At 43.3% G+C, this 242344-nt stretch overlaps 2 protein-coding genes, 1 long non-coding RNA gene and 1 pseudogene across 10 annotated transcripts; 3 read left to right on the forward strand and 1 right to left on the reverse strand.

Annotated features, from left to right (window-relative positions):
* Positions 1–558: 558 nt before the first annotated feature.
* Positions 559–83170, reverse strand: GVQW3 (GVQW motif containing 3). 6 transcript variants are annotated; one of them, XR_013156732.1, is made up of 4 exons: positions 83064–83170; positions 72962–73089; positions 2332–2499; positions 559–773 (listed from the first exon to the last, which is right to left on the reverse strand). XR_013156732.1 is itself a non-coding variant. In XM_077113535.1 (2 exons), the coding sequence occupies exon 2, from the start codon at positions 81983–81985 to the stop codon at positions 81356–81358; it is 630 nt and encodes a 209-aa protein (XP_076969650.1). In that variant the 5' UTR covers positions 81986–82347; positions 82464–82568; the 3' UTR covers positions 74334–81355. The 6 variants fall into 6 exon arrangements, 2 of the variants coding, with proteins under 2 accessions (XP_076969650.1, XP_076969651.1); XR_013156729.1 differs by lacking the exon at positions 83064–83170 and adding an exon at positions 82464–82576; XR_013156731.1 differs by lacking the exon at positions 83064–83170 and adding an exon at positions 82460–82541.
* LOC143643454 (TATA box-binding protein-like 1 pseudogene) lies at positions 18343–18762 on the forward strand (annotated as a pseudogene).
* On the forward strand, positions 82891–115734 carry THAP12 (THAP domain containing 12). Its single transcript, XM_077113534.1, has 5 exons — positions 82891–83098; positions 94708–94828; positions 98245–98352; positions 109866–109902; positions 112809–115734. Exons 1-5 carry the CDS (start codon positions 83010–83012, stop codon positions 114740–114742), a joined length of 2289 nt encoding a protein of 762 aa, XP_076969649.1. The 5' UTR covers positions 82891–83009; the 3' UTR covers positions 114743–115734.
* Positions 115735–215338: 99604 nt separating this feature from the next.
* LOC143643455 (uncharacterized) lies at positions 215339–218459 on the forward strand. 3 transcript variants are annotated; one of them, XR_013156287.1, is made up of 4 exons: positions 215339–215456; positions 215972–216141; positions 217081–217291; positions 217553–218459. It is a non-coding gene; the product is annotated as an uncharacterized LOC143643455 (long non-coding RNA). The 3 variants fall into 3 exon arrangements; XR_013156286.1 differs by having other exon boundaries at positions 217081–218459; XR_013156288.1 differs by having other exon boundaries at positions 217118–218459.
* The last annotated feature ends 23885 nt before the right edge of the window (positions 218460–242344 follow it).

Raw genomic sequence — 242344 nt, forward strand, 5'->3', positions numbered from 1 at the left:
ACCATGCTGTAACAAACTGTCTTTCTCTTGTCTGTTGAGTCTTGTTGTCTACTTTCAGCACCTATGGAGTTATGGCAAGCGAACTTGTTTGCTTCTCTTTGGAATCTTGTTACTCCTTGCTATCTTCTTTGAGATTAGGGTTTTTCTCAAATTTAGCATCCCATTTTCCACTGGCAATGAGCTTGTCACTGAATTCAAGCCCAATCAGATCATATAACTTATCCCATATTTATTCCCATCTTTCAGAGCCAATTTCTCTTGACCTTTTGATATGAAGTACCATATTAGTCAGTGTCCCATCAGGAAAATAAATCATTCCAGATTTGGGTTATCCGATATGGTACCCATTAAGCATATGTGGCTATTTACATTTAAATAGTTAAAATTAAAAGAAATAAAAAATTCAGTTCCTCAGGCACATTAGCCACATTTCAAGTGCTCAATAGCCACACTTGACTAGTAGATACCATATTGGTCAGCACAGCTGGGATATTTCTGTCATTGCAGAACACTCTATTAGACAGCTCTGCTCTAGATTATTTCAAGCAGAAAGGGATTTGATGCAGGAAATTGTTTCCAAAGATGTTGGGCATATGGGAGCACAAGGAAGAAAGGAAGGGGTTGGAAGAGAACAAGGGAGAACAGGAAGGCACTCCCATCCTTGGATGAAGGGGCTCCACAATCAGTACTGACCTGTTAGGGGTGCTGCTGCTGAGCAGGAACCCAGGAGCCTCCATTGGGAGCTATTGCTGCTGCTGCTGCTGCAGGTGCCACTGAAAAGCAGGACAAAACTATGGCTTCTCCCTTTTACACAACTTTCAGTCTCCTGCCAAATACCTTCCATCTTGGAAGGGAATCTAAAAATGTAATTTGCAACTTTCCATACTTCTTCCACTTCTGAGGAAAGCAAAGAGGTGGGAATGTATTTCACACAAAACAAACAAGTGACCACAGAGTAGGAATTTTATCAATAATAACATTATATTAGGACAGGTATGAGGGCCCCTATCCTGTAGTTTCCCTCCATTACCTTATCTCTACCAACTATTCCCTTCCCTTTCATCTTCCAGCCATATAAAATTCCTTTCAATTCTGCTCTAACACCTTATGATCTCACTTCTACCTACATCTTGCAAATACTGTTCTGTCTGCCAGATATCAGATCAGATGTCACCTCCTCTGAGACATCTTCCTTATCCTTGCCAATCTGCCTTAAACAGCCCCTCCCACCTTCCTCCCCAGCCATTTCTCCTCATGTCATCCTGTTTCTTTTATTGACCTGTTTTTAATTGAAATTTTCTTCTTTGTTAATTACCTGTCTCCCCTGACTAGACGTAAGCTCCGGGAAGGCAGGAGCCATGTTTATGTTGCTCAATGCGGATTGTTGGCATTTAGAGTAGAGCCTGGCATGTAAGAGGTATGCAATACATATGTTACTGAATGAATAGTTCCCATTCATACTTCAGGTCTGAAATCATTCCTGTCTCTCTAGCGGGGTGAGGCATTTTTGCTGTTCCCATAGAGCATTCTTTTATTGTAATACTTATAGCACTGTAAATTCCTGTATCTGATTCCTTGTTAGACTATAAACTCAGTGGAAGCAAGGACCATGTCTATCCCCAAGTTTGGGAAAAAAGCCAAAAGTGATAAACTAGCTGATGGGTTTGATCATCATACTGTTCTATCAAAAAGTTTAGAAATGATTTAGTGATGGGCATATAGAAACTAAGCAAAAGAAAAAAAATGAGGCAATTACTAACTTTAGGAAAAAAATAAATTTTAACAAGAATGGAAATGTAAGCACAGGGCCCTGCACGGCTTGGCTGTGCATAATATTTATATAGTCATAATCAGGGCTGACCTGAGCATATTAGATGTATTAGACTGTATTAGTTGTTAAAGTGTTGAAATATTTCTATACTGGTTAGAAAATGGTAGATACTTCCAGCTCCCTGAGAACCCCCCACTTCCCCTGCTCCAGCTACCCCCATGATCACCCTAGAATTCTCTGGACTTCCCCAGGATTCAGCAACTAAAGAGACAATACCTGGCACAGGCAGGGGCCCCAGAACCCTGCCCCAGAGGCCAGCATTTGTTCGAATTAGTCATTGCCCTTGTCAATAAGCAGTGTCTAGCCCCTCCTGGGCACTGCCATTTGCTGCCCCCAAGAGCTTGCCTCAGCTCTGCTTGTTACACCTACCCCTGCATGGGAACCATCCAGGGTTGGCTCTGATCGCTACCAACCTACAGCAGACAGCCAGCATGCTCACCTCCTGTACATCAGCCCACGTCCCAGGGTGTTCCCCCTTTCCCCAGAAGGCTTAGACTTACCAGGGGAGACAGCAATCCTGGAGGTGATGGTGGTATCTTAGAGGGCAATTTTTTTCCTTCTCCTGAGTGATTCGCGAAGCTGGTCTCTCCCTCACTTAGCTGGCCATTGAAGAATCACTGTGTCCAAGGCACTGAGTTCTGCCACTGGATGTTTGTTTTGTTTTGACACTGGATTTTTAAAGGATAAAGGCATTTTAAAACAGGAACAGGGCCAAGGTTTGGCTGCAGCAGGAGAGGTTGTGATTAATATAAAGAAGAACTTTCTAAGCTTGAAGGCACTTAGAGACCAGAATCATGTGGCACGATTTTATAGTTTTAGCCCTTATATTTAGGTCTTTGGTCCATTGTGAGTTGATTTTTTTATATAGCGTGAGATAGGGGCATAATGTCATTCTTCTGTATGTGGATATCCAGTTCTCCCAACACCATTTGTTGAAGAGAATATTCTTTACCCACTGCATGTACTTAGAACTCTTGTTAAAAATCTATTTACCACAGATTTATGACTTTTTCTGAAATTTCAATTCTGTTCCACTGATCTATTTGTCTGTTTTTTGTGCCAGTACCACACTATTTTTTATTACTGTCAGTTTGTAATACAATTTGAAATAATAAGTATGAATCCTCCAACTTTATTCTTCTTTTAAAAGATGTTTTGGCTATCTGGGGCCCCTTGCAGTTCAATATAAATTTGAGGATAGGTTTTTCCCTTTGCAAAAAAGACTGCTGGAATTTTAATAAGGAGGGCATTAAGTTTGTATGTTGCTTTGGGTATTATTGACATATTAGCTAACTTTTCCAGTCCATGATATGAAAGATGTTGCCATTTAATTTAGGTCTTTAATTTCTTTCAGCATGTTTGTAGTTTTTGGTATACAAGTTTTTTTCATCCTTAGTTAAATTTATTCTTTTAAGTAATGTTTTAAATGGAATTGTTTTCTTTATTTCCTCTTTGGATTGTTCGTTGCTAATGTTTAAAAACAAAGTTTTTTTAGTGTGTGTGTGCTGTGATCTTGTACCTGGCAACTTTGCTGAGTTCATTTTATTTTGTCTAATAGTTTTCTTGTGGGTTGTAACATATGTAACATTATGTTGTCTGAAAATAGAGATAATTTTACTTTTTCCTTTCCAGTTTGGATACCTTTTTTTTTTTCTTGCCTAGTTTCTCAGGCAAGAACTTCTAGTACATTATTGAATAGCAATAGTGAAAGCAGGCATCCATGTCTTATCCTGATCTTAAGCAGAAAGCTTATTATGAGTATGATAGCTGTGGGTTTTTCATAAATGGCCTTTAACATGTTGAAAAAGTCCTTTCTGTTCTTATTTTTTCTGAAAGTTTTTATCATGTTAAGGTGTTAGATTTTGTCAAATGCTTTTTCAGCAGCCATTGAGATAGTCATGTTTTTCCCCCTCCATTCTATTTATGTAGTGTATTACATGAATTGATTTTCATATGTTGATCCACCCGTGTATTCTTGGGATGGATCCCACTTGGTCATTATGCATAATCTTTATAATATGCCATCGGATTCAGTTTGCTAGCATTTTGTTAAGGATTTCTGCATCTATGTTCATAAGGGAATTGATCTGTTATTTTCTTTTCTTGTGATGGCCTTGCCAGGCTTTGGTAACAGAGTAATGCTGGCCTCACGAAATGAATTAGGAAGTGTTCCCTCCTCTTGAACTCTTTGGAAGAGCTTGAGAAGGACTGGTGTTAATTCTTGGTCCTGAACTTTAAGAGGGTAAATGTTTTTAGATATTAACCCTGGTCATTATACGTGAATACTGCATAATGATCTAACCAAAATTTGCAATATAATTATATTGGAGAATGGGGAAGAGAGGTGGCATTGGTGAAATCTTTCATTGTTCAAAGTCGGTATGTCATGTCTAAACTTGAAAATCAAGAAGCAGCAATACAGGCATTTTATTTAGAAAATGGAAATAAAAATCAAAAAGGGGAGGGAGGAGAGTCACAGAGGTTGGGGCATGTAGCTGGGGTTAGGGGAGGACTGCTCTTGTTGAGCACTGGGCTGCCAAGGCTGTCTCCAGGTGCCACATATAGAGCACGACTAACCCTGTTTGGGAAATCAGATCCAGGTCACAGAGGAAGGGACGTTTGAACTGGGTCTTGAAGAAAGTATAGAGGGTCCCCACTTCCTCAAAGGTTTGAGTTTGAAGGTGACAGGATATCTTAAGGGAAGAATATTCTTGGCTAGGGAGGTCGAAAATAGTAAGTACAAAGGCACAGAAGCATGAGTGTCAGTTTTGCAGAAAACAGTCCCATGTTATTAGAGTGAGGGAGGTGTGATATGGGCAGGAAATGGTGGGAAATAAGACAGAAATGATGGTTTTTAGCCAGAGCCGAAGGACCTATTGTGTGGTTCAAGTGGCCTGCTCCCTCATGCAGATGGCAGCATAACAGGTGCACAGCTTCTGAAAAACAATTTAGAAATATATTTCAAAAGCCATTTAAATGTTTCTAACCTTGTCTCAGTGATTCTATTCCTGGATATTCTTCCTCAGGAAATAATTGTTTAAAAGGATGAGGTGAGCAGTATATACCAATGTATTTATTCTATTGTTATTGGAAATAGTGAAAAATTGGAAAGGAATTTCTATCCTAAGAGAATATACTTAAGTCAAACATAGGGCATTCACCAAATGAATAAGAGATGTGCAGACAAACTAGTATGCCTGTAAGAATTCAGGGGCTTGCCCAGGAGTCTGTGGAGCCCAGGGAAGGGGAGAAGGTGAAGTATGTGGGCAAGAGAGGAAGGGTGAAAGCAGAGTGGACCCTACTTCCAGCCCCAATGAGGGGAAGGGAGTGGGGGTTAAATTTATTGAGTATTTCCCTTTTGTTTTATTACTTAGTTCCCACACCAATCCCATAAGGGTAGTGCTAGAACCCCCCCCTTTACAGATGAGGACCTGAGGCTCAAACTGATGGAATGGTCTGACCAGGCCTTCTAGTTTCAAAGTACAGAAGCCTGATTCCAAGGCGAGTCTGTGAGATGGCAGAGCAGTCAGTACTTTTTCTCTGCATCATGGCGCCTCTCACTGATGACAGTCTTGTTTATGGGATGTTCCTGGTCTTGAAGGACAGAGCCAAGTCTGTATGGAACACCAGGGGCCGGCAGAAAAAATAGAAAATGGAAAAAAAAAAAAAAGAGCTCTATGATGCAGTTAAGCAATAAAAATGGACAATGTAGTTGTATCAGTTCAGTGATAAAAGTGGCATAAAAAAAAAGCTGTGCTCACAGACAACAACAAGAAAGGGTTAAAGGAGAAATGAAAACAGATAAGGTGTGAGTGAGTGGGTGCTCTCTCCTCTTTCTCTTATTTTTGGAGTTTGCATTTTTATCACTGTATTATTTCCATAATAAAAAAATTCACAATGAAAGATGGAAAGACTAGAAACATATGAGTCCCCAGGGTGGCCATGGCCATGCCTGAGTCCAGCTGCAGCTCCTGGCCTTCCAAAGTCATTCTGACAGCAGTGCACATGAAGAAGCTGCTGCTTCTGGACAAAGGAGGAAAGGAGAAAATATAGCATGTGGCCCATGGCAAGGGCCTCTGATTTTTTGCCCTCATGCTCCAGATGTTGCTGTCTCCACTAACAAGACGATGCTCTCACCTGGGCAGGAGGGGCTGTGACCAGCACTTCCCAGCCCAGGCCTCTTTGCATCTGCTATTTGATACTGTTCCCTGTTCACTTGGTGTTGGCTCTTCTGGCTGGGGCTTGGGTTCGGCCTTGCTGGAGGAAGGGCCAATGTGGGATTCTCTCTGATTGAAGTATAGAAGCCAAGATGACCTCAGCCAGTGAGGAGGACAGTGAAACAGTGACATCTGTGTCTAGGTTTCAGAGGTGGGCTGCAGTGATTTTTCTTTTGTCTGTGTTTTACCTCACTTGATTTTATTCTATCCTCTGGACCACCATTACCTTCCTGATTCCACACCTATGCTCATGCTCTCCCCTCAGTCTGCTGAGCCTTTTCTCATGCTTCCTGATGTGGCTAAATCCTGCCTGTCCATTACACCACTTTCCAGTCCCCCTTTGGGGAATGAATTATTCCCTCCTCTGGCTCCCACAGCAGTTGGTTTGTATCTTTCCTGTGGCAAGTGTATTTTTCTGCAGTACTTTATAGTTATTTATATCTTTCTCTGTTTCTCCCACTAAATTGTGACCTGTCAAGGTGGCCAAGGAACACATCTTATCCACCTCTGATTCCCCACACAGTGTGGCCAACATCTAGCATATGGGAGGTGCTCAATCCATATATGGAATGACATTAAATTACAATAGCTGAACTCTTCCTTTTTATTTGTCACTGGACTCTCTGGGAAAGCTATTGAGATTGTAGGCAGATGACCAATTGGTTTTATGTCTGTTTCTTTCCTGTGCATTTTGAAAGGGGCAGGAAGAGGAAGAGAGTTAAAGCTATCTGTGGATCCATATTCCAGGGACTTCAGCCAGGGCTCCTTAGAGGGAGTAATAATATGAATAATAACTAACATGTGCAGAGAGTCTTACACGTTCATACCCATCAGCTCTGTTGAATCTCACAAGGCTTCTAGGAAGTAAGCTGGATGGGCAGTGTCTGGCTTGTTCCATTATTACAGCCAAGGAAACTAAAGCTCAGAAAACTGAATTTGTTCAAGATCACATCAACTCAAAGTAGAACTGGGATTCAAACTCAATTCCACGGGCTCCAAATCCTATGTTCTTGGGATTGTGGTGGTGGCAAGCCCACAGGCTCCCCTTACACAATGTAGATGCTTAATAAAGAAATGCAGTGTGAAGGAAGGAAACCCATGGTGTAACTTGTGATAAGGTGTGTTTGCATTAGACCCCATGTTTATCTAATGCACTCCTAGGGGGTCAGTTCAAGGACAGAGACCTCGCCTTCTACTTTATTTCTTTCCCTAAAGCTCAGGTATTTCACAGCTCATTACTTCTGCTGGATCTTGGTTTCCATGACCATAAAATGAGGAGGCTGAGCTATAAGTTTAAACTGAGTCACATTCAAGCTAACGCCCAGCACAGAGCCTGGTCCACGGTTTCCATCACCTCTCCCGTGGACAGCTCCCAGCTCCAACACTAGAGGCCTCCAAGACTCTAGCTGACATGATGGAGTATGAACCCCTGCACGTCGTAGTCCCCTCCCAGGCTGGCTGTGGAAGCCAAGCCCCCTCCAGACAGCAGGGCTGCTCACCGGATCAGGTTGGAAGCCTCATTAGTCATGTCAAATGACATAGTTAACACTTGGGGCCGGCACAGCCAGTTCATCAAAAGCTCCTATGTGCCTGGCTCGTCACTGCAGCTGAGGAACTACTGTATGTGAAGCGGGCAGCACATCAGAGGAGCAGCACCAAAGTGCTTCCAAATTGGTTTTGATTAATTACATAGACATGTCTTTAATTGGTGCCAGGGTAGCGGCCAGAGAACTTATGGGAAAGCAGGATGTTATGCTTTCATTCCCTGAAGTCCCATAAAGCAATGAAAGATGAGGAACAGAACCACTGCTCATTGAAAATTTATGGACCGTGCAGACCTAGAAAACACAAATAACTATCTGAATAGAAACCTAACCTCATTTTCCTGACTCATTGGAAGCCATGCATGTTCCCCTCTGTGCCGCTGCCTGCCTGCTGAGATGTACAGCTGAGCAAAAGGTGTGATTTCTAGGAAATGAGTGTCTTAGTGTGGAGCAGCACACCCAGCTTTCCCTGGACCCTCCCAGAGAAGATGTGCTCGGAGGTATCTGGGAAGGCTCCTCCTTCCAACCTACCACCATCCTATGAACTGATATCAGGGGCTGATTCCCTTTGGGTGAAGCATTCATTCACTCATTCATTCTTTCTTTTCTACCCCTTGGAGATGTAGATGCCTGTATTAGTGTGCACTTAAATACAAAGCCCTATTCTGGTGTCATAGGGAATAAATTGAATCAAGTACAGGCCTTCCCTTCCCTCAAGGAAATGATTATCTTTTCTCTCAGAAGACAGTTATAATTTCCCTCATGAGAAAAGAGAGGTCCAAGGATGAAATAATGCATGATGGTGGCATCACATAGAAAATCAAGAACTGGAATTTGGCTTTGAGAGAACTTGGGTACAAATCTCAGCTCTGGTTTTTATTTTCTGAACCACCTCAAATAGTCATTTTGATTTTCTGAGCTTTAACTACAGAATGGGATAATAGAATTTACTGCATTTGGTGGTAGTAAGGCTTATTAGAGTCAGCAGTGTTGAAAGTACCCAGCACAGGGCTTGGCACTGATTGATAAATCGTTGCCAATTCTGAATAAATACCATCAGGAAAGTTCTGAGAGGGTGGTATGTGAAAGTTCACATATTCATGGAACACACATTGACTCATTGCAGATGCTAGGCCAGGCCTTGTGCTAGGCATTAGGGATTCAGAAGGGGATGTCAGTCCTGCCCTTGACAAAACTGAGGTCCTCTAGGGGCTGCAATGATACAGTATGATAAGAATGACACAGTGTTACAAATGTGCTGATTGAAGTCTACTCAGAGTCACTGGGAAGGGAAAGAAAAAGCAGTCATGTCTACCTGGGGAAATCAGGAAAGATATACCCGACAAGGAGATGCCTGAGCTAAGTCTTAAAGGATGAGATTTTCATTTGCAGATAAAGCAAGAAAAAGTATTCCATGTATACTGCCACAGTTTCCTTCTTTCTGTTCCTAGAACAAGCAAAGCTTATCCTTAGGATCTTGGAATCAGCTGCTCTCATGCATGGAAAGTTCTTCCCCTAGATCCTCCCCTAGATGACTTCCTCTTGGCATTTCTATCCTGCTCTTCTCTTATTCTTTTGTTTATTATATTGTTTCCCCCACTATGAGAGATTCATGAGAACCTGAGATCTTGGCCACCTTGTTCTCCACTCTAATATAACACCTAGAACATACCTTGGAATACCTCGGTGTTCCATATATGTTTGTTGCATGAATAAATAAATAAACAACGCGAGGCACAGGAGGGCCTGCTGCAGTCAATGACCTATCAGCCAGTGCTGGCTCATGGGGGACTTGAAATTTTGTTTTAATAAAATTGAATGGTAAGAAATGCCTGAAACATAGGCCAGAGGAATTGGGGTAGGAGGTAATAGACAGGGTGGCCTCTCAGCTGTGCCCTAAATGCAGACAAGGATGACACTGTGGTGGGAACATTGGGGAGGAGATCAGAAAGTCTAAATCAAATAACTTTTTTAAAAAACATTTTAAAATATATATACATATATACAAAGAAGAGAAAGAAAAAGCAATAATTTTCAAAGCACATCTCAACAAGCAGTTACAGAACAGATTTCAGAGTTTTTTATGGGTTGTAGTTCCAAATTTTCAGAATTTTCCCGCTAGTTGCTCCAAAACACTGGAGGCCAGAAGGAACATCAATATAGTGATTCAGCAGTCATACTCGTTTATTAAATCCTATTTTGTCTGTTATACCTCCTTCTTCTCCTCTGATTCTTCTCCCAATCTATAGAGACCTTCAGGTACTGCACAATCTGACTTTTTCATGTTGAGAAGGGGTGGTGACACTAAAGGATGGGGGATGTAGTTAATTTATAATTTTGGAGAGGCTAGTCCCTCTGGGTTTCAGGATTAACTGGCGTTGGAACCTTCTGGAAATTATAAATTCCAGGAAAGCAAACTTAGTGCATGAAACTTTTATAGAGGCTCAGATAGCGTGCTAGGTATTCTTAAGAGTCAAGAGGAGTGACTGGTGTTTAGCAAATCAGGGCAATTAGCACTGTCTAACCAAAGCTCGCATAAACATAGAATAGCCTGTTGACTCTTTAATCTCTCTTAGCCACCGATGGCTTATTTTATTACACTTCTTTTCCCACTTTTGATCATGAAGGCATTGTTGAGTCCATGGTGCCAGGACCAGACTCATCCCTGGTAGTCATGTCCCACTTTGTCAGAGATCCTTACCCCTGAATGTCATGTCCCACATAGTAGGGAGGATAATGATTTTCCTTGGAGAGGTGGGCTTAGAGTGGGGCCACATGTAAGCAACCAAAGAGAATTCTTAGGGCTTGTAATAGGTAGTCTTAGCTCCTTCATTACAGAAATACGTTCCATAAGGGCAAGCTTCAAAATCCAGGGCTTGGGCGGTGAGATGATGCTCAGTGGCATCATCTCACCTGCCATGCCAGAGTCCCCGGTTCAATTCCCAGTGCCTGCCCATGCAAAAATCAAAAAAGGAAACCCAGGCATTGGCCTATTTTCTTGGGAGTCCCAAATGGCTGAGAGAGTACCCAGGGTGTCCCAGATGGGAAAGTTTAATAATTCCATTTTTTCTTTCCCTTCAGACCCTCAAGGGACTCAACCGACCCTTTTCAGTCATCAGCCCACCATAATCTGAGGTGTATCCTGGAATTACATTAAGCTATATGGAATTACAAATCCTCGTTACTGTTCTAGACTTCAGGAGTTTGAGTTGTTTAAATGAGCTTTCCAGACAGGTTGATTTATATTGTACATTACAGAAAATTTAGGTTCTAACATAATAAACCTCTATCCCTTTGGTCTCATATAGTAGGTGAAGGTCTAGAGGACATGCACTGTCATCTGAATACAGATTACCCTGCATTCTGATTTACCTTAGTCCCAACTAGATTGGCTTCATTTTTATCACTAAGTGAGGCCTGATCTCTTTTAGTTACTGTAACTGTTAATGCATATAGCTCTGCTAACTTTCAGGGCTGTAGCACTCCATTTCTGGGTCTTAGGTGTCACAGAGTTACTCAAAGTTCCGTGGAAATACCAGTTGATACACATATACTTCAAATCTAGAAGTACTCTTACTACTTCAGTAAGTGTGGCTGTTATAAGGGCTTACAGTCTAGGCTCCAATTTTCTTTTAAATATTTTCTGAAAGAGACCATAGCATATTTGTTCTTTTGTTTCTGGCTTATTTTGCACCATACCTTGTTTCCAAGGTTTATTCAGATCATTAAATGCCTCTCAATGTCCTTCCTTTTTGTAGCCACACCATATTCCATCATATAAATATATAATAGTTTGCCACTCTGCTTCTCAGTCATTGTACCTTTCAGCTCCTTGCATCTATTGGGCATCATGGATAAAGTCCAAAATAAACAAACCATGTCTTACAGTAGCATCACTTGCTCGTTCAATCAGCAGCACTCTCAATTTTAGACAATTTTCACTGGTCTATAGCGACAGAACTGACAAACAGAGCAGCACCAAATTAAATCAGATAACTTTTAAATCCCCTCCAACCTTGAGCTTCTAAGAATTTCTTGGGAACAAATCATCTCTGCCACCCTTTCTGGTCCTCTAATTCACAACCCTCTTTTCCACTCCACCCTGTCTGAAGGCTGTAGGGACATGTGACACACTATTTCCTGCCAACATAAATCACAGACTGATGTGTGATGCTCATTCTCAAATTTTATCATCCCCCTGATGGAGAAGGCCCAGTAACTCTGGGTGAAGGCCCCAAGCAAAGCTGACCTTTCCTCAGGACGGCAAATAAGGGGACATTTTTTACCCACTAGTACCTTTCTGGCCCTGCTCCTAGATAATTTTATGTTCTCTGGTCCTGGATCTGCTCCTTAGTTGGATGCACCTCAGTTCACTCACTGGAGCACTGATGCGTGACTGCTGAACTGCCGCTGCTTCCTGTCCCAGGGATCCTGGGTCTTAGAGAGCATGGGAAAGAGACAAGAAAAAGAGCTTTATATGGTGTAAGGCTTGACAGTAATAATAAAGGCCAAAGACTAACTTACATAGTGCTTAACAATTTACAAAGCCTTCGAGAACTCCTATTCATCCTTCAAGACCCTACACAAATGATATCTCTTTTCACTAGCCTTCAACTCTCCCAGGAAGAGCTAATCTTTCTCTCTATACTTTGTAAAGCCTCCATTATAAGCTTTATTACCTTGTAATAAATTTATTTGTGTATGTGTCTCATTTCCTCCATTAAACCATCAGCTCCTTGGGGATCAGATCTCTCTTCTCCCAGTATAACACATTTCTTCTTTTCTTTTTTTTTTTTTTTTTTACATGGGCAGGCACCGGGAATCAAACCCGGGTCCTTGGGTATGGCAGGCAAGCACTCTTACCTGCCCACATTTCTTCAAATTATTTTATTGTACTTATTTTTTCTAAATCTAAAAGTAATATTTATATATAATTGCAAAAATTATTTATATAAAAGCATAATGGTGGTACAGTGGTAGAATGTTCGCCTTTCATGTGGGAGATCCGGGTTCAATTCCCAGACCATGCACATGCACACACATGCACACACACACACACACATGCACACACACACACAAAAAAAAACATAATGAGGAAATTTATAAATCATCGCTAATTTCATCACCCAGGTAATACCACTGCTAATATTTTGGGTATATCTTGAATCTTTTTTTAGCATATAGAAAAAAAATGGAACTATATGATGCATGTAGTTTCATAGTCTGATTTTATCACCTATTCAATTGTGAACATCTTCAAACATCATTGACAATTCTTCAAAAACATAATTTTAAATGGCTGCATTATTTAACTTAATGAGTATCTCATATTTACCAAAATATTTCCCTGTCATGGGACATTTGGGTTATTTCCTTCTTGTTACTATTTTATAAATTATGCTACAATGAATAGCTGTCTCCATAAATCTTTATCTGCATCTCTAATTCCCAAAGAGTCTCAGAAATGGCCAACTGGTTTAAACCTTTTAAAGGTGCTTGATGCTCATTGTCCAATTGTTGTGAGAAGGTTAGACCAATTTACAAGTCCACCAGGGTATGAACTTGCTCATCTCATTATACACTTATCATCATTAGGCTTTATCCTAGTCGTATCTTTACCAATTCCAGCGCTCGTTCCATAATACCCCCCAATGTAGCAATCATACAACCAAACAGAATCATTTCCTTCTGAGACATTGACCTGGGAGAGTAAATTTATTTGACTAAGGTTGCCCCTGCTTTAAACATTTCCCTAATTTTTATTTGAGCACTCTCCACAAAGCAGACAACAGATTATTTTGCATCTAAATTGTAATACATTTCTGTCTTTGGGGTGATTTTTGATTTTTTGGCAACAGTCAAAAGTCATTTGGAACACATGGTGAATGAGATGAGGACTCCAACTGGGTTCGGGGTAAGAAATATGGTGTAATTTTACAGCAATGAAATTGAGGGGTTGTGTGTGTGTGTGTGTGTGTGTGTGTGTGTGTGTGTGTGTGTGAACCGCAAAAGGGGAATTCCTCAGGAGCTCTGGTAATAGTGGCATCATAAGAGCAAGTGCTGAGCCTCCCCTATTTTGACCATGCCAAAGCGGCTAGGCTCAGGTGGAGTCTAGCATGCATAATTATGGAACCTCTTCACCTGACTTCCACATTATTCCCTGCATTGCCTCAGGGACAGGTGTCGTATTTCAGAGCAGGCTCCCACCTGGGTCTGTGGATCTCCACATGGCTAAGATCTTAGAGAGGCAATCTAGGAGGAGGGCAGGGCAGGACACGATAATGGAAAGAACCCCAGACTAGTCAGAAAGATCTGGATCTGCGCCTGGTGCTGCCTTTTATCACCTTGTGAGGACTCATTTGTAAAGGAGGAGCCTGCTTAACAGGGTTGCTAGGAGAAATGGAGAATATGCAATAGCCACACACAAACACACATGGACATACGGACATATGACGTCACTAACATAATTAACATTTACTGAGTGCCTACTCTGCGCCAAGCCCTGCTGACTGGCCACCCAGATGCCATTTCTCCCTTGCTACCTCCTACCGCAGAAGCTGGAAAGGTCTGATCAGTTCTGGCCACTAAGATGTAAATAGAGAACTGCTGGTAGTTATTGGGAGAGCTTTTGCTCTCCTGATGAAACAAGACTGCTGATTCTGACCTGTCCTCCCCTTCCCACCCCTTCTGCCTTCCTGGTGGTGATGGTTGCGGGTAGCAGCCAACTTGACACCAAGATGAAGAGGCCAAAGGAGCAGCTTTGGAGTTCTTGTTTTATCAGAAAATAAGGGCCTATTTTTCAATCCACTGTTAGTTATCATTACTTGTATAACCGAGAAATTAGGATTTAAGGGATGATTATGGATGCCAAACCATTATACAGAAATTCCTTTTTGCTTTCTGGTATATTGGATAGACAAAGGGAAACATCTGAAATCTTTGAACCATAATCCATCTGCCTTGATCTCAGATAATGATTGTATAGTCTTTTTCTTGTGCCCTTGTGATTGTAAAAACATTGTGACTGACCCTCACCTGTACCCATTTTATCCCGTTTTTTGACTTTGGAGCCTTGAGATCACAAAGACTGCCCCTAATGTTTATTAATGAAGGGTCTTGGGACCACCCAAAATTAACCCACCCCAAGTCCAAAGTTATCTTGATAACTGAAGCTGGATCTAACCAAAATGGGCCTGCCTGACATGGGCAATAGCTTAGACTTTAATTTGTAAATCACCTATACCTCATTATAATTCTAAAAATCACACCCATCGTCATATGAAGCCCACCATTTTCTTACATACCTTCTGTGACTAAGCATATAATCAATCTGCCATGCTCAGTAATTAGATACAATTCTAATTGTATCTTCTGGGAACATTGTGCTCATTATTCTAAAACCTACCCGTCTTTTAATATTGAAAAACTATCAGAATTACTGCAGTTCAGGGAGACAGATTTGGGGGTTCCATAGACCATCTGATTTCCTGATTCATGCCTAGACATATACTCTTCCTCTCTTTGAAACCCCAGCATCTTAGGAATTGGTCATCTGAGTGCACAGAGCAAAAGAATTCACCACCTTTGTCCGATAATACTTGCAGCTAAAAATATTCTAATACACATGCATTAAGTATGCCATACATAATAGATGTTCAATAAAGGATAGCTATTTACACTTATATTCACATACAACTTTTCCATCCAGAGAACTAATATTAATGATGGTCATCCCTTTGATGACATCGAAGTACTTGACAATTTTCAAAAGATTTTCACATCCATTTTATTTGATGCTCCCAACTGTGCAAGGAAGGCAACTTTTTATCCTAAAGTTCTCCCCTTCAATGCAAAAGGATGTTTAAGAAGCATTTTGGAATGCTTATATGTTGCATATAAGCTTGTCTTCACCTTTCCTCCCTCCTTTCCTGTTCTAGTTTGCTAGCTGCCGGAATAGAACACACCAGAGACGGATTGGCTTTTGATAAAAGGGGATTGAGTTACTTAATGTATAGTTCTTCAGAGGAAAGGCAGCTAACTTTCAACTGAGGGTCTTTCTTATGTGGAAAGGCACAGGATAGTCTTTGTTGGCCTTCTCTCCAGGCCTCTGGGTTCCAACAACTTTCCCCGGGGTGATTTCTTGCTGCATCGCCAAAGGCCTGGGCTGAGCTGCAAGGGCTGAGATGAGGTATGCTGAGCTGCTTGGGCTGTGCTACATTGAACTCTCTCATTTAAGCACCAGCCAATTAAGTCAAACGTCATTCCCTGCAGCAAGCATGCCTCCTAGCTGATTGCAGATGTAAATCAGCAACAGATGAGGTTCACATGCCATTGGCTCATGTCCGCAGCAACAGAACTAGGTGCCTTCACCTGGCCAAGTTGACAGCTGAATCTAACTACCACATTTCCTTTCTTTCTTCCTACCTTCTTTCCTTCCACACCAGTCCTGGGCCAGTTTTTCTCACCCGTGCCCTGCTCTGCTCTGCTCTGTAACAGATGGAGGTTGATGCGTCGTGACTGTGAATCTGGGCTCCAAGATATCTTTTAGCTGAGTTTGACCAATGGGAAGAACTAGCAGGAAACTGGAGGTGAGGGATGGGAAGGAAAGGCCAGAGCATTTCTTTTCCTCCCTATCTGCCTCAGGTGACATCTCTGGCTACATGGCCTCCACAGCAACCACTCCCCTTGACAGGCCTGCTATGGTTCAAATTTCTGGTGAGTAACCGGGCCCTTGGGCTGATGATCTGCCTTGGCCCCTTTGGTTTATGGGTGGCACTGGTCTGCCCTCACTAACCTCTGGAATGCCATTCTGTTTCGTATCCCATCACCTGTGTAACCGCATTAAAGTCCCTCTATTGTAAATACTTGAAGTGCCTTGTTTTTACCACGGTTAGACCTGAACTGATAGCCATCCATCCACCACGCTTTTGCGGGGCACCTATTCATTATTTGCAAGGGCAAGAGACACTCCCAGTCTAAAGAGAGAAGAGAAAAGCTGTGGAAATATCCTTAAATCCCAACAGAACTCATAGAACTCCTCTTTCTTCCAGAGGCAGGCCAAAAACAACATGCAGAACTTTCATATCCCTCTACTGCCCACCTCACAAGCAAGCTTAAGGCTACTTCTGGGTGGTGGAAGAAATGTCCATTAGCTTTCCCATCTTCCTGGGCAAATCTTCCACCAGGATCTCAGGCTCAAGAGGACTTGGCTTTCCCTGCTTGATTTCTATTACCTGCCTTCCTCTCCACAGCATTACCTAGGAAGCAGGAGTTATCTTTTTCAGAGAATTTGTTTCAGCAAAATGCCAGGGATGAACTTCTATAAAGGCCAAAAATATAATGAAAGCAGAGGTACTGAGCTCCCTGTATGATGCCTGGATGTCTTGCATGGGCTTTTAAAGACAAGCAGACTAAACACAAGCCCATTTCCCCTCTTAGAATTGAATGGTTTTAGCAAATTAGACCACCTTTCTGAGCCTCAGTTTCCTTACCTATAAAACAGAGATAAGAAACACGTACTTCGTAGAACTATTGTTTCTGATCTGGAAAATTTCAGAGACATGGCTCAGCACACTGATGTTGATGGCCTCCCATCCCATCCCATTTCCTTCTATAGACACATGGAAATAATGAAATATAAAAGAAATGTTATATTTGTATTGACAAATTTGAAAACTATAAAGAGAAATCCCTAATTGTCAAAAATGAAAAAGGAATTCAAGTGCCTTGTTTTTGCCTGGTTAGACCTGAACTGATAGGCAAAAAGGTAGACCTTCTTTGCACGCCACGGGGATTTTAGACTTTGATACTGGTCCTAAGACCTGTGGGCTGGAGTCCCACTGGACACCAAGGAGAAGGAGATGGGGCTTCAGTCCCAGCCAGGTGAGGAAGATGCACAAAATCCTGGGTCTAGAAACACTGTCCCTTCCATGAAAAAAAGGGACTGGAAAAACTTTACCCTGGGTCAGAAGTCACAGGGAAGTCTGATGTCTGCAGAGCTTGGGGTGGAGAAACCAATGGCACTCATGAGAAATGGAAACCCCAATCCCTTTCACATGCTGATGTAGGCTTTGGGCTTACTCTACCTGTATGTGCAGGCACCCCACTGAGAGAAATTGACATAAAATCTGGTCCAGGCCATTAAAATTCTTAGGTTAAGCCTGAAGCAAATTCAAAATAGCCCTATAGGGATGCTTTAACAATTCAGGGCTTTTGGAATCCTTTAGAAAAATAATCACTGATGAGGATGCTTGCAAAAAATGACAGACCGCATGAAATGACCAAAATAGGGAGTCAGCAAATTAGAGAAAAGGGAGTAAATAAAAGAACTATCTGAAAGAGGCTATGAAATAGAGATTAAAATAGAGAGAGAAGAGGAGTAGAAGCCATAATAAAGGAACAGAATAATATGGGGGGAGAGGGGGGCGGGTTGGGGCGATTTGAAAAAGAATCATATAGAATTTCCAGAAATGAAAACATAGTTGTTGAAACGGTATGAGTTCAGTTTAAGGGATGAGTTTGCCGCTGGGATCCAGAACAACATCGCCCGAAAGATAGAGCTGAGCCGTGGAGCTCCTAGCAACCCACCCCGGCGGCAGCTGGGTGGACAGTGCGGAGCGCCCCCTCCTTGGCGACATCCTTGTTCTCCAGCCGATCCTTCGTGTCCATCGTGATCACGCCTAAGATTTTTTTTATTTAACTGCCCCAATGAATGCAGACAGCGATGCTGCATTGAACATTCTGGTTACAAATGCAGTCTGCGAGAACAAGATGCCATTTGAACTTAGGGAAGATTGCTTTGAACTTAGGGAAGGGAGCAAAGGTCATTTATAAGCGTGAGGTTGGGAAAGTAATAATGAAGCTCAGAAAACCTAGAATTACAGCTACAATGTGGTCCTCAAGAAAAATTATTTGCACTGGAACAAGTGAAGCAGCTAAATTTGGTGCCAGATGTTTAGCCCACAGTCTGCCGAGACTAGGTTTTCGAGTAATATTTGCAGATTTTAAAGATGTTAATGTTTTGGCAGTGTGTAGTATGCCATCTGAAATCTGTTTGTGGGAATTCACAAAGAACTATAGACCTCATGCCACTTACGAACCTGAGCTTCACCCAGCAGTGGGCTATAGAATAAAATCTCTAGGAGCTACATTACAAACTTTGTCACAATAACAGGGCCCAATGTAAAGGCTGTTGCTACTAATGTGGAACAGGCTTATCCATTCTTGTTTGAAAACAGGAAAGAAATTTTATAATTGATCATTCATTGGTTAGAATTCCTATCTGAGCACCTTTTAAATCCTGCTGCACACCGGACTCAAAAGAAAAGGAAACTGGACAAACAGTGGTGGAAGAAGTAGACTCTCTTACTCAGTAATGTTTGCAGTAAAAGCCACAGGCCCTCAGGTTTAATTTCAAACCTTGCAGTGATATAAAAAGGAAGTTTACAAGACATGGCATTGCTGCTTTTACAAAGGGCATCCTGTTTATTTCCGCAGTAATTCTCATGTCCTCTAAGTAGAGCTGTCACGATATGTACTATCTTAAATTGTTTCGTTGTTGTCATTGTCAATTTTTTTTTCCAGTTTGAGCTAACACATTTTATTTGTAGATAGTCTTTTACATTTTTGTATACTGAATATGGGACTGGACCTGGAGGTAAAGGATAGCCAAATAGAAGTTGTCTTAGCCTTGCTTACCAAAGAAGATGAAAAGAACATCCAAGAAAAACAATGGGTGAGTGAGGGAAACAGAGGTTGGGAGGGTGGGGGTGGGGTTGCAGGTCCCCCTATTAAAATTAAAATGAAAAAGGAAGGGGAGGTGGTTTGTCAAAAACAGTATCCCATCCCATTGAAGGGGAGACAAGGACTTCAGGCCATCATTGAAGGTCTCCTTCAAGATGGGCTCTTAGAAACCTGAATGTCTCCTTTCAATACTTCCATTCTACCTGTCCAGAAAGCAGATGGCAGTTGGAGGATGGTACAAGACCTAAGGGCCATCAGCTAAGTTGTGCAAGTCAGACATCCTGTGGTCCCTAACCGTTATACTCTCCTTAGTAGGATACCCTACCATCATAAATGGTTCACTGTAGTAGATCTGAAGGATGCCTTTTGGTCCTGCCCTCTTGATCCAGAGAGTAGATACTTGTTCACCTTTGAATGGAAAAATTCCTTCACTGGAAGGAGGCAGCAATATAAGTGGACATTCTACCCCAGGGCTTCAAGAGTCCCCCAATCCCTTTGGGCAGGAATTGGAAAGAGTGTTAGAAACACTTTTGATCCCATCTGGAATTACCCTTTTACAGTATGTAGATGATCTATTAATATCAGGTAGAAAAAGACAGGCAGTTGCCCAGGCTACAAAGGACCTGTTGAACTTCCTAGGGGACCAAGGGCTAAGGGTACCAAACAGTAAATTACAGTTTATGGAAAAGGAAGTCAGATACTTAGGTCACTTTATAAGTGAAGGAAGAAGAATTCAGGCCACAATTGGATTGCCTCTCCCCTGAACAAAGAGAGAACTAAGGAAGTTCTTAGGATTAGTGGTGTATTATATGTTGTGAATAGATTCTTATGCCTCTTAAACTAAAGGACTATACCAAAAACTGCTAGAGGAAGAGCCTGATGAATTAGAATGGAAGGGGGGAAGTAGGAGCCTTAGAAAGGCTCAAACTGGCACTAGTACAAGCTCCTATTCTAGCCCTTCCCTTCCTCGAGAAGACTTTCTATCTATTTGTTGCAGTGGAACAGACTTGGGGGTACTAAGGAACAGCCTTAGGGGTACTAACCCAAACCTGGGGCAAGCAAAGGAGACCTTCCTTTCTAAAATTTTGGACCCTGTCTCCAGAAGATGGCCCTGGTATGTACAGGCTGTTGTGGCATCTGCTTTCCTAGTAGAAGAAAGTAGGAAACTGACCTTGGGAGGGGCATTAGTGGTCAGCACCCCTCATCAGATCTGGACCATTTTATCCAAAAGGGCAGAGAGATGACTGACTGGTTCCCAAATCCTGAAGTATGAGACAATGTTAATGGAAAAGAATGACTTGGTCTTAACCACAGACAATAGCTTAAACCTGGCCTCTTTTCTTTGGAAAAGGTCTACCAAGCAGAAGCTCTTGAACATGACTGTTGGGACTTAATTGACTATCAAATCTGAGTTCAGCTTGACCGAGGGGATTTCCCCTTACATTCAGTGGAAAAATTGTTCATAGATGGATCCTAGAGGGAAAGAGGCACAATGGTTATGTAGTTGTGGACAGGCTAACTTGTGAAGTAAGAGAAGCTAGTCGATTGCCCAATGATTGGTCAGCTCAAACCTGTGAATTTTATGCATTAAACCAAGCCCTCAAATTATTAGAAGGAAAAGATAGTACAGTCTACACTGACTCTAAGTATGCCTTTGGGGTGGCCCACACCTTTGGAAAAATTTGGGAAGAAAGGGGATTAATTAACAGCAAGGGAAAGGAAGTGGTCCATGGGGAACTGAAAAAACAATACTAATCTACTCTTATGATGGGAAATATTGGTGGTGTACATAAATGGACACCAGGAAGGCCATCCCTTTGAGGCAAAGGGCAACAGGTTGGCAGAGGAAAAGCCTAAGGAAGCTTCCCTTTGTCCCCCATCAGGTTAATGCTCTTAATACCCTCTATTCTCAGAGAATTTGAGGTCCCTGTATTCTCTCAGAAGGAAGTAAAGGCACTAGAACAATTGGGAACAAACCTAGATAGCCAGCGGAACTAGGATGGCAGACAGATGTTGAATAAGCAAGTAATGATGGAAATATTAGCAGTCTTATATCAGGAAAGTCACTGGGGAGTACAGGCCATGTGTGATCTGGATCTTAAACACTTTGGGGTGTGGGCCTCTACACCATAGCTAAACAAATATGTGAACGATGCATAATTTGCCAAAAGGTCAATTAAAATGTTCTAAGGAAACAGATGCAAGGGGAAAGGGAACCAGGCTTCAGCCCATTTCAGAGGTTTCAAGTTGATTATACTGAAAACCTCCAGTAGGACAACTAAAATATATTCTGGTTTGTGCCAGATTGAAAGGATTTATGTACCCTAGAAAAGCCATGTTTTAATCCTAATCAATCTTGTGGGAGCAACTGTTTCTTCTAATCCCTATTCAGTACTATAGGTTGGAAACTTGATTAGGTTTTCTCCGCACAGATGTGACTCACCCAATTGTGAGTATTAATTTTGGAGTAGAGGGGATGTGACTCCACTCATTCCAGTTGGGTCTTGATTACTTTTCTGGAATCCTTTAAAAGAGGAGTGTGTTGGAGAAAGCTTGAGAATGATGAGAACAGCAAAGACATGAGAACTACAGAGTCCATCAGCCAACGAACTTTGGAGATGAAGGAGAATGCCCCTGGGGGAGCTTCATGAAGCAAGAGGCCTGAAGAGGAAGTGAGAAGACATCCCCATGTTTGCCATGTACCTTTCCAGTTGAGTGAGAAACCCTGAACTTCATCAGCCTTTCTTGAGTGAAGGTAACTTCTTGTTGATGCCTTAATTTGGATATTTTTATAGACTTGCTTTAATTGAGATATTTTCTCAGCCTTAGAACTGTAAATTAGCAACTTATTAAATTCCGCTTTTTAAAAGCCATTCCAGAGAACAACTACTAAATAACCAGAAATAGTACAGAACAGCTCCCGGAGCGACATCAGTAACTGGACACACACCGTACCCTAGTCTGGACCAGCTGGACCGGCTGCAAGCCTCCCCCAAACCGTGAGTTGCCTAAGCCGCGGCGCCTGGCACACCTCCCCCACAAAAAAGGAAAGAGACTCTAAACCTGCTCAAGGCGGAGGTCACTCATTGGGCTCACGGAAAAAGAGGAAAGGGGAGGAAATGGAGGTTTTAGTGTCTGTGTTTCTACGGAGACTTGGCAGTCTCTGGATTCAGCGGTGGGACTTCTCAGGCTGCAACTGCCCCAGGCATAGGCAGAAACGGGCTGCTTTCAGGGCTGTCTCACACCTACGCCTTCCCCAGGGGAGGGGGAAGCCCAGCTCAGGTGTAATCTCTCCCTCAAGGAATTCAGATCACAGGGCTTGGCAATTTGAAGCCATTAAAACCAGCCTACAACCTCTCCTCCATCTCCACCACACCCCCAGCAGGGAGAGTCTTCCAAAGTTAAAAGTGCTGCAACATCTTTTCTTGGTGTGACCCGCAGGCAGACGCACCACATACTGGGCAGGATAAGTAAAACAGAGCCCAGAGACTTCACAGGAAATTCTTTTAACCTGCTGGGCCTCACCCTCAGGGAAAACTGATGCAGGTGACTCCTTCCCCCTGATAGGAGGCCAGTTTAGCCCGGGAAAACCTGGCTGGAGTCTATAATACCTACATAGACCCTCCTAAGTAAGGGTGGGGAGGGAAAAGGCACCATACAAGCAGGGCAAGAAACAAGAAAACAAGAACTGAAAAATTATCCTCTGTTAAACAAAACCTAAGCTGGAGGTCCAGAAAAAGCTGAACTGAAGGTCAAGGAACAGATAGACAACAAATTCATCCAACAAGAAAACCCTAGGTAAGAGAAGTGAAAGCAATCTCCAGAATAAACTAATTAAGGTAATTAAATGTCTAGACACCAGCAAAAAAATAACAAATCACACCAGTAAAATTGAAGATATGGCCCACTCAAAGGAACAAACCAATAGTTCAAATGAGATACAAGAACTAAAACAAATAATTCAGAATATACGAACAGACATGGAAAACCTCATCAAAAACCAAATCAATGAATTGAGGGAGGATATGAAGAAGGCAAGGAACGAACAAAAAGAAGAAATGAAAAGTCTAAAAAAACAAATCACGGAACTTATGGGGATGAAAAGTACAGTAGACGAGTTGAAAAAAACAATGGAAACCTACAATGGTAGATTTTAAGAGAGAGAGGTTAGGATTAGTGAACTGGAGGATGGAACATCAGAAATCCAACAAGATACAGAAACTGTAGGGAAAAAAAATGGAAAAATATGAGCAGGGACTCAGGGAACTAAAAGATAATATGAAGCGCACAAATATACACGCTGTGGGTATCCCGGAAGGAGAAGAGAAGGGGAAAGGAGGAAAAAAACTAATGGAAGAAATTATCACTGAAAATTTTCCAACTCTTATGAAAGACCTAAAATTACAGATCCAAAAGGGCAGCGTACCCCAAAGAGAATAGATCCAAATAGACATTCTCCAAGACAATTACTAGTCAGAATGTCAGAGATCAAAAAGAAAGAAAGTATCTTGAAAGCAGTAAGAGAAAAGCAATCCATCACATACAAGGGAAACCCAATAAGACTATGTGTAGATTTTTCAACAGAAAACATGGAGGCGAGAAGACAGTGGGATGATATATTTAAATTAATAAAAGAGAAAGACTGCCAACCAAGACTTCTATATCCAGCAAAACTGTCCTTCAAAAATGAGGGAGAAATTAAAACATTTTGAGACAAAAAGTCACTGGGAGAATTTGTGACCAAGAGACCAGCTCTGCAAGAAATACTAAAGGGAGCACTAGAGACAGATATGAAAAGACAGAAGAGAGAAGTGTGGAGAAGAGTGTAGAAAGAAGGAAAATTAGATATGACATATAAAATACAAAAGGCAAAATGGTAGAGGAAAGTACTACCCAAACAGTAATAACACTAAATGTTAATGGATTGAAATCCCCAATCAAAAGACACAGACTGGCAGAATGGATTAAAAAACAGGATCCTTCTATATGCTGTCTACAGTAAACACATATTAGACCCAAAGATAAACATAGGTTGAAAGCATAAGGTTGGGAAAAGATATTTCATGCAAATAACAATCAGAAAAGAGCAGGAGTAGCTATACTAATATCCAACAAATTAGACATCAAATGTAAAACAGTTAAAAGAGACAAAGAAGGATAGTATCTACTAATAAAAGGAACAATTCAATGGGAAGACATAACAATCATAAATATTTATGTACCGAACCAGAATGCCCCAAAATACATGAGGCAAACACTGCAAACACTGAAAAGGGAAATAGACACATCTACCATAATAGTTGGAGACTTCAATTCCCTACTGTCATCAATGGACAGAACATCTAGACAGAGGATCAATAAAGAAACAGAGAATTTGAATATTATAATAAATGACCTAGACTTAACAGACATTTATAGGACATTACACCCCACAACAGCAGGATACACCTTGTTCTCAAGTGCTTATGGATCATTCTCAAGGATAGACCATATTCTGGGTCACAAAGAGTGTCTCAACAAATTTAAAAAGATTGAAATCATATGAAACACTTTCTCAGATCATAAGGGAATGAAGTTGGAAATCAATAAAGGCAAAGCGCCAGAAAATTCACAAGTATGTGGAGGCTCAACAACACACTCTTAAACAACCAGTGGGTCAAGGAAAAAATTACAAGAGAAATCAGTAAATATCTCGAGGCAAATGAAAATTAAAATACAACATATCAAAACATATGGGATGCAGCAAAGGCAGGGCTAAGAGGGAAATTTGTTGCCCTAAATGCCTATATTAAAAGAGAAGAAAAGGCAAAAATACAGGAATTAACTGTCCACTTGGAAGAACTGGAGAAAGAGCAACAAACTAACCCCAAAGCAAGCAAAAGGAAAGAAATAACAAAGATTAGAACAGAAATAAATGAAATTGAGAACATGAAAACAATTGAGAAAATCAATAAAACCAGAAGTTGGGTCTATGAGAAAATCAATAAGATTGGTGGACCCTTAGCGAGGTTGACAAAAAGAAGAAGAGAGAGGATGCAAATAAATAAGATCAGAAATGGAAGAGGAGAAATACCACTGACCCCACAGAAATAAAGGAGGTAATAACAGGATACTGTGAACAACTTTATGCTAATAAATACAAAATGCAGATGAAATGGACAACTTCCTGGAAAGGCATGAACAACCAACTTTGACTCAAGAAGAAACAGACAACCTCAACAAAGCAATCACAAGTAAAGAAATTGATCAGTCACTAAAAAGCTTCCTGAAAAGAAAAGTCCAGGACCAGATGGCTTCACATGTGAATTCTGCCAAACTTTCCAGAAAGAATTAGTACCAGTCCTGCTCAAAATCTTCAAAAAAATTGAAGAGGAGGGAAAGCTACATAACTCATTCTTTGAAGCCAACATCACCCTCATACCAAAGCCAGACAAAGATATTACAAAAAAATTAAACTACAGACCAATCTCTCTGATGAATATAGATGCAAAAATCCTCAACAAAATTCTAGCAAATCAAATCCAGCAACACATTAAAAGAATTATACATCATGACCAAGTAGGATTCATCCCAGGTACGCAAGGATGGTCCAACATAAGAAAATCAATTAATGTAATACACCATATCAACAAATCAAATGTGAAAAAAACCTCATGATCATCTCGATTGATGCAGAGAAGCCATTTGACAAAATTCAACATCCTTTCCTGTTGAAAACACTTCAAAGGATAGGAATACAAGGGAACTTCCTTAAATTGATAAAGGGAATATATGAAAAACCCACAACTAATATCATCCTCAATGGGGAAAAACTGAAAACTTTCCCCCTAAGATCAGGAACAAGACAAGGATGTCCATTATCACCACTGTTATTCAACATTGTGTTGGAAGTTCTAGCCAGAGCAATTAGACAAGAAAAAGAAATACAATGCATCAAAATTGGAAAGGAAGAAGTAAAACTCTCACTGTTTGCAGATGATATGATACTATATGTCAAAAACCCTGAAAAATCCACAGCAAAACTACAAGAGCTAATAAACGAGTACAGTAAAGTGGCAGGTTACAAGATCAACATTCAAAAATCTGTAGTGTTTCTATACACTAGTAATGAACAAACTGAGGGGGAATCAAGAAACGAATTCCATTTACAATTCCAACTGAAAGAATAAAATACTTAGGAATAAATTTAACTAAAGAGACAAAAGACCTATACAAAGAAAACTACAAAAAACTGTTAAAAGAAATCACAGAAGACCTAAATAGATGGAAGGGCATATCATGTTCATGGATTGGAAGACTAAATATAGTTAAGATGTCAATTCTACCTAAACTGATTTACAGATTCAACGCAATACCAATCAAAATCCCAACAACTTACTTTTCAGAAATAGAAAAACCAATTAGCAAATTTATCTGGAAGGGCAGGGTGCCCCAAATTGCTAAAAGTATCTTGAGGAAAAAAAACAAAGCTGGAGGTCTCACGCTGCCTGACTTTAAGGCATATTATGAAGCCACAGTGGTCAAAACAGCATGGTATTGGCATAAAGATAGATATATTGACCAATGGAATCGAATAGAGTGTTCAGATATAGACCCTCTCATCTATAGACATTTGATCTTTGATAAGGCAGTCAAGCCAACTCACCTGGGACAGAACAGTCTCTTCAATAAATGGTGCCTAGAGAACTGGATATCCATATGCAAAAGAATGAAAGAGAACCTGTATCTCAAACCCTATAAAAAAGTTAATTCAAAATGGATCAAAGATCTAAACATCAGGTCTAAGACCATAAAACAGTTAGAGGAAAATGTAGGGAGATATCTTATCAATCTTATAATTGGAGGTGGTTTTATAGATCTTACACCTAAAGCAAGAGCACTGAAGAAATAAATAAATAAATGGGAACTCCTCAAAATTAAACACCTTTGTGCAACAAAGAACTTCATCAAGAAAGTAGAAAGACAGCCTACACAATGGGAGACAATATTTGGAAGTGAAATATCAGATAAAGGTCTAGTATCCAGAATTTACAAAGAGATTGTTCAATTCAACAACAAAAAGACAGCCAATCCAATTACAAAATGGGAAAAAGACTTGAACAGACACTTCTCAGAAGAGGAAATACAAATGGCCGAAAGGCACATGAAGAGATGCTCAATGTCCCTGGCCATTAGAGAAATGCAAATGAAAACCACAATGAGATATCATCTCACACTCACCAGAATGGCCATTATCAACAAAACAGAAAATGACAAGTGCTAGAGAGGATGTGGAGAAAGAAGCACACTTATTCACTGTTGGTGGGAATGTCAAATGGTGCAACCACTGTGGAAGGCAGTTTGGCGGTTCCTCAAAAGCTGAATATAGAATTGCCATATGACCCAGCAATACCATTGGTAGGTATCTACTCAGAGGACACAAGGGCAAACACACAAATGGACATTTGCACAGCATTGTTTATAGCAGCATTATTTACAATTGCAAGGAGATGGAAACAGCCAAAATGTCCATCAACAGACAAGTGGCTAAACAAACTGTGGTATACACAGATGATGGAATATTATGCAGCTTTAAGACAGAATAACTTATGAAGTATGGAACAACATGGATGGACCTTGAGAACATTATGCTGAATGAGACTAGCCAAAAACTAAAGGACAAATACTGTATGGTCCCACTGATGTGAACCGACATTCGAGAATAAACTTGGAATATGTCATTGGTAACAGAGACCAGCAGGAGTTGGAAACAGGGTAAGACAATGGGTAATTGGAGCTGAAGGGATACAGACTGTGCAACAAGACTGGATTCAAAAACTCAGAAATGGACAGCACAATACTACCTAACTGTAATATAACTATGTTAAAACACTGAATGAAGCTGCATGTGAGAATGATAGAGGGAGGAGGGCTGGGGACATATTCAAATCAGAAAGAAAGATAGATGTTAAAAGCCATTCCATTTCTGGTATACTGCATTCTGGAAGTTAGCAAACTAGAGCATGGTTCTTGTAGATCATCTAAGAGAATGAGTGGAGGTGTATCCTCTAGCCTCAACTACAGTATCGGAAACTTCCAAGATTATCCTTGAACAACTGTTCCCCGTAATGTGTTGGTAGAAAATATCGATTCCAACAATGGTAGCCACTTTACCTCCCATGTGCTGTAGGATGTCATATAAAGCTTAAATAATGCATGGGATTTTCACGTACACTGGCATCCGCCATCCTCAGGGAGTATGGAAAGAATGAATCAGACCTTAGAGAAGCATCTTTCTAAACTGATCTTAGAAACCAAGTTACCTTGGACTAAGTGCCTACCCATAGCTCTGCTAAGAATCAGAACTGCCCCTAGAAAAGAGTTAAGGATCTCCCCCAATGAAACATTCTTTGGTTTGTCTTTTCCTGGGAAAACTAAAGGTCTCCCTTTCTCAGATTCAAAGGACCTCTTCCTTAAGGATTATTTACTGGCCTTGTCTTCTACTCTGTCATCCTTCAGGTACATGGTTTGCTGGTCCAGACTCCACCTCTTGAATTTGCTGTCCATCACCACCAACCCAGCCATTGGGTCCTCATTAAATCATGGAAAGGGTTCAAACTCCAACTGGCCTGGGAAGTACTTTATCAAGTTCTGTTGTTCAACTGAAACAGCAGTCCAGATGGCAGAAAAAGACTGAACTCACTACACCTGAGTAAAAGGACCAGTACCTGAACTAGATGATAAGTATCCAACAACACAGTCTGATTCTTGGGAAATAACCCCAACATTGGACTCTTTAAAGATTACTTTAAAGAGACAGTAGTTGGGAGGGAATGGGGCATGGGGGTGGCGCTGGGTTCTGTATTTTAATCTAACATAGTAAATGTGACCCTGGTCAGAGAATCATACCCAAGGAAGACAGGTGAGGGATCTGAAGTCCAATCTAAAAATGATAATAATTATATTGGCTATGATGTTCCAAATTGGGGATGCAACAAGTCCTGTCAAATTGTGATGAATGTAACCAAAGGTTTAGAGTCCCAAACTGTACAGTTTGATGCTGGCTAAGTAATAGACGGCGGACGCTTAGTGAATCAGAGGCAGTTGAGTGGAGAGAACAAATATCTATGCCCAGAACCAGTCAGAACTCCTGGTCCCACCTGTCCTACCTTGGACCATGTCTGGTGGACTACCCAATATTGGGGGCCAGCCGTTGGGGTTCACAAAGAAGGCCAGACCTCCAAGGTAAAATAACCTTCACAAAGGAACTCCTCTACCAGACTGCCAGGCTCTTCAGTGCAACCCCACACTGATAACAATCAAAAGAACAGACAAAAGCAATATCACTACTCAAGGTGGGAAATCCAGTTGGGGCTCAAACAGTTACACCTCCCCTAATCAGTGTTTGGAATGGGGCCAGATATTACTGGGAGAGACCCTCTGGGAGGGATCAGGATACAAGTCTTCTCCCCAACACCAGCAATGCCCTCTCCAGCTAGCCTTGCAGTATCGCCAGAGGAGACCCAGCTGGAGGCCAGCCCCCTATCCACAATGATCCCAAGTTGTCAGGATAGTCAAGGCAGAAGATTTGAAACAAACCATAGAGACAGAGACAGGGTATGGAGATACAAATGCCTGGGTAGAATGGATTAAATATGCAGTACAGAGTCTAAACGAAAGTAACAGTTATGCTTGCACAATGGGCCAGCCCACTGCTCTTATCATGCCCTTTCCAATAAGTATGGAGAAACATGAAGAAGAGTTCAAACGTATGATACTCCTTTTTCAGAATACTACTCCTGGTGAAAATTGTAGTACATTGTCTTCTCTTTTCCCTCCAGTTGGGATTGGAAAAGTCAAGGCCATACTAAGCGTCCCATCTCAGTCCTGGAAACCACTCTGCCTGTCTCTCTAGACAGGGAGAAGGGCTCCAGGATCTTGGGACCTCATGTACCCAAGCATGGAATGTGATTGAGGATAGTACTAACAATTTCTCCAGTTTAACCACACCCCAAACAGACCTTTGGTGGTATTGTGGAAAGGGCATCCTGCGATCAGTACTACCTGAGAAGTGGAAAGTGACCTGTGCTCTGGTTCAATTGGTCATCCATTCACACAGGCATTTGAGAGGAAGAAGCTCAAATCCAGGGGAAAAGAAAGAAAAGAAACTTACTTGGTTCCTTCAATGATCAAATCTATTTAGATAGTATAGGGCTACCCTGGGGAATCCTGGATGAGTTTAATGTTAGAAATCAAGTAACTGCAGGATTTGAGTCATTCTTATTCTGGTGGGTCACCATTAATAAAAATATGGACTGGATTAGTTACATATATTATAATCAACAAATTTATTCACTATAGCAGAGATGCAGTGAAGTGTATCACAGGTCGAATGACATGGGAAAACAGGATAGCTAGCTGAAAAAGGAGGCATTTGTGTTATGATCAGAGCTAGGTGTTGTACATTCATCTCCAATGATACAGCCCCAGATGGAACTATCACCAAAGCTTTACAAGGCTCAATGGCCTTATCCAAAGAATTGGCAGAGAATTCAGGCATTGATAACCCTCTCACGGAATGGTTAGAAAGTTGGTTTGGAAAATGGAAAGAGGCAGCACTGTCCATTTTAACTTCTTTAATCATAATAGCTGGGATGCTGACAGTGATTGGGTGTTGCATCACCCATGTGCCCAGGAGTTAACTCAGAGACTTACTGAGACTGCCCTAATCGTGCAAGTGCCTATTCAGTACAGACAAAACAATTTGTACCTCCTTAAAGAGAAGCTCCCTGTGATGAAGAGTGTGAAAAAGCTCTTAGCCAGTTTGAAAAAGAACTAGAATGTGAAAACTAAAAAGGCTCAAAAGAAAGAGGAGGAATTTGTAAGAATACAATTAAGTTTAGTTTTCATACAAAATGGTATGGAATGGGGAAAACAAAATTTACTAAACAAAGGCTGCAAAACCAGCCCAGACCAGTCTCACAGGGCGGTGGGGGGAGGGGGCCTCTGACATAAGCTTGATGATCTGTGCCATTTCCTTAATGGGGAAAAAATACGAGTTAGACTTCTTGGCCAGGCTTTAACCTCTGGAGTACCCCAGCCAATGGGGAAACGGGAGAGGGATTTGTGTGTTAGGTTTAGGGAATAAATGTTGTTGCCTCCTGTTATTTGGCGCCCAAGCCACCACCTTTTCTTACGCGCCCGTTCTTTGATCATTAACAAATTCTTTTCTTCTCCACAATCGGGTGAGCGTTTATTCTCTTTCAGGTATGGCTTTCTTTCCGACATTGTAAGAAGTTGATAACTTTGTGCTGTTTTAACAAGAAGTGCCCACAGCCTGCCTCTGTGCCACAGTGTAATTATACTTGAACTTGAACTTGAAAGTCATTTTACAAGTTATGCCTTTCCCCTTGCTGGGTCTTTTAAAATGGCACTAAAGAGTGGCTATTAAATACAGTACAGAAAATGGGATTGCTATTCTTAAAGTGATAATAAATATGGACTTTGAAAAAAGAATAAGTTAAACTACATATTATATCTAACTGAATAGGGAACTAGAAAAAAACATTTGAGGAAATGGAGTAAATATATATACCCATATATAAAAAAAGATAGAGATAGTACACATGAACAAAAGTTTAAGCGATATAGAGGATGAAATGAGAATATCCAGCATATGTCAAATAGCAGTTCCAGAAAGACTTGACAGGAAGAATGGCAGTCACATTCTTTCTAGTCACACCCTGATGAAACTGCACAACCTAAAGAAAAAAATAAAACTATAACAGTACTAAAGGTGACCTTCTCATCAACAACAATGCAAACCAGAAGACAGTAGGGTAATTTCTTAAAAGTGTGGAAAGAAAATACAGTTTTTATACAAAGTTAAATTCATAACTGATAGCCAAATTTCCAGATATTCTCAAAGAAGCAGAGATAATGAGTGTACCTTACACAAACATTTGCTGAAAGGACATTAAAGGATATATTTCAGTAAGAACAAAATTGAATCTGGAAGGAAGGAGTGGGCTCCAAAGAGTGGGATTCAAGTGGTAGGTTGGAGTCATCTTGAATAGCCCTAGAAAGCCCATTATTACAATTTCAGGAATTTTTAGAACCAGTTGTTAAAACAGCCATTATCAAGAATGAAATGAAGTTAAATGAATTACTTTTAAAGCAAAGATAAAAATCTTCAAAACATACCACTTTAATTATTTTACTACATTTTTCTATTATCTATGCTCTTGAAGTTATTTATGTTAGTTTATCTTTATGGCAGAAATACTATATATTGGTGTGTTACTGTGCATCACTTCCTAAATCCATGTACAGTTATGTTACATTTGTAGCTTGAAATTGGACATGGTAAGAGTATTTACACCACAGAATCAACAAATGTCATAAATCACAGCTCCCTCACCTTCACCACATGGGAACTTGCTGTTAAATTTTTTCCAGCTCACCAAAGAATATGAGAAGTAATAGTTTTCACTCCTAGATATATACTCAAGAGAATAGAAAACATGTCCACACAAAAACTTTTTATGAAATTTAATTTCTATAAATTTAGATGAAATGTCCAGAATAGGCAAATCTATAGAGACACAAAGTAGATTAGTAGTTTCCAGAGACTGGGGTGGGGTGGGGGGAAGAGGTGGGGTGGGGGAGGTGGAGAAGGAATGGCTAGTGGCTGCTAATAGGAATAGGGTTTCTTTTTGATGAAAATGTTATAAAGTTAGATAGTGGTAATGGCTGCACAACTTTGTGAATATACTAAAAACTGTTGACTTGTACACTTAGAAGGAATAAACTTTATATGAATTATATCTCAATTAAAAGATGGAAGTAAGAAAAAGAAAGGAAAAGAGAAACATAGAAACTGGTATACAGATTTGTAAATCTAAACATTGGCTGCCAAAATAGCTAATGGGGTGGGGAGGGGGAGGGGTGAGTGGTTAAAAGTAATTCGGAACTAAAATATTAGTTGATAGATGATAGATGGGGGTAGATATTAGAATTAAAGAATTTTAGGGCTCTTGAAAATCTTCACAACAAGCTAGAGATAGTGAATAACGACACTAAGTGAAGTATGCATATGAATAATGTAAGAAGCACCCAAGGAAAGAACAGATTTAGAATGTATAACTTCCAAACCACTAGAGAGAATAAAAACAGAGTAAATAAAATAACCAATTCAAAACAAAGAAGGATAAGAGAATAAAAGCAGCAAAGGAGACAAACAGCTAATTCCTCCTCACAAAATGAGGAGGAATATAAATCCAAAATTACCAGTAATAACAAGAAAGGCAAACAAGCTCACAAAAGACAAAGATTCTCAGATTGGATTATTAAAAATTCAGTGGCATGCTGACTACAAGAATACATTCAAAGACAAAGACAAAAATATTAAATGATGAGGAAAGTACAGAAGACAACTACTAAGTAAAATAATGCTATACCAGATTTTTAAAAAATATTTTTATTGAGAAATCTTCACACACATACAGTCCAACCACATACACAATCAGTGGCTCACAACATCATCACATAGTTGTGTATTCTTCACCATGATCATTTTCAGAACATTTGCATCACTCCAGAAAAAGAAATAAAAAGAAGAACAAAGAACTCATACATCCCATACCCCATACCCTCCCTCTCATTGACCCACAGTATTTCAGTCTATTCAGTTTTTACTCTTTATCTCCCCCTATTATTTATTTATTTTTAATCCTTATTTGTTTCTTTATTTATTTACTCGTCTGTCCGTACCCTGGATAAAAACAACATCAGACAAAAGGTTTTCACAATCACACAGACAAATTATATAAGCTATATAGTTTACAGTCTTCTACAAGAATCAAGGCTACTGGAACATAGTTCAACTGCTTCAGGTATTTCCCTCTAGCCACTCCAATTTACCATAAACTAAAAAGGGGTATCTATATAATGCGTAAGAATAACCTCCAGGATAACCTCTTGACTCTGAAACCTCTCAGCCACTGAGATTTTATTTTGTCTCATTTCTCTCTTCCACCTTTTAGTCAAGAAGGATTTCTGATTCCCATGATGCTGGGTTCTGGCACTACTCTGGGAGTCAGGTCCCATGTTGCCAGGGAGATTTACACCCCTGGGAGTCATGTCCCATGTAGTGGGGAGGGCAGTAAGTTCACCTGCCGAGTTGGCTTAGAGAGAGGGGCCATATCTGAGCAACAAAAGAGGTTCTGTGGGAGGTGACTTTTAGGCATAATTATCAGTAGTCTGAGCTGCTTCTTTGCAAGAATAAACTACATAGGGGCGAGCCCCAAGACTGTGGGCTTGGCTTATTGAATTGTTTGCACAGCTTGGAGAGTATCAGGAATTCCCCAGAGAGGGGAGTTGAATATTTCCTTCATTCTCCCCAGTCCTTCAAGGGGACTTTGCAAATACTTTTTAATTCTCTGCCTAAATTACTCCAGGATATATTAGGGCATCACACTAATCTGGACAAACCAACAAGATCTCATGCCCTATTCAAGATTCCATGTAATTATGATGTTCAGTAAACTGACCATACAAGTTAAATTAGATAATGTGCTACCCAAAATAGAAATTTTGCACCAAATAAATATCTCTCCCTTTGGTCTCACACAGAGGTTGAAGTTTGAAAATATGGGCCATATCATCCTTTACCCAATATTCTGATTTACCTTAGACCTGTCCAGATCAGCTTCATTCATATCTCTAGATGAAGTCTGATCACTTTCTCAGCTTTTTAAATAGTGCTGAATGGGGCAAAGCTGACTTTCATAGCTTCAGAGCTCTAACTCTGAATTTCAGGTGTTACAAAAATACCCAAAGTTTCAGGGAATGACCAGGTTATATATAAATAGCTCAGTATCTCAGAATTTGGAAATATCAGTTACAGTTCCTAAATATATGTGACTGCTGTGAGAGTTTACAGCCTAGGAACCTTTACAATAGACCCCAACCTGATAATCCATACTCTGAACTTCAATTCTCTGAGTTTGTATATTATGCTTAATCCCTATGAGTGAGGCATGACAATGTTTGTCTTTTTGTTTCTGACAATTTATTTAACATACTATCCTTAAGGTTCATTCACGTAGTTGCATGCCTCACAACTTCATTCATCTTGCAGCAGCTCAGTAGTCCATAGTATGTAAATATCACAGGTCCCCCTCCATTTCTCAGTTGTTGTACCCTTAGGCCCCCTGTGAAACATGAACACTGCCACCATAAACACCAGCATGCAAATATCCATTCCTGTCCCCACTCTCAGTTCCTCCAGGTCTATACCTAGCAAATGGGTTGCAAGATCATATGACAACCCCACCCTTAGCCTCCTGTGGAACAGGCACACTGCCCTCCAGTGGGGCTGCACCTCTCATCTTTCATACCAGCAGTGAATAGGAACATCTTTCTCCACATTCTCTCTAGCACTTGTTTCTCTCTGTTCATTTTTAAACAATTTTATTAGCATATCATACAATCCAACCTAAGTAAGTAGACAAGCCTTTGCCACCATAATCTATATGAAGACATTTCCTTTTCTTCCTCATAGAATCCATACTCCTCCCCCATTACCCCACTTGTTGACATTTAGTTTTGGCACAATGCCTTGTGGTTTAGTTTGCTAGCTGCCAGAATGCAATATACCAGAAACAGAATGGCTTTTAAAAAGGGGGATTTAACAAGTTGCAAGTTAACAGTTTTAGGCCGTGGAAATATCCCAATTAAAGCCAATCTATAGAAATGCCCAATCTAAAACATCCAGGGAAAGATACCTTGATTCAAGAAGGCCGATGAAGTTCAGGGTTTCTCTCAAGTGGAAAGGCACATGGCGAACACGGTTAGGGTTCCTCTATTGGCTGGAAGGGCACATGGCATCATGTGCTAACTTCCTCTCCAGCTCCCTGGGAGGCATTTTCCTTCTTCATCTTCGAAAGTCGCTGGCTGGTGGACTCTCTGCTTCGTGTTTCTGTGGATTTCTCGTGACTCTGTCACTTTTTTCTGCTCTCTCCAAATCTCCCCCTTTCTCCAAAATGTTTCCTCTTTTATAGGCTTCCAGTAAAGTAATCAAGACCCACCTGGAATGGGTGGAGACATGTTTCCACCTAATCCAGTTTAACAACCACTCTTGATTGAGTTGCATCTCCAGGGAGATAATCTAATTAAACTTTCAAACATACAGTACTGAATAGGAATTAGATGAAATGGTTGCCTTTACAAAATGGGATTAGGATTAAAACATGGCTTTTCTAGGGTACATACATCCTTTCAAACCAGCACACCTTGTTACATTCAGTGGAAGCATATTACAATGTTACTGTTGACTATAGACTCTCACTTGCATTGATTGTATCTTTTCCTGTATACCATCCATTTTCAACCTCTTGTAATGTTGATATTCCTTTGCTCTCCCTCATACAAAAATGTTTTTGTATTTGTACATTTAATTACCATCATTGTCCATTCTAGGCATTCCTAAATTATACCTTCTCAGTCTTTATCCTCTATCTTTCCTTCTGGTTTCCTACATACTCCCAGCCCTTTTCCCTCAATCATACTCACATTCAGCTTCATTCAGTGTACTTATATTATTGTGCTACCATCAGGTAGTATTGTGCTATCCATTTCTGAAATTTTACAATCAGTCCTGTTGCACAATCTGTATTCCTTCAGCACCAAAGGCTGAATTTAACCTTCTTTCTATCTCCTGATAAACTGTGTTCTTAACTTTAACTCTAAAAGTTCACTCATTAATGTTAGTACATATTAGTAAGACTATACAGTATTTGTCCCTTTGTTTCTGGGTAATTTCACTCATCTTAATGTCCTCAAGGTTCATCCATGTTATTACTTGCTTCAAATGACTTTATTCTGTCTTTAAAGCTGTGTAGTATTCAATCATATGTACATACCACAGCTTATTTATCCACTCATCTGCTGATGGACCTTTGGGCTGTTCCTTCTCTTAGCAATTGTAAGTAATGCTGCTATGAACATCAGTGTGCAAATATACATTTGTATCCTTACCATCAGTTCTTCTGAATATATACCTACTATGGGATTGCTGGATCATAGGCTGTCCTATACTTAGCTTTCTGAGAAACCACCAAACTGCCTTCCAGAGTGATTGTAATATTTTACATTTCTAGAAGCAGTGGATAATTATGCCTCTTTCTCCAAGTTCTCCTCTCCCGAACTTCTGATTTTCTGTTTTATATATATATATATATATATATAATGGCCATTCTAGTGGGGGTGAGATGATATCTCATTGTAGTTTTGATTTGTATTTCCCTAATACCCAGTGAAGTTGAGCATCTTTTCATACGCCTTTTAGCCATTTATATTTTGTCTTCTGAAAAGTGTCTGTTCATGTCTTTTGCCCATTTTTAAATTGGGTTGTCTTGCTGTTGTTGAGTTGAAGAATCTCTTTATATATTCTGGGTACTAAACCCTTATCTGATATATGGTTTCCAAATATTGTCTCCCATTGCACAGCTTGCCTTTTTACTTTCCTGAAAAAATTCTTTGATGCACGAAAGCGCTTAATTTTTTTTTTTTTTTTTTTACATGGGCAGGCACCGGGAATCAAACCTGGGTCCTTGGGCATGGCAGGCAAGCATTCTTGCCTGCTGAGCCACTGTGGCCCACCCAAAAGTGCTTAATTTTGAGGATATCCCATTTATTATTTCTCTTTTCAATGCTCATGTTTTGGTTCTAAGGTCTAGGAAACCACCCTCTATTACAAGATTCATTATACCAAGTGAAATTAGCTAGAAACAAAAGGACAAATACTGTATGGTCTCACTGATAATGAACTAACATTAGTGAGTGAACTTGGAGAATTTATTCTTATGCATTATATAGTTTTCCCCTTTTTAGTTTATGGTGTATTAAAGTGGCTAGAGGGAAGTAACTGAAACTGTAGAGCTGTGTTCCAGTAGCCATGTTTCTTGAAGATGACTGTATAATGATAAAGCTTTTGCAATGTGACTGTGTGATGGTAAAAACCTTGTGTCTGATGCTCCTTTTACCTATGGTATGGACAGAAGAGTAAAAAATATGAATAAGAAATAAAGAAATAATAGGGGGAACAAAGGCTTAAATAAATTGAGTAGAGTGAAAAAAGAAAGAAAGCAACCAACCAACCATCCATGAGATGGATGAGAAAGTTTGTGGATTTTTCTTTCTGGGATTAGTCTAAAACAGGTTTGAAGACTCTGGTAGAGCACTGAAAGATTCTGTAGATATTCTAAAGTGAAAAGACATGAAAATATACACATGAAAATATCATAAAATGCACCATTAAAAAAAGATTCCTAAGATATTTGCCTACAGTTTCTTCTAAAAGTTCTATAGTCTTAACTCTAATGTTTAGGTCTTTGATCCATTTTGAGTTAATTTTTGTATAAAGTGTGAGATGCCCATTATTTCTTTTTCTTGTCTAATTGCTCAGGCTAGAACTTCCATCAAAATGTTGAATAACAATTGGGCATCCTTGTCTTTTGCCTGATCTAAGAGAGAAAGCTTTCAGTCTTTCTCCATTGAGGATGATGTTAGCTGTGGGTTTTCATTTATTTCCCTTATCATGTTCAGGAAGTTCCCTCCTATTCCTATCCTTTGAAGTGTGTTCATCAAGAAAGGATGCTGAATTTTGTCAGATGCTTTTTCTGCATCAATTGAGATGATAATATGGTTTTCCCACGTTGACTTATTGATATGATGAATACATTAATTGATTTTCTCATGTTGAACCAACCTTGAATTCTAGAATAAATCTCACTTGGTAGCAGTATATAATTCTTTTAATGTGCTGCTGGATTTGATTTGGAAGTGTTTTGTTGAGATTTTTGTATCTATATTCATTAACGAGATTGGTCAATAATTTTCTTTCCCTGTAGTATCTTTGTCTGGTCTTGATATAAGGGTGATGTTGGCTTCAGAGAATGAGTTATGTAGCTTCCCTTCCTCTTCAATTTATTTTAAGAGTTTGAGAGGATTGGTACTAATTATTTCTTGAATGCTTGGTAGAATTCACATGTGAAGCCATCTGGTCCTGGGCTTTTCTTTTTGGGGAGTTTCTTGATGACTAATTCAATCTCTTTATTTGTGATTGGTTTATCAACGTCATCTATTTCTTCTCAAGTCAATATTGGTTGTTCATGCCTTTTTCTATGAAGTTATCGATTTCATCTACGTTGTCTAGTTTATTAGCATACAGTTGTTCATAGTATCATCTCATTACCTCCTTTATCTGTGGAGTCAGTAGTTATGTTCCCCCTTCCATTTCTGATTTTATTCATTTGTATCCCCCCCCCCCACCTCTGTTTCGTTTGCTAGCCTAGCTAAGGGTCCATCAATTTTATTGATTTTCTCAAAGAACAAACTTCTGGTTTTGTTGATATTCTCGATTGTTTTCATATTCTCAATGTCATTGATTTCTGATCTGATATTTGTAATTTCTTTCCTTTTGTTTGTTTTGGGGTTAGTTTGTTGTTCTTTCTCTAGCTCTATCAAGTAAACAGTTAATTCTTTGATTTTTGGTCTTTCTTCTTTTTTAATATAGGCATTTAAGGCAATATATTTTCCTCTCATAAATTTTGATGTGTTGTGTTTTCATTTTCATTTGTTTTGAGATGTTTACTGATTTCTCTTGTAATTTCTTCCTTTACCCACCAGTTGTTTAAGAGTTGTGTTGTTCAGTCTCCAGATATTTGTGAAATTTCTGATCTTCTATTGTTATTAATTTCCAACTTCATTCCATCATGATCCAAGAAAATGTTTTGAATAATTTCAAACTTTTTAAATTTATTGAGACTTGCTTTGTGACCCAGGATATGGTCTCTCCTTGAGAATGATCCATGAGCAGTTGAGAAAAATGTGTATGCTGCTGTTTTGGGGCATAATGTTCATTAAATGTCTGTTAAGTCGAATTCATTTATTGTATTATTCAAAATCTCTGTTCCTTTATTGATCCTCTGTCTAGATGTTCAAAGAGTAGGGAATTGAAGTCTCCAACTATTATGGTAGAAGTGTCTACTTCTCCCTTCCACGTTGTCAGTGTTTGACTCATATTTTGGAGCACTTTGGCTTACTGCATAAATATTTATGATTGTTATGTCTTCTTATTGAATTGTTCCTTTTATTAAGACATAGTGTCCTTCTTTGTATCTTTTAATTGTTTACATTTGAAGTCTAATTTGTCAGACATTAGTATAACGACATGTGATGGTTAGGTTCTGGTGTGAAATTGGCCAAGTGATGATACCCAGTTGTCTGGTCAGTCAAGTGCTGGGTGCCTCACGTTTGCTGTAAGGATATTTTATGGCTGGTTGATAAACTGGAAGGCTGGCATATTAAATCATTAGTCAGTTGATTGCATCTGTGGCTGATTACATCTGTGATCAACCAAGGACAGTTTTGATGGGTATAGAATTCTTGGTTGGCAGTTTTTCTCCTCTAGGATTGTAAATATATCATCTCACTTCCTTCTCACCTCCATGGTTTCTGCTGAGAAATCCCACACAGTCTTATCAAGATTCTGTTGTGTGTGATGGATTGCTTTTCACTTGCTGCTTTCAAAATTCTTTCTTTGGAGATTCCAGGCCCAGATGGCACCTTAGCAATGTGTGCGATTTAGTTCGTCCTTGAACACCTACTAAATAATGAGAAACAGTACAGAACAGCTCCTGGGGCCACGTCAGTGACCAGACACACAGCTACTCCAATCTGGACCAACTGGACTGGCTGTGAGCACCCCCCCCCCCAGAACCATGAGTTCCCCAAGCCACGGAGGCTGGGGCCCTTTTCCCACAGGCTGCTTTCCAGAGAGGAAAGGAAAGAGACTTTACCAGCAGCAGGGTCTCAGCCCAACCAAATGCCAATTGTGGAATTAATTAACAAGTTCCGACAACTAAAAATGGCCCCCCAGATCAGGTGAACCTGGTCAAAGTGGAGGTCACTCATTTTTGCCCCAGTGTCAAGGGGCAGGGCTGACGGAAAAATTAAAAAAAAAAAGGAAACGGAGGTTTTTGTGGTTGTATTTCTACAAAGGCTTGACTGCCTTTGGATACCGAGGCAGGACTTCTCAGGCTGCAACTGCCCCAGGAATAGGCAGAAACAAGATCATTTGAGGGCTTGTCTGAAGCCTGTGCCTTACCCAGGGGAGGGGTGAAGCCCAACTCAGGTGGAATCTATCCCTTAAGGAATTCAGACACCAGGGCTTAGTAATTTCAAGCCATGAAAACCAGCCTACAACCTCTCCTCTGTCTCTCATCAGCAGGGAGAGAATGCCAAACTTAATGGTACCGCATTATCTTATGCTGGTGGGACCTGCAGGCAGACAAGTGACACCTACTGGGCAGGATAAGAAAAACAGACTCCAGAGACTTCACAGGAAAGTCTTTCAACCTGCTGGATCTCACCCTCAGGGAAAACTGACACAGGTGACTCCTTTCCCCTGATAGGAGGTCAGTTTGGCCTGGGAAAATCTGGCTGGGGTCTATAATACCTAAGTAAACCCTCCAAAAAGTGGGGGGGGGGGGGAAGTTACCATACAGGCAGGGCAATAAACAAGAAAACAAGAACTGAAAAATTCTCCTCTGTTAAACAAAACCTAAGCTAGAGGTACAGAAAAAGCTGAACTGAATGTCAAAGAACAGATAGACAACAAATTCATCCAGGAAGAAAACACTAGGTAAAAGAAGAGAAAGCAATCTCCAGAATAAACTAATTAAGGTAATTAAATCCCTAGATGCCAGCAAAAAATAAATCACACTAGGGAAACTGAAGATATGGCCCAGTCAAAGGAACAAACCACCAATTCAAATGAGATACAGGAGTTGAAACAATTAATTCAGAATATACAAACAGACATGAGAAACCTCATCAAAAACCAAATCAATGAATTGAGGGAGGATGTAAAGAAGGCAAGGAAGGAACAAAAAGAAGAAATCAAAACTCTGAAAAAACAAATCACAAAACTTATGGGAATGAAAGGCACAGTAGAAGTGATGAAAAAAACAATGGAAACCTACAATGGTAGATTTGGAGAGGCAGAAGTTAGGATTAGTGAACTGGAGGATGGAACATTGAAAGCCAACAAGAAAAAGAAAATATAGGGGAAAAAATGGAAAACTATGAGCAGGGACTCAGGGAATTGAATGACAAAATGAAGCACATGAATATATGTGTTGTGGTGTCCCAGAAGGAGAGAGAAGGGAAAAGGAGGAAAAAACCTAATGGAGGAAATTACCACTGAAATTTTCCCAACTCTTATGAAACACGTAAAATCACAGATCCAAAAATGCACCACACCCCAAAGGGAATAGATCCAAATAGACGTACTCCAAGACACTTACTAATCAGAATGTCAGAGGTCAAAGAGAAAGAGAGAATCTTGAAAGCAGTAAGAGAAAAGCAATCCATCACATACAAGGGAAACCCAATAAGACTGTGCGTAGATTTCTCAGCAGAAACCATGGAGGCGAGAAGGCAGTGGATGATATATTTAAATTATTAAAAGAGAAAGACTGCCAACCAAGAATTCTATATCCAGCAAAATTGTCCTTCAAAAATGAGGGAGAAATTAAAACATTTTCAGACAAAAAAACATCACTGAGAGAATTTGTGAACAAGAGACCAGCTCTGCAAGAAATACTACAGGGAGCACTAGAGACAGATACAAAAAGACAGAAGAAAGAGGTGTGGAGAAGAGTGTAGAAAGGAAGGCTACGAGTGAAGGGAAAAAGAAGGAAAGTTAGATATGACATATAAAATCCAAAGGCAAAATGGTAGAAGAAAGTACTACCCATACAGTAAAAACAATAAATGTTAATGGATTAAACTCCCCAATCAAAAGACATAGACTGGCAGCATGGATTAAAAAGCAGGACCCATCTATATGCTGTCTACAGGAAACACATCTTAGATCCAAGTATAAATATAGGTTGAAAGCAAAAGGTTGGGAAAAGATATTTCATGCAAATAACAACCAGAAAAGAGCAGGAGTAGCTATACTAATATCCAACAAATTAGACTTCAAATGGAAAACAGTTATAAGAGACAAAGAAGGATAGTATGCACTAATAAAAGGAACAAACCAGCACGAAGACATAACAATCATAAATATTTATGCACCAAACCAGAATGCTCCAAAATATATGAGGCAAACACTGAAAAGACAAATGGACACATATACCATAATAGTTGGAGACTTCAATTCCCCACTCTCCTCAATGGACAGAACATCTAGACAGAGGATCAATAAAGAAACAGAGAATTTGAATATTACAATAAATGAGCTAGACTCAATAGACATTTATAGAACATTACACCCCACAGAAGCAGGATACACCTTGTTCTCAAGTGCTCATGGATCATTCTCAAGAATAGACCATATTCTGGGTCACAAAGCAAGTCTCAATAAATTTTAAAAGATTGAAATCATATGAAACACTTTCTCAGATCCTAAAGGAATGAAGTTGGAAATCAATAATAGGCAGAGTGCCAGAAAATTCACAAATATGTGGAGGCTCAACAACATACTCTTAACAACCAGTGGGTCAAGGAAGAAATTACAGGAGAAATCAGTAAATATCTCGAGGCAAATGAAAATGAAAACACATCATATCAAAACTTATGGGACGCAGCAAAGGCAGTGCTAAGAGGAAAATTTATTGCCCTAAATGCCTATATCAAAAAAGAAGAAAGGGCAAAAAATGAGGAATTAACTTCCCACTTGGAACAACTAGAGAAAGAACAGCAAATTAACCCGAAAGCAAGCAAAAGGAAAGAAAGAATGAAAATTAGAGCAGAAATAAATGAAATTGAGAACATGAAAACAATTGAGAAAACAACAAAACCCGAAATTGGTCCTATGAGAAAATCAATAAGATTGGTGGACCCTTAGCGAGGTTGACAAAAAGAAGAAGAGAGAGGATGCAAATAAATAAGATCAGAAATGGAAGAGGAGACATAACCACTGACCCAACAGGAATAAAGGAGGTAATAACAGGATACTGTGAACAACTTTATGCTAATAAATACAACAGTGTAGATGAAATGGACAACTTAATAGAAAGCCAGAAACAATGAACATCGACTCGAGAAGAAATAGACAACCTCAACAAAGCAATCACAAGTAAAGAAATTGATCAGTCATTAAAAAGCTTCCCGAAAAGAAAAGTCCAGGCCTAGATGGCGTCACATGTGAATTCTACCAAACTTTCCAGAAAGAATTAGTACCAGTCCTGCTCAAAATCTTCAAAAAAATTGAAGACGAGGGAAAGTTACCTAACTCATTCTATGAAGCCAACATTACCCTCATACCAAAGCCAGACAAAGATATTACAAAAAAATGAAAATTACAGACCAATCTCTCTAATGAATATAGATGCAAAAATCCTCAACAAAATTCTAGCAAATCAAATCCAGCAACACATTAAAAGAATTATACATCATGACCAAGTAGGATTCATCCCAGGTACGCAAGGATGGTCCAACATAAGAAAATCAATTAATGTAATACACCATATCAACAAATCAAATGTGGAAAAACCACATGATCATCTCGATTGATGCAGAGAAGCCATTTGACAAAATTCAACATCCTTTCCTGTTGAAAACACTTCAAAGGATAGGAATACAAGGGAACTTCCTTAAAATGATAAAGAGAATATATGAAAAACCCACAGCTAATATCATCCTCAATGGGGAAAAACTGAAAACTTTCCCCCTAAGATCAGGAATAAGACAAGGATGCCCACTATCACCACTGTTATTCAACATTGTGTTGGAAGTTCTAGCCAGAGCAATTAGACAAGAAAAAGAAATACAGTGCATCAAAATTGGAAAGGAAGAAGTAAAACTCTCACTGTTTGCAGATGATATGATACTATATGTTGAAAACCCTGAAAAATCTACAGCAAAACTACAAGAGCTAATAAATGAGTACAGGAAAGTGGCAGGTTACAAGATCAACACTCAAAAATCTGTAGTGTTTCTATACACTAGTAATGCACAATCTGCAGTGGAAATCAAGAAACGAATTCCATTTACAACTGCAACTAAAAGAATAAAATACTTAGGAATAAATTTAACTAAAGAGACCAAAGACCTATACAAAGAAAACTACAAAAAACTGTTAAAAGAAATCACAGAAGACCTAAATAGATGGAAGGGCATGCCGTGCTCAGGGATCAGAAAAGTGAATATAGTCAAGATGTCAATTCTACCTAAACTAATTCATAGATTCAATGCAATACCAATCAAAATCCCAAAAACTTACTTTTCAGAAATAGAAAAACCAATAAGCCAATTTATCTGGAAGGGCAGGTGCCCCAAATTGCTAAAAGTATCTTGAGGAAAAAAAACGAAGCTGGAGGTCTCACGCTGCCTGACTTTAAGGCATATTATGAAGCCACAGTGGTCAAAACAGCATGGTATTGGCATAAAGATAGATATATTGACCAATGGAATTGAATAGAGTGTTCAGATAAAGACCCTCTCATCTATAGACATTTGATATTTGATAAGGCAGTCAAGTCAACTCACCTGGGACAGAACAGTCTCTTCAATAAATGATGCCTAGAGAACTGGATATCTATATGCAAAAGAATGAAAGAGGACCCATATCTCACACCCTATACAAAAGTTAACTCAGAATGGGTCAAAGATCTAAACATCAGGTCTAAGACTATAAAACAGTTAGAGGAAAATGTAGGGAGATATCTTATGAAACTTACAATTGGAAGCGGTTTTATAGACCTTACACCCAAAGCAAGAGCACTGAAGAAATAAATAAATAAATGGGAACTCCTCAAAATTAAACACTTTTGCACATCAAAGAACTTCATCAAGAAAGTAAAAAGACAGCCTACACAATGGGAGACAATATTTGGAAATGACATATCAGATAAAGGTCTAGTATCCAGAATTTATAAGGAGATTGTTCAACTCAACAACAAAAAGACAGCCAATCCAATTACAAAATGGGAAAAAGACTTGAACAGACACTTCTCAGAAGAGGAAATACAAATGGCCAAAAGGCACGTGAAGAGATGCTCAACGTCCCTGGCCATTAAAGAAATGCAAATCAAAACCACAATGAGATATCATCTCACACCCACCAGAATGGCCATTATCAGCAAAACAGAAAATGACAAGTGCTGGAGAGGATGTGGAGAAAGAGGCACACTTATTCACTGTTGGTGGGAATGTCAAATGGTGCAATTGCTGTGGAAGGCAGTTTGGCGGTTCCTCAAAAAGCTGAATATAGAATTGCCATATAACCCAGCAATACCATTGCTAGGTATCTACTCAGAGGACATAAGGGCAAAGACACAAACAGACATTTGCACACCAATGTTTATAGCAGCAATATTTACAATTGCAAAGAGATGGAAACAGCCAAAATGTCCATCAACAGACAAGTGGCTAAACAAACTGTGGTATATACAATGGAATATTATGCAGCTTTAAGACAGAATAAAGTTATGAAGTATGTAACAACATGGATTGAGAACATTATGCTGAATGAGACTAGCCAAAAACAAAAGGACAAATATTGTATGGTCTCGCTGATATGAACTGACATTAGTGAATAAATTTGGAATAATTTGTTGGTAACAGAGACAACGAGGAGATAGAAATAGGGTAAGATATTGGGTAATTGGAGCTGGAGGGATACAGACTGTGCAAGAGGACTGAATACAAAAACTCAGAAATGGACAGCACAATACTACCTAACTGTAATACAATTATGTTAAAACAGTGAATGAAGGTGCATGTGAGAATGATAGAGGGAGGAAGGCTGGGGGCATATATGAAATTAGAAAGACAGATGTTAAAGATTGAGATGGTATAATCTAGGAATGCCTAAAGTGTATAATAATAGTGACTAAATGTACAAATTTAAAAAATGCTTTTGCATGAGGAAGAAAAAAGGAATGTCATTAGTGCAGGGTTCTGAAAATAGGTGATAATTAATATTTTAAAATGTCACCTTATGTGTGAGACTAAAGCAAAAAATGTTTATGTGGTACAAAATTTATATTTTGACTAGTGCATTTCCTAATATAACTTATGTAGATAGTTTGATTGAACACCATAAGTACTTGGAAACTCAGGTAGGACATGAGATTTTGTTGGTTTGTCCAGAGTGATGCCCCGATGAATCCCAGAGTGATTTGATCAGTGACTGGAAAAGTATTTGCAAGCCCCCTTCGGGGAATGGTGAGAGTGGGGAGAAATTCAACTTCCCCAAGTTGAATTCTTGATATTCTCACAAGCAGTATGGACAACCAAAGCTATAGGCTGAGCCCCAGTCTTGGGGCTTGTTCATATGAAACTTAACCCCACAAAGGATGGGTCAAGTCTACTTAAAATTTAGGCCTAAGAGTCACCCCCAAGAGAGCCTCTTTTGTTGCTCAGATGTGGCCTCTCTCTTTAGTCAACACAACAAGCAATCTCACCACTCTCCCCCTGTCTATGTGGGACATGACTCCCAGGGGTGTGGACTTTCCTGGCAATGTGGGACAGAAATCCTAGAATGAGCTGAGACTCAGCATCAAGGGATTGAGAAAAACCCTAGAATGAGCTGAGACTTAGCATCAAAGGATTGAGAAAACCTTCTCAACCAAAAGAGGGAAGAGTGAAATGAGACAAAGTAGCAATGGCTGAGAGATTCCAAACAGAGTTGAGAGGTTATCCTGGAGGTTATTCTTACGCATTAAGTAGATATCACTTTGTTATTTAAGATGTAACAGCGAGGCTGGAGGCACTGCCTGAAAATGTAGAGCTGTGTTCCAGTAGTCATGTTTCTTGAGGATGATTGAATAATGATATAGCTTTCACAATGTGACCGTGAAAACCTTGTGTCTGATGCTCCTTTTATCTACCTTGTCAACAAATGAGTAGAACATATGGAATAAAAATAAATAATAGGGGGAACAAACGCTAAAATAAATTTAGTTTGAAATTCTAGTGATCAATGAAAGCAAGGGGTAAGGGGTATGGTAGGTATAATCTTTTTTTTTCTTTTCTGTTTTCATTTTATTTCTTTTTCTATTGTCTTTTTATTTCTTTTTCTGAATTGATGCAAATATTCTAAGAAATGATGAATATGCAACTAATTGATGATATTGTGAATTACTGATTATATATGTTGGAGTTTTATTTGGTTTGTTAATTTTTTTTAATTAATGAATAAATTAAAAAAAAATCTAGTGCTGCTTAGATGGCAGGCCATGGTGGCTTAGCAAGCAGAGTTCTTGCCTGCCATGCTGGATACCAGAGTTTGATTCCCGGTGCCTGCCTATGCCCAAAAAAAAAAGAAAAGAAAAGGAAAGTAAAGAAGAAAGAAAGAAAGAAAGAAGAAAGGAAGGAAGGAAGGAAGGAAGGAAGGAAGGAAGGAAGGAAGGAAGGAAGGAAGGAAGGAAGGAAGAAAAAGAAAAATCTGCTGAGAGAGGCGGGGCAAGACGGCAGTATAGTAAGGTGTAGAATTTAGTTTGTCCTCCAATGCACCTAGTAAATAGCCAGGAATGGTACAGAACAACTGTTAGGGAACCATCAGTGACTGGACACACAGCATACACCAGTCTGGACCGGATGGAACAGCTGAGATCCCACACAGAATTGTAAGTCACCCAAGCTGTGGAGGCTGGTGCCCCTGCCCCCACAGACAAGCAGGTTGTTCCCCAAGAGGAAAGGAAACAGATTTTACTAGTAGAAAGGGTTTAGCTCAACCAAGCTCCAATTGTGGAACAAATTTACATATTTTTACTACTAAAACCCAGCCCACAGCACAGATAAATCTGGAATAGCTCTAAAGGAACTAGGAGTTTTTGCCCTGGCAGAGAAGGAGTGGGGCTGAAGGGGGGGAAAAAAAGAACCAGAGGCTTTTTGAGTTGGACAGCACAAAATACTGGAAAAGGGCTGTACCTCAAGAAAAGGGGACACCTAAAGCCTGGAGATAAACAGAGCCATGCACCAACTCAAGCTCTTGGCAAATCTGAGGCGTGAAGCCCAGTTGTAAACAGACTTTTTCCTTTTTTTACTTCTTATTAGCTCATTGTATAGAACTGCAAGCACTCTCGGCCTCCAGCATTTCCCAGGCAAGGGCAGAGTTAAGGCTTGTCTGAGAGACAGAGTAGCTAGTCAGCTGAAAGGGGTTAATTCCCTAAAGGGAGTATCTTCCACCAAGAAGAGGTGGAGGGGTCCCAGCTCAAGTGGATGCCCTCCTTCAGGGAATTCAGGCCTCAGGCATTGGAAAACAAAAGCAATCAAAGCCCGCTTACCAACTCACCTCTGTCTCAACCATGCTGCTGGCAGGAAGAGGGCTGAAATTAAAGGCACTGCATCACTTTAAGTTGGTGGGAAGCTTTGGGGAGAAAATTTCAACAGCTTGGCAGGAGAGGAAAAACACAGAGTATAGAGGCATCATAGGAAAGCCTGACAACATGCTGGGAAGATTGATGTGGTTAATCTTTTCTCCTGTGATGTGGACCTGTCTGGTCTGGGAAAATCTGACTGGGGTCTATAATATCTGAGGAGACACTCCTTCTCCTCCTTAAAAGAAAGCCTCCATACAGGCAGCACAAGAAACAAAAAAAAAATCTGATCAGTTAAACAGAACCTATGCTAGAGGTCTAGAATAAGTTGAACTTAATGTCAAAGAACAGATAGAGAACAAAACCATACAGCAATAAAACCCTAGGTAAAAGAATGAAAACCCCTTCCAGAATAAACTAATTAAGGAAATAAAATGTCTAGACACCAGCAAAAAATAATATCATATTAGGAAAATCAAAGATATGATCTAGTCAAAGGAACAAATCCACACTCAACTTAATTCAAGATGTTCAAACAGACATGGAAAATCTCATCAAAAATCAAACCAACTACTTGAGGGGGGATATAAAGAAGAAATTGGGCAAACATGAAGAACTTGAAAGTTTGAAAAAATAAACTGCAGAATTTATGGAAATGAAAGATACAATAAAAGAGATGAAAAAAAAAGGAAACCAAGAACAATAGATTTGAAGAGGCAGAAGAAAGGATTAGTGAAATAGAGGACAGGAATCTGAAATCCAAAATACAAAAGACACTGTAGCAAAAAGAATGGAAAAATATGAGCAGTCTCAGGAAATTGAATGACAACATGAAGAGCATGAATATACGTGTTGTGAGTGTTCCAGAAGAGAAGAGAAAAGAAGGAGAAGGACCAATGAAGGAAATAATCTCTGAAAAATTTCCATCTCTTATGAAAGACATAAAATTACAGATCTAAGAAGTGCAGCATACTCCAAACAGAATAGATCCAAATAGACATACTTGAAGACACTTAATAATCAGATTGTCAAATGCTGAAGACAAAGAAAGAATTTTGTTAAATTTATTCCTAAATATTTTATTCTTTTGGTTGCAATTGTAAATGGAATTTGTTTCTTCATTTCCCCCTCAGATTGTGCATTACTAGTGTATAGAAACACTACAAATTTTTGAGTGTTGATCTTGTAATGTGCCACTATGCTGTACTTGTTTATTAGATCTAGTAGTTTTGCTGTGGATTTTTCAGGGTTTTTGACATATAGTATCATATCATCTGCAAACAGTGAGAGTTTTACTTCTTCCTTTCCAATTTTGATGCACTGTATTTCTTTTTCTTGTCTAATTGCTCTGGCTAGAACTTCCAACACAATGTTGAATAACAGTGGTGATAGTGGACATCCTTGTCTTATTCCTGATCTTAGGGGGAAAGTTTTCAGTTTTTCCCCATTGAGGATGATATTAGCTATGGGTTTTTCATATATTCCCTTTATCATTTTAAGGAAGTTCCCTTGTATTCCTATCCTCTGAAGTGTTTTCAACAGGAAAGGATGTTGAATTTTGTCAAATGGCTTCTCTGCATCAATCGAGATGATCATGTGGTTTTTCCACATTTGATTTGTTGCTTTGAAAATTTCTACTCCCCATTCTCTTACCATTGCGGACTCAGTTGGCAAGCCTTGTGGATTCTCAGCATACAGTGGGTTGGCCCCATGCCAACACCCTTTCATGCTATAGCCAGCTCTTTGGTACAGGCTTTAGTTGTTTCGAATTGATCTCCTTGTTGTAATTGTCTCCTAATTGATCTACTTCTATTTATGGGGAATTGCTAAAATGACATGTGGTTAGGTAATTTCATGTTGATGCTCTAAACTTTATCTCTGTATTAAGGTAGACCACACATACTGTAGTAATTCAGCTATGTGGAATTGCTTTTCTTAAACTGAACTCTAGCTGCTGGGAGGTTAGGTAAGGACAAAATCCTGAGAAACTCACATGGCCAGTAGCATATTCTGAGCTTGTGAAAATATTCTGAAAACTTTGCTTCTCCTGAACAAGCTTCTATATTTTTTATGGGTGCTAAATCATCACACTGTAATTTACACTTTGCTATGGTCACCAGGAAACTCACAGCCAAATTTGCTGGCTGGCTTTTAACAATTAGAAAGAATAATAGTTAACGCTTATTGAATGCTTACTCTAGACCAGGCTCTGTTCCAAATGCTTTACATGTATTAATATATTAAATCCTCATGTCATTCCAATGAGATAGGATTATTATTATGCCTATTTTATGATAAGGAAATTGAGGCACCAAAGGATACATAACTGGTATTCAGCTAAGATGGAGAGCAAGGATTTGAAACCAGGCAGTCCAAGTTTATACTCTTAACCACTATGTGTATTACCTCTTTTGGTCTTATGATATGTTTATCTATGTACACAATCCTAGCCCCTTGCTCTATTAATTTCCTATGTTTAGAGGGACTGGATTTACCTTCCCACCTGAAGCAGCTAAAAGTCTAGATAAAATGTATGAAACTGTTTTTTTTTTAAGACACTGGTCATTGAACAACCAAGGACAGTGATTCATGATTGACAGGAAAGAAATGAGGTAAACCCTATGATTTCCCCAGCTTACCTCCTGGAAAGGGTTTCTAAGCCATGGTGTTGAGAAAATGGGGCTGAGAGTATAGGGAGGTCAAGGTGGCCTCACAGGCCAGAATACTAAAGAAAAGAGGGCTACACTCAAAGAAAGTTCTGGCTATCTGTAGTGTGTTCCCCTCTTCAGTATAAGCATGAAGAAGCTACCTAAGGCCAGTGATAGAACCATCCCCAAATATTAGAAGGAATAATTCTTGGACATCACACAGGTCTAGTTTCAGTTCCCAGCATTCAGAGTGGCAAGACTTATTTCATAAGGCATCAGGTGGATTTTGCCACAACACTAGGGCAAATTAACCCTAGACTAAATGTTGCCCTGGTCACACCTAACAAAGGTGAAAAATATTAGTCAAAAATATCAAACTGTTTCCAAGTAACTAAACTGCTTCCCGGAACAAAGCAGAGGTATATTTACAGTAAAATGAAAATATCCAGCACCCAACTGGTAAATTCATAATGTCAGGCATCCAATAAAAATTAACAGGTATGCAGAGAAGCAGGAAAACAGGACTTGCAATGATGAGAAAAATCAAGTAATTGAAACTGATCCTTAGACACAGAATTGAGAAATAACACATTAAAGCAGTTATAAGTGTATTCCAGGTAATCAAGAAGCTAGAGAAAAAGATTGAGCTGAAGTGGTCATGGAAGATAAACAAAATACCCATTTCCAGTATCAACAAACGTACCCAATGTGCAGATCTTGGTTTCTAAATACCACTCTTCAGAAAAAAAGGACCATAGCTCCTATGCTGGTTTGAAAGGATTTATGTACCCCAGAAAAGCTCTGGCTTAATCCTAATCCAATCTTGTTGGAGCAACTGTTTCTTTCTGTATTCTGAATTACCTTAATCCTAGCCCGATCGACTTCATTCTTATCTGTAAATACCAGGTTAAACATATAAAACAGCCCCTCAGAATCCAGAAATAACAATTACCACTCTGGACTCAATGTGATTACTATTAACAGCTTAAAGTCTAGGACTTGTTTTCTTATAAGTATTTCCTAATTGAGATCATACAATATTTGCTCTTTTCTTTCTGGCTTATTTTGTCTCACCAAATGTCCCACATGTTCATTCACATCATTGCATGCCTCACAACTTTGTTCCTTTTTGTAGCAGCACAATGTTCATTCATATGTATACATCATCATTCACCAATCTACTTCTCAGACAGTGCATCTTTCAGCCACCTTCATCTGTTGGGCCTCATGTATAACATCCAAAGTCAACAGTCCATCAATTTTAGATGATTTCATTGTTCCCAAGAGAAAGATAGTCAATAAACACATCCTCACCAAACAGAAAATCCAAACCTCCCCTAACTCTTGTCTCCCTCCATTATGTATTCCTGGTATTGCTTCAGTACTATTGATGTTTTCCTGTTAAACATAGCCCATAGCATGCAATAGCATTTTCCCCCTGGACCCAGAAATTATACCCTCTTTGTACAAGATTCATACCTTTGCAGTAGTTCATAATATGAGCTACTTATTCATATTCGTAGTGTTAATTGGTGAGATACATGAGTCTATATAACCATTTCAATCATGTTCACCTTCAATATGGTAATGCTACTTATAGACCCACTAGTGAACCATCTTCACTTCTATATATTCACTTACAATTAAACGCAACCTCATTAGCTAACTGTTCACTCATCTCAAGTTTCTGTTTATCTCTAGGACCCATGTATTCTGTATTATAAGCCTCTGATTTTACATTTACCATGGTTATAAAAGTGGAATCATACAGTATCTATCCTTTTGAGTCTGGCTTCTTTCACTCAGCATTATGCCCCCAAGGCTCATCCATCTTGTCATGTGCTTCAGGCCATCACTTTTTCTTACTGCTGCATAATATTCATTGTATGCATATGCAACATTTTGTTAATCCACTCATCTGTTGATGCACATTTGGATCGTTTCCATCTTTTGGTAATTGTGACTAGTGCTGTATGAACATCGATGTGCAAATGCCTGTTTGCATCACTACTTCCAGCTCTTCCGGGTATATACTGAGTAGTGGTATTGCTGGGTCATAGGGCAAGTCAAAATTTAGTTTTCTGAGGAACTGCCAGACTGTCTTCCACAGTGGCTGCACCATTATACATTCTCACCAGCAGTGCATCAGTGTCCCAATTTCTCCACATCATCTCCAACATTTGCAGCGTTGTTTGTTTAATAGCAGCCATTCTTATAGGTGTGAGGTGGTACCTCATTGTAGTATTGATCTGCATTTCCCTCACAGCTAATGATAATGAGCATCTCTTATGTGCTTTTTTAGCCATCTGTATTTGCTCTTCAGAAAAATGTCTGTTCATATCTTTAGCTGACTTTAAAGTTGGGTTGCTTGTTCTTTTGCTGTTGAGTTGTATGATTTCTTTATGTATACAGGATATCAAACCACTATTGGATGTGTGATTTCCAAATATTTCCTCCCATGAGTTGGATGCCACTTCATCTTTTTGACAAAGTCTTTTGAGGCACAAAAGCATTTGATTTTGAGGAGTTCCCATTTATCTATTTTTTTCCTTTTGTTGCTTGTGCTTTGGGTGCAAAGTTTGGGAAGCTACTTCCTATTACTAGGTCTTATGATGTTTCCCTATATTTTATTCTAGGAGCTTTATCATATTGGTTCTTATATTTAGGTGTTTGAGCCACTTTGAGTTAATTTTTGTGTATGGTGTAATGTAAGGGGCCTCTTTTTTTCTTTTTGCTATTGATATAGGGTACTCCCATGCCCATTTATTGAAAAGACTATTTTATCACTGTTCAATGGATTTGGGGGCCTTGTTGAAGACAGTTCACCATAGATTTGGAGGTCTGTGTCTGCGCTCTTGATTTGATTCCTTCTATCTTTGTGCCAGTTCCATGCTGTGTTGACCACTGCGGCTTTATACTAAGTTTTTTTTTCTTCACATTTTAACAATGTTTTATTGAGATATTTTCATGCACATATATTCCACCCCAAGTATACAATCAATGGCTCACAATATCATCACATAGTTGTGTACTCATAACCATATCATTTTTTAAATTAATTTAAAATTTAAAAAATGACAACAAAGAAACACAAACATTCTTAACATCTGATCATTCCGTTCTACATATATAATCAGTAATTCATAATATCATCACATAGTTGCATATTCATCATCATGATCATTTCTTAGAACATTTGCATCAATTCAGAAAAAGAAAAAGACAACAGAAAAAATTCATACATATAATACCCCTTTCCTCTCCCTTTCTTTTCTTAAATTTATTTATTTTTTATTTATGATACATAACCACATACAAATTCTTATCATATGATCATTCCGTTCTTGTTATATAATCAATAACTTACACTATCATCACATGGTTGTATATTCATCATCATGATCATTTCCTAGAACAACTGCATCAATTCAAAAAAGCAATAAAAAGAAGACAAAAAAATTCATGCATACCATATCCCTTACCCCTCCCCTTCACCGATCACCAGCATTTCAATGTACTAAATTTATTTTAACATTTGTTCCCTCTATTATTTATTTATTTTTAATCCATATGTTTTACTTGTTCATGGATTAGGTAGACAAAAGGAGCATCAGACACCAGGCTCTCACAACCACACAGTAACACTGCGACAGCCTACAATTATCTTCAAGAAACATGGCCACCAGAGCACAGCTCCACATTTTCAGGCAGTTTCCTCCAGTCTCTCCATTACAACCTGACTAACAAAGTGATATCTACTTAATGCATAAGAATAACCTCCAGGATAACCTCTCGACTCTGTTTGGAATCTCTCAGCCACTGACACTTTATTTTGTCTCATTTCTCTCTTCCCCCTTTTGGTTGAGAAGATTTTCTCAATCCTTTGATGCTGAGTTCCAGCTCATTCTAGAATTTCTTTTCCACATTGCCAGGTAGGTCCACACCCCTGGGAGTCATGTCCCACATAGAGAGGGGGAGGGCAGTGAGTTTGCTTGCTATATCAGCCAAGAGAGAGAGGCCACATCTGAGCAACAGAAGAGGTTCTCTTGGGGGTGACCCTTAGGCCTAACTTTAAGTAGGCTTAGTCTACCCTTTGTGGGATTAAGTTTCGTATGAAGAAACCCCAAGATTGGCGGCTCAGCCTATTGCTTTTGCTGTCCCCACTGCCTGTGAGAATATCAAGAATTCTGCACTTGGGGGAGTTGATTTTCCCCACTTTCTCACCATTCCCCCTAGGGGACTGTGCAAATACTTCCCTATTCACTGTTCAAATCACTCTGGGATTTATCTGGGCATCATTCTGGACAAACCTACAAAATCTCATGCCCTATGCAAGGTTCCAAGTACTATGATGTTTGATTAAGCTGTCCACATAAGTTATATTAGGAAATGCACTAGTCAAAATATAAATTTTGTACCAAATAAACATTTTTTGATTCTCTCACACATATGCTAAAGTTTTAAAATATTAATTGCCATCTATATTCAACACCCTGCATTACTGACATTCCTTTGTTCTACCTCATGCACAAACATTTTAAAATTTGCACATTTAGTTACTATCATTATACACTCTAGGTATTTCTTGATTATACCATCTCAGTCTTTATTGTCTATCATTCCTTCTGATTTCATTTGTGCCCCCAGGCCTCTTCCCTCTATCATTCTCTCACATTCAGCTTCATTCAGTGTTTTAATATAATTGTATTACAGTTAGGTAGTTTTGTGCTATCCATTTCTGAATTTTTACAATCAGTCCTGTTGCACAATCTGTATCCCTTCAGCTCCAATTACCCAGTATCTACCATATTTCTATCTCCTGATGGTCTGTTACCAACTGAAATTCTCCAGGTTCATTTGCTAATGTCAGTTCATATCAGAGAGACCATACAGTATTTGTCCTTTGGTTTCTGGCTAATCTCACTCAACACAATGTCCTTAAGGTCCATCCATGTTGTTACATGCTTCATGATTTTATTCTGTCTTACAACTGCATAATATTCCATCATATGTATATACCATAGCTTGCTTAGCCACTCATGTGTTGATGGACATTTTGGCTCTTGGCAATTATAAATAATGCTGCTATAAACATTAGTGTGCAAATGTCCGTTTGTGTTCTTGCCCTCATGCCCTCTGAGTAGATACCTAGCAATGGTATTGCCGGATCACATGGCAGTTCTATACTTAGCTTCCTGAGGAATTGCCACACTGCCTTCCATAGCAGTTGTACTATTTGACATTCCCATCAAAAGTGCATAAGTGTGCCTCTTTCTCCACATCCTTTCCAACACTTCTTATTTTCTGTTTTATTGATACTGGCCATTCTTGTGGGTGTGAGATGATCTCTCATTGTGGTTTTGATTTGCATTCCCCTAATAGCCAGGGAAGTTGAGCATCTTTTCATGTGCCTTTTGGCCATTTGTATTTCCTCTTCTGAGAAGTGTCTGTTCATGTCTTTGCCCATTTTGTAATTGAGTTGCTTTCTTTTTGTTGTTGATTGAACAATCTATATATTCTGGATACTAGACCTTCATCTGATATATCATTTCCAAATATTGTCTCCCATTGTATAGGCTGTCTTTTCACTTTCTTGATGAAGATCTTTGATGCACAAAAGTGTTTAATTTTGAGGAGTTCCCATTTATTTTATTTCTTCAATGCTCATGCTTTGGGTGTAAGGTCTAGGAAACTGCCTCCTATTATAAGATTGATAAGATATTTCCCTGCATTTTATTCTAAAAGTTTTATGGTCTTAGATCTAATGTTTAGGTCTTTGATCCAATTTGAGTTAAATTTTGTATAGGGTGTGAGATATGGTTCCTCTTTCATTCTTTTGTATGTGGATATCCAGTTCTCTAGGCACCATTTATTGAAGAGACTGTTCTGTCCCAGGTGAGTTGACTTGACTGCCTTATCAAAGATCAATTGTCCATAGATGAGAGGGTCTATATCTGAACACTCCACTGGTCAATATATCTATCTTTATGGCAGTACCATGCTGTTTTGACCACTGTAGCTTCATAATATGCCTTAGAGGCAGGTAATGTGAGGCCTCCAACTTCATTTTTCTTTCTCAGGATATTTTTTAGCTATTCAGGGCACTCTGATCCTTCGTATAAATTTGGTTATTGGTTTTTCTATTCCTGAAAAGTAAGTTTTTGGGATTTTAATTGGTATTGCATTGAATCTGTAAATCAATTTAGGTAGGATTAACATCTTAATTATATTTAGTCTTCCAATTCATGAACACGGTATGACCTTCCATCTATTTAGGTCTTCTGTGATTTCTTTTGACAATATCTTGTAGTTTTCTTTGTATAGGTCTTTTGTCTCTTTAGTTAAGTTTATTCCTAAATATTTTATTCTTTTGGTTGCAATTGTAAATGGATTTTTTTCTTGAGTCCCCCTCAGATTGTTCATTATTAGTGTATAGAAACAATACAGATTTTTGAGTGTTGATCTTGTAACCTGCCACTTTGTTGGACTCATTTATTAGCTCTAGTAGTTTTGGGGTGGATTTTGCAGGGCTTTCGACATATAGTATCAAATCATCTGCAAACAGTGAGAGTTTTACTTCTTCCTTTCCAATTTTGATGACTTGTATTTCTTTTTCTTGTCTAATTGTTCTGGCTAGAACTTCCAACACAATGTTGAATAACAATGGTGATAGAGGACATTCTTGTCTTGTTCCTGATCTTAGGGGGAAAGTTTCAGTTTTTCCCCATTGAGGATGATGTTAGCTATGTGTTTTTCATATATTCCCTTTATCATGTTGAGGAAGTACCTTTCTATTCCTATCCTTTGAAGTGTTTTCAACAGGAAAGGATGTTGAATTTTGTCAAATGCCTTTTTGGCATCAATTGAGATGATCATGTGGTTTTTCTGCTTTGATTGTTGACATGGTGTATTACATTAATTGATTTTCTTATGTTGGACCATCCTTGTGTACCTGGGATGAATCCTACGTGGTCATGGTGTATAATTTTTTTAATGTGCTGCTGGATTCGATTTGCTAGAATTTTGTTGAGGATTTTTGCATCTATATTCATTAGAGAGATTGGTCTGTAGTTTACTTCTCTTGTAATATCTGTGTCTGTCTTCGGTATGAAGGTGATGTTGGCTTTGTAGAATGAGTTAGGTAGCTTTCCCTCCTCTTCAATTTTTTTTGAAGAGTTTGAGCAGGATTGGTACTAATTCTTTCTTAAGTGTTTGGTAGAATTCACAGGTGAAGCCATCTGGTCCTGGACTTTTCTTTTTGGGGAGCTTCTAAATGACTGATTCAATTTCTTTACTTGTGATTGCTTTGTTGAGGTTGTCTATTTCTTCTCTAGTCAATGTTCATTGTTCATGCCTTTCTAGGAAGTTGTACATTTCATCTGCATTGTTGTATTTATTAGCATAAAGTTTTTCATACTGTCCTCTCATTACTTCCTTTATTTCTGTGGGGTCAGTGATCATGTCTCCTCTTCCATTTCTGATCTTATTTATTTGCATCCTCTCTCTTCTTCTTTTTGTCAACCTCACTAAGGGTCCACCAATCTTATTGATTTTCTCATAGAACCAGCTTCTGGTTTTCTTGATTTTTCTCAATTGTTTTCATGTTCTCAATTTCATTTATTTCTGCTCTAATCTTTGTTAGTTCTTTCCTTTTGCTTGTTTTGGGGTTAATTTGCTGTTCTTTCTCTAGTTCTTCCAAGTGGACAGTTAATTCCCAAATTTTTGCCCTTTCTTCTTTTTTGATATAGGCATTTAGGGCAATAAATTTCCCTCTTAGTAATGCCTTTGCTGCATTCCATAAGTTTTGATATGATGTGTTTTCATTTTCATTTGCCTCGAGATATTTACTGATTTCTCTTGTAATTTCTTCCTTGACCCACTGGTTGTTTAAGAGTGTGTTGTTGAGCCTCCACAATTTTCTGGCACTCTGCCTATTATTGATTTCCAGTTCATTCCTTTATGATCTGACAAAGTGTTTAGTATGATTTCCACCTTTTTAAATTTATTGAAACTTGCTTTGTGACCCGGCATATGGTCTATCCTTGAGAATGATCCATGAGCACTTGAGAACAAGGTGTATCTTGCTGTTGTGGGGTGTAATGTTCTATAAATATCTGTTAAGTCTAGCTTATTTACTGTTGTGTTAGTTAGATTCAGTTGTCAACTTGGCCAGGTAAGCATACCTAGTCTTGTTGCTGCGGACATAAGCCAATGGTATGTGAACCTCATCTGTTGCCAATTACATCTGCATTCAGCAGGAGGCGTGTCTGCTGCAATGAGTGATGTTTGACTTAATTGGCTGGTGCTTAAATGAGAGATTGCAACGCAGCACTGCTAAGCAGCTCGGCATCCCTCATCTCAGCACTTGCAGCTCAGCCCAGGCCTTTGGAGATACAGAAAGAAGTCACCCCGGGGAAAGTTGTTGGAACCCAGGGGCCTGGAGAGAAGACCAGCAGAGACCATCCTGTGCTTTCCACGTAAGAAAGAACCTCAGTGGAAAGTTAGCTGCCTTTCCTCTGAAGAACCAACAAAATAAATCCCCTTTTATTAAAAGCCAATCCGTCTCTGGTGTGTTGCATTCCGGCAGCTAGCAAACTAGAACAACTGTATTATTTAAATTCTCTGTTTCTTTATTGATCCTCTCTCTAGATGTTCTGTCCATTGATGAGAGTGAGGAACTGAAGTCTCCAACTATTATGGCAGTGTTTGCCTCATGTATTTTGGAGCATTCCGGCTTGGTGCATAAATATTTATGATCGTTATGTTGTGCTGGTTTAAAAGGATGCATGTACCCTAGAAAAACCATGTTTTAATGTAAATCCCATTTAATAAAGGCAGAATAATCCATATTCAATATTGCATGTTTGAAACTATAATCAGATCATCTTCCTGGAGATGTGATTTAATCAAGACTGGTTGTTAAGCTGGATTAGGTGACGACATGTCTCCACCCATGTGGGTGGTTCTTCATAGGTTTCTGCAGTCCCATAAAAGAGGAAACATTTTGGAGAATGAGAGACTCAGAGAGAGCAAAACAGAACGACATAGCCACAAAAAGCAGAGTTCACCAGTCAGTGACCTTTGGAGATGCAGAAGGAAAACACCTTCCAGGCAACTTCATGAAACCGGAAGCCAGGAGAAGAAGCTAGCAGATGATGCCATGCTCACCATGTGCCCTTCTAGCTGAGAGAAGAACCCTGACTATGTTCACTGTGTGCCTTTCCAGATGAGAGTGAAACTCTGACTGTGTTCGCCATGTACCTTCTCATTTGAGAGAAACCCTGAACTTCATTGGCCTTCTTGAACCAAGGTATCTTTCCCTCGATGCGTTAGATTGGACATTTCTATAGACTTGTTTTAATTGGGACATTTTCTTGACCTTGAAACTGTACTAAAAGCCATTCCATTTCTGGTATATTGCATTCTGGCAGCTTGCAAACTAGAACATATATCTTCTTGTTGAATTGTTCATAGTATCCTTCTTTGTCTCTTTTAACTGTTTTACATTTGAAATCTAATTTGTTGGATATTAGTATAGCCACTCCTGCTCTTTTCTGATTGTTATCTGCATGAAATGTCTTTTCCCAACCTTTCACTTTCAACCTATGTTTGTACTTGGGTCTAAGATGCATTTCCTGTAGACAGCATGTAGATGGGTCCTGGTTTTTAATCCATTCTGCCAGTCTATGTCTATTGATGGGGAATTTAATCCATTAACATTTAGTGTTATTACTATACGGGCAGTACTTTCTTCTACTATTTTGCCTTTTGGATTTTATATGTCATATCTAATTTTTCTTCTTTTTACCTTTACTGATAGTTTTCATTTCTATACTCTTCTCCACACCACTCTCTCCTGTCTTTTCTTATCTGTCTCTAGTGCTCCCTTTAGTATTTCTTGCAGAGCTGGTCTCTTGGTCACAAATTCTCTCAGTAAATTTGTGTCTGCAAATGTTTTAATTTCCCCCTCATTTTTGAAGTACAGTTTTGCTGGATATAGAGTTCTTGGTTGGCAGTTTTTCTCTTTTAGTCTCTTAAATATATCATCCCATTGTCTTCTCGCCTGCATGGTTTCTACTGAGATATCTATGCATAGTCTTATTGGGCTTCTCTTGTATGTGATGGAGTGCTTTTCTCTTGGTGCTTTCAAGATTCTCTCTTTCTCTTTGACCTCTGACATTCTGATTAGTAAGTGTCTTGGAGTACGTCTATTTGGAACTATTCTCTTTGAGGCATGCTGAACTTCTTAGATCTGTAATTTTAAGTCTTTCATAAGGGTTGGGAAAATTTCAGTGATAATTTCCTCCATTAGTTTTTCTCCTCCTTTTCCCTTCTCTTCTCCTTCTGGGACACCCACAACACATATATTCATGCACTTCATGTTGTCATTCAATTTCCTGAGTCCCTGCTTCTATTTTTCCATTCTTTTCCCTATATTTTCTTTTGCTTGTTGGATTTCAGATGTCCCGTCCTCCAGTTTACTAATCCTATCTTCTGCTTCTTGAAATCTGACATTGTAGGTTACCATTGTTTTTTTCATCTCTTCTACTGTGCCTTTCATTCCCATAAGCTCTGTGATTTGTTTTTTCAGACTTTCGATTTCTTCTTTTTGTTCATTCCTTGCCTTCTTTATATCCTCCCTCAATTCATTGATTTGATTTTTAATGAGGTTTTCCATGTCTGTTCTAACATTCTGAATTGTTTCAACTCCTATATCTCATTTGAATTGTTGGTTTGTTCCTTTGACTGGGTGATATCGTCAATTTTCCTAGTATGATTTGGTTTTTTGCTGGTGTCTAGACATTTAATTACCTTAATTAGTTTATTCTGGAGATTGCTTTCACTTCTTTTACCTAGGATTTTCTTGCTGGATGACTTTGTTGTCTATCTGTTCTTTGACATTCAGTTCAGCTTATTCTAGTCCTCTAACTTAGGTTTTATTTAATAGATCAGAATTTTTCAGTTCTTGTTTTTTTGTTTCTTGCCCTGCCTATATGGTGCTTTCCCCCACCCATTACGAGGGTCTACTTAGGTATTATAGACCCCAGTCAGATTTTCATAGACCAAACTGGTCACCTCTCAGGAGGAAAGAGTCATCTGCTTCAATTTTCCCTGAGGGTGAGGCCCAGTAAATTAAAAAGCTTTCCTATGTAGTCTCTGGACTCTGCGTTTTTCCTATCCTGCCAAGTATTTGGTGCTTTTCTCCCTGCGGGTCCCACCAGCATAAGGTGATGTGATACCTTTAACTTCAGCAGACTCTCCCTGCTGTGGGCATGGTGGAGACAGAGGAGCAGTTGTAGGCTGGCTTTACAGCTTCCCTTTTCCAGACCCTGAGGTCTGAATTCCTTCAGGGAGTGATTCCACTTGAGCTGGGCCCCACCCCTCTCCCAGGGAAGGCAGAGGCTCCAGAGAAGCTCTCAAACAAGCCTGTTTCTGCCTATGCCTGGGGGAGTGGAGACCAAGAACCCTTGCAGCTGTATCCAAAGAGTAATCAATCCATGGAAACACAGGCACAAAAGAGAAAAAGAAAAATCCTTTTCAAAACAGGGCTCCGTTCCTCAGGTTTGCCAATCAAAAGCTTAAGTTGGCACATTGCTCTGTGTATCTCCAGGTCCTATGTGCCCCCTCCTTTCCTGCAAGGCCCAGACGTTTTCATATCAAAAAAAAAAAACCTTTTTTTTCCTTTTTCCGTCAGCACTGCTCCTCTGTGCTGGCAAAAACCAGTGACCTCTGCTTTTACTTGAGGTTCAGCTGAGCTGGGGGCCTATTTTTAGTAGTCAGAATTTGTTAATTAATTCTACAATTGCCGTTTGGTTGTGCTCAGCCCCTGCTGCTAGTAAAGTCTCTTTCCTTTCCCCTCTGGGAAGCAGCCTGTGGGGGAAGCAGCCAGCCGCTGCTGCTTGGGGAACTCATGGTTCTGGGTGGGGTCACAACCTGTCTAGCTTGTCCAGACTGGGATATGCTGTGTTTCCGGTCAATGATGTGGCCCTAGCAGTTGTTCCTGGCTATTTATTAGCTGTTCTGGAGGGCGAACTAATCCCACACCTTGCTAAGCTGCCATCTTGAATCTCTCTAAACTAAGTTTTAAAATCAGGAAGTGTTAATCCTCCCATTTCATTCTTTTTTTTTTTTTTTTTTTTTAGGATGCCTTTAGTTATTCAGGGTTTCTTTCCCTTCCACATAAATTTGGTAATAGCTTTTTCAAGTTTTCAAAATAGGTTGTTGAAATTTGATTGGTACCGCATTGAATCTGCAGATCAATTTGGGTAGAACTGACACCTTAACTATATTTAACCTTCCTACCCATAAGCAGGGAATGTCTTTCCACCTATTTAAATCCACTTTATTTCAGCAATATTATGTACTTTTCTGTGTACAATCTTTTACATCCCTAGTTAAGTTCATTCCTAGATACTTATTCTTTTAGATGCTTTTAGAATTGAATCTTTTTTCCTTAATTGACTCCTCAGTTAGGTCATTGCTTGTGTATAGAAACATTACTGATTTTTGCCATTTCAATCTTATATCCTGCCACCTTGCTGAATTTGTTTATTCACTCAAGTAACTTTGTTGTAGATGTCTCAGGATTTTCCAAGTATAATATCTGTCATCTGCAAATAGTGAAAGTTTTACTTCTTCCTTTCCAATTTGGATGCCTTTTATCTCTTTTTCTTGCTTGATTGCTCTATCTAAAACTTTCTAGTACAATGTTGAATAAATGTGGAGACAGAGGGCATCCTTGTCTTATTTCTGATCTTAGAGGGAAAGCTTTCAGTCTTTGTCCATTGAATATGATGCTAGATAAGGGTTTTTCATATATGCCCTTTGATTCCTATCTTTTGAAGTGTTTCTATCAGAAAAGGATGAAATGATCATGAGATTTTCCCTTTTGTTTTGTTACTGTATTCATTAATTGATTTTCTTGTGATGAACCATCCTTGCATTCCTCATATAAGCTCCACTTTGTCATAGTGTATAATTCTTTTTATGTGTTATTGGATTCAATTTGATAGTATTTTGTTTAGAATTTTGCATCTATGTTAGGAAGATTGGCCTGTACCTTTCCTTTCTTGTAGTATCTTTACTCAGTTTTGGTATTAAAGTGATGTTAGCTTCATAAAATTAATTAGGTAGTGTTCTTTTTTCCTTAATTTTTTGGGGGGAAAGATTGAGCAGGATTGGTGTTTGTTCTTTTTGGAATGTTTGATAAAATTTCCCTGTGAAGCCATCTGGCCCTGGGCTTTTCTTTGTAGGGAGATTTTTGATGGTTGTGTGAATCTTTTTACTTGCGATTGGTTTGTTGAGATCTTCTATTTCTTCCTGAGTCAGTGTAGTATGTTTCCAGGAATTTGTCCATTTCATCTAAGTTGTCTAGTTTGTTGGCATATAGTTGTTCATAGAATCCAAAAACCTGTAAACCAATCTAATTATGGCAAAAACTTCAGAAAAACCCAAGTTAAGGGACATTTTACAAAATATCTGACCAGTGCTCCTTGAAAGGTAAATTCCACAAAGTCACCAAAGATGAAGTGAAGAAGAAAAGGCAAAGTTTTTTTTCCTTTTAAACTTTGTTTATTGTATAGTATAACACATTTACAAAGCAAAGAAATAAAAAAGCAATAGTTTTCAAAGAACTCCTCAAAAAGTGGCCACAGGATAGATCCCAGAGTTTTTCATGGGCTACCACACGATCCTCCAGTATTTTTCCTTCTGGCTGCTCCAGAATATAGGAGGCTAGAGGGCTTAAATACTTTTTTATCATCACAATCGACTTTTTTTCCTTCTTTAATTGTGAACAATAACATATATACAAAAAAGCTATAAATTTCAAAGCACAGCACCACAATTAGTTGTAGAACATATTTCAGACTTTGACATGAGCTATAGCTTCGCAATTTTAAGTTTTTACTTCTAGCTGCTCTAAAATACTGGAGACTAAAAGAGATATCAATTTAATGATTCAGCATTCATATTCATTTAAGTCCTATCTTCTGTGTATAATTCCACCATCACCTTTGATCTTTCCATACCTCTAATTTGGGTTGTTTGGGCTATGGCAATTCTAAATTTTTTGATATTGGAGGGGTCTGTCACTAATATGGGTTAGAGAAATGGAACTATCTGATGTTCTGGAGAGACTGGGCTAGATTTCAGGACTTATCTGGACCAGTGACCCATCTGGAGGTTGTAGGTTTCTGTAAAGTTACCCTAGTGCCTGGAACCCTTGTGGAATCTTATAAATTGCCCTATGTGTTCTTTAGGATAGGCTGGAATGGTCCTGGTTGGGGATTGGCAGGTTATGATAGGTAGCAAAATCAACCTGAAGTTGCATAAGAGCAACCTCCAGAGTAGCCTCTCGACTCTATTTGAACTCCCTCTGCCACTGATATTTTATTAGGTACACTTATTTTCCCCCATTTGGTCAGGATGTAATTGTTGATCCCATGGTGCCAGGTCTGGATTCATCCCTGGGAGTCCTCTCCCACATCGCCAGGGAGACTTCCAACCCTGGATGTCATATCCCACATAGGGGGGAGGGCAATGATTTCAACTGTAGAGTTGGGCTTAGAGAGACTGAGGCCATGTCTGAGCAATAACAGAGGTCCTCCAGAAGTAACTCTTAGGCATGCCTATAGGTAGTCTAAGCTTCTCTGCTACTACATTAGCTTCACAAGAGTAAGCCTCATGATCGAGGGCATGGCCTATTGATTGGGGTGACCCCAAAGTTTAACACAATATCGGGGATTCCCTGATGGTAAGGTTTAATATTTCCATAGTCTTTCTCCCTTTCCTCAGGGGACTTTGTCAATAAATTTTTATTATCTACTTAGTATACTCTAGGATGTATCCAGGCATTACAGTAATCTATACAGGATTAAAGGACCTCTTTCTCATTCTTTGCTCTCTGTGTTTCTGTTGTTCAAATGAGCTATACAGATAAATTGAACTAAATTATGTACTACAGAAAATTTCAGTTCCAGATTAAATACCTTTCTTCCATTGGTGTCAACGAGTGTGTGTCATTCTAAAATATAGACACTGTCTTCCTTACCCTTATGTTCTGAATTACTTTGACCCCAACCTGTTCGCTTAATTCTTTTTTTTTTTTTACATGGGCAGGCACCGGGAATCAAACCCGGGTCCTTGGGCATGGCAGGCAAGCACTCTTACCTGCTGAGCCACCGTGGCCCGCCCTTGGCTTAAATCTTATCTCTAAATATCAGATTATATATATAAAACAACCTCTCAAAATTCAGAAATAATAATCACCACTCTGGACATAATGTATCTGCTCTAAAAGCTTACAATCTAGACCCGTTTTCTTATAAGCATTTTCTAAAGGTGACCATATCATTGTTGTTTTTTTTTGTTCTGTCTTATTTTGTCTCACCAAATGTCCCACATGTTCATGCACATCATTACATGCCTCACGACATTGTTCCTTTTTGTAGCAGCACAGCCTTCGCTCATAAGTATACACCATCGTTCACCAATCTACTTCTCTGTCAGTGCAACCTTAAGCCACTTGCATTCATTGGGCATCATTTAGAGGGCCCAAAGTCCACAGTACATCAACATTCTCAATTTTAGATGATTTCATTGTTCCCAAGAGACAGAAAGCCACTAAACACACCCTCATCAAATAGGAAATCTAAACCTCCTCTTAACTCTTGTCCCTCACCCCATTATTTACCTCTGCTGTTGCTGTGGTAATGCTGATGGTTTCCTTTTGAACATGGCTCATAGCATGCAATAGCAGTTTTCCCCCTGTACCCTGAACTTAAACACTCTGTATACAAGAATCATATCTTTGAAGTTATTCTTACGAGAATTCATTCATATGTCGAGTGTGGGTCAGTGGGACACATAGGTCTATACAACCCCTTTCAATCTTGTTCATCTTCAATGTGGAAATATTACTTCTAGACCCCCTAGAGAATTACCTTTGCTCCTATCTATCCCCTTACATTGGAGTTCAACCTCATTAGTTAACAGTTCATCCATCTCGAGCTTCTATGTATCTCTAAGTCCCCTATATTCTGTATTATAAGCCTCTGATTATACCTTTATATTGGTCATAAAAGTGGAATCATAAAATAGCTGTCCTTTTGTGTGTGGCTAATTTCTCTCAGCAGTATGACCTCAAGGCTTATCCATCTTGTCATGTGCTTCAGGACATCACTTTGTCTTACTGCTGCATAATATTCCATCATATGTATATACTACATTTTGTTGATCCACTGTCTGTTGATGGGCATTTGTTAATGTTCTTGTTTTTTGGTGGTTATTGAGATCCAGCTTCATCCCATTGTGACCAGGGAAAGTGCTTTGAATAATTTTAGTATCTTTAATTTTACAAAGAGTTGTTTTGTGTCCCAGCATATGATCTATCCTCGAGAATGCTCCATGAGCACTAAAAAGAATGTATATCCTTGTGTTTTGGGGTGCAATGACCTATATATATCTGTTAGGTCTAATTCATTTATCAAGTTATTTAACTTCTCTGTTTCCTTGTTCAACTTCTGTCTCATTGTTCTATCTATAGAGGAGAATACTGAAGTCTCCTACTATTATTGTTAAAACATCTATCACTCCCTTCAGTTTTGCTGATGTCTGTCTTATGTACTTGGGAGCTCCTTGATTGGGAGCATAAACATTTATGATTGTTATATCTTCTTGGTGAATTAACCCTTCACTTAGTATATACTGTTCTTTTTATCTCTTATGATGTCTTTTTATTTAGTCCATTTTGTCTGATATTAGTATAGCCAATCCTGCTTTCTTTTGGTTACAACTTGTGTGGAAAATCTTTTTTCCATCCTTTTACTTTCAATCTATTTGTATCCTAGTGTCTAAGATGAGTCTCTTGTAAGCAGCATACAGCTTGATTATGTTTCTTAATCCATTCTGCCAATCTGTATCTTTTAATTGGTACGTCTAGTCCATTAACATTCAAAGTTATTACTGAAAAGGTATTTCTTGATTCTTTTATCTTATTTATCAGATCTACATATTTTTTCCCTCTTTCGCTTTGATTATTTAAGTTTCTCTTAGTGGTACTTTTCAATTTTGTGCCTTCCTCCAGACCTCCCTCTCTTATTTTTTTTTTTTCCCCAGCCAGCAGAATTGCTTTTAGTATTTCTTATAGGGCTGGTTTCTTGTTGACAAATTCTTTCAGGATTTCTTTGACTGTGAAAACTTTAATATCTCCCTCAGTTTTGAAGGACAATTTGTCTGGATACAGAATTCTTGGCTGGAAATCTTTCTCTTTCAGGATTTTGAATATATCATACCACTGCCTTCTCACCTCCAGGGTGCTAGTTGAGTAGTCTCAACTCGGTCTTATTTGATTTCCTTTGTATGTAGTACATTGTTTTTCTCTTGCTGCTCTCAGGATTTTCTGCTTATCTTCAACATTTGACAGACTGATTAGTTTGTGCCTTGGAGAAGGCTTATTTGGATTTATTCTGTTTGGAGTTCTTTGGGCTTCTTTGACTCGTATATTTATGTCTCGTATAAGGGTTGGGAAGTTTTCTACCATTATATCCTCAACTTCTCTTCCTAGTTCTTTACTCCTCTCTTCTCATTCTGGGACCCCAATGATTCATATATTTGAGCGCTTCATTTTGCCTATCATTTCCCTGAATTCCCATTCAATTTTTTCCATCTTTTTTGCCATTTGCTGTTTTGAGTCTTTGAAGTCAATTATCCTGTTCTGTCACTTATTCTTTCTTCTGTCTCTTCAAATCTGGTGTTATGTGCCTCTAGTATCTTTTTTATTTGGTCAACAGAGTTTTCAATCTCTGTGATTTCTGCTATTTTTCTATTTATTCTTTCAAATATTCTCTTCTACTGTCTTCTTGATCTCCTTTATGTCATTTGCTATCCCACATATTTTATTAAATAGAGTTGTATGAACATCTTTGATTAGTTGTTTCAATGTCTGTGTCTCCTCTGATGTTTTAATTTGGTCATTAGGCAGGGCTATATCTGTCTGCATTGTGATATACTTAATGATCTTCTGCTGTCTTTGTAGCATGTAAATATCTTAATTGATTTACTTTGGGAATTGATTTGTTTCAGTAGTCTAAGGCCTTGTGCTTGCAGGAGCAGGGCACGAGGTGGAGCACTTAGGATGGTGATTTGTGTCAGCCCGCAGTCGGCTCCAAAGCTCTGTGCCAGGCTCCAGTCCTCTGCCTCTCAGTTCCTCGGGCCTCTGCAACTAGGGCTGTCGCAATGTGGTGCAGAAGGCTCTCCCAGGTCAGCCGCACTCCTGAACTGCCGCCTCGGTCACCCTCCTGTCCCTTCTGTAACTTTCCATGGAGCAGGGCTAATCTTGAGCCACAGTAGTCCTATTATTATAGGTTCTTTGATTTAAGAATGTGTTGTACACAGGGGGTGGCTGGGGTGGAACAGCAGTCATGTAAGGCTGAGGTTTGAGTACTGAGTAGTCATCTGCTAGGTAGATGGCAGCAGGGAGGGATTCCAGACAGAGGGTATGGCAGGAGCAATTTCTGCTGGCGTCAAAAAGCCTCAGGCTTTCAGCAACCAAATAGCACAAGTTACAGTGCAGAGGATGGACTTCAGGACAGTAAACAAGAAGTGGGTGACTCCCCATCTGGCTGTACTAGGTGACACTAAGAAATGTTAAGAAAATAACAGACATGCCTGGATAGAGGGTCAAAGAAAGTCTGCCTCCAAGGTTGGGCCACCTGGTGGGTGATGGATACTGCCAGGCCCCAAGGTGGACCAGCAGGACCTTCTTTCTTCCAAGGATATCAAACCATAAAAAAATTTACAGTATCCTCCCCCTCCTATCTTAGGATTTTCTACTATTTTTAATGATTTTTACTTGCATTTAAAACTTACTTCCCCTTTCCTTGGCTTCCTCTGTTTTCCTGTTTAAAATACATGTTACTATGGAAATGTCATGGCACAGTATAGTACTTTTTACAAGTGAAGTTTAAAAAAATTCTCAGAACATGTAGGAACACAAGACCAAGACTTAGGAATATAAGCTCTAATTATGTGATGGTATTCATGATTTCAGACACTGTGTCATAAATATAAATATACCCAGAATTCTGAGGCAGCAGAGAGGAGATAGTTGAGAGGTTTATTAGGATTTATGTGTCCATATTGTAGAAAACTGTATTTGAAAAATATTAAAAACACAAAACATAAAACATAACATGGAAAGGGCATCTGGAAAAAACGAATGACGGAATACCAATATTTTCTTATGAACACACAAGGACCAGGGAACCGGGACACCAAGAGAAATTTGGACCTCTGCCCCAACTTCGATATCATAAATATGTTCCTTAAAAAGTGCATGTGCATCAACTGTTGATAATCATATTTGTTAAATGCAAAGTGTGATCACTATTTTAAAGACAGCTTAAGGATGAACATTTAAGTAAAGTAAATTCCTACAATGGGGTAATGGAAAAAACTCACTGGACTGAGTGAGATCCAAGGTCCCTCATTATTCTCTTGGCTCTGTCACCCACTAGATGTGCGATTCAAGAGAAGTTACTCAACCCCCCTGAGCCAATTCCATTATCTAACCTGGGTTGCAATTCTGAATTTTCTCTTATTAGGTTTTTTTTTTATTTAAAAAAAACACTTTTTTTATTTTGAAATAACTTCAAACTTACAGGATAGTTGCAAAAATCATACAAACCTCATATGGAGAACTCCAACATACTCACATCTCTCCAGAGTCCCAGATCCACCAATTTTAACATTTTACCACCTTTGCCCTATCATTCTGTCTATCAATCTTAAGTCTACTTACCTACCTATTTTATGAACATTTGAGAGGAGGTTCACACATCATACTCCTTGAACACATAATACCTTCATGTACATTTCCTACAAACAACTTATTTCCCTAGTTAACAGCTTCCTCGTAGTTCCGGGCACTGAGTAATATGTCCTACAGCCAGCTATTCTGTGCCCCATGCATCATGACTTGATCGCTCTCCCATTGCATTCTGTAGGAGAGCTCATTGAGACATCTTTTACACCAGGGAGAATTCTGGAACAACTAATCCCTCAGGCCACCACCAGACAGGCTGGGCCAGACATACATGTCCTATTATATGCACAAGGGTTACTGTGTTCCCTTTGGAACCAGGACCAAGTATCTGCACTCGGCGTGTAGGAAGGCTCCACGTCCAGCTGGTGTGGGGATGGGAAGGGCCAGTCAAGCTCCTATTGCTTTCTTAAAGTAGCTTTTTCTTGATTCAGCATTCACTCTGTTATTGCAAGCTTTTAACCATTTTTCTGGAACTTTTATAAAGATATTTCTTCAGTTCCTGCTAGTTGTTCAAAGCTTCTGTGGGGGGGGGGGGGGGACAAAGCCCTGAAGTATCTCACCCCACCACCTTGATCAAGGTGGGACTCATTTATTAGGTTCTTTTTTTACTGTGGGAAGGCACCGGGAAACAAACCCAGGTCTCCGGCACAGCAGGCAAGAACTCTGTCATGGAGCCACTGTGGCCCACCCACTTATTAGGTTCTTAAAGCAAGTTATGTGGGTCCTGACCCACAGCCAAGATCCAGTTTCTTCAGAGGTAACACTGTACCTGGGTAACAGAACTCAGGGCCTTTTTATGAACAGGAGGTAGGGATGGTACGTCCAGCAGCTTACCTGTTACTATTGTTCCTTTTCTTTTGCTACTTCATAAGCCACTCTCACATAACTCCAATCACCCTTAGTGTAAGGATTCCAACTTTTTGCCCCAAATTCTTCACTAAAGGTTGTTCCTTAGAGCTGTCCTGTGGGAAAGATTGACAGTCTCAGGCAGCAGCCCATTTTTGGTGCGTCTCTGCACCAGTGACCCTTTCCTTATCCCAGAAGGATGGCCACTGCCTAAATGCAAGGGCTATACCGTTTGTGACTAGTAGAGGTCCAGGGACAAATAAAGAATTCAGTAAAAAACTGCTGCCTGGACAGTTTTGAAGGGGAAAGATGTGGGTCTGGTCAAAGACCTAAACCTGAAGGGTGAACTTTAGGCTCCTTCTTTAAACATCTAGAAACTTTCCAAATTTTCTACAAGGGACAAAAATAGAAATAAACCACAAGATTTAAACCTTCCATTTCCTGGCTTTCTGTCAATAGCCTGGTCTCCCATAAATAATGAAAAAGCCAAGCTCCTTCTAATACTACAAACATTCCAAATTCTCCAACGCTTGGCACAGGAGATAGGGCACACATCTTTTCTTTAAAAGAAACAGCAATTAAAATCTCCTACACTGTTTCACTTAAATAGCAATAACATCATGCATTTATCTTTGTGGAGCTAACACTGACCAACTAGCCTCAGGCAAGGGCCCCTGCCAACCAGTTTCAGAAAAGGCCATTTACCAATGATGTTTAGCACCACCCAGGTTAAACTGCCACTAAGAAAGTAGAAAACACAACTGTATGAATTATTTTGTCTTCTTAAACAAAACAGGTTTAGGCGCATTCATTAATGGGCAAAATAAAGACGGCAATGGGTTAGGCTTTTTTGCAGACTACTATTTTGTAGTCATTTAAGAAGTGTTAGGAAGACTGAAGAAGCAAAAGAAATTATTATCTATTGTTTACTCAACACCAGATACTGTTATTACATTTTTACTCATTTATCTTAGTTCTTGTCCGTCTCCCACACTTAAATGTAAGTTCATGAGGAGGAAGATGTCTCGTTCAATGCTATATCTTTTGTGTCTAGATTAGTGTCAGATACATAATGAGCACTCAATAAATATTTATTGAATGAACTAAATGAACAAGCCCATTATATAGGTGCTGTTATTCTCCTTTTATAGATGAACAAACTAAAGTGCTCAGGGAGCAAAATGAACTACAAAAGTCACACAGTAGTTAAGGAGCCAGAATTAAATTCCAAGGTTTTTTTTTCTCTCCCTCTTTCTATAGATTAAGGGGCTTAGACTTAGATCATGAATAAAACTCCAGCCTGACAAATCTATTCTATTTGCCCATAAAACATGTATTTAATGTGTGTACTCAGTTGAAATTTCACTGAAGAGACATATTTGGCATTTTAATGATAAACATGTTACTAATGCAACAAGCAAGTAAACAGTTCCCAAAATAACATACAGGCAACTTATTTTACAGACAGGCATTATCTACATCATTTCTCACTTAAAAGCCCCATATGATTACTCATCAGATATAAATTAAAAGCACAATAATTCTGGACCCCAACAAAATAACATTCACAAATTTTAGAGTTTTTGAAAGTTACATTTATGTGTGAGGTATTTTCAATGTAAAGTGTGTAACTGTTTTGCTTGAGTCTTCCAGTATGAAAGGAGATAGGCTTGGTACATTGAAAGCTATTTCTATACTAAAGAAATTATATGGAAGGCTCAAGGATTCTTCAGAGAATCAGCAATAAAAATCCATCTTGGGAATTCATTTCATATGAGAGAAAGCGAGGGTGAAGTCTAAAGAGGATTTATGCTAATGGGAGGAGTATTTCATATCCTTTTCCATTTTTCAGATTGAACTTGATTCATAATTGTTCTTTTATCTGCCTAGGACTATATGACAGATGTGCCACTTGTGGTGTCTTCTCATATCACTTTGGTTTTTCATAGGGACTCCGTTCCCATCTTCTTCTCATCTGTGGCAGACCATTTCCTTTCTGTCCCACTCACATTACCAACACAATAGCAAATAGCGTCCATGCTGACACAGCCAGTTGAGGACCAAAGTAGCAGGTCTGGCCACACTCTCTATCCTGCCAACTTTTGGTGTTTTGATTTCATTTTGATAACAAAAGCAGTAATACTTTGAAAAGTGCTTTTTAAAAGTGGAAAGACAGGAAAAATGTAAAAACACCTACAATTCAACCACCCAGAGTTAGCACATCCTTCCTAGTCATTTAAAAACATTTGAATATATATATACAATTCTGTATATCACTCTTTTCACTTAATATTATAAGCATTTTGCCATGTCATTAAATGCTCTTCATAAACATGAATTACAATGACTGCATAAGAGTCTAATATAAAGTCACACTAATTTATTTAACCATTTTTCTACTTTTGGACTTCAGGTTTAAGCATAAATTCTGCCCACATTTTAGATTATTTCTTTAGGACAGATTCCCAGAAATGGAATTAGAGGATCAGAGGATACAAACATTTTTAAAAATCCTGACAGCTACTGCTAAGCGGCTTTTCAGAAAGCTGTTGCCAATTTATATTTATAACATTGCCCCTGTTTTTATCAACTAACAAAAGATAAGAAAAATTTAAGTGGAATACACAGTCCTCAAATTATTAATGTGGTTAGAGACGCATCATGGCTGTAGAACAAAGGCATGTGAGAAAAGTCATCCTATTTTCAGGTATGCAGTTAACAATGAGTATGAGCACACGGAACATAAATCTTGCAAGAGTGAAGAATAACAGAATTAGATTTCAGACTGTCAAATCCAAGGACTGTGCCTGTTTTGTCCACTGCTGTCTCCCAGCACACAGGACAGAGTCTAGAACCCATAGTCACTCAAAAATTTGTTGAATGTATTAACATAGACTCTTCTGTCAGATGCTGCCTTTCAGCAGCTGTTGGGTTGAGTCACTCCTGGATTCAAGGGAAACATAAGTGGCTGGATTAGAACCCTTGCAAAGTTCTGTCCAATCCTGAGATTCTATTTCAAATTTGAAAAATCAGTTTTAATGAAGGTGACACAATAAAGCTCTCTTTAGGAGAAAAAATAAATAAATACATCTGAAAGGATATGCCTTGGCACCAGCTGCAAGGTGTGAATATATACATGTATTTTGTTTCCTTTATAAGCATGCCAAAAAAAGACTTCAGTGAGTTTTGTCACTTTCAAAGTAGTCACTTTAATAGGTGATAACAAACTTATTCAAATGTTGTCCATGGTCAAATCATTTTAGAACTACCTTCAGTTTATTTATCATCCGTCACAACTAGGGCTGGGGGAAATATCACTGCATATGATGGGCTTTTTCCTCAAGGCCCAGTAATCCCATTAGATACCAGACAACTATTCATACAACAGTTTAAAAATATTACAGGATGGAGTGTGTTCAGTGCTGAAATGAGGCCTACGCTCATACATGGTAGATGCCAGTTCAAGTTCATTGAATTGAACCTGGGAAAATGATATACGGGAGTTATGAAGAGAAGGTGATGGTTGGACTGGGAAGGTATTGCTAAAATTGTTTTTAAGATATTACAAGGGAATAATATACAGGGTAATTTGTGCAGCATCATTTTTAGTCAAAATGAACACAAACATCATTTTGTGAGGCAGAATATGGTCAAGGTAAAATAGTCAATCATTCAGCTATAGTCTACTCCCCTGGCATCATAATTCCCTCCAAGATTCCACAGTTTCTAAACAGTAAGTTGTCACACTGCAGATCAATTTTGCATTAATGATGTTATCAATGGAAAAGGATCAATCTCCTGTCATTTTATATACACAATTTATATACACTAGACTAGGGATGGGCTCATGGCACAATTCTAGCCCACCACCTGTTTTCCCATGGCCTACAACTAAGAATGGTTTTTCACATTTGCAAATGGTTGAAAAAAAAATCCCAAGAATATTTCATAATGTGAAAGTAAATGAAATTCAAATTTCAGTATTCATAATGAACAGTCATGTTCATTTTTCTGTATTATCTATGTCTACTTTTGCACTAAAATGGCACAGTTGAGTAGCTGCAATAGAGACCATGAGGCCCACAAAGTCTAAAATATTTACTTTACAGATAAAGTTTGCTGACTTTTGCACTAGACTCAAGTGGATCCTTGGAGCTACTAAATTTCCCACTACAGATTTTTTGCTTCTGGAATTAATACCAGAAGGGCAATGCAACTTGTGTTACCTGCAAGGATCTGGTAAGTCAGAAACTAGAGAACAGAAATACATGAGGGTTGCCTTGGGTAAGATAGAAAAGGCTGGTAAAATCTGGGATTCTGATCAAACTGAAGAAGCAGTTGGAGAGCGCAAGGTACAAAAACAGTTTCAGCGTCAAAGGATGGCTCTTCTTAATTGAGCTCATGGGACTGTGGTGAAGGCCAATCCCATGAGAGCCTGGCAGGAAAACTTGTTGGCAGTGGTGTCTACAAATAGCAGGCTGGCTGAGCGGTGTATTCCAGTAGTAAACCATCCCCAACCTCCCACTTCACTAGGTGTCTTCAAGTCACTGAGCACTCAGACTTCCACTGCCTATGCATGGGAAAATCTGGACTCGGGATCTGACAGGATGGCTCTGGAGAACAGGCCCCAGGTATATATTCTTTTCAAACAAAACATTTCAAAGAGGATTCAAATTTGGAGGACTGCAGAACCACCCACATTTTTTTCTAGGTCAAAGGTTTGGTTAACTTTTTATTCCTTCTGGTTTTTATTATTGCAAGTGGGGAAGGTAAAGCAAGGTAGAGTGGGATGATGGGCGGTGGGAGAATTAGATAAAATCAGTGACGGGATGATCTGCTCTGGAAGGTCTATTCCTCCTGAATTTTCAGTGGTGGCATATAACATTCCATGTGCATTCTGAACCAGAATGAGATCAGGGTCAGGGAGGAAGAGGGATTAGCCTGAAGGCCAAAGAGATTCATTGACTGACTGAGCTTGCGAATTTGGCCCAGGTTTGCAGATGGCCAATCTTCTGAGTTTCACAGAGAGCCATGCTTGATTTTCTATGGTTAGGCAGAGGTTCTTTGGCCAGGGAAGGTAACAGTTGCTGAGAGAATGGGATTTTGATGTTATACCTGAGAAAGTTTCATGACTCTTGAATATCAGAGGTAACCAAATTACCCCCTTTTGCCTTTGGGGGGTGGTGCAGGGTGGGGGAACAGATGGATGGGTAAGGGCCAGGGACGGAAGGGGACTCCCCTCTGTATACCCCTTATAAAAAACAAACAACAACAAAAAAACAAGAACACATTCCCCCATGTTGCCCCAACCTGCTTTTTGAGAAAGGAAGACAACTTGGTGCTAAAACAGACAATTTCCTTACAGAAGACTATATAGGGTTCAGGTGGGAAGCTGGAAGAAGGATCTAAACATCAGAGGAGAAAAGAGTTGAGGATTGAGTGGAAAATCAACCCAAAGGGCAATTCAAGGATCACCAAAGGGGGCCAAAGCAGCCGTTGGAGGTGTGGTCCAAACTCAAAAGCACCAGGGAAAGGAGCAAAAGGAATTGTTTTTTTGGTTGAGAATAAGTTGATTGTGTCCTTGAAAAGCTCAGGGCAAAAGGCTGGGGCATGATATATGGGTGGAACCAGGAGACCATAGGACCTGGACCTCAAAGGACTGTGCAAGGTACAGGCCAGGGCAAAATTCACATCAGTAATAAAATGGGTTTTGTGGGTGGGCACATAAGGGGTACTACATATAAAAACTCTCTTGTTTGGGGCTACTCCTAGATCATCCTCTACCTTTGGGTTTAATGACCTGAGCATCCATGTGTGAATGGTTTGCTCGGGTAAGTTTTAGGGAGGTAATTTTAATTCTCAAAAATCTTAGGCATCAGGTGGGCCACAGTGGCTCAGCAGGTAAGAATGCTTGCCTGCCATGCCCGAGGACCCAGGTTCGATTCCCGGTGCCTACTCATGTAAAAAAAAAAAAAAAAAATCTTAGGCATCCCAGAATTTCTTATAATTTCACTGTATATAAGTCTTGAAAATGAGCAATGGGCTCAGGAAGTAGTTCAACCTAACTACTACTCACAGCATGATCTAAAGTATTAAGCCCTCTTCATTATAACCACATGGGACAATAAGAATTCACACTCCTGATACTTGCTTCCAATTGTTCCATATCCAAACCCTGTCTGGCCCAACATGCTGCCCTATACTCTAACATGGGTGTTGAGCCAGCATCTTTGGCAGGGTCATTCCAGCTCTGTTCAGAAGACTAGAATAACATCCAGAAATATGTTCTCTCAGGACCCCTGTTAGTTTGGAGAGATCATGCCTACAGGTACTGTTGTAGGATACTGGCCTGAGCCCAGGAGTATAAAATTGTAACTGTTACCTCTGGGCCTGAGCAAGGATTAATATGAATTCAGAAACAAAGGTGCAATAGGGGGGATTTTGTTACTGAAATGCAGTGTCTGTGGTGGCAAGTGATTGCAGGGTCTCTTTCTACCTGTCATCTTTCTACCTGATGTAGAAAGACCTGTTGATCCTCGAATAGAATGTCTAGAAATTGCTAAGTAGTTTGAGGCCTACGAGCAGTTGCTTGGTCCAAATGTTTTCTCGCAAGAAAAAGGCCTAGCTTTCAGGTTGTCCTCAAAATTGAAGAGTCTTAATCTTCCTTATGGATCTAGTACAAGAACTACCTCGTCCATGAAGACCAGCCAGCCCTTAGTGATCTTTTTTTTTAGCAGATGACAGTATTTTATTTCGGACAATCAAAGTTTTGCTGCAGCAAGGAAGTAAAACCAAAGGCTGCTTTGTGCTTCCAGGGATGGCAAATTATTTTTATAGATATATAAAGGAAGTTAGCTTGACTATTACTTGAATGAGTGTTTAGCCATTTTATAGGGGCAGATTTAGGGCTTTATTTTGTATTGGGCCAAATATAATGATGCATCCCCTTAACGGGTATTTCAAAATTCAAAAGAGACCGAAAGAAAACTCAAGAGGGAGCTCAGAGAGAAAGTAGGATCCCCCCTCCCCAGTTTTTTCTTGGCTCTGAGGTGTCCCCAGGGCTTTCTCTATATAATTGTACCTAATCTTACAGACATCACTACTGTGAACACGTACATGCAGTCTCCCAGTGCACAGGAGAAGGAGTGTATTTGGGGTAAAACTTAGTGTGGAACTGCTGGGCCAATCAATCAGTTTTCGGTCCTCCTTAAAAGGAGGCGCTGAAAGGCACCTGCTCATTTGGGAGAAAACTTTTCAAATACAACAAAGAAGTTGACTATGAGATGAGACAAGGAGTGTGTGGGGGTCTGGCCCGCCCATAAAGGGGTCTGACTGACCATATGACCGGGGCTGGGGCTGGGGCTAGACTGTGACACTGTCCCCTCTCTCTGTGCTCACCCACCTCCCAGTGCCCCTACCAAACCCCTACCAGCTCCACAGCCTCAATTTCTTTGCCTATAATACCAAAGCCTTAATGATCTTGTTTCATAACTTTAAATCATCAGTGCCCAGCATATCCTAAAAATTGCAAGATACTAAAAAAACAAACAAACACACACCTGATAATATCAGCACTAGTCACTAAAACCAGACTGCTGTGTGGGAATCAGCAGGTAGACTGCAGACTGTTATAATTCAGAGTCTAGGGTATAGATATCCTCTCTGTACATTACAGTCTGGGCATGGGTTCCTTTATTTACATTTTCTAGGACAGCTCCTCTTCTTCTGGCAGAGGGGATAGCAAAATGAGTGGCGGCCCAAAGCACAGAAATAAAATGAAAAACCTAGCTCTTCTGGGAGGGGCAGGTCTGTGAGTGTATCAGTATAGGAGGCCAATTCCCTCAGTTCTGGGGGGTTCCCACTGAGTCATTTGAGTCGGACTAGACCTTAGGCCCAGCATGGCTGGATATGTCAGCATACCACTGCCTTCTGTACCATATTTCAAGAACTGACTGAACCTGGTGGAACTGTAAGCCTTCTTTTAGAGTCCTCCCAGAAGAGCTTGCCTCCCTGGGCACAGAGATATAGACTCCAAAAGGTTCTGTTCCCACCTCTCATTGGAATGATCACCTGAGGCAGAATGCTGGGAACAAAGGAATAAGCCAGCCACAGCAGGCTAAAGTCTGGGCAGTGAAGAGATTCAAAGTTATTAAGCAAAATAAATCAAGAACATGTAAGTACCAGAACTCAACAGCCAAGAGTTCCTCCGAGTTTTGGAGAACAGCAAGGAAGACAGTGCAATAGTCCAGCAAAGAGTAACTAGGAGGGTCATGACACATAGGGGGCCTACAGTAGAAAAGACTGAAAACAGATAAGCAACAAATGAAGATGCTGAATAGTGAGGCACTTTCCTAGCTCAGGTTCAGCAACCTTGCATTCCTTTCACCATGGTGTGAACCAATCCTGAGCTACTGTGGCAGGAAGACTTGCTGAAGATGAAGCCTGCAGAAGCTGGCTGGCAGGGTAGTGGATTCTGGGATGGGACACAGGCAGAAGCATTTTCCCACCAGCTTCGCTCTGGAGATGACTCCATGTTTGTGAACTTATCTTTTTCCTTACACGCGAGCTATTTTTCCTAGTTTCCTTTGAAAGATCAGACCCAAAGTTAAACTTTCGAGCTTTAGGCTCATCCTTCAAAATGCCAGATACAACATTTGGAGAAACTTTCCTCATGTTCAAGTTTTCTTTCAGAATGAGTCTAACAGTTTCTTTATCTAAATTTAACTCTTCAGCCATCATCCTCACAGTTAATTGCCTATTTGAACAAACCAAGTCCTTGACCTTCTGGATATTTTCATCTGTCCGGTGGGTGACTGGACGACCACTTCGGGCATCATCTCGAACATCTTCCCTCCCTTTTTTAAACCTTTTGTGCCAATCAAAAACTCTGGCCCTTGACATAACTTCATTCCCATAAGCTTCTTTTAAAAGGTGGTGGGTCTCACTTGCAGACTTGTTCAATTTCACACAAAATTTGATACTAATCCTTTGTTCTAAATAGCGGTCACTCATTTTGGCACTTAAGACAGGAATGCTAATAGGCCACGATCGTGAAGTGAAAACAGACTGGCCAATCGCTATAGGGCCACAGGTTATTCTTGCTTCTCTGGAAGGCTCACTAGGAAAATTTATTCTAATCACTTTATGATGACACAGTAATTGCTTTTTTGAGTTTTTGACCCTCAGTTTCCAACTGAGAGTGGGGAGGCCAGTTCTGAGAAGATAACGGGGCCAAAGGGTAGCTACGAAGCCAAAGAAAATTAAATCCACAACCCACGTCTGTGTTCAACCGGTGAAGACAGTCCTCCTGGGAGCTTGCAAGCCAGCCACCAAGGTCATCTCGTTTCGCGGCCCTTTTGAGTCTATGGTGATTTCTGCAATAGAAGCCTAAGTGGTAACAACTTAAGAAGGCAAGGAGAGATGCAACGGTGAAGTAACTAACGTTCAAGCTCACCCCAGAACTGCAGAAACGCGCGCACAACATACCTACCAGATCTGCTAGAGGCTCGCAGGCCCTAAAGTCCCGGGAGACACACCCGCATGCGCAATTCTCTCCCAGCGCGGGATAGACTCTGCGCAGGCGCACTGCGGCAGTCCAGCGCCAGGCCCCGCCTCCGCCTCACCACACCCCAGGCAGGCGCGCTTCTTTGCGTGTGCCCGCTTGCGAAGAAGTAGGCGGAAAGGAGGGGGCGGGGGAAGAAGGCTAAGGGAAGAGAGGGCACCCCCGGGCGCCACGGTGCATTGTGGGAAGGAGGCGGCAGCGTCCCGGGCGGGCGGGAGGTGCACCAGCGGCGGCGGCGGCGGTAAATCCTCCTGGCCGCTCACAGCACTGTGGAGCCGCGTCCCCAGCCCGGCCTCGGACCGCGGCGCCCCTCCTGCCCCTCGCGGCTTCTCGCCCGCCCGCCCCTCCCCCCGGCGCGCGGGCCCTGCAGAGTCGGCCGGCCGGCCTGGCTCCCCTCCCCGGCCCCGACGGGCTGGCGGGCTGCCCTGAGGAGGCGGGGAGGGGAGGACTGGGCCGGCCGGCGGGCGGGCTACCATGCCGAACTTCTGCGCTGCCCCCAACTGCACGCGGAAGAGCACACAGTCCGACCTGGCCTTCTTCAGGTTCCCGCGGGACCCGACCAGGTAAGCAGCGGGCTTGGAACTGGCAGCCGGGGCCCTTCTCCGCGGTGCGCGCTACCAACTGCCTGCCTGGGGTGGGCTGCGGGGGACAAGGCTCGGGGGCGCAGCGCCGTCCACCCAGGCGTGGATCGAAGTGCAGAACGCACCGCTAGCAATGCGCAGCCGAGCGCCGGGCGCCTAGGAGCACGTGCGCCGGCGGCGGCTCGGCGCTGAGGGCATCACCCAAAATAAGGGGCAACTAGGGTAGCTCGCGGAGGCGAGATAACATGGGTTCTCGCCCTGGGTAATTTGCTGTGTGATTTCGGGCAAATAGCTTTTCTCTCTGAGCTTTAGTTTTCTCAGCTGTCAAAAGAGGGTCTTGGTCTCTGTGGTTGTGGTCACCGGGTCCCTTCCCTCTCTTTGCCTTTACCTTCCGGATAGTGTTTCTGTTTGGAGTCCTGCCACTTACCTTGAGCTCAAATCAAGTCAGAATTACTCCTTCCTCCTGGCTCGTCAGCACGGCTCAAGTTTTGGTTGTGATCGTTATTCATTATCTCACAAGGTTATTGTGGGGATTAGAGGGTGCCCGCGTGAGGACCTGGGAATTGGTATTGAACTCTCTTTCTTGAGGTAACCTACACGTCTTGACATATTTAGGGAGCGTAGCGCAGGGACTGTATTTGAAGGGCTGAGGATGCACCATAGGCCTTTTATGGTGATCATTTAAACTAGGTGCCGAATACTTATATTAGGTACTGGGAATTTTGAGCTGATTGAGATACTGCCATTGCCTGTAGGACGCTCACACTCCATTAGGGGACAGATGTATAAACGGGGTCGTAATATAGCATGCTATTTATTTATTAGTCCAAACATGTATTGAAGGACTATATTAGCAATACTGTGTGCTGGACATTGTTCAGAGCACTGAAAAATACAGATGAACAAATCAGACAGAATATCTGCCCTCATGGAGAGTGCACTCTAGTGGGGAGAGGAGGGCGAATGGACAAGTGAAATGTATAATGTGATAAATACAGTGGAGAAAAATAAAACAAAGGTGGGGTAGGAATGTAGGAGAGTAAGGAGTAGCAGGGGAGGGACAGTTGCTCTTTAAATAGTGTGATCATTGAAGGCCTCACTAAGAAGGTGAATTTGATTAAAGACTGAAAGTGGGTGAAGAGACCAGCCATGGAGATATCTGGGGGAGAGCATTCCAAACTGGGGAAACAGTAAATGCAGAATTCTAAGACAGGGTATACTTGGTGGAGTTACAGTCAGCATTACCAACTATTAGAGCTGGGTTAGGGAGGAAGTGGGAAAAGATGAGACCGCAAAAGTTATGTCTGTATGTTGTGTAGCACATTGTATGTTTTGGAAAGCACAGTGACATTTACTGTGAGTGAAATGGAAAGTCATTGAAGGGTTCTGAGAAGAAAGACTTAACATGATCACTGGCTGCTTGTAGATTATAGGAAAGAAAAGGTAGAAGCGGGAAGACCAATTAAAAGGCTACTGCAATAATCCAATTTAGAGATGGTAAATTGTTGCATTTGAGATTTGTTTTTGAAGGTGAGGCCAACAGGATTTGTTAATAGTTTGACTGTAGGTTGTGAGAGAAAGAATCTAGGATGATTCCCAGATTTTGAAACTGAGCATTTACTGAAATAAGTATTACTGGGAGGAACAGGTTTGGTGGAGGTATTTTAAAAGTTTGTTTGGGGACCTGTTAAGTTTGAGAGGCCTAATAGATATTCAAGAATAAAAAAAAAAAAAAAAAAAAAGAATAAATGTTTTGAGAATACAGCAGGATATACAACTCTGAATTCAGAGGTTGTTGTAAATATGGGTGGTCTCAGTTTTTAAGAAGGTGTTTAAAGCCATAGTACCCAGTAAAGTTACATAAGGAAAGAGCAGAGAGAAGCAGAGAGTAGGTTTGAGGATTGGACCCAGGGACATTCCCAGTGTTGAAAAGTCAGAGCCTTGAGGAGGAACTAGCTATGAACAGTGAGTAATAGCTGCTGGGTTCTCTGGGAGCAGAGCAGGAAGAACATCTCAGTCTGACCCATCTTCACCCCGTTAATTATCTTCCTTTTCCCCAAATTTTTGCCTGCTGGCATCATTAAGAGTATATTTCATTTGCATAATAAGAGGGCACCACTGGTCAGTACAGACATAAATCATTTGTGTTCGTATGTAGAGAGAATGCGCTTTTCATTACACTGTATAGGAAATTATGGCCTCTAGGGACTTTTTTGGGTCACTCTCATCTTTGAGAATCTGACATAATTGTGCAGGCACAATTTTGTTTTCCACTATCAAGGCATTCATAGATCCTTTAGAGGCACTGTGCATACCAGTTGAGTGGGCATCTGCCTGTATTAAGACACCTTCAGTAATTGTTCACTGTTTTCTTTGTAAGGGAATACCTGAGGATTCTAGACAGCTTAAAACTTCTTCCTTGAATTGAATGGCAAACTGCCTTTCTATAATTTATGTTTAGAAGTCCTAGTTTTGTCCCCAGGGCCACGCTGAGCGAGTCTTTGCCCTTTTTCATGTTAAAATCCTTTGAATATTTCTGGATTAAGTTATGAACTTTTCTTAGCTCTTTATCCAAACCAGATCTCCTTCAAGTTCTGTTGATTTTGGACAGTTTCTTTTTCACTGTGCAGAGTTAATTGTAACAAAGGAGTTTCCCGAGGTATTTATTGAATTAATAACTATTTTTAGAGTCATTAGTTAATACTTATTTCTTTTTTCCCTGATAAATAGATTGAAGGAAAGGTTTATTATAGAAGAATACCAACTTGTATTTTCTTAAAAATTAACATTGTTAATTAGTGAAGATAAATATATTTAGTGTTGTTAAATAGTTCATTTCCCTTTCATCATTTTATAAATTCCATGGACATTTTTAAAGACATAGGTATTTAAAAATAATTAAAAATTCAACAATGTAATTAGTTTAGAAAAGTGCCATTAATTTGCTTTTTTTTTTTTTTAAGCAAAATAATTCAGTTTGGGGCAGTGGGCAAAGAGGTCATAGATTACATAAAATTAAAGTAACAAAACAAAACAAAAGAAGCTATAAATCTTGATTGCTCAAGGCTTGGCAGGAACTTGGGGCAGCTTCCAGTGGTGTCCATACCCTCATTCCTAAGCCCGGTGAAGAGACAAGTGGAGCTAATGTATTGTTCTAATTACAGTGGATTGGGTGATTGAATCCCTTTTCCTCCTTCTCAGGCAATCTGTTGCAATCAGCCAATGAGGACGTGAAGTCTTCCAAGATTGTTTTAGTAGTTTAATTGAAGTTAATTGAGAGTTGGTGTATTTTACCTTGTAAACTGTAAGACAGTGGTAGTTTTCCAGAGACTCATGAGTCTACAAAGCCAAAATCATTTTCATAATAACTAAGACATTTTTGCCTTTTTCACTCTCATTCATTCTGTCAGGGGTGTACAGTAGAGTTTTTCAGGGGCTGCATAATATATGATTTTTTTTTCATACTATATGATGTGAGCGTGTGTATTGTATTTTCTAGAATTTTCTAAGTGTGGTTATTCAGATCTGAAAGTTTGGTAGACATTTTCTTGAAAATGAATGAAGTAAGCCTGCACCTTCAGGGGGAAAAAACCAACATTTGAGCATGTAAGTGAAATTTGCAGTATTTGAGGAAACTTATATGCGTCACCATGGGCTTGACAGCTTTCTAATATGTATGGACTTTTCTAATGTGATCAGTGGTGATATGGATGAATGTAGGTTTTTTTTTTTAATATTGTGTAATGAAATGTGCCAACATTTGGAAGGTCTACATAACTCACTGAATCAATATTTTCCAGACTAATACATGATTTTATGAAGACAGGCATGGATAAAACATTATTCAAAGTTCAAGATAGACCAATGGTTTTCTTTTAACACAATAGTATGAAAAGGCTCATTGATCTTTTTCAGATTTCATGTTTCAGCTAATCATTAAGAAAGCACCACTTGTGGAGTTTGGGTGTAATATCAGAGGAACATCCATAATTAAGTGGAAAATGGAAGAATATTTTTATAGCCTTTTAACTGCGTATCACTGTGAGGCCAGCTTTTCTTCATATACCCCTCAACAACAACATGTGGCAATAGATTAAATGCAGAAGTAGATGTGAGAATCTACCTGTCTTTCTTAAGCGCAGACATTAAAAAGATTTGCAAAAATGGAAAAATGTCATTTTTTGTTTGTTTTGGAAAAGTTATTTTTCATTAAAATGTTATTTATTTTAACATGCAGTAGGATTGTTGCTTTTAATGAGTTAATAAATATTTTTAAAATTCCTCAGTTTTAATTCCTACCATAATAAGTAGTGGTAGCTAAACCCACATAAGCAAAAGCTCTTTGGAGGTCCTCAATAAGTTAAGAGTGTATAGGGGTTCTGTGACTATACAGTTCAAGAATCAGTGCTGTAAAATATGATCTTAAGTATCTTTATATCATCTCATTTTAATCCTCCAAACAATGCTGAATTATAATAATCATACTTATATAGCATGTACTATATGTAAGGAATTAAGTATTTTATTTATATTGCTTCATTTAACTTTCATAATAAATTTTGAGGTGGTCTTTGCTTTATAGATGACCACAGCAGGCATGGAAAGATCCACGGTCCAACCAGGGAATCAAAAATCCCAAGACTGGGATATAATATGTAATATTACCGAAACTTATTTAATCATGGAGCCTTTTTTATTTTAGTGAAACAGTTCCCTTACTGGTGTCCCTTAGACTACGTTTTTAGAATGCTACAGTGGGAAGATGCCATTGTAGAAAAATAGGAAAGGAGTGGTCACTGAATGGTTGAATGGCAAAGGGTAATTAAGATGAGGACAGAAAAGTGACCATTGGACTTGGTAGGAAGTACGTTATTAGTAATCTTCTAGAGCGGTTTCAGTGATGGAGTAGAGCAGAAACCTTCTTGGAATTGATTAAGGAGAGAATGTGAGGCCAATCACATAGGCACCCTCTGGCTAGCACAGTTAGGGGAAATTTTATATCAGGTAGGGAACTTTTTACCAGCCAAGTTTCTAGACCCCCAGCAAGAACCAGCTTTGCAAGCAGGCTTTTTAAAGGATGACAGTCTCGGGACTGTTGTATTAACTGTTTTGTGTGCAATCACCATAGATGAGTTTTGCTTATTCTTGACCTTGAAATAAAAGAATCATAACAATGCACTCCTGGCTTCTTTTGCTTAACATTATGGTTGTGAGATCATAGGTAGTTCATTCATTCCCATTGCCAAATAGTATTATACTGAATTAATATACCACAATTTATCCTTTTATTGTTGATGGACAGAGTTGTTTCACCTTATCACCTACTCTTGATATTGCCCCTTTGCCTTTTAGTCATTCTTGTGGGTCTGTGGTACTATTTTGTTGTGGTTTTAGTTAGTATTTTTCTGACGAATAATGGAAGTATTTTTTTAACTTTTTTTTATTAATTAAAAAAAATTAACAAACAAAACATTTAGGTATCATTCCATTCTACATATACAATCAGTAATTCTTAATATCATCACATAGTTGCATATTCATCATTTCTTAGTACATTTGCATCGATTTAGAAAAAGAAATAAAAAGACAACAGAAAAAGAAATAAAATGATAATAGAGAAAAAAAAAAACTATATGTACCATACCCCTTACCACTCACTTTCATTTACCACTATTTCAAACTGAATTTATTTTAACATTTGTTCCCCCTATTATTTATTTTTATTCCATATGCTCTACTCTTCTGTTGATATAGTAGCTAAAAGGAGCATCAGACATAAGGTTTTCACATTCACAGAGTCTCATTGTGAAAGCTATATCATTGTTCAATCATCATCAAGAAACATAGCTACTAGAACACAGCACTACATTTTCAGGCAATTCCCTCCAGCCTCTCCACTACATCTTGAACACCAAGGTGATATCTACTTAATGCGTAAGAATAACCTCCAGGATAACCTCTCAACTCTGTTTGGAATCTCTCAGCCATTGACACTTTGTCTCATTTTACTCTTCCCCCCTTTTGGTCGAGAATGTTCTCTCAATCCCTTGATGTTAATTCTCAGCTCATTCTAGGATCTCTGTCCCACATTGCCAGGAAGGTCCACACCCCTGGGAGTCATGTCCCACGCAGAGAGGGGGAGGGTGGTGAGACTGCTCATCATATTGGCTGGAGAGAGAGGCCACATCTGAGCAACGAAAGAGGCTCTCTTGGGGATGACTCTTAGGCCTAAATTTTAAGTAGACTTGACCTATCCTTTGTGGGGTTAAGTTTCATGTGAACAAACCCCAAGACTGGGGGCTCAGCCTATAGCTTTGGTTGTCCAATGGAAGTATTTTTTGTTTGTTAATTATTTTTTCATTTATCTGTTGGCCACTTGGGTAACTTTTTATGTAAAGTGCCTGTTCAAGTTTATATTGTGTTTTCTGATTATTTGTAGGAGTTCTTTAAATATATCTTGAAAATGAGTCCATTGTTGGATATGTGTATTGCAAATAACTTCTTCCATTTTGTGGGCTGCCATTTTACTCTCTTTAATGGCATCTTTTAATGAAGAAAAGTTGTTAACTTTAAAGTAGTCTATTTTGTTCATCTCTTCCTCTACAGTTTGTGTTTTCCACTGCTCCCTTGAAGAAATGTCTACTCCAAGATCATGAAGATGGTCTACCTGTATTATCTTTTATTTTTTTAAATTGTGAAAAAATAACATATATACAAAGAAGCAATAAATTTTAAGGCACATCACAACAATTAGTTCTAGAACAGATTTCAGAATTTGGTATGGGTTACAGTTCCATAATTTTAGATGTTTCCTTCTAGTTGCTCTAAGACACTGGAGACTAAAAGAAATATCAATATATTGATTCAGCGGTCTTACTCATTTGTTAAATCCTATGCTCTCAGTTATAATTCCACCTTTTCCTTTGATCTTTCTCCCAGTCTTTAGGGGTATTTGGTCTATGCCCATTCTGACTTTTTCATGTTGGAAAGACATGTCAATAATATGTGATAAGAGGATGGAACTAGTTGACGTTCTTGAGGGGTTGGCCTCTCCAGGTTTCAGGACTTATCTGTCCTAAGAACCCATCTGGAGGTTGTAGGTTGCTGGAAAGTAATCCTAGTACATGGAACCTTTGTAGAATCTCAGATAAAGCCCTAGGTTTTCTTTAAGGTTGGCAGGACTGATTTTGGTTGGGGTTTGGCAAATCCTGATAAATAGTAATATTTAGCTGCAGCTTACATAAGAGTAGCCTCCAGAGTAGCCTCTCAGCTCTATTTGAACTCTTTTAGCCATTGATACCTTATTTATTACAATTTTTCCCCCCTTTTGGTTAGGAAGGCGTTGTTGATCCACGATGCCAGGGCCAGGGGTCATGTCCCATGTTGCCAGAGAGACTTTCACCCCTGGATGTCATGTCCCAGGTAGGGGGAAAGGTAAAAATTTTCCTTGCAGAGTTGGGTTTAGAGAGAGAGGCCACATCTGAGCAACAAAAGAGGTCATCTGGAAGTAGCTCATAGGCATACCTATAGGTAGGCTTAGCTTCTTCGCTACAGAAATAAGCTTCACAAGAACAGTCCTCAAGATCAGGGACTTAGCCTATTGACTTGGGAGTTCCTAATATTTGAGACAGTATCAGGGGGTTCCGTGCAGTAAAGTTTAATAGTTCCACATTTTTTCTCTCATCCCTCAAGGGACTTTGCCAATACTTTTTTTTTTTTTTGTATAATATAGCATATATACAAAGCAAAGAAAGGAAAAAACCACTCTTCAACCGGTAGCTATAGAACAGATCCCAGAGTTTGTCATGGGCTACCATTCTGTCATCTCAGATTTTTTTCCTTCTAGCTACTCCAGAAACTGGAGGCTAGAAGGAATATATATGCTTCATCATCACAAATAAACTATTTTTCTTTTTTGTGAAAATAACATATATACAAAAAGCAATAGATTTTAGAGCACATTGCAACAATTAGTTGTAGAACAAATTTCAGAGTTTCGTATGGGTTATGATTCCACAATTTTAGGTTTTTACTTCTGGCTGCTCTGAGATACTGGAGACTAAAAGAAATATCAATATAATGATTTAGCAGCCAATACTTTTTAATTTTCTGCTCAACATACTCGGGACGTATCAGGACCTTCCATTAAGCTAAACAGAATTACAAGTCCTCATTCCCATTCTGGACTCCATGTATTTATTGTTTAAATGATCTGTTCACACAGGTTGAGTTAGATTATGTACTACAGAAAATTTAGGTTTTGGGCAAAATAAACCTTTCTTCCTTTGGTCTCGTAAAGTAGGTAAAGTTCTAAAATGCAGACAGTGACCTCCTTATCTCTTAGTCTAGACCTGATCGGCTTCATTATTATCTCTAGTTGAAACCTTTCAATTTCTTTAACAGTTGTTATTTGTGGCAATGCTGAATTTCAGACCTGTAGAACTCCTACTCTGAGTCATACAGGTAACCCAAGTTCCAGGGAAATACCATGTTATACATATATAGCATGGCCTCTCAAAATCTAAAAATAACAATTACTCCTCCAGACTAAATGTGGTCTGCTATAAGAGCCTATAATCTCGGCCCCAGTTTTCTTATAAGTATTTTCTAAATGAGACCATACAGTATTTGCTCTTTTGTTTCTGGTTTATTTTGTATCATAATGTCCCACAGGTTCATTCACAACGTTGCATCCCTCATGATTGCATTCCTTTCTGTAGCAGCACGATATTCCATCATCTGTATACACCACAGCTTGCCATTCTACTTCTTAGTATATCCTTCAACCACCTCCATCCGTTGAGCATCGTGTATAATGTCCAAAGTCAACAGTCCATGTCTTACATTATCCTCACTTAGTGGTATAATCATCAACACTCTCTATATTAGACAATTTTCATTGCTCTCAAGAGAAATATAACCCATAAACACACCCTCACCAGGTAGAAAATCCAAACCTCCCTTTAACTCTTGTCCTTCCCCTCCCCCCTAATTATTTACTCCTGATATTGCTGTGGTACTATTGATGTCTTCCTGTTAAACATAGCCCATAGCATGCAGTAGCAGTTTTCCCCCATACTGCTCTATTATTCACTCTGTACAAGATTCATACCTTTGAAATAGTTCATGAAAGAACTTATCTATATTTGTAATGTTAATCAGTGGAATACAAGGCTCTATACAACCCTTTTCAATCATGTTCAATATGGCAGCATTACCTGTAGAACCACTAATGAGCTGCCTTCACTTCTATCCATTCCCTTACATTTAAGTTCAGCCTCATTAGCTAACCGTTTACCCATCTCTAGCTAACCGTTTACCCATCTCTAGCTTCCGTGTAATCTCTAGGTCCCTTGTATTCTGTATTCTAAACCTTTGAGTTTGCCTTTACCAAGGTCATAATAGCGAAATAATGCAGTATCTATCTTTTCGTGTCTGGCTTATTTCACTCAGCATTATGTCCTCAAGGTCTGTCCATGTTGTCATATGCTTCAGGACATCATTTTGTCTAATTGCTGCATAATATTCCATCATATGTATATACCACATTTTGTTTTTCCACTTGTCTGTTGATGGGCACTTGGATTGTTTCCATCTACTGGCTGCATTATCTTTTAGAAGCTTTTCTGTTTTACTCTTTTTATTTAGCACTACAGTTCACTTGGAGTTCATTTTTTGTGTATGGTGTGATGGTAGGGGTCAAGATTCATTTTTTTCATATGTATATCCAGCTGACCCATAACTATTGAAAAAAAATCCATCTTCACTGTTGTTATTCAATGCTACTTTGTCTTAAATATCCATAGTTCTCTATTTTGTTCAATTATTCTGTCCTGCCAAGATTACACTGTCTTAATGAGTAATATAATAAGTCTTAATACCTGGTAGTATAATTCTTCCAAGTTTCCTCCCTGTCGCCCCCCCCCCCCCCAGTTGGCTTGGCTATTCTTGGTCCTTTGAATTTCCATTAAAAAAGTTTCAGAATCGTCTTGTCATCTCCTTGACCCCCTACCCCCACCTAGCACACTCACACGCGCGCGCACACACACACGTACATGAATTTGTTGGGATTGCAATTGTATTGAATTAGTAAATCAGTTTGGGGAGAATTGATATATTTAGAATTCAGTGTCTTGATCTATGAACTTGTATATTTCCCCATTTGTTTGTCTCTATTTTTATTTTTTAAATAGAGGCCATCACACTTTTCATTAGATTTATTCCTACTTCCGTATTTCATATGGAATACAAAGGTATAGTTTAAGAGTTGGGCTCTCTGTTCTTGGTTGTTTGAGTCTGAGTTGTTAATGATATCAGAAAGCTGCTTTAGTTTAGTTCACAGATAATATAGATAGTAATGATCTGTGTGGAATGTCTCCAGAATTAAAGACCAACTTAACTGCAGCAGTATGGCAAGTTATTTTATAATGAGGCAGTTTTTATAAGTACTTAGGCATTAAAACATATGTAAAATATGATTATAGTGTGTGTATTTTATGCGTTATTACTGTGGTGCAGTAATACTTGGTTGAATGAAATGCTATATGGTTTGGATGTGGTTTTAGTTTAAGTTTGGAAATCATAACATTTCATCATGGTTTTACATATTTAGAGTAGAGGGAATCAGGTGTTAGGGTATGTATGTATGGAGGGTGGACAGTAATATTAATACATAGAAAAAGTACTATGAGGTAATTATAAAATGAATATATTTTCAAGTTTGTAACACTGTTTATCCATGGCAGAAATTTTATTCTTAGAGACTTGAGGAGTGAAGGAAAGATCTGGTTGTGACCTTTAGTAAAGTACTTAACATCTGCAAAAGGGCTATTATAATAGTATACCCACCTATGGAAAGGGCTTGGAAGAGTGCCTGGCTCATAGTAAGTGTTAAGTAAGCATTATCTATTATTATTATTATTATTTGTTTTCCTGCACATATTTAAGTACCAAGAGGGCATGGAATTTATCTTGTTCGCTATCTTTAATACTTACTATGTGTTAGATTAATAAACAGTCACTGCATTCATGGAACTTGTAATCTGATCTGTGCATATTATTGTAGATAATAAATCATGTTCATAATAAGGCCAATGAATACAGCCTTCATCCTTCCATAAGAAACTCATAGTTATTTATAGAACAGGTAATAGATACTTGCTAGTTTTCTACAATGACAGTGTTGTTTTATTTGTTTGTTTAGGCAAACAAAATACTGATAGGGATTTTAGGCCATTGATCCTATGGTTATGTAGCGTTTTTGCTTGTACTGCTGATAATTGAGGATTCTGTGATGCTTGGATGTCCTGGGATTTGGAAGACCTAGGTTTACGTCCTCATTTTGCCACTGGGTTAGTACATGACCCTGAGCAAGCTGCTCCTTAACCTTGTCTATAATTAAAGGATTGCATTAGATGATTTCTCAGGTCTCTCCCAAATCTCAGTTTGTGATTAATAAATTTTTCCAAATTATGTTTTGTTTTTGGGGTAGAGGGATTCTGTTGCTCAAATATATATTTGCCTTAAAACTGAATATTGAAATATCAGTGTTGATTTCATATTCCATGATTCTGTTTTGGCTTTATTTATAGATGCCAGAAGTGGGTGGAGAATTGTAGGAGAGCAGACTTGGAAGATAAAACACCCGATCAGCTAAATAAACATTATCGGTTATGTGCCAAACACTTTGAGACCTCTATGATCTGTAGAACTGTAAGTAATAGCAGGAATTGGTTTTTGTTGTTGTTCTCTCTCTCTCTCTCTCTCTCTCTCTCTCTCTCTTTTTCTCTCTCTCTCTTTTTTTCTCTCTCTCATTCACTCACTGTCTGGTTGGAAATGAAAATACTTACATATTGATGTTGGAAGCATCCCAATAATCCACCACATTTTTTTTTAAAGATGAAGACAGATTTGAGCTGAATAGTATCTGTTTTGTTCTTAAAACCTGATTTTGTTTTTTACCTCCTGTTCCTGTTCCCTTTTCTACTTACCAGAGGTAACCATTTTTAAACTTGTGTAACTCTAGAAAATTTGAAATTATTGTTAAAGTATATGTTTACTTAAGATAAATTTGGTGTTTTTATTTGGAGTAGTTTTTCTAGAGCTTTTTTGTGAGTGAAATTTTCATCTAGAAATGGAGATCTTGTTCTCATGTTTTGTATATAGTTAGAACCAATTCTTAATTTTTATAGGCTAGATACCAGAGCAGGAAATAAACCATGCAAGTAATATGAAAAAGCATTTCCACCAATAATTTGCAATTTCACAACAAGACCTGGGTCTCTCAGCCTAACTACTGTTAACTGTGTGAGTTTGGTCAAGTCACTTCCCCTCTTTGGGCCCAAGTTCCTAATGAGATTAGATCATATAATTTCTGAGATCTAATATTTTTAACCCTCTTTAATTCTGTTATTGCTGTGATTCATAAAAGGCACAGATAGGGCAGATTCCATTGAAAAGAAACAGACTTGAAACATTTTAATGACTACTTAGGAACCCAGTTTTGTAAGCAAATTATATATTCTTGTTTACGTATAACTAATGTATCATCTCAGATATTGGTATAGACATAAACTAATTTGTAGATGGTACACTATATATGTTATGCAGCAATTTATTTTGATATTTTTTTCAGATACATTTTGCAGAGGCATCAGAAAACTAAAGAATGATTGGGTTATTTTATTTCTCAAAATTAATTGAAGCAGATACTTGTGAAGTCATTGGGAGGTGAGCCAATTCCGGTTCAACAGTTTAATCACGAATATTTGAGGGATATTTTTACCTTGCTTTGTTAAGAGGGTAATGATCAACCAAAATAAAATTTTCAAATGATTAAAAGGCAAGCTACTTTTATGTTCTTGACATTAAGTAAAAATATCCCAAATTATTATTTTAAATGCACAAGCCACATGCATTTTTAACATTAGTAATAAATATGGTCTCTTAATTAGGTAATTCCAGCCAGATTAATAAGAGAAATTTAAAAACTGTTCACACTTGTATTCTTGTTTAATCACGTAGAATAGAAAGATGACCTATTTTTACTTTTAAATTCTGAAATAATTCTTCAATATTTTGAATAAATTAATCTAAATGCAAGCAAATATTCTTTCCATACATGTAGAAGAAGCTACTGCTATTGAAAAGTTGGATTATTTGAATTCTATATCCAGTGTTTAAGTGGTTTGGCTTCATTAGTTTGGCATTTAAGATCCCAGTAAACATTTATGACTAGTTGAACCACAACCAAGTGTTTTATTATCTTCGATGCTAGAATAAGAGCATTGCTGTATACTCAGTACCTAATTCAGCAATTAAAGATTAACTCTTGATACTGAGTAAAAACTATCGTACATATGAATTGAAGATAGCCTTTTTTTGAGATGTGTACTTATAAAGATTTATAAAAAGTCACATGCTTTTCATTCATATATTCTGTTTTTTGTCTTAATATCCTTGAGCTCTGTTTGCAAGTACAAGTTAATTTGCTTTGAATTTTTAAGATTCAGTTCAATGTTTTATCTCTCCATTCCTTATTTAATAGTTGGTAAGATATCAAGAGTTGACTGTGTGTGTGGTGTGTGCTTGCTTATTTTTGAGGTGTTTGCACAGTGGGAAAGATTGGAAGCTTTGGATATTAATTTTTGCCCCCTTCAATGAATGTGTTCCTGATCAAACCCTGTTTCAAACTCCCCAGTAGATTTAAGATTATTGGCCTAGCACTAGAATCTGAGTATAATTAAGAAACCAGATTTTCTTCTTTGTTTTTTCTAAGAGACAGGAAACTGTGAACTAAAAAATACTGAATCTAAATAGAAAATCTTCCCAAAATGAATGTTTAATAACTCCTTGTATAAAATCCCAAATAATGTATTTTATTTATAAATAAATATTTTCCTTCTTGTCTTCCCAGCCTCCTTTCTCCAGGTGAAAAAAAATAAGAGATATTGTTTAGTACATTCTTTGAATACACTTTAATAGTTGAATTTGAAGCAATCACTGCTTCTAGGAAAGTCTTAAATGAAGTGTGCATGGTCTTTATCAATGAAGAAATTAAAGACGTTTCTTTGGACTAACTGGGGAATATAGGAATAGTTATCCAACTATTTTTTCTCCCTTTTCTTACTTGACTTCCTCTGGGCTGGCTGTGGAAAACAAACAACCAAGTATGCATCTTAGACAGGTTGGATTAGGTTAACAGAGGTTAGTGTAGAGAATGATCATTCTTTAGTAATAAGATCATTAGAACTAGAAGAGAATTTTGAAATACCTGGTTTAGTATTTGCAGAAGTGTAGTTATGTATATCACTTGTAGTATGGGAGATATTTCAGGTGACCCATAAATCAATTTTTATTTTAGAAGTTTTGTGATAATGTGTTAAAATTTAACTTGGTCATCGAATCATTGTTTTTTTGGCTTTTATTGCTTAAAACAGTGTTACTGAATAAGGGACTGGGTTGTAGCAAAATATGGAAGGTGGTATAATGCTTGAAATGACGAACATTATGATCATTAGTATTTGGATAATTTCATTTTGAAATTCAGTACCTGAATTTTATTCAGAAGATGAATCTGGGGCTCAAAAAGGGAAAATAATTTGACCAGGTCTCATAGTGAATCACTAGTAGAGTTTAGACTAGTTCCTAGGTCTTCTGGGTCCCAGTCCAATATTCTTTTCTTGGTGCCTTGATGCTTCCCAATAAATTAGTAAAAGTACCATAAATAGCAGACAAAGGAGGAAAGTATTGCTATAGAACATGCAAGAGGGTAGATCAATTGGTGAACTTTTGTGCCTGTTACAGGTTTGGTGGGCTTGTGGAAGGACAGAATTAATAAAGTAGCTGGGAGGCTGAATTAGAAATATATGCAGAATACAAATACATTATATTTTTTATGTCTCCAGTCAGTTTAGTTCCTTAATTTATAGTAGATTGCTAGAATGGCAAATGCAGAAAGAGTTAGAAATAATTGGTGGACCTGAATTGACAATATCAAATTCTGTAAGTCTCTGTGTTTTAGAGCTGGGGTTGAAGGATTGCTGGGGAAATCATTAATATGGAATTTGATTAATGCATAATACATTCTTAAGGAATTTCTGAATCACTAACATGCTTTTCTTTTTCAGAGTCCTTATAGGACAGTTCTTCGAGATAATGCTATACCAACAATATTTGATCTTACCAGTCATTTGAACAATCCACATAGTAGACACAGAAAACGAATAAAAGAATTGGTATGTCTATTTGTTCCAGCCCCTTCCTCCAGTAATACTATGAAATCAAATATAGATGCATTTATATTAAAATTGAGCCATTATTCTCTTGAAATATAAAATTGCAAAGGTAGCATTCTGAGAGTGTTGTTGTTATTAAAATAGCCTGGATATAAAATTGCTAGTTTGTTTTAGTATTTAAATTGGAAAATCTCCCTTAGATTAGCCAGTTGATATTCATTGACTGGGGCCAAAGTTGCTGTTGGTACAAAGAGCTTCTTCCCTTCCTAGGGAAAAAAATGCTCCCTTTTCTTCTGTAGTTAGGAAAATGTAGCTAAGGTATGCTTCCAGAAATCAGCACAAAAGGATAAAGAAAGAAAAAGTATAAAAATTGAGAGACATGGGAATAGTTTTAGAGAGAAGTATTCTATCACTACTGAGTACTGACAGGGTTTAGAAAAAGGTTTTCAACCTCTCAATATAGCCTCTTTATACATGTATTTATATTTCTTTGATATCCTTCAGGTCTGATGACTGAAACTGAAATGACAAACATTATGATCATTAGTATTTGGATAATTTCATTTTGAAATTCAGTACCTAAATTTTATTCAGAAGATGAATCTGGGACTCAAAAAGGAAAAATAATTTGACCAGGTCTCATAGTGAATCACTAGTAGAGTTTAGACTAGTTCCTAGGTCTTCTGGGTCCCAGTCCAATATTCTTTTCTTGATGCCTTGATGCTTCCCAATAAATTAGTAAAAGTACCATAAATAGCAGACAAAGGAGGAAAGTATTGCTATAGAGCATACAAGAGGGTAGATCATTTGGTGGACTTTTGTGCCTGTTACAGGTTTGGTGGGCTTGTGGAAGGACAGAATTAATAAAGTAGCTGGGAGGCTGAATTAGAAATATATATATGCAGAATACAAATACATTACATTCTTGATGCCTCCAGTCAGTTTAGTTTCTTATTTATAATAGATTGTTGGAATGGCAATTGAAGTCTGATGACTGAAACTTAACTGTTTTTTTGTTGAACCTAGATATATAAAATTAAATTACTCAGACTCCTCAGTTCATAGCTTTTTGTCATCATTGCCACCATCAAGACCTTTTTTTGTTTTTTCCCCCTCTTTCCTCTACTATTACTATTTCTATTCCTCTCCTCCCTGTTGGTATCCATTTTAGTGTATTTCATTTCAGTCAGCTTACCATGTGCTTTTTTTAGGAGAACATTTATCTAATTTTCCTCATTTTCTTCCATTTTTACCTTTCATAGTTAGGTCTTTGATACATTTGGAATTTTGTGTATGGTATCCAGTAGGGACCTGACATTATTTTTCTACTTATAGAGAATCGGTTTTTCCAACGTGGTCTGTCTAGTAATCCATTCTTTCCTCCACTGATATAAGAGTCTATCTCTGTCATATGCCAAGCTGACGTATAGACGTCATTTGTTAACTTTTATTTGTTAGCAGCTGTACCACCCTGTTTTCATTATTATGGCTTTATCATATATCTTATTTTCAAATAGGGTGACTTCTTAACTCTTTTTCAAAATTGTCTTGGCTATTTGTGGACCTTTTTAGTCCTCCATATGAATTTGAGAATTGTTTTCTCAAATTCTCTGGAAATGCTGTTTAGATCTTCATTGTAATTGCTTTGAATTGACTTCTTTATAATATTAATTTGTCCTATCTGTAAATAGGAGGAAACAGTAAAATAGCTAATAAGTACCCGTAGTCATTGACAAAACTAAATACTGGTTCTCTGAAAACACTGCTAGGTAATTTTAGGAGCATAGAAAGTAAAAAAATTGAAAAATTTTCAGGGTTTTTATTTCTGTTCTTTAATATAGAGAACATGTACATTTTCCTTAGATTATTTCCTGGTAATTTTGGTTTTTGTTGGTATAGATTACATTTGTCTTTTGTTGATATAGGTTATATATTCTGATTGTGATTTTGAAGAACTTATAAAAAATTAATCCTATTAGTTTCTTGAGGTTTCTGTGTGGCTAATGGTGTCATCTACATGTGAGGACAAATTCTCTTCTTCCAGTCCAAATAATTTCAGTGTTTTTGTTGTCTGTCTTATTTTTAGTCAGGATCCTTACTATTTGTTGAACAGCCCCAGTAATGTTACAGCTGGCACATTTGCCTTGTTCCATTAAGTATGATGTTTGCTATTGGTATTGTTAGTTAACTTTTATCAAAATAAGGGAATTTCCCTTCTAGTTGGTATTCAGAGATATTTTCAATTTGGCAGATGCTTTTATTGTATCCATTCAGTAGAAAAGTTCAAAATTTCTTTTTTCACTCTTTAATGAGGTAAATTACATTAATAGATTTTCTGATGTTGAACTACTTTTGCATCTCTGCAGTGAACACTAGCTGATAGCAAAAATATCTGTCTACTTACTTTCATGCAATATTGTACTCAGTTGATAATAATTCAGATTTTGCATTTATAATTATAAATAAATTTGCCCTATAATATTTTTTTCATGTTCTCTTCTTATTGAGTTAGGATATCAAGGTTCTACTAGCCTCATAAAATGAGTTGGATAGATTCTTTATTTTTTCTGAATTTTTCAAGAAAACTTATATAAGGTAGACAGTATTTGTATCTCTTGTATTTTAGGTTTACAGAAGTTTATGAACTTCACCTGGGATTTTCAAATGTTAGTGACTCTTCTGTTCCTAAAATTACTTTGAGTCTTTTCACAGAACCAATATTTAGTTTTGTCAATGATGGCTATATTTGTGAGCTATTTATTGTTTTTTTCCCTTGACTTAAGGGATTTACATTTTTGGCTCCTTTCCTAGCTTCTTGAATGTTTAACTCATTTTTATGTGTATTCACACCTATAAATGTCTCTCTAAATCTCATTTCAGCTGTATCCCCCAAGTTTAGATGTGTAGTGCTTTCAGTGTTCAGCTCTAAGTATTTTGTAATTTCCCTTATTTATTTAATGTGTGGTTATTTTTGTTTCTCATTTCCAGAAATGGGTTTATTTATTTCTTTTTTTACTTGTACAGACTCACCATTCCCCCTCCCTTTGCACATCTCCATCCCCAGGAACTTCTCATCTTATCATCTCTCTTAAGTGATAGACAATTTTTACCCTTATGTGTCTTATTTATGTCACTGAGTATAATGTTTTCAGGGTTCTTCCATGTAGCAGCATGTCTTGTAACTTCATTTTTTCTTTTGGGCAAATGTGTGCATGTACTGTATTTTATTTATACGATCATTTATTGATGGGCACTTGGGTTGTTTCCAGCTTTTAGCTATTGAGAATAATCATTCTATAAACATTAGTGTACAAGTATCTGTGTGTGGCCCTATTTTCACTCTCGCTGGGTACGTACTTAAAAGTGGGATTGCCCTGTAGATGCTAAGTCTATATTTAGCTTTTTAAGGACTCGCCATATGGCTTTCCACAGTGATTGCACCATTTTACATCACCACCAACAGTGAATTGGTGAAGTTTTCTGCATCCTCTCCAACACTTGCTATTTTCTGTTTGTTTTAATTTTAGCCATCTTTGTAGGTGATTGGTATCATATAGTAGTTTTAATTTGCATTTTCCAGATGGCTGATGATGTTGAACATCTTTTCATGTGTTTATTGTCCATTTGTATATCTTCTTTGAAGAAAAATCTATATAAGTCCTTTGCCCTTTTTTTTAAAACTTTTTTTTTTTGTTGTATGATATAACATATATACAAAGCAAAGAAAAAAGCAATAGTTTTCAGAGCACTCTTCAACAAGATCCCAGGCTTTGTTATGGGCCACGATACCATCCTCTCAAGATTTTTCCTTCTAGCTGCTCCAGAATATAGGAGTCTAGAAGGAATAAGTATTTTTTTATCATCACAGTTGACCTTTTTTGTGTGAAAAATAACATATATACAAAAAAGCAATAAATTTCAAAGCACATCATGACAATTAGTTGTAGAGCAATTTTAGAATTTGTTATGGGTTACAGTTCCACAATTTTAGATTTTTACTTCTAGCTGCTCTAAGTCTAAAAGAAATATTAATATAATGATTCAGCACTCATCCTCTTTTGGTAAACCCAACCTTCTCTGTATAACTCCACCATCACTTTTGATCTTTCTCCTTCTCTTTTGAGGCATTTGGACTATGTCCATTCTAACTTTTTCATGTTGGAAAGGGCTTTCAACAATATGGGATAGGGAGATGGAACTAGCTGATGTTCTGGAGAGGTTGGGCCCTCTCGGTTTCAGGACTTAACTGGTCCAGGGACCCATCTGGAGGCTGTAGGTTTCTGGAAAGTTACTCTAATGCATGGAACCTTTGTAGAATCTTATATATTGCCCTCAGTGTTCTTTGGGGTGTTTTGCCCATTTTTTAATTGGGTTGTTTGTCTTTTTGTTGTTGAATTGTAGGAGTTTTTTGTCTGTTTTTTTTAATATTTTTATTGACAAATCTTCACATACATATGGTCCATACATGGTGTATAATCAGTGGCTCACAATATCATCACATATTTGTGTATTCATCATCAGGATCATTTTTTAGAACATTTGCATCACTCCAGAAAAAGAAAAAAGATAAAAACTCATACATAATCCATGAACACGGTATGCCCTTCCATCTATTTAGGTCTTCTGTGATTTCTTTTAACAGTTTTTTGTAGTTTTCTTTGTATAGGTCTTTTGTCTCTTTAGTTAAATTTATTCCTAAGTATTTTATTCTTTTAGTTGCAATTGTAAATGGAATTCGTTTCTTGATTTCTCCCTCAGCTTGTTCATTGCTAGTGTATAGAAATGCTCCAGATTTTTGAATGTTGATCTTGTAACCTGCTACTTTGCTGTACTCATTTATTAGCTCTAGTAGTTTGGTTGTGGTTTTTCTGGGTTTTCGACGTATAGTATCATATCGTCTGCAAACAGTGACAGTTTTACTTCTTCCTTTCCAATTTTGATGCCTTGTATTTCTTTTTCTTGCCTAATTGCTCTGGCTAGAACTTCCAACACAATGTTGAATAATAGTGGTGATAGTGGACATCCTTGTCTTGTTCCTGATCTTAGGGGGAAAGTTTTCAATTTTTCCCCATTGAGGATGATATTAGCTGTGGGTTTTTCATATATTCCCTCTATCATTTTAAGGAAGTTCCCTTGTATTCCTATCCTTTGAAGTGTTTTCAACAGGAAAGGATGTTGAATCTTGTCAAATGCCTTCTCTGCATCAATTGAGATGATCATGTGATTTTTCTGCTTTGGTTTGTTGATATGGTGTATTACATTAATTGATTTTCTTATGTTGAACCATCCTTGCATACCTGGGATGAATCCTACTTGGTCATGATGTCTAATTCTTTTAATGTGTTGTTGGATTCGATTTGCTAGAATTTTGTTGAGGATTTTTGCATCTATATTCATTAGAGAGATTGGCCTGTAGTTTTCTTTTTTTGTAAAATCTTTGCCTGGTTTTGGTATGAGGGTGATGTTGGCTTCATAGAATGAGTTAGGTAGCTTTCCCTCCACTTCGATTTTTTTGAAGAGTTTGAGCAGAGTTGGTACTAATTCTTTCTGGAATGTTTGGTAGAATTCACATGTGAAGCCATCTGGTCCTGGACTTTTCTTTTTAGGAAGCTTTTGAATGACTGATTCAATTTCTTTACTTGTGATTGGTTTGTTGAGGTCATCTATTTCTTCTTGAATCAAAGTTAATTGTTCATGCCTTTCTAGGAAATTGTCCATTTCATCTACATTGTTGTATTTATTAGCATAAAGTTGTTCATAGTATCCTGTTATTACCTCCTTTATTTCTTTGAGGTCAGTGATTATATCTCCTCTTCCATTTCTGATCTTACTTATTTGCGTCCTCTCTCTTCTTCTTTTTGTCAGTCTTGCTAAGGGTCCACCAATCTTATTGATTTTCTCATAGAACCAACTTCAGGTCTTAATGATTTTCTCTATTGTTTTCATGTTTTCAATTTCATTTATTTCTGCTCTAATCTTTTTCTTTCCTTTTGCTTGCTTTGGGGTTAGTTTGCTGTTCTTTCTCCAGTTCTTCCAAGTGGGCAGTTAATTCCTGAATTTTGCCCTTTCTTCTTTTCTGATATAGGCATTTAGGGCAATAAATTTCCCTCTTAGCACTGCCTTTGCTGTGTCCCATAAGTTTTGATATGTTGTGTTTTCATTTTCATTCACCTCGAGATATTTACTAATTTCTCTTGTAATTTCTTCCTTGACCCACTCGTTGTTTAAGAGTGTGTTGTTGAGCCTCCACATATTTGTGAATTTTCTGGCACTCTGCCTATTATTGATTTCCAACTTCATTCCTTTATGATCTGAGAAAGTGTTGTGTATGATTTCAATCTTTTTAAATTTGTTGAGACTTGCTTTATGACCCAACATATGTTCTATCTTTGAGAATGATCCATGAGCACTTGACAAAAAGGTGTATCCTGCTGTTGTGGGGTGTAATGTCCTATAAATGTCTGTTAAGTCTAGCTCATTTATTGTAATATTCAAATTCTCTGTTTCTTTATTGATCCTCTGTCTAGATGTTCTGTCCATTGATGAGAGTGGTGAATTGAAGTCTCCAACTATTATGGTAGATGTGTCTATTTCCCTTTTCAGTATTTGCAGTGTATGCCTCACGTATTTTGGGGCATTCTGGTTCGGTGCATAAATATTTATGATTGTTACGTCTTCTTGTTGAATTGTTCCTTTTATTAGTAGATACTATCCTTCTTTGTCTCTTTTAACTGTTTTCCATTTGAAGTCTAATTTGTTGGATATTAGTATAGCTACTCCTGCTCTTTTCTGGTTGTTATTTGCATGAAATATCTTTTCTCAACTTTTCACTATCAACCTATGTTTATCTTTGGGTCTAAGATGTGTTTCCTCTAGACAGCATATAAAAGAATCCTGTTTTTTAATCCATTCTGCCAGTCTGTCTTTTGATTGGAGAGTTCAGTCCATTAACATTTAGTGTTATTACTGTTTGGATAATATTTTCCTCTACCATTTTGCCTTTTGTATTTTATGTATCATATCTAATTTTCCTTCTTTCTACACTCTTCTCCACACCTCTCTCTTCTGTCTTTTCATATCTGTCTCTAGTGCTCCCTTTAGTATTTCTTGCAGAGCTGGTCTCTTGGTCACAAATTCTCTCAGTGACTTTTTGTCTGAAAATGTTTTAATTTCTCTCTCATTTTTGAAGGACAGTTTTGCTGGATATAGAATTCGTCATTGGCAGTTTTTCTCTTTCATTAATTTAAATATATCATCCCACTGTCTTCTCGCCTCCATGGTTTCTGCTGAGAAATCTACACATAGTCTTACTGGGTTTCCCTTGTATGTGATGGATTGTTTTTCTCTTGCTGCTTTTAAGATCCTCTCTTTCTCTTTGACCTCTGACATTCTAACTAGTAAGTGTCTTGGAGAACGTCTATTTGGATCTATTCTCTTTGGGGTGCTTTGCACTTCTTGGATCTGTAATTTTAGGTCTTTCCTAAGAGTTGAGGAAATTTTCTTTGATAATTTCTTCCATTAGTTTTTCTCCTCCTTTTCCCTTCTCTTCTCCTTCCGGGACACCCACAACACGTATATTTGTGCACTTCATATTATCATTCAGTTCCCTGAGCCCCTGCTCATATTTTTCCATTCTTTTCCCTATAGTTTTTGTTTCTTTTTGGATTTCAGATGTTCCATCCTCCAGTTCACTGATTCTAACCTCTGTCTCTTGAAATCTACCATTGTAGGTTTCCATTGTTTTTTTCATCTCTTCTACTGTCTCTTTCATTCCCATAAGTTCTGTGATTTGTTTTTTCAGACTTTCCATTTCTTCTTTTTGTTCGTTCCTTGCCTTCTTCATGTCCTCCCTCAATTCATTGATATGGTTTTTGAAGAGGTTTTCCATTTCTGTTCGTATATTCAGAATTAGTTGTCTCAGCTCCTGTATCTCATTTGAACTTTTGTTTTGTTTCTTTGACTGGGCCATATCTTCAATTTTCCTGGTGTGATTTGTTATTTTTTGCTGGTGTCTGGACATTTAATTACCTTAATTAGTTTATTCTGGAGATAGCTTTCACTTATCTTACCTAGGATTTTCTTGCTAGATGAGTTTGTTGTCTGTTCTTTGACCTTCAGTTCAGCTTTTTCTGGGCCTCTAGCTTAAGTTTTGTTTAACAGAGGGTAATTTTTCAGTTCTTGTTTTCTTGTTTCTTGCCCTGCTTGTAAGGTGCCTTTTCCCTCCCCACCCTTAGGAGGGTCTACATAGGTATTACAGACTCCAGTCGGGTTTTCCCGGACTAAACTGGTCTCCTTTCGGGGGGAAGGAGTCACCTGTGTCAATTTTCCCTGAGGGTGAGACCCAGCAGGTTGAAAGACTTTCCTGTGAAGTCTCTGGGCTCTGTTTTTCTTAACCTGCCCAATATGTGGTGCTTGTCTGACTCCGGGTCCCACCAGCAAAAGATGTTGTGGCTCCTTTAACTTGGGAGGCTCTCCCTGCTGGGGGCATGGTGGAGACAGAGGAAAGGTTGTAGGCTGGCTTTAATGGCTTCAAATTGCCAAGCCCTGAGTTCTGAATTCCTTGAGAGAGGAATTCCACCAGAGTTGGGCTTCACCCCTCCCCTGGGGAAGGCTCAGGTGGAGACATCCCTGAAAGCGGCCTATTTCTGCGTATTCCTGGGGCAGTTGCAGCCTGTGTAATCCCGCCGCTGCATCCAGAGGCAGCCAAGCCTCCGTAGAAACAGCCATAAAAGCCTCTGTTTCGTCCCCTTTCCTCTTTTTCGGTTAGCCCAATAGGCAACCTCCGCCTTGACCAATTTCGCCTGAGCTGGGGGCCTATTTTTAGTAGTCAGAATTTGTTTATTAATGCCACAATTGGTGTTTGGTTGGACTCAGTCCCTGCTACTGTTAGAGTCTCTTTCCTTTCCCTCCGGGAAGCCGCCTGTGGGGGAGGGGCGCCAGGCGCCGTGACTTGCGAACTCACTGTTCCGGAGACTCGCAGCTGGTCCAGCTGGTCCAGACTGGGGTACGCTGCGTGTCCAGTCACTATCGTGCCTCCGGGAGCTGTTCTGTACTGTTTTTGGTTATTTAGTAGTTGTTCTGGAGGACGAACTAAAACGCGTACATTACTAAACTGCCATCTTGGCCCCTCCTCCTTTTTTTTCACTTTTATTTGTATTTTTGGAGTAATGAAAATGTTCAAAACTCTATTGTAATGATGAGTACACTGCTATGTGATGATACTGTGAACAACTGATTGTACACTTTGGATAATTATATCTCATTTAAAAAAATCATTGCAAAATAATTTATTTCTAAGTAATTTGTTTTTTTTGATGCCGTTGTGGTGGAAATGTTTTCTTCATTTCCTTTTCGTATTGTTCATTGGTAATGTTATAGGATCATAATTGTTTGTATGTTGATCTTGCACTCTGCCACTTTACTGAATTCTTTTAGTCTAATAATTTTTTGTGGATTCCTTTGGGCTTTCTGTATGTAAGATCATGTTGTCTCTAATAGATAGTTTTACTTATTTCTTTCCTGTTTGGATGCTTTTACTTCTTTTTCTTGCCTGTTTGCTTTGGCAAGAACTTCTGGTACAATATTGAACTACACTGGTGAAAGCAGGTACCCTTGTCTCGTTCCTAATCTTAGGGAAAAAAGCTTTACGTCTTTCATCGTTCAATATGATGATGTGGATTTTCATAAATGGCCTTTATCATACTGAGAAAGTTTCCTTCTACTCCTATTTTCTGAGCTTTTTTATTGAATGCCTTTTCTGCATCTATTGAGATAAGCAGGTGGATTTTTTCTTTCATTCTATTTATGTAGTATATTACATTGATTTTCATGTGTGAGTCACCCTTATATTTCTGTAATGAGTCCTATTTGGTTTGCTATTATTTTATTGAGGTTTTTTCATCTATATTCATAAGGGAAATTGGTCTGTAATTTCTTTTCTTATGCTGTGTTTACCAAGCTTTGGTATCAGAGTAATGCTGGCCCCATAGAATGAAATAAGTAGCATTCCTTCCTCTTGAATTCTTTGGAGGAGTTTGAAAAGGATTGGTGTTAATTCTTTAAATTTTTGGTGGAATTCACCAGTGAAACCATCAGATCCTTTATTAATTTGTTTTAACCATTTTATATTCTTATTTCATATGTTATTAAGTGATGCATAAAAGATAGTGTGTGTGATGTTGATTCTTTCTGGTTCTTTTGCATCCATTGTTGCTTTTGAAGTCTGATGCCAGACTGGTCCTTGATCCTTTTTAGTGATGATCTCCTTTTTTTCCCTCAAAGCTTTTAGAATTTTTTCTTTATATTTGACGTTTTTAATTTTACTGAACTATATCTGCTTTTGAGTTGTTTCCTTATGTAACCTGTTCAACATTTTGTGAGACCTTTCATTTTGAAATTTGTAACTCAGAGTTGCTTTGAGTATTCTTCCCCTCCATTTTAAAAAAAATTTTTTTATTAATTTTTAAATTTAAAAAAATTTGACAAGAAAGAAACACATTCTTAACATACGATCATTCCGTTCTACATATATAATCAGTAATTCACAATATCATCACATAGTTGCATATTCATCATCATGATCATTTCTTAGAACATTTGCATCAATTCAGAAAAAGAAATAAAAAGACAACAGAAAGAGAAATAAAACAATAACAGAAAAAAAAAGATCATACATACCATACCCCTTACCCCTCGCTTTCATTTATCACTAGCATTTCAAACTAAATTTATTTTAACATTTGTTCCCCCATTATTTATTTTTATTCCATATGTTCTACTCGTCTGTTGATATGGTAGATAAAAGCATCAGACACAAGGTTTTCACAATCACAGAGTCACCTTGTGAAAGCTATATCATTGTTAAATCATCATCAAGAAACATGGCTACTGGAACACAGCTGTACAGTTCTATGCAATCTTGACAGCTGTTACTAACATTGCTGCTTTCCTGTCACTAAATAGAATGGGGTAGGCCATGATCTAAGCATTGTAGAGCAAGAAAAAATGACACAACTGAAAGGTTCTTCCTTGGTGTACCCCTGTATGTAGCACTTGGTTCTCTCCCATTCTAAGCTACCATTTCTCTTCCATACTGATACCTATCACCTTCTGCTTCCCAGAAATGTCTCATAGCTTTTGTGTTAGGTTCTAGAATCCAGTATCCTCCCTCTTGTGCTGCATCTTCAGGGTATAATTTACTCCATAGTGTAGTTTCATACCTTTTATTAGCCAGTAAAATACTTGTTACCTTAAGTTGTGATGATTTCAGTATAAAGTAAATGATATATTCTTTCCCCTCTAGTATTTTATTATAAACTTAGTCATTAGCAAATTATTATTGTTCTGGTTTTCCTGTTGTCAGCCTGTTTGAAGAATGTATTCTATATAGAGTATTCATGCTCTTGAAAGAATTACATTTGCCTCAGAATTGCTTTTGACTTTGAATATAAGAACATACTAGAGGTCAGTTTTCTTAAAGATGGTTTGTCTTTTCTTTCTTTTTTGTCATTTAGAGTGAAGATGAAATCAGGACACTGAAACAGAAAAAAAGTAAGTGATAGTGCTAATGACTCTACTTCTGAATGCCTTTTTAAAAGGCCTTGACCTGGTAAGGACAAATATGTTTTATGTCTAAAATCCACTTTGAGAATGTATGTAAGTGTGTGGTAGGCTTTGTCATGTGAGGTTAAGTTCAGTTTATCCTTACTGAGTGGCACTGTGCCATACATCTCAAACAGGTGACTCCTCCCTCTCCCTCTAGCTGCTCTCAGTGTGGTAGGAGTGGCAGGCACACAGACAGAGTGTCCCAGTTCAGGGAAGGAAGGGCACCAGTAGGGGCAGGAACAGACTTTCTGTCCACTTAATCTGTGGTACAGAAGTCCTTGATAAATTTGAGGAAAAAATGTTGTGAGGGCACTTAGCCTTGTGGGGGGTCATGGTCCCAAGCCTTCCTACAGGTGCTGGTATCTGAGGTGTGTAGTCAAAGGGTGAGGGCTTGTGTTTATTTTTGTCAGTGATTACTATTACTCCTTCTCCTCCTTTACCTTCTACAACTACTGCTAGTACTTTTATTATAACATGATTATTTATTGAACACTTAACTGTGTGCCAAGTCATTATTTATTTTAAGTGTTTATAAGTCACTTAATTCTCACAATAACCCTGAGGTAAGTACTATTATTTTCTCCATTTATAGATGAGAAAACATGGATGCAAGCAAAGAAAGGAGAGAAAGTTATTCTAGGCAGAAGCTGAGTGGCATGAAACAAACAGGTTCCCAGGTTTGGGAAACTGCAACCATTTTGGTGTTATTGGAGCTTCTTATAATTTATGAGATTAGAAAATGAACCTCTAATGGAAGGGACATATGGGCCAGACAGAACTGGCAGGGATATGAGCATTTGGCAATAGGGAACCACTCAGAGGTTTGTAAGTAGATGACGTCATAGGTCTGATTTTCATGTTACACATATAGTGTTGAATTAGAAAAGGTAACACTGGAGGCAGGGGGAGCAATTAGACGTGGGCAGATTGAACAAGAGTTGAGATTCCTTGAATTAAGGTAGTTGTAGTGAGGATGAAGTTAAATGAACTGGAGACACTTGTATACCTATTAGTCTTATGTATGGAAAGATGCCCAAGAAGAGAAAGGCTTAATGTCATTGTATATACTTTAACTGCTCCAAAATGAGCATAGTTTAGAAAAAAATGAAAACAAGTAATTATTATTGGAGAAACAATGGAGGAAAAAGGAGGGAGGGAGGAAGAAAGAGACAGACATCTGAATAACCTCCTGTTTTCTGGCTTTAGAAAATCCCCATGCTTACTATAGATAGCTTACCCCAGACTCAAGCTGAGTCCTCCCTTTAGGACTTCCCTCATAAATGTAGAAAAAATGGGATAAAAACTATTTGTGACTGAATGCTAACCAGGCCAGGCACGTACAAAGAGTACTTTGTATGAGAGTGCATTTAATCTTTCAGAGTCTCTGTGGACCTTGACAAATTAGGTACAAACTTCTTAAGGTAGACTTTAGGACCTTCTACAAGATGGCCAAAACTTTTCTTCCATTATTTCCTACCACAATTCTTTTCAAATTACTTTTTTTTTTCTTTTTAAAGCAACTGGACCCTTTCTTCAAAGAAAACTTTATTCCAAAGCGCTATAATAGGGTTTCTCAACCTCAACACTATGGGCATTTTACACTAGATAGTTCTTTGTTGTAGGAAAGGCACTGTGCATTAGAGGGTGTTTAGCAATAACCTGCCCTCTACCCATTAGATCCCAGTAGCACACCATCCACCAAAAATGTCTCTGGATGTTGCCAAAGGTCCCTAGGGGGACAAAATCATCCCCCCGTTGAGAACTGCTCCATAGTATCTGATGAATAACAGTGCCATCTAAGTTGAGGGTTGAGTAAGAGAAGGATGCTCCCTGGCCTTGCAGAAATCTGGATAAGCTCTGAAGAGACGCGTAGTTTATACAGACTAGGCAGACCAGATTTTGCTTTGTACCTAGGCATCTTGCTTCTCTCTTTTTCCTTGGTCCTTTTGCTAGAGTTCTTTTTGCCAACTGAAATGCTCTCATTGTCCATTACTCCTTATCCTTCTCATTACCAATTGCAACTTTTTTATTCTGATTTTTCTCCGATGATACTGCACTACTCTTGGTGACATTTTCCTAGACCTTAGGTTCTAAGTTGTATGATTTCGCAAATTTAGATTCTAGTCCCTGCGCTACCACTGACCTCTATAATTGTGGGCAGGACACTTCACCTTGCAAAGCCTTAGTTTTCCCATCCAAAGAAGAAAAGTTAGACTAAGATTGCTAATATTCCAGCCTTAAAAATTACATGAATCTACTTTATATTCATTTATATAGCAATGTCCTCTCTCCCCATAAAAATGTAGCTTAATGATTTGATAGAAACAGCATGAACCTTGGAGCTATACAAGCTTGAATTTGAATTTGGTTTCCAACCCTCTAACTATATCTGTTACGTTGGGCAAGTTATTTACTGTCCTCATTTGTCAAATGGTACCACCTGCCTAAAGAATAGTAATGTGATGCATATAAAATGTTTAGCTGGATGCTTCAGTGAATATTAATCCCTTTCCTTTTTTTTTTTTTTTTTTTTTTTGAGGACATGGACCATCTGTTATTATTCTGTAAAATATATGAAGTACCTTGTGGTTAAGTCTTGTGAGAAGTTGTTCCTTCTTAACAGCATTTACATGTAGTGTTAAAATAGGTATCTATGCTGTTTGTCTCCGCAGTAGAGTGTGAGTGTCTTATTTTAATCTCTCTATCCTAGTCTTTGGCCCAGTAGGTGCCCAGGTAGTGCTGAATGAATGAGTTTGTGGATTTTAAAGGTTTGATCAATGAAAAGTTCAAATTTTTTTGTATTGTGTGGTTCCTCATTAGCCTGTTTATAAAATTAATCCTTTGTTTTCTAGTTGATGAAACTTCTGAGCAGGAACAAAAACATAAAGAAACAAACAACAGCAGTGCTCAGAACCCAAGTGCAGAAGAAGGGGGCGAAGAACAGGATGAAGATATTTTACCTTTAACTCTTGAAGAGAAGGAAAACAAAGAATACCTAAAATCTTTATTTGAAATTTTGATTCTTATGGGAAAACAAAACATACCTCTGGATGGACATGAGGCTGATGAACTTCCTGAAGGTCTCTTTACTCCTGATAACTTTCAAGCACTGCTGGAGTGCCGAATAAATTCCGGTGAAGAGGTTCTCAGAAAGCGCTTTGAGACAACAGCAGTTAACACATTGTTCTGTTCAAAAACACAGCAGAAACAGATGCTAGAGATATGTGAGAGCTGCATTCGGGAAGAAACTCTCAGGGAAGTGAGAGACTCACACTTCTTTTCAATTATCACTGATGATGTGGTAGACATAGCAGGGGAAGAGCACCTGCCTGTGTTGGTGAGGTTTGTGGATGAATCTCATAATCTGAGAGAGGAATTTGTGGGCTTCCTCCCTTATGAAGCAGATGCAGAAATTTTGGCTGTGAAATTTCACACTACAATAACTGAGAAATGGGGACTAAACATGGAATACTGTCGTGGACAGGCATACATTGTGTCCAGTGGATTTTCTTCCAAAATGAAAGTTGTTGCTTCCAGGCTTCTAGAGAAATACCCTCAAGCTGTCTACACACTCTGCTCTTCCTGTGCCTTAAATATGTGGTTAGCAAAATCGGTGCCTGTTATGGGAGTATCTGTTGCATTGGGAACAATTGAGGAAGTTTCTTCTTTTTTCCATCGGTCACCGCAACTACTTTTAGAACTTGATAATGTAATTTCCGTCCTTTTTCAGAGCAATGAAGAAAGGGGTAATGAACTGAAGGAAATTTGCCATTCTCAGTGGACAGGCAGGCATGATGCTTTTGAAATTTTAGTGGAACTCCTGCAAGCGCTTGTTTTATGTTTAGATGGTATAAATAGTGACACAAATATTAGGTGGAATAACTGTATAGCTGGCCGAGCATTTGTACTCTGTAGTGCCGTAACAGATTTTGATTTCATTGTTACCATTGTTGTTCTTAAGAATGTCCTATCTTTTACAAGAGCCTTTGGGAAAAATCTCCAGGGGCAAACCTCTGATGTCTTCTTTGCAGCTAGCAGCTTGACTGCAGTGCTGCATTCACTAAATGAAGTGATGGAAAATATTGAAGTTTATCATGAATTTTGGTTTGAGGAAGCCACAAATTTGGCAACCAAACTTGATATTCACATGAAACTCCCTGGTAAATTCCGCAGAGCTCAGCAAGCTAACTTGGAATCTCAGTTAACCTCGGAGAGTTACTATAAGGAAACCCTAAGTGTTCCAACAGTGGAGCACATTATTCAGGAACTTAAAGATATATTTTCAGAACAGCACCTCAGAGCTCTTAAATGTTTATCTCTGGTACCCTCTGTCATGGGACAGCTCAAATTCAATACGTCAGAGGAACACCATGCTGACATGTACAGAAGTGACTTACCCAATCCTGACACACTCTCAGCCGAGCTTCATTGTTGGAGAATCAAGTGGAAACACAGAGGAAAAGATATAGAGCTTCCATCTACCATTTATGAAGCCCTCCATCTACCTGACATCAAGTTTTTTCCTAATGTTTATGCTTTGTTGAAGGTCTTATGTATTCTTCCTGTGATGAAGGTTGAGAATGAACGCTATGAAAATGGACGAAAGCGTCTCAAAGCATACCTGAGAAACACTTTGACAGACCAAAGGTCAAGTAACTTGGCTTTGCTTAACATAAATTTTGATATAAAACATGATTTGGATTTGATGGTGGACACATACATCAAACTCTATACAATTAAGTCAGAGCTTCCTACAAGTAATTCAGAAACCACTGAAAATACTTAAAAGACTTCATTTTCATCTTACGTTTGGACATCTTACATCTTACATGTGAGGTGTATGTAAGCTGCTTAATCACTGACTATCTTTGCCTATAGGTCTCCCATTGAATACATTAGTCATTAATAATCTACCTATTTAAAGGGCCCCTGTTTGAACTCTCATGCTTTGAAGACCCATCTGTTCTTTCAGAAGATAGCATTGAAAGTGCCACATATCATTTTTGTGTGATCTTTGTTAGTGGCACTCTGGAATTACTTTAAGTCATTTTAGATATAACATTAATCATCACTGTGGATCCAGTTTCAGTCCACTTATCAGTACTTTGAAGAAATAAATTTTGAGGAGATGTGGAAGGAAGGAATGCATTTTGTAAAATGTTAAAATGAGGCTCACAGCTGACTAGTAGGACTTTTAAGTATGTTATTAAGAATCTGAATTGGACAGTTAAGGGAATTACCAGAGAGTGAGAGAAACTAAGCTTGTCAAACAAAGATTACAGTATAGATTTTGTCTTTATCAAATGAACCTAAAGGAACAAGTTACAGTTAAAAGTTTGAATGCCTTTTTCCACATCTGGCTGTTGCTGTTTACATTCCTTTGTTGAGCCTACACCTTCATAAACTTTTTAGCAGGTATGTGTTGAACACTTCTGTTTCATGGTCAAGACAGAATCAGAAGCCATGAATACTGATAGCTGATTTGTCTCTTTTCTTCTGTTTCCATGACTATATCTACTGCCTCACCTTGATTTATAAGCAAAACCTGGGAAACCTACAAAAATAAGTGTTTTGTGGGTTATCTAGGAATAATACAGAAAATATTGCTGTTATTTTTGGTGAAGAAAATCAATTTTGTACAGTTTATTTCAATCTAAATAAAATGTGAATTTTGTTTAAAGTTTGGGTACTTTGTTTTTGGTGGAGACAGATTTTTGTGGTATATATTCTTTTAAAAAATATTTGATTATTAATGTCACAATTATTCAAGGTGAGCTTTTATTTTTTTGTATGTGGGTATAGAAAAAGACATTTTATTTAAGGAGTTATTTTAATGTACCGTTTATTTAACTGATTTTTTTTACAATATAGTATATGGCCCCTAGAATTTTCAGGGTTTGTGTTATTGTTGCTGGCTAAAATGTAAATGAATGAATATAATTGCAGAGATATCATTGAATTATTTTATGTTGGGGTACAGTTAGTATCATTTAAGCTTTAGAAAGCAGAATGGGGTGCATTTGCTGTTGTGCTGAATCTTGGTGGTAGGTACTCATGCAGGTTATAAGAGTAACAGAGTTTCTCTTTTAGCTAGTGCTGTAAGAGATACCTCTGTTCTTAGCAGAAATAACTGAAAAGGTTCATGAGGGCAGGATGACGGTAAAGGGGAGACAGCTGGCTTTTCAATACCTGCATCTAGTTCTTAGGACACTTAAGAGCAGTGTAACCTTGGCAAATTTACTTCAGCTGTTTATGTTTCCTCAACTCTTGAAATCTACCTTATGGATGCATCATGAGGGTTAGATTATTTATTTATTGCTGCTTAACAGCCCGAAATTTAGTGACTTAGATTTCTCACAGTTTTGTGGGTTGGGCGAGTGAGTCTTGTGGTAGTTCCGTCTGGGCTTTGTTGTGTGGTTGCATTCAGTTGGAAGGCTCGCTGGAGATTGAGTGGGGCAGATGGATCTCTCTTTGTGTGGTCTTTCATCCTGGGTTTATGCAAAACCCAGGATGAAATGCATAGTAGGCTTATGCATAGTATCCTTAGACTATTATGAAAATAAAGGCAGTGTCTTCAAAGCGTGGGCTAAAGGACTCTCAGAGTGTCACTTCCACTACATTTCTTTGGTCAAAGTAGTCACGAGGCCAGCCCAGATTCAAGGGATGAGGAGGTAACACTCCTCTTCTTGATGGGAAGAGTTGCAAAATACGGCCTTCTCTTCATCCACTACAATAATATATTTGAAATCATTCATACAGCAAGCATTAGTTAATAAACTCTTACGGTGGCCATTATTTTTATAATGTATGTATATATTCCAATTTGAGAATAGTGAAAATTGAGCATTTTCACAAAATTTGGTCTTTGAAGGTAGGTTGAGTTAATGGTAGTATTGCCACAGATGAAACATTGTCTTTTGCAAAATTAGACAGAAAGTAGTAGGTGTATTGACTGTTTGTTTATTCCACAAGTAATAGTTGAATAGTTGAATCCTTACTCTATGTCAGGCTTCTAGGCTAAGTGCTGATGAAACCTGGTGTACTTTCTCAGTCACAGAGCTTATAGCCTAGAGCTAGACTAGAGCTAGCCCACAGCTCCACAGTTGTACTTATACTATATATACACATATCCACTTCATAGACTTTAGTACTGAAACAGATTTATCAAAATTAAAGGAAAGGAAGACAACGTCATGTAGATTATTTATGAAAACTTGTGCAATTTATATTTTTTAAAATAAATTCTGTACCATAGGCTGGGTTTGCCCCTGGGCAACAGGAGAGGGCATGGAAAAGACCAGGACTGTGGTCCTGGGGTGTGAGTGATTGAGAGGGGTTGAGTGATTGAGTGACTGAGGAGGATCTTCAGCATTCCATAGGGAGATCCTGGTAGAGAGAGGTGGATCAATTCAATGAAAGCAGGGTGAGTCTATTCGGCTACAGCCCCATTGGGGGTGGGTGATGGCGTGCAGGGAATGCAGATCCAAGGAGCAGACTGTCCCTCTGCTCCACATAGCTGGGGAGAACTCCCTATGCAGTGCAACAGCCTGTAGCACCTATGGGAAGCCCAGGGGCAGGCTTAGCCGCTTGCCATGAGGGGCCAGATCTACTGGGCACAGGGATCAGTCACCCCACTGGGTGCCACAAGTGGCTGTCCCATCAGAAACTGTGGGTAACGAATCTGCTGTCCACTGGGTATTGTGGCCAGCTGCCCCACCAGGCATTGTGACCAGCTGCCATGCTGGGCCATTCCACTGCCACAGGCCAGGAACAGCCCCCCCTCCCCCTATCACCCATGCCATCTTGCCCAGCCAGCTGCAATTGAGGAAAGACGGGCCTGAGGGGAGGAAGTGGCCCAAGAGCACCATCTGCTAGGAAGAAGCAAAAGTGCAATATGGCAAACTCCCTGTCTGCCTAGGTATTTTTTTATTATTTTATTTTACTTAAATATCTTATTTTTTCTTTTTATTTATTTATTGCATTTTCTGATTTTTTAAAACTTTTTTTATTAAAAATTAAACAAAACATTTAGATATCATTCCATTCTACATATACAATCAGTAATTCTTAATATCATCACATAGTTGCATATTCATCATTTCTTAGTACATTTGCATTGATTTAGAAAAAGAAATAAAAAGACAACAGAAAAAGAAATAATATGACAATAGAGAAAAAAGACTATACATACCATACCCCTTACCCCTCGCTTTCATCTACCACTAGCATTTCAAACTGAATTTATTTTAACATTTGTTTCCCCTATTATTTATTTTTATTCCATATATGTTCTACTACTTTTTATTTATTTTTATGTATATATTTTTTCCTTTTTCTTCTGTGGACACCAGTCTGCATTCATACCAGTATATCTTGGGGTGTCTCCTTCTGGCATTGGGGCCTACTATTGCTGAGGTGGTTTTTTGTGTCGGGAAGGGGAATGGTACATGATCTGGGCGTTGAGCCTGGGTTACCTGCATCATGGATGGGTGTTCTACCTCTGAGCTACCTGTGTCCCCTGCCTAGTTTTTAATAGACCCTAAAGCAGAATTGCGTCCCCTACATGAGATCTGGGCCTTGGTTTGGTGGGGAATTAACTGGCAAACCAAGTACAAAGAGGAACCTCCAGTGCAAACCCAAGTAAATACAAAACTGTATACAAGTGAAGGAAACCAACTTGCAAAATAATCTTATTAAAATAATCAAATTCCACAAACAACAGAAATCTACAAAGCAGTGAAGATCCAGGAGGAGATGACCCAGCCAAATGACCAAATCAAAATACTGGGAAGGGACAATGAATATGGAATGACTACTCAAGAATATAAAGAAAGGATATCAAGAAGATACTAGAAGAACCTAAAGAAAAATTTGACAGAGTAAATAGAAAAACAACAGAGGTGAAAGCTATTATAGACCAACCGAGATATTTACTAGATATATACATAGATTCGAAGAAGCAGAAGGAAGAATAAGTGAACTAGAAGGCAGAATAATTGAACTGGAATGCACATTTTAGTGGCCTTAGAACCCTTTATTTTTTAAAGAATTGGAAAATTCATAAAGTTCCATTGGTTTATGTGTTATTAAAACCAGATCCAGTACCCATTTACAGGCAGTACAATATTTCTTGGTAGTATATTTTTGCTTGTTTAATTGTGCTTCAGTTTTGGCCATCTTCGAGTTGGTATTTGCCCCCTTAATTAAAAGTAGTCTCAGCAGTTTTTTCTGTAGACCCATGCATAGCTTGAAAAATTCTCTTTATTGCTGCTGAATTTGAAGCTGTGCTGGTAATGCCTCTGTAAATCCAGACTAAGAGAAGGGTCTAAATTGAATGCAAGAAATTGTTGCTTCCACGGACCAGAGCTCGACATTTTGAAGAAAACACATTTTGACATTTTAATAAAAATCCTGAGGATAACTAGATTGGTATATGTAATTGGTTGGTTTTTTTCACCTACTCATTTAGTTTAGAGGCTTTGGGAATTCTCATGTAGTTTTTCAGTGAAGTTCTTTTTGTGCCTATGTTTGTGTACTGTTTTTAAAACTCCAGAATAAATTCATGTAATTGGTAGCATTAAAAAAGAAAAAAAAGAAACAAATGGCAAGAAAGATGGAAAAAATGGAATTGGATATAGGGATTAAATGATACATAACAAAAGAAGCACATATATAACAATCACTGGTGTCCAAGAAGGAGAAGAGAAGAGTAAAGGGCTGGGGAGGTTAGTTAAAGAGGCAATCAGAGAAAACTTCGTAACCCTTATGCAAATCAAAGAGGCCCAATGAACCGTAAATAGAATAAATCCAAATGAGCTTACTTCAAGACACATATTAATCATTAAATGTTAAAGGATAGCAGAAAGTCCTGAAGAGAAGCAGAAAGTCCTAAAAGTGGCACAAGAAAAGTGGTCTACTACATACAAGGGCACATAAAACTGAGGATGACTCAACAGGTACCATGGAGGCAAGAAGGCAGTGGTATGATATATTTAAGATCCTGAACAAGAAAGCCTTCCAGCCAAGAATTCTTTATCCAACAAGCTGTCCTTCAAAACTGAGAGATTAAAATTTTCAAAGACAAACGAAGACCAAGAGAACTAGTCAACAAGAGACCTGCCCTCCCAGAAATACTAAAGGGAGTCCTGTCAGTTGAAGAAAAAAGATAGGAGAGGGAGGTCTGGAGGAGGGCACAGAAGTGAAGAATCCTAGTAAAGGTAATTTAAGGATAAAGAGAGAGGGAAAAGAATGTAGAGATCTGACAGAAACTAAAGGATAAGGTGGTAAATTCAAGAACTGCTTTTACAGTAATAGCTTTGCGCATTAACGGACTAAACTCAGCAATTAAAAGATACACATTGGCAGAATAGATTTCAAATTGTAATCCATCTATATGCTGTTTACAAGAGATGCTTCTTAGAGCAAAGGACACAAGTAGATTGAAAGTGAAAGGATGGAAAAAGATCTTTTATACAAGGTGTAAGCAAAAGAAAGCAGGAGTGGCTATATTAGGTAAAATAGACTTTAAATGTAAAGACATTATAAGAGACAAAGAAGGACACTACATAGTAATAAAAGGGACAATTCGCCAAGAAGAAGTAACAATCATAAATGTTTACGTTCCCAGTCACGGACCACCAAAGTACATGAGGTAAATATGGGGGATATACCAATCTCCATTATAGATAGAACACCCAGACAGGATCAACATGGAAATAGAGAACTTAAACAGTACAATTAATGAATTAGAAAAATAGAGGTGTATAGATCATTATACCCCAGAACACCAGAATATACATTCTTTAGTGTTCATGGAATGTTCCCCAGTATAGTTCATATGCTGGGACATAAAACAGGTCTTTATGAATTTAATAAGATTGAAATTATCGAAAGCACTTTCTCTGACCACAACAAAATGAAGCTGGAAATTAATAACCACCAAAGAACCAGAACTTTCACAAATATATGGCAATTAAACAACATACGTTTAAATAATCAGTGGGCCAAAGAAGAGAATGCTAGAGAAATCAGTAATTATCTGCAGAGGAATGAAAATGAGAATACAGAGAGAAGTGGCCAAGATGGCATCTTAGTGAGGTGTGACATTTACTTTGTCCTCCAAAGCATCTAGTAAAGAGCCAGAAACGTTACAGAACAACTGCTGGGGCCACAGCAGTGAATGGACACACAGCATACACCAGTCTGGACAAAGGACCAGCTGCAATCCCACCCAAAACAATGAATCCACCAAGCTGTGGAGGCTGGCGCCCCTCCCCCACAGGCTGGTTCCCAGAGGGAAAAGGAAAGTGACTTTACTAACAGCAACCAAGGGTTGCTGTTGCAACCAAGCTCTAATTGTGGAATTAATTAACAAATTCTGACTACTAAAAATAGGCCCCCAGCTCAGCTAAACCTTTAATAAAAGCTAAATTTATTAGTTTTTACCCCGGTGTAGAGGGTGCAGGGCTGACGGGGGCGTGGCAGGTGGGGGGGGGGGGGAAGAGAGGTTTTTTTGGATCGGACAGTACAAAATATTTGAAAACTTCTGGACCCTAAAAAAGAAGAGGGGCTCACAGGATCTGGAGATATGTAGAGCAACATACTAACAAGCCCAAGGAACAGGGGTCCTGCTCTGAAAATGATTTTTGTTTGTTTGGTTCTACCTCTTAAAGCTGCTCTCAGGCTCTAACTGCCCCAGGCAAGGGTGGGATTAAGCTTGTCTGAGAGACAAAGAGGATGGTCAGGTGAAAGAAAGTAATTCCCTGGAGGAGTGGGGCCCAGCTCAGGTGAAATCCCTCCCTCAAGGAATTCAGACCCCAGGGACTGGAAAACTGAAGTGTTTAAAGCCAGCTTACAACCTCTCCTCTGTCTCAACCACAGCCCCAGCAGGGAGAGTCTGCTGAAGTTAAAGGCACCGCATCACTTTATGCTGGTGGGACCCACAAGCGGACAAACACGACATACTGGATAGGATAGTGTTCTAGTTTGCTAGCTGCTGGAATGCAATATACCAGAAACGGAACGGCTTTTAACAAGGGGAATTTAATGAGTTGCTAGTTTACAGTTCTAAGGTCAAGAATTAAAACAAGTCTATAGAAAAGTCCAATTAAAGGCATCCAGGGAAAGATACCTTGGTTCAAGAAGGCCAGTGAAGTTCAGGGTTTCTCTTTCAGTGAGAAGGCACATGATGAACATAGTCAGGGCTTCCCTCTTGGTTGGAAGGGTACATGGCGAATATGGCATCATCTGCTAGCTTTCTCTCCTGCCTTCTGGTTTCATGAAGCTCCCTGGGAGGCATTTTCCTTCTTCATCTCCAAAGGTCACTGGCTGGTGGACTCTCTGCTATGTGGTGCTGCAGCATCCTCTGCTCTGTCTCTGAATCCCCCATTCTCCAAAATATTTCCTCTTTTATAGGACTCCAATAAACCAGTCATGACCCACTCAAATGGGTGGAGACATGTCATCCTCTAATCCAGTTTAACAACCATTCTTGACTAAATCACATCAGCCAGGGAGATAATCTCATTACAGTTTCAAATATACAGTATTGAGTAGGGATTATTCTACCTTTATGAAATGGGATTTATATTAAAACATGGCTTTTCTTAGGGGGCATACTTCCTTTCAAACCAGCACAGATAGGAAAAACACAGATTCTAGAGCCTTCATAGGAAAGTCTGTCAATCTCCTGGGTCTCACCCTCAGGGAATACTGATGCAGGTGACTCTTTTGCCTTCAGAGACCAGTCATATCTGGAAAATCAGACTGGGGTCTATAATACCTAAGTAGACCCTCCTAAGGAAAAAAAATTGGCATCATATAGGCAGGGTAAGAAACAAGAAAACAAGAACTGAAAAATTTTGATCAGTTAAAACCTGAGCTAGAGATCTAGAATAAGCTGAACAAGAATGTCAAAGAACAGAGAACAAAGCCATCCAGCAAGAAAATCCTAGTTTAAAAGAGTGAAAACAATCTCCAGAATAAAATAATTAAGGAAATTAAATGCCTAGGCGCCAGCAAAAAATAACAAATCACACTAGGAAAATTGAAGATATGGCCCAGTCAAAGGAACAAACCAACAATTCAAATGAGATACAGGAGTTGAAACAACTAATTCAGGATGTTTGAACATACATGGAAAATCTCATCAATAATCAAATCAACAAACTGAGGAAGGATATAGAAAAAGCAAGGGACGAACAAAAAGAAGAGATCAAAAGTTTGAAAAAGCAAATGACAGAACTTATGGGAATGAAAGACACAGTAGAAGAGATGAAAAAAACAATGGAAACCTACAATGGTAGATTTCGAGAGACAGAACGTTGGATTTCTGAACTGGAGGACGGAACATCTGAAATCCGACAAGAAACAGAAACTATAGGAAAAAAAAAGGAAAACTATGAGCAGGAACTCAGGGAATCGAAAGACAATATGAAGCGCACAAATATACGTGTTGTGGGTGTCCCAGAAGGAGAAGAGAAGGGGAAAGGAGGAGAAAAACTAATGGAGGAAATTATCACTGAAAATTTCCCAACTCTTATGAAAGACATAAAATTACAGATCCAAGAAGTGCAGCGTACCCCAAAGAGAATAGATCCAAATAGACATATTCCAAGACATTTAATAATCAGAATGTCAGAGGTCAAAGAGAAAGAGAGGATCTTGAAAGCAGCAAGAGAAAAGCAAGCCATCACATACAAGGGAAGCCCAATAAGACTATGCACAGATCTCTCAGTAGAAACATGGAGGCGAGAAGACAGTGGGATAATATATTTAAATTATTAAAAGAGAAAAACTGCCAACCAAGAATTCTATACCCAACAAAATTATCCTTCAAAAATGAGGGAGAAATTAAAACATTTTCGGGCAAAAAATCACAGAGAATTTGTGACCAAGAGACCAGCTCTGCAAGAAATACTAAAGGGAACACTAGAGACAGATGCGAAGACGGAAGAGAGAGGTGTGGAGAAGAGTGTAGAAAGGAAGACTGAGTAAAGGTAAAAAGAGCGAAAATTAGATATGACATATAAAATCCAGAAGGCAAAATAGTAGAAGAAAGTACTACCCATGCAGCAATAACACTGAATGTTAATGGATTAAACCCTCCAATCAAAAGACATCATCTGGCAGAATGGATTAAAAAACAGGACCCATCTATATGCTGTCTCTACTCAAAGGACACGAGGCCAAGGACACAAATGGACATTTACACATCAATGTTTATAGCAGCATTATTAACAATTACCAAGAGATGGAAACAGCCAAAATGTCCATCAACAGACAGTTGGCTAAACAAACTGTGACATTTACATAAGATGGAATATTATGCAGCTGTAAGACAGAATAAAGTTATGAAGTATGTAACAACATGAATGGACCTTAAGGACATTATGCTGAGTGTGATTAGCCAGAATCAAAAGGACAAATACTGTATGGTCTCACTGATATGAACTGACATTAGTGAATATATATGGAATATTTCCTTGGTAAAAAAAAAAAAAAGAGAGAACCCTAACTAATACAATGACCAAGTGGGGTTCATACCAGGAATGCAAGGACAGTTTAACACAAGAAACTCAATTAATGTAATACAACACATTAACAAATCAAAAGGGAAAAATCACATGATCATCTTGATTGATGCTGAAAAAGCATTTAACAAAACTCAGCATCCTTTTCTGATAGAAACATCCCAAAAGATAGGAATCAAATGTAAATACTTCAATATGATAAAGGGAATATATGAAAAACCAATAGCCAGCATCATACTCGATGGAGAGAGACTGAAAGCAAGTTTTCCTCCCTAAGATCAGGAACAAGGCAAGTATGCCACTGTCACCACTATTATTCAACATTGTGCTAGAAGTTCTAGGTAGAGCAATCAGGCAGGACAAAGAAATAAAAGGCATCCAGATCGGAAAGTAAGGAGTAAAACTCTCATTATTTGCAGATGATATGATACTATACATAGAAGATCATGAGAAATCTACGGCAAAGTTACTTGAGGCAATAAACAAATTCAGCAAGGTGGTGGTATATAAAATTTGTGTAAAAAAACAAAAACAAGAATGAGCAAAAATTGAGATCTTAACTGCTCGCCTGGAGAAATTAGAGCAGCAAACTAACAACAAAGCATATAGACAGAAAAATAAGAAAGATTACAGCACAAATAAATGAATTGGAGAACAACAATAACAACAAAAAACCAACAGAATCAACAAAACCAAAACTGAGTTCTTTAAGAATATCAATAAAATTGGTGGACCCCTAGCCAGACTGACAAAAAATAGAGAGGGCGCAAATAAAATCAGCAATGAGAGGGGAGTCATTACTGTGTGTGCTGGTTTGAAAGGATTATGTACCCTAGGAAAGCCACATTGTAGGTAGGAAACTTGATTAGATTGTCTCCACGGAGCTGTGACTCAACTGATTGTGGATATTAACCTTTGATTATATGAAGATGTGACCCTGCCCATTCCAGGTGGGTCTTGATTACTTTACTGGAATCTTTTAAAAGAGGGAACCATTTTGGAAGGGCTTTCAGAGTCCAGAGAACCAAAAGAACCACAAGAGCCCACACAGCCAGAGACCTTTGGAGATGAAGAAGGAATATGCTCCCAGGGGAGCTTCATGAAACAAGATGCTGGAGAGAAAGCTAGCAGTCTTTGCCATGTCTACCATGTGCCTTTCCAGTTGAGAGAGAAACCCTGAATGTCATTGGCCTTTCTTGAGTGAAGGTAACCTCTTGTTGATGCCTTAATTAGGACATTTCTATAGCCTTGCTTTAATTGGGACATTTCCATGGCCTTAGAACTATAAACTTGCAACTTAATAAATTCCCCTTTTAAGAGGCTGTTCCATTTCTGGTATATCACATTCTGGCAGTTAGCAAACTAGAACATTGTGGATCCTAGAGAAGTTTTAAAAATCAGAAAAATACTATGAACAACTATATGCCAACAACTAGACAACTTAGATGAAATGGGCAAATTCCTAAAAACACTCAAACTGCCTCTGTTGTCTAGAGAAGAAATAGAAGAACCTAACAAACCAGTTACAAATAAAGAGATTCAACCAGCCATCATAAAACTTCTACAAAGAAAAGCTCAGGACCAGATGGCTTCACAGGAGAATTTTCTCAAACATTCCAAAAAAAAAAAAAAAAAAAAAAAAAAAAAAAACTAATATCAGTCCTGCTCAGACTCTTCCAATAAATTGAGGAATTTGGTACTCTAGTACCAAGACAGGGTAAAGGCACTACAAGAAAGCAAAACTACAGATCAATCTCTCTGTTGAAGATAGATGCAGAAATTCTCGAGAAAATGCTAGCAAATCGAATCCATTGACACCTTGAAAAAAATTATACATCACAGCCAAGTGGGGTTTATACAAGAATACAAGGGTGGTCCAACACAAGAAAATCAGTCAACCTAATATAGAACATTATCAATTGAAAGGGAAAAATCACATGATCATATCAGTTGATACTAGAAAAGCATTCAACAACATTCAGCATCCGTTTCTAATAAATAGACTTCAAAAGATAGGAATTGAAGGAAACTTCCTCAATATCATAAAAGGCATATATGAAAAACCCATAGCCAGTATCATACGTACTGTGCTAGTTTGAAATGATGTATGTACCGTAGAAAAGCCATGTTTTAATCCTAATCCCATTTTGTAAAGGCAGCTGTTTCTTCTAATCTCTATTCAGTATTGTATGTTTTAAACTGTAATTAGATCATCTCCCTGAAAATGTAATTTAATTGAGTGGTTGTTAAGCTGGATTAGGTAGAGGCATGTCTCCACCCATTTGGGTGGGTCTTGATTAGTTCCTGAAGTCCTATAAAAGAAACATTTTGGAGAATAAGAGATTCAGAGAGAGCAGAGCAAAGCGACATAGCCACAAGAAGCAGAGTCTATCAGCCAATGATCTTGGGAGATAAAGAAGGAAAATGCCTCCGCAGTAGCTTCATGAAACAGGAAACCAGGAGAAGAAGCTAACAGATGACACTGTGTTCACCATGTGTGCTGGTTTGAAAGGATGTGTGGGCCCTAGAAAAATCATGTTTTAATCAAAATCCCATTTTGTAATGGCAGAATAATTCCTATTCAATACTGTATGTTTGAAACTGTAATCAAATCATCTCCCTGGAGATGTGATGTAATCGTGAGTGGTTGTTAAGATGGATTAGGTGATGACATGTCTCCACCCATTGAGGTGGGTCTTGATTAATTTCTTAAGTCCTATAAAAGAGCAAACATTTTGGAGAATGAGAGATTCGGAGAGAACAGAGCAGAAAGGCATAGCCACGAGAAGCAGAGACCACCAGTCAGCAACCTTTGCAGATGAAAAAGGAAAATGCCTCCTGGGGAGCTTCATGAAACAGGAAGCAGGAGAAGAAGCTAGCACATGAAAGAGGAACCCTTACTGTGTTCACCATGTGCCTTTCCAGATGAGAGAGAAACTCAGTGACTATGTTCACCATGTGCCCTTCCAACTGAAAGAAAAACCGTGATCTTCATCGGCCTTCTTGAACCAAGGTATCTTTCCCTGGATGCTTTAGATTGGACATTTCTATAGACTTGTTTTAATTGGGACATTTTCTTGGCCTTAGAACTGTAAACTGGTGACATTAAAACTCACCCCTTTTGAGGGGATCCAAGATGGCGTCTTAGTAAGGTACATGCGTCTTAGTTCCTCCGACTCCAAATCAACTAATAGGTGAACAGAAACAGTACAAAACAGCTCCCGGGGCTACAGCAGGGAATGGACACACAGCGTAACCAAGTCTGGGCTGGCTAGTCTGACTGCGAAACTCGGCTGCGGTGAGTGAGATCCCCGAGCGGCGGGCGATTTCCCGAGCAGCCGCAGCTGCGGCGGTCCGAGCTAATCCCTCCCTCCTTCCCGGGCTGGCTGAGAGACTCGGAGAGACAAGCTTCCCAGCCAAGGCAGCCGGCGCCACACTTTTGTGGGCGGCTTCGAGTCCGCGACTACAAGTCTCGGATCAGAGGGCTATCCAAAGTCTGGGCTGGCAAGTCTGATTGCGAGACTTGGCTGCGGCGAGACCCCCGAGCGTCCGGAGCTGCGGCGGTCGGAGCTAATCCCTCCCTCCTTCCCGGGCTGGCTGAGAGACTCGGAGAGACAAGCTTCCCAGCCAAGGCGGCCGGCGCCACACTTTTGCGGGCGGCTTCGAGTCTCGGCTTTGAGTCCGTGACTACAAGTCTCGGATCAGAGGGCTATCCAAAGTCTGGGCTGGCAAGTCTGATTGCGAGACTTGGCTGCGGCGAGACCCCCGAGCGGCCGCAGCTGCGACGGTCCGAGCTAATCCCTCCCTGCTTCCTGGGCCGGCTGAGAGTATCGGAGAAGTAAATTCCCCAAGCCGAGGCAGGCGGCGCCTTTCTTTTGCGGGCGGCTTCGAGTCTCGGCTTTGAGTCCGCGGCTACGAGTCCCAGATCAGAGGGCTATCCAAAGTCTAGGCTGGCTAGACTGACTGCGAGACTCGGCTGCAGTGAGACCCCCGAGTGGCGTGCGATTTCCCGATCAGCGGCAGCTGTGGTGGTCCGAGCTACTCCCTCCCCCCTTTCCGGGCCGGCTGAGAGTATTGGAGAAGCAAGTTTCCCAAGCCGAGGCAGGTGGCACCCCTCTTATGCGGGTGGCTTCGAGTCTCTGCTTCGAGTCCGCGGATACGAGTCTCAGATAGGAGGGCTATCCAAGCCGCGGAAGGCCCCCCCCACGGGAGGCTTCCTGGTCCAGTGGGGAATCCCCCAGGCCCGCTGCGGCCCGCAACCAGCCACAGGGTCCCCTCAAGCCGTGGCAGCTGACACCCCCACCACACGCGGCCCCTGAACCAATGGAGAGATTTGGATCCGAAATCCCCAGGCCACGGAGATCGGTGACTGGGGGAGACCCATTCCAAACACTTGAGACAAACGTGTGCCACGTGCGCCACGTACTGGGCAAGATAAGAAAAACAGATCCCAGAGATTTCACAGAAAAATCTTACAACCTTGCTGGGTCCAACACCCAGAGAAATCTCAATAAATGCCCAGATGCCAGCAGCAGAAGATAACTGTCCACGCTCAAAAGATTGAGAATATGGCCCAGTCAAAGGAACAAACCAATAGCTCAAATGAGACACAAGAGCTGAGACAACTAATCCTGAATATACGAACAGAAATGGAAAACCTCTTCAAAAATGAAATCGACAAATTGAGGGAGGACATGAAGAGGACATGGGCTGAACATAAAGAAGAAATAGAAAAACTGAAAAAACAAATCGCAGAACTTATGGAAGTGAAGGATAAAGTAGCAAACATAGAAAAAATAATGGATAGCTACAATGATAGATTTAAAGAGACAGAAGATAGAATTAGTGATTTGGAGGATGGAACATCTGAATTCCAAAAAGAAACAGAAACTATAGGGAAAAGAATGGAGAAATTTGAGCAGGGTATCAGGGAACTGAAGGACAATATGAACCGCACAAATATACGTGTTGTGGGTGTCCCAGAAGGAGAAGAGAAGGGAAAAGGAGGAGAAAAACTAATGGAAGAAATTATCACTGAAAATTTCCCAACTCTTATGAAAGACCTAAAATTACAGATCCAAGAAGTGCAGCGCACCCCAAAGAGATTAGACCCAAATAGGCGTTCTCCAAGACACTTACTAGTTAGAATGTCAGAGGTCAATGAGAAAGAGAGGATCTTGAAAGCAGCAAGAGAAAAACAATCCATCACATACAAGGGAAACCCAATAAGACTATGTGTAGATTTCTCAGCAGAAACCATGGAAGCTAGAAGACAGTGGGATGATATATATAAAATATTAAAAGAAAAACTGCCAACCAAGACTCCTATATCCAGCAAAATTATCCTTCAAAAATGAGGGAGAAATTAAAACATTCTCAGACAAAAAGTCACTGAAAGAATTCGTGACCAAGAGACCAGCTCTGCAAGAAATACTAAAGGGAGCACTAGAGTCAGATACAAAAAGACAGAAGAGAGAGATATGGAAAAGAGTGTAGAAAGAAGGAAAATCAGATATGATATATATAATACAAAAGGCAAAATGTTAGAGGAAAATATTATCCAAACAGTAATAACACTAAATGTCAATGGACTGAATTCCCCAATCAAAAGACATAGATTGGCAGAATGGATTAAAAAACAGGATCCTTCTATATGCTGTCTACAGGAAACACATCTTAGACTCAAAGATAAACATAGGTTGAAAGTGAAAGGTTGGGAAAAGATATTTCATGCAAATAACAACCAGAAAAGAGCAGGAGTGGCTATACTAATATCCAACAAATTAGACTTCAAATGTAAAGCAGTTAAAAGAGACAAAGAAGGACACTATATACTAATAAAATGAACAATTAAACAAGAAGACATAACAATCATAAATATTTACGCACCGAACCAGAATGCCCCAAAATACGTGAGGAATACACTGCAAACACTGAAAAGGGAAATAGACTCATATACTATAATAGTTGGAGACTTCAACTCACCACTCTCATCAAGGGACAGAACATCTAGACAGAAGATCAACAAAGAAATAGAGAATCTGAATATTACTATAAATGAACTAGACTTAATAGACATTTATAGGACATTACATCCCACAACAGCAGGATACACCTTTTTCTCAAGTGCTCATGGATCATTCTCAAAGATGGACCATATGCTGGGTCACAAAGCAAGTCTTAACAAATTTAAAAAGATTGAAATCTTACACAACACTTTCTCGGACGATAAAGGAATGATGTTGGAAATCAATAATAGGCAGAGTGCCAGAAAATTCACAAATACGTGGAGGCTCAACAACACACTCCTAAACAACGAGTGCGTCAAAGAAGAAATTGCTAGAGAAATTAGCAAATACCTCGAGGCGAATGAAAATGAAAACACAACATATCAAAACTTATGGGACGCAGCAAAGGCAGTGCTAAGAGGGAAATTTATTGCCCTAAATGCCTATATCAGAAAAGAAGAAAAGGCAAAAATTCAGGAATTAACTATCCATTTGGAAGAACTGGAGAAAGAACAGCAAGCTAACACCAAAGCAAGCAAAAGGAAAGAAATAACAAAGATTAGAGCAGAAATAAATGAAATTGAAAACGTGAAAACAATAGAGAAAATCAATAAGGCCAGAAGTTGGTTCTATGAGAAAATCAATAAGATTGATGGGCCCTTAGCAAGATTGACAAAAAAAAGAAGAGAGAGGATGCAAATAAATAAGATCAGAAATGGAAGAGGAGACATAACTACTGACCTCACAGAAATAAAGGAGGTAATAACAGGATACTATGAACAACTTTACGCTAATAAATACAACAATTTAGAGGAAATGGACGGGTTCCTGGAAAGACATGAACAACCAACTTTGACTCAAGAAGAGATAGATGATCTCAACAAACCAATCACAAGAAAAGAAATCGAAGCAGTCATTCAAAAGCTTCCTAAAAAGAAAAGTCCAGGACCAGACGGCTTCACATGTGAATTCTATCAAACATTCCAGAAAGAATTAGTACCAACTCTCCTCAAACTCTTCAAAAAAATCGAAGTGGAGGGAAAACTACCTAACTCATTCTATGAAGCCAACATTACCCTCATACCAAAACCAGGCAAAGATATTACAAGAAAAGAAAACTACAGGCCGATCTCTCTAATGAATATAGATGCAAAAATCCTCAATAAAATTCTAGCAAATCGTATCCAACAACACATTAAAAGAATTATTCATCACGACCAAGTAGGATTCATCCCAGGTATGCAAGGATGGTTCAACATAAGAAAATCAATTAATGTAATACACCATATCAACAAATTAAAGCAGAAAAATCACATGATCATCTCAATTGATGCAGAGAAGGCATTTGACAAGATTCAACATCCTTTCCTGTTGAAAACACTTCAAAGGATAGGAATACAAGGGAACTTCCTTAAAATGATAGAGGGAATATATGAAAAACCCACAGCTAATATCATCCTTAATGGGGAAAAATTGAAAACGTTCCCCCTAAGATCAGGAACAAGACAAGGATGCCTACTATCGCCATTGTTATTTAACACTGTGTTGGAATAGCCAGAGCAATTAGACATGAAAAAGAAATACAAGGCATCAAAACTGGAAAGGAAGAAGCAAAACTATCAATGTTTGCAGACGATATGATACTATACGTCGAAAACCCGGAAAAATCCACAACAAAACTACCAGAGCTAATAAATGAGTACAGCAAAGTAGCAGGTTACAAGATCAACATTCAAAAATCTGTAGTATTTCTATACACTAGCAGTGAACAAGCGGAGGGGGAAATCAAGAAACGAATCCCATTTACAATTGCAACTAAAAGAATAAAATACCTAGGAATAAATTTAACTAAAGAGACAAAAGACCTATACAAAGAAAACTACAAAAAACTGCTAAAAGAAATCACAGAAGACCTAAACAGATGGAAGGGCATACCGTGTTCATGGATTGGAAGACTAAATATAGTTAAGATGTCAATCCTACCTAAATTGATTTACAGATTCAATGCAATACCAATCAAAATCCCAACAACTTATTTTTCAGAAATAGAAAAACCAATAAGCAAATTTATCTGGAAGGGCAGGGTGCACCGAATTGCTAAAAACATCTTGAGGAAAAAAAACGAAGCTGGAGGTCTTGCGCTGCCAGACTTTAAGGCATATTATGAAGCCACAGTGGTCAAAACAGCATGGTATTGGCATAAAGATAGATATATCGACCAATGGAATCGAATAGAGTGCTCAGATATAGACCCTCTCATCTATGGACATTTGATCTTTGATAAGGCAGTCAAGCTAACTCACCTGGGACAGAACAGTCTCTTCAATAAATGGTGCCTAGAGAACTGGATATCCATATGCAAAAGAATGAAAGAAGACCCATATCTCACACCCTATACAAAAGTTAACTCAAAATGTATCAAAGATCTAAACATTAGGTCTAAGACCATAAAACAGAGGAAAATGTTGGAGATATCTTATTAATCTTACAATTGGAGGCGGTTTTATGGACCTTACACCTAAAGCAAGAGCACTGAAGAAGGAAATAAATAAATGGGAGCTCCTCAAAATTAAACACTTTTGTGCATCAAAGAACTTCATCAAGAAAGTAGAAAGACAGCCTACACAATGGGAATCAATATTTGGAAACGACATATCAGATAAAGGTCTAGTATCCAGAATTTATAATGAGATTGTTCAACTCAACAACAAAAAGATAGCCAACCCAATTACAAAATGGGAAAAAGACTTGAATAGACACCTCTCAGAGGAGGAAATACAAATGGCCAAAAGACACATGAAGAGATGCTCAATGTCCCTGGCCATTAGAGAAATGCAAATCAAAACCACAATGAGATATCATCTCACACCCACCAGAATGGCCATTATCAACAAAACAGAAAATGACAAGTGCTGGAGAGGATGCGGAGAAAGAGGCACACTTATCCACTGTTGGTGGGAATGTCAAATGGTGCAACCACTGTGGAAAGCAGTTTGGCGGTTCCTCAAAAAGCTGAATATAGAATTGCCATACGACCCAGCAATACCATTGCTGGGAATCTACTCAAAGGAATTAAGGGCAAAAACTCAAACAGACATTTGCACACCAATGTTTATAGCAGCGTTATTTACAATTGCAAAGAGATGGAAACAGCCAAAATGTCCATCAACAGACGAGTGGCTAAACAAACTGTGGTATATACATACGATGGAATATTATGCAGCGTTAAGACAGGATAAACTTATGAAGCATGTAATAACATGGATGGACCTAGAAAACATTATGCTGAGTGAGTCTAGCCAAAAGCTAAAAGACAAATACTGTATGGTCCCAATGATGTGAATCGACACTCGAGAATAAACTTGGAATATGTCATTGGTAACAGAGTTCAGTAGGAGTTAGAAACAGGGTAAGATAATGGGTAATCGGAGCTGATGGAATACAGACGGTGCAATAGGACTAGATACAAAAACTCAAAAATGGACAGTACAATAATACCTAATTGTAAAGTAATCATGTTAAAATACTGAACGAAGCTGCATCCGAGCTATAGGTTTTTGTTTTGTTTTGTTTTGTTTGTTTTGTTCTTATTATTATTACCTTTATTTTTTTTCTCTATATTAACATTCTATATCTTTTTCTGTTATACTGCTAGTTCTTCTAAACCGATGCAAATGTACTAAGAAACGATGATCATGCATCTATGTGATGATGTTAAGAATTACTGATTGCATATGTAGAATGGTATGATGTCTAAAAAAAAAAATGGTCAGCAGAATACTGACTAACTGTAATGTAATATGTTGGAACGCTGAATGAAGCTGCATCTGATCTATAGTTTTTTTGTTTTGTTTTGTTTTTTTTCTCTTATATATTTTTGTACTTTTTATTTTTATTTGTGTTTTCTCTCTGTGTTATCACTGTATTTCTTTTTCTGTTGTCGTGCTATTTCTTTCTCTAAATCGATGCATATGTACTGAGAAATGATGACCATACACCTATGTGATGATATTAAGAATTACTGATTGCATATGTAGAATGGATTGATTTCTAATGTTGTGTTAGTTAATTTTTTTAATTAAAAAAAATAAAAAAATAAAAATAAAAAAAAAAAAAAACTCACCCCTTTTAAAAGCCATTCCGTTTCTGGTATATTGCATACCGGCAGCTAGCAATCTAGAACACCATGTGCCTTTCCACTTAAGAGAGAAACCCTGAATTTCATTGGCCTTCTTGAACCAAGGTATCTTTGCCTGGATGCCTTAGATTGGAGATCTTCCTGGCCTTAGAACTGTAAATTAGCAACTCATTAAATTCCCCTTTTAAAAGCCATTCTGTTTCTGGTATATTGCATTCTGGCAGCTAGCAAACTAGAACACTTACAGTGAGAGATTAAAAGCATTCCTCTTGACTTCCAGAGTAGATGGCGGCTTAGTAAGACGCGCGGGTCTTAGTTCCTCCTCCGGAACAGCTACTAGGGAAATAGAAACGACACAGAACAGCTCCTGGAGCCACGGCAGAGACCAAGAAGACAGTGTACCCCATTCTGGAACGGCTGACTGGCTGGGAGAATCCGCTGCGGTGAGAACGCCGAGGGGCTCGTGCTTCCCTGGGCCAGGGCGGCAGGCAGCCGGAGTCCCGCCCTCCCTCCTTCCCGGGCCGGCTGGGAGTATAGGACAGGCGATACCCTCAAGCCATGGCGGCTGGCGCCGCCCCCCCACGCGTGGCCCCCTGGACCAGCTGAGGGAATTGGATCAGAGTTCCCCCCAAGCCGCGGAGACTGGCGACCGGGATCCCTTCCAAACACGTGGCTTCCCGGTGCGGCTGGGAACGGTGGATAGGCACTGCCCCAAGCTGCGGCGGCTGGCGCCCCCCCCAACACGCTTGGCGCCCAGGGCCGGCTGGGAAATTTGGACAGGCGTCCCCCAAGCCGCGGAAGCCGGCGACCCTCCCCAGGTGTGGATCCCCGGCCAGCTGGAATATTCGGATTGGCACTCCCCCAAGTCGCTTTGGCTTGCGACCCCCCCTACAGCGAGAGTTTTCCAAAGTTAAAGGGGCCACAGCATCTTGTACTGGTGGGAACGCAGACAGATGAGCACCACGAGCGCCGCCTACTGGGCAGGATAAGAAAAACAGAGCCCAGAGATTTCAGAGAAAAATCTTTCAACCTGCAGGGTCTTAAACCTAGGGAAATCTGATTAAATGCCCAGACGCCAGCAGAAGATAACGGATCATGCTCAGAAAATTGAAAATATGGCCCAGTCAAAGGAACAAACCAATAGTTCAAATGAGATACAGGAGCTGAAACAACTAATGCTGAATATACGAACAATAATGGAAAACCTCTTCAAAAACCAAATCGATAAATTGAGAGAGGACATGAAGAAGACATGGGCTGAACAAAAAGAAGAAATAGAAAAACTGAAAAAACAAATCACAGAACTTATGGGAGTAAAGGACAAAGTAGAAAAGCTGGAGAAAACAATGGATACCTACAATGGTAGATTTAAAGAGACAGAAGCTAGAATTAGTGAAGTGGAGGATGGAACATCTGAATTCCAAAAAGAAACAGAAACTATAGGGAAAAGAATGGAAAAATTTGAACAAGGGATCAGGGAACTGAATGACAATATGAAGCGCATAAATATACGTGTTGTGGGTGTCCCAGAAGGAGAAGAGAAGGGAAAAGGAGGAGAAAAACTAATGGAAGAAATTATCACTGAAAATTTCCCAACTCTTATGAAAGACCTAAAATTACAGATCCAAGAAGTACAGCGCACCCCAAAGAGAACAGACCCAAATAGGCGTTCTCCAAGACACTTACTAGTTAGAATGTCAGAGGTCAAAGAGAAAGAGAGGATCTTGAAAGCAGCAAGAAAAAAACAATCCATCACATACAAGGGAAACCCAATAAGACTATGTGTAGATTTCTCAGCAGAAACCATGGAAGCTAGAAGACAGTGGGATGATATATTTAAATTACTAAAAGAGAAAAACTGCCAACCACGACTTCTATATCCAGCAAAATTGTCCTTCAAAAATGAGGGAGAAATTAAAACATTCTCAGACAAAAAGTCACTGAGAGAATCTGTGACCAAGAGACCAGCTCTGCAAGAAATACTAAAGGGAGCACTAGAGTCAGATACAAAAAGACAGAAGAGAGAGGTATGGAGAAGAGTGTAGAAAGAAGGAAAATCAGATATGATATATATAATACAAAAGGCAAAATGTTAGAAGAAAATATCCAAACAGTAATAACACTAAATTTTAATGGACTGATTTCCCCAATCAAAAGACATAGACTGGTAGAATGTATTAAAAAACAGGATCCTTCTATATGCTGTCTACAGGAAACACATCTTAGACCCAAAGATAAACATAGGTTGAAAGTGAAAGGTTGGGAAAAGATATTTCATGCAAATAACAACCAGAAAATAGCAGGAGTGGCTATACTAATATCCAACAAGTTAGACTTCAAATGTAAAACAGTTAAAAGAGACAAAGAAGGACACTATATACTAATAAAAGGAACAATTAAACAAAAAGACATAACAATCATAAATATTTACGCACCGAACCAGAATTCCCCAAAATACGTGAGGAATGCACTGCAAACACTGAAAAGGGAAATAGACGCATATACCATAATAGTTGGAGACTTCAATTCACCACTCTCATCAATGGACAGAACATCTAGACAGAGGATCAATAAAGAAATAGTGAATCTGAATATTACTATAAATGAGCTAGACTTAACAGACATTTACAGGACATTACATCCCACAACAGCAGGATACACCTTTTTCTCAAGTGCTCATGGATCATTCTCAAAGATAGACCATATGCTGGGTAACAAAGCAAGTCTTAACAAATTTTAAAAGATTGAAATCATACACAACACTTTCACAGATCATAAAGGAATGAAGTTGGAAATCAATAAATAGGCGGAGTGCCAGAAAATTCACAAATACGTGGAGGCTCAACAACACACTCTTAAACAATGAGTGGGTCAAAGAAGAAATTGAATGAGAAATTAGTAAATACGTAGAGGCGAATGAAAATGAAAACACAACATATCAAAACTTATGGGACGCAGCAAAGGCAGTGCTAAGAGGGGAATTTATTGCCCTAAATGCCTATATCAGTAAAAAAGAAAAGGCAAAAATTCAGGAATTAACTGTCCACTTGGAAGAACTGGAGAAAGAACAGCAAACTAACCCCAAAGCAAGCAAAAGGAAAGAAATAACAAAGATTAGAACAGAAATAAATGAAATTGTAAACAATAGAGAAAATCAATAAGACCAGAAGTTGGTTCTATGAGAAAATCAATAAGATTGATGGGCCCTTAGCAAAATTGACAAAAAGAAGAAGAGAGAGGATGCAAATAAGTAAGATCAGAAATGGAAGAGGAGACATAACCGCTGACCTCACAGAAATAAAGGAGGTAATAACAGGATACTATGAATAACTTTACGCCTATAAATACAACAATTTAGATGAAATGGACGGGTTCCTGGAAAGACATGAACAACCAACTTTGACTCAAGGAGAAATAGATGACCTCAACAAACCAATCACAAGTAAAGAAATTGAATCAGTCCTTCAAAAGCTTCCTAAAAAGAAAAGTCCAGGACCAGACGGCTTCACATGTGAATTCTGTCAAACATTCCAGAAAGAATTAGTACCAAATCTCCTCAAACACTTCAAAAAAATTGAAGCGGACTGTAAGCTACCTAATTCATTCTATGAAGCCAACATCACCCTCATACCAAAACCAGGCAAAGATATTACAAAAAAAGAAAACTACAGGCCAATCTCTCTAATGAATATAGATGCAAAAATCCTCAACAAAATTCTAGCAAATCGAATCCAACAACACATTAAAAGAATTAGACATCATGACCAAGTAGGATTCATCCCAGGTATGCAAGGATGGTTCAACATAAGAAAATCAATTAATGTAATACACCATATCAACAAACCAAAGCAGAAAATCACATGATCATCTCAATTGATGCAGAGAAGGCATTTGACAAGATTCATCATCCTTTCCTGTTGAAAACACTTCAAAGGATAGGAATACAAGGGAACTTCCTTAAAATGATAGAGGGAATATATGAAAAACCCACAACTAATATCATCCTCAATGGGGAAAAATTGAAAACTTTCCCCCTAAGATCAGGAACAAGACAAGGATGTCCACTATCACCACTATTATTCAACATCGTGTTGGAGGTTCTAGCCAGAGCAATTAGGCAAGAAAAAGAAATACAAGGCATCAAAATTGGAAAGGAAGAAGTAAAACTATCACTGTTTGCAGACGATATGATACTATACGTCAGAAACCCGTAAAAATCCACAACAAAACTACTAGAGCTAATAAATGCGTACAGCAAAGTAGCAGGTTACAAGATCAACATTCAAAAATCTGGAGCATTTCTATACACTAGCAATGAACAAGCTGAGGGAGAAATCAAGAAACGAATCCCATTTACAATTGCAACTAAAAGAATAAAATACCTAGGAATAAATTTAACTAAAGAGACAAAAAACCTATATAAAGAAAACTGCAAAAAACTGTTAAAAGAAATCACAGAAGACCTAAATAGATGGAAGGGCATACCGTGTTCATGGATTGGAAGACTAAATATAGTTAAGATGTCAATCCTACCTAAATTGATTTACAGATTCAATGCAATCCCAATCAAAATCCCAACAACTTACTTTTCAGAAATAGAAAAACCAGTAAACAAATTTATCTGGAAGGGCAGGGTGCACCGAATTGCTGAAAGTAACTTGAGGGAAAAAAACGAAGCTGGAGGTCGCGCTGCCTGACTTTAAGGCATATTATGAAGCCACAGTGGTCAAAACAGCATGGTATTGGCATAAAGATAGATATATCGACCAATGGAATCGAATAGAGTGCTCAGGTATAGACCCTCTCATCTATGGACATTTGATCTTTGATAAGGCAGTCAAGCTAACTCACCTGGGACAGAACAGTCTCTTCAATAAATGGTGCCTAGAGAACTGGATATCCATATGCAAAAGAATGAAAGAAGACCCATATCTCACACCCTATGCAAAAGTTAACTCAAAATGAATCAAAGATCTAAACATTAGGTCTAAGACCATAAAACAGTTAGAGGAAAATGTTGGAGATATCTTATGAAACTTACAATTGGAGGCGGTTTTATGGACCTTAAACCTAAACCAAGAGCACTGAAGAAGGAAATAAATAAATGGGAGCTCCTCAAAATTAAGCACTTTTGTGCATCAAAGAACTTCATCAAGAAAGTAGAAAGACAGCCTACACAATGGGAGACCATATTTGGAAACAATACATCAGATAAAGGTCTAGTATCCAGAAATTATAAAGAGATTGTCCAACTCAACAACAAAAAGACAGCCAACCCAATTACAAAATGGGAAAAGACTTGAACAGACACCTCGCAGAAGAGGAAATACAAATGGCCAAAAGGCACATGAAGAGATGCTCAATGTCCCTGGCCATTAGAGAAATGCAAATCAAAACCACAATGAGATATCATCTCACACCCACCAGAATGGCCATTATCAACAAAACAAAATGACAAGTGCTGGAGAGGATGCGGAGAAAGAGGCACACTCATCCACTGTTGGTGGGAATGTCAAATGGTGCAACCACTGTGGAAGGCAGTTTGGCAGTTCCTCAAAAAACTGAATATAGAATTGCCATACGACCCAGCAATACCATTGCTAGGTATCTACTCAAAGGACTTAAGGGCAAAGACACAAACGGACATTTGCACACCAATGTTTATAGCAGTGTTATTTACAATTGCAAAGAGATGGAAACAGCCAAAATGTCCATCAACAGACAAGTGGCTAAACAAACTGTGGTATACACATAAGATGGGATATTATGCAACTTTAAGACAGGATAAACTTATGAAGCATGTAATAACATGGATGGACCTAGAGAACATGCTGAGTGAGTCTAGCCAAAAACTAAAGGACAAATACTGTATGGTCCCACTGATGTGAACCGACGTTCGAGAATAAACTTGGAATATGTCTTTGGTAACAGAGACCAGCAGGAGTTAGAAACAGGATAAGATAACGGGTAATTGGAGCTGAAGGGATACAGACTGTGCAACAGGACTAGATACAAAAACTCAAAAATGGACAGCACAATAATGCCTAATTGTAATGTAATTATGTTAAAACACTGAATGAAGCTGCAAAAAAAAAGCATTCCTTTTAAAATTGGGAAGGAGACATGAGGCCCATTATCACCTTACTGTTCAGAATTGTACTAGAAATCCTAGCTGGAGTGATCAGTCAGGAGAAAGAAATAAAAGGCATCCAAATAGGAATGGAAGGAGTAAAACTTTAATTATTTGTAGATGGCATGATCCTATACTTGGAAAACTATGAGAAAACTACAACAGACTCTTGAGCTAATAAATTCAGCAAAGTGCTGAGATAGAAGATTAGTGTACAAAAATCAGTAATGTTTCTATACACAGTTGTATTACTCAGGTTTCTCAGTGAAACATAACCAACAGGAGATATCTGTGAATGTAAGATTTATAAAAGTGTCTCATGGAACCGTGGGGATGCAAGAGTCCAAAATTCGTAGGGCAGGCCATGAGCTGGCAGGTCCAGTGAAGGTCCTTAGTTACTTCCCAGGAGAAGCTGGCTGGCTGAGGCGGAGACAGATTCTCTCTTACCTTCAGGTAATTAGATTGTCACTCATTGAGGAAAGCACTTCCCTTAGCCAACTGAAGATGTAATCAGCCAAAGATGCAACCAACATGCTTTTGATTTAAGTCCACGAGATGTCCTCATAGCAACAGACTGGCCAGCATTTAGATGACCAGACAACAGGCTTCCATCACCTGGCCAAGTTGATACATGAACCTAACCACTACAACAGGTTATGACCTAATTGAGGAGACAATTAAGGAAAAAATTCCAATCAAAACAGCACCCAGAATAATCAAGTATCTAGGAATAGGTTTAACTAGAAATGTCAAGGACTTATACACAGAAAAGTACTAAACATTGCTAAAAGAAATCAGAAGATCTTAAGTAGATGGAAAGACATTTTGTACTCATGGATAGGAAGGTCAAATGTCAGTGAGATGTTAATTAAAAAAAATTGATCTACAGATTCAATGCAATAACAATAAAATTCCAACAACCTACTTTGAAGACTTGCAAAAGCTAGTTATCAAATTTATTTGGAAGGGAAAGAGACCTTGAATAGCTAAAAGTATCCTAAAAAATAAGACTTATGTTGGAGGACTAACATTCCCTGACTTTAAAGCTTACTATAAAGCCACAGTGGTCACAACAGCATAGTTCTGGTGCAGGGATAGAAGTATTAGCCAAAGGAACTGAATCATGAGTGTAGGGATATACCACCAAATCTCTGGTCAATTGATCTTCAACAAGGCCCCCAAATCCACTAAACTGGGAGAGAATAGTCTTTTCAATAAATGGGCATTACAGAACTGGATACCAATAGCCGAAAGAATGAAAGGGGACCTTTACTTTACACCTTATACAAAAATTAACTCAAAGTGAATCAAAGACCTAAATATAAGAGTTTGTACCATAAAATTCCTAGAAGAAAATACAGGGAAACATCTTTAAGACTCATTAACAGTAGGTGGTAGTTTCTTAAACTTTACACCCAAAGCACAAGCATTGCAAGAATTGATAAACGGGAACTCCTTAAAATCAAAAGCTTCTGTGCCTCAAAGGACTTTGTCAAAAAGGTGAAGAGTCAGTCAACTCAATGGGAGAAAATATTTGAAAACCAAATATTGGATAAAGTTTTGATATCCTGTGTACACAAATTAAACAACTCAACAACAAGAACAATGCAATTATAAAATTGGCAAAGGGTATGAATAGGCATTTTTTCCAAAAATCAAATACAAGTGGCTAAAAAGCACATGACGTGATGTTCATCTTTACTAGCTAGGGAAATGCAAATCAAGACTACAATAAGATTATTACGTCACACCTATAAGAATGACTGCTATTAAACAAACAGAAAACTACAAATGTTGGAGAGAATTGGAAGAATTGGAACGCTTATTCACTGTTGGTGGGAAATGTATAATGGTTCAGCCTGCTGTGGAAGATAGTTTGGTGGTTCCTCAGGAAACTAACTATCAAATTGCCCTACAACCTGGCAACACCAATACTTGGTATATACACCGAAGAGCTGAAAGCAGTTCCACAGACATTTGCACACCAATGTTCATAGCGGTACTTTTCACAATTGCCAAAAGATGGAAATAACCCAAGTGCCCATCAACAGAGGAGCAGATAAGCAAAATGTGGTATGTACATATGATGGAATATTATGCAGCAGTAAAACGAAATGAGATCCCAAATCATATGACAACATGGATAAAACTTGAAGACAATGCTGAATGAAATAAGTCAGACACAAAAGGATAGATACTATGTATTAGTTAGGGTTCACTAGAGAAATAGAATCAGCGGGAAATATCTGTAGATATAAAATTTATAAAAATGTCTCACATAACTGTGGGAATGTAGAGGCCAAGGTCTGTAGGGCAGGCTGCAAGCTGGTAACTCTGACGAACTCTCGGAGAGGCTGGCTGGGTCAATGATTGAAATGAAAGAGTTCAAAATCTGTAGGGCAAGCTGTGAATCTGATGACTCTGATGAAGGGTCTGGATGAACTCCACAGGAGAGGCTTGCCAGCTGAATCAGGAAAAGAAACTATCTCTCTGGAATCCTTAAAAGCCTTTCAATGATAAGATTAATGCCACTTATCAAAGAAGACACTCCCCTTAGGTGATTACAAATGCTATCATCTGTGGATGCAGCCAACTTAATCATGATTTAAGTCCATGAAACATCCTCATAGCAATAGACAGGTCAGCACTTGCCCAACCAGACAAATAGGCACCACCACCTGGCCAAGTTGACACATGAACATGAGCATGACACTGTATGATTTCACTATTATGTCTCTGGTAAAGGTGACTCAAAGGTTTACACTGTAGAATATAGAGGACTTAGTGGTACACAGAAGCTAGAGATGGGATAGGTTACCCAATGAGGTTGAACTTAAATGTAAAGGAATAGATAGAAGTGATGGTAGCTAATTAGTGAGGTTATAAGTAAACATTGCCATAGCGAAGGTGATTATGATTGAAAGGGGATGCATAGTGCCACGTATCTCACCAATTAACTCTACAATTATAATTAAGTTCTTGCATGAGCTCCTTCAAAGGTGTAAATGTTGTACAAAGAGCAATAATAGAGGGGTAAGGGGGGATAACTAATAATATTTCATGCTATGGCCTATAGTTAACAGGAAGACAGCAGCAGTACCACAGCAATACTAGCGGTAAATAATTGAAGGTGGGGGTGGGTGGGAAAGAGATTAGGGGAGGTTTTAATTTGATATTCAATGAGGCTGTGTTTGTTGGTTCTTTGTCTCTCTGGACCAATGAAAATTGTTCAAAATTGAGAGTGCTGCTGATTGTACAACCAAGTGAGGATAGTGTAAGACATGATTTGTTTATTTTGGACATTATCCATGATGCCCAGTGGAAGGGTACAGTGACTGAGAAGCCAAAAGACAAACTGATAATTATATATATATATCAGTTATATGTATATGGTGGAGTACTATGTAGCTACAAAAAGGAATGGCGTCGTGAGGCACACAACAAACTGGATGAATCTTAGGAACAATGTGTTGTGCAAAATAAGCCAGAAACTAAAGAACAAAAATGCTATAGTCTCTTTCAGAAAGTACTTATAAGAAAATTGGAGCTTAGATTGCAAGCTCTTATAGTAGCCATACTTAGTCAAAGTTGTTAAGTGTATTTCTATATTCTGAGACACTGAGCTGTATGTGTATCAGCTGATATTTCCCTGGAACTTAGAGTAACTCTGTGACAGCTAAGACCCAAAAATGGAGTGCTGTAGCCCAAAAGTTAGCATAGCTATATACAATAACAGTTAAAGCAACTGAAAAAAAGATCAGCCTTCAATTATAGATAAAAATAAAGCCAATCTGGTTGGGACTAAGGTAAATCAGAATACAGGGCAAAAGATGATATATGTACTCTAGACCTTCGCCTACTCTATGAGACCAAAGGCAGAGAGATTTATTGTGTCTAGAATCTTAATTTTCTGTAAAACACAATCTAAATCAACTTGTCTAGATAGGTCTTTTAAACAACCCAAACACATGGAGCCCAGAACAGGAATGAGGCCTTGTAATTCTGTATAGCTTAATGTAATACCCGGAGATGTCCCACACTATGGAGGGCTGTATTGTATTACCAATACAATAAAAAGTATTGGTAAGTCTCTTGAGAGACTGGAGAAAAAATATGGAACTATTACACTTTTACATTTGGGAACCCCCCCTGGTGCTCTTGCAAACATTAGGGACTCCCAAGAAAATAGGCCAAGCCCTTGATTTTGAGCTTTGCCCTTATGAAACTTATTTCTTTGGTAGAGAAACTAAGACTCCTATAATTCTGCCTAAGAGTTGCTTTCAGGAAACCTCTTTAGTTGCTCAGATGTGGCCTGTCTCTTTCTAGTCCCAACCTTCCCCTGTCCCCACATGAGACATGACATTCAAGGGTGAAAGTCTCCCTGACATTGTGGGACATGACTCCTGGGGATGAGCCTGGTTCTGGCACTGTAGGATGGATAATGCCTTCTGGACCACAAGGGAGAGAAAAAAGATAACAAAACAAGATATCAGTGGCTAAGGCAGTTCAAATAGAGTTTAGAGGCTATTCTGGAGACTACTCTTAATGCAAGCTTCAGCGAGACACTGCTGATTTCCACAGTTTACCAAATCCTAACCAACATCATGCCTGTTAGCCCCAAAGAACACCTAGGGCTCTAACTGAGACTCTTTAAAAGTTTCGTGCACTAAGCTTACTTTCCTGAAACCCATTACCTCTAGAGGGTTCCTAGGTCAGATAAGCCCTGAATCCCAGAGGGGCCAGCCTCTCCAAGAATATCAACTAATTCCATCCCCCATCTTATATTATGAACACCTGTTTTTTTCAACATGTAACAGTTAGAAAGGGCATAACCCAAAGATCCTAATAGAGTGGAAAAAGGATCAAGGAAGGAGGAGTTATAACAGAAAAGATAGGGTTTAATAAATGAATATGAATGCTGAATCGCTATATTGATATTTCTTTTTGCCTCTGGTGTTTTTGGAGTAGCTAAAAGGAAAAACTTGAAACTGGAATGCTAACCCGTACAAAACTATGAAATCTGTTCTATAGCTGCTTGTTGGAGTTTACTTTGAAAATAACTGCTTTTGTTTTTGGTATATGTGTCATGTTTCACAATAAAAAACATTTTAAAAATTCTGTATATCTAAACAGCTTGCAAAATATATTAGAAAATTTATTCAAGATTTTAAGCATATCCAGTTGGAGGAATTTTTGCTTTTGACATATCCACTCATTTTCGGAAAAGTTACATAATTGAAGCTATTCAGCATGATATAGGATTTGTTATCTATAAAATAAAAGAAATTAGAACAAGTGATTTATTTAATAGTTTATGTAATTTTCATTTAATTTTCACTGTAACACAGGAGTAAATAATAATTGAGCTGAGAGAGCCCTACCCTAAAGCCAGTTCCTCTGAAATAACTTAGTTGGATCTGGTTTTTGTTTTTGTTTCATGTTATGGAAAGCCACTCTTTAAGTGCTATTTAAAGTAATTCATAAAATATAGGAAAATTGCAACTGCAATGTGTATTACTATTACATAATACTTTAGAGCTTACAAAGTACTTTGAATTATTCCATTCTCAAAAAAAACAAACAAACAAAAAAAAACTTAGACAGGTATTATACCCTGTTTTAAGTTGAGAAATAAAGCTCACAGAGCTAAATGAATTGCCCCAAATTATATAGCTAATAAGTGCCAGAGCCAGGTACTTCAGTTCAGTCCTTCAATTTTAAAATTGACTGTGAAAGCCACTTCATTCTTAGGGTTTCTAGAAGAAATATTTTCTTTAGGAATAGGCCCCTTTTATATTTTTGTTTTATCCATTGCCAGCTTTCAGCACAACATCTCTAAAATGCACTCATAATAGTCCATGTGGGTTCCTTGCAAAAAAAAAAAAAAAATTGGGGCTTGAAACTTCTGAGACTTTATAAACTGGGTGTAGAAATGCTGCCACCTTTGTTTGGCTGCCAAGACACTACCACAAAGGACTGTAGATCCAGATCCACTTATTGTATGAAAGTGGGTGCAGCTGTCTTCTTGCCATATTCAAAATGCTCCTCTGTAGCCAGATTTTTGTGGCCAGAAAAAGCAAGGTAATTTTTGATACAGATTATCATAAAAATCTCTACTATATTAGTTTCAGGAAACAATTACTAGCTTAGAAACAACAATGAATGTGATCTTTAGGTTGGCTAAAACGGCAGTTAATTTCCAGACTTTTTTTTTAATGCCTCTCGTTTCCCACCATGAATACTATAAAAATAGAATACACTACTTGCCACTGTATTTGGTTTCATAAATTATTTGGACAGGGTGAACAACAGACTTCAAAACTAAGTAGAGGTAGTAAATCTGCTCTTTTTAATGAGTTTGAATTTACAGTTAGTAGTTTAAACATCTGGAAGTTTCAAGTCTTAATCCATTCCAAATGTTCAACAAGGATATACTGTAAAGAGGATATTGTAATCGGGGGATCAAGAAAACTACTGTTGACTCAATCTGAAGCCTTTCTAATTTTCTCTATATATACATTAATCACATAAAACTTGAGGGTCTGACAGTTCAGAAAGATGGCCCAAATATCCAAGTTGGCATGATTATACAAGAACTGCTTTTAAAAGACGGCTTAGTTATATTGAGGGTGTGGTTTAAATGCTGTTAATTAATACAGCATTTATTAATCTAGCATGTGTCCAGACACTGCTGCTGTGTTCTATGCTTCTTTATGGATATGAAGTTTGGGGGGGGTGGGGCGGGGTGTGTGCAGGGGTTATTAAAATTGGAATTAAAAGAGTCAAAGCTTTTGACTTCTAAATTGTAATTTTGATTAATGTATCCTGTAATTCAAGAATCTGGTCTGCAAGCAGCCATTTAGCAGGGGACTGAACATTGAAGTAATATATACTTAACAACTTCCTATTAGATGCGTTACGTTTTGGTTTAGCAAAACATGGTTGCAAACTCACCGCCCTCCCCATCTCCACGTAGGACATGACTCCCAGGGGTGTGGATCCTCCTGGCAACGTGGGATAGAAATCCTACAATGAGCTGGGACTCAGCATCAAGGGATTGAGAAAACCTTCTTGACCAAAATGGGCAAGAGCGAAATGAGATAAAATAAAGAGTCGAGGCGGGGCCAAGATGGCGGCTTAGTAAGGTACGTGCGTCTTAGTTCCTCCTCCAGAGCAACTACTAGGTGAACAGAAACAGTGCAGAACACCTCCTGGGGCCACGGCAGGGAATGGACACACAGCATACCCCAGTCTGGACTGGCTAGTCTGACTGCGAGACTTGGCTGCGGTGAGATCCCCGAGCGGCGCGCGATTTCCCGAGCAGCATCAGCTGTGGCGGCCGGAGCTCCTCCCTCCCTCCTTCCCAGGCCGGCTGAGAGTCTCGGAGAGGCAAGTTTCCCAAGCCGTGGCGGCCGGTGCCCCTCTTTTGAAGGCGGCTTCCTGGACCGGTACGAGTCTCGGATCAGAGGGTTTCCCAAGCCACGGTGGCCCTCCCCCGCGGGTGGCTTCCTTGTCCGGTGGCGAATTCCCCAGGCCGCGGCGGCCGGTGACTGATGCCCCTCCCCCACGGGCGACTTCCTGGTCCGGTGGCGAATTCCCCGGGCCCGCTGCGGCCGGCAACTGACACCCCTCCAGGGAGAGGAGGGAATTTCCGACAGTGGCAGAGACTGGGTCCAACCAAACACCAATAGGGGAATTAATGAAGGAGCCACAGGGTCCCCTCAAGCTGCGGCGGCTGACGCCCCCACCACGCGCGGCCCCCCGAACCAACTGAGAGAATTGGATCGGAAATCCCCAGGCCGCGGAGATCGGTGACCGGGGGGATCCCTTCCAAACATGTGAGACAAACGTGTGCCACGAGCGCCACCTACTGGGCAGAATAAGAAAAACAGAACCCAGAGATTTCACAGAAAAATCTTACAACCTTGTTGGGTCCGACACCCAGGCAAATCTGACTAAATGCCCAGACGACAGCAGCAGAAGATAACGGTCCATGCTCAGAAGATTGAGAATATGGCCCAGTCAAAGGAACAAACCAATAGTTCAAATGAGATACAAGAGCTGAGACAACTAATGCTGAATATACGAACAGAAATGGAAAACCTCTTCAAAAATGAAATCGATAAATTGAGGGAGAACATGAAGAAGACATGGGCTGAACAAAAAGAAGAAATAGAAAAACTGAAAAAACAAATCACAGAACTTATGGAAGTGAAGGATAAAGTAGAAAAGATGGAAAAAACAATGGATACCTACAATGATAGATTTAAAGAGACAGAAGATAGAATTAGCGATTTGGAGGATGGAACATCTGAATTCCAAAAAGAAACAGAAACTATAGGGAAAAGAATGGAAAAATTTGAACAGGGGATCAGGGAACTGAATGACAATATGAAGCGCACAAATATACCTGTTGTGGGTGTCCCAGAAGGAGAAGAGAAGGGAAAAGGAGGAGAAAAACTAATGGAAGAAATTATCACTGAAAATTTCCCAACTCTTATGAAAGACCTAAAATTACAGATGCAAGAAGTGCAACGCACCCCAAAAAGATTAGACCCAAATAGGCATTCTTCAAGACACTTACTAGTTAGAATGTCAGAGGTCAAGGAGAAAGAGAGGATCTTGAAAGCAGCAAGAGAAAAACAATCCATCACATACAAGGGAAACCCAATAAGACTATGTGTAGATTTCTCAGCAGAAACCATGGAAGCTAGAAGACAGTGGGATGATATATTTAAATTACTAAAAGAGAAAAACTGCCAACCAAAACTCCTATATCCAGCAAAATTATCCTTCAAAAATGAGGGAGAAATTAAAACATTCTCAGACAAAAAGTCACTGAGAGAATTTGTGACCAAGAGACCAGCTCTGCAAGAAATACTAAAGGGAGCACTAGAGTCAGATACAAAAAGAAGAGAGAGGTATGGGGAAGAGTGTAGAAAGAAGGAAAATCAGATATGATATATATAATACAAAAGGCAAAATGTTAGAGGAAAATATTATCCAAACAGTAATAACACTAAATGTTAATGGACTGAATTCCCCAATCAAAAGACATAGATTGGCAGAATGGATTAAAAAACAGGATCCTTCTATATGCTGTCTACAGGAACACATCTTAGACCCAAAGATAAACATAGGTTGAAAGTGAAAGGTTGGGAAAAGATATTTCATGCAAATAACAACCAGAAAAGAGCAGGAGTGGCTATACTAATATCCAACAAATTAGACTTCAAATGTAAAACAGTTAAAAGAGACAAAGAAGGATACTATATACTAATAAAAGGAACAATTAAACAAGAAGACATAACAATCATAAATATTTATGCACCAAACCAGAATGCCCCAAAATACGTGAGGAATACACTGCAAACACTGAAAAGGGAAATAGACTCATATACCATAATAGTTGGAGACTTTAATTCACCACTCTCATCAATGGACAGAACATCTAGACAGAGGATCAATAAAGAAATAGTGAATCTGAATATTACTATAAATGAGCTAGACTTAACAGACATAGGACATTACATCCCACGACAGCAGGATACACCATTTTCTCAAGTGCTCATGGATCATTCTCAAAGATAGACCATATGCTGGGTCACAAAGCAAGTCTTAACAAATATAAAAAGATTGAAATCATACACAACACTTTCTCGAATCATAAAGGAATGAAGTTGGAAATCAATAATAGGCGGAGTGCCTGAAAATTCACAAATACATGGAGGCTCAACAACACACTCTTAAACAACAAGTGGGTTAAAGAAGAAATTGCAAGAGAAATTAGTAAATACCTAGAGGCGAATGAAAATGAAAACACAACATATCAAAACTTATGGGACGCAGCAAAGGCAGTGCTAAGAGGGAAATTTATTGCCCTTAATGCCTATATCAGAAAAAAAGAAAAGGCAAAAATTCAGGAATTAACTGTCCACTTGGAAGAACTGGAGAAAGAACAGCAAACTAATCCCAAAGCAAGCAAAAGGAAAGAAATAACAAAGATTAGAGCAGAAATAAATGAAATTGAAAACATGAAAACAATAGAGAAAATCAATAAGGCCAGAAGTTGGTTCTATGAGAAAATCAATAAGATTGATGGGCCCTTAGCAAGATTGACAAAAAGAAGAAGAGAGAGGACGCAAATAAGTAAGATCAGAAATGGAAGAGGAGACATAACTACTGACCTCACAGAAATAAAGGAGGTAATAACAGGATACTATGAACAACTTTACGCTAATAAATACAACAATTTAGAGGAAATGGACGGGTTCCTGGAAAGACATGAACAACCAACTTTGACTCAAGGAGAAATAGATGACCTCAACAAACCAATCACAAGTAAAGAAATTGAATCAGTCATTCAAAAGCTTCCTAAAAAGAAAAGTCCAGGACCAGACGGCTTCACATGTGAATTCTATCAAACATTCCAGAAAGAATTAGTACCAAATCTCCTCAAACTCTTCAAAATAATCGAAGCGGAGGGTAAGCTACCTAATTCATTCTATGAAGCCAACATCACCCTCATACCAAAACCAGGCAAAGATATTACAAAAAAAGAAAACTACAGGCCAATCTCTCTAATGAATATAGATGCAAAAATCCTCAATAAAATTCTAGCAAATCGTATCCAACAACACATTAAAAGAATTATACATCATGACCAAGTAGGATTCATCCCAGGTATGCAAGGATGGTTCAACATAAGAAAATCAATTAATGTAATACACCATATCAACAAATCAAAGCAGAAAAATCACATGATCATCTCAATTGATGCAGAGAAGGCATTTGACAAGATTCAACATCCTTTCCTGTTGAAAACACTTCAAAGGATAGGAATACAAGGGAACTTCCTTAAAATGATAGAGGGAATATATGAAAAACCCACAGCTAATATCATCCTCAATGGGGAAAAATTGAAAACTTTCCCCCTAAGATCAGGAACAAGACAAGGATGTCCACTATCACCACTATTATTCAACATTGTGTTGGAGGTTCTAGCCAGAGTAATTAGACAAAAAAAAAGAAATACAAGGCATCAGAATTGGAAAGGAAGAAGTAAAACTATCACTGTTTGCAGACGATATGATACTATACGTCGAAAACCCGGAAAAATCCACAACAAAACTACTAGAGCTAATAAATGAGTACAGCAAAGTAGCAGGTTACAAGATCAACATTCAAAAATCTGGAGCATTTCTATACACTAGCAATGAACAAGTGGAGGGGGAAATCAAGAAACGAATCCCATTTACAATTGCAACTAAAAGAATAAAATACCTAGGAATAAATTTAACTAAAGAGACAAAAAAACCTATATAAAGAAAACTACAAAAAACTGCTAAAAGAAATCACAGAAGACCTAAATAGATGAAGGGCATACCGTGTTTATGGATTGGAAGACTAAATATAGGTAAGATGTCGATCCTACCTAAATTGATTTACAGATTCAATGCAATACCAATCAAAATCCCAACAACTTATATTTCAGAAATAGAAAAACCAATAAGCAAATTTATCTGGAAGGGCAGGGTGCCCCGAATTGCTAAAACCATCTTGAGGAAAAAAAACGAAGCTGAAGGTCTTGCGCTGCCTGACTTTAAGGCATATTATGAAGCCACAGTGGTCAAAACAGCATGGTATTGGCATAAAGATAGATATATCGACCAATGGAATCGAATAGAGTGCTCAGATATAGACCCTCTCATCTATGGACATTTGATCTTTGATAAGGCAGTCAAGCCAACTCACCTGGGACAGAACAGTCTCTTCAATAAATGGTGCCTAGAGAACTGGATATCCATATGCAAAAGAATGAAAGAAGACCCATATCTCACACCCTACACAAAAGTTAACTCAAAATGTATCAAAGATCTAAACATTAGGTCTAAGACCATAAAACAGTTAGAGGAAAATGTAGGGAGATATCTTATGAATCTTACAATTGGAGGCAGTTTTATGTACCTTAAACCTAAAGCAAGAGCACTGAAGAAGGAAATAAATAAATGGGAGCTCCTCAAAATTAAACACTTTTGTGCATCAAAGAACTTCATCAAGAAAGTAGAAAGACAGCCTACACAATGGGAAACAATATTTGGAAATGACATATCAGATAAAGGTCTAGTATCCAGAATTTATAAAGAGATTGTCCAACTCAACAACAAAAAGACAGCCAACCCAATTACAAAATGGGAAAAAGACTTGAATAGACACCTCTCAGAGGAGGAAATACAAATGGCCAAAAGGCACATGAAGAGATGCTCAATGTCCCTGGCCATTAGAGAAATGCAAATCAAAACCACAATGAGATATCATCTCACACCCACCAGAATGGCCATTATCAACAAAACAGAAAATGACAAGTGCTGGAGAGGATGCAGAGAATGAGGCACACTCATCCACTGTTGGTGGGAATGTCAAATGGTGCAACCACTGTGGAAGGCAGTTTGGCGGTTCCTCAAAATGCTGAATATAGAATTGCCATATGACCCAGCAATACCATTGCTGGGAATCTACTCAAAGGAATTAAGGGCAAACACTCAAACAGACATTTGCACACCAATGTTTATAGCAGCGTTATTTACAATTGCAAAGAGATGGAAACAGCCAAAATGTCCATCAACAGATGAGTGGCTAAACAAACTGTGGTATATACATACGATGGAATATTATGCAGCTTTAAGACAGGATAAACTTATGAAGCATGTAATAACATGGATGGACCTAGAGAACATTATGCTGAGTGAGTCTAGCCAAAAACTAAAAGACAAATACTGTATGGTCCCAATGATGTGAATCGACATTCGAGAATAAACTTGGAATATGTCATTGGTAACAGAGTTCAGCAGGAATTAGAAACAGGGTAAGATAATGGGTAATTGGAGCTGATGGGATACAGACTGTGCAACGGGACTAGATACAAAAACTCAAAAATGGACAGCACAATAATACCTAATTTTAAAGTAATCATGTTAAAACACTGAATGAAGCTACATCCGAGCTATAGGTTTTTGTTTTGTGTTATTTTGTTTTGTTTTTACTATTATTACTTTAATTTTTTCCCTATATTAACATTCTATATCTTTTTCGGTTATGTTGCTAGTTCTTCTAAACCGATGCAAATGTACTAAGAAACGATGATCATGCATCTATGTGATGATGTTAAGAATTACTGATTGCATATGTAGAATGGTATGATTTCTAAATGTTGGGTTAATTTCTTTTTTTCCGTTAATTAATAAAAAATAAATTAATAAAAAAGTAAAGTGTGAATGGCTGAGAGATTCCAAACAGTCGAGAGGTTATTCTTATGCATTAAATAGATGTAATGGAGAGGCTGGAGGAACTGCCTGAAAATGTGGAGCTGTGTTTCAGTAGCCATGTTTCTTGAAGATGATTGTATAATGATATAGCTTTCACAATGTGACTGTGTGATTGTGAAAATCTTGTGTCTGATGCTCCTTTTATCTACCTTATCAACAGATGAGTAAAACATACAGAATAAAAATAATTAATAGGGGGAACAAATGTTAAAATAAATTTAGTAGGTTGAAATGCTAGTGATCAAGGAGAGGGAGGGGCAAGGGGTATGGTATGCATGAATTTTTTTTCTGTTGTCTTTTTATTTCTTTTTCTGAATTAATGCAAATGTTCCAAGAAATGATCATGATGATGAATATGCAACTATATGATGATATTGTGAATTGCTGATTATATATATGTAGAACGGAATGATCATATGTTAAGAATGTTTGTGTTTGTTGTTATATTTTTTAAAAATTAAAAAATCAATAAAATAATAATAATAAATTTAAAAACATGGCTACAGCAGCGAGAGTGTAGTCAGTGTTGACAGCAGCAGCTGCTTCTAAGTGCTCATATCAGGTGCTATGCTATGGCACTTTACTTGATGCATCTCATCTACACTTATGCACCTTCTGAACAAGATAAATTATCCCCATTTTTCAGTTGAAAACTTAAGGATTAGAAGATCATACAGCTAATGAAAGATGGGACTGGATTCCAACCATGATATAAAGTTGTGCATATATTTCCCATCTTTGAAAGAATTAAATAGTATCTTGTATTTGCTTTACATTTTTATTTCAAATATTGTATTGAATGCCTTCACTACTCAATCTTAGTATCAGGTTTGAGCCTAGGTATCATTGATACAAAAATGAATAAGATAAAGCTCATGCCCTCAGAGAGTAGAGTCACATGGGGGAGCCAGATATGCAAGCTGAGGACTGCCAGCGGCAGCGCTAAAGGTAAGATAATGATATAATTGATCGTCCCAGCCCCGATGCTTTTGAGAATATAAGGGCACACTACTAATAGTTATGCTAGAACAACAGACAAACTGGGACTATCCTGAGAGAACCAGGACCTATGTTCACTCTAGCTAGAGGAAAACCCAGGGTGTGAGTGGAACACAGAGGAGAGGACAGGGCCTTATCCAGCTGGAGGAGGGGATGCCCTAGCTAAGCCTTAAGTGCACAGTGTGAAGCATGCTCTAGTCCATTGTGCTCAAACCCTTGCTGTTCACCCTTCAGACCTTAGTTTGGATGCCACTTCTGGGGGCTTTCCCATCCCTGAAGTTGGGTCAAGTGGCCCTTACATGTACTTCCAGATTTACCTGGCTTTTTCACTGGATGCAAACCCTGTGAGAATCTGTGTAGTTCTTACATGTCTTCCAGTTTATAGCTCAGAGTAAATGGTCAGTACTGAATTTAGGAGGTCAAAGTGGTACAGAATAACATTTGCAGAAACCTGTAAAAACAGCAGTATTTATTTTCTCATATGTTACCTCATTTAATTAATGAGTGATGATGGTATATAAAACTAAGCCAAATTCATCACCATCATTGCCAATATAGGCCCTCCTGGAATAGGTTTGAAAAATTGGCATTTGCTAAGAGTAGCCTGACCTTTGAACATGGCGTGTACTATGGGACTTCATGACTCCGAATGTTTTAAATTTAGTCTCTTGCTTCCTTTTCAATGTAAACATGGCTGTGATTATCTTAGTATTAGAAATACATCCATATAATGTGCGATTAATTTCCTCCCTAGAAGCCATGGGTTACTACCAATTAAGACAAAGTTTTCAAGATACCTGATTAAGACGTAATGTTTTTTTTCCTCAACTGTATTATATATGTTAAACTGTAAACTGTACCTGATAGTAGAGTTTAGAGATGGAAGAAGTCCTGGATAGTATATGGAGAGCCCCTCATTTTACAAAGGACTGGAGAGAACAACTTGCTCAGGAGTACACCACTTGATAACAGAACAGAATAGAAGTGTCCTAACTCACTGCCATGCTCTGTGGTACCACACAAACGTAGCTGAAGATGGAAAACCTGAGAGAATCATTTCTTGGCAGGTGAGCAGTGTCTGCCCTTTAAACTGTTATTAATATAAACAGTAATTCCCTAAGTATGTCAGGTTTATAGGAGCAAGATTTATTAAACAGTCTGGGGTCTGGGGCTAGTTCTTGGCACATTTCTGTTTTACATTACCATAAAATTTTGGTTTTAAAAAATGTGGTATTCCTTACCTCGTATTTGGCAAACTCTTATTCTTGGTACGATTATTTTTCTTTGGAAGAGCACATATTGTTTGATTGTGGACTTGCAAAGCCTTTTTCCCAAAAAAAATTAGATGTCGAAAGCTTTCCTTATAATTGCATCTTGTGGGATTTGGACTTCCTTTTATTAATAGCAGTTAACTATATATTGAGATTGACTAAGTACCAAGCATTGTGTTAGATGCTCAGTATGAATCATCTCATTTAAGCTCGCTGTAACCTGATGAAGTAGGTGTCGCTTTCCCCAATCTGTAGATCAGAGAGAAAGTGTCTAAGTATGGAGCTGGGATTTAAACTTTGGCCAACTGATTCTGGTAGACCAGGCTGTCCCTTAAAGTGGAAATACCTATCTTTTTAAAAACGTGTATGAAAAGAAAGGAGACGGGGGAAAGTATATCAAAATATAACTTCTGTCTCTAGGTGGTGGGAGTATGAGGAGTAATAATAGAATTTCCTTTCTTTTTTATTTTCCAATTTTTTAATCATGTGTATATATTTCCCAACTTGGAAAGAATTAAACAGCCTTCTGAAAAAGAAAATTCAAAATTAGTTACACGAAAACATTTTTCTTCCATAAAATTTGTTGTTATTTTTCTAGTTCCATTTAACACACGTTATGCCAGCCATTATGCTAAGTGTTTTTGCTACAAAGATAAGACATCGATCCTAGTCTTAGGTTTTTAGGCACACTAGTAATTCTTCAAGAGCCATCTTAAGTGTCTGTTGCCAGTGTTTCTCCTATCGCTTGTCTCTCGCCCCCTCTGCTATATTACCACTTTAGTCCGAGCCACCATCATCTCACCTTATTTTTCTCTCAACCTTATTTTCCACCCAACAGGCAAAGTGATCATGGACCTCATTCTCTCAGAACCTTCCAGAAGCTTTCCCTCACACCTAGACCAGAATCCAAGCCCCTGATCATGGCTGTAAGGTACTACATGATCTGGTCCAGCTAGCCTTTGGCCTCAGCTCCTGCTCTCTGACTCTTGTTCACTCTACCCAGCTCTTATGGTCCTCTCTGGCTTTCTCTCACTCATGAAGCTCATTCAGAGAAGCTTGCTGAAGAAGCTTTTCACTTACTGTGCCTCTAAAGCTGATGGCCCAGTTAGCTCTTAGCTCATTCCTTTGCATCATTCAGGTTTTTGCCCAAATATTACTTCCATAGAGAGGCCTTCTCTGACTGCCCTTTCAAAAAAAACCACCTTTACTAGAGTGATTTGTCTTCCCACACTAGTATGTAAGTTCTACTAGGGCTGGGACCTCATCTTGTTCACTGTGCTTGTATTTCCACTGCCTAAAACAGCACATGACATGTCATAAGTGTTGAATGAATGAACAAATGAGGTGTTTTAGGGTGAGGAATTCTGAGTGGCTAGAGGATTTGGAGAGGGGAAAGCAGCCAGAGATGAGGGTGGAAAAGGATTTAGAGCAAATCCATGAAACGCTTCAAACTCCTGCTCAGGATGGACCATCACCCTCGGTCAAGGGTGCTCCAACAGATGCTGAGCGTGGAGCTCATTCCTATGTGAACTGAGTGTAAGAACAGTGCCCTTCTAAGGTGAGATGCATATGGCAAAATCCAGATTCCAGACATATTTTAAAAATGAGAGAGCATGGTTCAACTAAAAAGCAAACCCCACTTTGGTCACTGTTAATCATAATTAATAATGTCTGTGATTGGTATAGTCTTTCTTCCAAAGTGTTCCAAATCTTGAGATATGATCCCTTTGCTCCAGCTCCCCAGCCCCCTGCTATAATAATGACCTTGGCATGTGACTCCCCACCAACCCCCACCATAAATATCCTACTGTTTATCACCTGTCTTATCACTTCCTTTCCAAGCCAAGTCATTCTGCCTTTTTTTTTTCTTTGTTTCTCTTCTCAAACTACAACCCATATAATTTTCATTGCCCTCTTTAGAACCTGCTTGTGTCTTGGCTTCAGCCTTTTTAAAGAGAAGGGGATCAGACCTGAAACTACGGAGAGTTGTGCCCTTTTAACTTACTCCCATTATATAATGTATTTTCCCCTGGGCTGCAATTCCTTTTCCAGCTCTGCAGTCAGGTCTCCCTGGGAGATAGATGACTGAACATAAAAGAGACTGCTGGTGCTGTAAAATTATTGGGGATCTCAGTGCTCATTTGGGGCTAAAATCCCTGTCCATAGCATGAGATTTATCAATGTGATTTAAATAATAAAATTAAGGAATTGAGTTCTGCTATGCTTCATATAATGATGCTTACACTAAAGAAGGGATCTAATATTTATTGAGGACCGCCTCCTGTATGCCAGGCATTGTGTGAGATGCTTTATGTGTATTCTCATTTAAGACTCACAATTTGACAAGGTTGATACCTGCAATTTACAAATGAGAAAAATAAATTTCAAAGAGATTATTATTTACCCAAGGTCACACAATTCTTGTCTGTCCAAAGCCAGAGCCTGGACTCTTTACACTATCCTGTGCAGCCAGCCTCAACCCCCATCACAGTACTTTAAAGTGCACCAAAGGGCTTCACAAACGTCATTTTTGTCCTAATTACTACCTGTGAGACTAACGGTGGCATCCTCAAGTGGCTTGCCAAATTGCAGCACTGCTGAGACTTGACTTCATGTCTCCTTTCCTCCAGCTCTGTGGTTCTCTGATTTGGGGTCTGGTGCTTGGGGCAGAGTCTGAGAGGAGCACAAGGAGTGCCCCTTCTCTGTATGTCCCTGTCCTAGGTGAAGCAATCTGGGTCCAATTCTAAATAAGAGTTAGAGCATTGGTGATACCCTGGAGGGACAAGCCCACAACCCCTGTAACAGAGCAGAGATGTGGGTATATGTTCTCTTGGGGAGATCTGAAAGGGGCTGCTGTCCTTTTCCCAGTGAAACTACAGGCAGGCCTGGCCAGAACTTGAAAGTACCAGAATGAGAGAGTGAGGATTGGGCAGACCAGCAGTAAGGAGCAGGAGAAAGAGAAGGGGTTTGGTATGAGGCGACCCAGTCTGAGTGCTGCCACTTGGGACTTGTGGAACCTTAGGCGACCCACTTCACCTCTCTGAGCTCAGATATCCCGGTATTTATTATGAAATTATGGGCAAACCTGAATAGAGCTTGGAATGCCACTTTCTCCGAGGCTAATTTGCCTACTAGCCAGCTGGTTATGGTTAATTATCTTAGAACAAGTATGAATAGGAAGAACCTAAAGACCCATTTCTTATTTCTGCCTCACTATGAGACTCTGAACTTCAAGTCTCATCTGTAAAACAGGTATGCTTATACCTCACAATTAGGAGAAAGCATTTCGTCAGCTGTATACTATACATTGCTACTGAAATGCTCTGACAGAAACAAGGTAACGGAAGCTTGAGAGTATGAGATTCATGCTAAAGGACTTGGCAAGGCCTCTTTGGGGAATACGGTGTGAGCTGAGTCACGAAGGCTGGACAGGACACCAGCAGATAAGGTTGCACAGTTGGGAGATGACTAGCCCGGGGACTGGGCATCCTTCCTGAGCAAGGTGGGCCACTGCTTTGTTTCTTCCTTTCCCATGTGGCTCCATGAGTACGCCCCAGATGTACAATTTAAGCCTTCAATTTTAAGAGGCAATTAGTTGTAAGACACTTTTAATTGAACAGCAACTTTTAGGGGAATAAAAAAATATTTCTGTTATAAACATGCATTGGTTTTAAGTTGCATCCCAAGTTCAAAACCACTCAATTGTAGGGAGAAAGTATATCTTAGAATTGAGAAAATGTAGAATATGTCACTTTAGAATCAATACTACCAAAAAAAAATTAGTCATGTGGACCTTGAGACCAACTTTCAAGTCCCCATTCTGCCATGTACTAGGTTTGTTATTCTGGGCTGGTCACTTGATTTCTCTAAGAATCAATTAATTTTTTTAAATGGTCTATACATTGCCTGGGCATAGGAGGTGAGCAGTTAAGTTTATTTGAATCTGAATCTGGATGTTCATTCATTTGGAAAGAGGTCTAAAATTAGGGGTTGTCATATTTTAAGAGTAACTGTATGTGGTCCTATAACACAGGGCAGTGGTTCTTAACTGGGTGTGATTTTGCCTCCTGAGGGACATTTGCCAATGTCACAACTGGGCAGGGAAATGAATAACTGCTACTGGCTTCTAGTGGTTAGAGGCCAGGAATTCTGCTAAACATCCTACAGTGCATCTGACAGCCCCCTTCAGCAAAGGATTATATATTCTCAAATATCCATAGTGGGAGGTTAAGAAACCCTGACATAGAGAGAGATTAAGAGTGTGAATTGTGGAGCCCTACAGCCCGATTTGAACCCAGCCCTGCCACCAACTAGCTGCATATCCTTGGGGTAGTTACTTGACCTGTGTCTCTTAGTGTCTTGCTATAACAACAGTATCTGCCACATACAGTGGTTGTGAGGATAGCTAGGACTTAATATATGTAGAGCTCTTATTCAAATGGAGACTAGCAGTCAGGAGACACTATTGGTGTTACTTCTTATTTTAAGTAGTTATGTATTAAGAGCTCTTGACTTAGTGCTATTAGTATCAGGAACTCCTTGAACCTCAGTTTCTCCATTCTGTTAAAATGTGAGGATCATGAGATAAAGGGATACAAAAGCACTATGGAAACAGCAGAAAAACCACACAGATACATCTGTATCATTATTATTGCCTGAAATCCCAGTAAGAGAATGTTCTGAAGTGAAGCAGTAAGCTCTCTTGGGCCAGGATGTAATTCAGCAGAAGGGACAACCAGAGAGAAGAGGAGCTCAGAGTTGCATGTTGCAGACCCAGGAGTGAATTGCTCTTTAAGTACATCCTCAGCTGTGAGTCCAGGAAGTTGCCTTTATTGCACGGATATGTGCAAACTGTTCCCCAGCTTCACATACCACTTTCCCCGAAGGAGTGCTTAGTGAACCAGCCTACTTGCTTTTTCAGGGGGAAACACAGCTTAGGTGGAGGGTCAGTGCCGGAAAAGCCCTCAGCCAAATATCTGTACCTGCTCCACCTCTCTTTTATCGTGCCCCAGTTTTCTCAACTCAGATGAAGGAGCTGGATTGCTGACCTGCATTCCAAGGCCTCCTGTAGCCCTGGCTCTAACCACTCATGATCAGTGAGAGGATATTATTACCTTTTATAATTATATTAATAGTTACCTAGCAGGGATTTGCAGCAAGCAGTTTGTGTAAATGAATTCCTATTTTGTGAAACATTGGGTGTTATGCCATTTTGCTGATATGACTGAAGCTCAGAGATGTTAAGTAATGTGCCCAAGAATGCATAGAGCCAGGTCTACATCAGTCCAGAGCTCCTAACCAGTCTGCTCTTAACCAACACAGTGCAGTGCCCCAAGTCAGAATGTGTCAAGAACCTGGCAAACAGTAGGTTCTTAATACTTGTTTAATGAGTTTAGTGAATGAATACACAAGGGCAAATCACAAAGTAGCTTGTCCCTCATGGAGCCTATCCAATCACGTCTCTCACCACTTCATCCCCTCTCCTTGCCCAGGCTCCCAGTGCCACTGCCTCTTGCCAGGAGCTTGGCACCCTCTTGGCAGCAAGTAAAGCTGTTCTTTAAAGGACCTTCAGTGATGACTGCAGAGAACAACCTTTTCCACAATTCCATTTGATGAGTCTGTTCTGTGTCAAGCCTTGAGGGGGATTTGGGGACATAGAGCTGAGTCATTCCTGATACCTGATCTAAGGCTGCTCACATTCATGGAAGGTGGATCAGTAGACAGAGGGAAAAAACAGTTATTTAATAAGTCAGCACAATAAAAGCAATCCTGGAAAGGGAGCGTCTCAGAGAAGCTACCCTGGGGGTTGAGGCTGCTTCTGAAGCTTGCATATCTTTATTTGGTGTGGACTGGACCACAGGTATCCCTCTTCTATCCATTTCACCTTATCTTTCATCCAGTTTCCTGATGGAATGGAAAACTAATAGTCTCTCTTTAGCAGCTCAGAATCAATGTTGAGGGCAGTCTCTCTCTAGTACCTCAGAATCAGTGTCGAGGGGAAAGGGTAAAAAAACAGCTGCTGAGTATTTACTATGTGCAAAATACTTTGATTTACTTTATTTAACTTAATGCTTATAAGTAGCCAGTGAGGTTGACATCCCCCTCATAAAGGGGAAAATGTGGTTCAAAAAAGTTGGGTGATTTGCTGGAGGTTCCAGAGGAACTTGGTTATAAGGAACCTTGTTTAAAGGATCAGTCTCTTTCCATTTGGGGGCTCTTTGCAGGTCCACCTTCGTATGGCCCCTGAGAGGGACAGTGATGGACATCAGTGAGATGCAGGCCCCAGATGGAGAGTTAGGACAGCTTGGTTTTAGCAGAGCCCCAGCTGGTTCTCTGGTCAAACCAATACAGGGGTTGCCCACCTCCCCTGGAGTGCCTATGAGAAATGGTCTGAAGAGCAAGAATGAGTAATTTAGCAAATCACCTTCTGGACCCATGTTGAGAGGTAGGCAGCTTTCTCTGTGGGGCTTCAGACAGGGATGAAAGTCCAAGAAAGAGGCTTAGGAGAGAAGGACCTTTCAGCTATCCTTGGGGGCTACCCAAAAACTGACAATCAAGAGCCTTTTGGACTCTTAGACATACCTGCAGAGTTGAAGTTCCTGGCAGCACACCCCCAACACACACACACAATAAAGATAAGTGTAGACACAGTTGTAATGAGCTACTGCATCCCCCACTCATTAACCCAATCACAATCACCTCATTAATCTAATAATCTACCCATCCATCCATCCATCCTTCCATCCAATATACTTGCCTTCCTCCTTCCTTCCAGTCAGTCCTCTATTGCACTCAATAATTTCTTAATTTCAACAAGGTCTGGAGACACCTGTCAGGCACTACTAGCATTTTGCTAGCATCTAGAAAGCCTTCATTGTAGTGCAGAAAGTATGCGACCCAAGCCTTTTTTGATGAGATAGAACTTTGGCAGGCAGAGATGGGTTAAAACATAGCGATCCAGATGGAAAGAGTGGTGTGAGCAATGCCAGAGAAGTGGTAAAATCTTGGAGAAGCATGAGCAATAATTTGTCATCCACTTTGGCTGCTGCAGTGTTTTCCAGGAATGTTTGACCACGGAGCATTTCACAAGATCAGGGGTCCAAGGATCCAATGGCCACATTTCAGGAAATTCTGTGTGTGAGTGTGTGTTTGTGTAAAAGGGAATAGTGAAGTGGAGGCTTTTGTACTTGATCCTAGAAGTGGCAATTCCCAATGTCTATTCCACAAAATTCTGGTCCCTAGACATGCTCTGTGGAAAACAGGTCCCAGCAAATACGTGTGGGAAGCACCACGTACAGTGTGTTCCCAGGGTAGATTCACAAGATACAGCACCATATTAAAGGCTACCCTACCCCAAATCTTGAAGCAAAGACACTTCAGATTTGATTAATTTATCAAACTATTTATCCAAACTATTTCATCACAGATCACTTTGTTTCAGGGAACATCTTTATTTCAGAGAGTTTTTGATTTGTAAAGTTAACATGTGCTTATGGCATCAATAAATTTCAAACAAAGCAGTAAAGGATACTTTAGAAAACATTTTCCTCCCACCCTTGGCTCCCTCAGCCTCACCATTTCCTTCTCCATAGGTAAGAATCTGCATCTTGCTTAGAAACTTTTTCCAAGATTTTATAAGAATTCTGCTTTCTTCTAATACTTTTCTGGTTTTATTGCTTTTGCCTGAAAATATTGGTCCACTTGGAATTTATTTTAGTGGATAGAGTAAGGTAGAAATTCACTTTCCTTTTACAGTGGGGAGCCAGTTGTGTCCACACTTCATTGAATACTAAGAAGACTTGGAAGTTGATAGGAGAGCAGGAGTGGGTTCCCTCATGGGGCAGACAAGAAGGGGAGGTCCCTTCCTTACAATAGCATGCTCTGGGTGGGCTGGGAGCAGGAGGCAAGCCAGTGACTAGGCAATAAGGGAAGGAAAGCAAAAGGCAGGACAGCTAGATGACAGAGGGCAGTTTTGTTTTGGTTTTTGAAGAGGGAAAAATTTTGTTCTGTCCTGATAGGAAGGAGCCAGTGGAGAAAAAGAGGGAGTGAAGTAGGAAGTGAAGAGGGAGTGAAGGTCTCTGTGGAGGAAAGAATGGGGTGCAGAGCAGGAGGCAAGGAAGCTCCATGTCTGTTATTCAGGAGGGATGGGGCAAAGCTGAGTGCAGATGCAGGTCTGTTTGTGCAGAAAAACGATGACATCAAGGATCTTGGGGTTGGGGAAGAGCTAGACGAATCTCAGTGGAGTGAAGACGGGTTCATGTGCTGACAGTGAATGGGGTGGGGGACCTGGATCACGCAGGCAGTACTTGATTTTGAAGTCTTTACCTTGTTCCAGACCCTGGGTCAGGCACTGGGAATCCAGTGGTGAGTAAGATAGGTGGAGGCTCTGTTGTCATAGCAGTGATGGGCAAGAATGTCACATGGGCACCTCTCCCAGCCAGACCTGAGGAATGAGGAGGGACTATCAGGGGTCCAGGATTCAGAGAGAGAGTTCTGAGCAGTGAATAGTTCAAGGCTAGCCTTCAGAGAGATGGAGTTTTCAGAGTTCATGTTCCTGGAGCCCAAGCAATCCTGGGTGGTGATGAGACACCTGGCACAGCCATGTCTGGAAAAAGGGAGCAAGGACAGGAGTCTCTTTGATTCCCTCAGATGGACAGAAAGCAGCCTTACTAGGGTCCTGTTCAAGGTAGGAGTTTTCATCTATTGTACAGAGGAGGAAAGTGACACCTCAGGGCTGAAACCTCCCGACTAGTAAATGGCCAGCCTAGACTTAAACTGTGTCTGAGTGGTTAAGATTAGCCAGGGTGGTGGTTAAGCATTGCTTTAGGAGCAACAGAGGGTGGGAGGACAATGCTGACCTCTACTGGAGCAAAGACCTCTCCCTGCCCCTCCACAGTGCTAGTCCCTGGGTTGAAGAGGCCCTTTCCTGGCCTCCACTGAAGTGGAGGGAGAACCTACATGTTCAAAGACAGAGAGGCAGCCTGGGAGGGGAAGAGGGAGATGAGACTACAGAGAAGGGCTAAGCCCAGAATCTTAGGCCTTGAATGCTAGGATAAGACCATGAGATTGTCTGGAGGTGGTGGGGGCCTACAAGCCTGTCATCTTCTCCCCTGCCCGGAGCCCCATCTCTAGGACTCCTGACAAAGATGAGGGGTGCCGCAGGGAGAGCCCAGGGCTCACAAGTGCTGCTGTGCTTGGCCAGAGCCTGCTTGTCCAGGGAGGGAAGGATCTGATTTAGAAAGGTGGTTACCCTGGGGCTTAGGGCAAGGCCTGCTGGCTGCTGGCCCAGCACAGCACCTCCACTACAAGCTCCACAGCACTTCCATTACAAACTCCCCATCTCAGGGCCTCCTCATTCCTCTTTACTTTGGTACTTCCTGTTAAGCCAAGCAGGACTTCATAGCCAGGACTGAGGACTTGCAGTGCTCACATGAGGACCTGGGACCCCTGGAGGGCAGGGTCCATTGGTGCTTGAAGAAGACTGACTTTCATTGAGCACCTACTATGTACCAAGCACTGGACAGGGCACTTAATTTAGAGGGTCCACATGTATTCCTCCCGAAAACCTTGTGAGGTAGACATTATCATCCCCACAGTACAGACAAGAAAAGAGAGGCTGCTCAGCCCCACCTGTAAATCCAATCTTGCCCTAACCCCTCCACTGCTTTGTGCAGAAATGACCCTATTTCTAGCACGTGCCAGACACAGAATAGGAGCTCCATAAATGTTGACTTTCTTTGCTGGAAACCATGAGCCTCACAGAGACACTTCAGGACTGGTTGTGTTCCTCTCACTTTAATGATGAGGAGACTCAAGCTCAGGAGGGTTCAGCAACTTGCCCAGGTTCACACAGCTTGCAGCGAATAGTCAAAGAAATTGGGGGGAGTTCAAAAGAAGAAGGTGATGGTGTGGGGGAGGCCAGCCCAAGGAATGACAGGAATTTCTGAGACACCCAGAGTGCTGCTGACTGGGGAAAGGGAGGGTGTGCTGGAGGCTGCAGATGTGAAGGTTGCACAGTGGGGCAGCTCATGGAGTGACGGGCTCTCACCCTTCAAGAGGGCAGTGCTCAAACAGCTAGACTCTGGGCCTGGCCCTGCCATGTGCCCCACCCCCATGCGACCTTATGCAAGAAAGGCCTCAGTTTCTCTTCTGTTAGATGAGGGTAGCTGGACTAGGTCTTTGATGTTATTTTTTTAAGCAGGGGCACCTTTCCTTAAAATAATCTTAGTCTGAAGCTTAATCTTCATTCATCCATTCAACAACTATTTATTAAGACCTACAAAGTGCCTAAAACATATGGTTGATGGATTTTCTTCTTGCTTTGAGTAGCTCTGATTTACAGTAAAGAAAGTTGGGGTCCCTCCTCAAAGCTCTCCCCTCAGGATAGGAAATGACCACCTGTGCTATCAAAGGTTCATTCCCTCACTTGGGAGCCAACCCACCACAGAGACTACCTGACACAACTGGTCATTTTACACATTGGATGATGAAGGTCCAAAGAGGGGATCGGACCCTGGTCCTCTGAAGTAGCTCTTCAGGAAATCATTAATCAAAGAGACTTTGTGGAATCCCTGGAGACTGAGTATGTCTATGAGGAGAGAGAAGTCGGGGGGAGGCATTAACCTAAGCAAAGCCCTGGAGGGGCAGGCAGTGGAATGGAGCCTGGATTGCAGAGGCCAAGCCCCCACTCCACTGCCTGGCAGTCTTCCTAACAGCCCTCTTTTCCCTCCTCAACCCACCCCTGCCGTCCTCTGCCCAGTGCCTGGGTGTCAGCTTGGGTTTGGTGGTAGCAGCTCTGAAGGAGATGTTAGATGGCTGAAGCCCTCCATTGTAGCAGCTCTGGCACCTTCCACAAGCCCAGCCTTGTCAAGTTGTCTTCCTGCCAACCTGGAGAGCTGCTAGCTCCTGAAGAGGGCACTCTTCAAGCAGGGAACTTGATCTGCAGCCCGGCACCAGCGTATGTCTGGCCACCAAAGCCCTGAAGAGTTTACGGCAGAATGGCTAGGCCTGTGAGCAGCTTTCAGGGTCAGGAGAAGGCAGCCACTATGGAGCCCCAGAGCTGGGGTGGGGTGGGGAGAACATGTTGCTGAATGGCCAGAGACCAGAGTTCTAGCCCCAACTCCTCATGTGACTCTGGGTCTGGGGAAATCATCTCCTGTCTCTGGGCCTCAGTTTTCACATGAAGGAGTCTGACAGATGAGTGGTTTCCAAAGCCTGCGAATGGACTGATGGGCAAAAGTACTGGCAAAGTTTTCCTGGGTCTGCAGTACTCCTTTCAGATAAAGGTCTTATGTGCCTGATGGCCCTGAGGCCACACCACCTGGCCTCCTGGACCTTCAAGCTGTAGAGAGAACAGTGGTTGGCAGCTGCCATCTTGGTCCTCAGCCTCTCTGATTGCCCAGCAATTCCAAGTTCTAGTGTATATACATTGGGGGGGCTTCCATTTCTCTCAAGATAACCAGACGCAACTGGGTTTTTCTCAACAGCTATGATAAAAACTTAAAAACAAGCTGGGTATAGAACTCTACTCTGTGTTGAACCCTAAACTGAGAAAACCAATGTGTAAATAATATTGGAGTGACTGGCTGACCTGTTTTGAGTATAAACCCTTCCTATTTTTTGGCATTAACATACTTTTTTTTTTTTTTTAGATAACATGATGGTATGATGGATAGTACCTAATAGTTTTTTCAGCAAACTTTTTACAAAGCCTAACACTTATACAGAATAGTCACAATCGTAATTGTTCAGCTCGAGGTATTTCTACCAAGTGAAGTCTCTGTTACAACCACACAGATCAAGAAACAGAACATTGTGATAGTTCCTTCTTAATGTTCTTTTCCTAGCAAAATAAAATGTTACCAGGACTGTGATTTATTAGCAATGTTTGCCATGGATCAGGGAGAAAGAAGTAGTGATATATTGATCATCTTCAGTCCTACACACGGCAAAATGCTACTCTTTATTCTTCTCCAGAATATGAAGAAGGGACTGGGAGAGCCCTCCCCCACCATGTAGGTTTTCATGTGTTAAGAATTTCCCTCACTCTAAAAGCCCTTGTGACACCTTCCTCACTCTCCCAAGTTTGTGTCGTTTTACCTGACTTAGACCTACTCAATGATGAATACCTTACAGACATCATTCCATTTAAAACTTATAAATCTCTACAGCTGTAGAGACTCAGAGAGGTGAATCCAAAGACCAGGGCCCCTCAGTTAATAAATGAAAGAACTGAGGTTTGAACTCAGGATTTTCTCCACCACTTGGTGGTCTCTGTGACATCATCACTGCCTTTGTGAGGAGCCCCTATTATGATGGGGGTGGGGGGAAAAGGTACATATATTGCAAAGGCAGCCTAGGCAGAGGAAAGAAATACCAAATAGTGCTGTGCAGTCCAAAGGAAAAAACGATTCACCCAAGTGACCAGGGCTGGCTTTACAAAGGTGGTAGCATCTGATCTCACAATCACCACCATTTCATGTTGGCTTCCCTCAGTCTTTCTTGCTTAGAGGATTGTCAGTGATAGCAAATAATAATGATGGTGGTGGTGAAGTTTGCAAAGCACTTTCACAAAAATCTTGTTTCATATTCTCCAACCCTGTGATCTGAATGTTACCTCCGTTTTAGTAAAGAGATAATCAAGGCATGGAGAGGTTAATTATCAGCTCCTGGTTACTCAGACCTAAAGTTTTGGCTTCAGGATTCAAATCCATCCCTTCCAAGCCTAAAGTTCTCAGCTTCCCCCACCTACCCACTTCTGCCTTACCCATCAGCTGAGGTGAAGCTGCCTGTTACAAATATTTATTCACCAGTGCTTCACAATGCATGGCATGTAGACCACCCGCTTGTTTATGAAGGCATGTTTTGGGGTGCCACCCCAGACCTACCTATCTCAAGAGATGGGGCCCTGGAATCTGCATTTTACCAAAAGTCCCGGTGATTCTTCAATTCATTTAAAAACAACTGCCCTCAACCTTCAGTGTGACCTATGGATGCCTTCCGGGCAGAGATTGAGCCCTGGAGTCAGTGCAGCTGTTCTTGTTCTAGCCTTGGGACAGCCTCAATTTAAAGTGGGGTGGGGTCCTGTGAGGCTCCAAGCCCTAGGCGGCCGATAAGACTGGAGAGCTTCACACTTCCCACTCTGCCCTCTGGCCTCCATCCACCCAGCCCTGCCCCACGTGGAAGGAAATAGTTGGTGGCTCTTCACTTCCAGGCTGCGGTCGCCTCCTAATCAGCTGCGGATAGGACCTGAGGTTGGGGGTTCTGAGCCACTTTCCTCACGCGCCGACTTACACCCCGAGTGTGCAGCGCTTCCTGCCACCTGGGCCTCCTCTCGCCTCCAGCAGCCCATAAATGTTCCCTGGGCCTGGGAGGGGCGGAAACTGGTTTCGCAGTGTGCCTTCTGGCCCTGACCGGCAGCCACTCCAGCACAGAACAAAGATGGCAGAGCCTCAGGACTCAGCACATCTCCCTGCCTGCCCCCTGCAGCCCCAGAGGCAAGGTGTCAGGTCCTTGGGGCCCGCGATCCTAGTGTAGAGGGATGGGGATGAGTGGGGGCTGGGCAGGGGGAAGCAAGCATAGATCTACTGTAGGAGTCTGGAAGAGGACCATTCAGTCAGCTAAGTGTCAGGGAAGGGTTCCTGGAGCCATTTAAGCTGAGCTCTCTGAAAGACTTTGAAAGAATATGGTCGACAGAGGGAACAGAATATGCAAAGGCCAAGAAGGTGGAACTTGGGGAAATTATAAGAATTTCTTGTTACTGAAATGTTGAGTTCCAGGGGAACCAGCTCAAGCGAGGGTAGAGGGTGGGCACTGAAGGGTTCTAATCAGGAAGTATGACTTAGCCAGATAATTTGCTTTTTTTTAACTTTTTTTTTTTTTTTTGCATGGGCAGGCACTGGGAATCAAACCCAGGTCTCTGGCATGGCAGGCAAGAAATCTGCCACTGAGCCACCATTGCACTGCCCCAGATAACTTGCTTTTAAGAAAAACAACTCTGGCTTGCTGCAGAAGGAGGAATAGAGGGGTTGCAGGGACATGGGTATGAAGTCTATCTACAAAGGTCACAGTGCCTGGGCCAACATTGCAGCAAAGGGCATGGAGGAAAGGGGGTGAGCTAATGAGAATTTTTGAGGTAGAGCAGGCAGGACCTCATGATGGACTGGATGTGGGGGTCGAGATGAGGACAACGCCCAGGTGACCTGCTTATACAACTGGATGGATGGGGGCTGACTTCCTAAAATAAGAAACAAGGGTAAAAGTGATGCTTTCTCCCATACTGTCTCTCACCTGGAAAATCCTCCTCCTTCCCAATCTGTTCGGCCTGAATCATTCTTCCAAGGCCTCACAGAGTTCCCCGTATCACCACCTCCAGACAGCTGTCCCTGCTCCCTCATGAATCTAAGGACATCAAAGCTCATATTTGATTGTTTGCTGTCTTGTGTTTTTCTGGAATGAATTTGTGTGCATCAGCCTTCAAGGGAGCCCGGCACAGTGGTTAAGATCATATTAGAATCCCAGCTCTTTGGTGAACTTGTTCTGTGACCTGGGGAGTTGTTCATTTGTAACACTGAATCCCTCCCTTGAAGGGTTCTGTGAGGTTAAGTACCTTGCATATGATCAGTGCTCAGCGAGTTAGCCAGCCTGGAAACCAAATAAGTGCCCCCGAAGTGTCTCCTAAAACTTCTCCCCTAGGGCTTTTAAATAGAAGTAACAGAGTGGAGTAATAGATTTTAAGGTCAGAGATTGGGGGGCCTCAGCTCCTGCTGCAGGCTCCATGTGTGACTCTAGGCCAATTGGGTCCCCTTTGTGCACCTCAGTTTCCCCCCATCTGGACAAGTAGATGGACAGGAATGCTCCTGAAGTCTCTGCTACTGCCTTTTGACCATCCAGTTTCCAAGTGGAGCTGCACAACTTCCAGAAAGCCCTAGGTGCTTTGGGGTTACAGTCCCCTTCCCAGGATGCCATCACATCCTCCCTCCCAGTCTGTGAGTCTGGTTTCCCCTGGGACCACGGGTATCACCCTCTGCAGATCTCCAGAGGCCAGACCTGGGACCAGCTCCCATGGGACTTGGAGTCTGGTGGAATGGGGCCTGGGTTTCCTCAGGAGGCAGAGGCACCTGAAAGACAAACCAGATCCAAGAGGATACTGGCTTGATGTGGAGAAGCCCAGTGGGGAAGAGGGAGTGGGAGGCAGGTATCTTAGGGCCAACAGGATCAGGCATGTGTAAGCAAAGCTTGGAATTTGAGTAGGTTCCAGCTAAAGGAGGCTATAACAAGTGGTGTCACTGTACCCACCTGTTTTCCCAGATGAAAACCAGGTGAGCCACAGTCATGTAGGCATTTTGATTGATAGGAAGAGCAAGGACAAAGCGTTAAAGGCGACTGCATTCAACACAGGGGAGCTGAGTCACTATATAATGAGCTAAAGCATGGGGAAGCATCTTGTCCAATGGCCAGTACATGGTAGCTTAATAAATGTTACTTAATGTGACACCAGACCTTATGCTGAGCAGCAGTGGATTCCATGCAGTCTCTTCCTTTAAGAAGCTCAGAGTCTGGAGAGAGCAAAAGATGGGCTCAGAAACATCCCTAAGCTATGCAGTGATAAAAGGCAGCGCAGTGACTCTGGGGACCCAGATGAGGATGGGATTAACATATTTTGAACCACTTTTGTGAGTCAGGGCTTGCACTTAGTGGTGAACTTGGGGGGAAAGTTGTGTTAAAGAAGCCTTCGTGGAGATGGAGAAGGTGACATTTGCACTGGTCTTTCATGTTGTGTAGGGGTTTTCTTGACCAAGGAGGCTGAGAGAAGGGTATTTCAAGCAGAGGTAAGAGCATATGCATTTCCATGAGAGTGGGAAAAAGATGAAACGTTTAGGGGACTGGCAAGTATTTCACTATTTAGGAAATGAGGCTGCAGAGGTCAACAGGGGTCAGGACAAGAATGTTTTTGAACACCAGCCTAAGGAGCTGGCAGAATTCGAGGGCAGTGAGAGCCGTAAAAGATTTCTGAGCAAGAGAGAGATGTGGTCAGAATCCATTAGAGGAGGCAACTTTCTGTGTCATTGAACCACCCGGTGATTGGAGAGGTTGGAGAGGTCACAAGTTCAGGCTGGGGCAGTGGGCTCAGTAGGAACCACTTGCTATGCTTTTATCCACCTGGACTTATTTCCTGATCAGAGCCAGGCTCCTGGGCTTCTTCCCAGGTGGACGGTAGGTGGCGCTGCAGCTCTGTGCATTCAGCCTCCTGGGCAGGGCTACCTGTCCCTCACCTGGGCAGGTGGGCCTCAAGCCTACTTGGCCTGGTGCTTGGGCTGGGAGGATGGCTGGGTGAAGTGGAGGCAGGCTTTGCTTCCCCTCCTCTGGAAGCACGGAAGGCTACTGATTTTACAGAACCACAGAATACACTTGTGAGCAGGAAGGGCCTCAGAGCTCTTCTTGTGGATGTTCCTATTTCACATAATGGGGAAACGAAGGCTCAGAGATGGAAGGATTTGCCTGAGTCACCAAGTGGATCCGTGTCTGAGGAGTGGTTCCACTGTGCCAAATGTGAAAGGTCGTCCTGGTCCTTCCTCCTAAATCCCTCTCCAGCTCACCTCCTCCTTGCCATCCCCACCGCCTCATCTCCTCAGTTCTCTCCATCCACCTGACCTGGACCATTGTCCCAGCCTCCTTCCATAGACTGAGTCTTCCATGCCTGCCTGTACCTTTCCCCATCCTATCCATTTGCCACCCAGCTCAGGGATTTTTATCACATCTGACTGCCACTCTCCCCTGCTGACTCCCTCCCCCCGAGGCTCCCAGCACCTACTCTGCAGCTGGATCACCAAAGAGTGCATCTGGGGCAGGGACCCCAGTGCTGGGCTCACCATTGCTCCCCAAAGGCACAGAACTTGGCCTGTACTGGGAGCTCAGCGCAGCCTTTTTAAATGAATGACCTAACAGCAGGCCCACTCTGGGAGATCCCTATGTGCCTCACTGTGGGCCAGGAATGCACTAAGTGCTTCCACACACGTATCTTTCAATCCTCACAGCAACCTGACAAGGTCAGAGATCAGTTATTATCTTTGCTATGCAGAAAAGGAGCCTGACGCAGGAAGGAGACAAGACTTGCCTGAGGTCACACAGCAGCCGAGTAGAATAGGCCTCAAGCTATAAGGGGGTTGGGTTGGTGGGGTCCCCCATGGGGCCGCAGGGCAACAGGATCCACATCCCCCAGAGGGTCTTAGTAAAGTCACTGTAATGTGGGGAAGGAAGATGAGGAGGGTCCTTAAAGTGCTCCTGTCCTGGAGCCTGAGTACCCAAGCGCTTGGAGTTGGGCCAGCACGGGCAGACCTGAGTACTGGAAACATTGGTATGGAGGCTGTAAGGCAGCTAGAGGCTAGCGAGAAGGCTGCTCCAGTGATCCAGGGACAGGCAAGGCCCAGATGGGTGGGCAGCCCATGGTCTGGGATCAGGCTGGGGCAGAATAACAAGACCTTCCAAGGAGCCCTGTGGTCAGCGGGCTGGATGCCGGGAAGCAGGAGGTACAGCTGTGGGGCTACCCACAGCAGACAGGCGGGCAGGACGTGGTTACAAGTTGCAAATATTTGTTGCACAGAAACCTAGGGGTGGGGACAGGCAAAAGGAGTGCCTCAGTCCTCTGGGTCACAGTGTAAATTATGGGAGTGTCTTCAACTTGCCATGTGACCTTGGCCTTGTCCCTGCCCCTCTCTGGGCACCTATAAGGAAAATTTTAGTCCGGAGTTCCCCAAGGAGCCACTTTGTCTGGGTGCCCAGGCTTACAGCTACACAGAAGTCAGAGAGAGAAGGGCCATTAGTGTCTCAAGCCAGGCCCTTCATTATCTGAAAGAGAAACAGGCTTAAAGAGGACTGCATCTGTCCAGAACCCACAGCAAGCAAAGCCCAGAGCCCAGGTCCCCTGACTCCCACTGTGATTTGGTGACACCTTAAAGCACATTCCCGCCTGTTCTTCCAAGACTCCTGTTCAGATCCTTCTAGGGATCACTTTGGTGGTCATTTGGTACAGCCCCCTGCATCTGGGCAGCAGCACCTCAACCCTTAACTCCAGGAAGGAGTGTTCAGAATGCCTTCCTGGAGATCTTCATTCTGTCTACCCTCTTTCCCTCCAGTAGCAGCCATCCTGCTTGGGGTGCATTTGGGGCAGGGCTTTGCAAGGAGTTGCCCGTAAGGACAGGGCTGTCTGCTGGACGGCGACGCCCAGCTCAGCCTGATGCCCGCACGTCACACCAGTTGATGAGGTCATCCTTTCTCTGGGAAGCTTCCTCCCAGGGGCTCCCACGGGGTCCTGATCAGAACTTCTTCCATCTCAGCCCAGGGATCCAGCCACTTCCTCAGGGCCATCAATCTCAGAGCTTCCAACCCCCCAGGTCCAGAGGGCAGGTCCGCTGCTCCCTTGCTGTAGGCTGCAGGCTGCAAGGAGCGGTTTCTGCTGGTTTCCTGGTGGGAAAAGTCAGATCAGCCACTGGCATGGTGCCACCACCTCGCCTCCAGGAATATGAGGGATGAAGTATCATCCCAGACCAAGTGGGGGATCAGACAAGTCTTAACGTGCCCTAAAGCCTCTCCTCCTGGCTTCTGGCCCTTCCTCAGGCCCTGCCTCATCCCTGAAACATCCACTCCCTTCCAGAGAAGGGTGCGTTGAGAGTGCTTACCCCGCAGAATGGGAGGAAAGGGGGCAGTTCACTGTGCCCTGCTGGGGCTCTATGGAAATGCCTTGCTCAGAGCGGCTCTCTGAGCTGTGCGGCTCATCATCCCCTGCTGACCAGTAGAAGAACCAGAAATGGAATGTAAAACTTTTTGCAACCCAATCCACCTCTTTCTGCAAGCTGGCTCCATTTGTGAAGAGGGAAAGACTGTACATTAAATATTTTTTTTCATAAAAATTATTGTAATCGGTGGGAATGACTATATATTTTAGCTGACCCGGAGCAGGGCCTCACTAAATATTTGTTGAACGAATGAACTGGTTCTCAAGGCCTGGAGGCTAGGTGAGATGACCTGCCATACAGGCATGCAGGCCAGGCCCTAGCAGATACCACACTGCCAGCAGAGGGACAGCTACCGCGGCCAGAGAGGACACACTCCTTGGGAATCTGGGGGTAGAGCCATGCTTGTTGCTCACAGCTTGCTGGGTTGTCATTTTCTTTCCCTCATCTCCCACCGTTGAGAGATGGCAAGTCCGAGGAGGGGAAGGGGAACCCAGGACTGGGAGGCCAAATACACAGTGGGGTTTCCTTGCCCATCACTGCAGGAAGTGCCCTCCACACCCACAGTGAGGCCGTGGGTTCCCGTGCCTTGCCCCTCCTGGGGGCTTTTAGACCTCTGTGCTCTGAGCCTGGCTGAGAACACACCCCTGGGAACCCCTCTTCTACAAACTCAACCTCCTCCAGGGAGCCTCTCTGTACCCGCCCTTTGTGAACTGTAGTCACACAAGTTCCATATTGTCATGCACTAGTTATGTGTCTGTTTTCCCATCACACCAGAGTTTCCTAAGGGCAGGGACTTGCCTGACTCCTCTCTGAGTCTCCAGCTCAGGAAGGAAGGCTTGAATGAGTGAAGGAAGCAAAGCATGAGTGAACCAGGCAGCACAAGGCAATGGAGATATCCTCGGTCTGCAAGCCAGAAGCCTGGGGCCTCAGCTTTGCCACTGCCTCATTGGGTGACGCTGGGCAAAGCCCTGCTCCTCTCTGGTTTCAAATGCCCCATCTGTAGACTGGGGTGATGGCTTCCTCCAACTGCCCTCCTAAATAGGGCATGAGGGTGAAGTCCACACAGGCAGATGCTCCTCATGAACCTGCGTCCTTGTCCCTGTCCTCTCAGCCTTGAGCCCCACCTAGGGAGGGCTGGGGAAGGGTGCCAGCTCCAGCCCTGGCCCGTGGAGTCGCTTTAGCCCCACGCTGCTTCTCATGGCCTCATCTCAGAACCCATCTGCCTGGAGCAAGCCTACTTGGCCAGCACACACACTGATGTCAGCCAGGGCTTGCAGGGGGCCATGGAGGGGGCAGGGCCCTGCCATCCACCCACAAGGTTAGAGAGCCTTTGCAATGCTCTGTGGGTTTCCAAGTGCTATTCCACTCCCCCCACCCTCATCTTCCCATATCCCGTGCTTCTCTATCTTCATTTGGCCCCTGAGGAAAGTGGGACCCACAGAGGGAGGGACCCCACTGACCCTGAACACTCAGCCATCAGTGTTCTCACCCGGGAACCTGAAATCAAGTGTTCCAAACTGATTGATTTTAATTCCCCAGGGGAGTTGGAGCTGTGAATTTGGGCAGGTGGTTAATCTGCCACCTGTTTCTCTCTCTGTTTTGGGGAGCTAACTGGCACCCAGTATTCCTGAAGGCACCTGGAGAGATGGAAGGGCTGCTTGGCACTGTGGCCAGGAGCCAGATCCTGGCTCTGCCACTCCCTGGGCCTCAGCTCTCTGTAAAGTGAGAGGTGTGGGCATCCCCTGTGCTTCCCCCTCCCTCCTCAGCCCATCCCTCCCTCTCGCAGTGATGGTAGTAGCTATAGTAGTGTCCTGTATCCTGGTCACTCTCAAGGTCCAGTCTGGGCTGGGGCATCATGAGATGATTCAGTCCCCACCCTCATGGAGCCCAGGGTTCTACAGAGAGAAAGTCCATCTCTCTGAGCATCTGTCCATCCACCCATCCATCCATCCATCCATCTATCCATCCATCCATCAAATGTCTACCCATAATAGATGTTGACTGCAGAACCTCACCCCACAGGGTCCCTTTCCTTGAAGACTCACAGTCCATCTCTAGACCACCCCCATGTCCCTGCCTCCAACCCAGACATTTCTTCCCAGGTCCAGATTTTTTAATTTCATAGATGCCTGAACATTTCCCCTTGGATGTCCCACAGGCTCCTCAAACTACAACACTTTATCTGCCCATTCACTGCCCATTCCTGCTTTTCTTTCAGTTTTCCTCCAGGTCATTAAGAGAACTCATTGTCCACCTGGGACTCAGTCTAAAATCCAGCGATCTTCTTACTTAGACTCCTTTTTCTCACCCCCACCCTGACATCTAAACCAGCAAACAGAAAAATCTGCAGATACCACCTCCAAATAAATTTCTAATATTTGCAGTTTTCTCCATCACCACCATCTCTACCGTCACTGAAATCACACTCTCCCCTGGGTCATGACCGTTGCTCAAGTGGTCTCCACATGACACCTGGATGTGTTTCTAAAACACAGACCTGGCCATATTTCTACCTGTTTAAAATTCTTCCAAGGTCCCCATTGCCTTTAGGCTAAAGTCATGTTCTAAGTGTCAGTTTTCAGCCATGTCCATCTCTCCAGCCACATCTTGTGACCCTTTGCCCTTCATGCACTGGCCTTCTTTTTGTTCTTCAAATTCCCACCTTAGAGCCTTTGCCTGTGCTTTTGTCTTTGCCTGGAAAAATGTCTTTTTGCACCACCACCCTCTCTCTGGCCCATCACATCTGCTGCTGCCAGTCTCCCCAATTACCTGACATCCCGAATCTAGTTAGGTTGTCTGTTGTACTCTCTGGCTGCCTTCTTCTCTCCCTTAAGGCCATCCTAATTTCTCCATTTCCTACTGTTCTTCATTTTGCCCATATTTATTGAGTACTTACTGTATACCAGTCATACAAATCCAGTGATGAACAAAAATAAGTATGGTCCTTGCCCTCACGGAGCTTAGAGTCTAATGAGGGGAGACACATTAAAAGCAGAGAACCACCAAGTAAACAACTACCCATCGGGACAAGCATTTATCACTTTCAACCCAGCATCTATCACAGGTTGGCTTCCTAAGGTGCAGACTCCAAGATGGAGCTTAGCATGGAGGGTGCTTCTTAGGAGTGTTCTCGAAATCTACACTGCCAAGAAGGTTAGGGAAGGGGAAGAAGCAGGAGTGGGCAGAGGGAGGAGTTGGGCTGTGAAACAGTGTCAATGAAGGCCTCAGCTGGCCCCATGGGGAATTCTGTAAGTGGGCCGGCCTTCAGAATCATTCCAATCTGGAGTGAGAGGCCTGGGCCTTCCTCCCTACCTGAGTTCAACAGTCACTGGGGCTCAGTTGAGGACAAGAGAGTACTTCAAATAATTAAATAATCCCTTGCTGTGTGGTGGGATCAGAGGGGCAGGGAGAGGCTGTGCATGCCAGGTGGCCCTACCTGGAACTTAGGAAAGTTTAAGAGTGGCTGGAGGGGCGCTGAGAAAGCTACCTGTGCAGCATGGGGTAGGGGGAGCGGTGGGGGGCAGTTCTCAGGCCTCCTGCTGGTGCTTCACAGCCTCAGCGCTGCCCTCACTTGGCCCTTGGTGGCATCCTGGCAGCTCTTGGAGAGGACACAGAGGGACCCTTTGAACCAGGCCAGCTCAGGTCTGGTCTTGGGGGCATGTTGGAGGAGAGACAGGCTAAGGCCACCTCCACCATGGAGAGGGCTGTGTAACAATGGTCTGCTTCCCTGTTGTCAACCCGGAGTCCTGGATAAATCTTGATGAATCTACTTCTGCTGAGCCACGGGGTGAGGAGGAAGGGAATGAAGGGTCTGGTGGCCCCATCCACCATGGCCATCAGCTACATGACCAGGAAAGTTCCATCATGGGTAGCAAGCCTGTGGGCCTGATTTCCCACTGCCCTGCCTCCTGTGGAGATTCTCTTCTGGGGCTCAACACAGAGGATGAAGGTTTACTATCAAGACGCTCCTTCTTACCAGAGGGGGGACTTAATAGGAGCCACCTAATGTGTGCCTGGCCTGTGTCTCTGGGGCTGAGCTCAGATGCCATTTTATGTCACGCCTAGTGTGTGCCGAGTCCTGTGTGGGAGTCTGTAAGCCGGATCTCACAGCGACCTAGTGGGAAAGAGATTATCACTCTCAGTTTTCTGATTCTTCCCAGAGAGGCAAAGGCACTCACACAGATCTCCTAACTCCCAGCCCAGAACGCTATTTTTTTCTAGCTACTTCCCCCAAAGAGACTATCCCCATCTCACAATGCTTGAATTAGAAAGCAAACTGTGGGTAGGATTTTGTACTTGTAGGGGAAAGAGTTTGGTTGGGCCTGCTAACCCAACTTCTCCTTCTGTTAAATGGACATTAATACCAAGGGCAGTGCCACTAACTGCCTCTCAGGATGCCCTGTGGCTCCAGTGGTCGGGTTAGCATGGTGCCAGGGCTTAGAGCACAGGGACCCTGCAAGGCTGGCTGGACTTTCAGGGTGAGGACAGAAAGGGGAAGGCCGACTGGTAAATCCTTACCCTCCCCCACTCCTTTAGGCTTTAGCACCTTGCCTCCTCCTGACAAAGCCCCTGGGTGCCTGCACCCCCACTCCAACCCGCCCCAGCCCCATGTGTGGTGTGCACACTTGCATTCATGCATGAGTGTCCTGCCTCTGCCCTCAGACCAGGGCCCCCAAGGCTGCCTCTCCCCCTCAGATTGGGGCTCAACTCATTGGGTTCTGTTCATGCTGCCTGATTGCTTAATGAGCTTGGCACTTGGGGTAGGAATAATTGCACCATAAATTATGCAAATCTAATCATAACACACGCACTGGATGACTTGCATTCTCTCAGCTCCTGACTCCCTCAGGTGCCCTAATCCTGGGACAAAACTTTCCTGGGAACCACACCATTCCCACTCCCTCCTACTTTTCTAAAATTCTAACTGCAGTGTGTACCTTGGCGTCAGCGATTACAGTTTCACAAGGGCTCCTGCCCTGTCCCATCTGAGTCTCACAATAGTAAGAACAAGCATTTGTTGAGTGCTTACTGTATGCCAGACGCAGTTCTGAGCATTGCACATTTATGAACTCATTTCATCCTCCCCAAACCCCTGTGGGATAGGCATTGTAGGCTTCTCTGTTTCACAGATTGGGAAACTGAGTCTCAGAGAGGTTACATAACTTATCTAAGGTCACACAGCTACTAAATTGAGAAACCAGGAAATTCTACAAAAAGGGAATCTGAGGCACAGAAAGGACAAGGGACTTATCTAAATCTCATAGTAATTTGGGGCAGACTCAGGTCTCATGGGATCTCTTCGGCCACCTTTTGGGTCTGGGAGGGTCTGTTAGCCCAACGTGTGAATGTGTGAGTGTGTACTGGGGGGTTGGGTGTGGGCCAGGGCCTCATTCTGGGAATGCTGGGGGATGCAGCCAAAGCAAAGAGCTATTTTAAGGCCTTCCCTGCCCGGCCGGCTCCCCACACAGCCCCTTCGCTGAGCCAGGCTGCAGTGGCCCTGGGGCCTGGGCCAAGCACGGAGAGGTTTGTTCCGTGAACAGAGGGAAGTCTTGGCTCCAGGACACTTCACACCCAATGAATTACTTCAACGCTAGATTAGACTTGCAGGCTTGGAGCAAAGTGATAATAGGGTCCAATTAAATTAATTTATATGGACTCTATGCTCCCGGCCCCTCCCTCGGCCCGTGGTAGGGCAGGCCTGACCCACCGCACCTTGGCGCCCGGGCCCAGCCCACGCTGGGAGTTCTGAGAAGGTAGCGGTGGGGAGGTGGGTGGGAGGTCCGCTCGCCCCACCCCCAGCCCCCATGGGAAAGCCAGTCCCAGAGCAGAGGAGGGAGAGGATTGTTGCTTTGATCTATTTTGCTTTTAGTCCGATGTGCAGGTTGGAAGAAAATAACTCTAGTTAAATAAAGACTTCAGGCAACTAATTTCTGGTCAGGAGGAGATTGCTCAGGTCCGATTTAGGAACGAGATTCCCCAGGTCTTGTTCTAGGGAGTGACCTTTAGAGATCATTTGGGGTGGACAGGCCTCGGGCCCTTGCTATCCCAGGCAAAGGGACCTGTGGCTCTTGGTGGTGAATGGGTGGATATAGGAGAGTGCTGGGCAGCCGGAACATGGGCTCAGCTTTGCCAGTGACTTGCTGTGGGAAGGACATACCCGAGCCTTGCCGGGGCTCAAGGTGAAGCCCACCACCTTCGTGTGGCTCCCGGGCCCTCCCGATCCTGCCCTGCCTGCCTCTTCTGCTCCATCTCCTGACTCTTCCATACCAACTCCCCGCCCCACCCCAAGCTCTAGGTACGCCAAGTCTGCCTGCAGTTCCCTGACTGGGGCAGCTCTGCTGGTCCCCCTCTGGGCCTTTGCACATGCTGATCCTCTGCCTGAAATGTCCTTTTTCCCCATTTTCCCTGAAGAGCACCGAATCCTGTCCCCACCCTTGCACTTAACACTCCGAATGACCTTCTGGAGGGCAGGGGTGGGTCTAGTTACCCCTATGACCCAGGGGTAGGGCAGGGCCTGGCACAGAGGGGGCATGGGGTGGGGAGAGGGGTTAGAAAATCTTGAGTGTCACCTGAAGCTCTAACCTGGAGAAACTGCCCCGGTCCCCAGGCTAGCCCAGGGTGGTCTCAGCTGCACAGGCCTGCACAGAGAGAAGAATCAGGTGCCTGGTTTATGACTCAGCCCATTTACCAGCCTGAGACAAGTTGCTTCCTTTCCCTGTACTTCAGGTTCCCATTCTAAAAAAGGGGAACCTGACATCAGAGACCCCCATGGCCCCTTCTGTGTCAGATGCCGAGGGATTGTAGCAATTTCTGGCATGAAAGTTTGACCCCACTAAATAGAGGCCAATGCTGACGTTGGTTCTGAGAGCCATGATGCTGAGGTTGACAGAGCTGGGCCCGTCGAGGTGAGCCCAGCCCATCAGCTGCAGTAGGGCTTTTTCCAAGGCCTGGGCCCCTCTTGCCATTTTCTCCCAGGACTTGTTTCACAAATATTTATCCAGTGCTTGCTGTGTTCCGACCCCGCCTCCGCTTCTGCCGCAGACACTCCACTTTGGGGTCCTGGCTGCCATCTGCGGGGCTGGGAGCTTCTGCCAGACCTTCCTGACTCCAGGCCCCAGAGAGACCTCCTAGGCGCCGGGGAGGAGGAGCAGCTCCCATCCCTCACCCTTACCCCTGTTGTTGAACTCCAGAGCAAGGAGTATGAACTTCACCTAGCAAGTGTGAGAGCCCGTGCTAAACAGGAAATGGCCTGGTCAGAGCTCCCCAGCCTCCGGATGGAAAACAGACTGGGGGGGCCGTGACAAGCCAGCTCTGAGATGTCCCCGCATGGGAGCCCTGTGGGCGAGTCCTGGTTCCCCGAGGCCCGCTGCTCCCACCCCCCCCCACCCCCCCCACCCCCCCCCACCCCCCGCGCAGAAGAACCACTTTCACTCAGACTTTCCAGTAAGTCATTGGCTCTGTAGGGCAGTGGGGCCAACCACGGAGAAACCCTCCTTCCCAACCCCTCAGGGGATACAGGGCCTTTTGGGGGTTGTAAATTTATGGTGGAAGCTGAGGGCTGGCGCTTGCCACAGGCCACCTTTGAACCGCAGCCACCCTCGCGCCTCACACTCAGCACTCACCGGGGGCCTTTCCTCCGAGCCCGTGCGAGTAGCAGGTCTTTGGCAGGGCAAATGAAAGGCTTCTTTGGTGAGGCGGAAGCCTGAGGAACCCCCCTGGCCCTCGGCTCACCCCTCCAGCACCCCAGAAGCAGGCCTGGTGAGCTCCCCCTAGGAGCTCAGGGACGGCTGAGTTGAGGAGAGCCCTGGGGCCAGCTCAGGCCCGCAGGCCCCCACTGGTCCATTGGCTTCCTTCTTTCTTGGGTCCTGGGTATTCCCCATCAGGGCATCAAACGGGAAGGAAAGTTGAAGCATGGACCCCCATCCTCCCTGCTCTGCCTTCTCTGGGCCTCTGCAAAGATTAAATAAGGTCGTCTTTAGGTTTCACTGGGGGTCTGGTGAGTCCCACATTCCCTTCCAGAGCCCTCCCCTGTCCAGTGCTGGCCTGGGGACCGGGACGCCTCGAGGAGCTGTGCTCTGGCTGGGGAGACTCACAGGTACGCGGGCTCTGACAGTGCCGCATGGCCAGTGCTGGGCCAAGAGGGCCTTCAGAGCCTGGCAGGTGAGTGTGGGGGTGGGGAGTGGGGGGTGGGGCCGGGACTGGGGCTGTGAGAGCCAGAACCAGCTCACTTTCCCTGGAGGGAGGAGTCAAGGAAGATTTCCCTAAGTGGGTGACAGTTGAGTTCTAGACTGCAATTACTGCTGCATTCATACATTCATCAGACAAACGTGGGGTGCCAACTATGTGCTAGACAACAAGCAAGATGCTGGGAGCAGTGTGTGTGCGTAAAACAGTGTGTAAAATAGTGATGCAGATCGACGTGACCCTGAGAAAAGAAGTTTTTCAAATGGACATGGAAGGAGGCATGTCCAGGCAGAGGGGGCACACAGGCAAAGACAGTGGGGACTCATGAAAGACTATCATGGGGTTGAAGAAGGTCAAAAAGTGTATGGCTAAGGCAGGAAAAAGTAAATACTTTTTGGTGAGTTTGGCTTTGGAGCAGATAGGTGCGGACTGAATCCTAGTTCTGCCTTCAGTGACTGTGGGTACTTGAAGAAGTCAGTTGACTTGTCTGAGACTCAGTTTTGTTCTGTTTTTTAAGAAAATCAGGGTACAAATCTTACTTTTCAGTGTCGTGAAAATTTAAATTGAAGAAAGTAGATAAGGCACACAACTCAGGGCCTGGCGAGCGTCGGCCCAGCTATAACCAGTGGGCATCCTAAATAAGCAGAACTTTCTAACTGCCGAAGTCTTCTTACTATGGAAGCACCTGCCAGGGTGGGGATGGGGGGTAAACTTCCTGCCACAGGAGGTGGGCAAGGCAGACTAGGGAAGGTATGGGAAGAGGTGGAGGGCATGGACCAGAAACCCAGCTCTCAGGCCTATAATTCCACCAAACCCATCTGGCCATCTGTCCCAAAACATCCTCGCAGAGATTTGGAACTAGCACCCTTGTCCCTTGAGTTTGTTTCTCTCCAGGCTGGCCTGGCCCAGCAACCAGAGCAATTCCCCCATGCTCTGGGTTCCAGACCTCTCACCCCACCCCGGTCACTTCCTCTGGCCATCGCAAAGTTTAGCTCCACATTGGTCACCATTAAGGATATAGCTAGTGTGGAGTAGATTGAGAAAATCACCTCCTTGGATTTGGGCACAATATCTCTATTGATGTGCTCAAAGAAAGTGGTTATTTTTTGGCATCCTGTATTGCACTTAGCTGCAGCAAGTAGAGCCGACCACTTTGGCCAGCTGGTCTCAGACATTTCAAGATTTGCAGAAGCACACTGAGCATTCTAGGGAAGTGATAAATCTTTATGGGATGAATAAATGAAGTGTCTGACTTTTGGCTCAGACCAGCCCTGAGGAGGAAAATCCAGAGAATTTGGGGGCACGGAGGGATCCTCACAACTGGGGGCAGTGTTGCAGTTTTTCCTTGGGAGCTCAAAACACTTCCTGTCTCCTCATCCATCATCTCCCCTGCCCTGCTGGTTGCCTTCTGCCTTCACAACATCTGTCTTTGGGGGATGGAGCAGCAGGCTAATAGACTCATAGAATCACAGGTTGTCAGGGCTGGACAGGACTCTATAGAGAGTCAGTTCAATCTCCTCATCATACAAATGGTGAAACCGAGGCTAGAGTAGAGGGAGGTTGGCAAGGTTTTCTAAAGTTACCAAGGGAGACCCTGATAGAAAGCAGTGTAGGCAGATGGTGGGGACTGTGCTGGAATGCAGATCAGCTTTAGCCCTGTCCAGCTCCAGGGGTCAGCTGCAGCCCTGTCCATCAGCACCATCCAAAAGCCTTGCAGAAACGTAAACCTCTGGGTTCAGCGACCTTGGCAGATTTCCTGTTCTCCAGGCCCTGTGGAGTACCCTGGCAGGGGAACTGCACTCCTGCCTGGGGTCTTGTCACAAGGTATAGGAAGAGGGCCTTCAATTCAGGTTCTGGTTCCATCTTTGTCCCAGCTCTTTGTATGATCCTAGGTGGGTCCCACCCCTCTCTTGGCCTCAGTTTCCCCAAACTGATGCCAGATTAGACTCAGAAGCCTCTGAGCTCTCACCCTACTGTTTACCTGAAGGCATTAGCGGGGAGGAATCTGCACTCACCTCCTGCATTTCCTGCCTTGGCACACACCAAGCCCCCTACCGAGTCTTGGGGTCCCAGGCCTGCCCTCCAGGGAGAAATTCCTGTGATTGAAGGTTCCAGATTTCCTGGACCATTAGTGTCATGATACTTTATATCTAGGCCTCGATGGCTTTTTAATTAAAAACGAATCCATCCAATCCTTGGTTTTACATCCATCTCCGGGAGTCTGCAGAGGCTCCCCGCTCTGTCCGATGCTTTGTGTAGCCCTCACTTCTGTCCTTTTGTTTCCTCCCCTGAATCCCCAACACCCCTCATTGTAGGAAGAGAAGGCTCTGGTATTCTTTATGGACACCTACTCTGTGTTAGGTGCCGAGGCCCAAACTGCACACAACAGATGCTCATCCCCCCACACTCTAGAGGCATCTGTTCAGGGCTGGGAAAAGGGGTGGACTGAAACCAGTCCTGTGGTTGTTACTCACTTCAAGCTTAGGTTTGTGTTAGGAAAGGAGATAGAAGAAGTTTGGTGAGCGAGAAACTTTTCCTCCCCATGGCAAGTCCTAGAGTTTGGGGACAGAGTGATGAGTATGTGATTTTTCACCTGAAATACCACAAGGCGCTGAAGGGAGAAGAGAGGGGGCTGCAGGGATAGAACATATCCTGCAGAATTGGGCAGGCAAAGAAACATGGTGCCTGTACCCAGAGTGGACACTGTGGGATATGACGGGGCCCAAATTATTCAATAAGGTCCCCAGATCTGTGCCTGCCAGGGTCAGGTTATCCCAACAGAAAGCGTCCATGCCAGAATGAGGGCATCAGCTAAAGGAGGAATCACCAGTGTCAAAGAATTGCAGGTGAGAGCTTCTCAGCAAGGGGTCACAGCACCCCCCTCCCCTCAGAGAGCAAGCCGGCATCTGACGTTGCCACCCCGAGAGAAGCCCCCACACCAGATTCCAGCAGCCCCGGGTAAGGCTTCTGGCCGTCCTGTGCCTGGCGGTCCACGCCCAGCCGCCCCAGATCTGGTTCTGCAGACACCGGGCAGCAAGAAGTAGAAGAATGAGGTGAGGAAATAGGAAATAGAGGAAGCCAACCTGGCCTTCCCACCTCCCAGCAGCTGAGTCTGGGAATAGGTCTGAGCTGGGAGAGGAAAGGACTTTGAAATGGATGTGAGCTTGACTCACGGAGGTCAGACTGGGCAGACCTGTCACCACGTGAACATGAGATTATCCCTTAATACCTAATAGAGAAGGCTGGGGTCCAGCCCAAATCTCTCTCGGGGATGGGGGCCATGGGGGGGTGTTCCAACAGAGCAGGTGCAAGAGACGATGGTAGGGGAAAAAAAAGTTGTTTTTCTTCTGGCACTCCACTGAGTCCAGCGTGTTCAGTGCCTCAGTTACGCATTGAATCCTGCAGCCATTCAGGAGTCGGCTTATCTTCCCAAATCGCAGATGAGGAAATGGAAGTTCAGAGAAATTCAGGTTCCTCATTCAGGATTTGAATGGATTCTAACTTGTGGGCAGAGTTATTTCTAGTCTAGGTCTTCCTCTCAGGCTTTGGCCCCAACCCCCAGAGAATGTAGCTCAGGAGGCCAGGAACGGGCCACACGATCTGTGTTTTATTAGATGCTGGTACCAGCGGTCAAGAGAGCAGGTCCCACAAACCCCACCCTCACCTCAGTGCCTCCAGAGTAAGAAGAATATTCCAGGTGGTTGCAGCGGCTCCAGAATGCTTAGGCCACGGTGCCATCGGGGAGCTCCCTGCACCCCAGGCCCTGTGCCACTGTGCTGCGAGCCCCCAGCTGCTCACTTCTCTGAGCCCCGGGCATTCCACCTGAAAATGGGATGATAGTAGGTGCTCGATGTTTGAGGAGCATGTTTGTACTTGGCATCTGTGGATGTCCAGGCCAGGGGACATCCCTCTCATCCCAGAGTCCCTATGCCCTCCAGGGCCTATCCGTGTCTCATGAACAAATGTACAGCATGTGCCGAGAATGGTCCTTTGAGGCTCCCAAGCCAGACGTCACAAGTTTGAATACCTGCCCTCCATTTCCCTGTTATGTGAACTTTGAGCAAGTTACTTCTCTCTGTGCCTTAGCGTCCTCATCTGTACAGGGTGGTTCTGAGTATTAAGTGAATTAATCCATGTAACTCGAGTTATATGAAACATGCAATGTAAGGGGGAGGGAATGAGCACTCCATAGATGCTGGTTATTATTATTGTTATGTTAATATTACTGTTAGTATTTGTATTACCTGTGTGATGACAGGGACCAGTCAAGGAGGGCTTTAAAAATCAGGTTAGGGAATTTGAACTCCATCCTGCAGCAGCCAGGAGCCATCAAAAACATTTGCTGTGAGTGTGTGTGTGAGTGTGTGTGCGTGTGTGCGAGTGTGTGTGTGTGTGTGTGGTGAGGCAGCAGCTTGAGAAGGGGTTGTTAGGAGTGAGTGGAGGACACTGGAGCAGAGGTTTCCACTGGAATTTCCTTGGCAATCAGGGACAAGAAGGAGTGTCAGCTGGTTGGGGAAAACCCCAGGGAAAAGCAGGCCTTGGGTCAGAGGCCCATCCATTGGGTCAGTGTTTGGTGCCATCTTGTCCGGAGGACAAAGCAAGGACAAAATAATGGCACGCACTGGGCACCTTTAGCTTGTTTGATCCCCACAGTAACCACATGCAGTAGAAATGGCTGCTCTTATTTTTCTCACTGTACAGATGAGGAAATTGAGATTCGGCTTGCTTAAGCGCTTTACTCGAGGTCTGACTAGTGGCAGAACTGGGATTCAAACCCAGAACTGACCCTAAAGGCTGCGCCTTTAACCTCGGCTCCCCACAGGAGCAGAGGGCTGCACGAGGCGACCCCGCGGCCTCCTCGGGCTCCCTCGCTATGATGCCTCTCTGAGAAGCACCCAGGGGCCGGCCAGGGCTCTAGGAGCAGGGGTCAGTGCCTCACTCACCCCACGAACCCGGAGCAGGCCTGCACATCTCCCGGTCAGAGGCGGGGGCGAGGTGGGGGGGAGCAGGCGGGGTTGACAATTACTTCCTGTAATCACGAGGAAACCTCTCAAATCATAGCCGATGGAGAATCCCTCACCAGGGCCTCTGCTGGCCCCACCTGCCGGGAAAGCATCCTTCCTTGCCATCCAACCCCCAGGGGCAGCACGCAGGCAGAGGGATCCTTCACAGGGTCCCAGTCCCTTTGGCCCCAGCAGCTCTTCTCTAGTTTGGGGGCCCAGTCACTCCCCAGTGAGCTCAGGGGTCCCTGGATCAGGGGATTCCCGGGAGGTCCTGGGGCTTATAAACCGTCTGAAGTGACTTTATGGGGCAGCCGGGTTTACAGGACCCATAAAACACAGTGAGTTTGAAGCCCTCAGAATTTCCATGTCTCCCAGGCCAGGGGCCAAAATGAGAGGAGCAAAGAAACTCAGGAAACAGCCCAGCGGGGCGACTCCCCACACTCCCGCCTGCCGGGGCGGACAGGGGCCAGGCCAGGCCCAAGATGGCATCTCCCAGCCATCTTATCAGGTGGGGGCATTCCTTTTTTGATAACTATTTTTTGTTTGTTTTGGTTTCGTAAAAGAGTCTTATATTCTTATCTTATAGAAAACGAAGCTGAGGTTCAGAGGCGAAGGGGCTTGAAAAATTAGGTGGCCTTGGGAAAGACGAGGGGGAAGAAAAAGAAATGACCCACGTGGGCATTCTGGGGATCCCCTCCCCCCCCAACCACAGAGGGAGAATTTTGTACCCAAGAAATTGCATGAGGCCAATTTCTACCCCCACGGTATTTAAAAGGGCTTTTAGGCCGTACAGCAAAGGGGAAATGGAAATGGTTTTTGCCCCAGAACAGCCCTGTGAGCAGACGGGGCAGGTGGGCACTGAGGCCCCGGTTGGGGCCAGGCTGCTGGATGAGCCGGTGGCAGGGTTGGCCTGGGCCTAGGAGGCAGCGGGAGCTGGCGTCTGGGCGTGGGGGTGGAGGCCAGGAGCTCTCAGCAGGCCCCTGCCTCCTCTGCCGCTTGTCAGAGGGGTCACCTTTCAGCTGGCTGCATCTCTGGCCTGCAAGGCATTCATCCTCCTAATGCAAACCAGCTCCGGGGTTCGCCCAGCCCCAACCACGGCTCCACGCCCCCTTTCCTCCACTCTCCCTGCCGCCAGCAGCTCTGTGGAAAGAATCTCAGAACCAGAGACACACAGACCCTCAGGCGGGAGTCCTGGCTGTAGCTGTCCTGGCCAAGTGCCCTCCAGAAACTAGGTCTTCTAGCCCACCACCCAGGGTATCACCTTCATGCGGGTCAGCTCTCCCTGGGAGAAGGCCCTTCCAGACACTGCTTCAAACTGTGGAGACACCCCACCTCCACTGGGACTCCACTCACCCATTTTTTCATTCATCTGTTCATTCGTTCGTTCAGCAAATATTTGCGAACCCAGGGTGGGTGGAGTCTGTGCCTACCCATTCCCGATGCCCAGCCAGCCTCTCTGGGATGAGAAGGTTCTGCTCCCACCTTCTTGCCATCTTGCTGCCTTTCCGAATAGTTTATGAAGAACCCTCAGGTAGCTGTATGAGAGGAGGGCAGGGCCAGAGTGTGGAGGACTGGCTTACAGGGCCCAGCTCTGCCTCTGCTCCCTGCGATCATCTGTGGTCTCTTCTGGAGAATGGGGGATTTGGAGCAGATGGTCTTGGGAGGTCATCCTTTCCCCCTGTCCCCAGTGGCCATCTCCAGCCCTCTGGATGCCCTGGTGCAGGTCCTTACAGTTTCCCCTCTGGTTTCCTCCTGTAAGCTCTGTCTATGTGTAAGTCTCCTCCATGCTGGGAGAGAGCTGTGGGTTTATCCTGCACACCAGCCCGGCATCAGGCTGGGACAGAGCAGGGTTTGGTTAACATGGGCCTGAACTGAGGCATGTGGGGCACCGGGCAGGGCAAGAACACACGCTTTTGGGCTGGGTGGTGGGGCTTGAACCCTGACCGCTCACAGGCCTCCTCTGTGACCCGAGCCCCACTTGCCCCTCCTGTAAATAAGAATAATGCTCAGAGAGCATTAAGTAACAGAAAGTACATCTTGTGCATTGTCATCACTCAATAAACGCATTACATTATTTCCATTTTGTCCCTATAGGGCATTTGACAGAGGTGTCCGTGCATTCTGTGGGAACGTGTCCATTGAATGTAGTTGCATTCAACTCACTGAGTGTTGGTTGGACACCCACTGTGTGCCTTCCTGTGGCATTGGGCTCCTAACCATGCCCCCTCCCCAGGCTTCAAGGACTCCACAGGGTGGGGGTTTGGCCGGGCTGTGTGGCCAGTGGCTGGCTGGTGGTGGCAGGTAGGATCTGGAAGGCCCTGTTGTAAAGACTAGCAGCCAACACAGACAAACTCGGAGGGCCAGCCTGCCTGCCAAGATCGGGCAGGCTTGACTGCCCCCACCCAGCCTTCCGGCATGGGCCAATTAAAAGGTTCTGCCCCACTGGACTCAGAGCCCCCGGGGCTGAGAAACTCATGGGAGAGAGAAGGCCCCAGCTTGTGACAGGCTCTGCACACAGAGGACCCATCCCCTTCCCAGCCAGTTCAATTCAGCTCATTCTCCAGGCCTTTCCTGAGTGCCTACTGGGCGCCAGGCCTGACTGGGCACTTTACACACATTATCTCATTGACTCTTTTGACTCTTCACTCCCCTGTGAGGTAGGGATCATCAATCCCAATTAGAGGCTCAGAAAGGGAAAGTGACCTGCCCAAATCACAGAGATGGCAGGTGTTGGAACCAGGATTTGAACCTGGGTGTATCTGATTGCAGAATCTGAGAGTGCTTCTGCACCGTGAGGAAAGGACTATGACATAGGACTTCCCTCCCTTCCTTCTTCTTTCCGTCCCTTCCTCCCTCCCTCCTTTTCTCCCTCCCTCCCTCCTTCCTTCCTTCCTACCTTCCATAGACATGTAGTGAAAATTTCCACCAGCAGGGGAGGGTGCTGAGCACACAAATCCACTGCCTTCAAAGAACTCACAATCTAGTAGGGAAGACAGATAAGAAGATGATAATTATTGTATGAGAGAGCGAGAGAGACCTTTGTGAGAGGGCTGGGCTAGGGGAGAGCACATATGTTTGGAGAATCCTTTACTCAGCAAGCTTTTATTAGATTTATTCATTTCTAGCTCACCTCACTCCAAAGGGGAGATGGCTTACAGACATATATGAAGCACAACCAGTTTTTAAAAGGGAGAAAGTACAATAAGAGAAGGAAAAAACATGCAGGATGCAAAAGGTGAGATTAGTTACACAAAATGCAACCTTGGGAGATTCCCTCAGATGTGATGTTGGGACACATTTGAGCTTCCTAGCAACCCATGCAAGGTAGGAAACACACCAGAGGTTTTCAATCTAGGATTTAGGATTGTATCATGTATTTCAAATGAATTCTTATGCAGAAACAATTAATATGTCAGATAAAAGGGGAGGTGCTCTGGTTGAAGGGAAATGAGGGGACTTGGAACCTCTGCAGGCTTCACTTCACCTTCTCAGCAGCTCCTAAGGCTTTTCTGAAGAGCCTGGAGGATCAGTTTAAAACCACCGAACTATACTCTTCTTTGTTTATCAGATAAAAAGTGAAGGAAGCCAGGAAAACCCATTTACGGCTGACACTGAGCCTCAGACAGATTCCTCCATGGGTGTGAGCCCCAAGTCCACATCAGACTCATGCTGGGCACTGAGGGACCCAGGTGACTCCTACAGTCTTGCCTGAAGCCTCTCTCTGTGGTAGGAGAGACAGAAGTGTGGCAGGAACATGGCAGATGAGCTTAAAAGCAGCAGCATAAATCTCGTACCTGCTCCCTTTATCTGCCCCCACGAATCTGTAGTAATTGTAACGTGTGAAGGGGATGCTGGGGTTCGTGGTGGCGGAGGGAGAAACCTTCACTGGAATCCTGGCTCAAGTACGAGAACCAAGTTGGAAATTTCCGATGTGTGCTATGCACCAGGCAGGGTCCGATCCAGTTTCAGGGGCCTGAGGCTTTTGCAATTTTAGGACCCTTCTTTAAGAAGAATATAAAATGAAAAATACAAAATCAAGTACAAAAGCAAATATTCGTTTAAAATGAGAAAAGGAATCACACCCAATTACAAAATTTTAAAGGGTGACAAATACCATAACATCACCCAATTCAGAAAAATAATAAATTTTTTCTAATTACATGCCAGAAATGTCTCTATAATACTTTTCACTTATAATTTTTTATTGCATACTCTTTTCACCTCCTCATATGACAATATTTCTCTAATATTTTCTATAGAGAGAATACAATTCTGTCTTTCCTTTTATATGATTGAATTAGTTTATTGTTATTGATATTTGGCATACTATGCAATTTCAGACACCCGTGTACTTGCTGTTTGTGGTACTGCTACAGGTGCGTGCCCTACAATTACAGAACTTCTGGTAAATTCCATTTCACATAATTCCCATCAAAGAGAAATAAATGTGTATTTCTAATTTCTAATTATAAAGGTCACATTATTATTTACATTCCTGACAGAAGAGAGCTTCTGTTTTGATAAGGTCCCAAATTATTTGCCTAAATGTCACACCTCTGATGCTTGGTAGAATATTCCAGACACGCTCCCAGCTCCATACATTTCAAACCTTGTTTCTCTTCTACCGTCCCCATCCTTACAGCACCCATCAGAGATGCGATGAAAGGTGAGTCAGCACAGGGTGCAGTAGGGGTGTTCATTCTGGAGGCCATTTCTATACCAGGGCAGCTAGCAATCACTTTGTCCATAAGAGACTGAGGTATACATACCTCACTAATCCCAAATTGAAGGAATCCTCAACTCAATACTTCTTTAGCTGGTTACCCAAAATGCCTCTGCCACTCAGCCCCCAACAGGAAAGGAAGATGGAGGGGAAGTCAGAATGAAAAGAGACACCATTCAGGCTAAAAGATCTTACTTTGCACAAAAATTTTCGAAAACATATGACTATGCAAATAAATTCCTGGGGCCTCTCCTAGGGAAGGGACAAATACCCTGGAAGGTAAACTGAGTCAGCTCCCCCCTAAATCTGCTTTGGGTGCCAGGCACTGTTTTATCCAGTTTACACGCGTTGTCTCAATGAATCGCCTCAGCTACCTGGTGAAGGGGGTTTATGGACCCTGAGGAACTGAGGCCCAGAGAGGTAGTGTGAGAGGCCAGTGGGGGACACATTTGAACTCAGAACCAACTGACGCCAGAACAGAGCCTGGGCTGGTAACTTTGTTCCCCAGCAGCTGGTGGGACTGTTCTTAAGAAACCTTGAGATGCCAGCACAAATCCTTCCATGCTCGGGCACCAAGTTCAGAGGAGAGGACGAGCCACACCCCCACCCCCACCCAGCCCCGCCTGAGGCCAGGGGCCTCGGGACCCTGCCCCTCATTGGCGGCTGTATGCACAGCAGGCCCCTTCGGCAGTAGCAGTCACAGCGCCCCTGGGCGGCGGATGTGGGAGCTGCAGCAAGAGGGCCCGAGCGCGGCCGGGGCATCTGGCGCTTATGCTGGGCGCCTGGGCTTGGGGCATCTTCCACAAGACTGAGGGCTTGGCAGACTCAGAGGAAAAATGCAACGCATGACCTGTCTGGGCCCAAGGTTAGTGCCGTTTCACAGCGTGTGTGAGTAGAGGAACGTCATGAGGAGGCAGGGCTGCGAGGACCAGGAAGGACCCATAACGGTAAACATCATGGGCTTTCTCTGTGCCAGGTACTGATCTCAAAGCGTCACATGCATCAGCTCCTTTCATTCTCACAACAACCCCATGCGGTGGCTACTATTTTCAACTGTGCTTTACAGATGAAGAAACTGAGGCCTCAGGCCACGTGGCTGGTACAAGGCAGAGCCAGGATCCAAACCCAGGCAGGCAGGCAGGCAGGCTGTGGAGTCCTGACTTAGCCGCTGTCCTGTCCTGAGGTGTTTGTGGGGGTGGGGGTGGGGGCGTCACCCAACTCTGTCTCCTTAGTTGGACACAGCTTCCCAGAAGAGTGGGCTTTGGAGATGGGCCTTGAAGGCTGAGCAGTGCAGGAGGAGCATTTTAGGCAAACCCTTGGTCATCAAAGCTCTGATGGATCTACATAACTGCACCATTTGATTCCCTGCCATCAGCTCCACCTGTGACCCAGTATTTTACAGCAACCTCCTACTGCCCTTCTCACTCCTGACCCCAACGTGCTGTGGAGCAAGCCATCTTTTTTTAAAAAACTTTTTTTATTGTGTAGTATAACATATATACAAAGCAAAAAAATAAAAGAGCAATAGTTTTCAAAGCACTGTTCAACAAGTGGTTACAGGACAGGTCCCGGGGTTTGTCATGGGCTACCATATACTCAGATTTTTCCTTCTGGCTGCTCCAGAATATAGGAGGCTTGAGGGCTTAAATATTTTTTATCATCACAATCGACTTTTTTCCTTTTTTTGTGAACAACAACATATATACAAAAGAGCTATAAATTTCAAAGCACAGCACCACAATTAGTTGTAGAACATATTTCAGACTTTGACATGGGTTACAATTCCACAACTTCAGGTTTTTACTTCTAGCTGCTCTAAAATACAGGAGACTAAAAGAGATATCAATTTAATGATTCAGCATTCATATTCATTTGTTAAGTCCTGTCTTCTATGTGTAATTCCACCATCACCTTTAATCTTTCCATACCTCTCTTTGAGGTTGGTTGGGCTATGGCAATTCTAAACTTTTCATATTGGAAAGGTCTGTCACTAATATGAGGCAGGGAGATGGAACTATCTGATGTTCTGGAGAGGCTGAGCTAGGTTTCAGGACTTATTTGGACCAGGGACCCATCTGGAGGTTGTAGGCTTCTGGAAGCCTACATGCTCTAATGCATGGAACCCTTGTGGAATCTTATATATAGCCCTAGGCGTTCTTTAGGATTGGCTGGAATGGTCCTGGTTGGGGGTTGGCAGGTTATGATAGGTAGCAAGGTCTTTCTGAAGCTTGTGTAAGAGCAACCTCCAGAGTAGCCTCTTGACTCTATTTGAACTCTCTCTGCCACTGATACAAGCCATCTTTTTGCGACACAAATCCGCACATGTCATCATTCGCTTCATTCCTTAAACAGAACTTCACCAAGGCCTCTCCTGTGTGAGGTCCTGTGCTGGCACCAGGACATAAAGACAGAACAGAACTGACCCCTGTCCACAGAAGCCCAAAGAGGTGCAGGATGGTGTCCAGGGAGCTGGGAGAGATGGCTGCATGGGGGGATGAAGGCCCAAGAAAGCACTCACCATTCTCCTACGGCAAGAGAGGTATGGATCTCTCCCTGACACGTGGTGTTTTTGAATGGACGACTGGGTGGCTGAATGGATTCCTGCCTTATCTCCTAAACCAGTGGGCACACAGCTACTTTCCCACTGGGCATTAACCCTCCAAAGGCAGAACTGAATCTGACAACACCCCCACCCCCACCCCCAGCCCGGGTCCTGGGAGCTCTGCACAGGGCAGAACACCGAGGAAGGACTCAGAAAGGGGGCCAGGCTGGGGACAGAGGAATGAGGAGACCCAGGTCCCTGCCTTGAGGAATTCAGCAACTGTGTGGGAGCAAGAAGCCACAGAGCAGGCAAGGGGGACATGTCACAGAACCACATCCACCAGCTCCCGCGTGGGGTTCCACCTTGAGGCAGAGTGCAGGAAAGGCCCACCTCCTCTCCGCCTCAGGCTGTAACGCTGCCTGCACAGGACCCTCGCACAGGCCAGGGGCCTGACCAGTTGACCTCTCGGCTCCCCAAGCCCTGCAAACCCATCCTGTCCACTCCTCTGCTCTGAGGCATTCCCAGGCTTCCCTCTGGAGTTTTCCAAGGTGTTCAAGGAATGAGATGCCCACGTGGGTGGTCCATTCCAAGGTTCAGCAGCTGGAACGGACAATGCCCGAGAGCTCCCAACAAGAGCTCAGTTCCGCTTGAGGCATTTTATGGGCCCAGCCTGGGTAAACATGGCCCCAATTAATGCACCCGGGGATTTCACCTCTGCTGCTGTCAGTCTCACCTTCTAGAGCTGCAGGCGCTGGAGCGTGAGTCCCAAGGGCAGATCGGAAAAGACACAGTGACGGCTGAAATGGCTGCGGACAAGGACCCTCCCGCCACCACCACCGGGTCTCCCACCCCCATTCACAGATGCAGGGACTGAGACTTCCATCAGTTAACACACATAGGCTGACAATCGCTGGGTTCTTATGGAAACAACAGGAAAGAAACTGAGATTAGAACCGTCCTGCCAACTCCAGGACTCTGCTTCCTGTGCTCATCTACCACCAGCTTCGTCCTCTCACGCCACATACCTTTTGTAGAGCCAGGGATACTCCAGACCCTGAGCTGGGGCTGGGGACACTGAGATGAGTCAGGCTGGCCTTGGTCCAGGATGAGGTCACATCTGATGGGACACAATGACAAACCAAGACAAAGGGAAGCTCGGGGACTGTGGGAGCCCCAAGGTGGGGCCCCGAACACAGCCTGGGGTCAGGAAGGGCTGGGAGGGGTAGGACTCTGAGGCCTGACCTGAATGTTGCTGATGAGTTAATCAGGCAGCTGAGCTATGGGAAGACACCCAAGCCAGAGGGAAGAGCACATGCAAAATGACAGTCCTTTAACAGGCACCGTCCAGCTGGGGAAGGGGGTCCGGTGCGTAAAAGGAACTCTGTAAATATCTTTTGAATGAGTATTAAGGAGTCCTGCTTAGGTGGAGGGTGGGAAATAGGTTTGGGGTGGAAGGGGTTGGAAGTGACTGGAGAAGGGCTGGAAATTGTGCAAGTCTTGCAAACCACACGAAGGAGTTTGGGTGTGCTCCTACGGGCAGAGGGGATATGGGAACAGGTATGAGCAGGAGGCAGGGACAGGGCTAGGTTTCCCTGAGAAAGATGTCTCAGGAGGCTGGGGTGAAGGATATGTTAAGGGTTGTCAGATAAAATACAGGATGCCCAGTTGAATTTGAATCTCAGATTAACTTTTTGCTATTAGCATATCTTTATTTGCTAAATCTGGCAACCCTAATGGGGAGCCAGGGCAGAAGTGGGGAGGGACACCCATGAGGGAAGGCCAGGCCGGTGGTGCAGGGGGGCTCCTGATGGCCTGAAGGAGCATGGCCAGAGAGTGAGGGGACAGCTGGGAGGGCTTCATTTTTTTTTTTTAAGAAAATTCATTATTGAAGTTTAACACATACAGGAAAATGCACAAATCATAATTACAGAGCTTGACAAATTATCAAAGGGAACACACCTGGGGAGCCCCCAAGTAAGGCAGGAACAGGACAGCGTCCACCCTTCCCCAGTCACCGCAGCCCTCCAAAGTGGGGAGAGCTGGGGGATTGCAGGGTGCCCCCTCCTCCCAGACCTAATCAGCTCTGCATCTTCCCCCTCCTTCCCCTCCTCTTACCCCTCATCTAGTTTGTGGGGGCACCAATAGCAAACCTGCGATCAGTATGCCCTTCCAGCCTGCTCGGGGTTGGACAGACAGGTGTCCTTGGGTCAAGCCTGTGGATGGGGGAGAAGGCGTGTGCGTTGTGGGGGGGCAACCCTGAGCCACTGAGGGTGGGGGGGTGCTGGGTTGTGCACAGTCTGCCCTGAAACCACGGCCCATTTCACCTGGCAGTTCTGGGCAAAGCCAGGAAGTGGTTTGTATTTTCAGAAGGAAATGAGCTGGTTTTGCTCACGGGGAGCAGACAGCTCTGGGAAACAGCTCCAAGGGCAACAGGCCCCTCCACCGCGAGGTGGGCAGGTATTGACCAGCAGGGCTGACAGACGAGCTGACCGTGCCCTTCCCCAATGCTGCTGAGCAATGCCTCCCTCTCAGAGGGATTCTCCACTGCGGAGACTCCAAGGGGTTGGCGTAGGCCAAGCAGGAAAGGGAAAGGGCCCTAGACTCCTTTCACCACCTCGGGGACCCCACAAATCAGGGCTGGCAAGTGGAGGGACAGGTCCACTGCTGTCCTGCCTGGGAGGTGGAGCAGGAGACAGCAGACAGGCCAGGAAGGCAGGCTGGAGGCCGTTTGGAGACTGAAGTGTTCGGTCAATCATCTCAGTCATCCATCCTTCCACCTATCCCCCCATTCACCCCAAACCCACCCTGAGGCTCCTGTGCCGGGAGTGGGGAATTCAGGGGCTCTGAACCTGGAGGAGGGGGACAGGCTGGTAGTTAATGCCCACAGGCACCCTCAGGTGGGGTGACCAGCCCTGCCAGGCCCTCAGCCACGGCTTCATGGAGAAGGTAATATTTGAGCTGGGTCTTGATGTAAGTGGAAACCCCCTGAATTCTCAGGCCACAGAGGACTCCAAGGAGAAGTGAGGGCAGGAGGTGGGTGGGGGCTATAATGGAAGAACCTGGGATGGCAGGACAGGCAAGAGCCTGGTTTCTAGTTCTGCCTGGGCCAGCAGGAGTGGCCTCTGCCCAGCCCAGCCCTGGAGGCAGGGAGAGGCTCTGCAAACAGCCCTGGGCAAGGGTTTCAGAGTGTGGCAGTCAGCTCCTGGCTCTGACCCAAGCAGATACTTCCCTCTGTGGTCTCTTTGGGGACACTGGTCTTGGGGAAGTTACAGTGTGGTGGGGAGACAGATAATCTCACAGTTTGCTTCTGAAAGGAGGGTTGGAAGGGAGAGACTGGAGAGGACTTATTTATTCTGAGGGTTAAGAAGAGATGGTCCTTAAAGCTGAGACCTAAAGGAAGAATCGAGTTAGGCAAAGGGTAAGGGGAGAAGGTTCTGGACAGAAGGAAGAGTTTGTGGAGGCTTGAAGCAGGGCACACACAAGGCCAATGTGGTTGGAGTGCAGAAGCCTGGGGCAAGGGGCAGGAAGTGAGGCCACATTGCCTCAGTTAGAATTTTGGATTCTAAGTATGGCCAGATTTTAAGGATTTTAAACTGAGAAGGTGACTGGGTATCTTCTCTGGCCTGAGTATCTCCAAGCCTATGCTGGACACTGGGGTATGCATGTCCGTGGCTTGCCCACCCCCCTGTCCCCCCAAGGCTTCACCAGTCTGGATGGGGACACAGAGGTAGAGAGAAAAGAATTTTAAAATTCTCCCTGGTTCCTGTGTTAGGGAGTCCTGTGGGAGTGGAGAGACCAGTGAGGAGGCTCCTGGAGCTCCAGGTGAGAGGTGGGGTGGCTTTACCCGGGGGGCAGCAAGAGAGAGGTTGCCAACAAGGCTTGGGGAAGGATTGGACATGAGGGGTGAGCGCATTGGGGGTGGTGGAGGTGGCCAGGCCCAAGGCGGGAAACTCTGCAGGAGGAGATTTGTGGGGGAGGTGCCAGGGGTAGCAAGCTGGGCATGGGAGCTAGACCTGGAGATATGCAAGTACAGACACCAAGTGGCCAGGGAGGAGCTGGAAAGAGAGGCCTGGCCTGGGGATACTCACTGGAGACAAGAGAGGTCAGCATGGAGGAAGTGATAAAGCTGGGGTGGGGGTCAGGGGTGAGATGGCCCAGGAGGAGAAAGTGTCTGCGGAGTATAGAAGATGCTCAGTCCAGAGCCTGAGATGCCCCCGTGAATTCACCCTTTTACTACGTTTATGGCCCGACTCAGGCCTTGACCCCTGTCTCTCCCTCCTCTTCCTGCCTCAGGTCCTGCCTCTTCCAGCCCGTGCCCTGCAAGTAGTCAGGACTGTCCTTCTACAATGCCGACTCATCACATCTCCCCATTTGGCTCCCCAGTGCCCAGCCTGGCCAGCTTATCCCTTGAGGAGGCCTCTCCGTTCTGCCAGCCCTGCCACCCTGTGCTCTGGTTGAGCTGTAAGATGCATCATTCTTCAGCCCTGCTGGTGGCTTCAATCTTTTAGGGCTTTGCATGTGTTTTCCCACTGTGAGGCCCCCACCCCAAGTCTGTCTAGAGAATCTGAATTCAACATTCAAAATTCAGCTCAGCACCACTTTCTCTGAGAAGCCCTCCTTGATCAACCCCTTCCCCAACAGTGAAGTCCCTTCTTCTGGGCAGCCTCTGGCCTCCTGAGAGCTCACGTCACTGTGTTTCAGATGTTGTCACTGTCTCTGCAGTGCACTGGGAGCAACCTAAGGGTGGTGGGGTCTGGGTTTTCTCAGGGCCGAGCACAGGGATGGGCACAGGGCAGGCTCAGTACAAGAGCTGAAGCGTCAAGCCAGTGTCTCTGTTGAGCCAGGAATCTGGCCAAGGGGGGCTGCTGGAGCTGGGCCACCTGTCCTGAGGGTGCATGATGTGTGTACATGGCTGAGCACACAGTGGGGGCCTGACAAAATCTTCTTGAGTGAGATTAGGGGAGGGAAAGGTCAGTGTGGGCCACCTGGGCCCAGGAAGTCTCTGGGGAAGGCAGATCCCCTTCCCATTGGCCTGTAACATTGGTGGGGACTGAGTAAAGGCCAGGTCACAGGAGTGCATGGGTGGAGCCAAGAATGACAAGAAGTAACACTGATAAGAATTTTGGAAAGTGACAGGACAGGCCCCTTGAAACAGCTGTTCCCCTTCGAGCCTCACCATGGCCAGGCCTGGAACTTGACAGGATATCTACATATCTCATTTAAACCTCACGACGGCCTGTAAAGTAAGTGCTGGTGTCACCCCCATTTGATGGAGGGGTAAACTGAGGCATGAAAAGGGCTGACGGCCTGCCCAAGTCAAAGCCTGGATGGGGACTCAGGGTATGTGATTCCAAAGTCCATGCTCGTGACTGCCACACCAGCTACTTTGCAGAGGGGGATACCGATGTCCCAAGAGGGCAGTGGGCTCAACTGGGCTTGCCCAGCAGGTGGGAGGAACAGCCTAGCTTCAGACCCAGCCAGGTCAAGCTCAACACCCCGGCCAGGCCTCGCCTAGCTACACCGTCCCTGAGAGGGCCCCCTCCTCAGCACCCTGGAAGAACTTCTGAGGCAGCCAGTAGAGCCGGGAGGGAGGTGGGAGGGGCGTGAGGCCTGGCACCTCTGCACAGACAGACCCCAGCCCAGCGGCCTCTTTGAAACAGGCTGAGGGCAGGGGTTGGGGCTGGAATCCCTGGAATGGAATGCTCATTGTCTCCAAGGGCTCCCTGCCAGGAGGGCTACCCCTTGGAGGAAGGGCTCTGAGGACAATGGAGGCTTGTGGGGAGGGGGTAGGGCACAGACAGGCAGTGCTGGGCACCGGGCAGGCAAGGCCCTTGCAGTGCGGGTGGCTCAGAGGAAACCACAGACCAGACAGGGAGTGGCCTCTTCTCTCCGGCCCCCGAGGTGCCAAGCCCCCTGCACCTCCTGCATCCAGGGGCGTGCTCGTCGTCAGGACCCCGCCTGTGAATGGCTCTTCAGGGCGCCTGCAAGTGCGCTCCCAGACCCCTGTGGGACTGGCTCAGTAGCCAGCATCAGGCCATTTTACAGGCTGGGAAACACGCTCAGAATGCGGGAGTCACCGGCAGTCATTTGGCTCATCAGAGACCAGCACCCACCCTGGCTCCATATTTCCTAACACCATGTGGGCTCCCCTTTGGACGTCTCCACGACTGATTCTTCCTCTTGTCTCCTCACAGTCCCGCCCTAACCGCCATCCCAAACCTGGGGAGCAAACACCTCAGAGCAAAGACCCATCAACCCTGTGAGGGTTGCCTGAGCCAGTCTGTGTCTCAGGTTCTCAGGCTAGGCAGCACGTCCCCACACACCTCCTGCTGACCCCTCTTCCATCTCTGCCTCGGTCTGCAGGTCTGAGGCCTGCAGGGCCCAGCATGCACTGTCACTCAGCCTGGCATCGGTGCACTGGGCAACTTTGCAAGGTGCGTGGCTTTGAGGGTATTTCTGGTTCATTCTCACCTCACCCAGCCCTTTTGACAAGGCAGCCCAGAATGAAGGAAAGGAGGAGGATCTGGGGATAAAGTAATCCCCCTTTATACGGATGAGAATCCTAAAGACCAGAGAGGGCCAGGGCTCCACCAGGGCCACAGTGGGGCAGAGACAAGGGCTTGCCCAGCCCAGCCCAGCCCAGCCCCCGCCGCTGCGATGGGGACTCCTTGAGAGGCCTGGGGGCAGGCTGGGGGCACAGCTATCTGAGACCAGCACTCTGCGGGCCTTTCACAGGGAATCTCCCCACAGGAGCCCTAGAGCAGGTGGTACAAGGGGAACCGGCCTTCCCGAGCAGCCACATCCTGGCCTCCACCCCCACACTTCCCCAGCTGGGATCACAGGTGGCAGGGAGGCGCGGGCATCCTATTGTGATTTTCCTGGTTTGCCCATTGTTATGATCGCCCCTGCAATAACACGGCGGAGCCGCTGCCATCCTGTTTGGGAGCAAGGGAGCCCCATATCTGAGCAGACCACACCTTCTTCCCTGGGCATCTCTGCCTCTGCCCTGGGGCCCTGCTGGCACAGCCCTGAGGTTATAGGGCCGGAGACGATGGTGAGAAGGACAGGCACCCACCACGGGTGGCACACACAGCATCCCACGGGGCACTCTCACCAGCCAAAGCCTCTACAGGGCAGAAACTGAGGCCAGAGAAAGTGAGGGGCTTTTCCAAGGCCACCCCACAGGGCTCTAGGCTGGCACGCTTTCCTCTGCCCCCACCCTAGACCGTGAGCAGGGGATGTTCTAACACACGGGCCTTGGCCAGTGCCTCTCCCTTCTCCATGGTGCGCTGAGAGGCTAGCTGGGGCAGGAGGCTTGGGTACCCCCTTCTCCAGGGGACAAGCTGTGTGGGTTCCTCTCCACGTCCTGGACCCTTGCTTGCTCGGTGGGTGGTCTGGGCTCCATGTGCTCTGAGGGTCCCTCCACAGCCAGGGTAGGTTCACCCCTCACCCTCACTCGCATCTCTGCTCAGGTGCAAGGCTGCCCAGTCTCTCCTGCTGCGTGGGGGGGCCAGGAGTGGGTGGACAGAGTCTCTGCCCTCAGGATGAGTGGAAACTCAGGATCTTCCCTTGCTATCTATTCTAAGGAGGCAATAGGTGGTCTGGGCCAGACGAGTGACCCGGGTGGCAAGCTGTGGGCTAGGGAGGGGCCCTCCCCTCTGGACAGCCAGGGTCCTGCTGCCAGGCCACAGCCCCCAGGTCCTCCTCTGAAGTCCCCTCTGCTGCGTGCCGGCATTGTAACTCAGGAAATCTCTGCAGCTCTCCCAGCCTCAGTCCCCTCATCTCTAAAGTGAAGATAGTGGCAGCACCCACTTCACAGAGTTGCCTTGAAGATTCAGCGTCGGGGCATGTAAAGCATTTAGTAGATGCTTAATGAGATGTGGCTGTTATTACTATGAATATTTTTCGGTAGGTGTGGACAGGGTCGGCTCCGCAAAAGGGCCACCCTGGAATGGAAGAGATGAGTTCAACCCGTTGTCACCTCTGCTTCCAACAACCTCGTGGGGTTGGTGATGCTAATTCCACTTTGCAGGAGCAGGAGGGGGCCTCGGGGAGGGTGAGTGTCCTGGCTGAGGCTGCACAGATCCAGGGTGGAAGCCTGACTTGTTCCGGAAACCTGACTTGTCTTCTCCTGCCCAGCCTCTCCAGCTCAAACAGAGCCATAGAGTTGTCAACCCAGCCTTTGATGACACCTTCACTTCTTCTGCCCTGTTGTTCAAGTGTCCGATCTGGCCCCAATCTTCCCCCATTGACTTTGAACTTGACTGGAGTTGAGGCTTGGTCACCCCCATCTGGGCCTCCCCACAGGTGTGAGGCTTCAGGCAATCCTTTCCCCAGCCACTGCCCCCTATTTCACCTCCGGCAGGCACAGACACCTGCTGAGTGGGCTTCTCACTGACAATGCATTCCCTTTCTCAGCAAATATTTGCTGCCTGTGGTTCAGTCCACCTGCAGGCCACCCAAGATGGTAGGGACGGGGTTGGGGGGTGGGGTGTGTGTGTGATGGCCATGAGCCAATAGTGGGAGGTGGCAAAGGACACCAGTATCATCCCTGGCTATATTACAAGAGATATTAGAGGCCAGGACTCTGGAGGGGATGTCCTGATATGGAGAACTGCCTTGCTGGGCTCCACAGGTAGCTGGAACTTGTCCTGAAGAGACAAAGTTGAATGGGTCCCTAAACAGTGTCCTGTGAAGTCTGTGCGCAGTGTGGAGAAGGGCAGAGTTGGAGGTGAGGGTGGGAGGTTGGAAAGCCGCTATTGCCAGCTGTTTCTGGATGAACTATGACCCACGGGCTTGTCTTATTTCAGTTCCCCATGAGAAAGGACTCTCTTAGATGGAGCCAGTTCACAGGGAAAAGGGGGCTACTCCAGGGGGTGAAGTCTCCGTGGAAGTTACGCAAGGCTTCAGGTGTGAATTCTTGTCTGGGGTTGTTGAATCTTCATCTTGAGTGCCAGGGGGCAGCTGGGTGAGGGGGAGAGCCCTGGACAGGGAACCTAGTAACTGGGTTCTAGATCTGGCAAACTTTTCCTCCAAAGGGCCAATACTAAACATTTTAACCTTAAGTCTCTTTTGCAACTATTCAACTCTACCATTATAGTGCAAAAGCTGCTATAGACAATGTGTAAATCTGTGAGCCTGGCAGTGTTCCAGTGAGACTTTATTTACAAAAACAGGCAGCTACTATGTGATGATATTAAGAATTACTGAATGTATATGTAGAATGGAATGATATCTTAATGTTTTGTTAATTTTTTTTAATTAATAAAAAAAGTTTAAAAAAAAAAAAAACAAACAAACAGGCAGCTAGCTGGATTTGGCCCACAGGCCATAATTTCACAAACTCTGGATTAGATGTTAATAGCACTGAATTGGGGAAGGAGGGGATTCTTTAGTTTTTCACAAAATGTGTTACATACAGCTATTGATACTTGATATGATTTTAAGTGATTCAAGAAAAAACTTTTGAAACTTTGACTATGGGAAATTTCAATCACCTAGAAAATTATATAGAATAGTAAAATGAATCCCCACGTACTGATAATCCAACTTCAACAATTATGAAAAAAAATTCCAGTCACCTCTACCTCCAGCACTAAGCCGTCACTGGCCCCAACATTTTGGCCACAATGTTGGCTTCTCCAGGAGCCCTGGAGCCCATCAAAAGCAGGCACTGAGGCTGGACCCCTTCCCACACCATGCTTAGCTCTTCTTGGGGGCATCAGGGTGATTCAGTTGACTCACTAGAAGGAGGAAAAGGAGCCAGCATCTTCTGAGCACCAGCTGTGGTTAGGGAGCTCTCTTCATGGCATCTCCTTGTGCCGGAGGAATTATTATCCCCATTTTACAGGTGAGGAAATGGAGACACAGACAAGCTGGGTGTCTTGCCCAAGGTCATGCGGCATTAAGTGACCTGCACTGCCATTCTGGTTGGTCCAAATTGAGGGAGAAAGGCTTTGCCATATATATATATATATACATATATATGTATATATATTTTTAATACTGTATTTTTATTGATGGAATTTAACATACAAACATTCTTAATATACAAGCATTTCATACATGGTGTATAGTCAGTGGCTCACAATATCATCACATATTTGTGAATTCATCAGTATGATCATTTTTTTTAACATCTGCATCATTCCAGAAAAAGAAAAAAGAAAAAACTCATACATACCCATACCCTTAACCCCTCCCTCTCATTGAACACTAGTATTTCCATCCACCCAATTTATTTTAACCTTTGTTTCCCCTATTACTTGTTTATTTTTTTACCATATTTTTTTACTCATCTGTCCATACCCTGGATAAAAAGGAGCATCAGACACAAGGTTTTCACAATCACACAGTCACATTGTGAAAGCTATATCATTATACAATCATCTTCAAGAAACATGGCTACTGGAACACAGCTCTACATTTTCAGGTAGTTCCCTCCAGCCACTCCAATACACCATAAACTAAAAAGGGGACATCTATAAACTACATAAGAATAAGTTCTAGGATAACCTCTCGACTGTTTGAAATCTCTCAGCTTTATTTTGTCTCATTTCTCTCTTCTCCCTTTTGCTCAAAAAGGCTTTCTCAATCCCTCGATGCTGGGTCCCAGCTCATCCCGGGATTTGTCCCACGTTGCCAGGGAGGTTTACACCCCTGGAAATCATGTCCCACGTTTTGGGGGGGGGGCATATCTTTGTTCTTAAAAGGGAAGTATTGGGGGAGCAGCTGGGACCCCCACTCCCACTCCTGGATCCTGTGCTCACTGCCGGAAGAGCCGGCCCTCAGAGAGGCAGTGGTATGGAAAGGACGACACTCCGCCCGCCCGCAGGGACGCTCCCTCCGCTCTGCCCCCACCCTCAGTGTTCCTAGACAGCATATTTCCTTCCTTCCCTCTGGGGAGGATATTAATCCTCATACCTGGACCTGTTGGTCAGCCATGTAATCCTGACTCCACTGCTTCCCCAGTCCACAGTGAGGGCTAAACTCTCAGGGACTTGGAGACTTACTAGGCTGACCCACTCTACAGGTGAAAAGACTAAGGCCTGGAGAGCAGAAAGAATGTTGGAAACAATTGTAGGGTAGCCCTTGGGCAAACACTTCTTGTTGAAAAGATATTGGGTCCAAAGTCCAGAGACCTAGGACCTAATCCCAGCTCTGATGCTGACTCACTGGTTGTAAGGGTCTTTATTTAATTATAATAACAACCCTATGAGTTAAACCTTAAAACTTGCAAATGGGGGTAGGAGCAGCCACTGAGATACAGAGAGGTGAAGTGGCTTGCCCAAGGCCACAGAGCGGAGGCCGGGCGTTGAGCCCAAGCTGCCTGGGTGCAGAGCCCCCTTCTACCCTTGCTAGCTGGAGCTGACTTTGAGTTTGCTGCTCTTCTAAGGGGGCTTCTAAGCCAAGAGCAGCACCCCCTCCCTGCCCCCCAGATCCCTTTACCCCCCAGCCCAGCTGACCGTCCATCCACCTGCACCAGCAAAGGAGACTTTGCTGGGCTGTTTGCCTCCACCGTCCAATGGGTGGGGGAAGCAGGAGAGCCCAGGCCCACTGTCTCTCTTGGTTCTGCAGAGACCCCCCCAGCGTACCTGGGGCAGGGGCTCCTGGCCCAGGCCTGTCTGCCCCCAGGTGGGCCTCCCCAGTTCATCCTGCTCGCAAAGCCAGCAGACCGTGGCGTCTGCAGACCGTGACCTCCTCCCGGCAGACGGCAGCTCCTCCATCATCATTGCCAACTCCAACGCCTCAGTGAGCCTGGTGGGGCCCAGCCTCAGGGTTCAGCCCCCCTCCTCCCTGAGCCCACCCATGTGAACCAGAGAGGGGCTGGGGGTGTGAAGGGGGACCTCAGACAAAGAATCAGGTAAGCTGGTATGCCAGGACTGGTGTGCCAGGCTCCAGGGATCTGCAGTATAGCTGTGTGATCTTGAGCAAATTCCTTGAACTCTCTGAGCCTCCTTTGCCTTATCCATTCTTTTGCAGGTTCAGTGAGCCAAGGTGTGGAAACAGGCTTTGTACAGGGTAAATAAACCACTGCACAGATGGGAGGGACTCCCATTATGCTCATGCCTTCTCCCATGACCCATTTCTCTTGCCCTTTCCAAGTGACCCCTGCGGTCACGTTGCATTGATGAGGAACGCTCTCGTGTGCTTCAAGCACCGCTGCGCTGGCTCAAGGGCTGGGTCTGCACAGATTCCCACGTGGAGAACCCAGACCCTCCACGCCAGGTGGACCCTGGGGATCCTTGACCCAGCTCCTAGCCTGTGCGGTGGAGCCTGGACAGGAAGCAGTGGGCCTAGGTGGGGAGAAGTGAGCACAGGAAAAGGTGCATGGGCCTTCAGGGAGCTGCAGGGAGAGCCCAACTTTGGAGCCAGACAGAATTGGTTCACTTTTTGGCCTGGAGGTCTGTGCCCCTCCAGGGGCCACCCTTCACATCACAGTCATCCTGGACTCGTATATTTAAGACAATTCTCTGTTCTAAGGAAAGGACACCTTTTCATAGGTACATCAAGATTCCAACCCCATTTTTTTTTTTGTCTCTTCCTACATCTTCTGCACTTGCCTGGGTACTGCTCCATAGTGCAGACTAGATCTGATCATCTCTGTCCCCAGAACCCAGTGCAGGGACTGCCACAGAGATGACCCTTTCCAAGGGTTTTCTAAGTGACTAAGTGATGCCCCCTGTGTGTACCCTGCCTGCAGAGGACCTGTCTAGGTTCTGTCCCCAAAGAAGAGGACATGTCCAGGCAGGGGAATGTAGTAGATCAGGAAGGATGTCCCCTTCCAGGCTGAAGCCCACAGGTTGTTGGGTGGATCCCCTCTGCCTGCCCTGGGGCACATCCACCAGGGCTGTCTGCAGGTGTGCAGGTTGTGTGCGGCACCGAGGACCAACTGAGGGGCTGGGGCTGCAGCTCTGTCCGTGCCCCACTTGTCCTGCCCTGGTGTGAGGCTGCAGTATCTGGTGGAGAGAGCAGATTTTTCTACTTTGCATTGAGGCACCTCACGGGCCAGCAACAGCTCTGCCCCTACCTTTTGTCAAGATTCAGCCTCCCTCCAGAGCCCCCAGGTCTCCCACTCACTCCCTTGGTTCTGGTTCAGGAAAATGGAAGCAAATGGGAAGAGTCCCTATGATGCTGACATGTGACACAACAATAGGGTGAGAGATTGTGCCTGAGACTCTGCAGCCAGTCCAGTTCAAGGCCCACTTGTCAGCTGTGTGATCTTGAGAAAGTCACTTAACCTCTCTGAGCCTTGGTTTCTTTTTTTTCTATCATAGCATATTTAAAAAATGACGTACAATTGGCAGAGAGTAAAGTTCACTAATCTTTAGCATACAGCTCAATTACTTTTCCATTATCTGTACACCTTTGTAACTACCATCTGCATTAAAGTACAGATTTTCATCCCCCCAGAAAGTCCCCTTATGGAGCCTCAAGTTTTCATTCATAAAATGGGAAGAACAATAGTTCCACAGAGTGTTGTGAAGATTAAATGAGGTGAGGTTTGTCAAGCATGTAGCACAGTACCCGGCATCCAATATATGCTCAATTCACAGTGGGCTGTTTTTCTTCCCTGTTCACATTCAGATACTTAGTAATTTCTGCCTTGTTTGAGCTTCTTAACAGGACTGCATTTTACTCCTGGGGAAACTGAGGCTTGATGAGGCAGTAATTCTGACTTTGCTGTGTGATCATGCACAAATGACCCTCCTTCTCTGGACAATGAAGGCATCAGATAACATGTTCCCCCAAGGTCCCGTTCGCCCCTCTGGATTCCGCGTTGAACAGTCTGGGGCCTTTATTCACTTGGTGGGGGAGGGGGTGGGGGGTGGGTGTAGGTGGCCATTCTTTGTTATCAGCTGGCTGGACCTGTCCTAGGAAATGTACCCGCAGAGCCCTTTCTCTGCATTAATTTACCCTCGGCCCAAATTGCACACAAGGCACTTTTATGGGTCTGTTTTAACGCCCCCCACCCCACCCCTGCAGCCCACAAAACTTTCACATTTGTCAGGGAGAAATTGGAGGAGCCAGAGCTGCCCTTCCTCACCTCAGCCCCTCCTGGGACATTCCTGGATCAGAGAGTAGAGGTGACAACAGAGAGAAGAATAAATCCTGAAAGACAAAGCTCCACATTTCCTCCATTTAATACTAAACCATGCATTCCAATACCTTCTCAGTGCAGCTGAGGGCTGCATGGAGGCTGGAGACAGGGAAAGGAGAGCAGAAATCTCGATTTTGATCAAAAGAACCTGCTCCCCCGAGAGTGGGGAAGCTCAGCCTAAGCCTGGCTATCAAGGTATCAGTGTCCTGGATTTATTGCCCCCTGGCTGGCCCGGAGTCTGGCATTCTAGCCTCCATCCACTGGGCTGTCTCATGCATCAGGGCCACGCGGGAGCGAAGCCAGGAAGGAGCGGGGAGGCCTGGGGCAGGAAGACTGCTTTGCAGGGCGGGAGCCCATGTTACTGGGCGGTCCGAGCAGAGAGGAGAGGGCCACTCAGCAGTTGTGAGAGGGGCCCTCCTTGGCTCTGGGTCAGACAGATGAAAGTTTGAATCTTGACTCCGTCCTCTACTAGCTGGTTAACTTTGGACAAATTTATCCAAGTCTCAGCTTTCTGGGTCTCGGTTTTCCTCTTCCGTAACAGAAAAATAATGATACCCAACCTCCCAAGATTGCTATAGGGGCCACAGATGGCAGTGTCTGTAAAATGCCCAGCCACAGGCATAAAAGCAGGATGAAAGGAGTATTACAGTAGTGGGACCTGTTGGTTTTGCCATCTGAATTAGATTTCTATTGCTTCTGAACAAATTACCGTGAATTTAGCAGCTTAACACAGTGCCCACATCATCTCACAGTTCTGTAGGTCAGAAATCCGCTGTGGGTTTCAGTGGGCTGAAATCAAGTGTCGGCAGGACTGCGTTCCTTTCTGGAGGCTCTGGGGTGGGGTGGGGGGACTCTGCTCCCTCTCCTTTTTCGGCTTCTAGATGCTGCCCGTATTCTGTGGCTCTTGGCTCCCTTCCACCTTCAAAGCCAGCAATGGCTGATCAAGTCTTTCTTACCTCATTGCCTCCCTCTGACACTGATTCTTCTGCTCCCGCTTCCACTTTAAGGACCCTTGTGATGACACTGGGCTCACACAGATAATCCAGAACAATCCTCCTATTAGGTCTCCTTTGTCATGGGATTAGGATGTGGCCATCACTGGGGACACTCTACGTTCCATTCCATCCAAGTAACCATTCTTCCTGCAGGGCAGGAAGCATTTGCTAGTTCTTCTCAGCAAGAATTTATCAGTGCTACAGACCAGCAGCTACTGTGAGCTGTTTTCCTTTCTTCCTTCTTTCAAATAAGAATGGTTATTGCAGTTGCCCTATTTTTTCTCCACCCTTGTGGAGTAATAAAGTGGGGGGGGGGGGGGGTGAGCATTCAATCACAGACTATAGGTCCATAAGAACACATCCAACTCTGAAGAAGAAGAATTTAAGTTACCCAGAGATTCCGAATTCAGTAATCATATGAGGCTTTGATTTGTCTCCATCTAGGGGGAGGTAAAGTAGGAAAACATGTTTTCTATGGGGATAAGAGTGTAAGTGAATATTAATCCCTCAAAGGGGTGGGCTGTGTGAGGCAATTCTTGATTTTGCCATCAACAGTCTTTCTCCTTTCTCTCTAGTAACAGCGCCCTGATTTTGCTTTAGGGTGATAATTCCTCTCACCCATCCTTTCCCACATGTTGATCCATACATTTCAGATAGCGTCTGCCCATTCCCCACCTCCAGCGCCGTGAGATACAGGCTTGACGAACCAAAGCTGCACAGCTTCCTGGCCACAGGGACATGTTCAGGGATGTAGGGCTCATCAGAACAAATGAGGTTAAATAGTTGAGTACTTTTGGAGACTGCTGAGGAAGAGGTGCTCTCTTTTTTTTCCTGCCGGATCTGAACCTGTGACATAACGTCACAGTTAACTTCCCAGCTCGTGGAGCCTGAGAGTGAAGCTGCCACGGAAGACCAGAGAAACTAGAGATGGGACACACATGGCCCAGAGACATAATTTGAGCCCCTGGGTGAAGACATGCTTGAAATTCTCATACTCTTAGGCTTTTCACTTGTATGAGCCAATGATTTTCTTTTTTTGCTTAAGCCAATTTTTGTCACTTTATATGGCAATGGTACTGTTGATGATAAATAATATTTTTACAGAATTTAACCATTTGCAAAGAACTTTAATATCCATTGCGTCATTTAATCATCACACTAAGTCCATGAGATAAGGATTATTGATCCTAATTCACAATAAGAAAACTGAGCCCAAGAGAAATAATAGGATTTGTTCATGGTTGCACATTATTTAAGTGCAAGGGGCAGCTTTCCTGATGCAAGAACTTGTGCCTTTCCTGCTTTCTTGTACCACCTTCCCAGCTGTGGGGAATCATAAAAAGTTCTGGGAAGCAGTGGAATTTGAGCTGGGCCGTGAATAATGGGTAGGACTCCAAAAGAAGACAGTGGAAGGGCGTTTTAGGGGGAAGTAACTGTGAGCAAAAGCCTGGCGGTGAAAATGGGTACGATCAAGAGTGATGGGCTGTCCAGGGCCCACTGAAGGATAAATGTGGGGATGGGCATAAAAGTCGGGACAGACTACCAAGGGCGTATTGCCATGTGAAGGAATTTCTACTTAAAAGTCCCCTGGCCCTTAAAGGATGTGTCCGGGACTGCGGTGCCTGAGGAGGACGAGGTTAAGCACAGAGGGCAGGTCACCAATGGTGGAAATTCAGGCCCCTGACATCTGAGGAGAGGGCTTTGGACAAGGCAGCAGGGTGTGCCCTGAGTTGCACAGACCGTAGACTGTGGAGTGATACCCGCTTTTTCTGGGTTTTCAGAGGAAACTCCTCTGTTTCAGGCCTGGGGATGGGGCCTGCCGTCATCTTGTCATGAAGCCAGCCAGTTCCAGGCTTGAATTTTAGCTCATCTGCTTCCAAGATGTACAACACTGGCCAACTCACTTCACCTTCTGAGCCTCGGTAGCTCATCTGTAAAGTAGAGCTGTGATGAGGATTCATGATAATGAATGCAAAACAGTGCTTGGCGCTGAGTAGGTGCCCTATGAATGGAAGCTATTACTATTATCATCTTAGCCATATCATCATCATCACCATTATATGTCTGGAACTGTTCCTCCTCCTGTACTTTCTCCCGCTGCAGCCAGAAGCCTGAGTCCTCTCACTGATGCCTTTCAGGCCTGCATTTCTGCTCCCCTGCAGCTTGGTGCTTGGAGTCTTATCCTTACCTGCCCAAGGGACTATTTGGTCTCCTGACTCGGGGACATAATAGCTGCCACCACAACTGCAATTCCTTCCTCATCCTGTGTTTGTCTTCCCTGCTGTGTTCATTCTTCATGGGCCAGGCCTGTGTCTCTCCTGGTCAGTGTCTTATTTACTGCCTGGGGTACAGGAAGAGGCTCCCTAAATATTTGCTGCAAGGAAGATTGAATGAATGACCCGTCACTGACACCCCGAGTGAACAGGCAGAGCACTCAGTGCCACGGGCAAGGCCTCCAGCCTCTGGATTTCCTGGGAGGCCACCTCTGAACCACGTGCAAGGGGATGGTGGAGTGACACAAGCTCATCCTGGCTGCTGTTTGAGACAGGTATGATTTATGCCCATTTGAGCACTGAAGAAACTGAGGCTTACAGCGGCTTGTTCAAGGTTGCCCCATGCAGTCAATGGTGAGGCTGGCACTTGACCCAAGCTGTCTGGCCAGGGCCTCCCCCGAAAGCCTGTCTGCTCCTAGTATCAGGGCCATCAAGCCTGCATGTTTATTCTCATCTGAATACTCCATTTATTTCACTGACAATTTCTGTTTGCAGCAGTGTTTTTAGCTCTTCAGAGCGATATTGAGCAAATATTAAAAATGGGGCAGTCATTCTTGAGGTGTTTTCCAAAACTACGACGGGGGGACTGGATTGGGGTATCAACTCCTGCTATTGTTCTACAAGACGCTAATGAAAGTCATCGCACGAGCAGACTGCTAACCTACAAGCGAATGTGTCAACTTAGGAACAATCAAGCAACCCCCCAACCCCTGCTGGCTATTAGCCAAGCACTGGACATTAGCCAGCCGCGTGAGTTGCTCAACGCTCTCCCTGGAGGAGAACTGTTGGATGGGAGGGATTTTCCAGCCCGTGACTTGGATGAACCTGGAGTTATTTCCCTATTGAGCAGCCCCAGCCTGAGAGGCACCAGCAGCCTCCACTTTTGAGGGGTGGTTGGGACAGAGCAGGGGCGTGGCCGGTCCAGTCTGCCCACATCTGGCCTGGCGGTGTGGCCCTCGGAAGTTTCAGTAGGATTTAGGCCTCACAGCAGCCCAGGAGAGCCCCCTGGAGATCCAGCAGCCAGGTTGGGTGGGGAAACAAGGTACCCTCTGCCCAGCAAGGCGACAGGGCGGAAGCCTGAGGAGGGGCCTGGAGCAGCAGTGGAGGAGACCCCAGCTTCAGAGATGAAGTGTCCAGGGCAGGGGAGGAGGATGCTGTATAGGAAGAGGGCGGGAAGGGGGATTTGGCACAGGCCTCTGCTGCCTGGTCTCAATTTACTTGTGAGGAGCCTCTTAATAGCTGGGTGAGAGCCGTGCACGCTTTCCTGAGAGCCTGCTAAGTGTTTATGGAATGATTTGTGAGGAGAAGTTTCTTTGGAAGCAGCTCGGGGAAGGTATGTTATTAAGAACTCTTTTTCCAAGTTCCCTTTGGCCCGCTTCCCCCCAGGGCCCCTGGGGTCTGGGCAGCCCATGGTCACAGCAGCTGTTTGCTATTTTGTAGGCCATGGGGCTGGGGAGCGTGCTGGGGCTTGTGGAAGATGGAGAAGCGGGGCTGATTTCCTCCTCCCCAAGGCGGTATAATGCAGCCGAGAGTCCTGGAGCCAAAGTCAAGAGCCTTCCTCTGAGGGAAGCGTCCCTGACACTGGGAGAGTGTTACATCTGTCATGGGGACTGAGGCGGAGGGTGGGCAGCAGGGTCAGAGGTAGCTGAGGTTTGTGAATGATGACTGGGCATGGCCATCGGAGCTAGGAATATGGAAGTCATCAGTGAGTGCTACAGACAAGACAAGATGGGGAGGCCAGTAATGTGTTGCCTTTTACACCAGACAGGGAGCTCCCTGGGGTGGGAACCATCTGGCTCATCTTGACATCCCAGCATCATCAGACAGACACACAGGGCTGGCCCAGAGCAGGGGCTCAGTGAGGGCCTCTGTGTGGGTGCTGGCTAACCCTCACCAGCTGACCAGCTCTCCCCGCCATGGGGTCGCCCAGCCAGATAAGGGCATGGCAAAGGTACTCAGCCAGTCCTGGAAGTTAAGGTGACCGTGAATCTTGTCTGGGAAGCCCAGAACAATCCACTGATCATCCCATCAGTGGGAAGCTGCCCCACGTGGTTACCACACCACAGCCTCTTTACCCTCAGGATTGATGCAGGGCCACCAGAAGGGGCCCTTGACTGTTTTCACTGAGACCCCTGGCAGAACGCGTGAGCCCACCATGATCTTCACATCAATTATCTTCATAACAGCCCTGAAAAGTCAAGATTTTTACCTCCTCCAAATTTTTGTCTTAGAAAATTTAAGCCCAGAGAGTGAAGTTGCTCTGCTAAGGTCACACAGTGAGTACCTACCCAGGTAGGGATCAAAGTCAGGGGTTCAAGACTAAAGATAGTCCTCTTACCTATAAGCCATGCTACCTGAAGCACTCACCTCTGCATCTCATTAGGCATACTGCATTGTTATTGACTGTGATGTCATTCCATGTGTCCCCACTTACCCAGGAGCTCCTTGAGGTCAGGGATCAGGTTGACTGCATCCAAGACCCTTATATTCCAGCACTGGGCCTGGCACAGAGGTGGATGGATGGATGGACGGATGGATGGATGGTGGGTGGGTGGGTAGGTGGATGGATGGGTGGATGGGTGGGTGGGTGGGTGGATGGATGGGTGGGTAGGTAGATGGGTGGTGGGTGGGTGAGTGGGTAGGTAGATGGATGGGTGGGTGGAAGGATGGATGACTAAACTCTAGGTCAGAATTTGGGTGAGAGAATTCCAGGTAAAGGATCTGCAGGTGCAAATTAGCAAAACACATAGCATGGGGTGTGCTCTTAGAGGGTGGCTTGCCTGGGGTAAAGGAGTATGTGTTTAGGATAGTGAGTCTCAACAGGTGCCAAGTACTAAGGCAAGGGGCTGTTCTGGAAATTTGTGGGAATGATTTTTGGATGTCACAATGATTTGGTGTCTTCACTGGCATTTTACAAGTAAGGATATTTGAAAGCCTTGCAGGAAGTTTGGGTGGATGAAAAGTCTGTTTATAATTACCTGCATCTTTAACCTAGTTGTGTTTTGCATATAAGCACAAAGTAGTTTTGCATGATTCTAACAGACTCTGAATTTTTCAGGAATGCCACTACCTTGTAAATTGAGGGAAGATTGCCCTTCGTTCAGAACTTCATTAGAGACTGGTTCACCATTTCAGAAAAATCATTTTACTGAGGACAACACTCATGATATTTGAGTGACCAATATAGCACCCCTGGCTATGTCTGCGTGCACAGCAGTTGCAGTCATGGTAAGACTACATATAGACCTTTTATCATGTCTTCTAGGGTTGTTGGCCTAAGCACAGAAAGAGTGAAATGTGTATTTTAGTATAAATTGCTTTCCATCAAATTCATTTCAATATTATTCATGGTGGGCTGGAGCTATCTCACATGAGAGCTGGTTTTGCACATTTCTTCCCAGCTCTGCAGTCAGCGACATCATGTTGGTAGTTTGAAATCAGCCACAGTGGAAGTATTTACACCACAGAAATTGGCATGTGCTGCAAATCAAGTTTTTTACCTTCAAAGGGCCAATTGTTAAACATTCACCAACTCACCCCTGATTTTGTTGGCTTTTTCTCACTGTGCGTGGAGTTGGGCTATATTGTTTATGAAGATCATTTCAGCATAGTAAAGGAGCTATTGGACCCCATAGAGCACAGAGTTACAGATGGAGGAAAGTGAGCCCACAAATGGCTATAAGTAAGGACCATGGCAGGTCAGAAGTGGTTCCTGTAGGCTGGTGAGCTTTGCATCCTGGTGAGGAGACCTGTGAAGGGAGAGTCAAACAGCAGTGGAAGATTCTGCTCCCCCTCCAGGGAGGCAGGAGTCAAACCAGAGGCAGCCCCTGCTCCTGCCCTCTGAGGGATTTAGCAATTTTGTATGACAGATGCTGGGGCTGCTGGGTTGGGCTGGGCTATTTTGTTCTTTGCAGCTTTGACAGATAATATTAGACAAAAAAGTTTTGTCCCGGTGGCATAGAAGTGGCCTGCCTTCCTGGGGGGTTTAACCCTCCCTCAAGTCTCTCTTTCATGTCAGCCCCAACCCTGGGCTCCTCCAGCCCACCACCCAGTGGCTTAACATCAACTCAATATTAACAAGTCCCATCTCCTGAGTGCCAACTGTGTGCCAAGCAATGTGCTAAGTGCTTCTTATGCTTTACTCCCTTATATCCCACCGACCTGCAGTGAGAAGTCTTCTTATTTCCTCCATTTTTCATGTAAGAAGACAGGCTCAGAGAGAAGATATGACTTGCCCAGGGACGTCCAGCTAGGAAGTGGTAGAGCCAGGACCAAAAACCAAGCGGGATGACTCCTAACCGTGATCTTAACCCCACCCTCAAACTTTCAAAGAGAAGATGGTATCTGTTCAATTCCTCCTTTTGTTGAGGCCCAACAGGTAGGTCAAAGCTGGAAGGGACCAGAGAAATGACCTAAGCCTTATGATTCTCAACAGCCCACAAATCCATGCCCTGTCCTCCATATGCCAGCTTCATTATCAAAGAACCTGGTCCCACCAAATGAGAGGCAGAAGGCCCTTCTTAGAAGGGAGGTTTCTGCTGATCTATTTATCATCTAGATTGAGTCAGGCTTAATAATGGCCATTTCAACAATGTCACTGAGAGCCAATGTTATTGCTATGGTTTTAAAATACAAACAGAACAAGAATCTATTAGTCACCGAGAAGTGTAATAGGCCTGCCGAGTGATCAGCCTGCCGGCCACGGTACCTATGAACTTGGGAATGATACATGAAATACCGCAGCCAAATCCGCAGACACCTGTGGACAGGCCTGGGGCATGTGGAGCAAGGCCTCGCTCTGGGAGCCCTGCCTACTACCCTTGGACTGAGGACTCCTGCTCTAGCTCAACTGCCCATTTCACAGATGGGCAAAATGAGGCCCAGAAGGATGAAATGGCAACCCAAGTTTACCCTGTGGGCTCAGGACAGAGCCAGAGCTGGAAGCCAGGTCTCGCTGACTGCAGTCCAGGGAGGACAGAGGGTACTCAGGAGTCCTGGCTGGGGTCACATGGGGTGTTCTCCATCCTCTCTCCGATCCTCTTTCCTCCTCCTCCCTCTGGTGTTCCCTGGCTGACCCCAGGTCCCCTCCCCTCCCCTTTGCAGACAAGGCTGCCAAGGTTTCCAGAGGGACTCAGGGACAGGGTGTGGCTTCCCGAATGTCCAGACTTGGGGACGGGCTGGAGAGAGTCGTGGATTTGTGTCTCCTCTCTCCCACTCTGGGCCTGTCCGCTTGCAGCTGTGTGGGTGGGTCCAGACATTATCTGGGACTTACCAAATGGGCTGAGAGACTAAGGCTTCCCAAAATCCCATCAGAGAGGGCCTGCTTGGAAGGGATAAAGACTGCAAAGGATGTGGCACAATATCAAAACCAGGCATCTGACATTGATATAATGTGTGTACAGTTTGATGCCACCTTGCCACATGTGTGCAGATTCACATAACCTCTAACACAACCGAGATACAGAACTATGCTGTCCCCAGTCTTCCTTCCTCTCTCCTGCCACCCCTTAGACTCGCCCCCATTCCTCTTCCCCGACCTGGCCTGCCGTGCTCATGGCTTTGCTGCTTCTCACCCCCCTGCGGCCCCCCGGTCCCCATCTTCTGGACACCTGGCTGCCCCCCCCCCCCATCCCACCCATGTTGCCAGATTCCTTCCAACCAGCTTGACCAGCCCTAACTCCTGGGCTCTATCTCTGTGATTTCCTCATTTCAAGAATGTTGTATAAATGGCATTATACCATCTGTGACCTTCTGAGATTGGCTTTTTTACTCTCAATATAATACCCGTGAGATCATCCAAGCTGTGTGTGCATCAATGGTTTGTTCCTTTTTATTGCTGAAATAGTTTTCCATGTTCCTGTCTGTATTTTAACCCTCTTCTCTTCTCCCAGATCTTTTCTCCTTTTCCTTGCCCCTGAACCACTTGTTCCTTCTTTGTTTTCCCCTCACTGGGGCTATGAGTGGAGAGGAAGGGGACTCCACTCTCCATGTCCTACGGGTGGGGACAGGGGTGACTACGTCTCTCTCTTTCAGCCTTGGAGCGAAACCTACAAGCCCCACAAACTTACTGTGGCCGCTGCTGACAGCTTTTTGTGGCTTGACTTCCATATTGTTGTTATATTGAATTTCTGCTCTTTCCTTACTTTTACCAAAGATTGTTCAGTTGTGTCCATCCATCATTCTGGCCTGGTGTGGGCCAGAGCCCAGTGATGAGGGGAGTTCCAGTGGGAGAGTCAGAGCGAGAAAACCTGGGCCAGCCGCAGAAGTTGCTCATACACTGTTCCAGCAGGTGTGGAGCAATGAGGCACAGACAGGGCTCCTATGGGTGCGAGGAAAGGCCTGGACACTGAGAATCTGCCAGGGGTGCCAAGGAATGGTGGATTTCAGGGGGATGCATGGTGGGGGGTGGGCTCTGCACTGATGCCCTGGGTGACTGTGAGCAATCCCTCCTTTCTGGGCCTCTTCTACTGAGCTCACCTCATGATCTCAGGTCCCTTCCTCTCTAATATTCTCAGGACGTCCAGTGAACTCCCCTACCAACAGAAACTTTCCGTGATTCCCCATTGCTCTCAGTGTTGATCCAACCTCTTCAGCCTGGCATTCAGGGCCTGTGTGAATTGGCCCCTGGAGACACTGCAACCCTATCCCACGCCCCTCCATACCACCACCCCCGCCGCCCCGTAGGCTCAGCCGTGTGGAAACAGTTATTAGTCCCTAGACTCACCGGGTGCCCTTCCCTTGATGGTGTGCTGCCCTCAACTCCCTACTCAGATATTACCCCCTCTTGGAAGCCTCCTTGACTGCCTTCCCACCTTAACAGAGTTCATTCTCTCCCCTCTGCTGTGTCCCACTCCCTTTTCCTGATGTCACTCAATCACCTAACTGTCCTTGTCTGCATTGCTTGTCCCTACAGCTGGCCAGCGCTCTCCGGGGAACCAGAGCCCCAGCACAGCACAGGCCCTCGCTAAGGAATGGAGAGCTGCCTCCACCATGGCAGAAGGTGCCTCCTCCACCCGCGTCTGGTTCCTTGGGTTGTGCTGCCGGGGCGGGTGAAATCATGCTCTGATATGGCTTGGCCAAGCCCAGAGCTTTCCTTTGAATGCAATGAAAACCAAACAACATATTGCGTGCCAGCTGTTAGAAAAGATGGTAGGATGGAAAGCCTGCCTCTTACCCCCTTGCAGTACCACCCCAGTTGGATTTTCCCATTCTTCAGAGCCCAAGCGCTCCGAGGAACTTAGAATTCTAAGATCTTGGAACGACAGCGTAATGGAAACTTAGACTAATGTAATTCTAGGATCTTACATTCACTGAATCATAGAAAGCTCAGTATGATGTTGTGTTAAAACCAGAGAGTCCCTTTACAACATGGAATCTTTGCATATGGAATGCTAGAATCCTCAGCACATTGGTGCCCAAAACTTCAGGGTTGGCCAAAGAGCCCACCTCCTGTGGCACCCGTGAAAGTCCCCTTGTCCAGGGTCCCAGAGCAGGGGAGAGGCAGGGGTGTCTGCCCTACACAAGTCATGGAAGCTGTCAGCATTAGCAGGACAGACCGAGGGTGACCCCAGCTCTGCCTCGGTGCGTGACTCTGGACAAGTTACCCAAGCTCTCCTACCTCTGGATTCATTGCAGCAAGGCCATCAGAATTTTCAGCTCACAATAAACCGCAGCTTGCACCATATCAGTGTACTGAGCTTTCTCCTGATATGAGGTGTTCGTGGCCTTGAAGAAAACTGTCTGTCTGAAATGCTTCGGGGACCTGGCAGGGTTCAGAGGCAGATGGCAGGAAATCCAGGCACCTGGGAACAAAGCTGGGGCCGAGGCCACGAGCCAAGCCAAGGCCCCACCAGGTAAGGGTGCGGCTAAGTCCCCAGGTCAAGTCACAAGTAGTAACAGCCTTTCTGGGGCATCCGCCCCACCCCACAGACCCTCCCTGGCACACATCTTGGAGTCTTCACATAACTGCCTGGGCTTCAGTTTTGTCGTCTGTAAAGTTGAGAGTGACTGTCTTGGTTCCACTCCCAGTTCCACCAGGCCCTGGGCGTGTCTTTCCTCTCCAAGATTCAGTTTCCTTACCCAGGACTTGGTCCCCGGGACTTCCGGCTCCCGGAGGGCAGGCTAGAACTTACTCACGTTTCAACCTACAGCCCAGCGTGGGCCCGAGGCACAGAGCACACACTAAAACCCAAGGCTGTGCAGCCCTGAGCATTGGAAGGGACATTAAGCGGCTTCTGGGCCAGCGGCCGCCTGTGCCCTCCCTGGGGTCAGGTGTTAGAGCTGTCGTTTCAGCCACCGCCCCCAGAAGGGGTCTTCTAGCAAGGTGCTGGTCAGGATGCCTAGACCTGAGCAGTTCTGTCTTCCTACCGCGGTCTTGCCTGTTTTGTTTTACACTGCTGGGGGGCATTTCATTTCTGCACCATCTCGGACTTATGTGTTGGGAGAGAGGGAACTGAGGCTGGGGGTTGGGGGGGCTCATTTCAGGACATCAAAGCCAACCGAGCGTCCCTGCGCCCACGGTGGGAGGCCTGCAGGCACCTGCCCTGTCAGCCCATCCGCAAAGCCCAGCGCCTCACAGAGGCACGGGGTGCCACGGGCTGTGGCGGGCTCAGGGCTGAGGCAGGCTCAGGTTGCCTCCGATGGAAAAAAACGCCAACCCCCAACCAAGCCCAAACACAGCTTTCAGGAGGAGCTGGATGGCCCAAGCAGCCCCAGGCTGGGCTGGGACAGGACGAGGTCAGACAATGAGCCCGGGGTCTCAGGATCCCCAGGGGGTGTGCGGTTCCCAGGCCTGTGCCGCACGGCCCTCCCTGGGAGACCCAGGCAGATGGAATTTCTATCCTGTGAGCCAGCGGCCAGCCAAGCCAGCGGGGGAGAGCAGCCCCAGGCCTGTGTTTACATCTGTCAGACAAACAGCCACAAAGGGCTTGTTGTTTCCTAGCAGCCATCAGAGAACGAGGTGAGTGAAGAGACACTTGCTTTGGGAATAGCAACAGGAGTGAGGTGGGGACATGGTAGCCGACCTTATCAGGGCTCTTAGCACCTCCTAGGGCACTAGCTTAGGCAGAAGTGAGGCTCAGTGGGAGACCCTGGAGTAGGAGGAAAGAAACAGAGGGAACTAGCAAATAAATGTATGTGCCTATTGTTACACCTTGAGCCAGGCCCCTATTAAAATGCCTTGTCTCATTTGGTCTTTACCTCTCCTCTGAGAGGTACCTCGGCCTGCGTTAAGCAGATGAGGAAATGGAGGCTCAATGAGGGGACCAGATTGCTGGGGGGTGGAGGTGGGGAGAGCGCTCCCACTGCCCCAGGCTACCAAGGCTTCAGCTCTCTGCTCTGCATCCTCTGTACGAGCTCAAGCGAGGGTCTCTGCAGGGTTGGCTGTGGGGCTCCCTGCCTCCTGGGGTAGAGTTCTGGACTGTCTCTCTCCCTCGTTCTTTATCCTGGTTTGTATTCCCTCTGAGCCGAGGCTTTTAAATATGTCACGTATGTTTCCTTTGTATCACTGTGAATTAGTTTTCTCCATTTAATCTGATTGATCTTTGGTTTCCACTGGCACGGAGATGCCTTCCGGGGTGAGTTTAGTCCCCTGAGAACTTCTCCTCCCCGAGGGGTGGGGCCCTGCCTGCAAGCTTGCCCCGCCCCCCCACCCCCGTCCCTCCTCCTGCCCCCAGCTGACTGGAGCAGGGTGGATAGGTGGCCTGGGCTGGGCCGGTCACACGCCCTCTTGCTGGATTTGGGATTTGGGGTTCAGAGTCAGCCCTGATTCGGTCAGTCTCCAGGTTTAAGTGATATTGAGGGACAGAAGAAGTGGGGCGGCGGGGGCCTATCCTCCCCCAGCGAGTCCAGGAAGCCAGCCGGGGTAAGATAAACTGTGGCGCAGCCTCAGCTCCTGGCTGACCGTCTTGCCCTTAAGAGGCCGAGGCTGGCCTTCACTCCCGCCAGGGGTTCCCGGGGCATGCTGCACCCCTAAGGTGAATAACTCCTGGGCTCACCTGAGTGTCCCAACAGAACAGCTGATGTTTTACTCCTGACAACCAGGAGAGCCACTGACTCCCGCTGGGCCTCTTCTCTGACTTCACTGCCGTGGCCCCAGCCCCCAGCCCATCCGCACAGCCTGAGACCACCCTCTCCAGAGGGCAGAGGCTTCCTCCCCACACACAAAACCCCCCTCCTTCTCTTGGTGCCCCTCTCCTTTCGGGACCATGGCCCCTGCACAGGCACAGGCACGAAGCCCCAAGCCTGCCTCCTTGCCCTTCTGCTCAGATTTACCCTCTCCCACCCCCACCCAGCGCCCTCCCCACCAGAGAGCTCCACATCCAACACCATCTCCATCATGGCTCACCCATCCCCATCTCTTATCACCCTTGAAATTCTTGACTTTCCAGGATATTTGGCCTTCCTTTTCATTCTGGTGCCCGGGGTCTCCCAGCCCAACCAGTCCTTCTGTTCTCTCCCACTGATGTCACCACTTCCCTGTCCTGGGTCCCAAATGGGGCGGCCTCAGAGGACACCCTTTCCCCCTCTGTCCAGGGCAGGGACCACCTGTGCAGCTGGGGTGGTGGGAGAGCTGTGGGTTGGGAGGCAGGAGGCACGGGGCACAGGCCCCGCTCTGCTGGGCACCCACCGTGTGACTGTGGAGAAGTGTCTGTCCTCTCTGATGTGAGGCTCTGCCCTGGCACAGATTGAAGTCCCGTCCAGGGGACTCCACCTCGAAGGCTGCAGAGATAGGGCCGGGGGCCTTCCAAAGAGACCCCCTCTGTTCCTGTGGCCCTGGGGCAGCCAGGCTGACCAGTGACAGCTGCTCACTCTGATCCCCACCAGCCCGCAGCTCACCTGACTTCTCTGTCTTCACTCGCTCAGCTTCAACTTGCCCACACTCTTCCGGCAGCCACCCTTCACTTACTTCTTTCTACAGTTTCAGCTCAGCCCTCACCTCTCCATTGTCAACCGTGGCATCAATTGTTTCCATCCTGCTCATGCTTTGCCTTTCTTTTATTCCCTGTGACTTGCTATGCCCTCGCCCCCAGATAGTGGTGATTCCCCATGCTGTTTCCAACCCTCTGCCTGAACGTGGGGTACTCTCTCCATCAGCTGGGTTCTGGGATCCAGAGTCCACGGGCTCCTCAATGACCGAGGATGGGGCAGTTTGCGGCCTGATGGCTGATTGCAGGCTCCACTCAGCTTTCCACCCCGCCGGGGGGCTCTCTGTAACTGGGGAACTAGATTGTGTCCCTCCCCAGCTCACTACTCTTCTGTGGCTCCCTGTGGCCCCTGCCATCGTGACCCATCATCGCTGGCACCACTGACTTCTCTGGCGTCTTCTCCCACTGCTCCCTGCCTCCCTCTTTCAGGTCCAGCTACACTAAATGATAGAGCCCCAAGACTCCCCTCTGTGGCTCTGCTCATTCTATGTTGGAAAACACACCTCTTCCCCTGATTTACTTCTATTTATTCTTTAAAACCTCTCTTGGATGATCATCTTTCCAGAAATAATAGCAAGTATTTATTGAGCTCTCACCTTGGGCCAGGTACTGTACTGAGTACAGTATTTTATGTGTATTATTCCTTCAAGCTTCACAACAGCTCCAGGAGGTAGGTGCCCTTGTCTCCATTTTACAGGTAGGGAAATCAAGGCCCAGAGGGGCTTGCTGAGCTTTCTGCAGTCATCAAGGGAGAGGCAGGGTCAGGGTGAGGGTCAGCCACTATGCTGCAGCCTTGGGACGCTGGCATCTCTGCCCAGGGAGCCTTCACCATCCTCCAGGAACATCTGCTCCCCCAGCCTCCAGCTGCTGCATGTTTCAGGATAATAAATTATGCTGTTACAAGAAGTGGAATCAAACGCAAGCCAAATAGTTTTCCATGGCGATTTCATGCAAAGTAATTCCAAGGCATCCGTCTTCGTCACCATGTGGGGTTTGAACACATGGAGGTGAGAAGGACAGAGGAGTCAGAGCCCAACCTGGCTCTCACAAATAAATAAACCGGGCGCGGACCCCATCACATCCGGCAGGCCACTGGGGTGTAAGGCAGGCCTCGTATGGGGTGGGTGGCCTGTCGGGGACCAGAATCCCTGCCTGGCCTCTGAAAGCAAATACCAGGGGACCGTGCCGCGAGGTGTCCACCTGGGTCTCCTGCCACACCCTCAGCCCCACCTGGCTGCTAAGGGTCACCAAGGGTCAGGTTCCTGGTACCCAGATTCACCCACTGGTTTTCTCACTCTCATTCATTCATGCTGGGCTTGGTGTGTAATAAGCACTAAGCAAATATGTGTTGAGTGAATACATCTGCTCACTTCTTTTCCCCTTCCACCTTTCCCCCCACCTATCTCCCACAAGACCTTCTCCACCATCCGTGTAGTTCTGAGGTCAATCCTTTGGGATCCAAAGCCAGGGTGACCGGAGCACCTGACTGGTTGAGTCTGGATCAGTGCCACACCCTTGGAAAGGGAGTGGAGCTAGGGGAGAGGAACTGTGCAGCCCCTTCAGCTTCTGTAGCAGACATGGGGCCAAACTCCTGCCAAGGCTCAATCAGAGGGAGACTATTCCCAACCAGAAGAGGGTTTGGAGGTGAGGGTTTGGAGGTGGGCAGCGAAGCAGCATATATGTCCCTCATGTCCCCCTGAAATACCATGCTGCCTGCACCTCTGAGCAGGAGCCCTTCTATTTGTGCTCCAGCCAGTCCCATTCTCCTAAAGTTCAAGGTTGGCCGGCTAGACCTGTAATTCTGTTACCCCCAGGCCCGCCACCATCTCACCCATTTGGATTCTGCATTTGGAAGTTAATAGGTGTACAATAAATGATGACTGTTGCTGCCCCTGATTTCTGTCGCAATAGTTCTCACAGCTTTTCAATGATTCTAATATGGGCAAGGAGATAGTGATATCATCCATTCACCAAATGGAAACTGAGGTCTAGAAACATCCACACCCTCATACAAATGCATGCACACACATACGTGCACACGTGACCACACACATGCACAGCTGTTACAGCCCGCACCCATCCCTGTGGCCCAGTGACTCCCCTCTCCGCAAAGCAGACCTTCCAGAGCAGCGTGTCTGGCTCTTCATCACCTTTGAGGATGAAGCAGGTGACCCCCAGGAGCCTCTGGGCCTCTTGCCTCTTACCTTGGGGGGGAGTAAAGAAAGGGAATGTGCAGTAGATTCAGAGCTCCAGGGGCGTCTGCTCAGCCTCTGTTGGTTTTGGACCCACAGCAGAATTTCCCACAGTTCTCCAGGGTGTGATTACACACACCTGCACTCCAAGCCCTCCACTTCACAGCCCCAGGTCTCTGAGGACAGCCTCCTCTCTCTGGACCCCCTTCTCCCTCAGCCCTTGCCAGCCTGTAGCTCCTATTCATTCTTCAAAAGCCACTTGGTGTCACTTCTCTTGAGAAGCCTTCCCCTCCACAATGGGTTAAGGCAGTTATCTCAATCAGCATCAGACCCTCCAGGGAGTGGTAACTGGGCATCTGGGCCCTTAGAAGCTCCGAAGCTCCAAAGCGCCGCAGGGATTCTGACTTGCAGGCAGGGGTTAGAACTATCTGGTTAGGGGCCCCTTCTCTGGGATTCAGCGGCCTGCACATCCCCCAGCAGAGCACCTTTCTGAGGCTCTACTTACCCATCTGGACATTGGGGATGCTAGGTGCTACCTCACGTGGTGATTGCGAGGACTGACCAGGGAGTGTGGTGAACAGTCCCTGCAGACTGCGGGATGCTGTGCCTGTGCCACTGCTGATGTCGCATCGTCACCGTGGCCTGGCTTCAGGCAAGACCCAGGCCCTCTCTGGCCTCAGTCCCCTGACCTAACAAGGGTTTGGATTGGATGCCCTCACTGTGCATTCCTAGCAGCGTTAGCCCAGGGCTCACAGCCCCTCCTCTGAAAACATCCTTCTCACTCCAATGATCCCAGCAGCCTGGGGGACCATGCGCCCTGGCTGTACGTGATTGGCCCTGGGAGCACCCGTGACTCAAGCAGAGCTCTTCAGATCTTCTCTGCAGAAAATTTGGACCTGGGATACTGCCATGCGAACGTGGTAGCTGGTGGTGCTGGAGCCAGAAGGTGAGATAACTTAGCCGCCATGTCCACTCCCGTATGTAGGAAAGCAAAGAAAGCCAGTGCAGGGAGACAGCAGGGGAACAGGCAAGGCCAAGAGCTGCCACAGTCTGGAGAGATGGAGCAGGTGGCTTCCTTTGCTCTGGATGGTTCTTTGTCCCTGGTTCTGGCCCTCAGGTTCTGCTGCACTCCCTGTCCTGGGTAGGAAGTCGGCAGGTCCAGGGCATGTGCTGGAACCAGACATCTTGGTCAGACCTGGGAACTGCTTTTGGAATTGGGTCTCCCTGGACCGGGAGAGGGAGCTGAGGACCAGGGAGGGTGACCCTTTCCCTTCTCCAAGCCTCAGAGCAGAGTCCTGGGTCCCCTCCTGCTTTGAGACTTTCCTTGCTGCCTCAGGATGCATCCCTACTTGACTGAGAAGGGAAATGGCCTGAAGTGTGTGTTCATTGTATAGGGTAGAGTGGGGGGTGCTACAGGCCCTGAACCTGGGACTTCCCTGTCACCTCATCCTCCAGCTCAGCAGCGGCAGGTCTTTGAAGCCCATGAGACTTGCATTCATTAGGAAAAGTCTACCTGGAGGCAAGGGAATGGCCGTGGTGACCTCTTAGGTCTTCAGATGGAGTGAGAGGGCTGTTCCCCCTTCCCCTTTTTACCCTGGCTTCGATCACAAATCATCCTTAAATGCTCTTGAGGCATAGTTAATCCACTCCCTTCTTCTTGAAATGCTTTCTTCACTTGGGGATTGAATCACATCCTCCCCAAAAGGCACGTTTGGGTCCCAATCGCTAGTCCTATAGGTGTGAACCTATTTGTAAAAAGGACCTTTGAAGATGTTATTAGTTAAAGTGTGCACAAACTGAATATGGCTGAAGTCCTTGTGAGCAAAAGAAATTGGACACAGGAAGAGATGCCACAGGGAACAGCTAGAAGCTGGAAGCCAAAGGAACTCAGAAGAGAAAGGAGAAGATGTCGCCATGTGCCCTACCATGTGTCAGAAAAGCCAAGGAGCAAGGATCAACAGCAGTCAGCCCTAGAATACCACCAGGAGAAAGCATAGCCTTGCTGATGTCTCAATTTTGGACTTCTCCTAACCTCAAAATCATGAGCCAATCGATTCCCATCGTTCAAGCCAATCCATTATATGGTCTTTGTTTTAGCAGTTGGAAAACGAAAACACTTGGCTTTCAGGACCTTACTTCCTGCACTTCTTGCCGCACCTCATTGTCTCCTTTCTCTCATCCACTATCTTCTAGATATCAGGCAGCCCCAGACACAGTCCTCAGACATCTTCACTTCCCTCATCTATCCTCACTTCTGGATAATCTTGTTCAGGTTCAAAGCTTGTCTTGGATACTAGCTCTTTGCTCATGCTTCCCAAATATTTCTTCTTAACTTGGACCTCTCCCCTGAACCCCTGACATTGCCATTTGAAAGTCCAGAGACTAAGCCCCTCGTCCATCTTCCCCTTCTCAGTTAATAACTCCATCCTTCTGGTTGTCTAAGCCCCAAACCTTGGAGTCATCCTTTTGGCTTTGCTTCCAAGATATATCCAGAATCCCACCACTCTGGCTGCCTCTGCCACTATCTCTCTGGTTGAAGCTGCTGGCATACCACTCCTGGATTATTATAGTAGCCTACTCTGGTGACTCTGCCTCCAGGCTGGCCTCCTACCCAGCACAGAAAGCAGGGTGATATTTATAAAACACAAAATCAGGTTGTGTTTCCTGAAAACATTCCAAGCCTGGCCCCTCTGAGGGTAAAATCCAAGTCCTCCCCAGGACCACAGGCCTCACGTACGGAACCCCCTTCACTACTCCACCTTCACCCCAACCACTCTTCCCATGATTTACTCCCTTCCAGCCCTCCCTACTGTCCCTGCCTCAGGGCCTTTGACCTGGCCATTCCCTTGGCCATGGAATGTTCTTCCCCTAGATACAAACATCAACAGAGCTTGAGATGCTTGTGCTCAAGTGTCAGTTTTGTAGTGAGGCCGTCCCCTCAAGCCCCCTCCTTATCACCTTCTAACATGTTATATAATTTACTGATTTATTTGTTTGCTGCTCATTTCCTTGCATTCAAATGTCAGATCCTGAAGGCAGTGATTCTTGTTTGCGTGGTTCTCTGGTGTGTCCCTTTACCTAGAACAGTGCCTGGTTTATAGTAAATAATCAATGAATATTTGTTTAATAAAATATGGAGACCCCAATCTTCTATACCAGACCTGATATTTCTTACAATTCAAAACTGGCCTCTCAAACTTCTCAACCAAAAGGGGGAAGAGTAAAATGAGACAAAGCGTCAATGGCTGAGAGATTCCAAACAGAGTCGAGAGGTTATCCTGGAGGTTATTCTTATACATTAAGTAGATATCACCTTGTTGTTCAAGATGTAGTGGAGAGACTGGAGGGAACCGCCTGAAAATGTAGAGCTGTGTTCCAGTAGCCATGTTTCTTGATGATGATTGAACAAGGATATAGCTTTCACAGTGAGACTCTGTGAATGTGAAAACCTTATGTCTGATGCTCCTTTTAGCTACTATACCAACAGAAGAGTAGAACATATGGAATAAAAATAAATAATAGGGGGAACAAATGTTAAAATAAATTCAGTTTGAAATAGTGGTAAATGAAAGCGAGGGGTAAGGGGTATGGTATGTATAGTCTTTTTTTTTTTCTCTATTATCATTTTATTTCTTTTTCTGTTGTCTTTTTATTTCTTTTTCTAAATCGATGCAAATGTACTAAGAAATGATGAATATGCAACTATGTGATGATATTAAGAATTACTGATTGTATATGTAGAATGGAATGATGTCTAAATGTTTTGTTTGTTAATTTTTTTAATTAATAAAAAAAGTTAAAAAAAAAAAAAAAACTCGTCTCTCTCTCTCTCTCTGGCCACCCAACAGTGTCCCTGCAAGAGGCTTGGGGATGGTACAGGGGAGATGGGTTGGACGCAGCAGGGAGGGAGAGAGCTTTCATTCATCCAAAATTTACTGACACCCCCAAGCCCAGCCCCATGCCGGGCCCCAGGGACCAGAGAGGAATGAGATTGTGTGTGTGTGTGTGTGTGTGTGTGTGTGTGTGTGTGTGTGTTGGGGGGTGGGGTGCCCCGGGGGTAGGGTAAGGCAATTAAGTAAGAACATGGCCAGAGACAGGGCATGGCTGACTCAGGCTAGGCAGTCAAGGGAAGCTCCCTGAAGGAAACCTGAAGCTGCAGCTGCCGTTGGAGATCATCCACCGGCCAAAGTGAGAGCAAAGAACCCAACTGTTTTGTTCACCATTGTCTGCCCTGCTCCTGCATGGTGCCTGGCACATAGCAGATGCTCAATAAATGTTTTCAACAGTTTTACTGAGATATAATTCACATACCATACATTCACCTTTTTGAAGTGTACAATTCATTGGTTTTTAGTATATTTGCAGAGTGGTGCAACCATCATCACAATCAACTTGAAAACATTTTATCACCCCCAAAAGAAACCTTATACGCATTAGCAGTCACTTCCCATTTCCCTCTAACCCTCCAGCCCCCAGCAACCACTAATCTACTTTCCCAACAGAGTTTGCCTATTCTGGACCTTTCATATAAATGGAATTATGTGATGTGTTGTCTTTTGTGACTGGCTTCTTTCACTTAGTGTAGTGCTTTTGAGGTTCCTCTGTGACACAGCATGTATCAGTACCTTTTTTTGTGGCTGAATATTCCATTGTACAAATACATGATATTTTATTTATCTAACGAACAATTGGTTTGTTTCCACTTTTTCGCTGTTATGAATAAAGCTGCTCAGGAGTTTGCATACATGTTTTTGCATGGACATATGTTTTCATTTCTCCTCAGTATATACCCTAGAAATGGAATTGCTGGAATTGCTGGGTCATATGGGAACTCCTGTTTAACTTTTTCAGGAACCGCCAAGCTGCCTTCCCCAGTGGCTGTGACATTTCACACTCCCACCAGCAGTGTATGAGGGTCCAATTGCTCCTTGTCCACACTTGTTATTATCTGTTTTTTGTTGTCTGTTTTGTGTAGCCCTTCAAGTATGTATGAGGCGGTATCTCACTGTGGTTTTGATTTGCATTTCCCTGACTAATGATACTGAGCATCTTGTGCTTATTGACCATCTGTATTTCGTTTTAGAGCAATAAGTATTTGTTGAATGAATAAAAGAACGAACAGGGGCAAAGGGTAGACGGCCCAGTGAACACATAAAGCCAAAGGAGGGCAAGACTGGGTGCGTCCCAGATGCACGTGGGTTTGCGCTTGACCAAGGGGGAAGCAAGCGGGGGACGCAGTCACAGGAGACACAAATGAAAGAGTTGGCAAGGCCATGCTAAGGGGCCAGGACTTTATCCTGGAAGAAGTAGAAACCTCATCATAATCAGGGCATGAGAGCCAGGTTGTGAAGCTTAATCAAGGGGAGAAGAAGAGAACAGGGGTGCACAGGCCAGAGTTTCTTTTCTGGCCTCCCGCTCACCAGCATGTGGCTTTGGGCCAGTCCAGTATCAGAGCTTCAGTTTCCCCCTCCGACCAGTGGGGGAGCAGGCAGACTCAGGTGCCCAAGCCCGCCCATCACTGATTTCCCCTGACATGGGGGGAGGGGCCAGGGCTAAAGCAGGGAGGTCTGGGGGAGATTCAAACTAGAAACTCCCCTAATTGGAGCCATCCGTGTCCAGGCATGCAAAGACTGGTCCCCAGGAAGCCAGAGGGATTCGATTCCAGATGTACAGAGGGGTCTCCCCCAGGACAGGCCAAGGGGGGCTGGAAATCTCAGGGTCCCCAGGGGCACCAGGTTTGGGGGTGGGTGGCTGCAGCCCCTCCAGGTGGAGGGCTTTTTGCCAGGTGCAGCAGAGCCTTCCCTTTCTGTCAAGAGGGCTTCAGAAAATACCTTGGGTTTAGAGCCAGCTGGTTGGCCTCCCTGTGCCAGAGAACCTGCCAGCCTGGATTCCATATGGTTCCAGAAGGTAGGGAGATGCTGGGTCTGTGCAGGATGGGCCCTTTGGGTCCAGGGGTGCTCCATCTCCTCTGAGAGCTGGACCACCTGCCCTGCCCAGAGGTCCCTGTCGGCCAGGACGCAGGATCATAGGGCTGTTAGGAACCAGCTGTGCTCCTGGCACCAGCATTTGCTAGCTGTGACCTGACACAAGCAACTCAACTTCTCTGGGCCTCCATCTCCTCATCTGTGACCCAGGAATAACAATTTCTATACCTCACGTCGTTGCTGTGATGCCTAAATAAAATGATGGAGCCCAGCTCGTGGTCAGTGCTCTCCAAACGGCAGCTGTAGCTGGGCCCCTTGGCCTCTTGGCTGTGGAAAGGAGGCGGCTGGGGGTGAGGGAAGACTGGAGAGGAGTGTGGGAGAGGGAGGGCTCCCAGAGAGTCATGGGGAAGGAGGAGGACTGCCCCCATTCAGGTTGAGGGTCTCCCACCTCCTGATCCCCTATCCTGTCCAGTGTCCCTACTGCACCCACTCCCTGCAGGGCAGGGAGACAATCCCAGGCTCAGGGAGCAGCTCCCAGATCCATCACCTGTCCACTGTGTGGCCTTGGGCCTCAGTTTCTCCACCTGTCAAACGGGGTGAATGCCATCTGCCTAATTCAGGTGGGAATGAATAAAATGAGGAGGTGAGGTGAACGGTGTGTGCACAGGTAAGGGCTTGGGGTCTGAGAGTCTAGGACACCCTGGGTCTCTGTGTGGAGGACACTGAGTTGCCAAGAGGACAGTGCTGTACCACCCCCACACGGTGAGCTCAGCCCCCAGCAGGCCCCTTCTCCCCTGCCCGCTGCCCCGTGTGGGCATGCACACGCTCGGCCACACTCACATCTGCCTCCGCATCTTTCTCAGTTCCCACAGGGGCACAGAGAGCATGGGGACCCGCCTGCCAGTGGCTGGCACAGCAGCAGCACATCCCAGGGGCAGCCCTGCCAGTCTTCCCTCTCCCGGCCCAGCCACGTGGCTCTACGTGGGGCCACCCACTGCCTGACCCTGAGGCTCCGGAATCTGCTGGGGCCTCCTCATAGCCCCTCTTCCTCAGACCGAGCCCTCAAGGAGCTCAGTGAAGGCTCATTTCCCCGCCCCATTTCCGCCAGAGGAAAATCAGGTTGTGATTTCAGAAAGTGAGAGAGAGAGAGAGGGTGCAGGGCCCTCCTTGGCCTCCTGCCTTCTCAGCACCTGAATCTGTTCCGTGGACCCCTCTCTCCCCAGGGGCCTCAGCAAGCCTTTGTGACGATTACATAATGTGCCCCCTCTGGGCAGGCACGGCCTCACACCGGATCCCACCCTCTGCCTGTCCTCTCAGCCCAGTGCCTCTGTGCGGCGAGCAGCCGGCACGACCGCGCTCTGCCCAGCCCCCCCAGCTGCCCTCCCCACTGGGCCTCCAGCTGCCTCGGAGCTGCCCCACACTGGTCGGGCAGGGGGTGCCTTTCCTTCCTGCCCAGGGTCAATCCATACGTCCCTTCCTCATAGGATGCCTCACGGGACCCAGCAGGAGGAAGGACCATGCCTAAACTAAGCTTATCTCCCAGGAGGCCCAGCGCTTGGCCCTCGGTATATGGTTCCCAATTCCCACTCTGAGAGGGGACCGGCGTTCCCTCTCCCCCCGCTGATGGGGCTTGGTACCCTCATCTCCCACGGCCTCTTCTTTGAAGGTCTCGATCTTCCTGATGGCCACAGCGCAGGATGTCCCTCCAGCTGCCATACACAACTGGTCCAATGACTCCCCGGTGGGAATCCGTTGCCACTCCTCATCACCACAGGACAGTCAGAACTCCTTAATCTGTCCCCCGAGGCCTGGCCCCCAGGGCCCCCCCTTTCTCATCTGGGGGTTCCTAGAAGGCACCCGGTTGGTTCCAAGCTTCCACAAGCTCACTCCACAATGCTCCCTGCCCTAGAAAGAAGCGATGGCTCCGTCCCCTGGCCCGGATCCCAGGAGTTTGCCCCGAGCTTCCGCGGCCGGTCCGTCTGCTAGGGCTGCCATAACCAAGTGCGAGACGCCGTCTGGCCACAGGAACACGACTTCGCCGTCTTAGCGTTCTGGATGCGTGAAGTCCAAAAATCAAGGTGTCGGCAGCCATGCGCCCTCTGAAACCTGTAGGGGGGAATCTGTTCCTTGCCTGTCTCCCGGCTGCCGGCCGTGGTGTGCCGGCAATCCTGGCATCCCTGCCTCAGGCATCCCCTCCTCTTCCCATCTGTGGGCAAATTTCCTCTCTTTACAAGGAAACCAGTCATGCTGGATTAAAGGCCCACCTTACTCTAGTAAGATCTTATTTCGACTTGCCTAGTTCCAACTGTAACAACCCTACTTCCAAATAAGTCCTCATTCCGTGGCACTGGGAATCAGGACTTCCACACACCTTTTTTGGGGACACAATTCAATAGCGAGCACGGCCATTGGCTCATTTGCACCTCACCACAGCCCTGTAAGGGGCCAGGGCAGGCTCCCTGTGCTCATCCCACAGACGGGGCTTACTGTCCACGCTGCCTACTTTGGCATCTGCTAGTGGACTGTCGTATAGGTGCTGGGCGAGTGAAGGAGAGACACTGTGGGGAGGTGGGTGACTGGGGGACCGGGTTGGTGGACTGATGGGTGGGCAGGGTCTGGGTGTGGATGCAAGGCAGGAACATGGTGAACTGTGATAGGACCTGTGCCGCCCCGGGAGCTCCCCCAAAGGGGGTTCTGGTCTGTGCAGTTGGGTGGCCTGGGGTGGGAGAGGCAGCCAGTGGTCTCCGGGGGCCAAGAAGGGCAGGAAGGGCCTCCAGAGGGGAGCAGGGCATGGCGGAAGGCAGGCTGCCTCTTCCCCTCCGGCAGCGCCCAGGATGATGAGCTTGGGGTCTGTCAGGCTCTGCACCCCGCCCCGGCAATGCTGCAGAGGCTTCACCCTGACCCCGCCACGGAGCCCCAGCGCTGGGGCATTTCCCGGGAGGGTGTGGGTTGCCGGTGGGGGGTAGGGGAGTCGCGGGAGAGCCCCTGACACCAGGCAGCCTGCCCCAGGGGTGAGGGCCCGCCATCCCCCCAGCTCCCATAGGGAGGGCGAGTCAGGGCTTGGGGGGGACATCAGCATAGCCTGAAAATGCTTAAAAATCTTCAGTCCAAGAGCAATAGATGGGGGGGGGGGGAAGCGAGGGGGCGAGGAGAGGCACCTGCTGGGAGGAGGGGGTGAGGAGAGGAGTGACTGGGAGCTGGGGGTGGGAGAGAGCTCCGTACCAGCGGGTCCCTCCACCCCCTCACCACATGCTCTTTTCCAGGGTTGGATAAGATCGAGCACGTGTGTGTGTGTGCCTGTGTGTCCACGCGTGTCTGTATATTTCTACTGCCTGTCTGTGTGTGTCTGTGTGTGTCTCTGTGAGCCTGTGTGTGTCTGGTGTATGCTCGTATCTGCCTCATAGGGTCGTTTATGAGGCTGAAACAAATGCACATGCGTAAAAAGCTTGTTACTTGGTAAATCACCAGTAAATACGAGTAGCGGTGATGAAGGAGCAGCGTGGGAAGGGAAGAGCCCGGGGTCAGAGCACCCGGCACGTGCGTCAGCTCCCGCAGCCTGTGGAGGCCCTGGCGGGTGGCTGTGGGAGCTCTGTGTCTGGTGCTCCGAGGTGACAAGGCCTCTATTCTCGGCCAGGCCCTCCTCCTCCTCTCTCCTCAGACTGGACCCCCTTTGCTTCACAGGGAACATGCCTTAACTTCCGGTCATGTAAACGCCCCTGCGTCGGTCCAGTCCTCGCTCCTGCCCTCCTGGCCTGTCCCACAGAAGAGGTGCCTGCATCCCATTCCTTCCCGCAGACCCTCCACTCAGGCCTCTTCCCCACCCAGCACCCCAGCTCACCAGCCCACCTCCCTTCCTCAAGGGCCCTGCGGACCAACTGGCTGCTCCCTCTCTCCTGACACCCTTTCCTCTGGCTTCCTCTACGGTCCCCAAGCCTCCTATTATACGCAGAATTGTTAGGTCTCCACCCTCTCCTTCACTCCCAGCTGCCGTCCCTCTCCCTGCTCCATATTATTCTCTCTCCTGGTCCCACTGGCCACGTGCTGGCCCTACATCACCACCTTCAGCCAGGCCTGCTCTCCTGAGCTCCATTCACCTGGATCCTGCTGCCCTGGGCATGGCTGCTCTGGGGTGAATAGGATTTGAAGTTTGGGACAGACTCAGCTTCACACCCAAGTCTCCACGGGCCTCTATCTGATGTTAGTTTTGATGTCTCTACTGCACCCTCACTAGGTGTCCATCTACCCCCTTCTGGCACCCCATGGGATGGGAGCTCACTCCCTCATGTCAAGACAATCCCCTCCTCCACTTAGAAGAAAGTTCTCCTCTGGACCTGCCACTCAGCCCATCAGAGATGGGGAGGCAGAGCCGTGCCATGGAACGGAAAGGGTCAGCAGCACTGCTTCACTTCTTCCCAGCCAGGCGAACCTGGATGCGTTTCTTCCACTCTCTGAATTCACTTTACTCCCACTCTCAAATGGGGATGCCCCATCTTCCCCATAAGGCTGGAGGAAGGGCACATGGGAAGGGCACATGGCCTGGGGCCTGGAACACAGGGTTTTAAAACAGCTGGCCAGAGGCCCCTGCCTTGTGTGTTCCAGGGCTGCTGCAAAAACCACCTCAATACACAATCTTGGGCCTTCGTTCCAGCCTTGACTGTCCTTTTTATGCCAAAGGCAGGGAGAAAGTACAAGATAAAACCAAGGAATCATGTCCATTCATTCAACAAGCCCGTCCATATCATGTACTGTGTGCCCAGTACTGTGCTGGGGATGTGAGCACAGAGGTCCATTAGGCCCACTGTCCCCAAAGAAAGCTTATGGTTTTCAGAAAGAAAACCATGGGCTTGGAAGCCCAGGCAAGACCAGGAAACAGCCCGGGAGGTTCCAGAGAAAATATCATAGATTTACAGATTCCAAGAAATAAGAAACTAAAGAACCCAGACCCAAAATATCTAAAGCTTTCTAAACTCTAGGAAGAGGCTATGGAGTGTGCCCCCACATGGGATCAGTGGGGGCGCAGAGGGAGGGAAGCATAGATGACTCCCTGAAACCATCTGTCCTGCCAGAGTCACAGCTTGTCACTCAGACCTGGCCAACAAAGAAAGGGAAGTGGGCTCACCCTTATGGGCCAGAGAGGGTGAGTGACTTAATCAGGGTCACAGAGCTGCAGCAGACACTGGTTAATACTCCCGTGTGGTTGAGATTGGTCTTCTAGAGGTAGGGATGCCACGGGGTGCGGAGGGATGAGCTCAGGTTGGACCCAGCCCTGGTCCAGCCGCGTCCTGTGTACTTTCCCTCCCTGCACCACACGTTCTGCACCTGTAAAACGGGAATATTAATTCTGACCTCCAGGGCTGTGCTGAGGACTAACAGAGACCATGAGACTAATAGAGCCCGGGGCTATGCACAGTCTAGAGAGTCAGCAAATGCCATTTTTCTTGCTTTGCTTTGAGGGAGCTGAGCCATGCCTGGGGTTGACGGCAGCCTGGAGAGTTGGCTGGGGACAGCACTGGTGTGTTTTAGGGACCCCAGCAGCGATTTGAGATGATTCTGGGACAAAGCCTCTTCTTCTTCCTTATTCCTGCACAAAATAACCTAAGTGAAACTTTCCTGGTGAGGTAGAAAGGGCTAATGCCAATATTTATTGATTTTGTCATTCTTTTCCCTTGTGACCCTCATGCCAGGGGAACAGGAGGGATTGATCTCCCTAAACCAGGGAGGCCACATGGGGCATTAGGAGTAGGAAGGGTTCAGGAATCCAAACTGCCTTTGGGGTGACCTTGATTAGACTTTCCTCCATTCTAGGCCTCAGTTTCCCCACCTGTGCAGAATAAGGATATTCTGAATCCCAGAGGTTCTTCAGCCTTTTCAGAGCCAGGGAGTATGTGAAGAGTAGGAGAGCTGAGATCCAGGCTTTTCTCTGCCACCTGGGAGACTCCTGCCCAGGTTTTCTCCCTTTCCCTGTCTGAACAAAGTGGGTGGTTTTGGTGATCTAAGGGCCTCTGTGGGTCCAGTCCACAGTCTGGTTATCACCCAGGTTAGGAATTTTGACCTCTATCTGAATGGAAACCTGCTTCAGGCTGGCCATCCAAGAGGTGGGGGCAAGAGTGAGAGGCTCAGCCACTTCAGAGGCAGCAACTGTTCTGTGTGTGGCCTACAGGTCCCCGCTGCCCCCATTGTCACGGAATTCCCATGAGCTGGCTAGGTAGGAGCCCCATTTTACTGACGGAAGACCAAGGCTGGAAGGGGTTGCCCCAGTTCACATGGCTGGAGCCCAAGGGACCTGTGGGAATCCCATGGCTTCACGCCCACATCACAGACCACAGCTGCCCAACCCCCACAGGGGGTCATTGAACACCACCCCTCATGACACAGGAGGGAAACCAAGGCTCAGGATGGCACAAGGCCATGTGTTCTCTTCACTCTACTGGATGGTGATGGTTGTGACAGCTCACAAAACATCTCCCCTAGCAACCTTGCCTGGACCTAACATCCCACTACCACAGCCCCCATATTTGTCCCGAGGTCTTTGTACTGAGAGGGGCAGAAAGACAAGAACTGAAGGCATTTAGTGTCTTCAGACTCCCAGAACAGTCAAAAAGAAAGGTGCCTGGGGACTGCTGAGGGGAACAGGGGGTCCAGACATGGTGCGGCCCTGGCTCATGTCCCAGAGGATTGAGCTCAGTCAGGAAGCAAACCTGAGTCCTGTTTCCCAAACCAGAAATGCCCCCTCCCTCTGCCCAGCCCCCTACTTCCAGGTATGGCGCTGAAAGGAGGTGGGCCTGGAGTGGCAGGCCCAGCAGCTCTGGCTAGAACAGCATGGGTGAGTGGGAACACCCCCCACCCCTACCCCTGGGTCACCCCTCCAGAGGGTGCTACAGGCCTCAGCGAATTAATGGTGCGGAGGCCACTCATTTCCTCTGGCGGGGGAGACAGGCCGCGCCACACAGCCCCTCTTTGTTGGCTGTCCTTATCTCGGGAAGTTCCGCCTGCCCCATCCGGAGGCGGCAGCCGGGCCCCCACGACCCCGGCCTTACCTTCCTCTGCCTCTTGGAAGCTGGAAGCTGGATAGGCCTGATCCCCCAGGGGAAGCTTGACTTAACTCTGAGGGCGATAGGAAGCCACGGGGGCAGAGCAGGGCAGGGTTTCAGTAGGGCAGTCCTGGGGGCTCCAGGGAAAGGATGCGTGGGAAGAGGTGAGGCTGGGGGGATGGGAGGCAATGGGTGAAAGGAGCCCAGCTGCACATGCGGGCCCAGTGGGGGACAGCAGCACAGGTGCTACATCAGAGCCTCCCTTCAAGGAGTCCACACGGCCTTTGCCCATGCTGGCCCCCTGCCCAGAATACCCTCCCCACGGCTCTGCTCCCCACTTTAAGGTGCGGCATGGACATTGCATAGCTCCTCCAGGAAGACTTCCCTGACCCCCAGCTTGTCAGAGACCCCCTGCTCAGGTTCCTTGTCCTTCACCCCTGTACTTCACCCTGTACCCTCCTTAGAGCTCTGAGCACGATGTGTGGACACCCTGGGTTCACCCCCCCACCCTCCACAAGCCTGGACATGCCTTGATGGGAGACTTGCCCCACTCCTGCCCTCCTTAGCCTAGTGAGGAGTTGGACCCACTAAAACTTGCTCCAGCCCAGCCCCAGCCCCGGCCCCAGGCAGTCTAGGTCCCCTCCCTGCAGACCATGCCTCTCCCACCAGCCTACCTGCCTGCCCACCACCACGCTTTTGGCCAGGCCTGTCTCTCCACCTGGAATGCCCCTTCCATGTCTCCCTACTGGCAAAATCCCAGTCATCCATTAAGGACCTGATGAGGTATCAGCCCTCCTTGAATCCCCCTGAGCTCACAGGTGATGGCAGGGAGGTCATGAAGTGCCTCACTTCTTTTTCCAACCAGAGAAGCTGCATTCAGTAAATTGTTTGATAAAAAGTTTCCAGAGCTTAAAAGAATAAGTTTAAAATCACTAGATTTGTCCATCCTAGCCCTGAACAGATGAAGGGCTAGGATGGACAAATCTAGTGATTTTAAACTTATTCTTAGATGAAGACAACAGCTCAATTGATAATTCATGAGAAGTCTAGAAAATAATAGATTTTCATACTAACAGAGACTTTCAATTCTGGGACAAAGGAAAATGCCCAGTACACACTGCATCCGACCATGAAGGCAGCTCTCTGAAAGGACTAGCCTTCTAAAAGCCCCCACTCCTGTCTCACAATCCACATAATTTCTGGAACTTGACACCTGGCAGAAATCTTAGAAGGACCAGGGAACCCTGGAATCAGCACCTCAGAGCCTGTGGAGGTACAGCACCTAAGAGCCAAAGGGCATGACTCAGCTCAGCCCCAGGAGCGAAGAGGGGACAATCAGACAAGCTCCTTGGAGAAAGACAGGGTCCTCCTCCCTCCCCCCTCCCTTCCTCTTCGCTGGGTCCTCCACCTGCACCCTCTCTTCTAGCAGCTCAATCTCAGCGGGGCTCTATAGGGAGCTGCCAGAGCCATTGCCTTCTCACTCTAACGTGCGCCCCAGCCCGCGCTCAGCACCCTCGTCGCCTCAGACCCTCAGCACTATCCCTGTTGACAGCCACCACCTCCCAGAGGCCACGAGTTGTGAGGGGAGTGGGTAAGGAGAAGTCCGTACAGAGACTCTGACAGTCGTTGACAGGTTCCAAGCATGAGTTTTCACCATTTTCCAACCAGCAACAACCCAAAAGCCCTGGGAGGTGAGTACCCAGAGGCATACCTGCTCCTCGCACCCCATCGGCCCTCAGGGAGAGCGGAGGGGAGAGAGAGGGAGGCGGGACAGCCTGGAGGCAAGCCTGTGCCCTGCCCTGACCTCGATGATGAGGATGCTCAGGGTTATTTGACAGCTCTCTTTCCTTCCATTTCCTCATTCAATCTTCCTGTGGAACAGGTGCTTTATATTCATTTTACAGAGGAGGAAACTGGCTCCGAGAGCTTGAGCAACTTGTTCAAGGTCACCCCGCTGATGATGATGGAGGGCTGGGCAGCCAACCCTGGTGCCCCAACTCAGCCCCAAGTCAGCGTGTTCAAAGGCCTGCCTGAGATCTCCCCTGAACCCAGGAACAAATGACCCTGGTGTGTCTGGGGAAGGTGGGGTTGGTGGGGGAGCCCTGTTGCTCTGGGAAAGCTGCAAGGCAGAAGAACCTCCTGGGCTGGATTGAAAGGATGTATGGACCCTAGAAAAGCCATGTTTTAATCTAAATCCCATTTCATAAAGGCAGAATAATCCCTATTCAAAACTGTATGTTTGAAACTATAATCAGATCATCTCCCTGGAGATGTGATTTAATCAAGAGTGGTTGTTAAACTGGATTAGGTGACGACATGTCTTCACCCATTTGGGTGGGTCTTGATAAGTTTCTGGAGTCCTATAAAAGAGGAAACATTTTGGAGAAAAAAGATTCGGCGAGAGCTGAGAATGCTGCAGCACCACAAAGCGGAGAGTCCATGAGCCAGCGAACTTTGGAGATGAAGAAGGAAAACGCCTCCCGGGGAGCTTCATGAAACTGGAAGCCAGGAGAGAAAGCTAGCCATGTACCCTTCCAGTTGAGAGAAGCCCTGCCTGTGTTTGCCATGTGCCTTCTCACTTGAGAGAGAAACCCTAAACTTCATTGGCCTTCTTGAATCAAGCAGCTAGCAAACTTGAACACCTCCCATTAGGAATAGAGTTTAAGTGGTACTTAATTTCCTGCACTGGATCCCAAAGTTAATCATTGATTTGTAATTCTGTGTGTGGCCTGGAAAATTCTCAGACTTGGGGGTCTTGATCCCAGAGGGAGACTCTGCCCCTAGGGGACTCTTAGAGTAGGGGTCTAGGGGAGGGGGCCAGCCTAAGCTAGGATGGTGGCTCCAAATGAGCCATGGGAAGTTGGCTTCAGTTACTGGTGCAGCAGTGCCTCCCCTCCCTTTCACTCTGCATCAGAAAATAGGAGAGAAGGCAGGGGGCAAGGAGGGGTGGCTGGAGACAACATGACCCTCTCTTAGAGCCCAGACTCCTGCTAAAATGTTCCCTGCCTGCTCCAAACTCTGGCAGGGAACCTATGGTCAGGCCTCCCGAATCTGTCTTTATCTTAAGAGGAGGGCAGTAGGGGCTACTGAGCCACACACACTCAAAGGCATTATTTGAAAGGCAGGAGGCCAGCGAGGTGGCCACTGGCATAGTCCAGAGATGGTGTGGCCCAAGCTAGCCAGTGGTTAAGCAGAGTGACATCTGCCATTAACTCCCAATGGCGTTTTGAGGTTGGGTTACCTTTCTCACCCCACAAAAGTGAAATTCAAGGTGACAAATCAGAAGTGCAGAGGGATCCAGAGGTAAGACTAGAGCTTAGACATGGGACATGTATAAGACTCCCTGCCCCAGGTTTGCC

This window comes from Tamandua tetradactyla, chromosome 8 (assembly GCF_023851605.1).
Source record: "Tamandua tetradactyla isolate mTamTet1 chromosome 8, mTamTet1.pri, whole genome shotgun sequence".
Classification (NCBI taxonomy): domain Eukaryota; kingdom Metazoa; phylum Chordata; class Mammalia; order Pilosa; family Myrmecophagidae; genus Tamandua; species Tamandua tetradactyla.

Excerpts from the sequence above, each read along its gene's own strand:
- THAP12 (XM_077113534.1), top strand. The coding sequence starts at position 83,010 with ATGCCGAACTTCTGCGCTGCCCCCAACTGCACGCGGAAGAGCACACAG. Across the intron at positions 83,099-94,707 it reads TTCCCGCGGGACCCGACCAG|ATGCCAGAAGTGGGTGGAGA; the intron begins GTAAGCAGCGGG and ends CTTTATTTATAG. Across the intron at positions 109,903-112,808 it reads GACACTGAAACAGAAAAAAA|TTGATGAAACTTCTGAGCAG; the intron begins GTAAGTGATAGT and ends TTTGTTTTCTAG.
- GVQW3 (XM_077113535.1), bottom strand. The coding sequence starts at position 81,985 with ATGAGTGACCGCTATTTAGAACAAAGGATTAGTATCAAATTTTGTGTG.